This window comes from Oncorhynchus keta, chromosome 17 (assembly GCF_023373465.1).
Source record: "Oncorhynchus keta strain PuntledgeMale-10-30-2019 chromosome 17, Oket_V2, whole genome shotgun sequence".
In the NCBI taxonomy this organism is placed as follows: Eukaryota; Metazoa; Chordata; class Actinopteri; order Salmoniformes; family Salmonidae; genus Oncorhynchus; species Oncorhynchus keta.
The window spans coordinates 23,540,957-23,829,314 of NC_068437.1; the positions used below are offsets into that span (position 1 = coordinate 23,540,957).

At 43.9% G+C, this 288,358-nt stretch overlaps 3 protein-coding genes across 7 annotated transcripts in view; 1 reads left to right on the plus strand and 2 right to left on the minus strand.

Annotated features, from left to right (window-relative positions):
* Window positions 1-21,706: 21,706 nt before the first annotated feature.
* On the minus strand, window positions 21,707-185,712 carry LOC118374081 (guanine nucleotide-binding protein G(o) subunit alpha). Of its 3 annotated transcripts, none has more exons than XM_035760440.2 (8): window positions 185,207-185,712; window positions 184,965-185,007; window positions 110,798-110,939; window positions 51,128-51,288; window positions 38,994-39,122; window positions 36,326-36,455; window positions 31,892-32,045; window positions 21,707-25,913 (listed from the first exon to the last, which is right to left on the minus strand). In XM_035760440.2, exons 1-8 carry the CDS (start codon window positions 185,322-185,324, stop codon window positions 25,726-25,728), a joined length of 1,065 nt encoding a protein of 354 aa, XP_035616333.1. In that variant the 5' UTR covers window positions 185,325-185,712; the 3' UTR covers window positions 21,707-25,725. The 3 variants fall into 3 exon arrangements, with proteins under 3 accessions (XP_035616333.1, XP_052321684.1, XP_035616332.1); XM_052465724.1 differs by lacking the exon at window positions 31,892-32,045 and adding an exon at window positions 26,950-27,103 and having other exon boundaries at window positions 185,207-185,701; XM_035760439.2 differs by lacking the exon at window positions 21,707-25,913 and adding an exon at window positions 29,828-31,336 and having other exon boundaries at window positions 185,207-185,710.
* A 59,201-nt stretch (window positions 185,713-244,913) lies between these two features.
* On the plus strand, window positions 244,914-255,718 carry LOC118396135 (heat shock factor protein 4-like). The gene is made up of 13 exons (XM_052465723.1): window positions 244,914-245,060; window positions 246,569-246,677; window positions 246,861-246,988; window positions 247,162-247,286; window positions 247,854-247,929; window positions 248,231-248,298; window positions 249,669-249,768; window positions 249,947-250,068; window positions 250,198-250,389; window positions 250,512-250,620; window positions 250,787-250,852; window positions 251,342-251,446; window positions 253,234-255,718. Exons 1-12 carry the CDS (start codon window positions 244,935-244,937, stop codon window positions 251,399-251,401), a joined length of 1,281 nt encoding a protein of 426 aa, XP_052321683.1. The 5' UTR covers window positions 244,914-244,934; the 3' UTR covers window positions 251,402-251,446; window positions 253,234-255,718.
* A 22,193-nt stretch (window positions 255,719-277,911) lies between these two features.
* LOC118396663 (breast cancer anti-estrogen resistance protein 1-like) overlaps window positions 277,912-288,358 on the minus strand; it is a 166,187-nt gene continuing 155,740 nt past the window's right edge. For 2 of the 3 annotated variants that reach the window (XM_035790986.2, XM_035790985.2), the window contains exons 4-7: window positions 283,602-283,706; window positions 282,164-283,378; window positions 280,970-281,053; window positions 277,912-279,739 (exon numbers count right to left, since the gene is read on the minus strand). In XM_035790986.2, coding sequence (XP_035646879.1) covers window positions 279,224-279,739; window positions 280,970-281,053; window positions 282,164-283,378; window positions 283,602-283,706 — 1,920 coding nt within the window. In that variant the 3' untranslated portion in view covers window positions 277,912-279,223. The remainder of the gene's footprint in view (window positions 279,740-280,969; window positions 281,054-282,163; window positions 283,379-283,601; window positions 283,707-288,358) is intronic. The other variant, XM_035790987.2, reaches the window with a different exon arrangement.

Here is a 288,358-nt window from a genome sequence, read left to right on the forward strand (position 1 = left end):
AACGCTAGCTAACGCCCACAGATTAGCATCACTGTAGTGCTATTCACTCAACTGAACGACTTGATTAGTTTAGTGTTAGCTAGCTACACAGCTGTCTTTGTTTCCAAGATAATTGTGTAGTTTAGAGTGTGTAGTCTTGGAGTGATTATCTTAATTCACTGAGGTTCGCTAGCCAGCTATTTGTCGTCCTTAACGTAGGAGACTCTGCTAGCTAGCCAACAGCTAACAGCTAGCCAACGTCACCACACACACGTTACTGAATCGAATTCAACAACCCGGTCAGGTAGTATCACATTTTCATTTCATTTCATTACAGTACAACGGCTTGATTTGTTTGATCGTAGCTAGCTACATAGCTAGTTACATAGCCGTCTTTGTTTCAAAGATAATTGTGTAGTCTAGAGCGATTTCCTAGGTTAGCTAGCCAGCTATTGTCGTTCTTTTAACGCAACGTAACGTAAACAACACTGCTAGCTAGCCAGCTAGCCCCGAATAGTAGCACTGTAGAAACTATTACACTCAACGGAACGACTTGATTAGTGTAGTGTCAACAACGCAGCTACTGCCAGCTAGCCTACTTCAGCAGTACTGTATCATTTTAATCATTTTAGTCAATAAGATTCTTGCTATGTAAGCTTAACTTTCTGAACATTCGAGACGTGTAGTCCACTTGTCATTCCAATCTCCTTGCATTAGCGTAGCCTTTTCTGTAGCCTGTCAACTATGTGTCTGTCTATCCCTGTTCTCTCCTCTCTGCACAGATCATACAAACGCTCCACACCGCGTGGCCGCGGCCACCCTAATCTGGTGGTCCCAGCGCGTACGACCCACGTGGAGTTCCAGGTCTCCGGTAGCCTCTGGAACTGCCGATCTGCGGCCAACAAGGCAGAGTTCATCTCAGCCTATGCCTCCCTCCAGTCCCTCGACTTCTTGGCACTGACGGAAACATGGATCACCACAGATAACACTGCTACTCCTACTGCTCTCTCCTCGTCCGCCCACGTGTTCTCGCACACCCCGAGAGCTTCTGGTCAGCGGGGTGGTGGCACCGGGATCCTCATCTCTCCCAAGTGGTCTTTCTCTCTTTCTCCCCTTACCCATCTGTCTATCGCCTCCTTTGAATTCCATGCTGTCACAGTTACCAGCCCTTTCAAGCTTAACATCCTTATCATTTATCGCCCTCCAGGTTCCTTGGAGAGTTCATCAATGAGCTTGATGCCTTGATAAGCTCCTTTCCTGAGGACGGCTCACCTCTCACAGTTCTGGGCGACTTTAACCTCCCCACGTCTACCTTTGACTCATTCCTCTCTGCCTCCTTCTTTCCACTCCTCTCCTCTTTTGACCTCACCCTCTCACCTTCCCCCTACTCACAAGGCAGGCAATACGCTTGACCTCATCTTTACTAGATGCTGCTCTTCTACTAACCTCACTGCAACTCCCTCCAAGTCTCCGACCACTACCTTGTATCCTTTTCCCTCTCGCTCTCATCCAACACTTCCCACACTGCCCCTACTCGGATGGTATCGCGCCGTCCCAACCTTCGCTCTCTCTCCCCCGCTACTCTCTCCTCTTCCATCCTATCATCTCTTCCCTCTGCTCAAACTTTCTCCAACCTATCTCCTGATTCTGCCTCCTCAACCCTCCTCTCCTCCCTTTCTGCATCCTTTGACTCTCTATCCTTCTCCTCCCTCCTGAATCCCCCCCCCCCTCCTCCCTCTCTGCAGATGACTTCGTCAACCATTTTGAAAAGAAGGTCGACGACATCCGATCCTCGTTTGCTAAGTCAAACGACACCGCTGGTTCTGCTCACACTGCCCTACCCTATGCTCTGACCTCTTTCTCCCCTCTCTCTCCAGATGAAATCTCGCGTCTTGTGACGGCCGGCCGCCCAACAACCTGCCCACTTGACCCTATCCCCTCCTCTCTTCTCCAGACCATTTCCGGAGACCTTCTCCCTTACCTCACCTCGCTCATCAACTCATCCCTGACCGCTGGCTACGTCCCTCCCGTCTTCAAGAGAGCGAGAGTTGCACCCTTCTGAAAAAACCTACACTCGATCCCTCCGATGTCAACAACTACAGACCAGTATCCCTTCTCTCTTTTCTCTCCAAAACTCTTGAGCATGCCGTCCTTGGCCAGCTCTACCGCTATCTCTCTCAGAATGACCTTCTTGATCCAAATCAGTCAGGTTTCAAGACTAGTCATTCAACTGAGACTGCTCTTCTCTGTATCACGGAGGCGCTCCGCACTGCTAAAGCTAACTCTCTCTCCTCTGCTCTCATCCTTCTAGACCTATCGGCTGCCTTCGATACTGTGAACCATCAGATCCTCCTCTCCACCCTCTCCGAGTTGGGCATCTCCGGCGCGGCCCACGCTTGGATTGCGTCCTACCTGACAGGTCGCTCCTACCAGGTGGCGTGGCGAGAATCTGTCTCCTCACCACGCGCTCTCACCACTGGTGTCCCCAGGGCTCTGTTCTAGGCCCTCTCTTATTCTCGCTATACACCAAGTCACTTGGCTCTGTCATAACCTCACATGGTCTCTCCTATCATTGCTATGCAGACGACACACAATTAATCTTCTCCTTTCCCCCTTCTGATGACCAGGTGGCGAATCGCATCTCTGCATGTCTGGCAGACATATCAGTGTGGATGACGGATCACCACCTCAAGCTGAACCTCAGCAAGACGGAGCTCCTCTTCCTCCCGGGAAGGATTGCCCGTTCCATGATCTCGCCATCACGGTTGACAACTCCATTGTGTCCTCCTCCCAGAGCGCTAAGAACCTTGGCGTGATCCTGGACAACACCCTGTCGTTCTCAACTAACATCAAGGCGGTGTCCCGTTCCTGTAGGTTCATGCTCTACAACATCCGCAGAGTACGACCCTGCCTCACACAGGAAGCGGCGCAGGTCCTAATCCAGGCACTTGTCATCTCCCGTCTTGATTACTGCAACTCGCTGTTGGCTGGGCTCCCTGCCTGTGCCATTAAACCCCTACAACTCATCCAGAACGCCGCAGCCCGTCTGGTGTTCAACCTTCCCAAGTTCTCTCACGTCCCTCCGCTCTCTCCACTGGCTTCCAGTTGAAGCTCGCATCCGCTACAAGACCATGGTGCTTGCCTACGGAGCTGTGAGGGGAACGGCACCTCAGTACCTCCAGGCTCTGATCAGGCCCTACACCCAAACAAGGGCACTGCGTTCATCCACCTCTGGCCTGCTCGCCTCCCTACCACTGAGGAAGTACAGTTCCCGCTCAGCCCAGTCAAAACTGTTCGCTGCTCTGGCCCCCCAATGGTGGAACAAACTCCCTCACGACGCCAGGACAGCGGAGTCAATCACCACCTTCCGGAGACACCTGAAACCCCACCTCTTCAAGGAATACCTAGGATAGGGTAAGTAATCCTTCTCACCCCCCCCCCCTAAAAGATTTAGATGCACTATTGTAAGTGGCTGTTCCACTGGATGTCATATGGTGTATGCACCAATTTGTAAGTCGCTCTGGATAAGAGCGTCTGCTAAATGACTTAAATGTAAATGTAAATGTAAATGTGCCACGGGTGTGGTTCGTCAGCACACCTGTTGCGGGGGTGCCCGGCTCGTCAGAGGTCATATGCGTCTGCGGCTGGGGTGGGGTGGGGGGGGGGGCGGGAGCGGGGGCTGGGGGAAGAAGAGGAGGGGAAGGAAGCACGCCTCATGACCAGAGTACAGGTCCAGAGGGGAAGGCCACAAGGAAGGAAGAGGAACAAGAAGCGGCGGATGGAAGTGAGAAGGAAACGGAAGGCACGGGAGTAGGAGAACCAGGAAAAGCGGCGGAAGAAGGCAACCGAGTGGAGGAGCATGAGAGAGAAGAAAGCGAGGGAGGAGTGGTGGAGAAGGAGACAGTGGAAGAGCAAGTGGACTGGGGGGAAAGTGCCCTGGTGGAAGAGATGAGGGGCATGGTGGAGGAGCTGGCGGGGGGGAGGGTGGTATCTCTCCACTGCCGCCATCACCAAAGAAGAGAATGAAGAGGAGGGTGCGATTGGCCGACAGTGAGAGGGAGGGGATGGCCAAGAGAGTGATGGGGTGGGAGAAACCTCTGGGTTGCTGCTGGTCTCCCCAGGCCCTCAACTTCTGTTGGGTGGGGACACACCTAACAAGACTCAGGACTGGGTACAGGAGGAGGTGGGGAGTTTTTTGTTTGGGGACTCAGCCTCCCCGATTTTTTTCCAAACCAGCTGCAGCACTGGGGAGGGGGAGGAGTGTGGGGGTAGACCCAGGGTGCAGGGCACCCCGGAGCCAAACACTATTCCTGCATCCTGGGTTGGTGAGATGGAGGAAGAGGGGGGGATGTCGGGAGTACGGATGGTGTTCTCACCGGTAGATATGGAGTGAGAACAGGGGAGCATCGGGTGAGTCTCCTGTTTTTTTTTCTGTCTGGGTTTAGAATTTGAGTATATTACATGTTTTTATTTTATTCTTTTATGGGGTCTAATTTTACTTTTGTTAGTTTAAACGTAAGGGGTTTAAGGGATTTTGTTAAGAGGAGGGCGGTTTTTAGTTATTTGGAGGGTGTGGGGTTTGATTTTTGTTTTTTTACAGGAGGTTCACCTGAGGGATGGAGGGGATGTTAGTAGGTTTAAGAGGGAGTGGGACAAGGGGGAGTCGGTTTGGGGTATTGGGGGGGTGCACTCATCGGGGGTAGGGATTTTGTGTGGGCACAGGGAGGTAAAAGTGGAGGATTCTTTTGTGGTAATGCAGGGGAGGGTTATAGGGGTGGATGTCACGATAAGGGATTGTACATTTAGATTAGTGGTGGTGTATGGGCCACAGGTGGTGGCAGACAGGAGGGAGATGGTGGACTGTCTGACGCCCCTGTGTGTCACAAATAGGAAATTAGTGATAGGGGGGGATTTTAATACAGATTTAGGAATAGGGGGGGATAGCAGTGCAGGCGCCATTACCGGGCTAATGGCTTGCCATGGTCTGGTAGATGGTGGTCTGCACACTACTCCGAAAATGGCCGGTCCTACATGGCGCAACTCCAGGGGGGTTGAGCGGAGGCTCGACTATATTTTTGTACCCAGGTAAGTTGTCTGGGCGGCTGTTTCCTGTTTTCTTTTCGGATCACGACGGGGTGCTCCTGCAGGTGGGGTCGCCAGTCTGCCTCTTTGGTAGGGGGAACTGGAAGTTAGATCGGGATGTGCTGGAGGAGCAGGCTTTTGTTGACGGTTTTTATGGTTTCTTTTGGAGGCTTGAAGGCCTCCGGTCCATGTGCGAGGGGGTGTTAGAGTGGTGGGAATTAGTTAAGGTGAGGATTAGGGCTTTTATAATAGGGTATTGCAAGGGGAAAAAAAGGGAGGAGAGGAGGTAGGTGGATCGTATCCAAAGGTTAATTGAACTCGAGTACGAGGCAGGCAACCTCGGCAGGTCGTTTGACTGGGAGAGATCCGCAACCCTAAAGGCGCAGCTCACGGAGTTGCAGGAGCGGAAGGCTTAAGCTTTCCTGGAGCGTGCGCATAGTGGCCTTCTAGAACACAATGAGACTTGTTCTGCTATGTTCTTTAAGTCGGTTAGGGCCAGACAGAGTAGGAAGGTAATGCATGGCGTTAGGGAAGAAAATGTTAGTATAGTTAGAGAACCAGAGGATATGGTCAGGGTGACAACTGATCATTTCCAAGGTTTATTTAAGGAAAGGGAAATAGATGTAGAGCAGGGAAATGTGTTTTTAGAACACTTGTCCAGGCGGTTGCCGGAGGACATTAGAGAAGTGATGGAGGCCCAGATTTCACTAGAAGAGGTTGAGAGCGCTCTTAGGAGGATGGGAAAAGGGAAGGTGCCTGGGATGGTTGGGCTGTCGGCTGAGTTTTATCTCAAGTTTTGGGGTATACTTGGACCAGTGGTCCTCGAAGTCTTGAAGGCCATCCTTGAGACGGGGGTCCCGGGGGGATCAATGGCTGTTGGTGTGCTGTCACTTTTATATAAGAAGGGGGAAGTAACAGACCTTGGCAACTGGCGGCCGTTGACCATGCTGTGTGTAGATTACAAGCTACTTGCAAAGGTTTTAGCAGACCAGTTGCGCACAGCCCTTCCCTACGTCGTCCATGAGGATCAGACGTGCGGGGTAGAGGGCCGCTCTATTAGATGGAACCTACAGTTAATTAGGGACTCCATCGCTTGGGTTGAAGATAGAGGACTGCCTTTAATGGTAGCAGCACTAGGTCAGGCGAAAGCCTTTGATCGCGTGAATAGATCCTTTTTATTCAGAGTGTTAGGTCGATTAGGATTTGGGGAGAAGTTCATAGGATGGATTCGTACATTATATGTCTGAGCGGGGTGCCGAGTTAGTGTAAATAGTCACTTGGGTGATGTTTTTGACCTCTCGTCTTGGGTCAGGCAGGGGTGCCCACTCTCGGCTCTCCTCTTCGTTCTGTACATGGAGCCTCTGGGGGCTGCCATTAGGGCAGACACAGGGGTGGAAGGCTTGTTGATCCCTGGAAGTGGTGGGCTGCGTGTTAAGATGACGCAGTACGCCGACGACACTTCCTTGCTGCTGTGCAAGGACTCGTGCCTGACAAGGTCCCTTGCCATCTTTGGGGATTTCTGATCTGTCCCATTGGGGAGGGAGGTAGGGGGGTACCACATTTCCCCCTCAAGCTGGACACAATTTTTGTTTCTTTCTTGTTAACGGAGCTTGCTCATCCAGTGATACACCCGTCCGGTTACCTCCTGCGGGTGTTCTTCTCGGTGCGTACCCTGAGGTTGAAGTTGCCCGAGTAGGTTTAGATCACAGGTACCTGTACGAGGAGGTCAGAAAGGCAGGGAGTCCGGCGCCTGTAGTGGGCATTTCGGAAGTGGTCTGGGAGGGAGTGCAGGCGCGGGATCTGGACAACAGGCTCAAGGACCTGAATTGGTTGAGCCTCCATAAGTGCTTGCCGGTACGTTCCATCATGTACCGGTATAGTTTGGTGCAATCCCACACCTGTCCAAGATCCTCTTGTGGCAGGTAGGAGACTGTGCACCATGTCTTTTGGGACTGTGCCTTTGCCGGAGTAGTATGGGCTAGGGCACGGGTGTTGTTAGGTTTGGTAAGGGGTGATTTTGTATTGACGTGGGCCAGGTTAGAGAGAGGTGTAGGGAGAGCGAGAGGGACGGATAGGGACAGGTTTCTGCTCTGGCTTCTCATGAGTCTCTTTAAACGGGGGCTGTGGGAAGCCAGGCAGAACATGGTGAAGACAGGGAGAGATTGGGGGGTGGAAGGGATAGTGAGGAGGGTGGAAGGAGATTTGAGCTGGAGGATGAAGAGGTGAGGAGAGGAAGTGGGGGCAGCATGCTGCTCGGGAGAGGTGGAAGGGGGGTTTAGGGCTGGGTGTCATTTAGATTTGTAAGGGGATAGATTAGGGACGGGGAGATAGGGAAAGGTATTCTGTAGGGTGACGGGGAGGGAAGATGCTCCCCTGAGGTTTTGTTTGGGGTTTATGTTTAGTTAAATTAGTTTAATTAAAATACCACTATTTGAGTATGTATGAAAATTATGAGTTGTAAAGAATGTATGGTATTGAAGATAATACATGATTTTTTATTAAAATAAAAAAATAGGCTGTATAGGTTTTCACGTTCTGTTTGTTGTTTTTGTATTGTTCGTGTTTTTCCTTTATTAAAGATGTATCGTACTAACTACGCTGCATTTTGGTCCGACTCTCCTTCAACGGAAGAAAGCCGTAACAGAATCACCCACCACACCCGGACCAAGCAGCGTGTTGACAGGCAGCGGCAGCAGGAGCAAAGTTTAGAGTATACGACTTGGGAAGAAATAGACAGGTGGGCGGTCGACCCAGAGAGAGTGCCGGAGCCCGCCTGGGATTCGCTGGAGCAGTGCGAAGCAGGTTAGACCTCAGGGTTCAGACCTGAGCCAACTCCCCCTGTTTACCGTAAGGAGCCATGGATGTTATCGGAGCTATCGGCGAAGCTGAGGGCTGAGTATGAGAGGGTTGAGGAATTATTGGACAGAATGGAGGAGAGTGAACAGATGGGAGATGAGGAGACACTCGAGGAGTTGTTAATAGAATTGGAGGAGAATGAAGAGAGAGAGCAGTTGATTTGGCGTAGTATGCAAGATAGTCGCCCGACGGAGCGTGTCGGGGATTTGATGGCACCTGGGTCAGCGCTCCATACTCGTCCTGAGGTGCGTGTTAGTCGGCTGGTGAAGATTGTGCCTGTCTCACGCACCAGGCCTCTTGTGCACCTCCCTAGCCTTGCACGTCCTGTGCCAGTCCTGCTCTCAGGCTCTCCAGTACGCCTTCACGGTCCGGTCCATCCTGTGCCACCTTCACACACCAGTCCTCCGGTGGCAGCTCCCCACACCAGGCTTCCTGTGCGTGTCCTCGGTCCAGTACCACCAGTGCCAGCACCACGCACCAGGCCTTCAGTGCGTCCCGCCTGTTTAGCGCTGCCAGAGCCTTTCTCCTCTCCTGCGCTGCCGGAGTCTCCCGCCTGTTCAGCGCAGCCAGAGCCTTCCTCCTCTACAGCGCTGCTGGAGTCTCCCGCCTGTTTAGCGCAGCCAGAGCCTTCCTCCTCTCCTGTGCTGCCGGAGTCTCCAGCCTGTTCAGCGCTGTCAGAGCCTTCCTCCTCTACAGCGCTGCTGGAGTCTCCTGCCTGTTTAGCGCAGCCAGAGCTGCCAGCCTGCATGGAGCAGCCTGAGCTGTCAGTCTGTATGGAGCAGCCTGAGCTGTCAGTCTGCATGGAGCAGCCAGAGCTGCCAGTCTGCATGGAGCAGCCAGAGCTGCCAGTCTGCATGGGGCAGCCAGAGCTGCCAGTCTGCATGGAGCAGCCAGAGCTGCCAGTTTGCATGGAGCAGCCAGAGCGGCCAGTCTGCATAGAGCTGCCAGTCTGCATGGAGCAGCCAGAGCTGCCAGTCTGCATGGAGCAGCCAGTCTGCATGGAGCAGCCAGAGCAGCTAGATCCGCCCGTCAGCCAGACTCTTCCAGATCTGCCAGACTCTTCCAGATCTGCCAGTCAGCCAAACTCTTCCAGATCTGCCAGTCAGCCAGACTCTTCCAGATCCGCAAGTCAACCAGACTCTTCCAGATCCGCCAGCCAGCCAGGATCTGCCGGAGCCAACTACCTGCCTGAGCTTCCTCTCAGTGCTGAGCTTCCTCTCAGTGCTGGGCTTCCTCTCAGTGCTGAGTTTCTCCTCAGTGCTAAGCTTCTCCTCAGTGCTGAGCTGCCCCTCAGTCCCGAGCTGCCCCTCAGTCCCGAGCTGCCCCTCAGTCCCGAGCTGCCCCTCAGTCCCGAGCTGCCCCTCAGTCCCGAGCTTTCCCCTCAGCCCAGTGGGGTTCTGGGTGAGGACTACTAGGCCATGGTCGGCGGCGAGGGTGGACTATTCTAGGACGCGAGGGGGAGGAACTAAGACATTGATGGAGTGGGGTCCACATCCCGAGCCGGAGCCGCCACCATGGACAGACACCCACCCGGACCCTTCCTATTGTTTTGATGTGCGTCCGGGAGTCCGCACCTTAGGGGGGGTCTGTCACGCCCTGGTCGAAGTAATGTATGTTTGTCTTCATTTATTTGGTCAGGCCAGGGTGTGACATGGGTTATTGTGGTGCGTTTTTGTCATGGGGTTTTTGTGGGGTGTCTAACATAGTCTATGGCTACCTGAGGCGGTTCTCAATCAGAGTCAGGTGATTATCGTTGTCTCTGATTGGGAACCATATTTAGGCAGCCATATTCTTTGAGTATGTCGTGGGTGATTGTTCCTGTCTCTGTGTTAGTTGTCACCAGATAGGCTGTATAGGTTTTCATGTTCCGTTTGTTGTTTTTGTATTGTTCGTGTTTTTTCCTTTATTAAAGATGTATCGTACTAACCACGCTGCATTTTGGTCCGACTCTCCTTCAACGGAAGAAAGCCGTAACAATATATATATATATATACACAGTGCCTTGAGAAAGTATTTGGCCCCCTTGAACTTTGCGACCTTTTGCCACATTTCAGGCTTCAAACATAAAGATATAAAACTGTATTTTTTTGTGAAGAATCAACAACAAGTGGGACACAATCATGAAGTGGAACGACATTTATTGGATATTTCAAACTTTTTTAACAAATCAAAAACTGAAAAAATTGGGTGTGCAAAATTATTCAGCCCCCTTAAGTTAATACTTTGTAGCGCCACCTTTTGCTGCGATTACAGCTGTAAGTCGCTTGGGGTATGTCTCTATCAGTTTTGCACATCGAGAGACTGAAATTTTTTCCCATTCCTCCTTGCAAAACAGCTTGAGCTCAGTGAGGTTGGATGGAGAGCATTTGTGAACAGCAGTTTTCAGTTCTTTCCAGAGATTCTCAATTGTATTCAGGTCTGGACTTTGACTTGGCCATTCTAACACCTGGATATGTTTATTTTTGAACCATTCCATTGTAGATTTTGCTTTATGTTTTGGATTATTGTCTTGTTGGAAGACAAATCTCCGTCCCAGTCTCAGGTCTTTTGCAGACTCCATCAGGTTTTCTTCCAGAATGGTCCTGTATTTGGCTCCATCCATCTTACCATCAATTTTAACCATCTTCCCTGTCCCTGCTGAAGAAAAGCAGGCCCAAACCATGATGCTGCCACCACCATGTTTGACAGTGGGGATGGTGTGTTCAGGGTGATGGGCTGTGTTGCTTTTACGCCAAACATAACGTTTAGCATTGTTGCCAAAAAGTTCAATTTTGGTTTCATCTGAACAGAGCACCTTCTTCCACATGTTTGGTGTGTCTCCCAGGTGGCTTGTGGCAAACTTTAAACAACACTTTTTATGGATATCTTTAAGAAATGGCTTTCTTCTTGCCACTCTTCCATAAAGGCCAGATTTGTACAATATACAACTGATTGTTGTCCTATGGACAGAGTCTCCCACCTCAGCTGTAGATCTCTGCAGTTCATCCAGAGTGATCATGGGCCTCTTGGCTGCATCTCTGATCAGTCTTCTCCTTGTATGAGCTGAAAGTTTAGAGGGATGGCCAGGTCTTGGTAGATTTGCAGTGGTCTGATACTCCTTCCATTTCAATATTATCGCTTGCACAGTGCTCCTTGGGATGTTTAAAGCTTGGGAAATCGTTTTGTATCCAAATCCAGTTTTAAACTTCTTCACAACAGTATCTCGGACCTGCCTGGTGTGTTCCTTGTTCTTCATGATGCTCTCTGCGCTTTTAACGGACCTCTGAGAATATCACAGTGCAGGTGGCATTTATACAGAGACTTGATTACACACAGGTGGATTGTATTTATCATCATTAGTCATTTTGGTCAACATTGAATCATTCAGAGATCCTCACTGAACTACTGGAGAGAGCTTGCTGCACTGAAAGTAAAGGGGGCTGAATAATATTGCACGCCCAATTTTTCAGTTTTTGAATTGTTAAAAAAGTTTGAAATATCCAATAAATGTCGTTCCACTTCATGATTGTGTCCCACTTGTTGTTGATTCTTCACAAAAAAATACAGTTTTATATCTTTATGTTTGAAGCCTGAAATGTGGCAAAAGGTCGCAAAGTTCAAGGGGGCCGAATACTTTCGCAAGGCACTGTATAAATATTTATAGTAATATTTATTGTATGTAGCGCTATGCTATTCAGCGGTTGTTGATGACATTTATCCCGATATCGGGATTGCAGCCATAACAAGTTTTAAATGCACAGAGATACCGTGACGAGATCCTGAGGCCCAATGTTGTGCTATTCATCCGCCGCCATCACCTTGTGTTTCAGCATGCACGATCCCATGTCGCGAGGATCTATACACAATTCCTGGAAACTGAAAATGTCCCAGTTCTTCCAATACCTGCATACTTACCAGACATGTCACCACCCATTGAGCATGCGTGTTCCAGTTCCCGCCAATATCCAGCAACTTCGCACAGCTGTTGAAGAGGAGTGGGACAACATTCCACAGGCCACAATCATCAGCCTGATCTACTCTATGTGAAGGAGATGTGTCGCGCTGCATGAGGCAAATGGTGGTCACACCAGATACTGACTGGTTTTCCGATCCACACCCCTACCTTTTTAAAGATATCTGTGACCAACAGATCCATATCTGTATTCTCATTCTTGTGAAATCCATAGATTAGGGCCTAGTGAATTTATTTAAATTGACTAACTCAATAAAATCTTTGAAATTGTTGCATGTTGCGTTCATATTTTTATTGTGTGTTGAAGGTTGATGTGTTTTAGGGTACCGTGTACGACCAGGGATCTCTGGTCTGATGAATAGTATGTGTTTCATGGATTTTGGTGTTTCAGTTTCATGGATGGTGTGTGTGTGTGTCACTGTGTGTGTAGTCTGTCTCATGGATGTGGTGTGTGTGTATGAGGCAGTCAGCCTCATGCATGGTGTGTGTAGCCTATGTGTACCCCCCTGGGGCTGAGCAGACTCCCTCCATCCCCTGCCTAGCAGAGATGTCAGTTAGCAGCGGGACATCCTTTCCAGGCAGGGGGAAGGACGGAGGGGAAGTGATCCTTTCATCCCCTCTCACCTCCCTCCTCACAGCTATTTCACTGAATATGGGCCTCCATCACACACTCACCACAGGAGATTAGTGGCACCTTAATTAGGGAGGATGGGCTGGTGGTAATGGCTGGAGCGGAATTCCTGGAATGGTATCAAATACATGGTTTCTTTATGTTTGATTCCATTCCATTTACTCCATTCCAGACATTATTAGGAGCCTTCCTCCCCTCAGCAGCCTCCACTGATACTCACACACACAATCTAGCAGATGAGTCACAACCCAAAATTCTTATCCAACCTAGCTTAAGCTTGTGGAATGATTGGAATTTTTACATTTACATTTAAGTCATTTAGCAGACGCTCTTATCCAGAGCGACTTACAAATTGGTGCATTCATCTTATGACATCCATTGGAATGATTGGTAGTTATGTTTAGAGCTATTATGGTGACCATATTAACTCCATATCGGCGGTCATGACTGCAGTCAAATTCCAAGTGACCGTTTAGTCACACTAACTAGGTTTTCCAAGCTCTGTTGCTGCTGATGGTCATTAGTAGCCTACCGAACTTGCTAACTGCCTGGTACTCAGCACTCTATTGTCCCTCTAATCACTCTGACATCAATGCAAATGTGATAAAAAATCTAATGAAACATGAGTCGAATCATGAGTTCATATTACGCAACATTTCTATAGGCTATGCAATTGCGTGAAACAACAGCATTTTGATGGCCTCTATTAAAAGAGGAGGATCCCATCGGCTTTCTATTTCTCAACTTTCATAATATTAAGCACATTGCTTCGCTTTACAACAGGAGTATAGCCTACTTGGCTGGCATGAAAATGAACCACATGGAAAAGCGTCCTCCAATCGCTATTTAACTACATGACATTATTTTTTCCCCCTGCCCCTGTTGAGACATGTGCATGATAATGATCCGTTCTAAATCAAAACTCATTTTACACATATATTATTTAGCATATGTAAAGACAAGATTAAATTAAGAATAGACTGATGGGTGACAATATTAGCCTTGTGAATGATGCCCATTCACTTGTGAATGATGCCCAGCATGTGCAATATAAGGCAAGAAACAGCTCGTGCCTTTTTTGCTACTTTTTCAAATCATAGTCGCACACCTCATGTAGCCTAGCCCATAGGCCTCAATGTTTTAATAAGGTCAGTATCACACCTCATGTAGCCTAGCCCATAGGCCTCTATGTATTAATAAGGTCAGTATCACACCTCATGTAGCCTAGCCCAAAGGCCTCTATGTTTTAATAAGGTCAGTATCACACCTCATGTAGCCTAGCCCAAAGGCCTCTATGTTTTAATAAGGTCAGTATCACACCTCATGTAGCCTAGCCCAAAGGCCTCTATGTTTTAATAAGGTCAGTATCACACCTCATGTAGCCTAGCCCATAGGCCTCAATGTTTTAATAAAGTCAGTATCACACCTCATGTAGCCTAGCCCATAGGCCTGCCTCTATGTTTTAATACGTTTTGTATCACAGCTGAAGTGGCCAAATAACTTCTTAAATGTTAGCACATTCATTTGCTTTACATCATGTGTAGTGCTTAACTTAACTGCCATACAGAGTTGGTGTGTGATTTTCAAGTTTGGGGAAGATCATTTTCACCATACAAATGCATCTTCATAATAAAGCACATTCGTGGTCACTTTGAGAGTGGTGTTGTCCCCCTATGATTGCATTTTGGTACATTTGCGTGTATAGCCTTCTGCTGTGTGCGCATTGCTGCGCTTATAATGTGAAGAAATAGCCTAATAGTTTATCAAAATTTTAAGCTAAACTTTCTGATTTGTTGCATAAGCTTCATTGCTTTTAAATGTTTTTTTTTGATGCGAGTGGTTGTATTAATTTGGGATCTATTGCATCCCACAACTGTCCCAGACTATGTTTGGAATATTTATTTATTGCACAGGACAAGTTGACCAATAGAATAGGTCAGCTTTTGTACTATGGGGGATAGGATATTGACATACTGTAGGCTAGTGCTTTAGCTGTTCGTTAGCTGCTTTAGCTGTTCGTTAGCTGCTTTAGCTGTTCGTTAGCTGCTTTAGCTGTTCGTTAGCTGCTTTAGCTGTTCGTTAGCCGCTTTAGCTGTTTGTTAGCTGCTTTAGCTATTTGTTAGCTGCTTTAGCTGTTCGTTAGATGCTTTAGCTGTTCGTTAGCTGCTTTAGCTGTTCGTTAGCTGCTTTAGCGGCTGTTTGAAAAGTCAACGTGGACAGTTCTTCTAACACGTTCAATATGTGCCTCGGAATTCAATAAGGACTTACACAGTTACATCCCTGGTGTGTCTGTCTTCATTTGCAGCCCACTTCGGAGCTGTGATGCCCGTGAGAAGGACCAGATCATGTCATGGGCATAATAAGAATTGAGATATGTGAGTGAGGTGCTTTGGAGCATGGTGATTGGCAGCCTGGAGAAGGGAGATATAATTATTATTTTCAGCCCAAGGGCACAATGGCCACTTGGGCTGCAAAAGGCATGGATTTGTTTTAGGGGGCTTAACGGCCACACAAGGGGGATGCCGCCATGAAATTCTAGGCCTGGTGAGAATATTATCAAGTGCTTGTCAAATTGTGAATGACAGATTGATGAAGTGTGTGCAACCTGCACAAGAAACAAAGCAGAGCTCATGCCTTTCATGCAACTTTTTTCAAATCATCATTAGAGTCACATCATGCAGCCTTAGAATGTATTAAAAATCTAAACATATAATAGCGTCTGTAGCACAACTAAAGTTGTATAAATAAAACTCTAAATGAAGCATATCGGAGGATCCATTTCTTTGTTAACCGCTCAACACAGAATAGCCGCATGTGCACACACCCTCGGAAATCGTTTGGAGAAAATATCCTTTCTATTTTATTCAGCTATGTTCAATTGTATTCTTCAGACTATAAAATTATATAAAATAATGCCACGGAATTCTAAGCAAATCTTGTCTGCTAAATGAACTAGAGTAGCACACAGCCATTTGGCATAGCCAGATCAGGACCTAGCATAAGAAACATTACTGTGCAGCCGTATTCATTGATCTGGCCAAGGCTTTCGACTCTGTCAATCACCACATCCTCATCGGCAGACTTGACAGCCTTGGTTTCTCAAATTATTGCCTCGCCTGGTTCACCAACTACTTCTCTGATAGAGTTCAGTGTGTCAAATCGGAGGGTCTGCTGTCTGGACCTCTGGCAGTCTCTATGGGGGTGCCACAGGGTTCAATTCTTGGACAGACTCTCTTCTCTGTATACATCAATTAGGTCATTCTTGCTGCTGGTGAGTCTCTGATCCACCTCTACGCAGACGACACCATTCTGTATACTTCTGGCCCTTCTTTGGACACTGTGTTAGCAACCCTCCAGGCAAGCTTCAATGCCATACAACTCTCCTTCCGTGGCCTCCAATTGCTCTTAAATACAAGTAAAACTAAATGCATGCTCTTCAACCGATCACTACCTGCACCTACCCGCCTGTCCAACATCACTACTCTGGACGGCTCTGACTTAGAATACATGGACAACTACAAATACTTAGGTGTCTGGTTAGACTGTAAACTCTCCTTCCAGACCCATATCAAACATCTCCAATCCAAAGTTAAATCTAGAATTGGCTTCCTATTTCGCAACAAAGCATCCTTCACTCATGCTGCCAAACATACCCTTGTAAAACTGACCATCCTACCAATCCTCGACTTTGGCGATGTCATTTACAAAATAGCCTCCAATACCCTACTCAACAAATTGGATGCAGTCTATCACAGTGCAATCCGTTTTGTCACCAAAGTCCCATATACTACCCACCATTGCGACCTGTACGCTCTCGTTGTCTGGCCCTCGCTTCATACTCGTCGCCAAACCCACTGGCTCCATGTCATCTACAAGACCCTGCTAGGTAAAGTTCCCCCTTATCTCAGCTCGCTGGTCACCATAGCATCTCCCACCTGTAGCACACGCTCCAGCAGGTATATCTCTCTAGTCACCCCCAAAACCAATTCTTTCTTTGACCGCCTCTCCTTCCAGTTCTCTGCTGCCAATGACTGGAATGAACTACAAAAATCTCTGAAACTGGAAACACTTATCTCCCTCACTAGCTTTAAGCACCAACTGTCAGAGCAGCTCACAGATTACTGCACCTGTACATAGCCCACCTATAATTTAGCCCAAACAACTACCTCTTTCCCTACTGTATTTAATTAATGAATTAATTTTGCTCCTTTGCACCCCATTATTTTTATTTCTACTTTGCACATTCTTCCATTGCAAATCTACCATTCCAGTGTTTAACTTGCTATATTGTATTTACTTTGCCACCATGGCCTTTTTTTGCCTTTACCTCCCTTATCTCACCTCATTTGCTCACATCGTATATAGACTTGTTTATACTGTATTATTGACTGTATGTTTGTTTTACTCCATGTGTAACTCTGTGTCGTTGTATGTGTCGAACTGCTGTGCTTTATCTTGGCCAGGTCGCAATTGTAAATGGGAACTTGTTCTCAACTTGCCTACCTGGTTAAATAAAGGTGAAATAAAATAAATAAATAAAATAAATAAGACTCCATTTTCTTCATATCGTGTTTCTTTAAATCTGTCTAAAATAAATAATGGATTTATTGTGAAGGTGTAGGCTATATTACATGGATTTGTTGTGAAGGTGTAGACTACATTACATGGATTTATTGTGATGGTGTAGGCTATATTACATGGATTTATTGTGATGGTGTAGGCTATATTACATGGATTTATTGTGAAGGTTTAGGCTATATTACATGGATTTATTAGACTTGTTAAAATGTAGATGTTCCAAAGGTCTGCATCAGTGGCTTGTAGGCTGTGTGGATGCCAGGGGATGCTAAATGTGTTTATGTTCATTAACGGTCAATTACCGTGAGACCAGCAGTTATTTGCTTGACAGTCATGGCTGACTAAATGTAATGACCGCCACAGCACTGGTTATGTTGTTTCGTGCATTCTTACTTAGTTTCACGGTGTTGTTTATCTTATTAGCAGTTTGTCAAGTGCCGGAAGGTTTTAAGTGCTGGAAGGTGTCAGGTGTCAGAGGACAGTGTAATAGATAGAAGGTGTCAGGTGCCAGAGGACAGTGTAATAAATAGAAGGTGTCAGGTGCCAGAGGACAGTGTAATAGATAGAAGGTGTCAGGTGCCAGAGGACAGTGTAATAGATAGAAGGTGTCAGGTGCCAGAGGACAGTGTAATAGATAGAAGGTGTCAGGTGCCAGAGGACAGTGTAATAGATAGAAGGTGTCAGGTGCCAGAGGACAGTGTAATAGATAGAAGGTGCCAGGTGCCAGAGGACAGTGTAATAGATAGAAGGTGTCAGGTGCCAGAGGACAGTGTAATAGATAGAAAGTGTCAGGTGCCAGAGGACAGTGTAATAGATAGGTGTCAGGTGCCAGAGGACAGTGTAATAGATAGGTGTCAGGTGCCAGAGGACAGTGTAATATATAGAAGGTGTCAGGTGCCAGAGGACAGTGTAATAGATAGAAGGTGTCAGGTGCCAGAGGACAGTGTAATAGATAGAAGGTGTCAAGTGCCAGAGGAAAATGTAATAAATAGAAGGTGTCAGGTGCCAGAGGACAGTGTAATAGATAGGTGTCAGGTGCCAGAGGACAGTGTAATAGATAGATGGTGTCAGGTGCCAGAGGACAGTGTAATAGATAGAAGGTGTCAGGTGCCAGAGGACAGTGTAATAGATAGAAAGTGTCAGGTGCCAGAGGACAGTGTAATAGATAGGTGTCAGGTGCCAGAGGACAGTGTAATAGATAGGTGTCAGGTGCCAGAGGACAGTGTAATAGATAGAAGGTGTCAGGTGCCAGAGGACAGTGTAATAGATAGAAAGTGTCAGGTGCCAGAGGAAAGTGTAATAGATAGGTGTCAGGTGCCAGAGTACAGTGTAATAGATAGGTGTCAGGTGCCCGAGGACAGTGTAATAGATAGATGGTGTCAGGTGCCAGAGGACAGTGTAATAGATAGAAGGTGTCAGGTGCCAGAGGACAGTGTAATAGATAGAACGTGTCAGGTGCCAGAGGACAGTGTAATAGATAGAAGGTGTCAGGTGCCAGAGGACAGTGTAATAGATAGAAGGTGTCAGGTGCCAGAGGACAGTGTAATAGATAGGTGTCAGGTGCCAGAGGACAGTGTTATAGATAGGTGTCAGGTGCCAGAAGACAGTGTAATAGATAGGTGTCAGGTGCCAGAGGACAGTGTAATAGATAGAAGGTGTCAGGTGCCAGAGGACAGTGTAATAGATAGAAGGTGTCAGGTGCCAGAGGACAGTGTAATAGATAGAAGGTGTCAGGTGCCAGAGGACAGTGTAATACATAGGTGTCAGGTGCCAGAGGACAGTGTAATAGATAGGTGTCAGGTGCCAGAGGACAGTGTAATAGATAGAAGGTGTCAGGTGCCAGAGGACAGTGTAATAGATAGGTGTCAGGTGCCAGAGGACAGTGTAATAAATAGCAGGTGTCAGGTGCCAGAGGACAGTGTAATAGATAGGTGTCAGGTGCCAGAGGACAGTGTAATAGATAGGTGTCAGGTGCCAGAGGACAGTGTTATAGATAGGTGTCAGGTGCCAGAAGACAGTGTAATAGATAGGTGTCAGGTGCCAGAGGACAGTGTAATAGATAGAAGGTGTCAGGTGCCAGAGGACAGTGTAATAGATAGAAGGTGTCAGGTGCCAGAGGACAGTGTAATAGATAGAAGGTGTCAGGTGCCAGAGGACAGTGTAATAAATAGAAGGTGTCAGGTGCCAGAGGACAGTGTAATAGATAGAAGGTGTCAGGTGCCAGAGGACAGTGTAATAGATAGAAGGTGTCAGGTGCCAGAGGACAGTGTAATAGATAGAAGGTGTCAGGTGCCAGAGGACAGTGTAATAGATAGAAGGTGTCAGGTGCCAGAGGACAGTGTAATAGATAGAAGGTGCCAGGTGCCAGAGGACAGTGTAATAGATAGAAGGTGTCAGGTGCCAGAGGACAGTGTAATAGATAGAAAGTGTCAGGTGCCAGAGGACAGTGTAATAGATAGGTGTCAGGTGCCAGAGGACAGTGTAATAGATAGGTGTCAGGTGCCAGAGGACAGTGTAATATATAGAAGGTGTCAGGTGCCAGAGGACAGTGTAATAGATAGAAGGTGTCAGGTGCCAGAGGACAGTGTAATAGATAGAAGGTGTCAAGTGCCAGAGGAAAATGTAATAAATAGAAGGTGTCAGGTGCCAGAGGACAGTGTAATAGATAGGTGTCAGGTGCCAGAGGACAGTGTAATAGATAGATGGTGTCAGGTGCCAGAGGACAGTGTAATAGATAGAAGGTGTCAGGTGCCAGAGGACAGTGTAATAGATAGAAAGTGTCAGGTGCCAGAGGACAGTGTAATAGATATGTGTCAGGTGCCAGAGGACAGTGTAATAGATAGGTGTCAGGTGCCAGAGGACAGTGTAATAGATAGAAGGTGTCAGGTGCCAGAGGACAGTGTAATAGATAGAACGTGTCAGGTGCCAGAGGACAGTGTAATAGATAGAAGGTGTCAGGTACCAGAGTACAGTGTAATAGATAGGTGTCAGGTGCCCGAGGACAGTGTAATAGATAGATGGTGTCAGGTGCCAGAGGACAGTGTAATAGATAGAAGGTGTCAGGTGCCAGAGGACAGTGTAATAGATAGAACGTGTCAGGTGCCAGAGGACAGTGTAATAGATAGAAGGTGTCAGGTGCCAGAGGACAGTGTAATAGATAGAAGGTGTCAGGTGCCAGAGGACAGTGTAATAGATAGGTGTCAGGTGCCAGAGGACAGTGTTATAGATAGGTGTCAGGTGCCAGAAGACAGTGTAATAGATAGGTGTCAGGTGCCAGAGGACAGTGTAATAGATAGAAGGTGTCAGGTGCCAGAGGACAGTGTAATAGATAGAAGGTGTCAGGTGCCAGAGGACAGTGTAATAGATAGAAGGTGTCAGGTGCCAGAGGACAGTGTAATACATAGGTGTCAGGTGCCAGAGGACAGTGTAATAGATAGAAGGTGTCAGGTGCCAGAGGACAGTGTAATAGATAGAAGGTGTCAGGTGCCAGAGGACAGTGTAATAGATAGGTGTCAGGTGCCAGAGGACAGTGTAATAAATAGCAGGTGTCAGGTGCCAGAGGACAGTGTAATAGATAGGTGTCAGGTGCCAGAGGACAGTGTAATAGATAGGTGTCAGGTGCCAGAGGACAGTGTTATAGATAGGTGTCAGGTGCCAGAAGACAGTGTAATAGATAGGTGTCAGGTGCCAGAGGACAGTGTAATAGATAGAAGGTGTCAGGTGCCAGAGGACAGTGTAATAGATAGAAGGTGTCAGGTGCCAGAGGACAGTGTAATAGATAGAAGGTGTCAGGTGCCAGAGGACAGTGTAATACATAGGTGTCAGGTGCCAGAGGACAGTGTAATAGATAGAAGGTGTCAGGTGCCAGAGGACAGTGTAATAGATAGAAGGTGTCAGGTGCCAGAGGACAGTGTAATAGATAGGTGTCAGGTGCCAGAGGACAGTGTAATAAATAGCAGGTGTCAGGTGCCAGAGGACAGTGTAATAGATAGGTGTCAGGTGCCAGAGGACAGTGTAATAGATAGAAGGTGTCAGGTGCCAGAGGACAGTGTAATAGATAGAAGGTGTCAGGTGCCAGAGGACAGTGTAATAGATAGAAGGTGTCAGGTGCCAGAGGACAGTGTAATAGATAGGTGTCAGGTGCCAGAGGACAGTGTAATAGACAGAAGGTGTCAGGTGCCAGAGGACAGTGTAATAGATAGGTGTCAGGTGCCAGAGGACAGTGTAATAGATAGGTGTCAGGTGCCAGAGGACAGTGTAATAGATAGAAGGTGTCAGGTGCCAGAGGACAGTGTAATAAATAGAAGGTGTCAGGTGCCAGAGGACAGTGTAATAGATAGGTGTCAGGTGCCAGAGGACAGTGTAATAGATAGATGGTGTCAGGTGCCAGAGGACAGTGTAATAGATAGAAGGTGTCAGGTGCCAGAGGACAGTGTAATAGATAGGTGTCAGGTGCCAGAGGACAGTGTAATAGATAGAAGGTGTCAGGTGCCAGAGGACAGTGTAATAAATAGAAGGTGTCAGGTGCCAAAGGACAGTGTAATAAATAGAAGGTGTCAGGTGCCAGAGGACAGTGTAATAGATAGAAGGTTAATTATGAGTGACAATAAGAATCAGAAGGCCCTAAGTTGTAGTCATGAAAACTGTGGCTTTTAATGTAAACACTACATTCGATTGGTATTCCAGCACGAACATCCCACATGAAAGAACAACCATTCCCTAAAGAGGAGGGAGAAAAAGCAGCACGGAAAAGCATTTACTGGGATAAAAAATTGAGGAAAAAGGAGGGGATCAAAAGAAAAAGAATGCCAAACTGGTATATGTAATAATACACAGTATTCTTTAAAAACATTTAAATCAAGAAGGCAGATAGGGAGGAGAGATACATCTTTCCAAATCTATGTGTGAAGTGAGAGCTGTGCTTTTCTATGCAGACCTGGAAGGTGTTTGAGTACAATTCCCCCAAAATAAAAGAAAGCGCATGAATGTGTACAGCCGCGTACACACCCCGCCCTTAACAGCAATGGGACAGGACGTGCTCCAAAGTGGTTCTTCCAAAATAACAAAATAAAAAAAATAGATATTATATATATATATATAAGTCAGGCTAAGTAAAGACACTGTAATGCAGGGAGAACAGGCAGAAATAATCAGTACAGTTCATAAACATCAGTAAGTCAGTAAAAACAGTTCAAGTGTGGATCACGGGAACGCTTGCAAACATTTTTTTTTAAAGGGGGAAAGAAAAAAATGTTCTGTAGCTACAAAGCACAAGAAATATACTTCAATAATATTACAGAATCATCATTATCATTGATATTGTAATTATAATCATCATCATTTTCTGCATTGTTATTATTGTCATAATCATACTTTTTTGTTAATTTGTTCTTCAATAGTTCCACATTGTAAAGATTTTAGAACCCAAGGATCTACAGCTTTCTACCAAGACACACAGTCCAATGACCCTTGACCTCAAATCTCCACATTACTGGTAACACCCAGTCCATACACCCAGTCCATATGATGGTTGTCTCTTTATGTCGCTGTTGTCTTTCTTTTTTTCTTTCGTTTTTCCATTTCTTTTACCTTTTTTTGTGGATTTTGTAGGATTTTTTCTCAACGTTTTCTATGTGATGCGTTTAACTCCCTCTTTTTATTTGTATTATTATTTTTATAAAAAGGCTGAAGGGTTGCTCATGCTATTTGTGTCAGGAGGCGTGACGGGAGACACCACTACCCAGCTAATGGCCAACCCAAAACAATTAAACGAGGTGAGAGAGGTGGGTGCTAGAAAAATAAAAAGACGAGTGGAGGAATAAAGTACAAGGTGTGTGGTGAGTGCAGAGGTGGTGTGTGGGACAGACGATAAATAAATAAATTAATAAATGATCATAAAAAAGTATAAGTTCCTTACATGATCATGTTAATAGGTATTCATTACAGTAACAAAGTGCTCCTAGGACTATCTCCAAACCTGTCATTCTCCTGGGGTTGGCACTGATACTGACACTTTTCAGATATCCGGTTCAGAGGCTTTGGGTCACACGCTGTGACTCCCCGCTCCATAATCCACACAGCCAATGGCAAAGGCCCAACGGAGTGACAGGAAGGGATGGGTGGAAAAAGGGTGCATCAATCCTGGGTGTTTCCTTTTAACTAAATGATCAAATAGCTGAACAGAACTTCCAGGATTACCATGAAAACCCAGTCTGGTACAAAAGAAAGAAACTGATATTGACTGTCGTACTCATGACCATCATACCTATCATAGCCATTGTTAGAGCTAGAACAGTTTTCAGCATAATTACAACAGCAATATACTCAGGCAAATGTGTACAGGTCACCCATGGACTGATATTCATGTAATAAATATAGACATGATAAACATAAACATAAAAAAAATACAAAAACATTATGAAAAACAAGGTTGTTTTGTTAAAAACAAAAAGACAGTCGGGAAGGGGAAAAAACAAACATTAAATGAGTTCTCAACTTTGTTCTAAAATTTTAAAGGCTGGGTTTCTATAAGAAATCAGTTCTGTTGGCAGCTCTTCGAAGACAAACTAAAAACAATGGGGCCATACTTGCGAACATTAAAACATTTACATTTAAATCCACGCCAGTCAAATAAAATCATTGATGTAGTTGCACGTGATAGAACGCTACTTGTTAGCTTTTCCCATTAGATAACCTGGCATATTTAGCCCTATGCTAACATCACCAGCTGGACATTATTATTTTCTGTAACAAATTCTGTATCAGCCAATTACCAATGTTGACATAGTTGGACGTGACCAAACACTTTTTCATGAGAGCATCCTTAACAGAAGTCACACGTTGATCTGCTAATCAAAGTTACTAAAACAAACACAAAAGTTCAATTGGACAGATAGCTAGCTCACTGTTGTGATCTTGGCTTCTGGTAATTTTCGTTGTTTGCAGCAAGTTCGAATTCCAGGTGAGGTATAGTATAATTAATTATATTTATTGTGATGTAAGGGTGCAGCCAAAACCTTGTAAATTACAAATATATTTAATGTGAAGCTTCTTGGAGTCCCTCTTGCAGACTGACACACTGTTATACAGGAGTGTAGATCTGCTGGAGCACACCGGAGCCCCGCTTCGCCACTTCTTAGAATGGTGCATGTTTAATAAAGTTTAGGTCAAAGCTGAATCAATGTCTAGCAATTTGTCGCCAGACCCACTGGCTCCAGGTCATCTATAAGTCTCAGTTCACTAGTCACCATAACAACACCCACCCGTAGCACACGGTCCAGCAGGTACATCTCACTGGTCATGTCCAAAGCCAACACCTCCTTTGGCCGCCTTTCCTTACAGTTCTCTGCTGCCAATGACTGGAACGAATTGCAAAAAACGCTGAAGTTGGAGACTAACTTTAAACATCAGCTATCTGAGCAGCTTACCGTCCGCTCATCCCCATATTTTTATATACTTTTTTTTGTTGCTCTTTTGCACACCTACATTTCTACTTGCACATCATCATCAGCACATCTATCTGTATATTTTTTAACCTTTATTTAACCAGGCAAGTCAGTTAAGAACAAATTCTTATTTTCAATGACGGCCTAGGAACAGTGGGTTAAGTGCCTGTTCAGGGGCAGAACGACAGATTTACAAATCTGGCACTTAACCCACTGTTCCTAGGCCGTCATTGAAAATAAGAATTTGTTCTTAACTGACTTGCCTGGTTAAATAAATGTTAAAAAATATACAGATAGATGTGCTGATGATGATGTGCAAGTCAGCTCGGGGGTTTGAACTTGCAACCTTCCGGTTACTAGTCCAACACTCTAACCACTAGGCTACCCTGCCGCCCCAATCCGCCCCAATCTTGGCCAGGTCGCAGTTGTAAATGAGAACTTGTCACTGCCCTACCTGGTTAAATAAAGGTGAAATTAAATGTAAAAAAATAAATAACTTAATGATTAATTAGTGTTCTACATAGGCCTAACATACCATACCAAATAGGTTTAAAATATCCCTCTGGTGGCCCGGTTTAACCTATTTCAAGAAATGCCGTGGTGGATAAAAAGTCTAATATCTTTGTGGAATTTGTTATACAGAATAATCACCGACAGCTGGTGAGGTTAGGATAGGGCTAAAATGTGCCAGGCTATTTGATGGGACAATGATACTAATCAATGACGATATTAATTGGCTGATGCACATTTTGAGACGGAGAAACAGTTTAAAGGCAAACTGTTTCTAATGTTTGCAAGTATGGCCCCATTATACACAGTACCAATCAAAAGTTTGGACACACCTACTCATTCAAGGGTTTTTCTTTATTTGTACTAGTTGAGAGAAGGCCAAGAGTGTGCAAAGCTGTCATCAAGGCAAAGGGTGGCTACTTTGAATAATCTAAAATATATTTTGATTCGTTTAACACTTTTTTGGTTTCTACATGATTCCATATGTGTTATTTCATAGTTTGATGTCTTCAATATTATTCTACAATGTAGAAAATAGTAAAAATAAAGAAAAACCCTTGAATGAGTAGGTGTGTCCAAACTTTTGATTGGTACTGTGTATATATTTATATATACGTATGCCTATTAAATTTCATTATTTACCAAGTTGCATTTTCAATTAGAATAATTTCCAGAGGTGAAGCGATCAGGGCTTAGTACAAACCACAGCCTCGCAGGTTGTTGGCGATGATGATGTCAGTAACAGCGTCAAACACCACCTGGATGTTCCCTGTATCCGTGGCACACGTCAGGTGACAGTAGATCTCCTTATTAGGTGAGCGGTTCTTGCTCTCAAATTGTGCTTGGATGTAGGCAGCTGCATCGTCATAGGTGTTAGAACCTGTAATGGAGGTAATGGAGAGAGTAAAAGAGAGGAAGAGGGAGAAAGGAGGAAAGACAGAACAGAGAGAAAGGGAACAGTGAAAGTGTAAGAACTAAGCTGAAGAGAGCTTTTAGGGCCTGAATTCATTCCATTCAATACGTTTTTACATTCTGCTACATAAATATATTAACATAACAAACATAACTATGCAGATAGGTTATTAGTTTGAGCCAGTTTGCTATAGAAGGAAAATAATCCTGCAGCAACAGGAAATGTGAATTATGTGGATTATAATTCATGGACGTCCAAGTCTGAAATTTCAAACTTCAACTACACTACAAGTTGTTTTTTCTTCCCTGCAACAGGGTGATCAAATTAAGATCTTACATCTGTAGTTAGCTCTATTGCAAAAACCACAATACTCTATTGAGAGAACCCATGTGACTTTAGTTACCATGAGAATACAACGGTCCCATTGGCTTAGCTTTGTGTCAGATGTGGACGGCTGCAGAATAACGTTCACTTCTGCAGTGTTTATTTATTTATTATTTATTGCACTGCGTTTCCCAGTCGTCACTGGCCAGGCCGTCATTGTAAATAACAATTTGTTCCTTAAATTGACTCTCCTGGATAAATAAAGGCCAAATAAAATATATAAATGTGTCCCCTGCGGCTCTCTGAGCAGGGAAAGGAAAGGGTATGGTGTCTGTCTGTCTGTGCCTGAGCAAACAGGGACGGAGACAGCCCTCACTGGCCATCCCTTCTCCATGACTGCTCAAGCGTGGCTCTGCTTTTATTCTCTCTTAGGCTATGGTTGACCATCTCACCTTGTCAGACAGGGGAGAGAGAGGGGGCAAGGGGGGTTAGAGAAACTAAATATTTGTATTCCCCTCTGGTTGAATATGCCACAATGTCAACTCCTTTTAAGATCACATAGTCAAGACCGAGGTGGAATTTTGCAGACTCAACTGCAGGGTTTCAGCTAGCAGATACGATTAGGCAATTCTTACATTTACAAAATGTACAAAAGTGTCCATTCAGTTACAAATCTTACCGGTATACTCAGGGAAACAGATACTCAAGGCAGATTTCTTGATCTTTTCGGCAAACAGATCTTTCTTGTTGAGGAAGAGAATGATGGAAGTGTCAATGAAGAATTTGTTGTTACAGATGGAATCGAACAGCATAAGAGACTCGTGCATGCGATTCTGCAGTGGAGAGAAAAGGAGGAAGAGAGAAAGGAGGACAGAAGCAGAGGTAGGAAGAGAGAAAGAGGAGGAAGAGAGGTGGGGAGGGAGAGAGAAACAGATCACGTGGAAAGGTTAGCATCAGAGCAATAAAAACCAAGCTGCACTAGTTGAACCAAGCTTCATGACTTGAGGACAGTAGAGATAGAGAGCCTCCCAAAGCACTCGGACAGGACAGACTGCTAAGTAGGAGAAGAAAGGGTTGCGAATGAAACTTTGTTGAACCAATCCGAACAATTGAGCTCTGCGATAAAGAACATTGAATGGCTAGAATCAGACATAATGAGATGTTTCTAGGAGACAGCTAGCAGCTGCTGTGCTCAGTGTCCATGTGTCTGACAATAACTCAGGTGATAAACAGGGGGCAGAGGAGAGAGACAGGACCAGTCCAATCATCCCTTCACAGTTCTCATCAACATGCAGAGAGATCGAGAAAGAGGATGGAGACATAGTGAAATATTGTGTGTCTGTAAGAGTGTGTGTTGTGGTACTGAGAGAGGTGTTGTGTGTTAGTGTAAAGTTTGTGCGAGTGTGCTGTGCAACGGGCAGTAGTTTGTTTCTCATAGTCCCCTGGGCTCTGTACTGCAGGCGGTGACACACTCATAATTAGTTCAGTAGCATCCCATTGGGCAAGAGAGGACAGAGTAGAGAGAGAGGAGAGAGAGAGAGAGGAGAGGAGAGAGAGAGAGAGAGAGAGAGAGAGAGAGAGAGAGAGAGAGCGCAAAGCACTCACTGCACGGCGGATACACAAACTTGATCATCATCCAACTTGACCTCTATTTAAATAATTCCCTTTTCCAGGGTAAACATGACGCAGAGAGAGTGCCATGAGTCATAAAGAAGCAGGCACTTGGCCTGGGAGAGAGCGACAGAGGGAGAGAGAGAAAAAAAGAGAGTGAGGAAGGGTCAGACAGAGTTTCACGTGGTGCTTTATTATTTCCTTCATATAAATACACCCTTCAATAAATAATCATAACAGTGAAAGAGACGAATGAGCAAACAATAATTACATCAGTGAGACACAAACAACACCTACTAGAGAACAGGCACTAAATCATACCATGACGTACTGTACTGTCAGCATCCTAGTGCTGCTTGTGGGTTGGTGGCTTGGTACGGTGTGGTATGGTTTGGACGGACACTGCATTTTCAAATGAACAACAATTTAATTTCCTCATAGGGGTTGTGGTAAGCTCCAGAGAATAGCCTCCAATGTATTCCATCCATGCTGATGCAGAGACAGTCTTGGTGTCACATAGGGTGAAATGCATTCAGGGAAAGAATTCTCCTTTTCAAAAGTTATATTGTTGTGCCGATTGTTTTATTATTTATGGCTGCAGTTGAAATATTGGTATGTTTTGCCTGCTGTGATTGGAAGTACCTTGGTGTGTATATGTGTTTTGTATGTGCGTGCATGTGTGCTTGACAGGGACTGACACACTGGGTGCTGGGAGAGCCTGACAGCTAATCAACTGTATTATAGCTCCAGACAGCTTCTGTACATCACAGCTTCTGTACATCACGTGAACCATCTCCACCAAGGGAAAGTGCAGATGTGGTAAACTAATCTCTACTACATCAGAGGACCACACTACTGTATTCTCTCTCTCTCTCTCTCTCTCTCTCTCTCTCTCTCTCTCTCTCTCTCTCTCTCTCTCTCTCTCTCTCTCTCTCTCTCTCTCTCTCTCTCTCTCTCTCTCTCTCTCTCTCTCTCTCTCTCTCTCTCTCTCTCTCTCTCTCTCTCTCTCTCTCTCTCTCTCTCTCTCTCTCTCTCTCTCTCTCTCTCTCTCTCTCTCTCTCTCTCTCTCTCTCTCTCTCTCTCTCTCTCTCTCTCTCTCTCTCTCTCTCTCTCAGACTGGAGATCCAGTTTACTCAGGGCCACATATTGTACCTCCCATTCGTTTCTCTCCAGCAGATACACTTACCAATCTATCTCTTTACCTTAGCCCATAAGACTCCATTATCCATCAGCCTCACTGCTGTGCACATAAACTCTATTACCAGCGTTCTCTCTGCCTGCCGTTCCCTGATCTTATTACCCTTCATTCCCTGGACCAAGGACACAGGATTTATAGGCCATCAGTCATATGTAAGGCCAAGCTATACAATGAGCAGAGACCATCTGGTTGGGTGCTCTGGGACACACACACATGCCCTGTTAGACTTCTGAAGGCTTCCATCTTAGTTTAGCCTCTGGTATAGAAAACTCCAGCTGTGACTCTGCCTGCCTACACCGCAGCACGGACAAGCTTTTTATTCATCATAAAATGTGGCACACCAACACCGTCTCAACAGATTTGGCACAGAATGAGATTTCTTCTGCCCATGAGAACTCAGAGACCATGTCCTGTTGTGGAGCTGGCACAGCCTTTGCTTTCTGCAGCGCACTTACCCGAAGCAACACAGTAACTTACTGCAATGGTGTTGTAGTGTACTGCAGCACAGTCAACAAATCTTTCACAGAGCCCAGAGAATCAACGCAGTGGCTGTCAGAGTCACCTGACACACAGGAGGCTGCACCTGCCAGCTAAGGCAGGCGTGGTGCTGAGAATGATCGTCATGGAAACATCTGCCCTACCCCCACTCACCCGGCACCTGCATGGGTGTGACAAATGAGTGATTTCGAAGAGAGCTCCCTACAGCCATGACAAGAGCACAGCTAAAAGAGGAGGACGGAATCAAACCTCAGGGAGCAGGGTTTTATTTGGCAAGAAACCAACAGGTTTTTCCCCTTCTTAGGGTGGTTTGGCATTATCTGGCAAATGACAGGGAGGGTGTTGTGACATTTGGTGTCCTTCCTGAGGTTCTGTGTAATGAGGAATGGAACAGCTGTTTCCTGGATAACCTCATCCTACACACGCTCTCTCTTACAGTATACTACAAACAGATACTAACTTATTTGACCTCACACACACACACACACACATTAAACACCCCCTGCTTATCCTATTGACGCTCCCATTAAGAATATAGCATTGGTAAGGTAAATAAGTTACTGACATAGCCATGCCAATCACCATCAATGTAAGTCAAACAACTCCCAGTGCTTGATTGAGACTGCTGAGGCACCTAAACCTCAACAAGAAAATCTGGACTAAATATGACGGGTGAATATTTCTACAGCTCTAACTCAACAGGCAGTGACTTTTATGAAGATTACCACTGCTACCAATTTCTATTATAAATGGGTTAAAAATTAGTTACGCAAATACACTGTACGGTTTGGGCAAATGTACCCTTCAGTGAGACCACTGCAGTGTAAAAGGGCTCAAAACATCTTTGGCTGTACTTTCAAATCTAACACATTTCACACCGAAAAATTGAATCGTACAAATATTAGACAATAGCCCAAAAAAGCCATCCAATACAAAAATCTTAGAACCCACATGACATAAGCGGAACAAATAATATTTCAACAAAATTCCTGAAATTCACATTATTTACACGGCAACATCTTCCACTAGCCACAAACACATCTCCAACTCCTCAACTCCAATTCCCACTTCAAAGTGTTTCACAAAACTGTCCAGGCACAAATTCCTCTCATTTCAGATGACTACTACTCAATAAGCAAAAGAGATACTTTGTTGGTAAAGATGAGCAGTTTTCCTTGTAAACTGTATATTATTGTTTATGGTGGTGACCCAATTCCAGTTAGGCAATTATTACTGTTGTGTAACATTGTGCAAGTGTTTTAGTAAAACAATGCAGCATATTGCCAAACATACAGAAATAATCTACCGCTAAAATGACTTTTGTATCAAATTGTCAAAATGTATATTCTTTATCAAACTAAAACGAATTGTTCCATTCAAGAGTCCTCTATTTTTCCTGACTTCACCTCTCCTTGTGATGTGCAAAGCCTGAGGCCTAAAATACAGCTGTCTCTCTTTCTAAAACTGATTTAAAATGTTTTATTATATAAACAAATCTAAAACCATAAAAGACTGAGGGAAAAGTGGAGGAGATGGGTCTATCCAGGGACACACTGGGTCTATCCTCTGGGTTAATACAGGCCACAACCACGCAGGTTTTTGGCGATGATGACATCGGTGACAGCGTCAAACACAAACTGGATGTTGTTGGTGTCGGTGGCACAGGTGATGTGGGCATACACTTCCTTCTGGAGGGACTTGTTCCTGGTCTCGTACTGAGACTGTATGTGGCCCACCGCCTCCATGAAGGTGTCCGTGCCTGCAGAAAGGTGTGAAAAGGCAGGAGAAAAAGGAAATGGAGAAAATATATGGTCCAAGACGGGATGTGGAAAGGTCGGTTAATAAAAGAAAGAAGAAGTAGAAAGATGAAAATAAAAAGGGAAAGATAAGCAGACAAAAAATAAAAAGATATAAGGACAAGAACGGACACAAAACTATGTTTTTTTTCAATATTACACACCCAATGTAAAAACTAGTGTTTGTCTAAGTGGCTTGATTATCCTGTAACTGCGTAGGGAGGCCTTGGTTTACACAGCGAGTACAGCAGGCTAGCCAGACTCCTGGGCTGCTCTGCACTATAAGCCCTACGATGATAACATGGAGTCATGCCAGGTAAGGGGTGAGTAAATGAGAAGAGAATAATAAGACCGAATCCTCTTCTCCAGTTCTGATTCCGAAAGCTAATAATCCCTCTTCAAGCCTTTCTACACATGATCCCTCATTGCCACACTATCCCTTCTTCTAGTTGTCCTTCCTGTTGCTACTCCATCCCTCTGTTCTCCTAGCCCAATAGCCTCCACTCTTCATCAATTACCTGTGTACTCCGGGAAGCAGATACTAAGGGGAGATTTCTTAATTTTCTGCTCGAATATGTCCTTCTTGTTGAGAAATAGAATGATGGAGGTGTCTGTGAACCATTTGTTGTTACAGATGCTGTCGAACAGCTTCATAGACTCATGCATGCGGTTCTGTGGGTATAGAGAAAACAACGTCAGTCAGTCTGCTGTGTGGCTCTCTTTCTAACTATGTCACACAAAATAAGAGAAACAAGTGAAGAAAGGAAACTACAAAGCAGAACAGAAACTAAACTTGAAATGCCCCTTCCAGGAGTTAAAGCGTTAACTGTATATGAGCCACTTCCCCTGAGATCCAAGAACATTCTAAAATAAACTGTCTACAGTATTTCATTATCATGATCCTGTTTGCCACAGTGTCATGGTAATATGTTAAGTATGACTAGTATGCAGCATCCTGGGAGGGTAGCCTTGTTCATGCACAATGTTATTAGGTACGTAGCCTTGGTCTAGGACAAACCCTGTGTGCTTCTCTCTAGAACAGGGATGGGAGGGCATGCAAATACATTTCTAGACAATTGATACGTAATTTCACCAGGGGGTTTGTAGAGTTGGAAGCAGACACTCAATCTGGTGTGGGTGAATTGTTGCCTTGTTCTCAATAACAGTGGAAAAGACACAAAGAAGAAAGTCACGACTGCTCCTTTACAGCCAATCACATTCCACTTAGAGCAGCAGAGAGGGCTCGCACAACCCAATCAGATTAAATAGAGCAGAGGAAAAAGCCAATCATAATCTGTTGATAGAACAAGATGAGTCACAGAGACTGTTCTTGTAGTGTTAGTAATTCTTAGAAAATGTAAGAGAGAGAAAGAGAAGAGATAGGAAAACTAATGACCATAGTTTAGCATTTCTCTCATCAGTTGATTGAGCCTCTGACAAGTAACTCTGAGAACAAGGCAATGCATACTACAGTACAGACAGTGTCATATCATCCTCACAGTGCAAGTCACAGGCACTCACAGGTAAATACACACAGTTACATAGAGTACATACATTCTATGTACACATAGAATTACATCACAGCCAGAAGGAGTGCTGCTTTTAACTCTTTCCAGTTGATTTTGGACTCTTTGTCCTGGTTTAAGGTTTCATACCTGTACACATGTTTGGTGGGAGGGCCCTCTGTGGAACCAGGTGGGTTTTTAGCATTTGGCGATTGGTTAGAGAGGACAGCCGGTGGCGAGAGATGACAGGAGAGGAGCTGAGACGAGAAGACGTTGAAGGAGAGACGAGAGCTGCTGGGGGGGCTCAGTGGAGCAGAGATGGACATGCACAAGGGCCCAACTCATCTCCCCTCTTAAACACACACACGTGCACGCTCGCAGAAGCAGAAACGCACCCACAGTCATGTGCTAGCACGCACACACACACTCCCCCCAACGATAAAAGGAGAAAACTGTAGAGCAGGCAGGAAGGACCGAAACCAAACCTTGCAGTTACATTTATTGAACAGGATTGCTGTAGAAACATTTTTTCGATGCCCTGCTGTGCACGTCTTTGAGTTGGTGCTAATACTTGCATGAAGGGGAAAAACAGGGAAAGGAAGCCAGATAGAGGGAGCAAGAAATTCATGCGTTTGTGTGTGTGTGTGTGTGTGTGTGTGTGTGTGTGTGTGTGTGTGTGTGTGTGTGTGTGTGTGTGTGTGTGTGTGTGTGTGTGTGTGTGTGTGTGTTGATACACACGTGCGGGCATGTGTATAGGAGTCCAGGAGTAAACAAATATGACTTTGATTTAGGAGCCCGTCAACCTGTTAGAAGAATAGTTCAATAGAGCCATTGTTCCTTCCTTGTTTGGTTTATCATGTCTGTTAATCAGTCTGTACTGAATTAAGGGAATTGCCTTCTATTCTCAAACATTTTGTTGTATTTTCAAGTAGGATTATCCTGAACTATAGAAATAGTTCCAAAATAAACCCAGCTGCTTTTGGAAATGGCGGTAGAATAAATGTAATGAGGCTTTTAAACAGGCCTGGGAGAGATTATACTGGATGTTAGAGTTGTATATCGCACATATAGGCCCCGAAAACACTGTTCACGCACTGCCATTGGTCATGGGGGTGCTCAGGGATGCTCACTAACTAAGCAACTGTATGGAAATCAACTAATTTTCCTGGGCATTAACACCAGCTGATACAACCAGAGGTTATAGTAGAGAACTGGGTGGAACCAGATGGGAAGTGTGACTGCTGTGTTTACATAGAGAGAAATACAGTAACTACGTGGTCTAATCTAATGCTGTGTTATGTAAAGCTCCTCACATATTTTTGCTTATCAAAAAACGAATCCAAAATGAATCTGCACTTGCATGTGAACGGTCATAAGCTAAGCTACTGTACCTTAGCAATGTGTTTCAGAGCAGAGATAAACCTGAGGATCCATAGATAAAAGGGTTGGTAATGGTAATTGTGAACCCTTCATTTCAACATGAGTAGCAGGAAACCAGGGATGTGGTACACTGGCGTACCACACCTCCCCGCAGCCCAGGCAATGCCCTTTTAGTGTAACAGCTGTTTGAAAAGATTTCAGCCTGCTTTAGTGGGATGGAGTTATGACATCACCAGGCAGTAAATTAGTAGACCAATAAGAAAGAGAGTTCCAAACCTCTATGCTAATAACAGCTAGTTTTCAGTTTTCCCCTTTTCACTCAGACCAGTCCCAGCTAAATGTGTAGAATAGCAAGAAGTTATCCGTTTTCATTACTCGGACCTCGCGAAACAGCGCTACGCCACTGGATGTGTACTGTACATACAGCGCCAAGCAAAAGTATTCATCCCCCTTGGCGTTTTCCTATTTTGTTGCATTACAGCCTGTAATTTAAATGGATTTTTATTTCTTGTAATGGACATATAGAAAGTAGTCCAAATTGGTGAAGTGAAATGAAAACAATTACAATTACTTAAAAAACAAAAAACTGAAAAGTGGTGAGTGCATATGTATTCACCCCCTCTGCCATGAAGCCCCTAAATAAGATCTGGTGCAACCAATTACCTTCAGAAGTCACATAATTAGCTAAATTAAGTCCACCTGTGTGCAATCTAAGTGTCACGTGATCTGGCACATGATCTGAGTATATATATACCTGTTCTGAAAGGCCTCAGAGTCTGTAACACCACTAAGCAAACGGCACTATGAAGACCAAAGAGTTCTCCAAACAGGTCAGGGACAAAGTTGTGGAGAAGTACAGATCAGGGTTGGGTTATAAAAAAAGAAAGAAACTTTGAACATCCCACAGAGCAACATTAAATCCATTATTCAAAAATGGAAAGAATATGGCACCACAAGAGAAGACCGCCCACCAAAACTCACAGACCAGGCAAGGAGGGCATTAATCAGAGAGGCAACAAAGAGACCAAAGATAACCCTGAACGAGCTGCAAAGCTCCACAGCGGAGATTGGAGTATCTGTCCATAGGACCACTTTAAGCTGTACACTCCACAGAGCTGGGCTTTACGGAAGAGTGGCCAGAAAAAAAGCCATTGCTTAAAGAAAATAATAAGCAAACAAGTTTGGTGTTCGCCAGTAGGCGTGTGGGTGACTCCCCGTGTGGGTGACTCCCCAGACTAAAATGGAACGTTATGGCCATCAAGGAAAATGCTATGTCTGGCGCTAACCCAACACCTCATCATCCAGAGAACACCATCCCCACAGTGAAGCATGGTGGTGACAGCATCATGCTGTGGAGATGTTTTTCATCGGCAGGGACTGGGAAACTGGTCAAAATTGAAGGAATTATGGATGGCGCTAAATACAGGGACATTTTTGAGGGAAACCTGTTTCAGTCTTCCAGAGACTTGAGACTGGAACGGAGGTTCACCTTTCAGCAGGACAATGACCCTAAGCATACTGCTAAAACAACACTTGAGTGGTTTAAGGGAAAACATTTAAATGTCTTGGAATGGCCTAGTCAAAGCCCAGACCTCAATCCAGTTGAGAATCTGTGGTATGACTTAAAGATTGCTGTACACCAGCGGAACCCATCCTACTTGAAGGAGCTGGAGCAGTTTTGCCTTGAAGAATGGGCAAAAATCCCAGTGGCTAGATGTGCCAAGCGTATAGAGACATGCCCCAAGAGACTTGCAGCTGTAATTGCGGCAAAAGGTGGCTCTACAAAGTATTGACTTTGGGGTGAATAGTTATGCACAAGTGTTTTTTGTCTTATTTCTTGTTTGTTTCACTAGAAAAAATAAACAAAATAGGAAAAATGCCAAGGGGGCAAATACTTTCGCAAGGCACTGTAGCCCCGGTGTAGGAAACTGTTGTTCATTATGTTGATGTATTCAACTAAGGAAACGTACATGACTCATATTAAAAGGAAATTATTGTACTGCATTGTAGAGTGTTTTATGGAGATATAGACACAATTAATTAAGTGTGTGTGTGTGAGAAACTCACCGTGGTTTCGTCTTCATGCAGCACCTGGTCGTACCCACTCAGTGCCACACAGAAGATAATGGCTGTCACGTCCTCAAAGCAGTGGATCCATTTCTTCCTCTCCGACCTCTGACCTCCCACATCAAACAGCCTGTGGAACACACACCATCCATTACACGTGCACAGAAAAACCAAAAGCAACCATTCAGAGGATCACATACTGTAGTATAAAGTATACAGTGTCAGTACAATATCTACCACATACAGTCAGTCTGACATAGCAAAAACACATTGGTATGGCATATCTCTATTCATTTTGAAATTGCTCCCACTTATAGTTTGAGTAACATAGCTACTGTAATTTTCCCATTGAGGTTAGGCTCATGCACAGATTTCCAACCACTCCCTACATCTGGAGAACAATGGATTTCAAAGGGTTTTCTGCCACAGGCCAGCGAACAGAAGGCTGTAGAGGTCTCTGTACTGTAGATACAGCATTTCAGGTCAGGGGCAGGGCACACCCACAACTGCTGGGGTTATTGGAACAGGTCTGGGAAAGGACAACAGTCCAGTACCACGAGACTAGAACATTCTTCAGTACCGGAACACTACATTAGCCCTCACAAAAAGCCTGTCAGAGAGCAAGTTTTAGGATCAGGAATTAATGGAACATCAAAGCCTGACAGTCCTGCACTGTTTTATACATATTATATTAAAGGCCCAGTGCAGTCAAAAACGTGATTTCCCTGTGTTTTCTATATATTTACACACTGAGGTTGGAAAAATACTGTGAAATTGTGAAAATTATTATAATGCTGTTTTAGTGTAAGAGCTGTTTGAAAAGACGGCCTGAAATCTCAGCCTGTTTTGGCATGATAGATATTTTGCCCTGCCTGTTGACATCATCACGCAGTCAATTAGTTAATAGACAAATAAGAGAGCTCCAAACCTCTCTGCCAATAACAGCTAGTTTTCAGTTTAGAACACTCCTTGAAATCCAATCAAAATTATTGCTTGAGAAATGTAAAACAATCAAAGTAAGGTACTTAATTGTTACCCAGAAATGATTTAATAGAGATAAAAATGGCTGAATTGGACCTTTAACACATTATTTTCATAATGTATTTTTTGTTCTCAATCAGCTGACTGAGTCAAAGAAGGAGATGAACAAAGAGCTGCTTTGTGCTAGCAGGCCCTTCAGGCAGGCAGGCCCTTCAGGCAGGCAGGCAGGAAGGCTGCTGTGTGAGGAGCAGAGGAAAAATACAAGCCCTCTGTTTGGTGATATAAAAACAACTGATATTAACATGATCATGTTAAACCAAGGAAAGGGGAATACCTAGTTAGTTGTGCAACTGATTGCATTCAACTGAAATGTGTCTTCCGCATTTAACCCAACACCTCTGAATCAGAGAGGTGCGAGGGGCTGCCTTAATAGACAATCACGTCTTCGGCGCCCGGGAAAGGGTGGGTTAACTGCCTTGCTCAGGGGCAGAACAACAGATTTCTACCTTGTCAAAAAACAAGCTGAATTGGGGATTTTAATTGCACATCCCGCTTTTTCAATGTTTCATCCCACTTTAAAAAAGAATGAGTAATATAATGAATTGGTAGCACTAGATTTTACAGTGCATTAAATACCACAAAATATCCAGGTAATACTTAATGATTTAAACTTAAATAGTATGTCTTCAGGTTTGGCAGTTCTAGAATAATTAACTAGAGATTATAATTTAAATGTAGATTCAGTCACAGCTCCTTTTCTCCCAGCGCTCTTGTGCTGATCCCAGTGCTCATTCATTTAAAAAAAGAACATGTTAATTACCATGGTACAATAATGGAAAAAAAAAATGAATCTAGGGTACAATCCATGTATGACACATCATAATCACCATTTAACCACACATACTTTAGCTACAGAAGAATACTGTTTACACAACCAGGTCTCAGAGCATTTCGCATGATTCTGTATGTAAATCCGAGACACTTAGTATGATATGTTATGTTTCGTATGGTATGTATTCATTTGGGGATGTCCATCACCCATTTCATATGATATATTGTGAATTACAATTCATATTATTTGTTCCGAATTTGCAAAATGTACAATGTTCCGAATTTGCAAAATGTACAATGTTATGAATTTGCAAAACGTATGATATGTTGTGAATTCTAGCTAAGTGGCTAATGTTTGCAAGCTGGCTAACGTTAGCTAGGCTAGGTTTCAGGTTAAATTTAGGAGTTATGTTAAAGGGTTAAGGGAAGGGTTAGCTAACATGCTAAGTAGTTGCAAAGTAGCTAAAAAGTAGTAAGTAGTTGAAAAGTTGCTAATTAGCTTACAAAAGTTTCCCGTGATGAGATTCAAGCTTGCAACTTTTGGGTTGCTAGACATTCGCGTTATACGCCCACCCAACCACCCTACTTTTGTCTTTGCCTTAAGTGACCATCTGTCTTGTGCAACCATACCAAACGTAACCTATCATACTAATTAGTGTCCCAGATTTACACAGATTTACACAGATTTACATACATCTATGAGACTAGACGTCTATGAGACTAGACGTCTGGTTCCATGAAAAGGTCAACGTAAATGCAGCATAACCAGTTGGAATATATATAAAAAAATAATCATTAAGTAGTTAGAGTAGAGAGACATTTGAGGAGGAAGAGGAGCACTGAGCCAATGTCTTACCTGAAGTGCAGATTCTTGAAGACGAAGTGAGTTTCTACAATGCCAGTGGTCTTGACTCGGGTTCTGAGGATGTCCTGCTCTGTGGGCTGGTAGTCAGGTGCACCGATCCGGTCTAAACTGTCTAGGTAGCTGAGGAAAGACAGAGGCCAGTTAGGATCAATCCATTGGACTAAACTGTAAGGACTGAAACAGGGCCTCTGTGTAATTCTGGGTCAAGTACACACTGGTTTTCATTGCACCACAGAACTAAATTAAGTGATTCAAATCATTGATTGGAGAGATAGTAGTCTGGCCTAAAAACCAGAGGATTAGACAACATTGGAATTTGAAGGGCTGGAACAGTGCACTCCAGTTACGAGGCCAATAATGGACATATTAGACAGGAACTATCAAAGACTGGTCTATTGCTCAAAATATAGCACAACATCAGCTAGAGCAGCTGGGATTGCTTAGGACTGGGTGCAAATCTACTGCTCCACATGCAGGAGTGGTGACGATCAATATGAGGGGAAATAGACAAGGATGACAACCCAGGAAAAACAAGCTGTAACTCCCTCCATGTGGAGAGGATCATACATCACACCCAAGACAAACCAACAGTCAGCACCCAGTAATGTGGTAGAGGTTCATCACACCCAAGACTAACCAACAGTCAGCACCCAGTAATGTGGTAGAGGTTCATCACACCCAAGACTAACCAACAGTCAGCACCCAGTAATGTGGTAGAGGTTCATCACACCCAAGACAAACCAACAGTCAGCACCCAGTAATGTGGTAGAGGTTCATCACACCCAAGACTAACCAACAGTCAGCACCCAGTAATGTGGTAGAGGTTCATCACACCCAAGACTAACCAACAGTCAGCACCCAGTAATGTGGTAGAGAGGTTCATCACACCCAAGACTAACCAACAGTCAGCACCCAGTAATGTGGTAGAGGTTCATCACACCCAAGACTAACCAACAGTCAGCACCCAGTAATGTGGTAGAGAGGTTCATCACACCCAAGACCAACCAACAGTCAGCACCCAGTAATGTGGTAGAGGTTCATCAAACCCAAGACTAACCAACAGTCAACACCCAGTAATGTGGTAGAGGATCATCACACCCAAGACCAACCAACAGTCAACACCCAGTAATGTGGTAGAGGATCATCACACCCAAGACTAACCAACAGTCAGCACCCAGTAATGTGGTAGAGGATCATCACACCCAAGACCAACCAACAGTCAACACCCAGTAATGTGGTAGAGGATCATCACACCCAAGACTAACCAACAGTCAGCACCCAGTAATGTGGTAGAGAGGTTCATCACACCCAAGACTAACCAACAGTCAGCACCCAGTAATGTGGTAGAGAGGTTCATCACACCCAAGACAAACCAACAGTCAGCACCCAGTAATGTGGTAGAGGATCATCACACCCAAGACCAACCAACAGTCAACACCCAGTAATGTGGTAGAGGATCATCACACCCAAGACTAACCAACAGTCAGCACCCAGTAATGTGGTAGAGAGGTTCATCACACCCAAGACTAACCAACAGTCAGCACCCAGTAATGTGGTAGAGGATCATACATCACACCCAAGACAAACCAACAGTCAGCACCCAGTAATGTGGTAGAGAGGTTCATCACACCCAAGACTAACCAACAGTCAGCACCCAGTAATGTGGTAGAGGATCATACATCACACCCAAGACAAACCAACAGTCAGCACCCAGTAATGTGGTAGAGGTTCATCACACCCAAGACTAACCAACAGTCAGCACCCAGTAATGTGGTAGAGGTTCATCACACCCAAGACTAACCAACAGTCAGCACCCAGTAATGTGGTAGAGGTTCATCACACCCAAGACTAACCAACAGTCAACACCCAGTAATGTGGTAGAGAGGTTCATCACACCCAAGACTAACCAACAGTCAGCACCCAGTAATGTGGTAGAGGTTCATCAAACCCAAGACTAACCAACAGTCAACACCCAGTAATGTGGTAGAGGATCATCACACCCAAGACTAACCAACAGTCAGCACCCAGTAATGTGGTAGAGGATCATCACACCCAAGACCAACCAACAGTCAACACCCAGTAATGTGGTAGAGGATCATCACACCCAAGACTAACCAACAGTCAGCACCCAGTAATGTGGTAGAGGATCATCACACCCAAGACCAACCAACAGTCAACACCCAGTAATGTGGTAGAGGATCATCACACCCAAGACTAACCAACAGTCAGCACCCAGTAATGTGGTAGAGAGGTTCATCACACCCAAGACAAACCAACAGTCAGCACCCAGTAATGTGGTAGAGGATCATCACACCCAAGACCAACCAACAGTCAACACCCAGTAATGTGGTAGAGGATCATCACACCCAAGACTAACCAACAGTCAGCACCCAGTAATGTGGTAGAGGTTCATCACACCCAAGACTAACCAACAGTCAGCACCCAGTAATGTGGTAGAGAGGTTCATCACACCCAAGACTAACCAACAGTCAGCACCCAGTAATGTGGTAGAGGATCATCACACCCAAGACTAACCAACAGTCAGCACCCAGTAATGTGGTAGAGAGGTTCATCACACCCAAGACTAACCAACAGTCAGCACCCAGTAATGTGGTAGAGGATCATCACACCCAAGACTAACCAACAGTCAGCACCCAGTAATGTGGTAGAGGTTCATCACACCCAAGACTAACCAACAGTTAGCACCCAGTAATGTGGTAGAGGATCATCACACCCAAGACTAACCAACAGTCAGCACCCAGTAATGTGGTAGAGAGGTTCATCACACCCAAGACTAACCAACAGTCAACACCCAGTAATGTGGTAGAGGATCATCACACCCAAGACTAACCAACAGTCAGCACCCAGTAATGTGGTAGAGAGGTTCATCAAACCCAAGACTAACCAACAGTCAACACCCAGTAATGCGGTAGAGAGGTTCATCACACCCAAGACTAACCAACAGTCAGCACCCAGTAATGTGGTAGAGAGGTTCATCACACCCAAGACTAACCAACAGTCAACACCCAGTAATGTGGTAGAGAGGTTCATCAAACCCAAGACTAACCAACAGTCAAGCACCCAGTAATGTGGTAGAGAGGTTCATCACACCCAAGACTAACCAACAGTCAACACCCAGTAATGTGGTAGAGAGGTTCATCACACCCAAGACTAACCAACAGTCAGCACCCAGTAATGTGGTAGAGAGGTTCATCACACCCAAGACTAACCAACAGTCAACACCCAGTAATGTGGTAGAGAGGTTCATCAAACCCAAGACTAACCAACAGTCAGCACCCAGTAATGTGGTAGAGAGGTTCATCACACCCAAGACTAACCAACAGTCAACACCCAGTAATGTGGTAGAGAGGTTCATCAAACCCAAGACTAACCAACAGTCAGCACCCAGTAATGTGGTAGAGAGGTTCATCAAACCCAAGACTAACCAACAGTCAACACCCAGTAATGTGGTAGAGAGGTTCATCAAACCCAAGACTAACCAACAGTCAGCACCCAGTAATGTGGTAGAGAGGTTCATCACACCCAAGACTAACCAACAGTCAGCACCCAGTAATGTGGTAGAGAGGTTCATCACACCCAAGACTAACCAACAGTCAGCACCCAGTAATGTGGTAGAGGATCATCACACCCAAGACTAACCAACAGTCAGCACCCAGTAATGTGGTAGAGAGGTTCATCACACCCAAGACTAACCAACAGTCAACACCCAGTAATGTGGTAGAGGATCATCACACCCAAGACTAACCAACAGTCAGCACCCAGTAATGTGGTAGAGAGGTTCATCAAACCCAAGACTAACCAACAGTCAACACCCAGTAATGTGGTAGAGGATCATCACACCCAAGACTAACCAACAGTCAGCACCCAGTAATGTGGTAGAGGATCATCACACCCAAGACTAACCAACAGTCAACACCCAGTAATGTGGTAGAGGATCATCACACCCAAGACTAACCAACAGTCAGCACCCAGTAATGTGGTAGAGAGGTTCACACATATATTACATCCAAACATCTTCTCTCCCTTCATCTGTGTTTTATGTGTAATGGTGTCATTCACTGATCTGTGTCCAGTTGATCTTCATCTGTGAGACTTCACTGGGAAGCTGCAATATTTGCCAGCAGTGTGTTAACATTCCACCCTGGCCACTGGCCTGGTGACACGACCCAATGAGGGGGGCACTTCCACTGCACAACACAACCCTACACTGCATGGAGCCGCAATACGGTATGTTGCTGAATGCTTTTAAATGTGTGTACACGTGAAATGTTTGATAAATGACTAACACAAGCCGATGTTCAGTGGTAAATGTGCTGCATCCGTTGCCAAGCTCTCTGTTTGAGTGGCAGGCTGCCCAGCACTAATGCAGCTCATTAACAGTAGTGCCTATGGTTGTGTCCATAGTACTGCTTCCCTGTTTATAATATAAGGAGAGGGGCAGAGAAAATAACACAGGGAGAAAGAAAGAAACAAAGAAAAAGAAAGAAAGAGAGGATGGAGGCAGGCCAGGGAGATAGAGGAAGAGCAGTGGGGGAGACCTATTATGCAACTGCTGGAAGTGGAATGAGATGTCATATCTCTACAAAGTGTGTCCAAAGCTAACACTGACATGGCCATTTAAATTCAGATGAAACTTCTCCATAGAGCGGATTCACCCTGCCCTGCCATAACAGGCCAGCCCACCTGCACAGAGAGATGAAGTAAACCTCACTGCCTCCAGGGGGCGACATCAACACAACAGGGAACACAGTCATTACTGTCAATTAATGTTGGATTCATGCACATCTTATTCATACCACAATATCAGTTCTTACAACATATCAACCAGCCCTAACAAAAAGCACATTTCCCCTCTATAAGTTATTCTTCTAAACCAAAAGAGCATAAACAAGATATGAGAATATAGGTTACAGCTCCTCCTTACTGTTTAAATATTACAAGGTAGCACACTCTCCTCTGCCACCCTCTCTGTCTATCCCCTCTTTGTCCATCACTGATTTGTTCTCTCTCCTTTCTACCTTCCATTCCTCCTATCTGTGTTTGCCTCTCTCCCCATTATGATGTATTGTTTATCCTCAAATAAAAACTGCCAATGCAAATTCCAGCTGGCTATATAAGAGGGATTTCCATGAAGGACTGTGAGTGGTAACTTGTACAGTCTAGTCTCATACAATAGTGTCATAGTTTCATTGCCGTCTACTTTGGAACAGAAAGAGCACAGTCCAATGAGGAGTAAGCAGCAGAACGTGTCTACGTGTGTTTACTCCTCTGCCACGACACAATTAACATTTCTATCCAACTGGATATCAGCGTGGTCTCAATTAAATATTATTTCTGACTTATCTTCCAGCCAAACCTCACTTGAAATATTTACTGGAGTTCATTAAACTAACATCCCTATTGTCCACCAATAACTAACACGATGAATACAATCCCAAGGGATTTGAGGTCTGGTATCTGATGTAATTTAGCAGTTCTGTGGCTCAGAGACCCAGTGGTGCTGTAAGCGTCATACTCTCCCTACCAATATGAATAGTGATGAGGTTCTATCTATGCTGGGAGGATAAGACTGGGTCATCTGGGGTCTGTTGAAATGGTGTAGAGGTGGGGTGCATAGGAGGGGGCTCTCTTTTGTATGGGGGACTCATCTGTCCCTTACTACTGGCTCCCTGCCAGTAACTCCCCCCCAAACACACCCTCCACCCTTCTCTCTCTCCCCCTTTCCCCTCCTCCTCATTGTCCAGCTTGAGTGCTCTGCATGGCAAAACCTCTCAGCACCATGCCTGCTGTCGGCTGCTTCCAATCACTCCACAGGCTGGTGTTGGAGAGGGAGGAGAGAAGGAGGAAAGGAGAGAGAGAGGGGAGCAGGTATGGTTGATGTGGCAGGAAAGAAAGGAGTTGGTGAGATCAATGGGAGGGAAATAGCAAGGAAAGAGGTGGCACTAAAGAGAGTGATTCACAGAAAAAAAGAGAGTTCAGAAAGTAGAGGGCCAAAAGAGGAGAACAGAGAAAACAGAGAGAACTAAGTGTCCTGTGGTATACCTGGGGTTGCAAAATTCTGGAAGCTTTCAATAAATTCTCTGGTTTCCTCAAAATTCCAGTTGGAAGATTCTTGGCATAGGCGAAATTGCCACGAGGTATGGGGGGGACATGTCAGAACAGGTTGATTCGTCCCCCAAAGTAATTTCTTTAAAATAAATATGAGTAACTCTTCATATTAGAATTAATGACAATATGAGTAAATATTATTAATACATTTTTTGGTTTGAGGCCCCCCAGATAGCATATGAACACGTGATAAGGAATGGTAAAATGTGTAGAATTGCAGGAGATCGGTAAGAAATGACACTAGTGTAGCCAAATATCTTATTCTGAAATGTTTTTAAAGCATGAAATGATCTGGCATGATGATGCGTTGATCAGTTATACATTTTTAAAGCCTTTATTTTGTGTTCTTTGCCCAAAGTCGACCTTTAAAGTAACTGTCCCGTTTTTTCAGATTCCTATGAAATATGATCTGTAACTAATTACAATATTAGTGAAATAATTTTCCTTCTAAAAAATTATAATGAAGTATGTTATAAAGCAGCTTTTCTGTGTTGGAATGGTGTGGGCATACCCCAACAACAGAATGGTGTGGGCATACCCCAACAACAGAATGGTGTGGGCATACCCCAACAACAGAATGGTGTGGGCATACCCCAACAACAGAATGGTGTGGGCATACCCCAACAACAGAATGGTGTGGGCATACCCCAACAACAGAATGGTGTGGGCATACCCCAACAACAGAATGGTGTGGGCATACCCCAACAACAGAATGGTGTGGGCATACCCCAACAACAGAATGGTGTGGGCATATAACGATGATTAAAAATATGAATACAAGTAGATCAATGATTAAAAAGATGAATACCAGTAGACGATGATTAAAAAGATTAATGCGAGTAGACCGATCATTAAAAAGATGAATGCGAGTAAACCGATCATTAAAAAGATGAATGCGAGTAAACCGATCATTAAAAAGATTAATACGAGTAGACCCATGATTAAAAAGATTAATACGAGTAGACCCATGATTAAAAAGATTAATATGAGTACACCCATGATTAAAAAGATTAATACGAGTAGACCCATGATTAAAAATATTAATACGAGTAGACCCATGACTAAAAAGATTAATACGAGTAGACCCATGACTAAAAAGATTAATACGAGTAGACCCATGACTAAAAAGATTAATACGAGTAGACCCATGACTAAAAAGATTCATACGAGTAGACCCATGACTAAAAAGATTCATACGAGTAGACCCATGACTAAAAAGATTCATACAAGTAGACCCATGACTAAAAAGATTAATATGAGTAGACCCATGACTAAAAAGATTAATACGAGTAGACCCATGACTAAAAAGATTCATACGAGTAGACCCATGACTAAAAAGATTCATACGAATAGACCCATGACTAAAAAGATTCATACGAGTAGGCCGCTGATTGCCCAGTTCATCCTCCTCAGCATTTTTTAAACGGTCTGTTTGAGATTCAAGTTTAAGGTGGTTTTTTTTCCATTTATATTTTGGCCACAAATACGAGTGTAGGATGAGTCAACAACATTATTTAGGAGTTAACAGAATTAACTTTTAAAAGTACGATTTTCACTGGACAGTTACTTTAAAACTAACAGTTTCTCTTAGCTTCAAAGCAAAATGTTTAGACTAGCAGGAAATTCTCAAGGCAAAATTCTCATGGCAAAAAACAAAAAAATTGCATAACAATTTATAAAACAACACGTTTCTCTCTGCCACATGGATCATTTTGCATAATTGCAGGAAGTCTGTTTACCCCTCCTATCCCTCATGTTTGTTGGGGTTGGGGGGCCTTCCACATAGGGAGTGGGGATGAGCCACACATGGTAACAACTTAGCTGATGGGCCTCTGGCAAAGTTTGTGGTAAATCACAGCACTGCTTCTGCGATGCTGATGGGTGGTGAGCTCTGTAGCACAAAATGGCTGCCATGTATGATCCAGTTGGGAGCTATGATATATGCTTTTTAAATGGTATTTTTTATTCTTTAAATAACAACATTTTATTTCAATTGATGAGAAGAACAATGTGTACTTTGACTACAAATCTTAAAATGGTGCTTTTGGTAAACATACTCCTCACAAGAGCACTGTCTGAGAACACACTTTACCAATGTAATAAATGTGCACATTGAAACTAAATGGGTCACAAATGAAGAGCATCCACACACTGATAATATATCACTGAGGTCATATCTAGGGCCACTGAGAGAGAGAGGGGAGAGAGAGAGAGACTGCTCTGAGTAACATGACTCTTAACTCTACATATCATGTGGGCTGCTTTCATATGTCAAAAGACATTAATAGACATATCCATCCATATCACCTCAAAGTGTTATGCAACGTTTCTATAATGCTGATCCGGACAAAACTGAATTCGTCTTGAATGAAATCCTGGACTACCAGTAATCAAACATCATTCCTAAATGCTATGACATTTACAACACAATTAATTGTGTTCCGTGTAAATGTGAAATAAATGTGTTTCGTGACCTTTCGCAGCACATACTAATATAAATTAATTTTCTCAGGAATGCAATACTATGGGCTTAAGCCACCTCAGAGAAGCTGAGCAACTCGCTACTGGCTATGTCCTTTAATCATTCCCGCTCTATCATGCTCCAGTCTACAGTGTCACAGTGTATCACTGCTGCTCTACACGCTGTTGTTCTCCACACTAGTCCTCGGGGTTGGGTAGGTTACTTTCTAAAAGTATTCATTTACAGTTCTGTCCAAAATTGTAATCAATAACATAACTTTTGGATTACCCAAACTCAGTAACATAATTGGATTACTTTCAGATTACTTTCCAGCAACTTAGATTTTTTAACCAGCCCAAATGTTTTGCGATTGTTGCTAAAATCACACCAACAAAACATAAATTAACAGATGACCATGCTTTGTAATGTTTCTAAAAACAATACATCTATTACTAGTAAGAAGTAATGTGGTACATTGTTTAATTTAATATTTTATGACTCGAGTCTTTTAACCAAAACATCACAGACAAAAATGTTCACCTGCCCTTTTAATGGTTACCGTGGTAATGTGACTCAAGTCATGTTTGTGCCTGTGAGATTGAGAGTATGGCTGCATTCCAAACATGCTATTTTTACCCCCTCAGCCCTTACAATAGCCACTTTTCCTCTGGGGAATCCCCATCGAAACCGGATGCAATTTGTTTGCCATCTTAAGTGGAGGTCCAATTCACAAACGTTGCCCCCTCGACCCTCAATTTAGCTTGACGGAGCGAGTGAAAAACTTTGATCACTTGTGGGGTTGATATGACCAACAATTCATGATGCTAGCTTGCTAAAAAAAATATAAAAATTACATAGATTTTAGCACTGGCAAATTGGTTTAGTCTCATAGTGAGGAGCCTATAAAACGTAGTTAGCTTCATAAACATATTTTTGGGAATTCTGAAATGTATTGGAATAAATGACCAAACTATAAAACTAGCTTGCCAGCTATGGGTAAGCTAACTGACAGAATTGTTAGCTAGCTAGGTACATTAATAGCTATAGGTTGATTGTCTTTAAGCACAACTTCAAGATTTCCACCAAGGACGTTGCCTCTCCAAACATCTCTCCCTCTCCAAACACTCGGATGTAAAACGTCATTCAAAGGATGAGGGTTTAGGGCCAAGGGCTGTATACTTTGAGTTTGGACTGCAGCCCCTGACTAGTAGCCGCATTGTCTTCTCTTCCCTAGCGGTTGAAACTCAAACTTTGAAAAACAACCTAGCTTGTGAACAAAACAATGTAAATAGCCAAGAAACACAAGGACAAAGTCTCACTTTAGTAGACTTTCGTTTCAAGCAAAATAGACTGACTGTTATGCCTGTGCGCAGCACTCTTAAAAATGAATCCTTCACTTAGTTGTTCATGTGCGCACAGTCCCCAGCCAGGCAGTGTTGAAGCTCGAGGTGGGATAGGCTATAGGAACAAAACGGCAGAAATACTTTTAAAACAGCTACTGCAGCATTTATTTAGCTATAACTGTAATCATACTTGACGATTTTTCTTCACAAATGCGAGGGAAATGCTCACACTGTAGAGCCCTGTCCACCAGCCAACATGGCTGGTGAAATAGACATCTTTACCCACCAATGCCAAAATCTACCCACATTGTCATTTGGTGAGGGCCGGTTATTAATATTAGGCCCTGATCATACATACACTACAGGTCAAAAGTTTTAGAACACCTACTCATTCAAGGGTTTATCTTTATTTTATTTTGTTACTATTTTCTAAATACTAGAATGATAGTGAAGACATCACAACTATGAAATAACACATATGGAATCATGTAGTAACCAAAAATGTGTTAAACAATTCAAAATATATATTTGAGACTCTTAAAATAGCCACCCTTTGCATTGATGACAGCTTTGTACACTCTTGGCATTCTCTCAACCAGCTTCACCTGGAATGCTTTTCCAACAGCCTTGAATGAGTTCCCACATATGATGAGCACTTGGCTGCTTTTCCTTCACTCTGAGGTCCGACTCATCCCAAACCCTCTCATTTTGGTGGAGGCCAGGTCATCTGATGCAGCACTCCATCACTTTACTTCTTGGTAAAATAGCCCTTACACAACCTGGAGGTGTGTTGGGTCATTGTCCTGTTGAAAAATAAATGATAGTGGGACTAAATCCAAACCAGATGGGATGGTGTATCGCTGCAAAATGCTGGGGTAGCCATTCCGGTTAAGTGTGACGATTAATTCTAAATATTTCAGAGTGACACCAGCAAAGCACCCCCACACCATAACACCTCCTCCTCCATGCTTCACGGTGGGAAATACACATGCAGAGATCATCTTTTCTCCCACAACGTGTCTCACAAAGACAGCGGTTGGAATAAGAAATCACAAATTTGGACTCCGAATTTCCACCAGTCTAATGTCCATTGCTCGCATGTCTCTTCTTTTTATTGGTGTCCTTTAGTAGTGGTTTCTTTGCAGCAATTCAAAAGGCACTCGCACATCAGAGCAATCGTTTTTGCAGGTGCAGCAAATCAACCATGAAGGCCTGATTCACATAATCTCCTCTGAACAGTTGATGTTGAGATGTGTCTGTTACTTGAACTCTGTGGGATGCAATTTCGGAGGCTGGTAACTCTAAAGAACTTCTGAACATTCCTGTGGCTGTCCTCATGAGAGCCAGTTTCATCATAGCGCTTGATGGTTTTTGCGACTGCACTTGAAGAAACTTTCAATGTTCTTGACATTTTTCCTATTGACAGACCTTCATGTCTTAAAGTAATGATGGACTGTCATTTCTCTTTGCTTATTTGAGCTGTTCTTGCCATAATATGGACTCTGTCTTTTACCAAATAGGGCTATCTTCTGTATACTCCCCCTACCTTGTCACAACACAACTGATTGGCTCAAACACATTAAGGAGGAAATAAATTCCACAAATGAACTGATGAAGTGATGATGAAATGAAGGTACACCTGTTCATTGAAATGCATTCCAGGTGACGACCTCATGAAGCTGGTTGAGAGAATGCCAAGAGTGTGCAAAGCTGTCATCAAGGCAAAAGGTGGCTATTTGAAGAATATCAAATATAAAATTTATTTTTATTTGTTTAACACTTTTTTGGTAACTACATGATTCCATGTGTTATTTTCATTGTTTTGATATATTCACTATTATTCTACAATGTAGAAATTAGTAAAAAAAAAAAAAAAAACTAAAATGAGTCATTCTAAAACTTTTGATCGGTAGTGTGTGTTTGATACCAATTGATTTACAACCTAGCACAGGAATTTACCAATTCACTTTGGGCCTCAAACTACTTTGTCTATAAAACACAAAATAGTTGCTTCATATTTGTTGTATATGACTAATGTCACATGGACATCAATTCATGTAGTAAGTGGATGACATTTATGTATGTGTGATCCATAAACACTTTAATCGATTGGAGCAGAGTAATGAGAGTTATATTGATCCTGCAGCACTAGGTCCTCCTATGGGGGGCAGTAGAGGTAAAGTAGTACTCACTATTGGGCAGAGTCATTGAGCTGGTATTCTCGGGCGCGGCTGAAGCACTCCTGGATGCCGGAGTCAGACCACAGGCGGATCATAGCCCCCAGGAGCTCAGGAGAGTAGGGCTCAGTGTCCTCCATACGACTCACCACGTCACACACCATCTTAGCATCAGCCTGAGGAGGGAGAGGAACAACAGGTACATTATACATAGCACCTTTAATACACTACATTTACATATTTGTCAATTAGTAACCATTCTTATCCAGAGAGACTTACAGGAGCAATTATGGTTAAGTACCTTGCTCAAGGGCACATTGACAGATTTTTCACTTAGTCAGCTCAGGGATTTGAACCAGCATCTTTTCAGTTACTTTCCCAACACTCTTAACCACTAGGCTACCTGCCACCCCATACACAAAAGCCTGTAGAGAGGAAAACATCAGCCTGTAGAAAGGAACAGATATAGCACTCACATTAAGTATCCATATCACAATACAATCAGAGAGGTATTTCCTGTGCAAAGACAATACTTCTAAAATTACAGTGTAATTAGAAAATACCCGTACGAAAAACAATTGCAGTTAGAGGGTAGTATAACTGTAGAACACTGCAAATATTGCGTCCAAAATATGTTTTTTTACTGCAGTAATTGTGCAGTGTAACTGCAGTTACAGTGCACTATAATTGCAGTTTCACTGCAGTACACTGCAGTTATTCTGCAATTACTGAGTCCAAAACACCACAGCCGACTGCAGTTACTGCAGTTTCAAAACTGCAATCTTTTTTTGTAAGGGTAGAGATATCTAAATCTAGGAGATGAAATTAAATAACTGTTTTTCGTTCCACTAGTGTCTACAAATGCAAAGGTTACAGGAGAGGAGCATCCTGGAAGGAGTGATCCTGCCTTCCCCGCATAACCCCAAAAACTAGTCACGAATCACAATGTCCCGAACTGAGCACTGGGTCTGGGAAAGTGTTTCAGCCCTTATTACTGACCCCCCACTGCCTGGCTAGAGAGTTTTGCAACAGTGACTCAATTACAGGCTGGGCGTCCTGTGCGTGTGCGTGTGTGTGTGTGTGTGTGTTAATGGACCACTACTCTTTCTCTCATCTCTGCAGCTGCTAATCCCACCCACATCCTGTGGGCTCCGCTCCTAGTCCATATTGAAATGGAACAACCACCCTCCAACCCACCCTGAGTATTGGAGCGTGATAACATAGTAGTGTAGGGAGTCATTGACCCGTGTGCCCTCTCTGAATGACCATGTGCAGTTGACACCCACCAGAGTTTGATTGACAGGCTCTAGTATGTGCTGGGACATGCTACAGCTTTGACACAGCAGCTGCTGCCTGTTTGTCACTCACAGCACCAATCAGGTCCCTAGTTACCAACAGAGTAAAGGTCATGGGCGTCACTAAAAAGGGGGAAAAAAACTCCTCAGCCTCTATGTTTCACCAGCTGCTGCTGCTGCTCTGAAGCTGATCAATACCCAGAATCATTGATAATGATCTACACACCGGATACACATTGGTCTGCTCACACACACACCTAAAGTGGGGCAAAAAAAGTATTTAGTCAGCCACCAATTGTGTAAGTTCTCCCACTTAAAAATATGAGAGAGGCCTGTAATTTTCATCATAGGTACACTTCAACTATGACAGACAAATGAGGGAAAAAAATCCAGAAAATCACATTGTAGGATTTTTTATGAATTAATTTGCAAATTATGGTAGAAAATAAGTATTCCTCTAATCTCCTCACTTGCTCAACACTTACATTTACATTTAAGTCATTTAGCAGACGCTCTTATCCAGAGCGACTTACAAATTGGTGCATACACCTTATGACAACCAGTGGAACAGCCACTTGCATCTAAATCTTGTTGGGGGGGTGAGAAGGATTACTTACCCTTACTTCCCTTCCTTACATAATTGCCCTGATGTCATTCTCACTTCTTTATGTAGCATTGGTCCAAAGTTACACTAACACAAAGCCATGCAGTGTCTGCAGCCAAGGACCTGAAAAGAGCGTTTTGTTCCTTTTAACAGGAGAGCTGGGCAGCTTAGCTGCGACAAAGCCCAGCACTCTGCAGTCCTAACCTGGGGAAAGAGGCTAGACCAGCCAACTGAGCAAGGAGAGGGAGGAACACTTCAACCAAAATCAGCACAAAAACAAGCGTGAGAAATAGAGAATAGCTTTGATAAGGGGAGAGAGAGAAAATGAGAATTAGGTTGGAATTGCCAATTTGGTATCTCAGGAGATTCTCTCTATGCCATACAGTATTTTCCCTGGTGGGAGAGAGAGACTGCTGTGTTCACATCAACACGAAAAGCCTGGGGACATCTGGAACCCAGCACAGGAGAAGTGACAGGAACTGCTATCACCATTAAGGTCTGACACACTAAAATACATCTCAGTGGGAGATAAACTGAGATGAGGAATATAAGGAAGAGGATGGCTGCAAACTTTCTACTATTAAACTCGGACAAAACAGAGATGCTTGTTCTAGGTCCCAAGAAACAAAGACATCTTCTGTTGAATCTGACAATTAATCTTAATGGTTGTACAGTCGTCTCAAATAAAACTGTGAAGGACCTCGGCGTTACTCTGGACCCTGATCTCTCTTTTGAAGAACACATCAAGACCATTTCAAGGACAGCTTTTTTACATCTACGTAATATTGCAAAAATCAGAAACTTTCTGTCCAAAAATTATGCAGAAAAATTAATCCATGCTTTTGTCACTTCTAGGTTAGACTACTGCAATGCTCTACTTTCCGGCTACCCGGATAAAGCACTAAATAGACTTCAGTTAGTGCTAAATACGGCTGCTAGAATCCTGACTAGAACCAAAAATTGTGATCATATTACTCCAGTGCTAGCCTCTCTACACTGGCTTCCTGTCAAAGCAAGGGCTGATTTCAAGGTTTTACTGCTAACCTACAAAGCATTGCATGGGCTTGCTCCTACCTATCTCTCTGATTTGGTCCTACACGGACGCTACGGTCACAAGACGCAGGCCTCCTAATTGTCCCTAGAATTTCTAAGCAAACAGCTGGAGGCAGGGCTTTCTCCTATAGAGCTCCATTTTTATGGAACGGTCTGCCTACCCATGTCAGAGACGCAAACTCGGTCTCAACCTTTAAGTCTTTACTGAAGACTCATCTCTTCAGTGGGTCATATGATTGAGTGTAGTCTGGCCCAGGAGTGGGAAGGTGAACGGAAAGGCTCTGGAGCAACGAACCGCCCTTGCTGTCTCTGCCTGGCCGGTTCCCCTCTTTCCACTGGGATTCTCTGCCTCTAACCCTATTACAGGGGCTGGCTTACTGGGGCTCTCTCATGCCATCCCTGCAGGGGGTGCGTCACCTGAGTGGGTTGATTCACTGTTGTGGTCATCCTGTCTGGGTTGGCGCCCCCCCCTTTGGGTTGTGCCGTGGCGGAGATCTTTGTGGGCTATACTCAGCCTTGTCTCAGGATGGTAAGTTGGTGGTTGAAGATATCCCTCTAGTGGTGTGGGGGCTGTGCTTTGGCAAAGTGGGTGGGGTTATATCCTTCCTGTTTGGCCCTGTCCGGGGGTGTCCTCGGATGGGGCCACAGTGTCTCCTGACCCCTCCTGTCTCAGCCTCCAGTATTTATGCTGCAGTAGTTTGTGTCGGGGGGCTAGGGTCAGTTTGTTATATCTGGAGTACTTCTCCTGTCCTATTCTGTGTCCTGTGTGAATCTAAGTGTGCGTTCTCTAATTATCTCCTTCTTTCTCTCTCTCGGAGGACCTGAGCCCTAGGACCATGCCCCAGGACTACCTGACATGATGACTCCTTGCTGTCCCCAGTCCACCTGGCCATGCTGCTGCTCCAGTTTCAACTGACCTGAGCCCTAGGACCATGCCCCAGGACTACCTGACATGATGACTCCTTGCTGTCCCCAGTCCACCTGGCCATGCTGCTGCTCCAGTTTCAACTGTTCTGCCTTACTATTATTTGACCATGCTGGTCATTTATGAACATTTGAACATCTTGGCCATGTTCTGTTATAATCTCCACCCGGCACAGCCAGAAGAGGACTGGCCACCCCACATATGCTCTCTCTAATTCTCTCTTTCTTTCTCTCTCTCAGAGGATCTGAGCCCAAGGACCGTGCCCCAGGACTACCTGACATGATGACTCCTTTGCTGTCCCCAGTCCACCTGACTGCGCTGCTGCTCCAGTTTCAACTGTTCTGCCTTATTATTATTGGACCATGCTGGTCATTTATGACCATTTGAACATCTTGGCCATGTTCTGTTATAATCTCCACCCGGCACAGCCAGAAGAGGACTGGCCACCCCACATAGCCTGGTTCCTCTCTAGGTTTCTTCCTAGGTTTTGGCCTTTCTAGGGAGTTTTTCCTAGCCACCGTGCTTCTACACCTTGCTGTTTGGGGTTTTAGGCTGGGTTTCTGTACAGCACTTTGAGATATCAGCTGATGTACGAAGGGCTATATAAATAAATTTGATTTGATTTTGATTAGATGAGGAAACCAAGAAGCTCCAGCTGTAATATTACCACCTGTATTTCCATACTAGGGGAGAGTGTGGTAAGTTGAGTCAAATGGTTAGTTGAGCCACCCCTTGTTTCTCGGAAACCATATACAAAAGTAACCATGTGACCAAATATTTATGAAGATGTCATATTTTCATGGAGTCTGTGAAGAAACCACATGGAAAAAGTGGTAAGCAAGTTAGGTCCATAACACAGATTTTTATGAATGTATTGTGTTACAGGTTTCATGACGCTTGTATCTAAACCAAAGTAGATACATCATTTGGGTTCTCTATAAGTGCCAATAAGAGGTCCTAAATCTTAGAAAAAAGGGCTCCAAAAGGAGAACCCTTTCTGTGGGTTATATGGGTTCTTTCGCGGTGCCCATAGGAAAACCCTTTCTGGTTCCAGGTAGAACTCGTTTATGTTTCATGTAGAACTCTTTGTGTAAAGGGTTCCACATGGAACTCAGAAGGGTTCTACCTGGAACCAAAAAGGTTCTTCAAAGGGTTATCCTATAGGAAAGACGAAAAACTTTTTAAAGTTCAAGATAGTACCTTTTTTTCTAAGAGTGTAGCATGAAAGTGCATCCTTGTAGCTGTGTGGACAAAAGTAGTCAACATGTTTGCCATGCGGTAGTAAGTTGAGCCAATGTCTACCATGCCTCATACAAATGACTACATTTAGTCAGTTCTATGCATAATACACATCGTAGTGCATTTGTCTTGTTACAGGCAGACATCATCATGTGCAGAGTAATACAGACGTAAAACAAGCCGGGGCTAACCCCCCTTCAGGTTCTTGCGAGAACAGCCAAGGAAGTAAGAAAAGGGAGATGTCCATTTGAGCAGCAGCAAGGGCTAAATAAAATAGACTGAATGACACTGAAGAGGTACATTGACAAAAAAGAAAAACATGTAGCTGTGTGAAACAAAGCTATGACAGAGCAGGAACATAAGGTCTTATCTGATGACATGGAGTCTGAGCTTGATAAACATATCAAGAATCACAGGACCATTTTCAGCCCCCTTAGTTGCCTCAAATGTAGAGAAATTGGCACATCGAAACAACATCCCTTACCCTTCCATTTCTTGACCAGTTGTATGGGTAAGTCATATTGAACAGCGAGATCTATATTTGAATGTAGGCATACATTTAAGATATACAATATACCACACCCCCATTCCATGAATTAAACTTTGACCTACCAGCACCATCACCCACTGTCACAGGACACTATCACCCACTTATCCCAAGGTAGCTCAACTGACCTTGTCCCGATGCTCAAATTACCCCATTCCCGGGTTAAGTTGTACCAAGAGACAACTTTTTTCGACAAGCTGTTTTCAAAACAGTTATGTTTACAAGAATTCTGATTATTTCCAGGAATACACAACATCTTAAAACATATATGTCTATGTTAGAAAGAATACTATATTTCCCTTGACGTAGTGACGCTGAATGTAAAAAAGGCTCTCTGTCTCCTAGTAAGCCTAACCTTTAAGTACAGGCCCTGTGAACTCAGTTGGATGGAGCCCTGTAGGCCACACCTCCTCCACTATAGACGGTTTCAACAGTCAAAACAAAAACAAATCCACGCACGGCCTGATAGGAACGATCTCCACTGACCCCTGACTGATATAAACTCAAAAGGGCATTTATCTCCAACTGACACCCACTGCCTCTGACTCAGATTGCCTCCACACTCCACATCCATTCAACTGTTCAAAAGGCAGCTTAGGGCCACATCCCTGTGTCATCTCCCACTACTGGCCCTTAGAGAAGGCCACCCATTTTATCAGGCCTTTATTGTCCAGCAGTCATGCATAATATGGCGGTTGAACACTAGAAAACTGTTTTCTGCGACTCAAATGTTTTCATGATATTGGACCGCTAACCATCTTACAGTAAAAATGGACACATACTGTTTATGTGCTCTAGGCCCACAGGCAGTAACTTGTCCAGAACATTTTGAATGGAATGGCCAATGCAAGGTGGAAGTTTTCAATATAGTGAAGACATCAACACTATGAAATAACACATTTGGAATCATATAGTAACCAAAAAAGTGTTAAAGAAATTAAAATATACATTATATTTTAGATTATTCAAAGTAGCCACCATTTGCCTTGATGACAGCTTTGCAAACTCTTGGCATTCTCTCAAACAGCTTCATGGGGAATGCTTTTCCAACAGTCTTGAAGGAGTTCCCACATATGCTGAGCACTTGTTGGCTGCTTTTCCTTCATTCTACGGTCCAACTCATCCCAAGCCATCTCAATTGGGTTGAGGTCAGGTGATTGTGGAGGCCAGGTCGTCTGATGCACCACTCCAGCACCCTCCTTCTTGGTCAAATAGCCCTTACACAGCCTGGAGGTGTGATTTGGGTCATTGTCCTGTTGAAAAACAAATTATAATGGGACTAAGCGCAAACCAGATGGGATGGCGTATCGCTGCAGAATGATGTGGTAGCCATACTGGTCAATTGTGCCTTGAATTCTAAATGAATCCATGAGTGTCACCAGCAAAGCACCCCGACAGCATCACACCTCCTTCTCCATGCTTCACGGTGGAAACCACACATGCGGAGATAATTTGTTCACCTACTCCGTTTCTTACAAAGACACGCCATTTGGAACCAAAAATCTCAAATTTGGACTCATCGGACCAAAGGACAGATTTCCACCGGTCTAAATGTCCATTGCTCGTGTTTCTTGGCCCAAGCAAGTCGCTTCTTCTGATTGGTGTCCTTTAGTAGTGGTTTCTTTGCAGCAATTCGACCATGAATGCTTGATTCACGTCGTCTCCTCTGAACAGGGGAGGGGGGGCTCCTGAGTGGCGCAGCGGTCTAAGGCACTGCATCTCAGTGCTAGAGGCATCACTACAGACCCTGGCTCGATTCCAGGCTGTATCACAACGGCCGAGATTGGGAGTCCCATAGGGCAGTGCACAATTGTCCCAGTGTCATCTGGGTTAGGGTTTGGCTGGGGTAGGCTGTCAATGTAAATATGAATTTGTTCTTAACTGGCTTGCCTAGTTAAATAAAGGTAAAAAAAAAAATACTATTAAAACAGTTGAACTCTGTGCAGCATTTATTTGGGCTGCAATTTCTGAGTCTGGTAACTCTAATGAACTTATCTTCTGCAACAGAGATACAGTTGAAGTCGGAAGTTTACATACAAAGGTTGGAGTCATTCAAACTTGTTTTACAACCACTCCACACATTTCTTGTTAACAAACTATAGTTTTGGCAAGTCGGGTAGGACATCTGCTTTGTACATGACACAAGGAATTTTTTCAACAATTATTTACAGACAGATTATTTCACTTATAATTCACTGTATCACAATTTCATTGGGTCAGAAGTATACATACACTAGGTTGACTGTGCCTTTAATGTGTTTAAGCCAATCAGTTGTGTTGTGACAAGGTAGGGGGTGGTATACAGAAGATAGCCCTATTTGGTCCATATTATGGTAAGAACAGCTAAAATAAGCAAAGAGAAATTACAGTCCATCATTACTTTAAGACATGAAGGTCAGTCAATCTGGAACATTTCACGAGATTTGAAAGTTTCTTCAAGTGCAGTCGCAAAAACCCTCAAGTGCTATGATGAAACTGTCTCTCATGAGGACAGCCACAGGAAAGGATGACCCAGAGTTACAGTTGAAGTCGTAAGTTTACATACACCTTAGCCAATCACATTTAAACTCAGTTTTTCACAATTCCTGACATTTAATCAGAGTAAAAATTAGAATCACCACAGTTAGCATCACCATTTTATTTTAAGAATGTGAAATGTCAGAATAATAGTAGAGAGAATGATTTCTTTCAGCCTTTATTTCTTTCATCACATTCCCAGTGGGTCAGAAGTTTACATACAGTCAATTAGTATTTGGTAGCGTTGCCTTAAATTCTTTAACTTGGGTCAAATGTTTTGGGTAACCGTCCACAAGCTTCCCTCAATAAGTTGGGTGAATTTTGCCCCATTCCTCCTGACAGAGCATGTGTAACTGAGTCGGGTTTGTAGGCCTCCTTGCTCACACACGCTTTATCAGTTTTGCCCACAAATTTTCTGCAGGATTGAGGTCAGGGCTTTGTGATGGCCACTCCAATACCTTGACTTTGTTGTCCTCAAGCCATTTTGCCACAACTTTGGAAGTATGCTTAGGGTCATTGTCCATTTGGAAGACCCATTTGCAACCAAGCTTTACCTTCCTGACTGATGTCTTGAGATGTTGCTTCAATATATCTACATAATTGTCCTCCCTCATGATGTCATCTGTTTTGTGAAGTGCACCAGCCCCTCCTGCAGCAAAGCAACCCCACAACATGATGCTGCCACCCTCGTGCTTCATGATTGGGATGGTGTTCTTCAGCTTGCAAGCCTCCCCCCTTTTCCTCCAAACATAACAATGGTCATTATGGCCAAACATTTTTATTTTTGTTTCATCAGACCAGAGGACATTTCTCCAAAAAGTACGATCTTTGTCTCCATGTGCAGTTGCAAACCGTAGTCTGGCTTTTTTATGGCTGTTTTGGAGCAGTGGCTTCTTCCTTGCTGAGTGGCCTTTCAGGTTATGTCAATATAGGACTCATTTTACTGTGGATATAGATACTTTTGTACCTATTTCCTCCAGCATCTTCACAAGGTCCTTTGCTGTTGTTCTGGGATTGATTTGCACTTTTTGCACCAAAGTACATTCATCTCTAGGAGACAGAACGCATCTCCTTCCTGAGTGGTATATGACTGCTGCCTCGTCCCATGGTGTTTATACTTGTGTACTATTGTTTGTACAGATGAACTTGGTACCTTCAGGCGTTTGGAAATTGCTCCCAAGGATGAACCAGACTTGTGGTCTACAATTTTTTTTCTGAGTTCTTGGCTGATTTCTTTAGATTTTCCCGTGATATCAAGCAAAGAGGCACTGAGTTTGAAGGTAGGCCTTGAAATACATCCACAGGTACAACTCCAATTGACTCAAATGATGTCAATTAGCCTGTCAGAAACTTCTAAAGCCATGACATCATTTTCTGAAATTGTCTAAGCTGTTTAACCTCTTGGAACTCTGGGGGCGGTATTTCATTTTTGGATAAAAAACGTTCCCGTTTTAAAACGGGATATTTTGTCACGACAAGATGCTCGACTATGCATATAATTGACAGCTTTGGATAGAAAATACTCTAACGTTTCCAAAACTGCAAAGATATTGTCTGTGAGTGCAACAGAACTGATGTTACAGGTGAAACCCAGATACAAATCCAATCAGGAAGTGCCCCATATTTTGAAAGCGCTGTATGCCAATGACTCCTTATATGGCTGTGAATGGGCTACGAATGAGCTTACGCTTTCTACGTATTCCCCAAGGTGTCTACAGCATTGTGACTTCTTTTTACGCATTTATGTTGAAGAATAGCCGTAAGGGACCACATTGAGCGAGTTGTCACATGATGGCTCCCGCAGAAAATCTTGCGTAAAGTACAGCGGTAGCCATTATTCCAATCGCTTCTAATGAGAAACCAATTGTCCCGGTGGATATATTATCGAATAGATATACCTTGAGGATTGATTCTAAACAACGTTTGCCATGTTTCTGGCGATATTATGGAGCTAATTTGGAAAAAAGTTTGGTGTTGTAGTGACCGCATTTTCCGGTCGATTTCTCAGCCAAACGTGAAGAACAAACAGAGCTATTTCGCCTACAAAAATAATATTTTTGGAAAAAATGAACATTTGCTATCTAACTGGGAGTCTCCTGAGTGAAAACATCAGAAGTTCTTCAAAAGTAAATTATTTAATTTGATCACTTTTCTTATTTTCGTGAAAATGTTGCCTGCTGCTAGCATGCTATGCTAGGCTATGATAAACTTACACAAATGCTTGTCTAGCGTTGGCTGTAAAGCATATTTTGAAAATCTGAGAATCTGTGATTAACAAAAGGCTAAGCTGTGTCTCAATATATTTCATTTGTGATTTTCATGAATAGGAAGATTTTCTAGGAAGATTTATGTCCGTTGCGTTGTTTATGTTTAAATAAAAGCACATTTTTGTCCTTTAAAATAATATCAAATTGATCAGAAATGCAGCATAGACATTGATCAGAAATACAGTGTAGACATTGTTAATGTTGTAAATTACATTTGTAGCTAGAAAAAGCTGATTTTTATGGAATATCTACATAGGCGTACATAAGCCCATTCATTACCAGCAACCATCACTCCTCTGTCCAATGGCACGTTGTGTTAGCTAATCCAAGTTTATCATTTTAAAAGGCTAATTGATCATTAGAAAACCCCTTTCAAATATGCTAGCACAGCTGAAAACTGTTATCCTGATTAAAGAAGCAATACAACTGGCCTTCTTCAGACTACTTAAGTATCTGGAGCATCAGCATTTGTGGGTTCGATTACAGGCTCAAAATGGCCAGAAACAAAGAACTTTCCTCTGAAACTCGTCAGTCTATTCTTGTTCTGAGAAATGAAGGCTAGTCCATGCAAGAAATTGCCAATAAACTGAAGATCTTGTACAACGCTGTGTACTACTCCCTTCACAGAACAAAGCAAACTGTCTCTAATCAGAATAGAAAGAGGAGTGGGAGGCCCCGGTGCACAACTGAGCAAGAGGACAAATACATTAGATTGTTTAGTTTGAGAAACAGATGCCTCAAGTTCTCAACTGGCAGCTTCATTAACTTCTTGGTGACAGGGGGCAGTATTTTCACATCCGGATGAAATGCACGCCCAAATTCAACTGCCTCCTACTCATCCCCAGAAGATAAGATATGCATATTATTAGTAGATTTGTATAGAAAACACTCTGAAATTTCTAAAACTGTCTTTGAGTATAACAGAACTTATGTAGCATGCGAAACCCCAAGGACAAACCATTCAGAGTTTTTTTGTTTTGAGGTCACTCTTTTCAATGAGATTTCAATGAGCTTCCACTGGATGTCACCAGTCGTTAGAAATTGGTTGAGGTTTTTCCTTTGTGTAATGAAGAAGTACCCCTGTTCAAAACGAGGGTCACTTCAAGTGTACTGTTAGATAGATGCACGTGACCAGAAAGGTAGAGTCAGTTTGTTTTCTTCCTGTATTGAACACAGATCATCCCGTCTTCAATTTTATTGATTATTTACTTTAAAAAATACCTAAAGTTGTATTACAAAAGTAGTTTGAAATGTTTTGGCAAAGTTTACAGGAAACCTTTGAGATATTTTGTAGTCACGTTGCGCAAGTTGGAACCAGTGTTTTTCTGGATCAAACGCGTCAAATAAATGGACATTTTAGATACATATCGACGGAATTAATCGAACAAAAGGACCATTTGTGATGTTTATGGGACATATTGGAGTGCCAACAAAAGAAGCTCGTCAAAGGTAAGGCATGATTTATATTTTTATTTCTGCGTTTTATGTTGCGCCTGCAGGGTTGAAATATGTTTTCTCTCTTTGTTTACGGAGGTGCTACCCTCAGATAATAGCATTGTTTGCTTTTGCCGAAAACCCTTTTTGAAATCTGACATGTTGGCTGGATTCACAACGTGTAGCTTTAATTGTATTTTACATGTGTGATTTCATGAAAGTTAGATTTTTATAGTAATTTATTTGAATTTGGCGCTCTGCATTTTCACTGGCTTTTGGACAGGTGGGACGCTAGCGTCACATATCCCAGAGAGGTTAAATTGTACCCACAAAACACCAGTCTTAACATCAACAGTGAAGAAGGGACTCCGGGATGCTGGCCTTCTAGGCAGAGTTGCAAAGAAAAAGCCATATCTCAGATTGGCCAATAAAAATAAAAGATTAAGATGGGCAAAAGAATACAGACACTGGACAGAGGAACTAGCCTAGAAGACCAGCATCCCAGAGTTGCCTCTTCACTGTTGTGTTGCGGGTACTATTTAATGAAGCTGCCAGTTGAGGACTTGTGAGGCGTCTGTTTCTCAAACTAGACAATCTAATGTACTTGTCCTCTTGCTCAGTTGTGCACCGGTGCCTCCCACTGCTCTTTCTATTCTGGTTAGGGCCAGTTTGCGCTGTTCTGTGAAGGGAGTACTTTGAGTCAATGTATCAAGATAATACCGTCCAAAATAATATTGCGATATGTAACTGTACTGATTTTTTCCCCCATCACTCTCTCATTTTTATTTTGCTTCATAGAATGACGCACACATGGATAATGGGGACTGTGATTGCCTATTGAATTGAAATCAGCTTCAAACAAACACATCATAGCGATTCATTATCACCCCTGTGCCAGGCTGGTGAGAATAGAATCTTCATCAGCATTCATTCATTAGAGTAAGCAGGCTCCCTTTAAAGGGATGCTGAGGGATTTGAATAATGTATATCTCCCTCTCTTGCTCCATGAAAAAGAGACGGTACACATTCCTTTTTTTATTTTATTTTACCTTTATTTAACCAGGCAAGTCAGTTAAGAACACATTCTTATTTTCAATGACGGCCTGGGAACAGTGGGTTAACTGCCTGTTCAGGGGCAGAACGACAGATTTGTACCTTGTCAGCTCTGGGGTTTCCTTCCGGTTACTAGTCCAACGCTCTAACCACTAGGCTACGCTGCCGCCGAATCCCAAATTGACATTTTCCAAAGTGAAAAGAAGAAAAGCCGTTCAGCCAATACAGGGAAAGCCTGATGCATAAACCTCATCCCACCTTTGTAGTGAGGAAACCTACGAACCATGAAATGTAAAATTATTAGTGTGAACTATGGTGCATTTTAAACTCCATGGGCCAGTCTAGTCAAGGTGGCCTCCATTTGTTTAGTGCCAACGCAGCGACAGAGGTGACCTTTCCTTCCTAATTAGAGCAGGGCCATCAGAGGCGATCTACTTCCTGCTGAGATATAAGGTCCCTGGTCCCTCCCTGAGCCTGGCTGCACCCTGCCTGCTCCCTGCTCCTGTGTGGGTCCACATCAAACAGGTGACTTCCTGCCTGCCCTTCTCACCCAGCCCTGTGAGATCCAGTACCAGCACCACTACTCCCCAGCACCAGCACCAGCACAGATTAGGATTAAAAGCCCACAAAGTGCCTGTTTATTGGTATTATAATATACCCTTCTCAGACTGTATCACCACAACACCCCATGTTCTAATGTACTCCCATTCTTAGCTACTGTTATCTTATCTTAGAAAATACACATTTTGATCACAGCTCAAAATTGAGGATTAGGATAGTGATGGGGATAAAGGGGTGCAGGTTAAATGTGATGTAGGACAATTTTAGGTTTCATGCCGTACTATACTATTCTGGTCCCAGATCTGTTATGTTTGGCATAACCAATGACCATACAGTAGGACTTGGCTATACAGCACAGACAGATCTGGGACTAGGCTAATAGGCTTGTACTTTTCCCCCAGGTTACACAACTTCCTGTTCCACTGTAACAGTCTGTGTGGTGGGTGAGCTGAACAGCACTCCACTCCACTGATGATCCTGAGAGACTGCACAGTAATTATGAACAGTCAGGTGCTGGACATTATGCACAGATGGCTATCCATCATTGAGGGTTAATTATCCCAATGTGTGTGTGTGTGTGTATGTGTGGTCATGATCACTTGGCTGGCTCTGTCAGCAGCTGCTGCTCAGGCCTCATGGTCCACTACTCAAGGTACTGTACAGGGAGCCTCTGTGGCAGACGCCTGCTCTGAGTTCTTCAGATGGAGAGATGCTACTCTGATTACAGCAGAACCACAGCAGAGGCTGTTTAACCACTACGGGTCTAGAACAGATAAGGATACAGAAAATATTGATCACTTCCGTTTATGGCTCTCCCTTTACTGTATGTTGTGTACTGTACAGTAACTATACAGAGGGATGAGGGCTCTGTGGACAAACCGTCATGTCACATTACAATTAAACAGTGGGCTGCTTCCTCTTCCTCTCCCAGGAGAGACCGGTGGTCTGATCCAATTTCCTGAGACCAAGTTCTGATATTACATGAACAGTTATTTTCATAAACAATTACTGTATATACTTAGGGCCCTATAAAATATGTTTTTCTCTCCCAACATGCATTTTCTACCCATTTAGTTTTTCCAGGTTTGAGTTTTTTCAGGGTTTTGCTCTATAAACACTTTTTTAATAAAACAAAAAACAAAATTTGATGTTCTAAGTTTATTCTGCCAGGTAGGAACTAGCTACTTTGTAGTTACCATTTAATTGAGAAGGTTTTTGGGAAAGTATTTCCACCTACCAGAAGACGGTTGTCATGACATTAGCATCATCGCTAAGTGGTAGACAAACGTGCACACATATACAGGGTCATTCTTGTGCCATTGAACCTCTCAGAAAGTTGAAGGAAAATACAAATCACCGATGCATTTCGTTCATGTCCTATGATAATCTTGGGCAAATGAATTACTTTTCTAATAAATTCAATACATTTAGTTGATTCCCTACAGAGTTAAACCCATTGTTTAATGTATGGTTTCTGTGATACCGTCCGCGTTCTCTGCAATGCCGATTTTACAGAGCCCTTTATACTGCCGTTGTCTCTCTTCTATTCTCTGTGTTTGTGAATAGGGCCTCCAGATGAAGAAAGAGACCAGTGAGTGGATGTCTTTCTGTGAGCAGCACCCCCAGTTGAATTAGCAATGAAGGAAAAGGTCAAAGATCAATGTTCAGCAGCATTAGCTGTCCTGGGGCACAACATGGACATACTTCAGGAAGGTCACTGCAGCCGTCACCGCGGAGCTCCATGTGAAAACCAAATGGCCTCCGTTATCGACATCTATGATAATCCCCTGGCCACACCTGTAGAGCATAATCCAGCAGAGAAGAACGTAGCTGAAGGTAAACCCAGAACACAGCTAGAAAAAGTCCACTGTGATCAATAGCTCTGTGTGGAAATTCTATAGCCATCATGACAGCATTGCCTCTTATTTAATATATTCAATAGAAAAGAACATAGTACATTAGAATACAGTATTTACAGTTATACTCAAAGCACAAGTTATACCATCCATGTCAAAGGGGAGGGGTGTGTCCTTCTCTGTATGTATGCATGTATGGTGACCCTGACATCATAGTAGACTGTGTCCACAAACATGGTTTCCTTCACCTTTCTCCCTCTATCTCAACCCCTCATGTCTTTCGCTACCTCTCCCTCTATCTCAACCCCTCATGTCCTTCACTACCTCTCCCTTCTTCTCTCAACCCCTCATGTCCTTAGCTACCTCTCCCTTCTCCTTCAATCTCAACCCCTCACGTCCTTCGCTACCTCTCCCTTCTCCTTTCTCTCTCAATCTTAACTCCTCATGTCCTTCGCTACCTCTCACTTCTCCCTCTATGTCCTTCGCTACATCTCTACCTCTACTCCTCATGTCCTTCACTAACTCTCCCTTCCCAACTCATGGGCTTCGCTACCTCTCCCTTATCCTTTCTCCCTCAATCTTAACACCTCATGTCCTTCGCTACCTCTCCCTTCTCCTTCTCTCAACCCCTCATGTCCTTCGCTACCTCTCCCTTCTCCCTCAATCTCAACTCCTCATGTCCTTCGCTACCTCTCCCTTCTCCCTCAATCTCAACTCCTCATGTCCTTCGCTACCTCTCCTTTCTCCCTCTCTCAACTCATGTCCTTTGCTACCTCTCCCTTCTTTCTCACTCTCTCAACCCCTCATGTCCTTCGCTACTTCACCCTTCTATCTCAACCCCTCATGTCCTTCGCTACCTCTCCCTTCTCCTTCCATCTCAACCCCTCATGTCCTTCACTACCCCTCCCTCCATCTCAACTCCTCATGTCCTTCGCTACCTCTCCCTTCTCCTTCTCTCAACCCCTCATGTCCTTCGCTACCTCTCCCTTCTCCTTCTCTCAACCCCTCATGTCCTTCGCTACCTCTCCCTTCTCCTTCAATCTCAACCCCTCACGTCCTTCGCTACCTCTCCCTTCTCCTTTCTCCCTCAATCTTAACTCCTCATGTCCTTCGCTACCTCTCCCTTCTCCCCTCATGTCCTTCGCTACCTCTATCTCAACTCTTCATGTCCTTCGCTACCTCTCCCTTCTCAACCCATCATGACCTTTGCTACCTCTCCCTTCTATCTCAACTCTTCATGTCCTTCGCTACCTCTCCCTTCTCCTATCTCAACCCATCATGTCCTTCGCTACCGCTACCGCTCCCTTCTCCTTCTATCTCAAATCCTCATGTCCTTCGCTACCTCTCCCTCTATCTCAACTCCTCATGTCATTCACTACCTCTCCCTTCTCCTTTCTCAACTCCTCATGTCCTTCGCTACCTCTCCCTTCTCCCTCTCTCAACCCCTCATGTCCTTCGCTACCTCTCCCTTCTCCTTCCATCTCAACACCTCATGTACTTCGCTACCTCTATCTCAACCCCTCATGTCCTTCGCTACCTCTCCCTTCTGCCTCTCTCAACCCCTCATGTCCTTCGCTACCTCTCCCTTCTCCCTATCTCAACCCCTCATGTCCTTCGCTACCTCTCCCTTCTCCCTTTCTCAACCCCTCATGTCCTTCGCTACCGCTACCGCTCCCTTCTCCTTCTATCTCAAATCCTCATGACCTTTGCTACCTCTCCCTTCTCCTTTCTCCCTCAATCTCAACCCATCATGTCCTTCGCTACCTCTCCCTTCTCCTTCAGTCTCAACCCCTCACGTCCTTCGCTACCTCTCCCTTCTCCTTTCTCCCTCAATCTTAACTCCTCATGTCCTTCGCTACCTCTCCCTTCTCCCTCAATGTCCTTCGCTACATCTCTACCTCTACTCCTCATGTCCTTCACTAACTCTCCCTTCCCAACTCATGGGCTTCGCTACCTCTCCCTTATCCTTTCTCCCTCAATCTCAACTCCTCATGTCATTCACTACCTCTCCCTTCTCCTTTCTCAACTCCTCATGTCCTTCGCTACCTCTCCCTTCTAATTTCTCCCTCTCTCAACTCCTCATGTCCTTCGCTACCTCTCCCTTCTCACCCTCTCAACCCCTCATGTCCTTCACTACCACTCCCTTCTCCTTCCATCTAAACCCCTCATGTCCTTTGTTACCTCTCCCTTCTTCACCCCTCCCTTTCCCTGTGGTTTTTTTTCAATCCACTATTAAACCTCTCCCACCCTCTCTCACCACTTCTGAACATACTAGATTGTTATGTCATTACTCTCCACGGGACGCTTCTGATTTACAGATAGACATAGTGCCTTTTCTAGATGGACACTGAATTGAAACACACAACTCAGATACAGTGGGGAGAACAAGTATTTGATAACCACACTGCCGATTTTGCAGGTTTTCCTACTTACAAAGCAAGTAGAGGTCAAAGATCCAGAAAATCACATTGTATGATTTTTATGTAATTAAATGGCATTTTATTGCATGACATAAGTATTTGATCACCTACCAACCAGTAAGAATTCCAGCTCTCACAGACCTGTTAGTTTTTCTTTAAGAAGCTCTCCTGTTCTCCACTCATTACCTGTATTAACTGCACCTGTTTGAACTCGTTACCTGTATAAAAGACACCTGTCCACACACTCAATCAAACAGACTCCAACCTCTCCACAAGGGCCAAGACTAGAAGGCTGTGTAAGGGCATCAGGGATAGAATTGTAGACCTGCACAAGGCTGGGATGGGCTACAGGACAATAGGCAAGCAGCTTGGTGAGAAGGCAACAACTGTTGGCGCAATTCAAGAAGTTAAAGATGACGGTCAATCACCCTCGGTCTGGGGCTCCATGCAAGATGTCACCTCGTGGGGCATCAATGATCACGAGGAAGGTGAAGGATCAGCCCAGAACTACACGGCAGGACCTGGTCAATGACCTGAAGAGAGCTGGGACCACAGTCTCAATGAAAACCATTAGTAACGCACTACGCCGTCATGGATTAAAATCCTGCAGCGCACGCAAGGTCCCCTTGCTCAAGCCAGCGCATGTCCAGGCCCGTCTGAAGTTTGCCAATGACCATCTGGATGATCCAGAGGAGGAATGGGAGAAGGTCATGTGGTCTGATAAGACAAAAATAGAGCCTTTTGGTCTAAACTCCACTCGCCGTGTTTGGAGGAAGAAGAAGGATAAGTACAACCCCAAGAACACCATCCCAACCGTGAAGCATGGAGGTGGAAACATCATTCTTTGGAGATGCTTTTCTGCAAAGGGGACAGGACGACTGCACCGTATTGAGGGGAGGATGGATGGGGCCATGTATCACGGGATCTTGGCCAACAACCTCCTTCCCCCAGTAAGAGCATTGAAGATGGGTCGTGCCTGGGTCTTCCAGCATGACAACGACCAAACACACACAGCCAGGGCAACTAAGGAGTGGCTCCGTAAGAAGCATCTCAAGGTCCTGGAGTGGTCTAGCCAGTCTCCAGACCTGAACCCAATAGAACATCTTTGGAGGGAGCTGAAAGTCCGTATTGCCCAGCGACAGCCCCGAAACCTGAAGGATCTGGAGGTCTGTATGGAGGAGTGGGCCAAAATCCCTGCTGCAGTGTGTGCAAACCTGGTCAAGAACTAAAGGAAACGTATGATCTCTGTAATTGCAAACAAAGGTTTCTTAACCAAATATTAAGTTCTGCTTTTCTGATGTATCAAATACTTATGTCATGCAATAAAATGCAAATTAATTACTTAAAAATCATACAATGTGATTTTCTGGATTTTTGTTTTAGATTCCGTCTATTGCAGTTGAAGTGTACCTATGATAAAAATGACAGACCTCTACATGCTTTGTAAGTAGGAAAACCTGCAAAATTGGCAGTGTATCAAATACTTGTTCTCCCCACTGTATGTACTACACCCCTCACTGCTGCCAGCCCTCCACTTCATTATAGTCTCTCTTTCTCTGTCGCTTGCTCACTAGTCCCCCCTCACTACTTTGCATCATGACATTCAGCTCCAGTTACCATGGTTATCAGGCCCTTCCTGGGGAATGTCATCTTGGGTCTGATGCTCACTCTACCGCTCTCCCTTGCTCCCGCTACCTCACTACTTTGCTCTCACCTTTCTCCTATCTCTGTGCCTCCCACGGCAGCTGCTGAATTATTGACCTGATAAAATATTTAACTGTTATTCTGCTTTCTTGCAGTTGTGGCCTAATGGTTGTCAGCCTTAAAGGCCATACAGTAGGCTACTATGTGTTGTGGCAGTGTCTCTATTGCCACGCTGAGTGGAGAGGAGACCAGGGGCCACGCCCTGCCTGCCCCAAGCCACACCATTAACCTCCTGCCCGCCCCGAGCCACACCATTAACCTCCTGCCCGCCCCGAGCCACACCATTAACCTCCTGCCCGCCCCGAGCCACACCATTAACCTCCTGCCCGCCCTGAGCCACACCATTAACCTCCTGCCCGCCCCGAGCCACACCATTAACCTCCTGCCTGCCCTGAGCCACACCATTAACCTCCTGCCTGTCCTGAGCCACAACATTAACCTCCTGCCCGCCCCGAGCCACACAATTAATCTCCTGCCTGCCCTGAGCCACACAATCAATCTCCTGCCTGCCCCGAGCCACACCATTAACCTCCTGCCTGCCATGAGCCACACCATTAACCTCCTGCCTGCCACGAGCCACACCATTAATCTCCTGCCTGCCCCGAGCCACTCCATTAAGCTCCTGCCTGCCTCGAGCCACACCATTAACCTCCTGCCTGCCCCGAGCCACACCATTAACCTCCTGCCTCCCGCTGCTATGTCATCAGGGCCTAAAATTAATGTAAAAATAATGACCTTATCTGTGATCTTTTGGTTAAAAGAGTCCCTCCTGCAACAAAGCTTTGGCTTCTTCCTTCTTCCTTGCTGAGCGGCCTTTCAAGTTATGTCGATATAGGACTTGTTTTCTGTGGATATAGATACTTTTGTACCTGTTTCCTCCAGCATCTTCACAATGTCCTTTGCTGTTATTCTGGGATTGATTTACACTTTTCGCACCAAAGTATGTTAATCTCTAGGAGACAGAACGTGTATCCTTCCTGAGTGGTATGACGGCTGCGTGGTCCCATGGTGTTTATACTTGCGTACTATTGTTTGTACAGATGAAAGTGGTACCTTCAATCATTTGGAAATTGCTCCCAAGGATGAACCAGACTTGTGGATGTCTACAATAATTTTTTTGTAGAATTATTTGGCTGATTTCTTATGCTTTTCCCATGATGTCAAGTAAAGAGGCACTGCGTTTGAAGATAGGCCTTGAAATACATCCACAGGTACACCTCCAATTGACTCAAATGAAGTCAATGAGCCTATCAGAAGCTTCTAAAGCCAAGAATTTTCCAAGCTTTAGAAAGGCACAGCCAACTTGGTGTATGTAAACTTCTGACCCACTGGAATTGTGATACAGTGAATTATAAGTGACAATCTGTCTGTAAACAATTGTTGGAAAAATGCCTTGTGTCATGCACAAAGTAGATGTCCTAACCAACTTGCTAAAACTATAGTTTGTTAACAAGACATTTGTGGAGTGGTTGATAAACTAGTTTTAATGACTCCAACCTAAGTGTATGTAAACTTCCAACTTCAACTGTATCTAGTACGTAGCTATCTATCTCATAGCTATCTTTTTAGCATCTATCTCGTAGCTATCTAGTCTCTCTCCCCGCTCATAGTTATTAGCTACAGTAAGGTGTGAGTTTGTGTGAGTGTAGTGTACAGACTGACGATGGATTTGGCAGTGGGTGTGGTGCTGTCTGTCTGTAGGCCTGCGGGTTGCTGCTGTGTCAGCTGAGGCCTGGCATTTATTAAAGAGCAATCTACTCTCCACTGCCGGATCCAATAGCAGCAGAATTAACATTGGCCTGCTCCTCTTCTCTCTGCTCCTCTCTGCCTCAACAGACTTAACAGACACTTATTTTTCAGAAGCAGCACAAAGCCGCCACCTCCACCCCTCTGAAACACACCTCAGTGAGATTCCTCATTTGTCTAGGTGTCAGTCTTTCTCACCATTTTGAAGACAGTAGGCTCTGTGGTTAACATCATATCTACCAGTAGGTAGGTAGCTACATGGCTTCAGTAGGGTTGCTGGATGTACTATGAATGTTACCAGAGAATCTCAGCTATCTCACTCCTCAGCCTCTGTCTGGGCGCAGGTCCACAGAAGTTACAGCATGCAGTAAAAACACTCCATCCTTTCTGTCAACACATTATTGTTTAGGAGTGCACCCCCATATGGGACTATCCCCAACCCTTGACCCCACCCCTCTCAGGCGTCCCAGAGCAGTTCGCAGGGCACTCAGGGGAGCCAGTGAGAGGAGGAAATCAAATTAAGTGGCAGCCTGCGAATAACAAACAACATGGGCATCAGGGCGTTGTCTCTGTGCTGTGGCAGGCTGGCAGGCCAGTAATTACGCTGGCCTGTGTGTGTGCCCAGCCAGGTGGAAATGACATGCCCACAGGTGGAGGTTGCACACAGTGGCACCCGTCTGGCAAGACCCCTGGGACACCACACAGGGAGGAGTAGTAATTAGACAGAGTGCAACAGGATCCATATCTTCTCCTGTCTTAATGTCACTGCTTTGTCATCATCCTGACCTATACCTTTTCATTTCATACTCAGGTTGTAGTAGTAGTAGTGGTCCATTAGTGCAGTAGTGGGTGAGAGGTGAGTGCAATGATGGAAAAGGGATCTGGTACCATATTCTCTGTATCTAATGTATCATAGTATTGACAACTCATAAAAATGTAATTCCACCCCTTAAACCACTCATAATATCATCGATAGGAAGTCATAGTATCATCCCACCAAAGACAGAGATAATGTGTTATATAGGAAGGGTGGGAAAATGTAAAATAAAGAAAGCCTGGGCCCTATTCAGAGCCATCCCAACCAATGAAACGCTGAGATCACTTAGTTGCAGTGTTCCTATTCTTCTTTAAGTCTCTGATGAACTATGTCTCTGTGGCAACCACCTGTTTCCTAGCAGCACAACTCCGATTATGGAAAAATGAATGAAAATCCACCCTGAGAGAGCGGGAAGGGAAGAGAGCAGACAGGACGGAAAACCAGATGTCCACAGAGTTACCGACAACCCAGGAAAAACAAGCTGGAACTCCCTCCGTGTGGAGAGAGGATCATACATCACACCCAAGACTAACCAACAGTCAGCACCCAGTAATGTGGTAGAGGATCATCACACCCAAGACCAACCAACAGTCAGCACCCAGTAATGTGGTAGAGGATCATCACACCCAAGACTAACCAACAGTCAGCACCCAGTAATGTGGTAGAGGTTCATCACACCCAAGACTAACCAACAGTCAGCACCCAGTAATGTGGTAGAGGGGTTCATCACACCCAAGACTAACCAACAGTCAGCACCCAGTAATGTGGTAGAGGGGTTCATCACACCCAAGACTAACCAACAGTCAGCACCCAGTAATGTGGTAGAGAGGTTCATCACACCCAAGACTAACCAACAGTCAGCACCCAGTAATGTGGTAGAGGTTCATCACACCCAAGACTAACCAACAGTCAGCACCCAGTAATGTGGTAGAGGTTCCTCACACCCAAGACTAACCAACAGTCAGCACCCAGTAATGTGGTAGAGGGGTTCATCACACCCAAGACTAACCAACAGTCAGCACCCAGTAATGTGGTAGAGGGGTTCATCACACCCAAGACTAACCAACAGTCAGCACCCAGTAATGTGGTAGAGAGGTTCATCACACCCAAGACTAACCAACAGTCAGCACCCAGTAATGTGGTAGAGGATCATCACACCCAAGACTAACCAACAGTCAGCACCCAATAATGTGGTAGAGGTTCCTCACATCCAAGACTAACCAACAGTCAGCACCCAGTAATGTGGTAGAGGGGTTCATCACACCCAAGACTAACCAACAATCAGCACCCAGTAATGTGGTAGAGAGGTTCATCACACCCAAGACTAACCAACAGTCAGCACCCAGTAATGTGGTAGAGGATCATCACACCCAAGACTAACCAACAGTCAGCACCCAGTAATGTGGTAGAGAGGTTCATCACACCCAAGACTAACCAACAGTCAGGACCCAGTAATGTGGTAGAGGATCATCACACCCAAGACTAACCAACAGTCAGCACCCAGTAATGTGGTAGAGGATCATCACACCCAAGACTAACCAACAGTCAGCACCCAGTAATGTGGTAGAGGATCATCACACCCAAGACTAACCAACAGTCAGCACCCAGTAATGTGGTAGAGAGGTTCATCACACCCAAGACTAACCAACAGTCAGCACCCAATAATGTGGTAGAGGTTCCTCACATCCAAGACTAACCAACAGTCAGCACCCAGTAATGTGGTAGAGGTTCCTCACATCCAAGACTAACCAACAGTCAGCACCCAGTAATGTGGTAAAGGGGTTCATCACACCCAAGACTAACCAACAGTCAGCACCCAGTAATGTGGTAGAGAGGTTCATCACACCCAAGACTAAACAACAGTCAGCACCCAGTAATGTGGTAGAGAGGTTCATCACACCCAAGACTAACCAACAGTCAGCACCCAGTAATGTGGTAGAGGTTCATCACACCCAAGACTAACCAACAGTCAGCACCCAGTAATGTGGTAGAGGATCATCACACCCAAGACTAACCAACAGTCAGCACCCAGTAATGTGGTAGAGGTTCCTCACATCCAAGACTAACCAACAGTCAGCACCCAGTAATGTGGTAGAGGTTCATCACACCCAAGACTAACCAACAGTCAGCACCCAGTAATGTGGTAGAGGATCATCACACCCAAGACTAACCAACAGTCAGCACACAGTAATGTGGTAGAGGTTCCTCACATCCAAGACTAACCAACAGTCAGCACCCAGTAATGTGGTAGAGGGGTTCATCACACCCAAGACTAACCAACAGTCAGCACCCAGTAATGCGGTAGAGAGGTTCATCACACCCAAGACTAACCAACAGTCAGCACCCAGTAATGCGGTAGAGGGGTTCATCACACCCAAGACTAACCAACAGTCAGCACCCAGTAATGTGGTAGAGAGGACACTGGACACACACTACACTTACACACACTACACTTACACACACACACACACACACACACACACACACACACACACACACACACACACACACACACACACAGCTTATCAGCTGAAGAGGAGCACCTTGTTTCATGGACCTAAATATATATCTAGCCCCTGAATGCATTAGTTTGATAGTGATAACTGTAATGAAGAGCTATTGAATTAGATTATCTTATTTTCTCAGTTTGTCAGATGAAAAAACACACCCTTCTAAATCAGCTATAAATAACATTGATGAATACGCTGATTCGGTGAGCGAGTTTATTAGCAAGTGCATCGTGATATCGTACCCCCAGCAACTATTAAAACATTCCCAAATCAGAAACCGTGGATTAATGGCATCATTTGTGCGAAACTGAAAGCGCGAACCACTGCTTTTAACCAGGGCAAGTTGACCAAAAACATGACCGAATACAAACAGTGTAGCTATTCCCTCCGCAAGGCAAACAAACAAGCTAAGCGTCAGTATAGAGACAAAGTAGAGTTGCAATTCAACGGCTCAGACACAAGAGGTATGTGGCAGGATTTACAGTCAATCACAGACTACAAAAAGAAAACCTGCCCCGTCGCAGACCAGGATGACTTGCTCCCAGACAGACTAAACAACTTCTTTGCTCGCTTTGAGGACAATACAGTGCCACTGACATGGCCCGCTACCAAAACCTGTGGACTCTCCTTCACTGCAGCCGATGTGAGTAAAACATTTAAACGTGTTAACCCTCGCAAGGCTGCAGGCCCAGACAGCATCCCCAGGCGCGTCCTCAGAGCATGAGCAGAACAGCTGGCTGGCTGTTTACGGACATATTCAATCAATCCTTATCCCAGTCTGCTGTTCCCACATTCAAGGGCCACCATTGTTCCTGTTCCCAAGAAAGCTAAGGTAACTGAGCTAAACGACTACCACCCCGTAGCACTCACTTCCGTCATCATGAAGTGCTTTGAGAGACTAGTCAAGGAACATATCACCTCCACCCTACCTGACACCCTAGACCCACTCCAATTTGCTTAGCGCCCCAATAGGTCCACAGACAACGCAATCGCCACCACACTGCACACTGCCCTAACCCATCTGGACAAGAGGAATACTTACGTGAGAATGCTGTCCATCGACTACAGCTCAGCATTTAACACCATCTGGACTTCCTGACAGGCTGCCCCCGGGTGGTGAAGGTAGGTAACAACATCTCCACCCCGCTGATCCTCAATACTGGGGCCGCACAAGGGTGCGTTCTGAGCCCTCTCCTGTACTCCCTGTTCACCCACGACTGCCTCCAACTCAATCATCAAGTTTGATTACCAACAAGGCTTGATTACCAACAAGGCTTGATTACCAACAAAGACGAGACGGCCGACAGGGAGGAGGTGAGGGCCCTCGGAGTGTGGTGTCAGGAAAATAACCTCACACTCAACGTCAACAAAACAAAGGAAATGATCGTGGACTTCAGGATACAGCAGAGAGAGCACCCCCCTATTCACAGCGACGGGACAGTAGTGGAGAGGGTAGTAAGTTTTAAATATATAATAATATAATAATATATGCCATTCAGCTGACGCTTTTATCCAAAGCGACTTACAGTCATGTGTGCATACATTCTACGTATGGGTGGTCCCGGGAATCGAACCCACTACCCTGGCGTTACAAGCGCCATGCTCTACCAACTGAGCCACAGAAGGACCACTTTTAAGTTCCTCGGCGTACACATCACGGACCAACTGAATTGGTCCACCCACACAGACAGCGTTGTGAAGAAGGCACAGCAGCGCCTCTTCAACCTCAGGAGGCTGAAGAAATTTGGCTTGTCACTAAAAGCACTCAAACTTTTCATATGCACAATCGAGAGCATCCTGTCGGGCTGTATCACCACCCGGTACAGTAACTGCTCCGCCCACAACCGTAAGGATCTCCAGAGGGTAGTGAGGTCTGCACAACGCATCATCGGGGGCAAACTACCTGCCCTCCAGGACACCTACACCGCCCGATGTCACAGGAAGGCCATAAAGAACATCAAGGACAACAACCACCCGAGCCACTGCCTGTTCACCCCGCTATCATCCAGAAGGCGAGGTCAGTACAGGTGCATCAAAGCTGAGACAGAGTGACTGAAAAACAGCTTCTATCTCAAGGCCATCAGACTATTAAACAGCCAGCACTAACATTGAGTTGTTATTTTTAGCTCAGAATTGTGTTCTTATGCTTATATTAATCTGCAAACTATTTCAATTACACAAAGGCCAGATTATTTGGGATGTCAAATTCTATTCAATATGTATGAGCGCAGGGTTCGTGGATGATATTAAGCTATTTAAACTTAGCCAGTGCATTTCATTTTGGAGGGATTTGTATTAATTGCCGATGCTGGCTTCTTTCCTCATCTGCCCATTGAGAATTAGGGTGCAGTAGAGCTGACCTGGTGATGCCTTAGAGATTCTATCTGCTGCTTCTCTAATGCTTCCATTTCATTTTGCATATAGAACATTACTCAAAATGACATTATTTGGAATGCTGACAGAAAACGACTTACGCTAAAGACTTAAAGTCATATTGTGGGTAGAATAACATCTACTGTGGCTGCCAACACAAATAGAATTCATTCTACAACGGGTTGGTCAAAACAAGCAGTGATTGGTTGAGATGCATTCTAAGCCATACTAAAAAACCTGTTTAGCATGGTTAAGCCTATGACGCAAAAATGGGCATCTTGTTTTCCGTTCTGAGAAATCCCTGCACATCCACTGTCCCATCAGCCCAGCCAGCCAATCCATTAACTTGATTTCCACTGTAAAAAAAGCATTATTTCTTCTTGCTTCTAGCCTAACATTTGGTTTGCAACAACGGGAGTTTGCACAAATGTTGTCTGTCCCGATATTTCCAACAATGTTTCAATGTTGAAATTCGATCTCCACTGTTTTAATAAATAAACACAATAAACAACACAATAAACAACACAATAAACATGAAACACAAACAACCCACCGACATGAAACAGAGTCAATAACACCTGAGGAAAGAGCCAAGGGGAGTGACAGATATAGGGCAGGTAATCAGGGAGGTGATGGAGTCCAGGTGAGTGTCATGAGGCGCAGGTGCGCTTGACGATGGTGACAGGTGTGAGGGGTAATCAGCAGCCCGATAACCTAGAGGCCGGAGAGGGAGTACATGTGACAAATTGAGAATTAACGTGTCAGGACGAGACAGACATCTTTTTTCAGCCAGTCGAAATCATGAATCAACATAATTTTGATGGATATATACAAAGAAATGTCAATTTAAAAAAAAAAAACAGGTCAAACTAAATTAACTGCAGCTACTTTGCTGTTGTTCTGGGATTGATTAACACTTTTCACACCAAAGTACGTTCATCTCTAGGAGAGAGAACGTGTCTTCCTGAGTGGTATGACGGCTGTATGGTCCCATGGTGTTTATACTTGCGTACTATTGTTTGTACAGATGAACGTGGTACCTTCAGGCGTTTCGAAATTGCTCCCAAGGATGAATCAGACTTGTGGAGGTCTACAATCTTGTTTCTGAGGTCCTAGCTGATTTCTTTTGATTTTCCCATGATGTCAAGCAAAGAGACACTCCAGCTTTTAAAGCCATGACATAATTTTCTGGAATTGTCCAAGCTGTTTAAAGGCACAGTCAACTTAGTATATGTAAACTTCTGATGCATTGGAATTGTAATAGTGCATTTTAAAGTGAGTTAATCTGTCTGTAAACAATTGTTGGAAAAATTCCTTGTGTCATGCACAGAGTAGATGTCCTAACCGACTTGCCAAAACTATAGTTTGTTAACAAGAAATTTGTGGAGTGGTTTTAAAACAAGTTTTAATGACTCCAACCGAAGTGTATGTAAACTTCTGACTTCAACTGTATGTGTTTGGTTTGTGATCATGCATGTGGTTGTGTGTGTGTGACTGTGTGTGTGACTGTGTGTGTGTGTGTGTGTGTGTAAGAGAGTGTGTGTGTGTGTGTGTTGAACTCCGGAAGACAGCACATGGGCTCAGCTCTCTACAGCAGACCGTTAGAAAGCAGCAGCTCTGCACCAGCTGACCAGAAGACTGGGCTCTTTGAGATGACATCTACCACCCCCTAACACATTTCACATCTTCCATGCTTTTCTGTCCTTTCTCTTCCTCTCCTCTCCTCACCACCCCATCCCATTCCACTCTCCATTCCCTCTCCAATCTATTACCGGCATTCAATCTGGCTCTATTAAGCCTTCACACTAGCTACCCACTCTGCTTGCCAGTCTGCTCTCAGCTGGGCCTTGCATGGAGCACCACTGTCAGGGGCTAAATTGAGAAGAGAGAAGTGTTCTACATTAACCCACATCAACCGGCAGGCACTGTTCACACACATACACGAGCTACACACGGCAGAGGCATAAAAACGTATGCATGGCAAACAGGAGCATGCCTGCCCATAAGGAATCCAATGCTGTTGTTCTATTTACGGGATGAGAGACCAAATAAAGGCCAAAGATAATATTCAAATATCAGTTGAATAATAGAAAGAGATGACACTGTACGGTTCCTGAGGTTTTCACCAGTGGTTGAAGAGTAATGGGTATTTTTTAAATGTATTTAACTTTTATTTAACTAGGCAAGTCAGTTAAGAACAAATTCTTATTTACAATGACGGCCTATCCCAGCCAAACCCTAACCCGGATGATGCTGGGACAATTGTGCGCCACCCTATAGGACTCCCAATCACGGCTGGAATCGAACCAGGGACTGTAGTGACGCCTCTACCACTTAGATGCAGTACCTTTGGCCGCTGCGCCACTATGGATGTGATGGCAGAGGTGATGTTAAGTCTGTTCTGCTCTTCTAGCAGTTTTAAGTACAGCTTGTACAATGCACTTATACTGATGTCTAGTCAAAGAGATGGCAGAACAGATACATACTTACATAAATATTGTTGCTCTTTGGCTTGCAGTGAAACATTAAACCAAGGCCGACAATATTGATGGCCCACTGAACGACGACTAGATATGTTCAGTGCATTCGCAAAGTATTCAGACCCCTTATTCTAAAATAGATTTTTTTTCTCCTCATCAATCTACAGACAATAACTCATAACAACAAAGCAAAAACATGTTTAAAAAATAAATCAATGAAAAATCACATTTACATAATTATTCAGACCCTTTACTCAGTACTTTGTTGAAGCACCTTTGACAATGATTACAGCCTTGAGTCTCTTGGGTATGAAGCTACAAGCTTGGCACACCTGTATTTGGGGAGTTTCACCCATTCTTCTCTGCAGATCCTCTCAAGCTATGTCAGGTTGGATGGAAAACATTGATGCACAGATATTTTCAGGTCTCTCCTGAAATATTTGATTGGGTTCTGGCTGGGCCACTCAAGGACATTCTGAGACTTGTCCCAAAGTCAGTCCTGCATTGTCTTGGCTGTGTGCTTAGGGTCGTTGAACCTTCGCCCCAGGTCCTGAGCGCTCTGGAGCAGGTTTTCATCAAGGATCTCTGTACTTTGCTCCGTTCCTCTTTCCCTCGATCCTGACTAGTCTCCCAGTCCCAGCAGCTGAAAAACATTCCCACAGCATGATGCTGCCACCACCATGCTTCTCCGTAGGGATGGTACCAGGTTTCCTCCAGACATGACACCTGGCATTCAAGCCAAAGAGTTCAATCTTGTTTTCATCAGACCAGAGAATCTTGTTTCTCATGGTCTGAGAGTCCTTTAGATGCCTTTTGGCAAACTCCAAACGGGCTGTCATGTACCTGTTACTGAGGAGTGGCTTCTGTCTGGCCACTCTACCATAAAGACCTGATTGGTGGAGTGCTGCAGAGATGGTTGTCCTTCTGGAAGGTTATCCCATCTTCACAGAGGAACTAGAGCTCTGTCAGAATGACCATTGGGATCTTGGTCACATCCCTGACCAAGGCCGTTCTCCTCCGATTACTCCGTTTGTCAAAGCTAGCTCTAGGAAGAGTCTGGGTGGTTCCAAACTTCTTCCATTTAAGAATGATGGAGGCCACTGTGTTCTTCTGGAGCTTCAATGCTGCAGACATTTTTTGGTACCCTTCCCCAGATCTGTGCCTCGACACAATCCTGCCTTGGAGCTCTACGGACAATTCCTTTAATCTCATGGCTTTGTTTTTGCTCTGACATGCACTGTCAACTGTGGGGCCTAATATAGACAGGTGTGTGGCATTTCAATTGATTGGACATGATTCGGATTTACCACATCCTCTAATCAAGGATGATCAATGGAAACAGGATGCACCTGAGCTCAATTTTGAGTGTCATAGCAAAGGGTCTGAATACTTATATAAATAAGGTATCTGTTTTTTATTTTTAATACATTTGCAAACATTTCTAAAAACCTGTTTTTGCTTTGTCATTATGAGGTATTGTGTGTAGCTTGATGATTTTCTTTTAGTTAATACATTTTAGAATAAGGCTGTAGTGTGGAAAAGGTCAGGGGTCTGAATACTTTTCGAATGCACTGTCACTGTACTGATGGATGGCTCGTAGGGTTTACCAAGATCTTTCCATGAGTTTCAAATGGTGCCCATGGGTGGCAACACCACTATAGAGTTGGATAATTTTCAGATGCATATTTTTCTTGATCCATTTCAGATTGGGCAGACGTTGTAAACCGTTTCAGGGAGACTGCTATTTGACTGTTTGATCTTCAATAATTCAAACAGCATCTAAATAAGTAAACAAGTGGGGTTGTCTCTGAACCCCACTTGCATCTGAAATACGTGAAAGGCATGTCCACTAGGAGGGCTAGGAGCAGGTCGCTGCCTGGTCCAGCTGCCTGGCATCAAGTGTCCAGAAGGCTCTGTCTAACATCAGGGAGAGAGGGGGAGGGAGAGAGAGAAACAGAGAGCGAGAGAGAGAAACAGAGAGCGAGAGAGAGAAACAGAGAGCGAGAGAGAGAAACAGAGAGAAACAGAGAGCGAGAGAGAAACAGAGAGCGAGAGAGAGAAACAGAGAGCGAGAGAGAGAAACAGAGAGCGAGAGAGAGAAACAGAGACAAAGAGAAACAGAGAGAGAGAGAGAAACAGAGAGAGAGAGGGAAACAGAGAGAGAAAACAAGAGTGAGAAACAGAAAGAGCAACAGGGGGAGAGAATGAGAACGGGAAGCAAGAGTGAAAGAAAGACTTGTGGAAGTGCACTCCATTACGAGTCCAGACACATTGGGGCCCGTCTTCTTCTCATGTCATCTCACACTCCCCTTCACCCCCTCTTCAGCCTCTTCTCTTCCTCCAGCAGCCCAACACAACACTCCCATTTAATCAATCGTTGAGCACTTTAAACTGCAACACAAAGAGCATGAAAGCCAGGGAGAGACCTAGTTGCTCATTGCACTCATAATGGAGGGGTTTGGTATGGAGGGATAGCTGTAGAGATGTAGTATAGTCCACAATGGATGACGCTCCCACAGCTATTAACACTTATCCCTAAGTGAAAGGTCCATGATGATCCGGAGAGATACCAACATTGCCTATGATAGTGTAAGGGCTGCAGATGCATCATGGTTATACTGGATCCTGTTTGTGTTATTGTGTTCTGTCGGTTACTGTCTAGACTGTGAAATTATACTGACTACATACAGAGGTAGTGTGTGAATCAGCAGTGAATCAGTATAACCTGCAGGTTTCCAATGATGAACCGCTCCACAGTTACACAGCAATGATATGATCTCAAACCACAACATTCAATAACCTACTATTTATCATTCTGCTCAATGGCAATGTTGGATAATAGGTTATCTACTTAGTTCACTGGTTTAGATAAATGACCTTATCTCAAACAGTAGGTTCCTTATATTAGCTTCAACGTCATTTATGTTTGTCAGTCAGTTGGCTGATCACACGGTAATGGGAATTATCGGTCTTTGAAATATTCTTGAAAATGAGTCAGACATTGAGCACATATCTCTCTTGGTGTGGAGCTGTGGACTGGTGGTGAGAGCAGAGCACCTCTTTGAGAAGAACATTATCAGGACGCTCTAGCAATCTCACTGGGCTCAGGTATTGAGCGTGGAAGGCTGTAACATCCAGCCCTGTCTGCTCTGATCGTACCACTACCACTAGATCTCCCTGCCTGGCTGGTAGGACGGATGGGGATCCAGTATATGGGCTGGCTGATACACCTGCTAGTCCCTGCTCTCCTCTCCCTGACCCTCCCTACCTCCTCTCCAGTGGAACACCCATTTCAACAGTCAAGAATTAATCTACAGACAGATGCAGCTTTTTATTGAGTTCATAATTTAAAGCTATTTCCCCCAATGTAGATCTGTGCAGCCCTCTATCCAGCCTCTTCCTGGTGGGTCCTGCTCAGTGCAGCATCCCTCTATCATATCCTCTTCCTGGTGGGCCCTGCTCAGTGCAGCATCCCTCTATCCTATCCTCTTCCTGGTGGGCCCTGCTCAGTGCAGCATCCCTCTATCCTACCCTCTTCCTGGTGGGTCCTGCTCAGTGCAGCATCCCTCTATCCTATCCTCTTCCTGGTGGGCCCTGCTCAGTGCAGCATCCCTCTATCCTATCCTCTTCCTGGTGGGCCCTGCTCAGTGCAGCATCCCTCTATCCTATCCTCTTCCTGGTGGGCCCTGCTCAGTGCAGCATCCCTCTATCCTATCCTCTTCCTGGTGGGCCCTGCTCAGTGCAGCATCCCTCTATCATATCCTCTTCCTGGTGGGCCCTGCTCAGTGCAGCATCCCTCTATCCTATCCTCTTCCTGGTGGGCCCTGCTCAGTGCAGCATCCCTCTATCCTATCCTCTTCCTGGTGGGTCCTGCTCAGTGCAGCATCCCTCTATCATATCCTCTTCCTGGTGGGTTCTGCTCAGTGCAGCATCCCTCTATCCTATCCTCTTCCTGGTGGGTCCTGCTCAGTGCAGCATCCCTCTATCATATCCTCTTCCTGGTGGGCCCTGCTCAGTGCAGCATCCCTCTATCCTATCCTCTTCCTGGTGGGTCCTGCTCAGTGCAGCATCCCTCTATCCTATCCTCTTCCTGGTGGGTCCTGCTCAGTGCGAGAGGGAATGGAGGCCTATTGTACCTCACAACTCATAACTCAAAATGGTGCCCCTCCCTGGCTCTCGTTTCTATTCCCCTTTTCATTTCACTGGCTGCACATAATGAACTTGAGGCTCCTCCACGTCTTTATTGCACCGTGTTTCCCCTCATTTACTAGCTTATGCAAATACGTCTAACTGTGGCTCGTTATCAGACCAGAAACACACACACACACACACAAATACAGAAACAAGCATAACACACAACACAGCTACGATTCTGGGGTGTGTCTGTTGAGTTGACCAGCTAGTCAGATGGATGGGAATGTCACACAGCTATGCATGAACCCAAATCTCAAGAGCAACCGCAGTCATTAACCAAACCCAATAATACAACACTTTAAAAGGTGTTATTTACAACGGCCATTTCCATTCCATGATAATGCACTCTTGTTCAATGTGTGAGTGGGAGAGTGAGAGAGTGTTGACACTGATAGTGAGTGAGGAGGGAGAAAGGAGCGTGTGGGAGGGAAAGGGATGGATGGTAAAGACAACACAAATAAACAACAAATGATGATCACCAACAACAACAACACCACCCGCAGTGTGGTTGGATAAAATAAACACACGATTTATCCCTGGACACAAACATACCGTAAAACTTAAATTAAAAGCAGTCTCTCAAATAGCCGCCTGTCCCTTTTAATAGCCGTTACGGGGTTGTTTACGAGGTTACAATGGGCAAGGCTCTGATATTCCCATGGTCATGTGCATTAAAAACATTGTATTTGTATTCTGTCATCGTTGCTAGCCGTGTCATCGTTGCTAGCCGTGTCATCGTTACTAGCCGTGTCATCGTTGCTAGCCGTGTCATCGTTGCTAGCCGTGTCATCGTTGCTAGCCGTGTCATCGTTGCTAGCCGTGTCATCGTTGCTAGCCGTGTCATCGTTGCTAGCCGTGTCATCGTTGCTAGCCGTGTCATTGTTGCTAGCCATGGCGTCACCAAAAAACATCAAATTCAAGCTAGGAGTGGTACCACTCCCCACGGTGCTGAAGCGCCAAATCGTGGGTGTATGATAGGCAGCCTATTCTTTGCGAGTCTGATCTGTGATGGATGTGTTATTATAATGTTTATACTGGTCACAATAAACAGTGTGGTAGTCTTTTCAACATTTTATTGCGCAAAAGCTGTGTGCATTAAGGAAATGGACGCCTGGCTTAAAAAGAAGCCTGTCTCTAATAAGCACCGGTTGTGTTCAGGGATTGAAGCAAATAAACAACGGGTGGTTCATTAATTGAAGTTCTATGGTACTGTGCTCTATGTCTTCAAAGAGGAACCGCTTGATCTGCTTCAACACCAGTGATTTATTCTGCCTTCAGCACCACATACCTGGAATCTACATTTTAACAGTAGGCTGCCAGATTAGCCTCACATTGTTCTAAGTTTTGTGCCCTAACTCTTAGTCACACAAAGGCAAGGCCAGACAGGTCCTTTCAACTGCACTCTCTCTTTTCCTCTATTTGTGTGTGTTAACATTTCACCCCCTGTCTCCCCTGTCTATTTCTCTTCCTGTCCCCTCCCATTCCTCTAATCTGAGTCCCCCTCCAGAAGTGGAGGGCGAGAGAATACCACCAGACATCAGAATGAATCACCAATCACCTGCAGCAGGGTTTTCCCCCGCTCCTCTGCTGCTGCTGACACCGTGCAGCATCACGGTCCTATCACAGCCAGCAATCATCATTCTCCATGTTCTGCCCATTCAGCAGAGCTAAATTCAGACAGCTAAAATTAATTTGCAAACCTCTGGCTCATGTGACCAGAAGTGCTGAAGATCCCCAGAAATAAATGGCTAGGTAGCCTTTGTATTGATTTCAAACAGGAAGTAAAAGGGCAGAGAGATGAGTAAGAGCGTGAGGTAGGGTGAGGCTGTGGCTGGTGATGTTCTGCTCTATTCCACAGTGAGCACCGGCTCATGCTGCTGTTCTCTCTTAACCTTCAATTAGCAGCACCAGGCAGCGCAGGGGATTGATTAGGTGCTAAATGCCAGTGCGCGCCCGCACACCAGCTCTATACTCAGCCACACAGTCAGGGTATTCCTTAGACCCTACATTATTGAAGACTAGCCACTAATTGCAGTGCCAGCGTGGACAGAGATACGCGTGCACAAGCACACACACACCCGCGCGCACACACACACAAATACACACACACCCTCACATAATAGCAAACAACAATACCAATACTAACATGCTCAAACATGCTCCTCCGCACATCATATTCACCCCATTGAAAAGAACACATGAAATCACTTCCAATCACAATACATCAACAAGCTGTCTACTAGACTAGTAGATTCTGGTTTCTTTCCTGTTTACTTTATGCCCAGTTCAATCAGGAGAAAGGACAGGGATTATCCAGTCGCTGTACATTTTAATGAGCTGAAACATGACATCTCTACCTTTTAGATTTTGTGGCATAGAGAAAGTCAAGATATCAAACTGGGGAGGTGATATAAATAATACTGAGCAAGAGAGAATGTTTTGGGATGTTCACCCTCCAGACATTATTTCCTAAGGGTCTAAATGATGAAATGCCTATGTATGTTATGTTGTGAATGTGAACATGAATTATTGCCTCCACTTCAGATTTCTCTGACGTTTTTCTTGCGCTGTAGCCAATGATTTATGAAAACGTATTTGATGGGTCGATGTCTTCATTGTGTTTTTACAGATGTGTTTAAGACACACTTTATTCTAATATTTATGAAATGCACATTGTTATGTTTGGCAGCACTTATTTGTTTACCCTCGATTCCAACCCCATTCGATGCGTGGAACGGATGTGGGTAGGGTTATGGCTACGTAAGGGTGTTAATGAAAGAAACTCACAAAAGCTCTGACAAAGATCTTGAAGCCGATACATAAAGGTTAGTAAACAGCCGTGTGCGGGTTTCTCCTTTCTTCTTACTTTATAACCACCAAATGTGCTATGGCCCAGATGTACTTCTATAAAGGTTTTGTGAGGCAGATAGAGAGCTGTATCTCTGACGAAGGCTGTGGATATAGGCAGAGCATGGGCTTTGAAAGCAGTTTGTTCATTAACTGCAAGTCAGTTTGTTCATTACCTGCAGTAGCACAAGGCCAAGGATCATTAAGCTGCCGGTGCTGAATCAACTATACACACGCGCACGGTTGCATGCACAATCGCACACACGAGCACACACACACACACAAGAGAAACAATGACAAGTAACAGCATCTTCGGTGAAAAAAAACTCTTGCAAAATACACCTTGATAACAACCGGTACATCAGAGTCTGTCTCATAAGACAGGCCCAACGACTACAGAACCTGTGTTTTTACATCCTAGAGATGAATTATTCTGACAATGGAAAAAGCCAGCTGAAGTCAAGGTCACATTAATAAAGCTGAATCGGGAGTCAGGGTAGGCTGGTCTGCTCAGAGGAAGTGCTCTCACCTCTGCCCTGTGGAAAGCTGGGAACATGAATCTTTTCTTATCAGGACGGAGGTTTAACAAACGGTCACATGTTTAGTTCTCTTTTCCCCCACAGAAGATGCTAAAGATAATCCCTTTTATAGTCCCAAACCAGATGTAGATGTTTCCATCGGTCCAATCTACAAAGAGAGGAATGTGCCTTACTTCACCTACCTCCTACCCAGTGCAGTCAGACTGTTAAATATGCAGAACACTGTGTGTGGTTACTATGTGTCAGGATAATAAGGCACACAGCTTGGAGATGATCTCCATTGATGTAGAGTATCTGACACCCAAAGAGCTGGGAACTGTCGTTGCACCCCTGCTGAGGTGGTATAGTCCACTGAGCTAGATAGCAAGCTGATTGACAAGATGAGACAGGGGACTACACCAACTCCATGTAACAGGGTAGTTCTCAGGAGACTGGGAATGGCTTTGAATCCAAATAAAATACTAAAGAAAGAGCTATGAGCAAAGAAATCAGTATTTTATTTTACCTTTATTTAACCAGGCAAGTCGGTTAAGAACAAATTCTTATTTTCAATGACGGCCTGGGAACAGTGGGTTAACTGCCTGTTCAGGGGCAGAACGACGGATTTGTACCTTGTCAGCTCGGGGGTTTGAACTCGCAACCTTCCGGTTACTAGTCCAACGCTCCTCCCCACCTGCTCCTCTCTGCTACCCTGCCGCCCCCGAACAGTTGAGTGACATGTTGTGGAAGGGGTGCAAAGTGACGTATCACCTGTACTGAGGTTCAATAACACTGTCTGGGCCTGAAAGTTATCCTGCAAGATGGATCGGTTTGTCTTTGTCAAGGACACAGATCTGTCAATCAATCTGGGAGTGGGGACAACGTTCCTTAACACAGAGGAACATACACATACTCACTGGTGAAAGTGTCTCCATCCTGCACTGTTGAGGGAAAATGTTGGATACGGCAACTCATCTTTCATCCTGTGAGTAACCCCCATCCAGCAGTCACCCCCTGAACCACACACCCTCTACACACACATTATTCTACAGGCCTGCCATGGCACGGGAGGCGGCAGCCAAGTGTAGCACGTCATAGCACCGTTTGTTGTCTGGTAGACAATCTGAGGTTCTCTGGGATAGGCTGGAGTGGAGAGCTACACTACCTCACATACAGTACAAATACACTGTACTCAATTGTTCATACATGCACAAAACCACATGGCCCAAAGTCCCTTCTGTGTAGTGCATATTGCACCCATAACAAAACAATCTTAGCCGACATAAGCATTCCGTCTGTCACCGGGACAGGGAGCCAACCTCCGGGACAGGGAGCCAACCTCCGGGACAGGGAGCCAACCTCCGGGACAGGGAGCCAACCTCCGGGACAGGGAGCCAACCTCCGGGACAGGGAGCCAACCTCCGGGACAAAAACTGACTGGGCACAGACCCACATGGCTTTAACATTTTTACCTCTTAGCCTCCTATTCTGGTCCAAACAACACCTCTAATCCTGCTTCCAAGCTGCCAAATGTATCAGCCAGTTATAAATAAGATTAAATAATTAAATAGAAATTCATAGACTGTATTATTTAGTGCTACAAGCAAAATCATTGTTCATAATCAGCTCAGTCGGGACATGAACTGAAGACAGGGAGAAAGGAGGGATGGAGGTGGGATGGGGGGGATAGAAAAGTCACGGAGTCGGAAACTAGGGAAACGGAGCAAGCATGGCCAAAAAGGCCCTCCGCTCAGCGTGCTCTCTCCCGGTCCCCGTTTCTACCAGCTCCGACTTGGGGTTTATTAGGCCCAGTCAGTGGACCAGGGGAGGGAGGAGAGATTACCCCCCTCTCTAAACCCCCCCCCACCCCCCAGTCGTAGCCCCAGTCTGTGACGGGGAGCGGCTCGCTCCACTCCTCTTTTATATGACGGGCCCAGCGGCCCTTCTCATTCCTCCCCACCTGCTCCTCTCTGTGATGTCTCAGCCTTCTCAGACTCCTCAGAGCTCTGGCCAACACCCCCTTCCTGTCTCACCCCGCTACCCCTCTCCTCAGCTTCCACAACACCATGATGTTTACAATCCTAACAGTTAGCAGGAATCCAGTTAGAGAGGATTTATATCTTAATTATATTCCTTAATTAACGGCAGGCATTCAGATTCATTACCGACACACTGGCCTTACATTCAGACCGTGCTGCTGGCTGAGGGCTGATGCATTATTAAAGACAGACGTTTCTGTTGCTGAATTGAGCTCACGAAAATACAGAAATATACAGAGAACATACAACTCACATACTGTATAAAGTAAACAGCAGCACACATCACAGAACACTCACAACAAACAAATCAACAGACCAACCAAAAACACACTGAAGCACATAGTAAGAGAACACTGGGTTCTCTACTTGATCACAATGTTCCATCTCTTTTTCACTCCTGCATTGTATTTATAGACGGCCTTTCCCTCTGTCCTTTCCCTGTCTCTCCCATCCCCCATCTTTCCCTTCACTGTCTTACTTTTCTCTCTCTCATTTCAATTTCAATTTCTTGGCATGGCAAACATATGTTAACATTGACAAAGCAAGTGAAGTAAATAAATAAACAAAAGTGAAATAAACATTACAAATTAACAGTAAACATTACACTCACAAAAGTTCCAAAAGAATAAAGACACAAAAGGGAAAATAAATAAACATAAATATGGGTTGTATTTACAATGGTGTTTGTTCTTCACTGGTTGCCCTTTTCTTGTGGCAACAGGTCACAAATCTTGATGCTGTGATGGCCCACTGTGGTATTTAACCCAAAAGATATGGGAGTTATTCAAAATTGCTTGAGAGCTAGGTCTGCCTACGGCGGCCTTTCTCAATAACATGGCTATGATCAGAGTCTGTACATAATCAAAGCTTTCCTTAAGTTTGGGTCAGTCACAGTGGTCAGATGTTCTGCCACTGTGTACTCGCTGTTTAGGGCCAAATAGCATTCTATTTTGCTCAGTTTTTTTTTGTTAATTCTTTCCAATGTGTCAAGTAATTATCTTTTTGGTTTCTCATGATTTGATTGGGTCTAATTGTGTTGCTGTCCTGGGGCTCTGTGGGGTCTGTTTGTGAACAGAGCCCCAGGACGAGCTTGCTTAGGGGTCTCTTCCAGGTTAATTTCTCTGTAGGTGATGGCTTTGTTATGGAAGGTTTGGAAATCGCTTCCTTTTAGGTGGTTGTAGAATTTAACGTCTCTTTTCTAGATTTTGATCATTAGCGGGTATCGGCTTAATTCTGCTTTGCTTCCATTATTTGGGGATATTTTTGCAGAATTCTGCATGCAGAGTCTCAATTTGGTGTTTGTCCCATTTTGTGAATTCTGGGTTGGTGAGTAGACCCTAGACCTCACAACCATGAAGGGCAAAGGGTTCTATAACTAATTAAAGTATATTTAGCTAGATCCTAATTGGTATGTTGAATGTTATGTTCCTTTTGATGGCATAGAAGGCCCTTCTCAGCTCGTTCACAGCTTTGTGGAAGTTACCTGTGGCGCTCATGTTTAGGCTGAGGTATGTATCGTTTTTTGTGTGCTCTAGGGCAACATTGTGTAGGTGGAATTTATATTTGTGGTCCTGGCAACTGGAACTTTTTTGGAACACCCTAATTTTGGTCTTACTGAGATTTACTGTCAGGTCCCAGGTCTGACAGAATCTGTGCAGAAGATCTAGGTGCTGCTATATTCAAAAGCAAATCAAATCAAATTTTATTTGTCACATACACATGGTTAGCAGATGTTAATGCGAGTGTAGCGAAATGCTTGTGCTTCTAGTTCCGACAATGCAGTAATAACCAACAAGTAATCTAACCAACAATTCCAAAACTACTGTCTTATACACAGTGTAAAGGGATAAAGAATATGTACATAAGGATATATGAATGAGTGATGGTACAGAGCAGCATAGGCAAGATACAGTAGATGGTGTCGAGTACAGTATAAACATATGAGATGGGTATGTAAACAAAGTGGCATAGTTAAAGTGGCTAGTGATACATGTATTACATAAGGATGCAGTCGATGATATAGAGTACAGTATATAGGCATGCATATGAGATGAATAATGTAGGGTAAGTAACATTATATAAGGTAGCATTGTTTAAAGTGGCTAGTGATATATTTACATCATTTCCCATCAATTCCCATTATTAAAGTGGCTGGAGTTGAGTCAGTGTCAGTGTGTTGGCAGCAGCCACTCAATGTTAGTGGTGGCTGTTTAACAGTCTGATGGCCTTGAGATAGAAGCTGTTTTTCAGTCTCTCGGTCCCAGCTTTGATGCACCTGTACTGACCTCGCCTTCTGGATGATAACGGGGTGAACAGGCAGTGGCTCGGGTGGTTGTTGTCCTTGATGATCTTTATGGCCTTCCTGTGACATCGGGTGGTGTAGGTGTCCTGGAGGGCAGGTAGTTTGCCCCCGGTGATGCGTTGTGCAGACCTCACTACCCTCTGTAGAGCCTTACGGTTGAGGGCGGAGCAGTTGCCGTACCAGGCGGTTATACAGCCCGCCAGGATGCTCTCGATTGTGCATCTGTAGAAGTTTGTGAGTGCTTTTGGTGACAAGCCGAATTTCTTCAGCCTCCTGAGGTTGAAGAGGCGCTGCTGCTGTCTGTGTGAGTGGACCAATTCAGTTTGTCTGTGATGTGTATGCCGAGGAACTTAAAACTTGCTACCCTCTCCACTACTGTTCCATCGATGTGGATCGGGAGGAGTTCCCTCTGCTGTTTCCTGAAGTCCACAATCATCTCCTTAGTTTTGTTGACGTTGAGTGTGAGGTTATTTTCCTGACACCACACTCCGAGGGCCCTCACCTCCTCCCTGTAGGCCGTCTCGTCGTTGTTGGTAATCAAGCCTACCACTGTTGTGTCGTCCGCAAACTTGATGATTGAGTTGGAGGCGTGCGTGGCCACGCAGTCGTGGGTGAACAGGGAGTACAGGAGAGGGCTCAGAATGCACCCTTGTGGGGCCCCAGTGTTGAGGATCAGCGGGGAGGAGATGTTGTTGCCTACCCTCACCACCTGGGGGCGGCCTGTCAGGAAGTCCAGTACCCAGTTGCACAGGGCGGCGTCGAGACCCAGGGTCTCGAGCTTGATGACGAGCTTGGAGGGTACTATGGTGTTGAATGCCGAGCTGTAGTCGATGAACAGCATTCTCACATAGGTATTCCTCTTGTCCAGATGGGTTAGGGCAGTGTGCAGTGTGGTTGAGATTGCATCGTCTGTGGACCTATTTGGGCAGTAAGCAAATTGGAGTGGGTCTAGGGTGTCAGGTAGGGTGGAGGTGATATGGTCCTTGACTAGTCTCTCAAAGCACTTCATGATGACGGAAGTGAGTGCTACGGGGCGGTAGTCGTTTAGCTCAGTTACCTTAGCTTTCTTGGGAACAGGAACAATGGTGGCCCTCTTGAAGCATGTGGGAACAGCAGACTGGTATAGGGATTGATTGAATATGTCCGTAAACACACTGGCCAGCTGGTCTGCGCATGCTCTGAGGGCGCGGCTGGGGATGCCGTCTGGGCCTGCAGCCTTGCGAGGGTTAACACGTTTAAATGTCTTACTCACCTCGGCTGCAGTGAAGGAGAGACTGCACGTTTCCGTTGCAGGCCGTGTCAGTGGCACTGTATTGTCCTCGAAGCGGGCAAAAAAGTTATTTAGTCTGCCTGGGAGCAAGACATCCTGGTCCGTGACGGGGCTGGATTTCTTCCTGTAGTCCGTGATTGACTGTAGACCCTGCCACATGCCTCTTGTGTCTGAGCCGTTGAATTGGTTGGGGACAGAAGCACCAGATCATCAGCAAACAGTAGACATTTGACTTCAGATTCTAGTAGGGTGAGGCCGGGTGCTGCAGCCTCTTCTAGTGCCCTCGCAAATGAGTTAATAAATATGTTGAACAGGGTGGGGGATTAAGCTGCCTCCCTGTTTTACGGCCCTGTGGAAAGAAATTAGTTTTTTGCCAATTTTAACCGCACCCTTGTTGTTTGTGTACATGGATTTTATAATGTTTATCCCCCATTTCTTTCAACCCCTCCTCCTCTGTCCCTCTCTTTAATAACTCTCCTCTCTGTGTGTCTCATGACTTCTTATGGCTGGGGCTGAGGGAAACAGAAGCAGGACCTTGTGGTCGCCAGTGTGTGGCGCCGAGCATGTAGATCCATTGAGAGAACACTGTGGCCCTCTTGTCCTTTCAGCTCTGGTTAACAGAGCCATGGAGGTTCAGCTGTTTTCTAGAGAGATTAATCCAGTTCAGCAGACAGCTCTGTTTCCCCCTGACCTCCTTGATATGACAGAGCCAGTCGGCAGCGTGGGGCGGAGCAGAGTTGTGGGATGAGAAACTGTTCCTTGAACCACACTTAATGCTGGGATGCATGTCGGAGCCCATCTAAACCCCTTGCTCTGCAGAGGAATGAACTGGGTTCTGTGCTTGAGGTCTCAAGGGAAAGAGCGTTGTTAATTTCTCTGACTGTCGGCATCTGTGACCATCCCCGATGGCATGTTATTCCCCATCGGTATCTGACCTGATATACACTGGCATCAAGCCCCCACCACACATCTGAAACACACACCAGATACACTGTGTGTATAAGCTTTCTATGAATGACCACAATACTAGACCTGGCCACATCTGATTTGCGACATTGACTGTTCAGAGCCAGAGACAATTAATAAATACTAAGGGTATCATGTTCTGTATAGATCTGGACAAACCTCAAAGCGAGGCCACTACAATAAAACTCCTTACTACCTAGTGGGTGGGCACCAGCAGTACTTTCATAACTCATGACAATGTGGATCATTTGGAAAATCCTTCGAGTTTCCAGTCTCATGACTGAGGGGTGATGGAATGAGTGCCAGTCAGTGTCTCGTCCTCCTCATCAACCAGGACCAGAGATGTGGTGATGTGCTGACATAAAGACCCCACCACGCTGACGGCAGAGCGGAAGACATCTCAGCTATCTGCCTGGCTGCAGGGGAGCTGAGGTGTACAGCCTCAGAGCCAACCCTCTCTGACTGGGTCCTCTAATGGTGATGATAAATCTTGCCTAATGGTTTGACTGAGCTGTGAGCCTGCCGAGCCATAGGAAAGCTCCCCAGACAGAGTCGCAGCACTGCCTCAAACAAACCCACAGCTACTGAGTAAACAAGGAAATAAAAAACAGCCAACACTGGGACAACAGACGGTGTCTGACAGTCAGCCCACTCCCCCGCTCTGCTCTGCCAACCCCTCACCTCCCCTCTCTCATCCCCTTGGCTTGCAGTGCATTAGAATGCAGCGCTCCAGCTCACTGAGAGCCTGTCAACATGACTGATAGATGGCACGCAATAAACACAAAGGGGCTCAGACACCATGAACGCAGGGAACTGATCACAGAGGCAGGAAGGCAAAGGTGACCAATGAATGGAACCCATCACCTGGGGGAGGGGCATGTCATCCTCAGGAGTGTCACAAAAAGATATGGAGAAATCTGAGATAAGGGAAAAGGACCCAGATGAACTGAATACTAACAGTCACAACAAACATCTGTGAGATGCTGAACAAGATTAAGCCTGATTCAGCAGTGGCATTTCTCTAGCTGCTTCTCATCGGTGAATGGACCTCTAAATCACAAATGGCACATTTCCAAACTCTCTGCTGAGATACATTGAGAATACACACTCGCCAAAATGAGGAGCTTTCTTGGCAGCCAATTTCAGATGTGAATTTTTGTATGACATTTCCAGCACCATGCAACTGTAGCGGATATGAGCCGGTCATGGTCATGTGATGAGTAGCCCCGCCTGCGAACTTCAAAACCATTGTCAGCCCTGAGGCCCACTCTTGGTCCGAAGGTCTAAGACGTTAGTTTCTCACGTGGGAGACCCCGGTTCATAATCCTACGAGCATCATAGTACCACCCAAATAGAGCATCTACTGCAAGTACAATACTGATCCTCACCTTGCTGAAAGCAGTGGTTGAAAAAGTCTTGATTTAGAGTGGGCTCATAGTTACTGTACTGAGGGGGGTTTGGAGCTTTGCAGACCCCTCCTTATAAGGACAACTTTGTGGACCATCACTTCCTCTGTGGAGAGTGGCTTTGGCTCACATAAACATGAAGAGTGATGCAGAGCGGAGCAGAGCATCCACCATCTGCTGAGCTAACCCACCTCCAGAGCCTTATCTCCCTAACGGCGCCACACTCCAACAGAGAGAGCAACAAAGAGCAGCCTGATATCCGGCTATATAACTATAGACCTACTGAGGTAGGGCATTGTTATGACAGAGAAAAACAATGACAAATAGAAGCACTCGCCAATTTTGTATTATTCTTTTTTAAAGACAACCCACACAATCCGGTACATGGCCGAATGTTAACGTGAACGGAGAAAGACCATAGAGAAACTGAACCATATAATTACATATGGGACAATTGAAGGATCTCTATGCTCTCTAAGCACAATTGTGGATACACCAACAAACAAAAAATAAAAAGCAATGATGTTGAATTATTACAATAACTGTCTTAAATGTGAAGTTCAACCTAGCAGTGGCTAGGAGTCAACAGTAATTCCAGGGAGGGAGTGCAGCATTAAGTAAGTGACCTTTATCAAAATGGACTGATGTGTTTTTGGGGCTATTTTCAATCTTCCATAGAATCGTCAATGCCATCTCTACCCAGAGGAAATCAAGTCCAATCTCAACCTGGCCATTATTACAATAGAGAGTCTTGTGACGATGTGGATTTATACCCACTCGTCATGAACACTGTCTAATCTGCCATTAGGCCCTATGTTAAAATAGCTTGTTTTATGTCTCTTGTGAATTTTGCCATTTATTTCTAGAAGCATTATACTCCACATGGCTAGATTATTATTTAGCTCATTTGTTAGCAGTAAGTTACTGTTTATAGTTCATGCTCAGTTTGGTTGGGAAATGTTTATAGAAGGTATTTCCGTATAATCGGTTCCACACATAAACGCTGTTATTTTCCTGTCTCTAACCTACCAGAGTGAAGGGATGTTTTGGTGCACAGAATCCTCGTAACACTCACCAGCTAGAAACTGGTTTCATTTTGTTCATACTTCCCACGTTGTGTCGGACCTCTGTGTCCTGCCTTGTCTGTGTCGTTGGGCACCGCTGCATGTTGCTGGGTTCCCGTTATTCGCCCGTTTCATTCATGTAAGGATTCCTCATTAACGTTTAAAGTGTGCCAAATTGAAAGTGTACATGGAAGTGGTCACGTCTGTTTGAGACGGAATGTGTGTAACGGGGTAATTATGAGAGAGACCGATACATTTGTATACCAGTTATGTGGTTACTTGTCATTGGACATGGGCATGTCCCAGGGAGGGGCTTAGAGGATGCCTGTTTTGGGGTTTCTAAGATTTCTAGATTGGGTTTGGTGATAGTGGGGAGGCTGCTTGAGCCAGGTACACTACTAACCTGTAACAGTGATGGAGGCTTCAAGGTAAGCCTCTTATAGGCTTATAATGAGGTTTGTTATTTGGTTTGAGAAGTCTATTGTCTACCTGTTTGTCTTGTAAATATTCATTGCCGGCTTTCACTATCACTGAAAATAAATATGGCCACCTTTGCACCAGAAGCTTCGGTCTCCTCCTGAATATCTGCTCTCAAGACTGCATCTCTACATGATCTATTTCCCACTTCTTCCCTCCAGATGAGTCTCTGAGAATGTTTAAAAGCACACGAATAATTCGATATTAAACTGATTATGGCAGTAGGCAGATTTTGCGATAGTCATGTAAACACAATACTCTGCTAATCTTAATCGGTGTCAGGTCAAAATCGAAGCAAGCATAAGCCGATTGAAACACCTGGTTTTCTGAGCAATCGTTCAAATGATTAGGACATTTAAACACCTTAGTCGGCGTTCCAGCGGTGTATTTGATATGTGCACGTGCTAGCACCCGCCGAGCCAGCCTCCCTCTTTAGTGCAGGTGAAGTGACTTCGGAACAACTGAATGTATACATCTTAGAAGTAGTTTTCACATACAAACTTTATATGTCCATACTTTATATGTAGAAGGTTTATTTTGATTGGTGATTTTCTGCATATATCTGAGTGGCATCAGGTAGCCTGATTTCAGACGTGTCCATGTAAACAGGATTATTAGGGAAATCGTTCTTCTTGCTAAGCATGTAAATGGTTTAATCAAACTATTATATTAATTGCATTATTGTGTGCATGTAACGGCACTCACTGTGACAGCTCTGTTTTAAATGCCAGCGCCAAACCTTGGAAGTGCAGTCTGCTTCGTGTGATACCCAAATAGAACAATACACTAATTTTACCACCTTGTGATGTTGTCTGACAAACAAGGGGAGACAAGCAAAGCATCATGGGTCCATTTTTAGCAGGAATGTCCACCTTGAACGGGCTGTGCTTTTTGAGCAAATCATATGATGTGAGGGATCGGTCCTGGCAACAAAGACAAAGATGTCTCTCAGGCGGCTCCAAATAATAATCCTAAATAACAAGTCAGAGTAAATTCTACTCAAGCTGGTGTCCAGTAGGAGAGGGGGCTGTACTTACAGGATGAGTGCCCAGCAATTGTGGCGGATGAACCCACCACAACCCAACACTTCAAACCAGTCATGACGCAGACACACAGCAGCAGCATTATGCCTCAGACTGTCCATGGACCTCAGCTACACCCGAGTTAATAACACCACAACCATTGCCACGGTGCTGCTGACTGATGAAGGTAACAAATCACTGTTCGTTTCTGCCTTGCATGGTATCTGTGGATACAAGGTGCTGAATCCTGCGATACGTGAAAAGTTAGGCAGTATATAAACTACCCTCTCTTGTCCAAGGAGCTTCCACCCTATTCTGTCTGCCTTCCCACTCCCTCATCAGTGAATGACAGAACAGTGGGTGTTCACACGACCGGTGAAGGTCTTGGTGAAGAGAAATTCTCTCCTGTCATTAAAGCACTAAAAGGGTAATAAGTTCACGCCTACAACTATCGACTTCCTATTACCAGCAATTTTTTCTAATTTGTGTCATTCTGCTATTGAAGCTGGGCCAGCACTTGCCCACGCTCAAGGGCCCTTTAAATTAATGCAGATAGTTTGTTAGCCTGGGGGAGTAGTGAAGAGAGGGCTGGGAATTGCCAGGGGCCTTACGATATGACATTATCATGATACTTACGTGCCAAAACTATATGTATTTAGATTTGATCCTGTGATTTTATTGCGATTTGATGTTCCAAACATATTTCTCACTATATGTTTCCTGCAGAGAGACAAAGAGCATGAGAATTGTTTTTTTGATCAGTCATGGACATAAAAGTGAAAAGAAGACTGAGAACTATAGCTCCACGATGAAAAAGACTGTAGTTTTGGCGCAGGTACAGCCGACTACCGCTAGCTAATGCGATATATATATATTATATACACTACCATTCAAACGTTTGTTTGGGGTCACTTAGAAATGTCCTTGTTTTTTAAATAAAAGCACATTTGTTGTCCATTAAAATAACATCAAATTGATGAGAAATACAGTGTAGACATAGTTAATGTTGTAAATGACTATTGTAGCTGGAAAAGGCAGATGTTTAATTTAATATCTACATAGGCGTACAGAGGCCCATTATCAGCAACCATCACTCCTGTGTTCCAATGGCACGTTGTGTTAGCTAATTTTTTAAATTTTTATTTCACCTTTATTTAACCAGGTAGGCTAGTTGAGAACAAGTTCTCATTTGCAACTGCGACCTGGCCAAGATAAAGCATAGCAGTGTGAACAGACAACACAGAGTTACACATGGAGTAAACAATTAGCAAGTCAATAACACAGTAGAAAAAAATGGGCAGTCTATATACAATGTGTGCAAAAGGCATGAGGAGGTAGGCGAATAATACAATTTTGCAGATTAACACTAGAGTGATAAATGATCAGATGGTCATGTACAGGTAGAGCTATTGGTGTGCAAAAGAGCAGAAAAGTAAATAAATAAAAACAGTATAAAAACAGTATGGGAATGAGGTAGGTGAAAATGGGTGGGCTATTTACCTATAGACTATGTACAGCTGCAGCGATCGGTTAGCTGCTCGGATAGCTGATGTTTGAAGTTGGTGAGGGAGATAAGTCTCCAAATCCAAGTTTATCCTTTTAAAAGGCGAATTGATCATTAGAAAACTATTTTGAAATTATATTAGCACAGCTGAATACTGTTGTTCTGATTAAAGAAGCAATTAAACTGGCCTTAGACTAGTTGAGTATCTGGAGCATCAGCATTTGTGGGTTCGATTACAGGCTCAAAATGGCCAGAAACAAAGAACTTTCTTCTGAAACTCATCAGTATATTCTTGTTCTGAGAAATGAAGGCTATTCCATGCAAGAAATTGCCAAGAAATGTAAGATCTCGTACAACGCTGTGTACTACTCCCTTCACAGAACAAAGCAAACTGGCTCTAACCAGAATAGAAAGAGGAGTGGGAGGCCCTGGTGCACTACTGAGCAAGAGGACAAGTACATTCGTGTCTAATTTGAGAAACAAACAAGTCCTCAACTGGCAGCTTCATTAAATAGTGCCCGCAAAACACCAGTCTCAATATCAACAGTGAAGAGGCGACTCCGGGATGCTGGCCTTTCTAGAGTTCTTCTGTCCAGTGTCTGTTCTTTTGCCCATCTTAATCTTTTATTTTTATTGGCCAGTCTGAGATATGGCTTTTTCTTTGCAACTCTGCATAGAAGGCCAGCATCCCAGAGTCGTTGTTACAGCCTTATTCTAAAATTGATTAAATAGATTTTTCCCCCTATTCAATCTACACACAATACCCATAATGACAAATCAAAAACTGCACTGTAACAGCACTGCAAATAGCCGTATTAGACTAAAATATATAAGGTAATTTGGTCAAACTTGTGAGTCTCTCCATGCTCATTAGTTGCTCATTCAACATATTTTCTGCTACTTCACTCAATCCCGTTAAACAAATCTCCCTACCTAACTGTTTTACATTCCCTGAGACAAACTAGAAATGTTTACTTGGTCAAAAATGTCCAGATTTTCATAAAACAGCCACAAGTGGTCTCTCATTTCTGCATAATTTCTGAACAAAAGAGTAGGCTGGGTGTTTGGGGCAGCGGACTGCAGGGGTGTAGTGCTGCCTGCTGGAGCGCACCTGAGCATTGCTCCGCCACTTCTCACAATGGAGTTGATTTAGTAAAGTTAAATCAAAGCTGAATCTTGGAAGATCATATAATAATTAATTACTATTCTACATAACAGAACCAAATATAATTGCATAGTATAACTTTACTGTTACACCAAAAACACCACCTCATTTCATTTTAGGATGGGTAACTAAATAGTAAATCAAATGCATCATGCAGCCACTAAGCAGAATGTGCTTTGATTGAAACAACATACAGCATATAGTTTAACACCGTCTGCTCTAATTCACTCACCAAACAGTCATTGTAGAAGATCTAATTGCATGTTCCCATGAAACTGATTGAGATCGATTGGCATGAAGACGCAGTTTGGACATTTCACCGGTAAAATGTGAAGAATGATCATTCACGATTGACATTGATGATGGCCTATTTTGAAATTAGGTATGCCTAACTTGGTGTTTGAGGGTGTTAAAAATATAAAACATTATTGAGACAAATTGGGGGGTATTCATGTGGTCACGCTAGAAGCTAGCCTGGGATGGTGGTTGCCTGATGAAGCTATAGTCTTTGTGAAGATGAGGGGAGGCCAATAGGGAATATTTTAACAGCTGCAGTATTAAGTTATGTAGGTTCTTTCTTTAAAGCCGCCTGTGTGCTGCTCTCTTTCTCTCTATCTCTCGCTCTGTCGGGTTAAGAGAGAACTCTTCCTAAACAAAGCAAAACCACACCCGCCATTTCATAGACTGGTTACTACAGTGGTACCATGACAAATGCACACATGCACTCACACATACACACACAGTATTTGTGCTCTAATGAGAGGTGTTTGGTGGGTGTGAGTGGTGGCTAGCTCGTCACCACTCCAAAGATCGTCTGGATGAGGTACCGCTTGTTGTTCAAACCGTATAATGTGTTCAACTCCATTGCAGGGGCATCATCACTGGCAGAGAAGCCATGGAAAGGAGCTTGACACCATGACATAAAGCTTAGGCTACTGGAATGTGTGAAGTCTATGATTGGTAGGCACAGAGCAAATCATTGTGATTGGTTAAGCCCCAGCTAAAATGAGTGCAGTGTCAATATATTGATTGAGTGACAGAACATTTATCGTGAAGGCTATTGACAGGGTGGAACCAGACGACCCAACACCAGTCATCCTCCAGAGGAATATCACTCGTCTCAGTCAGAAGGTCTGTGCAGCAATGGCTTAGCTAGCTGAGCTCCATTCATTTACAGACTGAAATGAATTAGTCTTATCCAAATTGGATGAGATCATTCTGAATATTAGAGGATCTGTGGATTTCCCTCCCAACCCTCAGCCCTGTAATGAGGTTCAATGATTTGTATCAATTAAATTGTATAAATGAACACAGACATAATCCTCTCAGTGAGACATTCTCTCCCTACTCTGATCTGCCAGGGGAAGAAGTCTGCTAATACTTCTCGGGGGCATTCATTCTCAGAATCTATAAATTACCACATTACCCCTTGTATGAAGCCCATGGAACTGACCATATAGCCATCAGAGCTGCACATTACTGAAGTTCAGTAAAGAAATAGCTGATATCAGTGGAAATCTTACAGAGGTTTGCATTGATACGGAGTATGGGTTTAGCTTGTTTAGTGTGATAATGATGCTACTGCATTGGAACTGTTATCCCTTTCTGACACAGGAAAATACACAAGTGCTTTATCAATAACCTAAAGAAATGCATTTGTCTAAATACAAACCTTGGCTAAGCCAAAAGCAGCTCATAGATCATGTGAAAGTAGCCACTCATGCCCAGCACATCTGAAATGATGTCCCATAAATGGGAGTTGCATGTGTAGTGTAATCATCACTAATAAGCTATGTCTACAGTGTGTTAGGGGTTATTCAGCAAACACATTTAGAATATTAAACATATACAACTCCCACATTTTTTTCCTGGGCTATCAATATGAATCACATTGACCAAACAGTATGATAATATATTTTCCTGGGCTATCAATATGAATCACATCGACCAAACAGTATGATAATATTGTTTATTTGAGGTAACAAAATTGGACAAAAATGCAACAATGATGCAGGAATATATTTCAGGTATTCCTCAAAGTTATCATAGTTGCTAAGATACAGTTAATTTTTCTGCTAAGATACATTTAGTTTCTCAGCTAATAAGCCAACAGCCAGGTAACCCAGAGTTTTAATGACATCTTCTGGGATGTGCAGTATTAATGATATAACTTCATTAAACTGGCTGTCTAGCAATGTCACCAACCTGGAGATCACCAGTGGGAGGCAGGAACCTGCTCTAAACATCAGAGGTGATTGATTGTTTAAAAGTGTAATGAATCAATCCTTTTGGGATTGTTTGTGTGCTACTGTGGATATTTGGAACCTTCTCTGGCAGAGAGCTGGGGGATCAGAGGAGGGAACAGGGGATCAGAGGAGGGTAGGGTGGAGGGGAAGGAGAGGACAGATGAAAGGTGCCCACCTCTGCTGGACTACAGCCAGCTGCACAGATGAGAGAAGAGAGAGACCATACACTTCAAAAAAATGTTGATCTGTTCTCCCCAGCTCTGACTCGATGAGCTCCCTCTAAATGTGGAAGGCGTTTTCTTTTAAAAAAATGACCTTCATAACCTGGTTAGAGTTCATACTGCTTTCACCCCCACAGGGGGACCTTCAAAGCACCACACACTCATCAAACACCTCTCATGTCTGTCACTTGCACAGGCACACCAGAAGTGCATTTTTACAGAGAACATTTGGCTGATAATTCAACGCATACAGAGCAAATGGCATGAAGCATGGGTTTCCAGTCGGAGGCAGGATATCAACAGAACAGTGATGTATTAACCCCATAAACACATGGCATGAAGCATGGGTTTCCAGTCGGAGGCAGGATATCAACAGAACAGTGATGTATTAACCCCATAAACACAAATTGGCTGTGTTGCCAGGGGGGGACAATTATCTGGCTATGCCAGGGACTGATATTTAGACCGGTATTATAGTACATTCACAAAGCATTGGTGATACTGGGGGAAAAAAACTATCATTACAGATCATAGCACAGGAAACAAATATGTTCGCAAAACAGAAGGATACGGAGGCTATTCTTCAGGTTGAGAAGCCAGTTACTCTCAATATGATGACTGAGTTGCATCACTCTGACAGAGGGGTGAATTGTGTGTGTGCATGTGTTTTTACCTGACCCTTTGTCTCTTTGTCTCTGTGGATGTTTCCTCTAATGAGGAGTGGGAGTTTAATCAGCGCCATGGCGTCACTGTGACATTGAGGAATAGACAGGCACCCGCCCTCCTCTCAGCCTCCGAACAAGAGGGCAAAGCGGGAGCCAGGTGGACTATACCATCACAACACTTCCCCTTCCAGACCTCCACCCCAGGGCTTAAGACCCACACCATCAGACTCCCTCAACAGACCCCAGACTTCCAGGCTGGCTGAGGCACTGTGGACATCTGCCACCTTCTCTCCTCACTGTAGGCCCTCCCTCTGTTCACCTGTCCACAGGGAGCCCTTGCCCCTCCTTTCCTCCGCCTGTTGTTCTGTTGTGTTCTCTCACTAACCCAGCACTGACAGCACTACCTCTTTAAAGGGACAATCAGCAGTTGCTAAATCCAATTTTGGACTTAAATTAATGATATGTACCTATTGATTCTTGAAGAATATAACTTATAAATGACTTTTGAGCTTAGTTCAACTGTCATACCCCATCACAACCAAGAATATAAACATGTTTTACTCCAATGTTTGTAAACAAAGGAAATGCAAACAAACGCTATATCCGCTCAAAACATGTTTAAACTACAATTTTAATATAATATATGGTCAGTCCTTGCATCCATAGCGCTGTCTATGAATTTGAGGGGAGGCCACATGGGTGCCGTCGGATGGCCAGCAGTCGTGTTCGGTGCCAGGCCAGAGACTGGCTTTTTGAGTGGGTTATCATGGCACAACACCACGCCTCTACCACCAACCATGCAAACCACACCCATATGATCCAGGAACACAGAGATCACAGTGAAAGTAGAGTGGTTTTCCTTACCTTAACCTTGCCGTATTGGATCAGTCCAATGCTCCACTATGGCTGCTTTAGTGAGCATAGCCATAGCAGAGATGAAATGAATGTCAGAGAGTCACTGGGCTGGACAGAGGGAGGGAGCCAGGGAGGAAATGGATGCTGGCTCATTGGGGTTTTATCATGTGTGGTGAGCACAGGGAAATGGATCATAAAGAGTGAAAAGCTTTGGAAGCTGGAACAATGGAAATAGTTCTGCCAGCTATGGGACTGGAGTCATCCACACTCTCCAATGAGCAGGGAGATGATAACACTGGCAGGGCTCAGAGTCAGAACATCATTAAACCATATTGATAGAAACACATCAAGTAGGCCTATATATGGCTGCATACAGAGTGGGTGTGGCATAAATGCTAGAGTAGATTGATGCTTTGTCACACAGCAGCGAGTGGACTGCATGGACTGCCTCTCCACAGTTCTAGGGCTGATGTGTTTTCTCCCTTCATGTAAGTGACATTGCCCTTGGACAAAGACTTGTGGAATGTGTTGAGAGAAAGGAAAAACACAGGGTAGCCATGGCAACAGGATTGTACTGAAAGAAAGAAGAGGTTGAGAGATACCGAGAGAAGGAAGTAGAGGAGGGAGACAATCAGATGACTAGTGTAAGGAAGGGAGAGAGAGAAGGGCTCAGGACGAGGACACACGTTTGAAAGATGGCAAGAGCGAGAAGAAGGAGAGGAGAGAGAGGAAAAGGGAGAGAGTTAGAGAGAAAGACAGAAGGAGTGAGTGCGGTTGCTTGACTGTTGAGAGAGCAGCTCCAATAAAAGCTTCACACTTCAAATTAAAGAGGTGTGAACCAGCTGGCCAGCCCAGCCAGGGGGGACTCCGTTCCATGCTGCCACACCCCTGTCTGCACATTAGAGGTTGACACAGGAAAAGGTATGAAGTTATAGAATCAAGTTCGGGACAGGACAGGATCGACAGTCCGCAGGAATGGGCAGTACAGGAATAATTAGAAACAGAGTTGTTTGGGGGGAGGGGGATTAGAAATATGTGATCGACCGGCTCGATTTGGTCTTGATGTAGCAGAATTTTAATTTGTGTTTTTTTACATTGGATACAAGTAGAGACTCAGTGCTAGAAAATGGTGTATCATACACTACAGTTGAGGAACAAGGGAAAGTAATTCTGGTTTGAAAGTTGATTAACTTGTAACCTCACTTTTGATAAAAATGACCCTTGAATGTTTTGGTACACCTACTGGAGGGCTCTTTGTCTACACCCATTCAGTATTGTTCACACCCTCTAAAGCTTTAGCCTCACCCATCTCTGTAAGGATTCACATATGAGGCTATTTACTAAACAACCAAACATTTCAAAACTAAAGGCTGGTTTATACTACAGGTGTTTCTGTAAATTTAATCTGGAGTGCCAGAGTGTGCTCTGGGCGTTCGTAAACTCAGAGCGTTGTCAGTTTATCCGTTCATAAATTCAGAGCGTTTCGCTCTATGAGCATTCAGAGTGCACACTGGACGCTCTGGCCGAGGAGTAGGGTTGATCCGATCGTTCTGACCAAACAATAGCAGTCAAGCACGCAAGCTAACTGGTTAATGTTGGCTAGCTTGCTAGCTACTTCCAGACAAAAATGAGAGAACAGTTCACTCTGACCATTTTACTGGTCCTCGCAGAGCTGGTTAGGCTGTTTTTATGTTATCCAGAGCGTTGATGACAGCAAATGTACTGCTGGCAACAATTTAATTACGCTTTTTTTGCCAACGTTTACTGACACTGGCAATATTCAATGGGTGTTGAGCATTCATAAATTCAGCAGTTATTCTGCGCTCTTGCACACTCAGAAGAGAGAGCTCTGAAATCGGAGTAGAGAGCGAATTTACCAACCATGTCTATCGACATTTGTCGCAGTGACATCATGAACATTCTATTGAAATGGTTACTTGCATGGTGGAGTCTTTTGTTCAGACATGTAGCTAGCTAACTAAACAATGAACCATAATCCCAACTCATAACGTTACTACCCTGCATGAATCTGCAGGTTGCTAACATACCAGGTTCAATGTTCGCAAGCTAACATTAGGCTATAACTAGCAATGCAAATGTCTCTGAGATACAAATAATATTACTACACAGGTCATACAAGTGACGTTAGCAAACGAGCCAGCCAGCTAAAGTTAGCTAACAGTACACTTTAACTTTAACAAAATTAGAAATGTGTGATATCTGAAAATGTAGCTAGCTAATCTCACCCGTATACATGGATGGACACTTCTCCCTCTGTGTCATGGAAGCCATGGTTGCCCTTAGTTTGAAGATGTAATCCGGAGACAGGTGTTTTATACAACAGCCTTCTGTGTGTTCTCTTTTCCACTCCATCTGCATATTTGCAATCAACCGCCTGAATTTTCTCCATTTCCTTGGCTATCATACTCCAATTCTACCGTGCATTTCACTGATTTCAAAACTCGGTCCTCCAGAAAGTGGAGAGCAACACCTTTGCAGTTCTACTATGTGATATATATTTTAAAAAGCAGCGTTAGAAAGGGTTACCGACACATACGTTATAGACAGAAGTGTGGCTAAACCAACTAGGCTCGTAATTTAACAATTGTATTTGCTTTTACAGATGGCATACAAGTTTGTTATTAAGGCACATGAAAGTTCACATGTTCCAGAAGGCATTTCTGACAAAAAAAATGCATGTAAAACATTGCAACATTACAACCAAATACATTTGATGCCTTTTCGAAATAATTTGCTCATTCAACATATTAAAGATGAAATGGCTATGATAGGCTACGCAACTTTTTATTCACCTGTCGTCATATTTAGCTACCTTAGAAGTGTTTACTTTGCAGGCTGACTAGCATCATTGAGTTACAATACTCCATACATTGGATCCCCAAATCAACTGGAAGTATCCACAAAACAAGTTTTGTATAATCATAATCCAAAGGTAATCCAAAGTATCTTTTGTTTTCCTAAAATTAATATTCACAATTTACAAATGATTAATTTGATTCACATGATTCGATTCAATGCGATTGAACCAATTCAAATAATACAATGATGAAGTGAATCATTAGTTTCATCAAAAATATTTGTTTTAATGAATCACATGAATCGTTCAAAAAAGTAAATCATCGTTGTATGGCATTATTCGCGAGTGTCGGTGGAAGGTTTTTTGGGACATTGATGACATGACAAAAACATTTATAGCTTAACAGTTAACTAGAGGGTACAAGATATGTTTTTAATTGTCTACCTACCTAGTTAGTCTCTTCTCTATCATACTGTATTTTATAGGCTAGGCCTACCTGATGCTGCATTGTCCGACTGCCTCACTCTCCTTGACCAACGGCCCACACTTCTCGCACAGGTGATGCGTGCAAACATAGACGAGCCAAAGTGTCGTTCTGAGCCTGGCTGATTTTTATTTGATTGTTAAAATATTTTAAAACTGTGCCTGAATAAATTAAATACATTTCCATAACGTTTTCAAAACTTTTCTCAGATTTGAACATTTTCCGAAACTTTTCCAGGCCTGGAAAACACCATTTTAAAATTCCACAACTTTTCCACAAGACCACAAGACCGTACAAACCCTGTCCATTCGAGTATAGAAAAACAATTCATGCAAGTACTCAAAACAGTCAAAGGTCAAATGACCATCCCGGTGAGCAGCTATGGAAGGAAGTTATTTCTGATTTCTGCTCTGTAAAAATGAACATGGGAGGGGACAGAAGTGATTTTTATTGGGACCGAACCACTGGAAAGGACAGGAAAGTTCCGGGGTTATATAGGGATCAGGACAGTACGGGGGAAAAGATAGGACAGGAATTAATTCTCACTCCCGTGTAAACCTCTACTGCACTCCCGTGTCAACCTCTACTGCACATATAGGCTATATGGAGAAACACTCACACATTCACACTACCATACAAGTCTAAACAGGGGTCCTCAACAGGACACACCTTTCAGGGACTCACCTACCCTTCATTCCCTATTCTCCCTCTCACATTCATTCCCTCCTCTAATTCTCCCCACCCGTCTCTCTGAGGCAGCCAATCATCTCTCTTTCTGTGGCGGTACTTCGTTCTCTCTCTCCATTAGGGAGAGAAAGAGATTCTCCACCTGGGGACAGTGAACTCCGACCGATTTCACAAATTGCTTTTGTGGAGTTTACTTTTGGGTCATAGACACACACACACACACACAGGCATGCATGCAGGGACACACACACACACTCACTCACTCACTCACTCACTCACTCACTCACTCACTCACTCACTCACACTCACTCACACTCACTCACACTCACTCACACTCACTCACACTCACTCACACTCACACTCACTCACACTCACTCACACTCGCGCGCACACACACACTCTAAATTACTTGACTGAGAATGACAAAAGCACAGAGAATAGTATTTCTAAGGACACAACCCCTGTGGCCTGTCATCTCCTGGCTCAGGTTCGAGCAGCAGAAAGAGATAATATCACAATCAATAGCAGCTGGGTATTTCAGAGGCCTTGTCCCAAGGTATATGGATAGCATTGGTTTGATTCAAATATAAAAGGACTTCCTGGAAAGGTCAGAGTCAGTGGTGTCCCTCCTGTTTTAGAGAGGGAACAGAGCACGGCAGGGGAATGGATACAACACAACACGTGAGAGGAGGCATTAGGAGTGCAGCTCAGATATCCTACTGTACACCTTCCTTCACCCTGTCTTGTCCTCTTAATAAGGCCACTCTGAGGTCATGTACTGACACAGCTATGGACCCTTGACCCCATTACCCTCCAGCTCACACTGCAATCGGCAGTTTAACGTTGTGGATAGAACCAATACCCAATTCAAAACCATTTCCACCATCTTCGTCATTCATCATCGTCATTGTTGGCATCACCGTAATTTAACAATGCTGCTATAAACGAATCATGGCACAGTACAAGTGACATATCAACTAAACACATTTATCTCATGTTCTTCCTGACCGTATATTCATCATGGTCTGAATACAGTATTACAATTTGAAATGTCTGCTTACCTCCTTGGTGCTGGGTAATAATAGTAGTAATATTAAAGACAGATAGTGTGTTGTGTGAATCTACATTTTCTCCTGCACTCCTCTCAGTAAGAGATTTATAGAAGCAGAGAACAATGTGCTCTGTTCCATATCCTGTCAGAGCCTTGTGGCCAATTATCTGCTACAACATTGAGGTTATGGATTTTCACAAATGGATAAGGATGAATGGGTGTTTTGACTAGTTTCACTTGTTAAAATCCTGTGGGTGAATATATTGGTGTCCGTCAGTGTTTGACAGTTTGTGTATTTGTTGATATAAATGTGTTTGGGAGGCCTTCACTACAGTATATAGTGGTAACAGCACACAGTACTCTGCTTACTAATGTGCATGACAGTGGGTATGCGTGTGTGTGTGTGTCTGCGTGTCTGTCGGACTAGTTGTAGTCCATTCCCTCAGTGCTACAGTGTACAGATAGAGCAGTAGAGACACTCACTTTTCTCTCCTTGTCTCCGTACTCCAGGCCAAGGGTGTCCATGGCACGGACGATGGCAGCCAGAGACTGGATTGTGTTGCTGTAGACCACAGGCTTGTACTGCTTCACATCATCTCCAGAGAAGCCATCCTCGTGGATAATCCTGCAAACATGAATGTGATTCATGCAGGTCAGGTGGGCAATTACCTAAACAGAGACGTCATGTCCACGGCACACATACTGGTGGCAGACACGCAGAGGCACACATACTGGTGGCAGACACGCAGAGGCACACATACTGGTGGCAGACACGCAGAGGCACACATACTGGTGGCAGACACGCAGAGGCACACATACTGGTGGCAGACACGCAGAGGCACACATTCTTTATCACACACACAGTCACTCGCACACAGAAACACAGAGGCTTGGTAAGCTCTGAGCTCCTCTCTCTTCCTCAGCCTGGCTCCATCTTAATTCTATTTTCCTTTCATTTGCTCCGTTGCCGCTGTAGATGGCCGTTGAAGAAAGGGGGAGAGGGGGAGATCTGAGAGTTTCTCCCCCACCCAGCAGCCAGCGCTAGTCCAGGACCAGATGTGGAGAGTGAGCCCCATTAGGCAGATACACATGGAGACACATTGATCCCAGGTCTGAGATCTCCTCATCACGACACAAACACCACAGCAGAGAGAGGCTCAGACTATTTACCCCCTACAGGCACCATTAACACCTCACCGCCCAGCCCCACACCCCCACTGGTCATGATATCCAGTCCCCAGTCCTTTTAATGGACCAGATGGAGCATGAGCTCCTACCAACAAAGAGTACAGGCTGAGCTTTGTGTTTGTGAAAGTGAGTGTGTGTGTGTGCCCTTTGAAGTAGGCCAAGCATATAAAAAGAAAGGCAGAGAGATGTCAGTGCCCTAAGCCCTGACTTACTGCGCAAGAGAGAGGCAGAGTGTCCCAGTCCAAGAAGCCTGCGGCTGTAACACACAGATACAGTTTGTGATCCTCCAACAGCAATATGCCTCCTCTCCAGTAGCATGCCTTTCATAAGACTGTCTGTCTCGACTCATATCACTACTCTCTCAATACACTGACAAGCCTGAACTTGCCCTGATGTGTGTGTGTGTGTGTGTGTGTGTGTGTGTGTGTGTGTGTGTGTGTGTGTGTGTGTGTGTGTGTGTGTGTGTGTGTGTGTGTGTGTGTGTGTGTGTGTGTGTGTGTGTGTGTGTGTGTGTGTGTGTGTGTGTGTGTGTGTACTTGCTTTCCTACATTATCAGCAGTGGTGTAAAGTACATAAGTATAAATACTTTAAAAGGTACTACGGTACCTAAGTAGTTTTTTGGGGGTATCTGTATTTTACTATACTATTTATAGTTTGACTATTTTTACTTCACTACATTCCTTAAGAAAATATTATACTTTTTACTCCATACATTTTCCTTGACATTCAAAAGTACTCAATACATTTTGAATGCTTAGAAAGACAGGAAAATGGTCAAATTCACACACTTATCAACCGAACATCTCTGGTCATCCCTACTGCCTCTGATCTGGAGGACTCACTAAACACACATGCTTCGTTTGTAAATGATGTCTGAATGTTGGAGTGTGACCCTGGCTTTCAGTAAATAAAGAAAAGGAAATGGAGCCGCCTGGTTGGCTTATTATAAGGAATTAGAAATTATTCATACTTTGACTTTTGATACTTAAGTATATTTTAAACCAAATACTTTTATACTTTTACTCAAGTAGGATTTTACTGGGTGACTTTTACTTCAGTCATTTTCTATTAAGGTATCTTTACCTTTACCCAAGTATGATAGTTAGGTACTTTTTCCACCACTGATTATCAGGAGCCCAATATCCTAACATTTCACCCGGATGTCCTGAAAAGGTAGGAAAATAACTTTTTAGAGGTCCTGAATTTGTTAAAATGCTATTTTAAGCCTAATAGTTAGGGTTAGGCTCTGGGGTTAAGGTTAGGGTTAGGTTTTGGGGTTAAGGTTAGGGTTAGGTGTACGGTTAGGGTTAGGTTTTTGGGGGTTAAGGTTATATTTGGGGGTAGGGGTGTTGTTCGGGTTAGGGAAAATATAATTTCTAATGATCAATATTTTTATACTCCAAAAAGTCCTGAAATTTCACAAAAACAAAGCTGTGTGTATGTGTGGCAGGCTGACGTTTGTCATGAGTCTTGTCCTGGAGGCAGAACTGAGAGTTTTCCCCCTTAAACAGCGGCAAAGTCTAAATTGGCTATATTGTAAACATTCATGAAAACAAAAATGCACTTTTTGGTATTTTATTTAAGGTTAGGGTTAGGCATTAGGGTTAGCAGTGTGGTTAAGGTTAGGTTTGATGATTTTATGACTTTGTGGCTGTGACAGCTAGTGACCACTGCAGAGCAGCCTCCAGAACAAGATTTATGGTGAAATAGCTCATTTACGTGTGTGTGTGTGTGTGTGTGTGTGTGTGTGTGTGTGTGTGTGTGTGTGTGTGTGTGTGTGTGTGTGTGTGTGTGTGTGTGTGTGTGTGTGTGTGTGTGTGTGTGTGTGTGTGTGTGTGTGAGAGAGACAGTGACGTACCTACAGCTCAGCAGTAATGGTGCTGTGACACAGACATGTGCGTGTCAACGACAAGGGAATATTGCCTCTTTATCTCCCCTTTGCTCTCCCTGTCTTCTCTCTCTCTCCCTCCCTCTTTCAACAATAATCTTCCTATGACGAATGCTTTATCTGTGGGTGTAATAAACAGCACGGGGGGCATGGTTCTGCACTACTGATACCTGGGCTGGTGGGCAGGGGGTTCCAGAGGAGAGGGGGGAAGGTTCCTACTCTCCCCAGCACAGAGCATATGTGAAGGGTTGAGGAATGTACAGAAGGGAGGGGAGCTTTGCATTATATAGCCTACTGTAAACAGTGTGTAGTTGTGTGAGTCACCTTACTTTGAGGAGTCCCATAATCCTGTGGTCAATGACTCTGGTATCGATTGTCAGAGCTTAGCTCCTCTCTAAGGGAAATGAAAGCTCTCAGACACTGTTTTCCTTCCTCTTTAACAGACTTGTTTTAACAGCTGGCATTGTGACTGGCAGACCAGGTGTGCCTTGGCAGAGATAAGCATGTGCCAGCCAGGACCATGCTTCTACACCTGCATTGCTTGCTGTTTGGGGTTTTAGGCTGGGTTTCTGTACAGCACTTTGAGATATCAGCTGATGTAAGAAGGGCTTTATAAATACATTTGATTTGATTGAAGTTGTTAGGTTTATGTCCTATCCTACATCCTGATTTTACCAGGTTCTGACCACTAGCTGACATTGTTCCTGCTAGTAGGTGATTTCTTTTAAAGACATAGTTCACCCAAATGATAAAATGACGTATATGTTTCCCTGAAGGCCGCAGGGTAGCCTAGTGGTTAGAGCGTTGGACTAGTAACCGGAAGGTTGCAAGTTCAAATCCCCGAGCTGACAAGGTACAAATCTAGGCCGTCATTGAAAATAAGAATTTGTCCTTAACTGACTTGCCTAGTTAAATAAAGGTAAAAAAAAAAATCATTTAAGTAGGCAGTGTATGGACAAGGGATAAAAGAAACCCATGCTTAATTTTGTTTAGCTGGCCACTGTTTCAAATGCTAACTTTTTAGCATTTAGTGGCACAAATCCAATGCAAGTCAGCGGTACCTAAATTAGCATTTCCACGCTTCATACCCAAATCAGTTACACAATAAATGTTTTGATACTTCAGGATGATTTGTACATGAATCGTGAAAATACTAATATACATACTAAAAGCTAAAAGGTTAGCATTTGAAACAGTGGCCAGCTAAACAAAACTAAGCATGGGTTTCTAGCTTGTCCATAGACTGCTTACATGGTAGGGAAGGGCCTCATCCACCTGAGCCACGGTCTGTTGACCCCGCTACCATCTAAAAGAAGGAGACAGTAGAAAGCTGAGACCGAGAGACTGATAAACAGCTTCTATCTCCAGGCCATCAGACTGTTAAACAGCCACCGCTAGCTGGCCTCTGCCCAGTACCCTTCCCTGAAACTTAGTCACTGTTACTAGCCGGCTACCACCCAGTACTTTACCCTGCACCTTTTAAGAGACTTCTTTGGCCTATGTACATAGAGTCGTTGAACAATGGTCACCGTGATCATTTTTACATACTCCTTTACCAACTTTATATGTATATACTGTATTCTTGTCATGGCACATCCTATAGAACTACTGCTGTACACATATCGTTTTATTCATATACTGTCCATATTATCTTTACACACCATTATATAGAGATCCTTCGGAACGTATTAACACCACTAGATTTTTTCCACATTTTGTTGTTTTACAGCCTGAATTTAAAATGGATTAAATTAGGATGTTGTGTCACATACCGCATAATGTCCAAGTGGAATTATGTTTGACTTTTTTATTTTATTTTTATTTATTTTTTTACAAATGAATTATAAATGAAAAGCTGAAATGTCTTGAGTCAATATGTTTTAAACCCCTTTGTCATGGCAAGTCTAAATAAGTTCAGGAGTAAACATTTGCTCAACATGTCACATTTTTGAATGACTACTTCATCTCTGTACCCCACAGATACAATTATCTATAAAGGTCCCTCAGTCAAGCAGTGAATTTCAGAAACAGATTCAACCACAAAAACCAGGGAGGTTTTCCAATGCCTCACAAAGAAGGGAACTTATTGGTAAATAAAAAATCAGAAGTTGAATATCCTTTTGAGCATGGTGAAGTAATGCATTACACTCGGGATGGTGTATCAATATACCCAGTCACTACTAAGATACAGGTGTCCTTACTAACTCAGTTGCCAGAGAGGAAGGAAAAAGCTCAAGGAGTTCACCACGAGGCCAATGGTGACAGAGTTGATAGCTGTGACCGGAGAACACTGCGGATCGATCAACAACATTGTAGTTAATCCACAATACTAACCTAAATGACAGAGTGAAAAAAAGGAATCATGTACAGAATGGAAATATTCCAAAACATGCATCCTGTTTGCAATAAGGCAGTAAATTAATACAAGAAAAAAAGTGAAAAAGTAATTCACTTTATGTCCTGAATACAATGCGTTATGTTTGGGGCAAATCCTAAAATAAATCCAGGTTAGCAGCCAATATTAACCAGGTGAAATTGTGTCATTTTTCTTGCGTTCATTGCACGCAGAGTCAGGGTATATGCAACAGTTTGGGCTGCCTGGCTCATTGTGAACTAATTTGCCAGAATTTTACGTAATTATGACATAACATTGAAGGTTGTGCAATGTAACTGGAATATTTAGACTTAGGGATGCCACCCGTTAGATAAAATACCGAACGGTTCCGTATTTCACTGAAATAATAAACGTTTTGTTTTCGAAATGATAGTTAATTCGACCATATTAATGTATTTCTGTGTGTTATTATGTTATAATTAAGTCTATGATTTGATAGAGCAGTCTGACTGAGCAATGGTAGGCAGCAGCAGGCTCGTAAGCATTCATTCAAACAGCACTTTCGTGCATTTTGCCAGCAGCTCTTCGCAAGCACAGCGCTGTTTATGACTTCAAGCCTATCAGCCTAATGGCTGGTGTAACTGATGTGAAATGGCTAGCTAGTTAGCTGGGTGTGCACTAATAGCGTTTCAAACGTCACTCGCTCTGAGACTTGGAGTAGTTATTCCCCTTCCTCTGCAAGGGCCGCGGCTTTTGTGGAGCGATGGGTAACGCTGCTTCGAGTGTGGCTGTTGTTGATGTGTTCCTGGTTCGAGCCCAGGTAGGGGCGAGGAGAGGGACGGAAGCTATACTGTTACACTGGCAATACTATAGTGCCTATAAGAACATCCAATAGTCAAAGGTATATGAAATACAAGTGGTATAGAGAGAAATAGTCCTATAAATACTATATTAACCACAACCTAAAACCTCTTACCTTGGAATATAGAAGACTCGTGTCAAAAGGAACCACCAACTTTCATATGTTGGCTTTTTTACATGGCACATATTGCACTTTTACTTCCCCAACACTTTGTTTTTGCATTATTTAAACCAAATTGAAAATGTTTCATTATTTATTTGAGGCTAAATAGATTTTTATTGATGTATTATGCTTCTACACCTGCATTGCTTGTTGTTTGGGGTTTTAGGCTGGGTTTCTGTACAGCACTTTGAGATATCAGCTGATGTACGAAGGGCTATATAAATACATTTGATTTGATTTTATTTATATTAAGTTAAAATAAGTGTTCATTCAGTATTGTCGTTATTACAAATAAATTAAAAATGTAATATATATATATATATAAAATGTATTTATTTTTTAATCGGCATCGCCTTTTTTGGTCCTCCAATATCGGCGTTAAAAAAAATCAGAATCGGTCGACCTCTACTCTGTACATGTTCCACGGGACCAACACCACACTAGACATTACATTTACTAAACAAACACTGCTGCTCAATGTCTTAACCACAGACCCAATAGAAAGCAGAACATCCGTCTCCACATCTCTCTACACTGACCACTGCCCCATTGGGATGACCCATAGTGACCACAGCTCTCTACTCTGACCCGACACAACCACAGATCTCTAAATCACCATTAAAACAACACTCTACACCTGCAACCTTGCGAAAAGTTTAGTAAATATCATGTCGAGCCAATATCACCCAGCACCGCTGCCAGCTGTGCCTCTGTTTTCCTCTGTGCTGAAACTCCAGTGAGCGCACCATCTCAGGTGACTGATTCATAATCCAGGGGTTAAAAACAACACGTCTATAGGCAATCTCTAAATCACAATAAAGCTAAAGCATGTCCCAGGGGTTTCTGATGTCCCAGGGGTTTCTGATGTCCCAGGGGTTTCTGATGTCCCAGGGGTTTCTGATGTCCCAGGGGTTTCTGATGTCCCAGGGGTTTCTGATGTCCCAGGGGTTTCTGATGTCCCAGGGGTTTCTGATGTCCCTGGGGTTTCTGATGTCCCTGGGGTTTCTGATGTCCCTGGGGTTTCTGATGTCCCAGGGGTTTCTGATGTCCCAGGGGTTTCTGATGTCCCAGGGGTTTCTGATGTCCCAGGGGTTTCTGATGTCCCAGGGGTTTCTGATGTCCCAGGGGTTTCTGATGTCCCTGGGGTTTCTGATGTCCCTGGGGTTTCTGATGTCCCAGGGGTTTCTGATGTCCCAGGGGTTTCTGATGTCCCAGGGGTTTCTGATGTCCCAGGGGTTTCTGATGTCCCAGGGGTTTCTGATGTATCAGGGGTCAAATGATTCATTGTTCCGTTTCTGATAGGAGACACTGAAAGTACAGCAAGTCCTTATACCAGGCCACCTGTCAGAAAGAGCAGGTACAGGCCCACACCACTGGTTAGCTAGCTACAACACACAGTACAGTCTGCAGAGTGCATGTCAGGAGCTGATACAAGAGTGATTACAAGTCACTCTACAAGGGTGATTAAAGTCTTGTCTTTCCCCCTGTGTCCCATTCCAGAGCAGTGGAGGGAGAGAGCTCTGAAATGAGACTGGAGGATTTACCATACCACACTGTGCAGTGTAACCTGCTGTCTGCTACAGTATATGGTAAAACCAGCCTTCCCAGTAAGAAGGGTCAAAAGGCTTCTGCTTTACCCTTGAGTGTAAGGACATAAAAAGTACCGTTTTTTTTAATCGTTATGGCTTTCATTAGTGTGTTACATTTTCCAAGTCATCTTCCCTTGGTTTCCATTCCTCTCTGCAAAGCCTCATCAGGCAGTGTGTGTGGGTGGAACACCAAAGGAGAGCTCAGATCATTATTACTGCCTTCCCTTCCCACCAAGTTTATAAAGGGACCCTCATTAAGTAACAGATAGAGAGAGAGGGGGAGAGAGAGAGAGAGAGAGAGAGAGGGGGTTAGAAAGAAAGAAAATAGGTAGAGAGTAACGGAGCAGCACAATTGGAGGATAATTTTAATGTTCGAAGGGTCTGTGCTTTTCACGCTTGGGGACTTTTCTCATTTGGGTCTCTCCAGGCCGTCTGTCAGCTGAGAGGAGAGGGGGGAGGGGATGGCGACAGGTAGCCGCTGGGGAAGGCAGAACAGAGAGCACATTAGGCCCTCCTTGGTGTCTGACACGTGGAGATCTGTGAACTGGAACCTCTAACACCACTGCCTCTCACACAGAGGGAGGGGCTTCTAAGAAGTGATGGAGTGGTAATTTTGCATTCTAGCCATGTACTGTACTGACTGACTAAATGCAACATACTTGTTTTCCCCACAGAAAAAAAAACTGTTTACATAATGCTTTTGGTCTTACAATATATGGAGTGCCTTATATTGTGTACAGGTTTATTACACCTATTTCACTGTTGAGAGAAGTACAAGGGGGATGAATGCGATTTTTAAGCCAGTAATTTTGAGTTTGCAAATCGCCATGCCACACAAATGATCCTTTGTGCTCCCGGCACACTCCAGTGCTGTTGCTGTCATCGGCCCCGGGACACAGCTACTTTGATTCCCTACCAGCGTTGGGGGCACTATTTATAACCTCTGCAATCAGAGGAACGCTGCCTCCCAAGCATCAGATGCTCCAGCCTTTAGCACCAATCTGTCCCCCACATCCTGAGGCCGAGTCACAGACACACACACATGGACTGCTACCTAAATGGCACCCCCTTTCCTTTTTAGTGCCCATAGACCCAATTGGACCCATTGCACTATATTGGGAATAGGATGTAATTTGGGATGCACAGACACCGCCAGGGTTACGGCAGCACCACACCTCGGCTAGTCCTAGATTGGAACAGGCACACAACACCACTCCCTCACTACATTCAACTTCCATCTCACATAGCTTTATGATATCAAACCGCAATGTCTATATTCATACAAAAACACAATCACACAACAGTAATTATAGGGTGTATCTAAGGACCCACTGTATTTTACCCTCCCCCTCTCTTTCCACCTCTCTCTTGCTAAAACACTGCATCTTCCTGACTATATCTGCTGATCCCTCCTCTCACCCTCCCAGACCCCGCTCAGAGCTAAATTCTACCACTGAGATTATGAAGTGTCCTCTATCAATTGGGACTTGCCAGCTGGTTGCTGGGAGAGGGTGACAGTAATTTTGGGTTCGCTTCACACACAGCCTTGATCAGTCACAAACGCTGAATAATTACCGCGACAGATCTGTATAACTACAGCCGTCATTAAATCCCAGCCTGATCCCTCCCAGCAGCCATTGTCCCCTCATCCTCTGCTTCTACCCCTCTTCCTCCCCTCCCCCATCTCCTCTCCCTCCTGGTCGTTTGTCATCCTGTAATTATATCTGCCATTGTCATCTCCCCTGGAACCCAAGGAGGAGAAGGAGCAGGGGATGAATGAATATAAGAGGTGTATTGCTGAGGCAGCAGAATATCACCTTTGAGCCCTGCAGGGTTTTGGGCTCTAGCCTGTTCTGATCACAGCTATGTTTAACCAGTTTGGAGGATAGAGGGTGGCATCTCAGCCATGTACCGAAACATCTGTACTTTTCAGTACTAAAACATGAAAAACGGTTCCGTACTTTTTGTTACTAGCTCTAGCCTGTCCCAGGAGTCTGGGCTAAATCATGTTTGCTCCCCACTCATGCTGCACAGAAGTTAATACACTTAAATAATGGAACACGGCATGTAGAAATGTTTCAACTTAATTTGTGTTAACAAAACAATGTCCATACAGGCTAGCCTAGAACGCACTAGCTACAATGTGAGAAGATTACCATCAGCTTCCAGCTTTGTAGGCTTACAGTACTTTCCTTGCACGTTTACAGCTAAAGATAACATCAATTCACTACCCTAGTACTTTGTTTGTGATAATATGCAAACCATAATGCAAAATATGCTGATTTCAAAGCTGATTTCACTTAATCGTCTCTACCTCACGTCTCCCCTTGAACCGACTGTGGGCTCTATTTAACAAACCTAACGTAATGGTACAACTTAGTGCTAGCGGTAGCGACATAGGTGCAGGGAATAGTTTTGCTATTTTCACTGCGGGAATTATGAGCACAAGAGCTGGAGGTAGCCAGTCGTAAATAAATTAGTTTTAGGTGTGTCGAGGCTTGACTCCTCACTGGCTTATCAGAATGTGCTCCATAGATAGATATGTGGTTGCTTCAAGTTGTGTATTTACGTTTATGCATTGCGTTGTCCGTCACTCCGGTAGATAGATATGTACAGTATGTAGGGGTACGGGGTAACTCCGGTAGATATGTACAGTATGTAGGGGTAAGAGGTAACTCCGGTAGATATGTACAGTATGTAGGGGTACGAGGTAACTCCGGTAGATAGATATGTACAGTATGTAGGGGTACGGGGTAACTCCGGTAGATAGATATGTACAGTATGTAGGGGTACGGGGTAACTCCGGTAGATAGATATGTACAGTATGTAGGGGTACGAGGTAACTCCGGTAGATAGATATGTACAGTATGTAGGGGTAAGAGGTAACTCCGGTAGATATGTACAGTATGTAGGGGTACGAGGTAACTCCGGTAGATAGATATGTACAGTATGTAGGGGTACGGGGTAACTCCGGTAGATAGATATGTACAGTATGTAGGGGTACGAGGTAACTCCGGTAGATAGATATGTACAGTATGTAGGGGTACGAGGTAACTCCGGTAGATAGATATGTACAGTATGTACGGGTAAGAGGTAACTCCAGTAGATAGATATGTACAGTATGTAGGGGTACGGGGTAACTCCGGTAGATAGATATGTGCAGTATGTAGGGGTACCGGTTGCGAGTTCAAACCCCCGAGCTGACAAGGTACAAATCTGTCGTTCTGCCCCTGAACAGGCAGTTAACCCACTGTTCCCAGGCCGTCATTGAAAATAAGAATATGTTCTTAACTGACTTGCCTGGTTAAATAAAGGTAAATTTTTTTATTTTTTTTATTTTAAAAAACTCCGGTAGGTAGATATGTACATTATGTAGGGGTACGGAGTAACTCCGGTAGATAGATATGTACAGTATGTAGGGGTACGGGGTAACTCCGGTAGATAGATATGTGCAGTATGTAGGGGTACCGGTTGCGAGTTCAAACCCCCGAGCTGACAAGGTACAAATCTGTCGTTCTGCCCCTGAACAGGCAGTTAACCCACTGTTCCCAGGCCGTCATTGAAAATAAGAATATGTTCTTAACTGACTTGCCTGGTTAAATAAAGGTAAATGTTTTTATTTTTTTTATTTAAAAAAACTCCGGTAGGTAGATATGTACATTATGTAGGGGTACGGAGTAACTCCGGTAGATAGATATGTACAGTATGTAGGGGTACGGAGTAACTCTGGTAGATAGATATGTACAGTATGTTGGGGTACGGAGTAACTCCGGTAGGTAGATATGTACAGTATGTAGGGGTAAGAGGTAACTCCGGTAGATGGATATGTAAAGTATGTAGGGCTACGAGGTAACTCCGGTAGATAGATATGTACAGTATGTAGGGGTAAGAGGTAACTCCGGTAGATAGATATGTACAGTATGTAGGGGTAAGGAGTAACTCCGGTAGATAGATATGTACAGTATGTAGGGGTAAGGGTAACGGTAGATGGATATGTAAAGTATGTAGGGCTACGAGGTAACTCCGGTAGATAGATATGTACAGTATGTAGGGGTAAGAGGTAACTCCGGTAGATAGATATGTACAGTATGTAGGGGTACGGAGTAACTCCGGTAGATAGATATGTACAGTATGTAGGGGTACGGGGTAACTCCGGTAGATAGATATGTACAGTATGTAGGGGTACGAGGTAACTCCGGTAGATAGATATGTACAGTATGTAGGGGTAAGAGGTAACTCCGGTAGATATGTACAGTATGTAGGGGTACGAGGTAACTCCGGTAGATAGATATGTACAGTATGTAGGGGTACGGGGTAACTCCGGTAGATAGATATGTACAGTATGTAGGGGTACGAGGTAACTCCGGTAGATAGATATGTACAGTATGTAGGGGTACGAGGTAACTCCGGTAGATAGATATGTACAGTATGTACGGGTAAGAGGTAACTCCAGTAGATAGATATGTACAGTATGTAGGGGTACGGGGTAACTCCGGTAGATAGATATGTGCAGTATGTAGGGGTACCGGTTGCGAGTTCAAACCCCCGAGCTGACAAGGTACAAATCTGTCGTTCTGCCCCTGAACAGGCAGTTAACCCACTGTTCCCAGGCCGTCATTGAAAATAAGAATATGTTCTTAACTGACTTGCCTGGTTAAATAAAGGTAAATTTTTTTATTTTTTTTATTTTAAAAAACTCCGGTAGGTAGATATGTACATTATGTAGGGGTACGGAGTAACTCCGGTAGATAGATATGTACAGTATGTAGGGGTACGGGGTAACTCCGGTAGATAGATATGTGCAGTATGTAGGGGTACCGGTTGCGAGTTCAAACCCCGAGCTGACAAGGTACAAATCTGTCGTTCTGCCACTGTTCCCAGGCCGTCATTGAAAATAAGAATATGTTCTTAACTGACTTGCCTGGTTAAATAAAGGTAAATTTTTTTATTTTTTTTATTTAAAAAAACTCCGGTAGGTAGATATGTACATTATGTAGGGGTACGGAGTAACTCCGGTAGATAGATATGTACAGTATGTAGGGGTACGGAGTAACTCTGGTAGATAGATATGTACAGTATGTTGGGGTACGGAGTAACTCCGGTAGGTAGATATGTACAGTATGTAGGGGTAAGAGGTAACTCCGGTAGATGGATATGTAAAGTATGTAGGGCTACGAGGTAACTCCGGTAGATAGATATGTACAGTATGTAGGGGTAAGAGGTAACTCCGGTAGATAGATATGTACAGTATGTAGGGGTACGGAGTAACTCCGGTAGATAGATATGTACAGTATGTAGGGGTACGGAGTAACTCTGGTAGATAGATATGTACAGTATGTAGGGGTAAGAGGTAACTCCGGTAGATAGATTTGTACAGTATGTAGGGGTAAAAGGTAACTCCGGTAGGTAGATATGTACAGTATGTAGGGGTAAGAGGTAACTCCGGTAGATAGATATGTACAGTATGTAGGGGTACGGAGTAACTCCGGTAGATAGATATGTACAGTATGTAGGGGTAAGAGGTAACTCCGGTAGATAGATATGTACAGTATGTAGGGCTACGGGGTAACTCCGGTAGATAGATATGTACAGTATGTAGGGGTAAGAGGTAACTCCGGTAGATAGATATGTACAGTATGTAGGGGTACGGAGTAACTCCGGTAGATAGATATGTACAGTATGTAGGGGTACGGAGTAACTCTGGTAGATAGATATGTACAGTATGTAGGGGTAAGAGGTAACTCCGGTAGATAGATTTGTACAGTATGTAGGGGTAAAAGGTAACTCCGGTAGGTAGATATGTACAGTATGTAGGGGTAAGAGGTAACTCCGGTAGATAGATATGTACAGTATGTAGGGGTACGGAGTAACTCCGGTAGATAGATATGTACAGTATGTAGGGGTAAGAGGTAACTCCGGTAGATAGATATGTACAGTATGTAGGGCTACGGGGTAACTCCGGTAGATAGATATGTACAGTATGTAGGGGTAAGAGGTAACTCCGGTAGATAGATATGTACAGTATGTAGGGCTACGGGGTAACTCCGGTAGATAGATATGTACAGTATGTAGGGGTAAGAGGTAACTCCGGTAGATAGATATGTACAGTATGTAGGGGTACAGAGTAACTCTGGTAGATAGATATGCACAGTATGTAGGGCTACGGGGTAACTCCGGTAGATAGATATGTACAGTATGTAGGGGTAAGAGGTAACTCCGGTAGATAGATATGTACAGTATGTAGGGGTAAGAGGTAACTCCGGTAGATAGATATGTACAGTATGTAGGGCTACGGGGTAACTCCGGTAGATAGATATGTACAGTATGTAGGGGTAAGAGGTAACTCCGGTAGATAGATATGTACAGTATGTAGGGGTAAGAGGTAACTCCGGTAGATAGATATGTACAGTATGTAGGGGTAAGAGGTAACTCCGGTAGATAGATATGTACAGTATGTAGGGGTAAGAGGTAACTCCGGTAGATAGATATGTACAGTATGTAGGGGTAAAGTGACTAGGAAACAGGATAGATAATAAGCAGCAGCAGCGTATGTGATGAGTCAAAAGAGTTGGTGCAAATGGGGGGTCAAAGCAGATAGTCCAGGTAGCAATTTGGTTAACTATTTAGCAGTCTTATGGCTTTGCGGTAGAAGCTATTCCGGGTCCTGTTAGTTTCACACTTGCTGCATCGGTACCACTTTCCGTGCAGTAGCACAGTCTATGACTTGGGTGACATAGGTCCTAGATGGCAGGGAGTTTGACCCCAGTGATGTACTGGGCCTCACTACCCTGTGTAGCGCCTTGCAGTCAGATGCCAAGCGGCGATGCAGCCAGTCAAGATGCTCTCAGTGGTGCAGCTGTAGAACGTTTTGAGGATCTGAGGAACCATGCTAAATCTTTTCAGCCTCCTGGTGTGGAAGAGGCACTGTCATGCCTTCTTCACAACTGTGTTGGTGTGTGTAGACCATGCTAATTTCTTAAGAGATGTGAATACAGAGGAACTTAAAGTTCTCCACTACAGCCATGTCAATGTGGATGGGGATGTGCTCGGGAAGGGTAATTGTTTATCACCTGTAGCTCCATGAAATCAGCCAAAACCAGCTCAATAACTGAATGCAAGCACACACTTCTATCAAATATGCATTTCCCTGTATTGTGGATAGGCCTAAGCTGGGTCTTGAGATCAATATAAACCGTTCATATAAATGATTACCATTATGCTGTTATGTAGTTAGATTGGTTAAAGACAAAGTCAAATTGATTGTATGATTCTATAATTGATTCATTAATGCATACATGGCTGTCTGAAAAATGGACATACAAATGTTCTAATGTAATGACATTGAATTCAAAAGATGCCCAATGATTGAACAGAGCAGTAGCAGAGTGTATCTGTCTGGATCAAGTGCCATTTTGGGACGAGCTATTACACCTTCTTCTTTGCTGTGGAGAGCTGTTCCTACTTGTCTGATGACAATGAACAGTGACACACCAGGCCTGAGGTGTAGAGGTGCTGGTAGCGGGCAAAGTGTGACTCCACGTAGAATTGACTGCCTCTGCATTTACTGCTTCTGCCCCTCACCCCACCCCGCCCCGCACTGTCCTCATCTCCACGCTGTTCCACCTGCATCTGTAATTAACATTAAAAGCAGCTAGAGCTAATTTACAGCCTCCTTCTCCTCGTCCCCCTGGAGGCTATCCGCCAGTGGGAGGGCGTTGCTTGCCACACAGGCCAATTTCGCTACCCCACACCTATCTGGCAAAGGTTATTCTGATACAACCCAGTAAAACACTGTCACAACCTCCTCCAATTAACACTGCTCACAGCAACACAAACCAGAACAACTACGTCACTGACTATTACTCAGAGTAGCAAAGAAGCCGGTCAACACATGGTTACACCATTCTGATTAGACCACACCTGGACTGTCATTTTATCCATGGCAAAGTATGCAATTAGATTTTTCAATTCACACAATGATATAAGAGCTCCGTGTTGTAATGTACGTGCATACCATATAATTAGACTGTGCATGGTTACAGTAGTTAGGTATTGGCTAAATTCAGACATCAGACATACAGTATCACAGATGTGCTCTGGATCACCTGACCTCAGATCAGCTGAGGGGCCCAACACAAACAGCCTTTCCAACAAGGCCCCTTTGTCTGGTCTGTACAGGACCTGACCGGGGATCTGCTGCCCAACACAAACACCTCCCAGACCACAGACAAAGACCCTTTGTTCCCCTGCATGGACCTGACCAGCACATGTACTCACTGACTGGCTGGCTGGTCAGCTCTGGCTCTGCAATCGACGAGTGCATCTGGACCACAGTGAAAAGGGGAGGGAGGGTGGTAGAGAGGGAGAGAGTCATAAAGAAAGCAAGGGAGGGTCCAGATGGGAGAGCGAAAGAATCTGAGAAATAGAGAAAGGTTAGAGGCAGAAAGAGCATAAGTGAAGTAGCAGGCTGTCCCAGTGCACTAGCAGTACTGCCATCATTCCCCTCACATTCCCCTCAGTGCACAGACAGAGAGGAGGAGATATGGGGAATATGCCACATTCCTCTTTTCCAGAAACTAATCATGTCCTCCAGGCAGCCCTCCCGGCAGTAGCGACAACAGCAGAGCCAACCAGAGCTTAGTCCCTCTGCCCAGCCCAGCCTTCATCAACCTGTCCTACTCCATCCTGGTACAAGGGCCTTGATTCACACACTGACACATTAACTGTGATACACTAGAGTAGTTGAGTACAGTGGAGAGAAAAAGAGGACCTCACATTAGCAAAACCCTCACAAGTAGTGCATCTCCTCACTCCATTTAATCTGTATATGAGTGAGAGCATATAAAGAAATTGCGTATGTATACAGTGCATTCGGAAAGTATTCAGACCCGTTAACTTTATCAATCCTTATCAATCTACACACAATACCCCATTATGACCAAGCAAAAACAGGTTCTTTGACATTTTAGCAAATTTAAAAAAAAAACTGAAATATCACATTTACATAAGTATTCAGACCCTTTACTCAGTACTTTGTTGAAGCACCTTTGGGAGAGATTACAGCCTTGAGTCTTCTTGGGTATGACGCTTTCTCCCATTCCTCTACAGATCCTCTCAGGCTTTGTCAGGTTGGATGGGGAACGTCGCTGCACAGCTATTTTCAGGTCACTCCAGAAATGTTAGATCGGGTTCAAGTCCGGGCTATGGCTGGGCCACTCAAGGACATTCAGAGACTTATCCCAAAGCCACTCCTGTGTTGTCTTGCATGTGTGCTTTGGGTCGTTGTCCTGTTGGAAGGTGAAATTTCGCCCCAATCTGAAGTCCTGAGCGCTCTGGACCATATTTTCAACAAGGATCTCTGTACTTTTCTCCGTTCATCTTTGCCTCGATCCTGACTATTCTCCCAGTCCATTCCGGCAAAACAAATCCCCACAGCATGATGCTGCCACAACCATGCTTCACCGTAGGGATGATGCCAGTTTTCCTCCAGACGTGATGCTTGGCATTCAGGCCAAAGAGTTCGATCTTGGTTTCATCAGACCAGAGATTCGTGCTTCTCAGTCTGAGAGTCTTTAGGTGTCTTTTGGCAAACTCCAAGCGAGCTGTCATGAGTCTTTTACTGAGGAGTGGCTTCCATGTGGCCACTCTATCATAAAGGCCTGATTGGGGGAGTACTGCAGAGATGATTGGCCATCTGGAAGTTTCTGCCATCTCCACAGAGGAACTTACAGAGCTCTGTCAGAGAGACCATTGGGTTCTTGGTCAACTCACTGACCAAGGCCCTTCTCCCCGATTGCTCAGTTTGGCTGGGTTGCCAGCTCTAGGATGAGTCTTGGTGGTTCCAAACTTCTTCCATTTAAGAATGATGGAGGCCCTTCCCCAGATCTGTGCCTCGACACAATCTTGTCTCGGAGCTCTAAGGACAGTTCATTCAACCTCATTGCTTGGTTTTTGCTCTGACATGCACTGTCAACTGTGCGACCTTATATAGACAGGTATGTGCCTTTCCAAATCATGTCCAATCAATTGAATTTATATCAGGTGGACTCCAATCAAGTTGTAGAAACATCTCAAGGATGATTAATGGAAACAGGATTCACCAGAGCTCAATTTCGAGTCTCATAGTAAAGGGTCTGAATACTTATTTAAATAAGCATTACTGTTTTTAGATGTTGTTTTTTTAAATGTGCAAAACATTCTACAAACCTGTTTTAACCTTGTCATTATGGGGTGTATTGTCGATTAATTTAATCAATTTTAGAGTAAGGCTGTAATGTAACAAAATGTGGAAAACGTGAAGGGGTCTGAATACTTTCCGAATACACTGTATGCCTAAGTTGTACTAGAGCTCCTGGCTACACATCTCACGTGACCTGCAGTTTCTCAGGCAAGCACAAGAAAAACATTTGTCCACATAATGAATGCTGATGATTATCATGCGTTATAATGCAGTGCAGATAGACGCAAGGGAACACTCTTCAAGTGAACACAGATTAATATCTTGCTGAAATCCAGTGAGACCATGAATGGCTCAACAGTTTAAGATTCCTTTGAAGCAGGGCTTCTCCACCTTCTTCCATTTCAGACCTAATGACATTCCACCAAAAGACCAGGGACCCCACGACAGACCAAATTTTAACAGCAGCGCCAATTTGATAAATGCTGTAAACTGCTAGAGCTAGCTGCATTCATTGTTGGCCTGAAATGTGAACAAAGATTGTATAACTGTGATCTTCCCTGACCCATTGAAAACCCACCGAGGCCTCTTAGGGAAAAGGTTAAGAGGACGCAAGTGGCTGGAAAAATCCCATCCTGAACTCTCTCTAGGTCTGGACGTCTGATGTGATGATGTGCGGTCCGATGTGATGTCAAATGTGTGTCTACACTGTGCTTAAGCAGTTCAAGCATGGCTATAATTAGACCACACGGTCTTTGCCCTGTGTTTTGCATGTCTCGCTCTCTATCTCTCTATGCCGGTAGCTAATGCAAAGTGGATGCAAACCGGGCATGATATGGCAACACAATGACAGCTATCTAGAGATACTGTATGTTACCATGAGCTTCAGTGTTCTGCAGCGCTGATGGTCTGTCATTGAACCAGTAAACAAACCCATAAGAGAGCTCAGCCAATGTATGGCAGAGCATGGGACTGTTAGATGGCGACTGCGGATGTGAGACAAACACGTAGGCTACATTCAATTTGTGACTTTCCGTTATGTAACACTTGAGTTCATTTGTCCATCCTGGAACCCCCTTCTCTGCCGTCTGAGCCCTAAATGAAACCTGTTCTGGAGGAAAGACGGACCTACGTGCCAGAGCGGATCAGCATCCTCCAACCCCCTACCCCCATCACTCTGAGCCTCACGGTGAGAAAATTACAGTAAGGGTCTGGGAATGGTGCAGCCGGGCCGGCTGGCCCTGGTTTGTTCTTGCTCCGGTCAGTCACCTCCAATCACGTCATCAGAGGTGGCTAGACTGGCCCTCTTAACGCGATTAGCATCCCCACGCTAAGTGTGGAAGCAGCACCGAATGAGGAACAGAGAGACGACAGAGATACAGGGCCCAGAGAGCAGCCATAGAGAAAGAGAGAAACAGGAGAAAACAGAGAGAGAGAGGGAACAGAGAGAGAGAGCAGCCATAGAGAGAGAGAAACAGGAGAAAACAGAGAGAGAGAGGGAACAGAGAGAGAGAGCAGCCATAGAGAAAGAGAGAAACAGGAGAAAACAGAGAGAGAGGGAACAGAGAGCGAGAGAGCAGCCATAGAGAAAGAGAGAAACAGGAGAAAACAGAGAGAGAGGGAACAGAGAGCGAGAGAGCAGCCATAGAGAAAGAGAGAAACAGGAGAAAACAGAGAGAGAGGGAACAGAGTGAGAGAGAGCAGCCATAGAGAAAGAGAGAAACAGGAGAAAACAGAGAGAGAGCAGCCATAGAGAAAGAGAGAAACGGGAGAAAACAGAGAGAGAGGGAACAGAGTGAGAGAGCAGCCATAGAGAAAGAGAGAAACAGGAGAAAACACAGAGAGAGCAGCCATAGAGAAAGAGAGAAACAGGAGAAAACAGAGAGAGAGAGGGAACAGAGAGCGAGAGAGCAGCCATAGAGAAAGAGAGAAACAGGAGAAAACAGAGAGAGAGAGCAGCCATAGAGAAAGAGAGAAACAGGAGAAAACAGAGAGAGAGAGAGGGAACAGAGAGCGAGAGAGCAGCCATAGAGAAAGAGAGAAACAGGAGAAAACACAGAGAGAGAGAGCAGCCATAGGAAAAGAGAGAAACAGGAGAAAACAGAGAGCGAGAGAGCAGCCATAGAGAAAGAGAGAACCAGGAGAAAACAGAGAGGGAACAGAGTGAGAGAGCAGCCATAGAGAAAGAGAGAAACAGGAGAAAACAGAGAGAGAGGGAACAGAGTGAGAGAGCAGCCATAGAGAAAGAGAGAAACAGGAGAGAACAGAGAGAGAGGGAACAGAGTGAGAGAGAACAGCCATAGAGAAAGAGAGAAACAGGAGAAAACAGAGAGAGAGAGGGAACAGAGAGCGAGAGAGCAGCCATAGAGAAAGAGAGAAACAGGAGAAAACAGAGAGAGAGAGGGAACAGAGTGAGAGAGCAGCCATAGAGAAAGAGAGAAACAGGAGAAAACACAGAGAGAGAGAGAGCAGCCATAGAGAAAGAGAGAAACAGGAGAAAACAGAGAGAGAGGGAACAGAGAGCGAGAGAGCAGCCATAGAGAAAGAGAGAAACAGGAGAAAACAGAGAGAGAGAGAGGGAACAGAGAGGGAGAGAGCAGCCATAGAGAAAGAGAGAAACAGGAGAAAACAGAGAGAGAGAGGGAACAGAGTGAGAGAGAGCAGCCATAGAGAAAGAGAGAAACAGGAGAAAACAGAGAGAGCAGCCATAGAGAAAGAGGGAAACAGGAGAAAACAGAGAGAGGGAACAGAGTGAGAGAGAGCAGCCATAGAGAAAGAGAGAAACAGGAGAAAACAGAGAGAGAGGGAACAGAGTGAGAGAGAGCAGCCATAGAGAAAGAGAGAAACAGGAGAAAACAGAGAGAGAGAGGGAACGGAGTGAAAGAGAGCAGCCATAGAGAAAGGGAGAAACAGGAGAAAACACAGAGAGAGAGCAGCCATAGAGAAAGAGAGAAACAGGAGAAAACAGAGAGAGAGAGGGAACACAGAGCGAGAGAGCAGCCATAGAGAAAGAGAGAAACAGGAGAAAACAGAGAGAGAGGGAACAGAGTGAGAGAGAGCAGCCATAGAGAAAGAGAGAAACAGGAGAAAACAGAGAGAGAGAGGGAACAGAGAGCGAGAGAGCAGCCATAGAGAAAGAGAGAAACAGGAGAAAACAGAGAGAGAGAGGGAACAGAGTGAGAGAGAGCAGCCATAGAGAAAGAGAGAAACAGGAGAAAACAGAGAGAGAGAGGGAACGGAGTGAAAGAGAGCAGCCATAGAGAAAGGGAGAAACAGGAGAAAACACAGAGAGAGAGAGCAGCCATAGAGAAAGAGAGAAACAGGAGAAAACAGAGAGAGAGAGGGAACACAGAGCGAGAGAGCAGCCATAGAGAAAGAGAGAAACAGGAGAAAACAGAGAGAGAGGGAACAGAGTGAGAGAGAGCAGCCATAGAGAAAGAGAGAAACAAGAGAAAACAGAGAGAGAGGGAACAGTGAGAGAGAGCAGCCATAGAGAAAGAGAGAAACAGGAGAAAACAGAGAGAGAGAGGGAACAGAGAGAGAGAGCAGCCATAGAGAAAGAGAGAAACAGGAGAAAACAGAGAGAGAGCAGCCATAGAGAAAGAGAGAAACATGAGAAAACAGAGAGAGAGGGAACAGAGTGAGAGAGCAGCCATAGAGAAAGAGAGAAACAGGAGAAAACAGAGAGAGAGAGCAGCCATAGAGAAAGAGAGAAACAGGAGAAAACAGAGAGAGAGGGAACAGAGTGAGAGAGCAGCCATAGAGAAAGAGAGAAACAGGAGAAAACAGAGAGAGAGAGCAGCCATAGAGAAAGAGAGAAACAGGAGAAAACAGAGAGAGAGAGGGAACAGAGAGCGAGAGAGCAGCCATAGAGAAAGAGAGAAACAGGAGAAAACAGAGAGAGAGGGAACAGAGTGAGAGAGAGCAGCCATAGAGAAAGAGAGAAACAGGAGAAAACAGAGAGAGAGGGAACAGAGTGAGAGAGAGCAGCCATAGAGAAAGAGAGAAACAGGAGAAAACAGAGAGAGAGAGGGAACAGAGTGAGAGAGAGCAGCCATAGAGAAAGAGAGAAACAGGAGAAAACAGAGAGAGAGCAGCCATAGAGAAAGAGAGAAACAGGAGAAAACAGAGAGAGAGAGGGAACGGAGTGAAAGAGAGCAGCCATAGAGAAAGGGAGAAACAGGAGAAAACAAAGAGAGAGAGAGCAGCCATAGAGAAAGAGAGAAACAGGAGAAAACAGAGAGAGAGAGGGAACACAGAGCGAGAGAGCAGCCATAGAGAAAGAGAGAAACAGGAGAAAACAGAGAGAGAGGGAACAGAGTGAGAGAGAGCAGCCATAGAGAAAGAGAGAAACAGGAGAAAACAGAGAGAGAGAGGGAACAGAGTGAGAGAGAGCAGCCATAGAGAAAGAGAGAAACAGGAGAAAACAGAGAGAGAGCAGCCATAGAGAAAGAGAGAAACAGGAGAAAACAGAGAGAGAGGGAACAGAGTGAGAGAGCAGCCATAGAGAAAGAGAGAAACAGGAGAAAACAGAGAGAGAGAGCAGCCATAGAGAAAGAGAGAAACAGGAGAAAACAGAGAGAGAGAGGGAACAGAGAGCGAGAGAGCAGCCATAGAGAAAGAGAGAAACAGGAGAAAACAGAGAGAGAGGGAACAGAGTGAGAGAGAGCAGCCATAGAGAAAGAGAGAAACAGGAGAAAACAGAGAGAGAGGGAACAGAGTGAGAGAGAGCAGCCATAGAGAAAGAGAGAAACAGGAGAAAACAGAGAGAGAGAGGGAACAGAGTGAGAGAGAGCAGCCATAGAGAAAGAGAGAAACAGGAGAAAACAGAGAGAGAGCAGCCATAGAGAAAGAGAGAAACAGGAGAAAACAGAGAGAGAGAGGGAACGGAGTGAAAGAGAGCAGCCATAGAGAAAGGGAGAAACAGGAGAAAACACAGAGAGAGAGAGCAGCCATAGAGAAAGAGAGAAACAGGAGAAAACAGAGAGAGAGAGGGAACACAGAGCGAGAGAGCAGCCATAGAGAAAGAGAGAAACAGGAGAAAACAGAGAGAGAGGGAACAGAGTGAGAGAGAGCAGCCATAGAGAAAGAGAGAAACAGGAGAAAACAGAGAGAGAGAGGGAACAGAGTGAGAGAGAGCAGCCATAGAGAAAGAGAGAAACAGGAGAAAACAGAGAGAGAGCAGCCATAGAGAAAGAGAGAAACATGAGAAAACAGAGAGAGAGGGAACAGAGTGAGAGAGCAGCCATAGAGAAAGAGAGAAACAGGAGAAAACAGAGAGAGAGAGTGAACAGAGAGCGAGAGAGCAGCCATAGAGAAAGAGAGAAACAGGAGAAAACAGAGAGAGAGAGCAGCCATAGAGAAAGAGAGAAACAGGAGAAAACAGAGAGAGAGGGAACAGAGTGAGAGAGAGCAGCCATAGAGAAAGAGAGAAACAGGAGAAAACAGAGAGAGAGAGAGGGAACAGAGAGCGAGAGAGCAGCCATAGAGAAAGAGAGAAACAGGAGAAAACAGAGAGAGAGAGGGAACAGAGAGAGAGAGAGCAGCCATAGAGAAAGAGAGAAACAGGAGAAAACAGAGAGAGAGAGGAACAGAGAGCGAGAGAGCAGCCATAGAGAAAGAGAGAAACAGGAGAAAACAGAGAGAGAGAGCAGCCATAGAGAAAGAGAGAAACAGGAGAAAACAGAGAGAGAGGGAACAGAGAGAGAGAGAGCAGCCATAGAGAAAGAGAGAAACAGGAGAAAACAGAGAGAGAGAGAGGGAACAGAGAGCGAGAGAGCAGCCATAGAGAAAGAGAGAAACAGGAGAAAACAGAGAGAGAGCAGCCATAGAGAAAGAGAGAAACAGGAGAAAACAGAGAGAGAGGGAACAGAGTGAGAGAGCAGCCATAGAGAAAGAGAGAAACAGGAGAAAACACAGAGAGAGAGAGCAGCCATAGAGAAAGAGAGAAACAGGAGAAAACAGAGAGAGAGAGGGAACAGAGAGCGAGAGAGCAGCCATAGAGAAAGAGAGAAACAGGAGAAAACAGAGAGAGAGGGAACAGAGTGAGAGAGAGCAGCCATAGAGAAAGAGAGAAACAGGAGAAAACAGAGAGAGCAGCCATAGAGAAAGAGAGAAACAGGAGAAAACAGAGAGAGAGAGGGAACAGAGTGAGAGAGCAGCCATAGAGAAAGAGAGAAACAGGAGAAAACAGAGAGAGAGCAGCCATAGAGAAAGAGAGAAACATGAGAAAACAGAGAGAGAGGGAACAGAGTGAGAGAGCAGCCATAGAGAAAGAGAGAAACAGGAGAAAACAGAGAGAGAGAGAGCAGCCATAGAGAAAGAGAGAAACAGGAGAAAACAGAGAGAGAGGGAACAGAGAGCGAGAGAGCAGCCATAGAGAAAGAGAGAAACAGGAGAAAACAGAGAGAGAGAGCAGCCATAGAGAAAGAGAGAAACAGGAGAAAACAGAGAGAGAGAGGGAACAGAGAGCGAGAGAGCAGCCATAGAGAAAGAGAGAAACAGGAGAAAACAGAGAGAGAGGGAACAGAGTGAGAGAGAGCAGCCATAGAGAAAGAGCGAAACAGGAGAAAACAGAGAGAGAGAGAGGGAACAGAGAGCGAGAGAGCAGCCATAGAGAAAGAGAGAAACAGGAGAAAACAGAGAGATAGGGAACAGAGTGAGAGAGAGCAGCCATAGAGAAAGAGAGAAACGGGAGAAAACAGAGAGAGAGAGGGAACAGAGAGCGAGAGAGCAGCCATAGAGAAAGAGAGAAACAGGAGAAAACAGAGAGAGAGCAGCCATAGAGAAAGAGAGAAACAGGATAAAACAGAGAGAGAGGGAACAGAGTGAGAGAGCAGCCATAGAGAAAGAGAGAAACAGGAGAAAACACAGAGAGAGAGAGGGAACAGAGAGCGAGAGAGCAGCCATAGAGAAAGAGAGAAACAGGAGAAAACAGAGAGAGAGGGAACAGAGAGCGAGAGAGCAGCCATAGAGAAAGAGAGAAACAGGAGAAAACACAGAGAGAGAGAGCAGCCATAGAGAAAGAGAGAAACAGGAGAAAACAGAGAGAGAGAGCAGCCATAGAGAAAGAGAGAAACAGGAGAAAACAGAGAGAGAGGGAACAGAGTGAGAGAGCAGCCATAGAGAAAGAGAGAAACAGGAGAAAACACAGAGAGAGAGAGCAGCCATAGAGAAAGAGAGAAACAGGAGAAAACAGAGAGAGAGAGAGGGAACAGAGAGCGAGAGAGCAGCCATAGAGAAAGAGAGAAACAGGAGAAAACAGAGAGAGAGGGAACAGAGTGAGAGAGAGCAGCCATAGAGAAAGAGAGAAACAGGAGAAAACAGAGAGAGCAGCCATAGAGAAAGAGAGAAACAGGAGAAAACAGAGAGAGAGAGGGAACAGAGTGAGAGAGAGCAGCCATAGAGAAAGAGAGAAACAGGAGAAAACAGAGAGAGAGCAGCCATAGAGAAAGAAAGAAACAGGAGAAAACAGAGAGAGAGGGAACAGAGTGAGAGAGCAGCCATAGAGAAAGAGAGAAACAGGAGAAAACAGAGAGAGAGAGAGCAGCCATAGAGAAAGAGAGAAACAGGAGAAAACAGAGAGAGAGAGGGAACAGAGAGCGAGAGAGCAGCCATAGAGAAAGAGAGAAACAGGAGAAAACAGAGAGAGAGAGGGAACAGAGAGCGAGAGAGCAGCCATAGAGAAAGAGAGAAACAGGAGAAAACAGAGAGAGAGAGGGAACAGAGAGAGAGAGAGCAGCCATAGAGAAAGAGAGAAACAGGAGAAAACAGAGAGAGAGGGAACAGAGTGAGAGAGAGCAGCCATAGAGAAAGAGAGAAACGGGAGAAAACAGAGAGAGAGAGAGGGAACAGAGAGCGAGAGAGCAGCCATAGAGAAAGAGAGAAACAGGAGAAAACAGAGAGAGAGCAGCCATAGAGAAAGAGAGAAACAGGAGAAAACAGAGAGAGAGGGAACAGAGTGAGAGAGCAGCCATAGAGAAAGAGAGAAACAGGAGAAAACAGAGAGAGAGAGAGAGAGAGGGAACAGAGAGCGAGAGAGCAGCCATAGAGAAAGAGAGAAACAGGAGAAAACAGAGAGAGAGGGAACAGAGTGAGAGAGAGCAGCCATAGAGAAAGAGAGAAACAGGAGAAAACAGAGAGAGAGGGAACAGAGTGAGAGAGAGCAGCCATAGAGAAAGAGAGAAACAGGAGAAAAGAGAGAGAGAGCAGCCATAGAGAAAGAGAGAAACAGGAGAAAACAGAGAGAGAGGGAACAGAGAGAGAGAGAGCAGCCATAGAGAAAGAGAGAAACAGGAGAAAACAGAGAGAGAGAGGGAACAGAGAGAGAGAGAGCAGCCATAGAGAAAGAGAGAAACAGGAGAAAACAGAGAGAGAGCAGCCATAGAGAAAGAAAGAAACAGGAGAAAACAGAGAGAGAGGGAACAGAGTGAGAGAGCAGCCATAGAGAAAGAGAGAAACAGGAGAAAAACAGAGAGAGAGAGGGAACAGAGAGCGAGAGAGCAGCCATAGAGAAAGAGAGAAACAGGAGAAAACAGAGAGAGAGGGAACAGAGAGAGAGAGAGCAGCCATAGAGAAAGAGAGAAACAGGAGAAAAACAGAGAGAGAGGGAACAGAGTGAGAGAGAGCAGCCATAGAGAAAGAGAAAACAGGAGAAAACAGAGAGAGAGAGAGCAGCCATAGAGAAAGAGAGAAACAGGAGAAAAAGAGAGAGAGAGGGAACAGAGAGCGAGAGAGCAGCCATAGAGAAAGAGAGAAACAGGAGAAAACAGAGAGAGAGGGAACAGAGTGAGAGAGAGCAGCCATAGAGAAAGAGAGAAACAGGAGAAAACAGAGAGAGAGAGAGGGAACAGAGAGCGAGAGAGCAGCCATAGAGAAAGAGAGAAACAGGAGAAAACAGAGAGATAGGGAACAGAGTGAGAGAGAGCAGCCATAGAGAAAGAGAGAAACGGGAGAAAACAGAGAGAGAGAGGGAACAGAGAGCGAGAGAGCAGCCATAGAGAAAGAGAGAAACAGGAGAAAACAGAGAGAGAGCAGCCATAGAGAAAGAGAGAAACAGGATAAAACAGAGAGAGAGGGAACAGAGTGAGAGAGCAGCCATAGAGAAAGAGAGAAACAGGAGAAAACACAGAGAGAGAGAGGGAACAGAGAGCGAGAGAGCAGCCATAGAGAAAGAGAGAAACAGGAGAAAACAGAGAGAGAGGGAACAGAGTGAGAGAGAGCAGCCATAGAGAAAGAGAGAAACAGGAGAAAACACAGAGAGAGAGAGCAGCCATAGAGAAAGAGAGAAACAGGAGAAAACACAGAGAGAGAGAGCAGCCATAGAGAAAGAGAGAAACAGGAGAAAAAGAGAGAGAGAGGGAACAGAGAGCGAGAGAGCAGCCATAGAGAAAGAGAGAAACAGGAGAAAACAGAGAGAGAGGGAACAGAGTGAGAGAGAGCAGCCATAGAGAAAGAGCGAAACAGGAGAAAACAGAGAGAGAGAGAGGGAACAGAGAGCGAGAGAGCAGCCATAGAGAAAGAGAGAAACAGGAGAAAACAGAGAGATAGGGAACAGAGTGAGAGAGAGCAGCCATAGAGAAAGAGAGAAACGGGAGAAAACAGAGAGAGAGGGAACAGAGAGCGAGAGAGCAGCCATAGAGAAAGAGAGAAACAGGAGAAAACAGAGAGAGAGCAGCCATAGAGAAAGAGAGAAACAGGATAAAACAGAGAGAGAGGGAACAGAGTGAGAGAGCAGCCATAGAGAAAGAGAGAAACAGGAGAAAACACAGAGAGAGAGAGGGAACAGAGAGCGAGAGAGCAGCCATAGAGAAAGAGAGAAACAGGAGAAAACAGAGAGAGAGGGAACAGAGTGAGAGAGAGCAGCCATAGAGAAAGAGAGAAACAGGAGAAAACAGAGAGAGAGAGGGAACAGAGTGAGAGAGAGCAGCCATAGAGAAAGAGAAAACAGGAGAAAACACAGAGAGAGAGAGCAGCCATAGAGAAAGAGAGAAACAGGAGAAAACAGAGAGAGAGAGAGGGAACAGAGAGCGAGAGAGCAGCCATAGAGAAAGAGAGAAACAGGAGAAAACAGAGAGAGAGAGAGCAGCCATAGAGAAAGAGAGAAACAGGAGAAAACAGAGAGAGAGAGGGAACAGAGAGAGAGAGAGCAGCCATAGAGAAAGAGAGAAACAGGAGAAAACAGAGAGAGAGAGCAGCCATAGAGAAAGAGAGAAACAGGAGAAAACAGAGAGAGAGAGGGAACAGAGAGCGAGAGAGCAGCCATAGAGAAAGAGAGAAACAGGAGAAAACAGAGAGAGAGGGAACAGAGTGAGAGAGAGCAGCCATAGAGAAAGAGAGAAACAGGAGAAAACAGAGAGAGAGAGAGGAACAGAGAGCGAGAGAGCAGCCATAGAGAAAGAGAGAAACAGGAGAAAACAGAGAGAGGGAACAGAGTGAGAGAGAGCAGCCGTAGAGAGAGAGAAACAGGAGAAAACAGAGAGAGGGAACAGAGAGCGAGAGAGCAGCCATAGAGAAAGAGAGAAACAGGAGAAAACAGAGAGAGAGGGAACAGAGTGAGAAAGAGCAGCCATAGAGAAAGAGAGAAACAGGAGAAAACAGAGAGAGAGCAGCCATAGAGAAAGAGAGAAACAGGAGAAAACAGAGAGAGAGGGAACAGAGAGCGAGAGAGCAGCCATAGAGAAAGAGAGAAACAGGAGAAAACAGAGAGAGAGGGAACAGAGTGAGAGAGAGCAGCCATAGAGAAAGAGAGAAACAGGAGAAAACAGAGAGAGAGAGGGAACAGAGTGAGAGAGAGCAGCCATAGAGAAAGAGAAAAACAGGAGAAAACACAGAGAGAGAGAGCAGCCATAGAGAAAGAGAGAAACAGGAGAAAACAGAGAGAGAGAGAGGGAACAGAGAGCGAGAGAGCAGCCATAGAGAAAGAGAGAAACAGGAGAAAACAGAGAGAGAGGGAACAGAGTGAGAGAGAGCAGCCATAGAGAAAGAGAGAAACAGGAGAAAACAGAGAGAGCAGCCATAGAGAAAGAGAGAAACAGGAGAAAACAGAGAGAGAGAGGGAACAGAGTGAGAGAGCAGCCATAGAGAAAGAGAGAAACAGGAGAAAACAGAGAGAGAGCAGCCATAGAGAAAGAGAGAAACATGAGAAAACAGAGAGAGAGGGAACAGAGTGAGAGAGCAGCCATAGAGAAAGAGAGAAACAGGAGAAAACAGAGAGAGAGAGAGCAGCCATAGAGAAAGAGAGAAACAGGAGAAAACAGAGAGAGAGAGGGAACAGAGAGCGAGAGAGCAGCCATAGAGAAAGAGAGAAACAGGAGAAAACAGAGAGAGAGAGCAGCCATAGAGAAAGAGAGAAACAGGAGAAAACAGAGAGAGAGAGGGAACAGAGAGCGAGAGAGCAGCCATAGAGAAAGAGAGAAACAGGAGAAAACAGAGAGAGAGGGAACAGAGTGAGAGAGAGCAGCCATAGAGAAAGAGCGAAACAGGAGAAAACAGAGAGAGAGAGAGGGAACAGAGAGCAGCCATAGAGAAAGAGAGAAACAGGAGAAAACAGAGAGATAGGGAACAGAGTGAGAGAGAGCAGCCATAGAGAAAGAGAGAAACGGGAGAAAACAGAGAGAGAGAGGGAACAGAGAGCGAGAGAGCAGCCATAGAGAAAGAGAGAAACAGGAGAAAACAGAGAGAGAGCAGCCATAGAGAAAGAGAGAAACAGGAGAAAACAGAGAGAGAGGGAACAGAGTGAGAGAGCAGCCATAGAGAAAGAGAGAAACAGGAGAAAACAGAGAGAGAGAGGGAACAGAGAGCGAGAGAGCAGCCATAGAGAAAGAGAGAAACAGGAGAAAACAGAGAGAGAGGGAACAGAGTGAGAGAGAGCAGCCATAGAGAAAGAGAGAAACAGGAGAAAACAGAGAGAGAGAGAGGGAACAGAGAGCGAGAGAGCAGCCATAGAGAAAGAGAGAAACAGGAGAAAACAGAGAGATAGGGAACAGAGTGAGAGAGAGCAGCCATAGAGAAAGAGAGAAACGGGAGAAAACAGAGAGAGAGAGGGAACAGAGAGCGAGAGAGCAGCCATAGAGAAAGAGAGAAACAGGAGAAAACAGAGAGAGAGCAGCCATAGAGAAAGAGAGAAACAGGATAAAACAGAGAGAGAGGGAACAGAGTGAGAGAGCAGCCATAGAGAAAGAGAGAAACAGGAGAAAACACAGAGAGAGAGAGCAGCCATAGAGAAAGAGAGAAACAGGAGAAAACAGAGAGAGAGAGAGGGAACAGAGAGCGAGAGAGCAGCCATAGAGAAAGAGAGAAACAGGAGAAAACAGAGAGAGAGGGAACAGAGTGAGAGAGAGCAGCCATAGAGAAAGAGAGAAACAGGAGAAAACAGAGAGAGAGAGGGAACAGAGTGAGAGAGAGCAGCCATAGAGAAAGAGAGAAACAGGAGAAAACAGAGAGAGAGCAGCCATAGAGAAAGAGAGAAACAGGAGAAAACAGAGAGAGAGGGAACAGAGTGAGAGAGAGCAGCCATAGAGAAAGAGAGAAACAGGAGAAAACAGAGAGAGAGAGGGAACAGAGTGAGAGAGAGCAGCCATAGAGAAAGAGAGAAACAGGAGAAAACAGAGAGAGAGCAGCCATAGAGAAAGAGAGAAACAGGAGAAAACAGAGAGAGAGAGGGAACGGAGTGAAAGAGAGCAGCCATAGAGAAAGGGAGAAACAGGAGAAAACACAGAGAGAGAGAGCAGCCATAGAGAAAGAGAGAAACAGGAGAAAACAGAGAGAGAGGGAACAGAGTGAGAGAGAGCAGCCATAGAGAAAGAGAGAAACAGGAGAAAACAGAGAGAGAGAGAGGGAACAGAGAGCGAGAGAGCAGCCATAGAGAAAGAGAGAAACAGGAGAAAACAGAGAGATAGGGAACAGAGTGAGAGAGCAGCCATAGAGAAAGAGAGAAACGGGAGAAAACAGAGAGAGAGAGGGAACAGAGAGCGAGAGAGCAGCCATAGAGAAAGAGAGAAACAGGAGAAAACAGAGAGAGAGCAGCCATAGAGAAAGAGAGAAACAGGAGAAAACAGAGAGAGAGGGAACAGAGTGAGAGAGCAGCCATAGAGAAAGAGAGAAACAGGAGAAAACACAGAGAGAGAGAGCAGCCATAGAGAAAGAGAGAAACAGGAGAAAACAGAGAGAGAGGAACAGAGTGAGAGAGAGCAGCCATAGAGAAAGAGAGAAACAGGAGAAAACAGAGAGAGCAGCCATAGAGAAAGAGAGAAACAGGAGAAAACAGAGAGAGAGAGGGAACAGAGTGAGAGAGCAGCCATAGAGAAAGAGAGAAACAGGAGAAAACAGAGAGAGCAGCCATAGAGAAAGAGAGAAACATGAGAAAACAGAGAGAGAGGGAACAGAGTGAGAGAGCAGCCATAGAGAAAGAGAGAAACAGGAGAAAACAGAGAGAGAGAGAGCAGCCATAGAGAAAGAGAGAAACATGAGAAAACAGAGAGAGAGGGAACAGAGTGAGAGAGCAGCCATAGAGAAAGAGAGAAACAGGAGAAAACAGAGAGAGAGAGAGCAGCCATAGAGAAAGAGAGAAACAGGAGAAAACAGAGAGAGAGAGGGAACAGAGAGCGAGAGAGCAGCCATAGAGAAAGAGAGAAACAGGAGAAAACAGAGAGAGAGAGCAGCCATAGAGAAAGAGAGAAACAGGAGAAAACAGAGAGAGAGAGGGAACAGAGAGCGAGAGAGCAGCCATAGAGAAAGAGAGAAACAGGAGAAAACAGAGAGAGGGAACAGAGAGAGAGAGCAGCCATAGAGAAAGAGAGAAACAGGAGAAAACAGAGAGAGAGAGAGGGAACAGAGAGCGAGAGAGCAGCCATAGAGAAAGAGAGAAACAGGAGAAAACAGAGAGAGAGGGAACAGAGAGCGAGAGAGCAGCCATAGAGAAAGAGAGAAACAGGAGAAAACAGAGAGAGGGAACAGAGTGAGAGAGCAGCCATAGAGAAAGAGAGAAACAGGAGAAAACACAGAGAGAGAGCAGCCATAGAGAAAGAGAGAAACAGGAGAAAACAGAGAGAGAGAGGGAACAGAGAGCGAGAGAGCAGCCATAGAGAAAGAGAGAAACAGGATAAAACAGAGAGAGGGAACAGAGTGAGAGAGCAGCCATAGAGAAAGAGAGAAACAGGAGAAAACACAGAGAGAGAGCAGCCATAGAGAAAGAGAGAAACAGGAGAAAACAGAGAGAGAGAGGGAACAGAGAGAGAGAGCAGCCATAGAGAAAGAGAGAAACAGGAGAAAACAGAGAGAGAGGGAACAGAGTGAGAGAGAGCAGCCATAGAGAAAGAGAGAAACAGGAGAAAACAGAGAGAGAGAGGGAACAGAGAGAGAGAGCAGCCATAGAGAAAGAGAGAAACAGGAGAAAAGAGAGAGAGAGCAGCCATAGAGAAAGAGAGAAACAGGAGAAAACAGAGAGAGAGGGAACAGAGAGCGAGAGAGCAGCCATAGAGAAAGAGAGAAACAGGAGAAAACAGAGAGAGAGGGAACAGAGTGAGAAAGAGCAGCCATAGAGAAAGAGAGAAACAGGAGAAAACAGAGAGAGAGCAGCCATAGAGAAAGAGAGAAACAGGAGAAAACAGAGAGAGAGGGAACAGAGTGAGAGAGCAGCCATAGAGAAAGAGAGAAACAGGAGAAAACAGAGAGAGAGCAGCCATAGAGAAAGAGAGAAACATGAGAAAACAGAGAGAGAGGGAACAGAGTGAGAGAGCAGCCATAGAGAAAGAGAGAAACAGGAGAAAACAGAGAGAGAGAGAGCAGCCATAGAGAAAGAGAGAAACAGGAGAAAACAGAGAGAGAGAGGGAACAGAGAGAGAGAGCAGCCATAGAGAAAGAGAGAAACAGGAGAAAACAGAGAGAGAGAGGGAACAGAGAGCGAGAGAGCAGCCATAGAGAAAGAGAGAAACAGGAGAAAACAGAGAGAGAGGGAACAGAGAGAGAGAGCAGCCATAGAGAAAGAGAGAAACAGGAGAAAACAGAGAGAGAGAGAGGGAACAGAGAGCGAGAGAGCAGCCATAGAGAAAGAGAGAAACAGGAGAAAACAGAGAGAGAGGGAACAGAGTGAGAGAGAGCAGCCATAGAGAAAGAGAGAAACAGGAGAAAACAGAGAGAGAGAGGGAACAGAGAGAGAGAGAGCAGCCATAGAGAAAGAGAGAAACAGGAGAAAACAGAGAGAGAGCAGCCATAGAGAAAGAGAGAAACAGGAGAAAACAGAGAGAGAGGGAACAGAGTGAGAGAGCAGCCATAGAGAAAGAGAGAAACAGGAGAAAACAGAGAGAGAGGGAACAGAGAGCGAGAGAGCAGCCATAGAGAAAGAGAGAAACAGGAGAAAACAGAGAGAGAGGGAACAGAGTGAGAGAGAGCAGCCATAGAGAAAGAGAGAAACAGGAGAAAACAGAGAGAGAGAGAGGGAACAGAGAGCGAGAGAGCAGCCATAGAGAAAGAGAGAAACAGGAGAAAACAGAGAGATAGCAGGAACAGAGAGAGAGAGCAGCCATAGAGAAAGAGAGAAAGAGGAGAAAACAGAGAGAGAGAGGGAACAGAGAGAGAGAGAGCAGCCATAGAGAAAGAGAGAAACAGGAGAAAACAGAGAGAGAGCAGCCATAGAGAAAGAAAGAAACAGGAGAAAACAGAGAGAGAGGGAACAGAGTGAGAGAGCAGCCATAGAGAAAGAGAGAAACAGGAGAAAACACAGAGAAAGAGAGAAACAGGAGAAAACAGAGAGAGAGAGGGAACAGAGAGCGAGAGAGCAGCCATAGAGAAAGAGAGAAACAGGAGAAAACAGAGAGAGAGGGAACAGAGTGAGAGAGAGCAGCCATAGAGAAAGAGAGAAACAGGAGAAAACAGAGAGAGAGAGGGAACAGAGTGAGAGAGAGCAGCCATAGAGAAAGAGAGAAACAGGAGAAAACAGAGAGAGCAGCCATAGAGAAAGAGAGAAACAGGAGAAAACAGAGAGAGAGGGAACAGAGTGAGAGAGAGCAGCCATAGAGAAAGAGAGAAACAGGAGAAAACAGAGAGAGAGGGAACAGAGTGAGAGAGCAGCCATAGAGAAAGAGAGAAACAGGAGAAAACAGAGAGAGAGAGAGAGAGCAGCCATAGAGAAAGAGAGAAACAGGAGAAAACAGAGAGAGAGGGAACAGAGAGAGAGAGAGCAGCCATAGAGAAAGAGAGAAACAGGAGAAAACAGAGAGAGAGAGAGGGAACAGAGAGCGAGAGAGCAGCCATAGAGAAAGAGAGAAACAGGAGAAAACAGAGAGAGAGGGAACAGAGTGAGAGAGAGCAGCCATAGAGAAAGAGAGAAACAGGAGAAAACAGAGAGAGAGAGGGAACAGAGAGCGAGAGAGCAGCCATAGAGAAAGAGAGAAACAGGAGAAAACAGAGAGAGAGGGAACAGAGTGAGAGAGAGCAGCCATAGAGAAAGAGAGAAACAGGAGAAAACAGAGAGAGAGAGGGAACAGAGAGAGAGAGCAGCCATAGAGAAAGAGAGAAACAGGAGAAAACAGAGAGAGAGCAGCCATAGAGAAAGAGAGAAACAGGAGAAAACAGAGAGAGAGGGAACAGAGTGAGAGAGCAGCCATAGAGAAAGAGAGAAACAGGAGAAAACAGAGAGAGAGAGGGAACAGAGAGAGAGAGAGCAGCCATAGAGAAAGAGAGAAACAGGAGAAAACAGAGAGAGAGGGAACAGAGAGAGAGAGCAGCCATAGAGAAAGAGAGAAACAGGAGAAAACAGAGAGAGAGGGAACAGAGAGCGAGAGAGCAGCCATAGAGAAAGAGAGAAACAGGAGAAAACAGAGAGAGAGGGAACAGAGTGAGAGAGAGCAGCCATAGAGAAAGAGAGAAACAGGAGAAAAAGAGAGAGAGAGGGAACAGAGAGCGAGAGAGCAGCCATAGAGAAAGAGAGAAACAGGAGAAAACAGAGAGAGAGCAGCCATAGAGAAAGAGAGAAACAGGATAAAACAGAGAGAGAGGGAACAGAGTGAGAGAGCAGCCATAGAGAAAGAGAGAAACAGGAGAAAAACACAGAGAGAGAGAGCAGCCATAGAGAAAGAGAGAAACAGGAGAAAACAGAGAGAGAGGGAACAGAGAGAGAGAGAGCAGCCATAGAGAAAGAGAGAAACAGGAGAAAACAGAGAGAGAGGGAACAGAGTGAGAGAGAGCAGCCATAGAGAAAGAGAGAAACAGGAGAAAACAGAGAGAGAGGGAACAGAGAGAGAGAGCAGCCATAGAGAAAGAGAGAAACAGGAGAAAACAGAGAGAAAGCCATAGAGAAAGAGAGAGGAGAAAACACAGAGAGAGAGGGAACAGAGTGAGAGAGAGCAGCCATAGAGAAAGAGAGAAACAGGAGAAAACAGAGAGAGAGAGGGAACAGAGTGAGAGAACAGGAGAAAACAGAGAGAGAGAAACAGGAGAAAACAGAGAGAGAGCAGCCATAGAGAAAGAGAGAAACAGGAGAAAACAGAGAGAGAGAGGGAACAGAGTGAAGAGAGAGCAGCCATAGAGAAAGAGAGAAACAGGAGAAAACACAGAGAGAGAGAGCAGCCATAGAGAAAGAGAGAAACAGGAGAAAACAGAGAGAGAGGGAACAGAGAGCGAGAGAGCAGCCATAGAGAAAGAGAGAAACAGGAGAAAACAGAGAGAGAGGGAACAGAGTGAGAGAGAGCAGCCATAGAGAAAGAGAGAAACAGGAGAAAACAGAGAGAGAGGGAACAGAGTGAGAGAGAGCAGCCATAGAGAAAGAGAGAAACAGGAGAAAACAGAGAGAGAGCAGCCATAGAGAAAGAGAGAAACAGGAGAAAACAGAGAGAGAGGGAACAGAGTGAGAGAGAGCAGCCATAGAGAAAGAGAGAAACAGGAGAAAACAGAGAGAGAGAGGGAACAGAGAGCGAGAGAGCAGCCATAGAGAAAGAGAGAAACAGGAGAAAACAGAGAGAGAGCAGCCATAGAGAAAGAGAGAAACAGGAGAAAACAGAGAGAGAGGGAACAGAGTGAGAGAGCAGCCATAGAGAAAGAGAGAAACAGGAGAAAACAGAGAGAGAGAGGGAACAGAGCGCGAGAGAGCAGCCATAGAGAAAGAGAAACAGGAGAAAAAGAGAGAGGGAACAGAGAGAAGCAGCCACAGAGAAAGAGAGAAACAGGAGAAAACAGAGAGAGCAGCCATAGAGAAAGAGAGAAACAGGAGAAAACAGAGAGAGAGGGAACAGAGTGAGAGAGCAGCCATAGAGAAAGAGAGAAACAGGAGAAAACAGAGAGAGAGCAGCCATAGAGAAAGAGAGAAACAGGAGAAAACAGAGAGAGAGGGAACAGAGTGGAGAGAGAGCAGCCATAGAGAAAGAGAGAAACAGGAGAAAACAGAGAGAGAGGAACATAGAGAAAGAGAGCAAACATGAGAAAACAGAGAGAGGGAACAGAGAGAGAGCAATAGAGAAAGAGAGAAACAGGAGAAAACAGAGAGAGAGAGAGCAGCCATAGAGAAAGAGAGAAACAGGAGAAAACAGAGAGAGAGAGGGAACAGAGAGCGAGAGAGCAGCCATAGAGAAAGAGAGAAACAGGAGAAAACAGAGAGAGAGAGAGCAGCCATAGAGAAAGAGAGAAACAGGAGAAAACAGAGAGAGAGAGGGAACAGAGAGCGAGAGAGCAGCCATAGAGAAAGAGAGAAACAGGAGAAAACAGAGAGAGAGGGAACAGAGTGAGAGAGAGCAGCCATAGAGAAAGAGAGAAACAGGAGAAAACAGAGAGAGAGAGAGGGAACAGAGAGCGAGAGAGCAGCCATAGAGAAAGAGAGAAACAGGAGAAAACAGAGAGAGAGGGAACAGAGAGAGAGAGCAGCCATAGAGAAAGAGAGAAACAGGAGAAAACAGAGAGAGAGAGGGAACAGAGAGCGAGAGAGCAGCCATAGAGAAAGAGAGAAACAGGAGAAAACAGAGAGAGAGCAGCCATAGAGAAAGAGAGAAACAGGAGAAAACAGAGAGAGAGGGAACAGAGTGAGAGAGCAGCCATAGAGAAAGAGAGAAACAGGAGAAAACAGAGAGAGAGAGGGAACAGAGAGCGAGAGAGCAGCCATAGAGAAAGAGGAGAAAACAGAGAGAAACAGGAGAAAACAGAGAGAGCAGCCATAGAGAAAGAGAGAAACAGGAGAAAACAGAGAGAGAGAGGGAACAGAGAGAGAGAGCAGCCATAGAGAAAGAGAGAAACAGGAGAAAACAGAGAGAGAGGGAACAGAGTGAGAGAGAGCAGCCATAGAGAAAGAGAGAAACAGGAGAAAAAACAGAGAGAGCAGCCATAGAGAAAGAGAGAAAGAGGAGAAAACAGAGAAAGAGAGGGAACAGGAGAAACAGAGAAAGAGAGAGGGAAAACAGAGAGAGAGCAGCCATAGAGAAAGAGAGAAACAGGAGAAAACAGAGAGAGAGGGAACAGTGTGAGAGAGCAGCCATAGAGAAAGAGAGAAACAGGAGAAAACAGAGAGAGAGGGAAACAGAGAGAGAGCAGCCATAGAGAAAGAGAGAAACAGGAGAAAACAGAGAGAGAGAGAGCAGCCATAGAGAAAGAGAGAAACAGGAGAAAACAGAGAGAGAGGGAACAGAGAGCGAGAGAGCAGCCATAGAGAAAGAGAGAAACAGGAGAAAACAGAGAGAGAGGGAACAGAGTGAGAGAGAGCAGCCATAGAGAAAGAGAGAAACAGGAGAAAACAGAGAGAGAGAGGGAACAGAGAGCGAGAGAGCAGCCATAGAGAAAGAGAGAAACAGGAGAAAACAGAGAGAGGGAACAGAGTGAGAGAGAGCAGCCGTAGAGAAAGAGAGAAACAGGAGAAAACAGAGAGAGAGGGAACAGAGAGCGAGAGAGCAGCCATAGAGAAAGAGAGAAACAGGAGAAAACAGAGAGAGAGAGCCATAGAGAAAGAGAGAAACAGGAGAAAACAGAGAGAGAGGGAACAGAGTGAGAGAGCAGCCATAGAGAAAGAGAGAAACAGGAGAAAACAGAGAGAGAGGGAACAGAGTGAGAGAGCAGCCATAGAGAAAGAGAGAAACAGGAGAAAACAGAGAGAGAGAGGGAACAGAGAGAGAGAGCAGCCATAGAGAAAGAGAGAAACAGGAGAAAACAGAGAGAGCAGCCATAGAGAAAGAAAGAAAGAAAGAAAGAAAGAAAGAAAGAAAGAAAGAAAGAAAGAGAGAAACAGGAGAAAACAGAGAGAGAGGGAACAGAGTGAGAGAGCAGCCATAGAGAAAGAGAGAAACAGGAGAAAACAGAGAGAGAGAGGGAACAGAGAGCGAGAGAGCAGCCATAGAGAAAGAGAGAAACAGGAGAAAACAGAGAGAGAGGGAACAGAGTGAGAGAGAGCAGCCATAGAGAAAGAGAGAAACAGGAGAAAACAGAGAGAGAGGGAACAGAGAGAGAGAGAGCAGCCATAGAGAAAGAGAGAAACAGGAGAAAACAGAGAGAGAGCAGCCATAGAGAAAGAGAGAAACAGGAGAAAACAGAGAGAGAGAGGGAACAGAGTGAGAGAGCAGCCATAGAGAAAGAGAGAAACAGGAGAAAACAGAGAGAGAGAGGGAACAGAGAGAGAGAGCAGCCATAGAGAAAGAGAGAAACAGGAGAAAACAGAGAGAGCAGAGAGGGAACAGAGTGAGAGAGTCATATAGAGAAAGAGAGAAACAGGAGAAAACAGAGAGGAACAGAGAAACAGAGAGAGAGCAGCCATAGAGAAAGAGAGAAACAGGAGAAAACAGAGAGAGAGAGAGGGAACAGAGAGCGAGAGAGCAGCCATAGAGAAAGAGAGAAACAGGAGAAAACAGAGAGAGAGGGAACAGAGTGAGAGAGAGCAGCCATAGAGAAAGAGAGAAACAGGAGAAAACAGAGAGAGAGAGGGAACAGAGAGCGAGAGAGCAGCCATAGAGAAAGAGAGAAACAGGAGAAAACAGAGAGAGAGCCATAGAGAAAGAGAGAAACAGGAGAAAACAGAGAGAGAGGGAACAGAGTGAGAGAGCAGCCAGAGAAAGAGAGAAACAGGAGAAAACAGAGAGAGAAACAGAGAGAGAGCCATAGAGAAAGAGAGAAACAGGAGAAAACAGAGAGAGAGAGGAACAGAGTGAGAGAGAGCAGCCATAGAGAAAGAGAGAAACAGGAGAAAACAGAGAGAGAGGGAACAGAGTGAGAGAGAGCAGCCATAGAGAAAGAGAGAAACAGGAGAAAACAGAGAGAAACACAGAGAGAGCAGCCATAGAGAAAGAGAGAAACAGGAGAAAACAGAGAGAGAGGGAACAGAGAGAGCAGCCATAGAGAAAGAGAGAAACAGGAGAAAAACAGCCATAGAGAAAGAGAGAAACAGGAGAAAACAGAGAGAGAGGGAACAGAGTGAGAGAGAGCAGCCATAGAGAAAGAGAGAAACAGGAGAAAACAGAGAGTGAGAGAGCAGCCATAGAGAAAGAGAGAAACAGGAGAAAACAGAGAGCAGCCAAGAGAAAGAGAGAAACAGAGAAAACAGAGAGAGGAACAGATGAGAGCAGCCATAGAGAAAAGAGAGAAACAGGAGAAAACAGAGAGAGAGAGAGCAGCCATAGAGAAAGAGAGAAACAGGAGAAAACAGAGAGAGAGAGGAACAGAGAGAGAGAGAGCAGCCATAGAGAAAGAGAGAAACAGGAGAAAACAGAGAGAGAGAGCAGCCATAGAGAAAGAGAGAAACAGGAGAAAACAGAGAGAGAGAGGGAACAGAGAGAGAGAGCAGCCATAGAGAAAGAGAGAAACAGGAGAAAACAGAGAGAGAGGGAACAGAGGAGAGAGAGCAGCCATAGAGAAAGAGAAACAGGAGAAAACAGAGAGAGAGAGGAACACAGAGAGAGCAGCCATAGAGAAAGAGAGAAACAGGAGAAAACAGAGAGATAGGGAACAGAGTGAGAGAGAGCAGCCATAGAGAAAGAGAGAAACGGGAGAAAACAGAGAGAGAGAGGGAACAGAGAGCGAGAGAGCAGCCATAGAGAAAGAGAGAAACAGGAGAAAACAGAGAGAGAGCAGCCATAGAGAAAGAGAGAAACAGGATAAAACAGAGAGAGAGGGAACAGAGTGAGAGAGCAGCCATAGAGAAAGAGAGAAACAGGAGAAAACAGAGAGAGAGGGAACAGAGTGAGAGAGCAGCCATAGAGAAAGAGAGAAACAGGAGAAAACAGAGAGAGAGGGAACAGAGAGAGAGAGCAGCCATAGAGAAAGAGAGAAACAGGAGAAAACAGAGAGAGAGCAGCCATAGAGAAAGAGAGAAACAGGAGAAAACAGAGAGAGGAACAGAGAGGGAGAGAGCAGCCATAGAGAAAGAGAGAAACAGGAGAAAACAGAGAGAGAGAGGAACAGAGAGAGAGAGCAGCCATAGAGAAAGAGAGAAACAGGAGAAAACAGAGAGATAGGGAACAGAGTGAGAGAGAGCAGCCATAGAGAAAGAGAGAAACGGGAGAAAACAGAGAGAGAGAGGGAACAGAGAGCGAGAGAGCAGCCATAGAGAAAGAGAGAAACAGGAGAAAACAGAGAGAGAGCAGCCATAGAGAAAGAGAGAAACAGGATAAAACAGAGAGAGAGGGAACAGAGTGAGAGAGCAGCCATAGAGAAAGAGAGAAAGAGGAGAAAACACAGAGAGAGAGGGAACAGAGAGCGAGAGAGCAGCCATAGAGAAAGAGAGAAACAGGAGAAAACAGAGAGAGAGCAGCCATAGAGAAAGAGAGAAACAGGAGAAAACAGAGAGAGAGGGAACAGAGTGAGAGAGAGCAGCCATAGAGAAAGAGAGAAACAGGAGAAAACAGAGAGAGAGAGGGAACAGAGTGAGAGAGAGCAGCCATAGAGAAAGAGAGAAACAGGAGAAAACAGAGAGAGAGCAGCCATAGAGAAAGAGAGAAACAGGAGAAAACAGAGAGAGGGAACAGAGAGAGAGAGAGCAGCCATAGAGAAAGAGAGAAACAGGAGAAAACAGAGAGAGGGAACAGAGTGAGAGAGAGCAGCCATAGAGAAAGAGAGAAACAGGAGAAAACAGAGAGAGAGCAGCCATAGAGAAAGAGAGAAACAGGAGAAAACAGAGAGAGAGGGAACAGAGTGAGAGAGCAGCCATAGAGAAAGAGAGAAACAGGAGAAAACAGAGAGAGAGAAGCAGCCATAGAGAAAGAGAGAAACAGGAGAAAACAGAGAGAGAGAGGGAACAGAGAGCGAGAGAGCAGCCATAGAGAAAGAGAGAAACAGGAGAAAAAGAGAGAGAGAGGGAAGAGAGAGAGAGCAGCCATAGAGAAAGAGAGAAACAGGAGAAAACAGAGAGAGGGAACAGAGGAGAGACAGCCATAGAGAAAGAGAAACATGAGAAAACAGAGAGAGAGAGGGAACAGAGAGAGAGAGAGCAGCCATAGAGAAAGAGAGAAACAGGAGAAAACAGAGAGAGAGGGAACAGAGTGAGAGAGCAGCCATAGAGAAAGAGAGAAACAGGAGAAAACAGAGAGAGCAGCCATAGAGAAAGAGAGAAACAGGAGAAAACAGAGAGAGAGGGAACAGAGTGAGAGAGCAGCCATAGAGAAAGAGAGAAACAGGAGAAAACAGAGAGAGAGGGAACAGAGTGAGAGAGCAGCCATAGAGAAAGAGAGAAACAGGTGAAAACAGAGAGAGGGAACAGTGTGAGAAAGAGAGAAACAGGAGAAAACAGAGAGAGAGGGAACAGAGTGAGAGAGAGAGCAGCCATAGAGAAAGAGAGAAACAGGAGAAAACAGAGAGAGAGCAGCCATAGAGAAAGAGAGAAACGGGAGAAAACAGAGAGAGAGAGAGGGAACAGAGAGCGAGAGAGCAGCCATAGAGAAAGAGAGAAACAGGAGAAAACAGAGAGAGAGAGCAGCCATAGAGAACGAGAGAAACAGGAGAAAACACAGAGAGAGAGAGCAGCCATAGAGAAAGAGAGAAACAGGAGAAAACAGAGAGAGAGCAGCCATAGAGAAAGAGAGAAACGGGAGAAAACAGAGAGAGAGAGCAGCCATAGAGAACGAGAGAAACAGGAGAAAACAGAGAGAGAGAGGGAACAGAGAGCGAGAGAGCAGCCATAGAGAAAGAGAGAAACAGGAGAAAACAGAGAGAGAGAGCAGCCATAGAGAACGAGAGAAACAGGAGAAAACAGAGAGAGAGAGGGAACAGAGAGCGAGAGAGCAGCCATAGAGAAAGAGAGAACCAGGAGAAAACAGAGAGGGAACAGAGTGAGAGAGCAGCCATAGAGAAAGAGAGAAACAGAGAGAAAACAGAGAGATAGAGAAAGAGAGAAACAGAGAGAGAGGGAACAGAGTGAGAGAGCAGCCATAGAGAAAGAGAGAAACAGGAGAAAACAGAGAGAGAGGGAACAGAGAGAGAGAGAGCAGCCATAGAGAAAGAGAGAAACAGGAGAAAACAGAGAGAGAGAGGGAACAGAGAGCGAGAGAGCAGCCACAGAGAAAGAGAGAAACAGGAGAAAACAGAGAGAGAGAGGGAACAGAGTGAGAGAGCAGCCATAGAGAAAGAGAGAAACAGGAGAAAACACAGAGAGAGAGAGCAGCCATAGAGAAAGAGAGAAACAGGAGAAAACAGAGAGAGAGGGAACAGAGAGTGAGAGAGCAGCCACAGAGAAAGAGAAACAGGAGAAAACAGAGAGAGAGGGAACAGAGTGAAAGAGAGCAGCCATAGAGAAAGAGAGAAACAGGAGAAAACAGAGAGAGAGAGGGAACAGAGAGCGAGAGAGCAGCCATAGAGAAAGAGAGAAACAGGAGAAAACAGAGAGAGAGAAAGGAACAGAGAGCAGCCATAGAGAAAGAGAGAAACAGGAGAAAACAGAGAGAGGGAACAGAGTGAGAGAGCAGCCGTAGAGAGAGAGAAACAGGAGAAAATAGAGAGAGAGGGAACAGAGAGCAGCCATAGAGAAAGAGAGAAACAGGAGAAAACAGAGAGAGGGAACAGAGTGAGAGAGAGCAGCCGTAGAGAAAGAGAGAAACAGGAGAAAACAGAGAGAGGGAACAGAGTGAGAGAGAGCAGCCATAGAGAAAGAGAGAAACAGGAGAAAACAGAGAGAGAGGGAACAGAGAGCGAGAGAGCAGCCACAGAGAAAGAGAGAAACAGGAGAAAACAGAGAGAGAGGGAACAGAGTGAAAGAGAGCAGCCATAGAGAAAGAGAGAAACGGGAGAAAACAGAGAGAGAGAGGGAACAGAGAGCGAGAGAGCAGCCATAGAGAAAGAGAGAAACAGGAGAAAACAGAGAGAGAGAAAGGAACAGAGAGCGAGAGAGCAGCCATAGAGAAAGAGAGAAACAGGAGAAAACAGAGAGAGGGAACAGAGTGAGAGAGAGCAGCCATAGAGAAAGAGAGAAACAGGAGAAAACAGAGAGAGAGGGAACAGAGTGAGAGAGAGAGCAGCCATAGAGAAAGAAACAGGAGAAAACAGAGAGAGAGCAGCCATAGAGAAAGAGAGAAACGGGAGAAAACACAGAGAGAGAGAGCAGCCATAGAGAAAGAGAGAAACAGGAGAAAACACAGAGAGAGAGAGCAGCCATAGAGAAAGAGAGAAACAGGAGAAAACAGAGAGAGCAGCCATAGAGAAAGAGAGAAACAGGTGAAAACAGAGAGAGAGAGCAGCCATAGAGAACGAGAGAAACAGGAGAAAACAGAGAGAGAGAGGGAACAGAGAGCGAGAGAGCAGCCATAGAGAAAGAGAGAAACAGGAGACAACAGAGAGAGAGAGCAGCCATAGAGAACGAGAGAAACGGGAGAAAACAGAGAGAGAGAGCAGCCATAGAGAACGAGAGAAACAGGAGAAAACAGAGAGAGAGAGGGAACAGAGAGCGAGAGAGCAGCCATAGAGAAAGAGAGAACAGAGAGGGAACAGAGTGAGAGAGCAGCCATAGAGAAAGAGAGAAACAGAGAGAGAGGGAACAGAGTGAGAGAGCAGCCATAGAGAAAGAGAGAAACAGGAGAGAACAGAGAGAGAGGGAACAGAGTGAGAGAGAGCAGCCATAGAGAAAGAGAGAAACAGGAGAAAACAGAGAGAGAGAGGGAACAGAGAGCGAGAGAGCAGCCACAGAGAAAGAGAGAAACAGGAGAAAACAGAGAGAGAGAGGGAACAGAGTGAGAGAGCAGCCATAGAGAAAGAGAGAAACAGGAGAAAACACAGAGAGAGAGAGCAGCCATAGAGAAAGAGAGAAACAGGAGAAAACAGAGAGAGAGGGAACAGAGTGAGAGAGAACAGCCGTAGAGAGAGAGAAACAGGAGAAAACAGAGAAAGAGAGAAACATGAGAAACAGAGAGAGGGAACAGATGAGAGAGCAGCCATAGAGAAAGAGAGAAACAGGAGAAAACAGAGAGAGAGAGAGAGCAGCCATAGAGAAAGAGAGAAACAGGAGAAAACAGAGAGAGAGAGGAACAGAGTGAGAGAGCAGCCATAGAGAAAGAGAGAAACAGGAGAAAACAGAGAGAGAGAGCAGCCATAGAGAAAGAGAGAAACAGGAGAAAACAGAGAGAGAGAGGGAACAGAGAGCGAGAGAGCAGCCATAGAGAAAGAGAGAAACAGGAGAAAACAGAGAGAGGGAACAGAGTGAGAGAGAGCAGCCGTAGAGAGAGAGAAACAGGAGAAAACAGAGAGAGAGGAACAGAGAGCGAGAGAGCAGCCATAGAGAAAGAGAGAAACAGGAGAAAACAGAGAGAGAGGGAACAGAGTGAGAGAGAGCAGCCATAGAGAAAGAGAGAAACAGGAGAAAACAGAGAGAGAGGGAACAGAGAGCGAGAGAGCAGCCATAGAGAAAGAGAGAAACAGGAGAAAACAGAGAGAGAGCAGCCATAGAGAAAGAGAGAAACAGGAGAAAACAGAGAGAGAGGGAACAGAGTGAGAGAGCAGCCATAGAGAAAGAGAGAAACAGGAGAAAACAGAGAGAGAGGGAACAGAGTGAGAGAGCAGCCATAGAGAAAGAGAGAAACAGGAGAAAACAGAGAGAGAGAGGGAACAGAGAGAGAGAGCAGCCATAGAGAAAGAGAGAAACAGGAGAAAACAGAGAGAGAGAGCAGCCATAGAGAAAGAGAGAAACAGGAGAAAACAGAGAGAGAGGGAACAGAGAGAGAGAGAGCAGCCATAGAGAAAGAGAGAAACAGGAGAAAACAGAGAGAGAGGGAACAGAGAGCGAGAGAGCAGCCATAGAGAAAGAGAGAAACAGGAGAAAACAGAGAGAGGGAACAGAGTGAGAGAGAGCAGCCGTAGAGAGAGAGAAACAGGAGAAAACAGAGAGAGAGAGGGAACAGAGAGCAGCCATAGAGAAAGAGAGAAACAGAAAACAGAGAAAACAGAGAGAGAGCAGCCATAGAGAAAGAGAGAAACAGGAGAAAACAGAGAGAGAGGGAACAGAGTGAGAGAGCAGCCATAGAGAAAGAGAGAAAGAGGAGAAAACAGAGAGAGAGGGAACAGAGTGAGAGAGAGCAGCCATAGAGAAAGAGAGAAACAGGAGAAAACAGAGAGAGAGCAGCCATAGAGAAAGAGAGAAACAGGAGAAAACAGAGAGAGAGAGGGAACAGAGAGAGAGAGAGCAGCCATAGAGAAAGAGAGAAACAGGAGAAAACAGAGAGAGAGATAGGAACAGAGTGAGAGAGAGCAGCCATAGAGAAAGAGAGAAACAGGAGAAAACAGAGAGAGAGAGCAGCCATAGAGAAAGAGAGAAACAGGAGAAAACAGAGAGAGGGAACAGAGTGAGAGAGCAGCCATAGAGAAAGAGAGAAACAGGAGAAAACAGAGAGAGAGGGAAAAGTGAGAGAGAGCAGCCATAGAGAAAGAGAGAAACAGGAGAAAACAGAGAGAGAGCAGCCATAGAGAAAGAGAGAAACAGGAGAAAACAGAGAGAGAGGGAACAGAGTGAGAGAGCAGCCATAGAGAAAGAGAGAAACAGAGAAAACAGGAGAAAACAGAGAGAGAGAGCAGCCATAGAGAAAGAGAGAAACAGGAGAAAACAGAGAGAGAGGGAACAGAGAGCGAGAGAGCAGCCATAGAGAAAGAGAGAAACAGGAGAAAACAGAGAGAGAGAGAAACAGAGAGAGAGCAGCCATAGAGAAAGAGAGAAACAGGAGAAAACAGAGAGAGGGAACAGAGAGAGAGCAGCCATAGAGAAAGAGAGAAACAGGAGAAAACAGAGAGAGAGAGAGAACATAGAGAAAGAGAGAGCAGCCATAGAGAAAGAGAGAAACAGGAGAAAACAGAGAGAGAGGGAACAGAGAGAGAGAGCAGCCATAGAGAAAGAGAGAAACAGGAGAAAACAGAGAGAGCAGCCATAGAGAAAGAGAGAAACAGGAGAAAACAGAGAGAGAGGGAACAGAGTGAGAGAGCAGCCATAGAGAAAGAGAGAAACAGGAGAAAACAGAGAGAGAGGAACAGAGTGAGAGAGCAGCCATAGAGAAAGAGAGAAACAGGAGAAACAGAGAGAGGGAACAGTGTGAGAAAGAGAGAGAACAGGAGAGAGAGAGGGAACAGAGTGAGAGAGCAACATAGAGAAAGAGAGAAACAGGAGAAAACAGAGAGAGAGCAGCCATAGAGAAAGAGAGAAACAGGAGAAAACAGAGAGAGAGGGAACAGAGAGCGAGAGAGCAGCCATAGAGAAAGAGAGAAACAGGAGAAAACAGAGAGAGAGAGCAGCCATAGAGAAAGAGAGAAACAGGAGAAAACACAGAGAGAGAGAGCAGCCATAGAGAAAGAGAGAAACAGGAGAAAACAGAGAGAGAGGAACAGAGAGAAAAGAGAGAAACAGAGAGAGAGAGCAGCCATAGAGAACGAGAGAAACAGGAGAAAACAGAGAGAGAGAGGGAACAGAGAGCGAGAGAGCAGCCATAGAGAAAGAGAGAAACAGGAGAAAACAGAGAGAGAGAGCAGCCATAGAGAACGAGAGAAACAGGAGAAAACAGAGAGAGAGAGGGAACAGAGAGCGAGAGAGCAGCCATAGAGAAAGAGAGAACCAGGAGAAAACAGAGAGGGAACAGAGTGAGAGAGCAGCCATAGAGAAAGAGAGAAACAGAGAGAGAGGGAACAGAGTGAGAGAGCAGCCATAGAGAAAGAGAGAAACAGGAGAGAACAGAGAGAGAGGGAACAGAGTGAGAGAGAGCAGCCATAGAGAAAGAGAGAAACAGGAGAAAACAGAGAGAGAGAGGGAACAGAGAGCGAGAGAGCAGCCACAGAGAAAGAGAGAAACAGGAGAAAACAGAGAGAGAGAGGGAACAGAGAGAGAGCAGCCATAGAGAAAAAGAGAGAAAACAGAGAGAAAAGAGAAAGAGAGAAACAGGAGAAAACAGAGAGGAACAGAGAGTGAGAGAGCAGCCATAGAGAAAGAGAAACAGGAGAAAACAGAGAGAGAGGGAACAGAGTGAAAGAGAGCAGCCATAGAGAAAGAGAGAAACAGGAGAAAACAGAGAGAGAGAGGGAACAGAGAGCGAGAGAGCAGCCATAGAGAAAGAGAGAAACAGGAGAAAACAGAGAGAGAGAAAGGAACAGAGAGCAGCCATAGAGAAAGAGAGAAACAGGAGAAAACAGAGAGAGGGAAAGAGTGAGAGAGCAGCCGAGAGAGAGAAACAGGAGAAAATAGAGAGAGAGAGGGAACAGAGAGCAGCCATAGAGAAAGAGAGAAACAGGAGAAAACAGAGAGAGGGAACAGAGGAGAGAGAGCATAGAGAGAGAGAGAAACAGGAGAAAACAGAGAGAGGGAACAGAGAGAGAGCAGCCATAGAGAAAGAGAGAAACAGGAGAAAACAGAGAGAGAGGGAACAGAGAGAGAGCAGCCACAGAGAAAGAGAGAAACAGGAGAAAACAGAGAGAGAGGGAACAGAGTGCGAGAGAGCAGCCATAGAGAAAGAGAGAAACAGGAGAAAACAGAGAGAGAGGGAACAGAGAGCGAGAGAGCAGCCATAGAGAAAGAGAGAAACAGGAGAAAACAGAGAGAGAGAGAGGGAACAGAGAGCGAGAGAGCAGCCATAGAGAAAGAGAGAAACAGGAGAAAAGAGGGAACAGAGAGAGAGCAGCCATAGAGAAAGAGAGAAACAGGAGAAAACAGAGAGAGAGGGAACAGAGAGCAGCCATAGAGAGAGAGAAACAGGAGAAAACAGAGAGAGAGAACAGCCATAGAGAAAGAGAGAAACAGGAGAAAACAGAGAGAGAGGGAACAGAGTGAGAGAGCAGCCATAGAGAAAGAGAGAAACAGGAGAAAAACAGAGAGAGAGAGCAGAGAGAAAGAGAGAAACAGAGAAAACAGAGAGAGCAGCCATAGAGAAAGAGAGAAACAGGAGAAAACAGAGAGAGAGAGCAGCCATAGAGAAAGAGAGAAACAGGAGAAAACAGAGAGAGAGAGGGAACAGAGAGAAAATAGAGAAAGAGAGAAACAGGAGAACAGAGAGAGAGAGCAGCCATAGAGAAAGAGAGAAACAGGAGAAAACAGAGAGAGAGAGAGAGAGCAGCCATAGAGAAAGAGAAACAGGAGAAAACAGAGAGAGAGAGGGAACAGAGAGCGAGAGAGCAGCCATAGAGAAAGAGAGAAACAGGAGAAAAGCAGAGAGAGAGGAAACAGAGAGAGAGGGAACAGAGAAAGAGAGCAGCCATAGAGAAAGAGAGAAACAGGAGAAAACAGAGAGAGAGGGAACAGAGTGAGAGAGAGCAGCCATAGAGAAAGAGAGAAACAGGAGAAAACAGAGAGAGAGAGAGGGAACAGAGAGCGAGAGAGCAGCCATAGAGAAAGAGAGAAACAGGAGAAAACAGAGAGAGAGAGGGAACAGAGAGAGAGAGCAGCCATAGAGAAAGAGAGAAACAGGAGAAAACACAGAGAGAGAGAGCAGCCATAGAGAAAGAGAGAAACAGGAGAAAACAGAGAGAGAGGGAACAGAGAGCGAGAGAGCAGCCACAGAGAAAGAGAGAAATAGGAGAAAACAGAGAGAGAGGGAACAGAGTGAGAGAGAGCAGCCATAGAGAAAGGGAACAGAGAGAGAAAGCCAGAGAAAGAGAGAAACAGAGAAAACAGAGAGGGAACAGAGTGAGAGAGCAGCCATAGAGAAAGAGAGAAACAGGAGAAAACAGAGAGAGAGGGAACAGAGTGAGAGAGCAGCCATAGAGAAAGAGAGAAACAGAGAGAAAACAGAGAGAGGGAACAGAGTGAGAGAGCAGCCATAGAGAAAGAGAGAAACAGGAGAAAACAGAGAGAGGGAACAGAGTGAGAGAGCAGCCATAGAGAAAGAGAGAAACAGGAGAAAACAGAGAGAGGGAACAGAGAGAGAGAGCAGCCATAGAGAAAGAGAGAAACAGGAGAAAACAGAGAGAGGGAACAGAGTGAGAGAGAGCAGCCATAGAGAAAGAGAGAAACAGGAGAAAACAGAGAGAGAGAGGGAACAGAGAGCGAGAGAGCAGCCATAGAGAAAGAGAGAAACAGGAGAGAAAACAGAGAGAGAGAGAGAACAGAGAGCGAGAGAGCAGCCATAGAGAAAGAGAGAAACAGGAGAAAACAGAGAGAGGGAACAGAGTGAGAGAGAGCAGCCATAGAGAGAAAAACAGGAGAAAACAGAGAGAGAGGGAACAGAGAGAGAGCAGCAGCCATAGAGAAAGAGAGAAACAGGAGAAAACAGAGAGAGAGGAACAGAAGAGAGAGCCATAGAGAAAGAGAGAAACAGGAGAAAAAGAGAGGGAGAGAAACAGAGAAAGAGAGAAACAGGAGAAAACAGAGAGAGCAGCCATAGAGAAAGAAAGAGAGAAACAGGAGAAAACAGAGAGAGGAGGGAAGAGAGAGCAGCCATAGAGAAAGAGAGAAACAGGAGAAAACAGGAGAAAAGAGAGAGAGAGCAGCCATAGAGAAAGAGAGAAACAGGAGAAAACAGAGAGAGAGCAGCCATAGAGAAAGAGAGAAACAGGAGAAAACAGAGAGAGAGGGAACAGAGTGAGAGAGCAGCCATAGAGAAAGAGAGAAACAGGAGAAAACAGAGAGAGAGGGAACAGAGTGAGAGAGAGCAGCCATAGAGAAAGAGAGAAACAGGAGAAAACAGAGAGAGCAGCCATAGAGAAAGAGAGAAACAGGAGAAAACAGAGAGAGAGGGAACAGAGAGAGAGAGCAGCCATAGAGAAAGAGAGAAACAGGAGAAAACAGAGAGAGAGGGAACAGAGTGAGAGAGCAGCCATAGAGAAAGAGAGAAACAGGAGAAAACAGAGAGAGAGAGCAGCCATAGAGAAAGAGAGAAACAGGAGAAAACAGAGAGAGCAGCCATAGAGAAAGAGAGAGAAACAAACAGAGAGAGAGAGCAGCCATAGAGAAAGAGAGAAACAGGAGAAAACAGAGAGAGAGGGAACAGAGCAGAGAGAGAAAGAGAGAAACAGAGAAAACAGAGAGAAAACAGAGTGAGAGAGCAGAGAGAAAGGAGAAACAGAGAGAAAACAGAGAGAGAGAGCAGCCAGAGAAAGAGAGAAACAGGAGAAAAAGAGAGAGAGAGGGAACAGAGAGAGAGAGCAGCCACAGAGAAAGAGAGAACAGAGAGAGAAAGAGAGAAACAGAAAGAGAAAACAGAGAGAGAGGGAACAGAGTGAGAGAGCAGCCATAGAGAAAGAGAGAAACAGGAGAAAACAGAGAGAGGGAACAGAGAGCGAGAGAGCAGCCACAGAGAAAGAGAGAAACAGGAGAAAACAGAGAGAGGGAACAGAGGGAACAGAGTGAGAGAGCAGCCATAGAGAAAGAGAAATAGGAAAAGAGAGAAACAGAGAGAGAGCAAACAGAGAAAAGAGAGAAACAGGAGAAAACAGAGAGAGAGAGAGAGAGAGCAGCCATAGAGAAAGAGAGAAACAGGAGAAAACAGAGAGAGAGGAACAGAGTGAGAGAGCAGCCATAGAGAAAGAGAGAAACAGGAGAAAACAGAGAGAGAGGGAACAGAGAGAGAGCAGCCATAGAGAAAGAGAGAAACAGGAGAAAACAGAGAGAGAGGGGAACAGAGAGAGAGAGCAGCCACAGAGAAAGAGAGAAACAGGAGAAAACAGAGAGAAGGGAACAGAGAGAGCAGCCATAGAGAACAGAGAGAAACAGGAGAAAACAGAGAGAGAGGGAACAGATTGAGAGAGCAGCCATAGAGAAAGAGAGAAACAGGAGAAAACAGAGAGAGAGGGAACAGAGAGAGAGAGCAGCCATAGAGAAAGAGAGAAACAGGAGAAAACAGAGAGAGGGAAAGAGATGAGAGAGCAGCCATAGAGAAAGAGAGAAACAGGAGAAAAAGAGAGAGAGCAGCCATAGCAGAAAGAGAGAAACAGGAGAAAACAGAGAGAGAGGGAACAGAGCGAGAGAGCAGCCATAGAGAAAGAGAGAAACAGGAGAAAACAGAGAGAGAGAGGAACAGAGTGAGAAAGAGCAGCCATAGAGAAAGAGAGAAACAGGAGAGAGAGAGAGAGGAACAGAGAGCGAGAGAGCAGCCATAGAGAAAGAGAGAAACAGGAGAAAACAGAGAGAGGGAACAGAGTGAGAGAGAGCAGCCATAGAGAAAGAGAGAAACAGGAGAAAACAGAGAGAGAGGGAACAGAGAGAGAGCAGCCATAGAGAAAGAAGAAACAGGAGAAAACAGAGAGAGAGGGAACAGAGCAGCCATAGAGAAAGAGAGAAACAGGAGAAAACAGAGAGAGAGAGCAGCCATAGAGAAAGAGAGAAACAGGAGAAAACAGAGAGAGAGGGAACAGAGAGCGAGAGAGCAGCCATAGAGAAAGAGAGAAACAGGAGAAAACAGAGAGAGGGAACAGAGAGGAGAGAGCAGCCATAGAGAAAGAGAGAAACAGGAGAAAACAGAGAGAGAGGGAACAGAGAGAGAGCAGCCATAGAGAAAGAGAGAAACAGGAGAAAGCAGATAGAGAAAGAAAACAGAGAGAGAAGCACATAGAGAAAGAGAGAGGAGAAAACAGAGAGAGAGAGGGAACAGAGAGCGAGAGAGCAGCCATAGAGAAAGAGAGAAACAGGAGAAAACAGAGAGAGAGGGAACAGAGAGAGAGAGCAGCCATAGAGAAAGAGAGAAACAGGAGAGAGAAGGAACATAGAGAAGAGAAAGAGAAACAGGAGAAAACAGAGAGGGGAACAGAGTGAGAGAGAGCAGCCATAGAGAAAGAGAGAAACAGGAGAAAACAGAGAGAGAGAGGGAAAGAGAGCGAGAGAGAGCAGCCATAGAGAAAGAGAGAAACAGAGAAAACAGAGAGAAAACAGAGAGAGCAGCCATAGAGAAAGAGAGAAACAGGAGAAAACAGAGAGAGAGGGAACAGAGTGAGAGAGCAGCCATAGAGAAAGAGAGAAACAGGAGAAAACAGAGAGAGAGAGGGAACAGAGAGAGAGAGCAGCCATAGAGAAAGAGAGAAACAGGAGAAAACAGAGAGAGAGAGGGAACAGAGAGAGAGAGAGCAGCCATAGAGAAAGAGAGAAACAGGAGAAAACAGAGAGAGCAGCCATAGAGAAAGAGAGAAACAGGAGAAAACAGAGAGAGAGGGAACAGAGTGAGAGAGCAGCCATAGAGAAAGAGAGAAACAGGAGAAAACAGAGAGAGAGGGAACAGAGAGCAGCCATAGAGAAAGAGAGAAACAGGAGAAAACAGAGAGGGAACAGAGTGAGAGAGAACAGCCGTAGAGAGAGAGAAACAGGAGAAAATAGAGAGAGAGGGAACAGAGAGCAGCCATAGAGAAAGAGAGAAACAGGAGAAAACAGAGAGAGGGAACAGAGTGAGAGAGCAGCCGTAGAGAAAGAGAGAAACAGGAGAAAACAGAGAGAGGGAACAGAGTGAGAGAGCAGCCATAGAGAAAGAGAGAAACAGGAGAAAACAGAGAGAGAGGGAACAGAGAGCGAGAGAGCAGCCATAGAGAAAGAGAGAAACAGGAGAAAACAGAGAGAGAGGGAACAGAGTGAAAGAGAGCAGCCATAGAGAAAGAGAGAAACAGGAGAAAACAGAGAGAGCAGGGCGAGAGAGCAGCCATAGAGAAAGAGAGAAACAGGAGAAAACAGAGAGAGAGAAAGGAACAGAGTGAGAGAGCAGCCATAGAGAAAGAGAGAAACAGGAGAAAAGAGAGAGAAAACAGAGTGAGAGCAGAAAATAGAGAAAGAGAGAGAAACAGAGAAAAGAGAGAGAGAGGGAACAGAGAGCGAGAGAGCAGCCATAGAGAAAGAGAGAAACAGGAGAAAACAGAGAGAGGGAACAGAGTGAGAGAGCAGCCATAGAGAAAGAGAGAAACAAGAGAAAACAGAGAGAGAGAGGGAACAGAGAGCGAGAGAGCAGCCATAGAGAAAGAGAGAAACAGGAGAAAACAGAGAGAGAGAGGGAACAGAGAGCGAGAGAGCAGCCATAGAGAAAGAGAGAAACAGGAGAAAACAGAGAGGGAACAGAGAGCGAGAGAGCAGCCATAGAGAAAGAGAGAAACAGGAGAAAACAGAGAGAGGGGGAACAGAGTGAGAGAGCAGCCATAGAGAAAGAGAGAAACAGGAGAAAACAGAGAGAGCAGCCATAGAGAAAGAGAGAAACAGGAGAAAACAGAGAGAGAGGGAACAGAGTGAGAGCAGCCATAGAGAAAGAGAGAAACAGGAGAAAACAGAGAGAGAGGGAACAGAGTGAGAGAGCAGCCATAGAGAAAGAGAGAAACAGGTGAAAACAGAGAGAGAGAGAGAGAGAGAGAAACAGGAGAAAACAGAGGGAACAGAGTGAGAGAGCAGCCATAGAGAAAGAGAGAAACAGGAGAAAACAGAGAGAGCAGCCATAGAGAAAGAGAGAAACAGGAGAAAACAGAGAGAGAGGGAACAGAGTGAGAGCAGCCATAGAGAAAGAGAGAAACAGGAGAAAACAGAGAGAGAGGGAACAGAGTGAGAGAGCAGCCATAGAGAAAGAGAGAAACAGGTGAAAACAGAGAGAGAGAGAGAGAGAGAGGGAACAGAGAGCGAGAGAGCAGCCATAGAGAAAGAGAGAAACAGGAGAAAACAGAGAGAGGGAACAGAGTGAGAGAGCAGCCATAGAGAAAGAGAGAAACAGGAGAAAAGAGAGAGAGGGAACAGAGAGCGAGAGAGCAGCCATAGAGAAAGAGAGAAACAAGAGAAAACAGAGAGAGAGAGGGAACAGAGAGCGAGAGAGCAGCCATAGAGAAAGAGAGAAACAGGAGAAAACAGAGAGAGAGGGAACAGAGAGCGAGAGAGCAGCCATAGAGAAAGAGAGAAACAGGAGAAAACAGAGAGAGAGGGAACAGAGTGAGAGAGCAGCCATAGAGAAAGAGAGAAACAGGAGAAAAAAGACAGAACAGAGAGAAAGAGAGAGGAGAAAACAGAGAGAACAGAGAGTGAGAGAGCAAATAGAGAAAGAGAGAAACAGGAGAAAACAGAGAGAGCAGCCATAGAGAAAGAGAGAAACAGGAGAAAACAGAGAGAGGGAACAGAGAGAGAGCAGCCATAGAGAAAGAGAGAAACAGGAGAAAACAGAGAAAACAGAGAGAGAGAGCAGCCATAGAGAAAGAGAGAAACAGGAGAAAACAGAGAGAGGAACAGAGAGTGAGAGAGCAGCCATAGAGAAATAGAGAAAGAGGAGAAAACAGGAGAAAAGAGAAAGAGAGAGGAGAGAGAGAGAGGAGGGAACAGAGAGCAGCCAGCAGAGAAAGAGAGAAACAGGAGAAAACAGAGAGAGAGAGGGAACAGAGAGAGAGAGCAGCCAGAGAAAAGAGAGAAACAGGAGAAAGCACAGAGAGAGAGGGAACAGAGAGAGAGAGCAGCCATAGAGAAAGAGAGAAACAGGAGAAACAGAGAGAGAGAGGGAACAGAGAGCGAGAGAGCAGCCATAGAGAAAGAGAGAAACAGGAGAAAACAGAGAGAGAGAGGAACATAGAGAAAGAGAGAAACAAGAGAAAAGAGAAAGAGAGGAAACAGGAGAGAGCAGCCATAGAGAAAGAGAGAAACAGGAGAAAACAGAGAGAGAGAGAGCAGCCATAGAGAAAGAGAGAAACAGGAGAAAACAGAGAGAGAGGGAACAGAGAGCGAGAGAGCAGCCATAGAGAAAGAGAGAAACAGGAGAAAACAGAGAGAGAGGGAACAGAGAGTGAGAGAGCAGCCATAGAGAAAGAGAGAAACAGGAGAAAACAGAGAGAGAGGGAACAGAGTGAGAGAGAGCAGCCATAGAGAAAGAGAGAAACAGGAGAAAACAGAGAGAGAGAGGGAACAGAGTGAGAGAGAGCAGCCATAGAGAAAGAGAGAAACAGGAGAAAACAGAGAGAGAGGGAACAGAGTGAGAGAGCAGCCATAGAGAAAGAGAGAAACAGGAGAAAACAGAGAGAGAGGGAACAGAGTGAGAGAGCAGCCATAGAGAAAGAGAGAAACAGGAGAAAACAGAGAGAGAGAGAGAGCAGCCATAGAGAAAGAGAGAAACAGGAGAAAACAGAGAGAGAGGGAACAGAGAGCGAGAGAGCAGCCATAGAGAAAGAGAGAAACAGGAGAAAACAGAGAGAGGGGGAACAGTGTGAGAGAGCAGCCATAGAGAAAGAGAGAAACAGGAGAAAACAGAGAGAGCAGCCATAGAGAAAGAGAGAAACAGGAGAAAACAGAGAGAGAGGGAACAGAGTGAGAGAGCAGCCATAGAGAAAGAGAGAAACAGGAGAAAACAGAGAGAGAGGGAACAGAGTGAGAGAGCAGCCATAGAGAAAGAGAGAAAGAGAGAAACAGGTGAAAAGAGAGAGAGAGAGGGAACAGAGAGCGAGAGAGCAGCCATAGAGAAAGAGAGAAACAGGAGAAAACAGAGAGAGAGGGAACAGAGTGAGAGAGCAGCCATAGAGAAAGAGAGAAACAGGAGAAAACAGAGAGAGGGAACAGAGTGAGAGAGCAGCCATAGAGAAAGAGAGAAACAGAGAGAAAAGCAGCCATAGAGAAAGAGAGAAACAGGAGAAAACAGAGAGAGGGAACAGAGTGAGAGAGCAGCCATAGAGAAAGAGAGAAACAGGAGAAAACAGAGAGAGAGAGGGAACAGAGAGAGAGAGCAGCCATAGAGAAAGAGCGAAACAAGAGAAAACAGAGAGAGAGGGAACAGAGAGCGAGAGAGCAGCCGTAGAGAAAGAGAAAAACAGGAGAAAACAGAGAGGGAACAGAGAGCGAGAGAGCAGCCATAGAGAAAGAGAGAAACAGGAGAAAACAGAGAGAGGGAACAGAGTGAGAGAGCAGCCATAGAGAAAGAGAGAAACAGGAGAAAACAGAGAGAGAGGGAACAGAGTGAGAGAGCAGCCATAGAGAAAGAGAGAAACAGGAGAGAACAGAGAGAGAGGGAACAGAGTGAGAGAGAGCAGCCATAGAGAAAGAGAGAAACAGGAGAAAACAGAGAGAGAGGGAACAGAGAGAGAGAGCAGCCATAGAGAAAGAGAGAAACAGGAGAAAACAGAGAGAGAGGGAACAGAGAGCGAGAGAGCAGCCATAGAGAAAGAGAGAAACAGGAGAAAACAGAGAGAGAGGGAACAGAGTGAGAGAGCAGCCATAGAGAAAGAGAGAAACAGGAGAAAACAGAGAGAGAGGGAACAGAGCGAGAGAGCAGCCATAGAGAAAGAGAGAAAGAGAGAAAACAGAGAGAGAGGGAACAGAGAGCGAGAAGCAGCCATAGAGAAAGAGAGAAACAGGAGAAAACAGGGAACAGAGTGAGAGAGCAGCCATAGAGAAAGAGAGAAACAGGAGAAAACAGAGAGAGAGGGAACAGAGTGAGAGAGAGCAGCCATAGAGAAAGAGAGAAACAGGAGAAAACAGAGAGAGAGCAGCCATAGAGAAAGAGAGAAACAGGAGAAAACAGAGAGAGAGAGGGAACAGAGAGCGAGAGAGCAGCCATAGAGAAAGAGAGAAACAGGAGAAAACAGAGAGAGAGGGAACAGAGCGAGAGAGCAGCCATAGAGAAAGAGAGAAACAGGAGAAAACAGAGGGAACAGAGAGCGAGAGAGCAGCCATAGAGAAAGAGACAAACAGGAGAAAACAGAGAGAGAGAACAAAGAGAGAGAGCAGCCATAGAGAAAGAGGGAGACAGGAGAAAACAGAGAGGGAACAGAGGGAGAGAGCAGCCATAGAGAAAGAGGGAGACAGGAGAAAACAGAGAGGGAACAGAGAGATAGAGCAGCCATAGAGAAAGAGAGAAACAGGGAACAGAGCGAGAGAGCAGCCATAGAGAAAGAGAGAAACAGGAGAAAACAGAGGTAACAGAGAGCGAGAGAGCAGCCATAGAGAAAGAGACAAACAGGAGAAAACAGAGAGAGAGAACAAAGAGAGAGAGCAGCCATAGAGAAAGAGGGAGACAGGAGAAAACAGAGAGGGAACAGAGAGAGAGAGCAGCCATAGAGAAAGAGGGAGACAGGAGAAAACAGAGAGGGAACAGAGAGATAGAGCAGCCATAGAGAAAGAGAGAAACAGGAGAAAACAGAGAGAGAGAGCAGCCATAGAGAAAGAGAGAAACAGGAGAAAACAGAGAGAGAGCAGCCATAGAGAAAGAGAGAAACAGGAGAAAACAGAGAGAGAGGGAACAGAGAGCGAAGGAGCAGCCATAGAGAAAGAGAGAAACAGGAGAAAACAGAGAGAGAGGGAACAGAGAGCGAAGGAGCAGCCATAGAGAAAGAGAGAAACAGGAGAAAACAGATAGAGAGAGAGGGAACAGAGAGTGAACGAGAGCAGGGCGAGTGTATAATGAGTGTCTCGGAGAAAAGAGAGACTTTCAAGACATGTGAAAGGACATAGCGCCTGAAACAGATAGAGTAGGCATGGGGGAGTTTCCAGAGCTTAGTGACAAGGATAAGCAGAAGCGGGGGAAGTTCAGTATAGACCAGACTGAGCGTACAGAACAGTGCTTCACAACCCAGCAGTGTGCCACGCTGCACCTTTTCTTTTCTATGTCAGCTCAGCTTAGCCAGAGATACCATATATAATGACAAGATGGTCTCGTCTCTGCTCTAACAATGGGAGTCATTGATCCAAAAGCGGGAAGGCAGGCGGTCTGCGTATTAAGCAGAATCGGTGTGTTCACGCGTGGACAGATTTTGACGGGAGTGGACCCTCTCGTTTCGCCTCTTCCTCTCTGGTTTAGCTCAGTGAGTCAGTTTCCTCTGAAGGCAGATACAGGGAGTGTCCCTTTCCTAGGCCATCAGGATGAGAACACACACAATACAATTTTATGGTCTTCATTTTTATTGTCCCTCACACATTTCCCTATAGAAATGAGTCATTGAAGCAAATCAGCTCCTACTAAAGCATGCTGGTTGCACACTCCCACGTCTTCACACACAGTCTGCTCTCGATACTGTTCCAAAGCTTGTCATTTTAGCACAACATTGTAGCTCGATTTCAATTCACATTTGGGACTGTCCTGGGGACATTCTATAGAACATTCCACAGTTACATTATTTATACCCAAGAAAAGGGAACCATCTCAATTGTGTTCAATAAACTGATTCTTTAGCTAGACTTTCTATTAGGAAATAGGCAAACTAAGGTTCATATTATTACGTGACCAAAGTACAGATATGAATGTAGCTGTTATTCAGGCTCACAAATAGATGTAAAACACAACGACGGCTGTAGAACAAAACCTTAAAGTTTGCATATTCAATGAGATCTACAGTGAGTGTGTGTCAATACAGCCCAGTTCTATTGATTCTTCTGACAGCAGTAATTCAGTGGAGGCTCTGTGTCTTTGTTGTTCTCCTTTTATCACTGCCTCTGCATCAGAAAGCGCTAACAACAAAACACTGGCCTCTTCAGGTTACACCGAGAGGGAAGCTAGGGGTTGTTTAACCTACAACACGAACACAATCGCTTTTTCTGATATGAAGAGGAGACAGCTGGTTTAGAGGAAGAAGGTTTAAGTTAAGATGCGTGTATACCACAGTTCATTTTGGCACTCTGTTTTAGATTTAGTCTTAGTAATTTTGACTAAAATATCACTGTCTTAGTCCCATTTTTGTCATTTTAGTAGTTATTTAGTCTAGTTATTGTCAAAATGATGAAAACAGTGGGCCATTTCAGACAACTAAATAAAATTGTATTTTTAGTCATATTTTTGTTACATCACATTTGCATTGCCTCATTAACCTATAGTAAACATAAATCACTGACTTCCATGTGCACCAACATACATAGGCTGGTTCTATCAACATATTTTCCTGCATAACATCCGATCGCATAATTTTCCTCCCAACAACCAACTACAGATTAAAAATCACACCCCTTAGTAGGGCTTAACATTTCACCAGTGCCACCAACTTTTCCAGTGGCACCAGACCATGACTTGGTAGCACCCCCCAAAAAGATCTGCGGCGTCACGAAATAGAAAAACTGCTTTCTCATTCACCTTTTAAAGTATTTCACAGTGCTTTAAAACTGTGTAATAGACTACTGAGATATTTTGTGGAGCAACCTAATCCAGTGATTGTCATGAATTGTGAGTTAACAATAGGGTATTGTTGTTATATTTTACTGTTAAAAATAGGACTCCCGAAATGTCAGATTTTTTTTTGGTTCAAAAGAACAGGCTAATTTTGGGGCTTATTCAACATGAGGAAGTGAAACCTCAAAACACATTAGCTAGCTCACTGACAAAATATAATACCCACTGCTAGTAGCCATATATTAATCCACCAGCAAATATAATGTCCCTTTTTATTTTGCAGTTGTAGCCCTGCTACCCTATGCACACGCAATGGCTGATGTGCAATTGCGCATTTCGCACACTTCAGATCTGAAAGCCATATCAAATATCTTGGTTGTAAAAAATAGTTGCTATTGAGCTCAAATGAAAAGTATACCCACAGAAAGCTGAGAACAACAGTAGTTGATTCCAAAGGTACAGTGCCTTCGGAAAGTATTTAGAACCCTTTGAATTTCTCCACGTTTTTACGTTACAGACTCGAAATTGAGCGCAAGTGGTCATGTTTCCCATCATCATCCTTGAGATGCTTCTGCAACGGGATTAGAATCCACTTGTGGTAAATTCAATAGATTGGACATGATTTGGAAAGGCACAGACTTGTCTATATGAGGTCTAAGAAATTGTCCGTAGAGCTCCGATTGTGTCGAGGCACAGATCTGGGGAAGGGTATCAAAAAATATCTGCAGCATTGAAAGTCCTCAAGAACACAGTGGCCTCCATCACTCTTAAATAGAAGAAGTTTGGAACCACCAAGACTCTTCCTATAGCTGGCCGCCCAGCCAAACTGAGCAATCGGGGGAGAAGGGCCTTGGTCTTGGTAGGTGACCAAGATCCCGATGGTCACTGACAGAGCTCTAGAGTTCTTCTGTGGAGAGGAGGGAACCTTCCAGAAGGACAACCATCTCTGCAGCACTCCACCAATCAGGCCTTTATGGTAGAGTGGCCGGATGGAAGTCACTCCTCAGTAAAAAAAACACATGACAGCCCGTTTGGAGTTTGCCAAAAGACACCTAAAGACTCTCAGACCTGAATGCCAAGCATCACGTCTGGAGAAAACCTGGCACCATCCCTACAGTGAAGCATGGTGGTGGCAGCATCAAGCTGTGGGGATTCTTTCAGCAGCAGGGACTGGGAGACTAGCCAGGATCGAGGAAAAGATGAATGGGGCAAAGTACAGAGAGATCCTTGATGAAAACCTGCTCCAGAGTCCTCAGGCAGAAATCGCTGCCAAAGGTGTTTCAGCAAAGTACTAAGTAAAAGGTCTGAATACTTATGTAAATGTTATATTTAAGTTTTTTTATTTTTCAAAATGTGCAAAAATTTATAAAAACCTGTTTTTGCTTTGTTATTACGGGGTACTGTGTGTAGATTGACGAGGGGAAAAAATAATTTAATCAATTTTAGAATAAGGCTGTAATGTAACAAAATGTTGAAAAAGTCAAGGGGTCTGAATACTTTCCGAATGCACGGTATTTCCTGCAATTTGACTTTTTTTCAATTGTATACAATCAGAAGCCTTTTTTCTCTCTCCCGGAGGGCACATAGTGGCTCGCTCATCACAGCAGCAGGTCCCAGCAGAACAGACCCCAGCAAACAGGCCCAGGGGGTGGGCAGACTTTAATTACAGGAATCATGAGGTTTTTATAATGCACTTTAATGTTTGACCAAATCATGGTTGTAGCCACCCAAAAAATAGGACATTTTGAGTGAGGTGACCTTGTAATGAATGTTCAGCTCGCACACAATCAATTACAAATTTAACTCACACAGCCAAATTTAACTCACACAGCCAAGTCAAAGGGTCACAAAATGGTTTCAGTCTGGAGCCCTGCTTCTTTGCATGCTGTAACTATATTGTAATCAAAGTAGTGGAATGATAGGTTGCAGCAAACAACTAACTAGCAGTAACTAGCAACTAACTAGCAGTAACTAGCAATCTGTTAGCCTACCAACGCTTATATATTGGGATGATGCTCTTTCAAATGTCTCTTGAGGTAGGTAGTATTTTTCCCCGTCAACTAGTGGGTGCTAACGCTGTCTTCTCTTGTGCTAATGTTGCATTCGGTCTTTGTTGAATCTACACGATAAGTAAAATGAAATTGTCTGTAAAATGGATTGTCTGAGACCAGCCACTCGGACGGCTGTTAAAACTCGGTTTACACAACAGAAAGAATTTCTGCACAAACTGTCAGAAACCGTCTCATCGCCATCACCAGAGTCTTGACCTGACTTTAGTTCAGCGTCGTAACCAATGTGGGCAAATGCTCACTTTCGATGGCCACTGTCACGCAGGAGAAGTGTCCTCTTCACGGATTAATCCTGGTTTCATCTGTACCGGACAGATGGCAGACAGAGTGTATGGCGTCGTGTGGGTGAGAAGTTTGCTGATGTCAACGTTGTGAACAGAGTGCCACATGGTGGCGGTGGGGTTATGGTATGGGCAGGCATAAGCTACGGACAACAAATACAATTGCATTTTATCGATGGCAATTTGAATGCACAGAGATACTGTAATGAGATCTTGAGGCTCATTGTTGTGCCATTCATCTGCCGCCATCACCTAATGTCTCACAATGATAATGCACAGACCCATGTCACAAGGATCTGTACACAATTCCTGGAAGCTGTAAATGTCCCAGTTCTTCAATGGCCTGCATACTCACCAGACATGTCACCCAATGAGCATGTTTGGGATGCTCTGAATCTACGTGTACGACCGTGTGTTCCAGTTCCTGCCAATATCCAGCAACTTCGCACAGCCATTGAAGAGGAGTGGAATAACATTCCATAGGCAACAATCAACAGCTTGATCAACTCTATGCGAAGGAGATGTGTCACATTGCATGAGGCAAATGGTGGTCACACCAGATATTGACTGGGTTTCTGATCCACGCCCCTATCTTTTTTTAAAGGCATCTGTGACAAACAGATGCATATCTGTATTCCCAGTCGTGAAATCCATAGATTAGGGCCTATTCTATTTATTTAAACTGATTTCTTTACATGAACTGTAACTCATTAAAATCTTTGAAATGATTGCATGTTGCGTTTATGTTTTTGTTCAGTGTAGTCATATTTTTTTCTGGGTCTATTTAGTCAGTTATCGTCTCCTCAATTGCCACTGAAAAATATTTTTCACTATTTTAACACTGTGGTATACTGTGGATGTTCTAGGATGAGAAAACATTGTCAGAGTCGAGATTATTTCACAGAAAACAATAATGTTTTATGAGTTTTGTCAGAGTTTAGAGTGATGAAAAGTAGCTAGCTAACAGCTATTTCACATCTCGTCATTAAGCAAGTTAACAAAAGTGGAGCCGTTGCTATGGATACTCACACACACGGAACGGAGGGGGCTGTGCGGGGGACAGATAGAGACTAGCAATTAATGGGTATACGAACTACGCGGGCCTTAAATTTGGCAGATGCAATTTGGGCCCCGGTATGGTAGGGCCTGAACGTCACAGGCATGGGTAGGGCTTGGCCTAAATGTCATGCCCATGCTGGGCTTTAGTGTATGTGTGTGTGAGAGGCTGGACCACAGATGGAGGTAAAGAGAACAATTGGGACTGTCTCACAGAACAGAGACTGCTAATGAGCAGAACAGAGACCAGAGAACCATGGAGACTAACGCAGACAGATAGGCTGAGGAAATGCTTGACAAACATCTAAAACCTCTCCTACTGTTTTCACTATCAAACTCAGTCATATTTTGAAAGGAGAATAGCGGGGATGAACATCACAGTCCAATCAAAGAGGAGGACACATAGTTCATGTGACCAATATAAGCAGAGTCATCAGACTACCCTTAGAACTTCAACAATCATGTCAGTTATCCAGGTCAAATACCAACTTTGATTATTTTCCTTTTCCTTTCCTTTATCCAATCATTGAATAAACTGCTAATACATCCTAACTTGATTTACAAAGCCCCTTACAGAAGTATTCCCCCCTTGGTATTTTTCCTATTTTGTTATTTAAATGGATTTTTATTTGGATTTAATGTAATGGACATACACAAAATAGTCCAAATTGGTGAAGGGAAATGAAAAACAAATAATTGTTTCAAAAAATTCTAAAAAATAAAAAACAGAAAAGTGGTGTGTGCATATATATTCACCACCTTTGCTATGAAGCCCATAAATAAGATCTGGTGCAACCAATTACCTTCAGAAGTCACATAATATAAAGTCCACCTGTGTGCAATCTAAGTGTCACATGATCTGTCACATGATCTCAGTATATATACACCTGTTCTGAAAGGCCCCAGAGTCTGCAACACCACTAAGCAAGGGGCACCACCAAGCAAGCGGTACTATGAAGACCAAGGAGCTCGCCAAACAGGTCAGGGACAAAGTTGTGGAGAAGTACAGATCAAGGTTGGGCTATAAAAAAATATCAGAAACTTTGAACATCATTAAATCCCTTATTCAAAGATGGAAAGAATAGGGCACCACAACAAACCTGACAAGAGAGGGCCGCCCACCAAACCTTACGGACCAGGCCAGGAGGGCATTAATCAGAGAGGCAACAAAGAGACCAAATATAACCCTGAAGGAGCTGCAAAGCTCCACAGCGGAGACTGGAAACCCTGAAGGAGCTGCAAAGCTCCACAGCGGAGACTGGAAACCCTGAAGGAGCTGCAAAGCGCCACAGCGGAGATTGGAAACCCTGAAGGAGCTGCAAAGCGCCACAGCGGAGATTGGAGTATCTGACCATAGGACCACTTTAAGCCACACACTCCAGCTGGGCTTTACAGAAGAGTGGCCAGAAGAAAATAAGCAAACATGTTTGGTGTTTGCCAAAAGGCATGTGGGAGACTCCCCAAACATATGGAAGAAGGCACTCTGGTCAGATGAGACTAAAATTTAGCTTTTTGGCCATCAAGGAAAATGCTATGTCTGGCGCAAACCCAACACCTCTCATCACCCCGAGAACACCATCTCCACAGTGAATCATGGTGGTGGCAGCATCATGCTGTGGGGATGTTTTTCATCGGCAGGGACTGGGAAACTGGTCCGAATTTAAGGAATGATGGATAACGCTAAATACAGGTATATTCTTGAGGGAAAACCTGTTTCATTCTTCCACAGCTTTGAGACCGGGATGAAGGTCCATCTTCCAGCAGGACAATGGCCCTAAGCATACTGCTGAAGCAACACTTGAGTGGTTTAAGGGAAACATTTAAATGTCTTGGAATGGCCTAGTCAAAGCACAGACCTCAATCCAATTGAGAATCTGTGGTATGACTTAAAGATTGCTGTACACCAGCGGAACCCATCCAACTTGAAAGAGCTGGAGCAGTTTTGCCTTGAAGAACGGGCAAAAACCCCCAGTGGCTAGATGTACCAAGCTGATAGAGACATACCCCGAGAGACATGCAGCTGTAATTGCTGCAAACGGTGTCTCTACAAAGTATTGACTTGGGGGGGGGGTGAATAGTTATAGACGCTCAAGTGTCCTGTTTTTCTGTCTTATTTCTTGTTTGTTTCACAATAAAAAATATTTTGCATCTTCAAAGTGGTAGGCATGTTGTGTAAATCAAATGATACAAACCCCCCCAAAAATATATTTTAATTCCAGGTTGTAAGGCAACAAAATAGGAAAAATGCCAAGGGGGTGAATACTTTCACAAACCACTGTATGTGCAAGTGATGAATCACTAAAAAGATCAAACCACACACATGCACGCAGTGTGGCACACACATCATCATGGCATGCTTACAAATACAAAACGCCACAGAGAGCCCTCGGCAGGGTTGGGGAGTAGCTGATTACACCAGGTTTCCATTCAACCATTTCATGCGGATTGGACAGGTAACTAGTAACTGTAACAGATTACATTTACCCAACCCTGGCCCTAGTGGTCAATTTACCACCTGGACCAACTCTGGACCCACTCTCCCCATACACATAAAATACACTGTCTTTATAAACAGATGGTCCAAACATTCCTCTCAGAGAGAAAGAGATAGAGATGCCTGTTCACACATGGCCTACATCTCATCGACACCCCCCTCGGTCTAATACACAGTGCACAATTTATTCCTCTGACCGTTCCTTGATAGTAAAGTGTGGCCTAAGCATTAGGTAAAAGAGTCCAGTCCAGTTGGAGTTAGTGTGACATGAGTTTAGTCACTTCCTCCTCACACTGCGAATGATGAGGCAGATGGGTATTGCTGCCTGGACAAAGGTCCAGTTAAGTAGCATAATCACATATCCTGAAAAACCTTTACTGCATGCACTCTGCTTGGCAAATATTAGCACCCACCCCCACCCTCGCTCTGACCCTCTCGATCTCTGTTCACGTCTCTCTCTGACACACAGAAAACAAACAAACACAAAGAGAGACATGGTTTCACACCTTTTCGTGAATAGCGGTGTGAAAATCAAGCCCATGAACACTTAACACACTAGACGTTGTTCCTCTCAGGTCAGACAAACACACCGATTTATTCTCACACACGCCAACATTCCAGACATGCTTCCATTGCACCTGCAGCAACATATTATTCTGTATTGTAATCACTGCTGGCTAGCGATTTCACAGTCTTGCATTCTCATCCAATTAAATCCCTCATTAGCTAGGCTTTAAAACTAATGCTCCCCATTCCCCATTCATCTACGCTTCACTAACAAAAAAAGCTCAGGGTAGCTGTTCTAAAGGTCCATGCCACCTCACCAATTCCCTAATTACCCTCTGGACACACCCCCTCTGCTGCCAACTCACCAAACCTGAACTCACTCTGATAATCATCATTCCTCAGCTATAAATGCAGTTTATCTCCATTTCCAGGTGTTCAGTGTTTTTGGTGGCCTACGTGCCCGAGTGTAAGTAAGGAGCTGTCCATGTGTTAATAAGATTGCATAATGCTGACTTCCTTGCCTGTATATATAGTGAACTCTGAAAGTACTGGGACACATTTGTTGTTGTTTTGGCTCTGTACTCCAGCACTTTGGACTTGAAATGATACTATGAGGATAACATGGAGACTGTCAGCTTTAATTTGAGGATATTTCCATCCATATTGGGTGAACCATTTAGAAATTACAGCAATTTATGTACAAAAGTATTAGGTCATTCACTTGTGTATTCAAGTAGTAAAAAGTATTTGTTCCCATATTCCTGGCATGCAATGACTATGTCATGCTTGTTTGACTACAAATTTGTTGGATGCATTTGCTTTCTGTTTCGGTGGTTTCAGATTATTTTGTGCCCAATAGAAATAAATAGTAAGTAATGTAGTGTCTGTTTTCTTGTAAATAAGAATAGAGCATGTTCCTAAACACTTCTACATTAATGTGGATGATACCATGATTACAGATAGTCCTGAAAGAATTGTGAATGACTGAGAAAGTTAGATGCACATATCATCCCCCCCAAAAAAAGATGAATCCCTGTTATTGTGAGAGGTTAGGTTATTATGTCTTGGGGGTATGATATTTGTGCATCGGTCTTTCTCACTCATTATTCATGATTCATTCAGGTCTATCCGTAATCATGGTAGCATCCACATTCATGTAGACGTGCTTAGAAACATATTCTATTCTTAACCTCAAATTAAAGCAAACAGTTAACTTTAACCTCCTAGTCATTGTATCACTTCAAATCCAAAGTGCTGGAGTACAGAGCCAAAACAACAAATGTCACTGTCCCAATACTTTTGGTGCTCACTGTAAATGTACATCGCCAATTAGACCACTTATATGCCTTAGAATACTTCCTTTGTCTGAATGTATGTGTACAAAACACCTCCCTAATGTTGAATTGTACCCTCTTTGCCCTCAGAACAGCCTCAATTAATCGGGGCATGGACACTATCATACCACGTTCAAAGCCACTTAAATATTTTGGCTTGCCCATTCACCCTCAATGGCACACATGCACAATCCATGTCTCAAGGCTTACAAATCCTTCTTAAACCTGTCTCCTCCGCTTCATCTACACTGAAGTGGATTTAACAAGTGACATCAATAAGGGATCATAGCTTTCACCTGGTAAATCTGTCATGGAAAGAGCAGGTGTTCCTAATGTTTTGTACTCCTTGCACCTCTGTGTCCTTATACTGTGCCTTGTTAATAAATACCCTGAAGGTAAGGAACTTGTCTGTCGGCCCTGCATTAAAGACCAAAATTGGCTAAAGAAAATTGTGATAAATAAAGTACACCAGTTTAATTTAAGGACCAAAACATTGACAGCTGTGCCATACAGGTTGCAAAATAGTGGGGAGGAAAATTTCTGTGTACTGATTCCATGGCATATGCTTTATGAACTGATACACAAAACAATGCCGAATTCAAAACTTGAGTTTTATTTATTGTTATACAAAATTGTTGAAATCTATAGAATATTTTTGTGTGTGTGTATATCACACACAAGTATGTGGACACCCCTTCAAATCAGTGGATATTTCAGCCACACCCGTTGCAGACAGGTGTATAAAATCGACCACACCGCCATGCAATCTCCATAGACAAACATTGGCAGTATAATGGCTTTAGTGAAGAGCTCAGTTACTTTCAACGTGGCAACATTATAGGATACCACCTTTCCAACAAGTCAGTTTGTTAAATTTCTGCCCTGCTAGAGCTGTCCCGGTCAACTGTAAGTGCCGTTATTGAAGTCAATGTATAGAAGTAACAACCGCCTCAGCCGTGAAGTGGTAGGTCACACAAGCTCACATAACGGGACCGCCAAGTACTGAAGCGTGTAGCGTGTAAAAATTCTGTCCTCTGTTGCAACACTCACTACCGCGTTCAACATTGCCTCTGGAAGCAACGTCAGGAGAACACTTGGAGAACACTACCTGCCCCAATGCATAGTGCCAACTGTAAAGTTTGGTGAAGGAAAAATAATGGTCTGCGGCTGTTTTTCCATGGTTCAGGCTAGGCCCCTTAATTTCAGTGGAGGGAAATCTTAACACTACAGCATACAATGACATTCTAGACGATTCTGTGCTTCCAACTTTATGGCAAAGGTTTGGGGAAGGCCCTTCCCTGTTTACCATGACAATACCCCCATGCATAAAGTGAGGTCGATACAGAAATGGTTTGTCGCGATCAGAGCTGTTGCCAGATAATTTAATGTTCATTTCTCTACCATAAGCCGCCTCAGACATCGTTTTAGAGAATTTGGTAGTATGTCCAACCGGCGTCACAACCGTAGACCACGTGTAACCATGCCAGCCCAGGACCTCCACATCCGGCTTCTTCGCCTGCAAGATCTTCTGAGACAAGCCAACTAGACAGCTGATGAAATTGAGGAGTATTTATTTCTGTAATAAAGCACTTTTTGTGCGAAATAAGTTATTCTGATTGTCTGTGCCCCTGCATAGTCATGTGAAATCCATAGATTAGGGCCTAATGAATTTATTTAAATTGACCTATTTCCTTATGAACTGTAACTCAGAAATAGTTTAAATTATTGCGTGTGTGGATATCTGTCATCTATATCTCTATCTCATTACAAATGTATGTGAACACCTGCTTGTATAACATCTCATTCCATAATCATGGGCATTAATATGGAGTTGGTCCCCCCCTTTGCTGCTATAACAGCCTCGACTCTTAAACCCCCTCCATTCTATTGATGAACAACATACAATCACTGGAAAACAAACGGAACAAGCTCCGTTCAAGACTATCATATCAACGGGACCTGGAGAACTGTAATATTCTACATTTCTAGGACTCGTGGCCAAACAAGGACATGGATTGTTTTATGTACCGGCAGGATCGAACGGCAGCCTCGGGTAAGCTCAAGGGGGTGGTGTCTTTGTTAACAGCTGAGGTTCTGCTCGCCTAACTTAGAATAAGCTGTAGACTATATTATTTACAAAGAGTTTCCATCTAGATTTTTTGTAGCTTTACCACCACAAACCGATGCTCTAAGACCACACTCAATGAGCTGTATAACAGAGGAGGTTGATGATCTTAGACCACAATCAATGAGCTGTATAGCAGAGGAGGTTGGTGGCGCTAAGACCACACTCAATGAGCTGTTTAGCAGAGGAGGTTGGTGGCACTAAGACCACACTCAATGAGCTGTTTAGCAGAGGAGGTTGGTGGCACTAAGACCACACTCAATGAGCTGTATAGCAGAGGAGGTTGGTGGCGCTAAGACCACACTCAATGAGCTGTTTAGCAGAGGAGGTTGGTGGCACTAAGACCACACTCAATGAGCTGTTTAGCAGAGGAGGTTGGTGGCACTAAGACCACACTCAATGAGCTGTATAGCAGAGGAGGTTGGTGGCACTAAGACCACACTCAATGAGCTGTTTAGCAGAGGAGGTTGGTGGCACTAAGACCACACTCAATGAGCTGTATAGCAGAGGAGGTTGGTGGCACTAAGACCACACTCAATGAGCTGTATAGCAGAAGAGGTTGGTGGCACTAAGACCACACTCAATGAGCTGTATGGCAGAGGAGGTTGGTGGCTCTAAGACCACACTCAATGAGCTGTATAGCAGAGGAGGTTGGTGGCACCTTAATTGGGGAGGACAGACTCGTGGTAATGGCTGGAGCGGAATTAGTGGAATGGTATCAAATACATTAATCACATGGTTTCCATGTGTTTGAAGCCATTCCATTAGCACCGTTCCAGGCTTTATTATGAGCCGTCCTGCCCTCAGAAGTCTCCATTGCTGTACAGGGCCATAAGCAAACAAGAAAATGATCATCGAGAGCCGGTGCTTCTAGTGACCGGGGATTTTAATGCAGGAAAAATAAAATTGGTCTTACCTCAATTCTACCAGCATGTCACCTGTACAAGTAGATCACCTTTACGCCACACAAAAACACATACAAAGCTCTCCCTCCTCCTCCATTTGACCATATCCTCCGGATTCCTGCTTACAAGCAAAAACTCAAACAGGAAGTACCAGCGATGCGCTCAATACAGAAGTGGTCCAATGAAGCTACAGGACTGTTTCGCTAGCACAGACTGGAATATGTTCCAGGGATTCATCCGATGGTATTGAGGAGTTTACCACATCAATCACCGGCTTCATTAATAAGTGCATCAACGATGTCTAACCAGAATACATGGATTACAGGCAACCTCAGCACTGAGTTTAAGGCTGGAGCTACCGCTTTCAAGGAGCGGGACACTAATCCGGACGCTTATAAGAAATTCTGCTAAGACATCTGACGAGCCATCAAACAGGCAAGGTGTCAATACAGGACTAAGATCGAATCCTACTACGCTGGTTCTGCCACTCGTCCGATTTGGCAGGGCTTGCAAACTATCACGGATTACAAAGGGAAACCCAGTCGTGAGCCTACCAGACAAGCCAAATGTCTTCTATGCTCGCCTCGAGACAAACAGCACAATCATGGATGAGAACCAGCTGTTCTGGACGACTGTGTGATCACGCTCTCCGTAGCCAATGTGAGTAAGACCTTTAAACAGGTTAACATTCAGACATGTACTCGGAGCATGAGCCAACCAGCTGACAAGCGTCTTCACTGACATTTTCAACCTCTCCCTGACCCAGTCTGTAATACCTACGTTTCAAGTAGTAGGTTACTCCTACTTGAAACGTAGAGCGTCAAGTTCCTCTGTATCCACATCACTAAGGATCTATCATGGTCCCCACAAAACAACACAGTTGTGAAGAGGGCACGACAACGCCTCTTCCCCCTTAGTAGGCTAGAAAAGATTTGTCCAGGGCCCTCAGATCCTCTATGTTCTACAGCTGCACCATTTGAGAGCATTTGACTGGCTGCATTACCGCTTGGAATGGCAACTGCTCGGCATCTGACTGCAAGGCGCTACAGAGTGTAGTGAGGCCCAGTACATCACTGGTGCTCCCTGTCATCCAGGACCTAGATACCAGATGGTGTCAGAAGGTCCTAAAAATTGAGACTACAGTCACCCAAGTCATAAACTGTTCTGTCTGCTACTGCATGGCAAGTGGTACCGATGCACCAAGTCTGGAACCAACAGGACCCTGAACAGCTTCTACTCCCAAGTCATAAGAGTGATAAATAGTTAGTCCGAGTTGCTATTTGGTTAACTATTTCACTATCTGCATTGACACTTTTTGCACAAATCTTTTTGGCTCATCACATACACTGCTGCTACTGTTTTATCTATCCTGTTGCCTAGTCACTTTATTCCTCGACCTCGTACCCCTGCACATGTTATCGTTACTCAATGTTGGAAAGGGCCCGTAAGTAACCGTTTCACTGTTAGTCTACACCTGTTCTTTTACGAAGCATGTGACAAATATAATTGCATTTGGTTAGAGTAGTTACGAAATTGCTTTTAAAACCTTCCCTTATCATTTTTCACTCACTTTTGCATCAAATGCAATTTGGTTTCTTCTTCATAATGAAATGATGTTGCACATGCCACCAATGTACCTATTTACAAAAAACACAATCTCTATCGAATCTGCCAAGGTGACAGCTCTCTTAGCAACACAATGGTGATGCGTGGGTCAGCTGTTTGTTCACCCACACCCGCCTGTAATTGCTAATAACCCATCGGCAACCGCCGACTGTGTAATGAAGTGAGAATCTGAGCCACCGCACCCGACCCTAACCTGCAAATATAGAAAAATACACTGTATGGTCAAGATGGTGGAACCATTTTTTGACAGGCCTTTATAGATGGGACAAAGTTTCTTCTTATTTCTGACAGTTTGTTTGTCAACTTGACTAGAATTAGATATACATGCAGCTTTTCTTCTGTCATTACTTGTTGCCCTAGAAGACTAAATAAACCCTTGCTCACCAGAATGTCATAGATCGATAGAATGAATGCTTCATCTAGCTGACATTGGTAAAGTTTTTCTCTTTCATCTCTGCTTCTCTGTAGTCATTTAGGGACCAGGGAGAAAATTAAATAACTCAATAAAAAGAAATGGGAAAAAATGTTCAGGTAAAATTTCCAATTTGACTGGTTTTAAGGAAATTATGAGCTGTTAAAATGACCCAACATGTTTTTGATAAGATTTCAGTTCGGCTTGGATCAATATTTTGTGTGATTTTAAAAATACTATCAGCTTTCAAGACGCTGAAAGAAAGAAATAATATTTCTCCACTCCTGTTCCCGAGTCAATTTACATTTGGTCTATAATTTTACTGCAAGACATGTTTAGATCTGCAGGAGTTAATATTATATTAAGCTATTGTAGAGGTTATAGACCTACAGTCAGTGTCCAGACTTCAGTTGGGCTGCTATTCCATTGAACCCATCCGAACAGTACAGTTCCCATGATGTCTCCGTCTTGTGACTGTCGAATATGTATAGCGCCTCACAATCATTACACATAACATAGCCGGCACCGCCATCATCCTCGTTTACCACTTAAATCTTTCCCAAAAATTAGACTACTGTTCTGGCCCTCCCTTCTATTTATTTTCATCTCTCCATATTACAGCTTTACTCTAGTACTTTTTCTGCCACCGTTACCAAAAGCATTTGGCAATTGGTGTGTATTTGGCATGCAACAGTTAGTGCGTAGCCTAAGCCCAAGCTTTAGGGCCTAACAGCAGATACAAATAATGAAAGAAAAACCTAAATGTAGCCTACAGATATGAATTCAACAAGAATTCAACATTTTATGGATTTTTAATGCAATGCTTTCTCTTTATTCAACCCGCCCACCACCCACCCACCCACCCTTCATCCACACGATATTGCATTACTCTAAACCTCCAGACCCGCTGAAATCACTACAACACGTCATTGAACATCTAGAGACCAAAGGTGTGAAATGCCACTCCGGGTCTTCCACCCTTGTTCAGAGAACTTGATCCCAATAACGGAAAGAGTCGAGAATGTCCGAAGGGAAACCATTGAGCACAGGCTGAGGGGCGCTGTCCACCACAGAAACCGGCTGAAATTATTCTGCAATAGGTACTACGATTCATGTGGTAAAAAAGTTGAAACTGAAAAGGTTGTGGTAGCTATTAGATGTTATTTAATCACAGACAACAATTACTCCGAAGGTGTCTGAAAATGTCAGTAGCAATCAATTGAAAATGTGAGGCGTTTCTTTATCAAATATCTGACAACCAGTCGCATTCCTGTGACTTTCTTTATTATAGGTTGCGTAAACCATAATCAAAACTATGAATGTGCCAATGCCAGTGTAGGCATACACCAGCCTATTCTAGACAAGATTAATATACAAGTCTAGATGCATCCCCACAGCAAACTGAGACCAAGACACACACTATGCTGGTATACAGTCAAAATAATGACAGCCATTAAAACATTAATCTGACTTCTTAATTAGATGAATGTCTGAAATTGCATAACGATTGGTTTGATTGATTAAAGGCATGTAATTCGGCAAAGAAAGGGTGTTGGCTTACAGGCAGGCAAATAAAAATGGCCGTGATAAGTTCCCACCCAATTATTCGACCAGATATCCTACATGCGTGTAGGCTATTTGAGAACAATGTAATATATTCGTCAACTATATCGCTTGGGTTTACTTCAGAGAATCAACTAATTTGGCATTGACACCAACCAAACGTTCAAACCAGCAGATATAGCCCACAAAAGGTGTCCAGTTTTAAGGCTGTATTCTATACCCCGGTTACATATAGTAGACTATTACACGCTTATTTCTCTACACTTGATAAAGCAGCCCGTAAACCGCGAGATCAAATAATGAGGGCCAGGGGGCATAAATGTGCGATTAAACATGCCACAGAGATTAATTGAGAGAGGGATTCTCGAAACTGGTCAGTGCACGGTTTATTGTAGACAGACAAGCTCTCAGTGAAAGCCAAAGTGCATTAGCTGTAGGCAAAACAGGTTCCGATTTCAGCACCATTTATGTGAACAGCTCATCGATATGTTCCCGTAACCGCAACGCTGTTGGTTTAAACCAATAAATTACACCGCAAGTAACTCTTCCCGCCAGTAAAGGTAATAATTACTTTAAAATATGGCGGACCAAATAAGCTTCTGTAGCCTATACTCTTCAATCACAAGCTATAGCCACTGTGTGTGTGTGTGTAGCCTCATGCGTAGCCTATCCATCACACACATTCAATGCAAAGAATTGCTAGACCGTGGCACTTACTTCATCTGTTTCACGATGGTACTTTTTCCTGACTCCCCAGCCCCTGGAGGGATGAAAAGAGTAAAAGGGGCTGTAAAGTACATACATGCTGTAAAGTACATAAGTGCTGTAGTTTTAATGTATATTCCTATTCATAGTCATATTAGAGTCTGGCTATGGAACCAGAAAGCGGGTGTGTGATTTTGACACTTCAGATTATGGACAAGAAGCCGAGGGCCACCCCTCCTCCTGAAGCATCTTACCAAGCAGGAGTAGTTTAACGTCTTTCGCGGCAGTGACTCCATCTTCTTTTAGGTTTTTCTCGATAGCCTTGCTCCTGTCTAAAGCCGCTCTCTCCTCGGCGCTCAGTGTACATCCCATGACTACACAACCTCTGATCTTCTTGATATCCAAAGTAACGGTTGGCGAGGACCAAAATATACCAGCAATTACTTTCCCTCTTTCTTCCTTATCCCTCTCTAGGCTGGCTGACTCGCTCTCGTTCCACTCTCTCGCGCTCTGTCGGCGACTAGTTAAGCATTTGAAAAAATTCCCCACGATAACGTTTGACACTTGTTTGAAAAAAGCACTGTTCTTCGTATATTGCCCTCACACGGTCTGTTTTTTCGGTGTTGTTGTGCTTGGTCCGCGGGCTGGGAAACTCTACTGGGCGGCGGCGACGACGGCTGCGAGCGCTCGCATCGTTTAGCTTGCTCAATGTAGGGGGGAGCGCGCTTGGCTCCGCACTCAGACAAACTCGCTGACGTCAGGACCAATCAGCGCAGGAGACATGCTCGAGCCACGGTCCTGGTGGCAGAGTACCTTTTTGCACTGCCTGTTTGACGGTCTCAAGTCATTTTTATTTTATTTATTCTACAGGGGTTAACTTTTCGGACAGGGATTTCTGTAACAGAGCAGGTAGCTTTCCAGTTGTGTCAGATTTCTTCTGTTATGCAAAGGAAGCAAAACAGATTGTCTGTCGGGGTTAGGTGTGATCTTATTAAATCATAATTGGCTTGTAATTAACTTATTATGCAAATAGCACACAGTTCATCTAATTATGGGTCGGCAGGTAGCCTAATGGTTCAGAGCATGTAGCCAGTAGGTCACTGGTTCGAATCCCCTAGGCAAAAAGTCAATGTGCCCTTGCACAAGGCACTTAACTATAATTGCTCATGTTAGTAGCCCTGGATAAGAGCGAGCATCTGTTAAATGAGTACATGTAAATGGCTGGAGTACATCATCAGCATCTGATGAAATCTGTATTTAGTTTTGAAACACCAGCAGGTATTTTTCATAGATTTTGAATTCATTCATGATTTATTTGTTGTGACAATTAAGTTATTTTACAAGACCATTGAATGTAGGTCAAATGAAATGTATTATTCAATACAATATATTTAAATTCATTATTCAGCAGTGTGCCGTGTGCCACAACCAGCCTCTGAACACACATATTTGATTTGGTGACTTGTAACTTGCTATTTGGACAGTCAGTATTCCAAAACGTATTTCAAAAACAAAACTGATTTGAAAATTGAGGCCTGCAGTGTGAACAAGGCTTAAGAGCTTTGGACACCTGGATTGTACAATATTTGGCCATTTATTCTTAAAATTCTTCAAGCTCAGTCAAGTTGATAATTTTCAAGCCTGCCATAGATTTTCACGCCGATTTAAGTCAAAACTGTAAATAGGCACTCAGGAATGTTCAATGGCATCTTGGTAAGCAACTGCAGTGAATATTTGGCCTTGTATTTAAGGTAATTGTCCTGCTGAAAGGTGAATTTGTCTCCTAGTGTTTGTTGGAAAGCAGACTGAACCAAGTTTTCCTCTAGTTTGTCACCTGTGCTTAGCTCTATTCCATGTATTTTCATCATAAAAAAAACTCCCTAATCGTTGCCGATGACAAGCATACCCAGAACATGATGCAGCCACCACTATGCTTGAAAATACAGTGCCTTCAGAAAGTATTCACACCCCTTCACTTTTTCCACATTTTGTTGCATTACAGCCTTATTGTAAAATGGATTAAATACAAATATCCTCAGCAATCTACACACAATACCCCACAATGACAAAGCTAACAAAAACAGTTTTTTAGAAACTTTAGCAAATGTATTACAATTTTTAAAAAGATACCTTATTTACATACGTATTCAGACCCTTTGCTATGAGACCTGAAATTGAGCTCAGGTGCATCCTGTTTCCATTGATCATCCTTGAGATGTTTCTACAACTTGATTGGAGTCCACCTGTGGTAAATTCAATTGATTGGACATGATTTGGAAAGACACACAACCATATAAGGACCCAAAGTTGAATGTGCATGTCAGAGAAAAAGCCAAGCCATAAGGTCAAAGGAATTGTCCGTAGAGCTCAGAGACAGGATTGTGTAGAAAAATGTCTGCGGCATTGAAGTTACCCAAGAACACAGTGGCCTCCGTCATTCTTAAATGGAAGAAGTTTAGAACCACCAAGACTCTTCCTAGAGCTGGCCGCCCAGCCAAACTGAGCAACCGGGGGAGAAGGGCCTTGGTCAGGAAGGTGACCAAGAACCCAATGGTCACTCTGACAGAGCTCCAGAGTTCCTCTGTGGAGATGGGAGAACCTTCCAGATGGACAATCTGCAGCACTCCACCAATCAGGCCTTTATTGTAAAGTAGCCAGACAGAAGCCACTCCTCAGTAAAAGGGACATGACAGCCCGCTTGGAGTTTGTCAAAAGGCACAAAATTACTCTCAAACCATGAGAACAAGATTGAACTCTTTGGCCTGAATGCCAAGCGTTACTTCTGTAGGAAACCTGGTACCATCCCTACGGTGAAGCATGGTGATGGCAACATCATGTTGTGGGGATGCTTTTCAGCGGCAGGGACTGGGAGACTAGTCAGGATGGGGTAAAGATGAACGGAACAAGGTACAGAGAGATCCTGTGGAAACCTGCTCCAGAGCTCTCAGCACTTCTGACTGGGGCGAAGGTTCACCTTCCAACAGGACTTCGACCCAAAGCACACAGCCAAGGCAATGCAGGAGTGGCTTCGGGACAAGTCTCTGAATGCCCTTGAGTGGCCCAGCCAGAGCCCGGGCTTGAACCCGATCAAATATCTCTGGAGAGACATGAAAATAGCTGTGCAGCAACGCTATCGTTGTAGTGACTGGGTGTATTGATACACAGTGTAAATAATAACTGCACCATGCTGAAAGAGATTTTTTTTTTTACCAATAGGTGCCCTTCTTTGCGTACCATTGAAAAACTTCCTTGGTCATTGTGGTTGAATCTGTGTTTGAAATTCACTGCTTGACTGAGGGACCTTCCATATAATTGTGTGTGTGTGGTTCAGAGGGTAGTCATTTAAAAATCATGTTAAACACTATTATCCATACAACTTATTATGTGACTTGTTTAAGCACATTTTTACTCTCCTGAACTTATTTAGGCTTGCCAATACAAAAGTGTTGAATACTTATTGACTCAAGACATTTCAGCTTTTCATTTTTAATTCATTTGTAACAATTCTAAAAACATAATTCCACCTTGACATTATGGGGTATTGTGTGTAGAGCAGTGACACAATATAGATTGAATCCATTCACGCTGTAACACGAAATATGGAAAAAGTCAAGGGGTGTGAATAATTTCTCAAGGCACTGTATTACAATTTTGATAGTTATCATATGGTGAGTTTAGCATAGATTTCTGGTCAATGTTCTCTATTGTGACAGTGAGTGTTCCTTTCAGAATAGAATAGAGAGAATTGAAACAACACATAAGTGTCTGTGTGATGATTGAACTTGGTAGTGGATGTCTGCCCACACACCATTACATAGTAGTCAGCCAGGGCTTGTATTCTGTCAGCCTATGCAGATTGCAATGCATTCATTCATATCAGTGCAGCCCCTAAATACACACGCAGAAACAGTCACACAAGGATTCTTAATCATAAACATTTCAGGTTCTCTTTTATGCTCTCCCTCTCTTTCTGAAACAGAGTGACATAATATATGCAATAATTTTCCTCATCTTTCTTTCCCTTTCCTATTACTTTCTATTTAACTTTTATTTAACCCTTATTATACCAGGTAAGTTGACTGAGAACACAATCTCATTTACAGCAATGATCTTGGGAATAGTTACAGGGGGGAGGAGGGGAGATGAATGTGCCAATTGGAAGCTGGGGATGATTCGATGGCCATGATGGTACGAGGGCCAGATAGGGGATTTAGGCAGGACACCGGGGTTAACACCCCTACTCTTACGATAAGTGCCATGGAATCGTTATTGACCACAGAGAGTCAGGACACCCATTTAACATCCTGTCCAAAAGACTGCACCCTACACAGGGTAATGTCCCCAATCACTCCCCTTGTTTTCTTGACATTTAATTGAATCCTATATCGTGTGGGAATCTCACCTGCTGCTTGGGTCCTGTAAAGAACAAATTAGCAGGTGACAGGTCCATGCGAGAGGAAAGCTGATTTAATGATGAAGAGGTATTTTCTCACGCACTATTAGTCCCCATGAAAACCTCAATATTTCTATAGAACACCATTTTATCTTTGTGTGGATATTGGAGATATGCTGCTGACAGCGTCTTCCTTAAATAAATTAATAGATGTTATCAAGATTACTCTCTGAAAGTGTAAAGCTCCTTTTCATTCCCTCTAAGTGATCTGGGCCAGCTTACATCTATCTGCCTGTGGATAGAAATTGTATGTGATTTATCAATATGAAAATGCACAATGTACAAAATAATCAGTATCCTTTTGATTTATTGCACATACATTATCACTTATTTAACAACACTGTGAGGCTGATATAAACAACAGGCAAGAGAGCGAAGGAATAACAGTTGAAGGAAGGAGACAGGAGTATTATGCTCTCTGCATTACATTAGCCAGAAGTGCAATCTAATCTCCTACTCAGGAATCAATTGTGTGAGAGGGTAGGCTGCCACATGATAGCTGGAATAGCCAATTTTAGTGACGATGAGTTGAAGGGGTATGATTACAAAAAAATAATCTTGACTGTGAGTGAACACCTATAATCTTCATCTATACTCATACAGAACAATTGGTAAGAGTTGACCTGAAGTAGTTGTTTGCCTTGCTCTGCAAAGGCCTTTGTGGCGCGGTGGGTAACAATGCTTCAAGGGAGGCTGTTGTCGATGTGTGCAAAGGGTCCCTGGTTTGAGCCCAGGTAGGGGTGAGGAGCTGGACAGAAGCAATACTGTTGTGTGTGGCATGGAAGGACATTAGTTAACAGTCAGAACTTATCAACTTAATGTATCATTATAACCACACATTCTATCCTTTTGGTAATACAGTGTCCTCAATATAGATTTATTCAAAATAATTCACTCTATGGAGTTCATCACATACTGTTCTGAGCAGCCCAATCCAAAATAATGACACCCTAACAGTTATTAATTTGATCTATTCACTGTGAAAGTGCCAGAGTTTAGACTTGATCACATACTGTATCTCCATCTCTATATTCAAACTGGATGCAAGTGCTAATTTACAACAATTGACTTTTTCAACATCCTGCCTAGACCTTCAATCTTTGGAAATTAAATCAGGCCAGAGGATTGTTACTTTAGCGTCAGTGTCTGAAGGAGCTCTGTAATAGATCTCTGAGAGCATGAGGAGCAACATTCAGCCTTTGCCAGATGAGCAGCAGTGTCCCTGAGAGTGGGATGGTCATGGAGTGACAATCTCCCTGCGGTAATGTAGCAGGCAATATACTTATCTCCAGACAGTTGAGGCTTCTTCCAGAGAAGCGTTTTAATGAAATGTCAGAAAGGTCCAGTCTGAAAATTCATAATTGTTGTCCTTTCCTAAATTCTTCAACCTCATCTGTAAACCTTTATTTTCTCGTCCAACCTCATTCTGTAGCCTACAGGTCAATTTAAAGCAGTCTGAGTATACGGCTGGGCTGGCCCCTTTCAGAATGAACATGATAAGTATTAATATCATTTAGTACAGCGATAGATTTTAAGCTCTGCAACAGATCTGTCTGAAAAGAGTTAGTGGTAATACAGAAGCCGTTCAGTTCCTTTACATACTGTGGGGGGGATGATAATGATGAAGAGAGAATGACAGAGGACAGAGTGTGAAGCAAAGATACTATACAATTTTGGTGGTTTTTAAAGAACTTAATTCACACTCATCTGCAGCATTCTCAAGGGGTAACTGTTGCAGTGCATTTCGAAAATATTCAGACACCTTGAATTTTTCCACATTTTGTTACGTTACAGCCTTATTCTAAAATGGATTCAATTGTTTTTTTTTTCAATCTACACACACTCCCCTTAGTGGCAAAGCAAAAACATTTTTTTATTGCATCTTCATCTGTTCATCTTTGCCTTGATCCTGACGAGTGTCCCAGTCCCTGCCGCTGAAAAACATCCCCGCAGCATGATGCTGCCACCACCATGCTTTAGCTGACTTTTGGCAAACTCTAAGCAGGCAGCCATGTCCCTTTTACTGAGGAGTGGCTTCCGTCTGGCCACTCTATCATAAAGGCCTGATTGGTGGAGTGCTGCAGAGATGGTTGTCCTTGTGGAAGGTTCTCCCATCTCCACAGAGGAAGTCTAGAGCTCTGTCAGAGTGACCATCAGGTTCTTGGTCACATCCCTGACCAAGGCCCTTCTCCCCCGATTGCTCAGTTTGGCTGGGCGGCCAGCTCTATGAAGAGTCTTGGTGGTTCCAAACTTCCTCCATTTAAGAATGATTGAGGCAACTGTGTTCTTGGGGACCTTCAATGCTGCAGAAATGTTTTGGTACTATCCTGTTTCGGAGCTCTACGGACAATTCCTTCGACTTCATGACTTGGTATTTCTCTGACATGCACAGTCAACTGTGGGACCTTATATAGATAGGTGTGTGCATTTCCAAATGATGTCCAATCAATTGAATTTACTGCAGGTGGACTCCAATCAAGTTGTATAAACATCTCAAGGATTATCAATAGAAACAGGATGCAGGTCAATTTCGACTCTCATAGCAAAGGGTTTGAATACTTACAGTATGTAAATAAGGAATTTCTGTTTTTGTTTTTTTAGATGTTTGCAAACATTTCCAAGCAGCCAAGGAAAACTGAGCAGCTACAGAGAGAATGGAGCTGTACAGAAGAGTAACTTCATTACTTTATCTAGAGGCAGACAGAGAGCGAGAGAGTGGAGCTGTACAGAAGAGTAACTTCATTACTTTATCTAGAGGCGGACAGAGAGCGAGAAAGTGGAGCTGTACAGAAGAGTAACTTCATTACTTTATCTAGAGGCGGACAGAGAGCGAGAAAGTGGAGCTGTACAGAAGAGTAACTTCATTACTTTATCTAGAGGCGGACAGAGAGCGAGAAAGTGGAGCTGTACAGAACAGTAACTTCATTACTTTATCTAGAGGCGGACAGAGAGCGAGAAAGTGGAGCTGTACAGAAGAGTAACTTCATTACTTTATCTAGAGGCGGACAGAGAGCGAGAGAGGTGTGAATAATCAAACAGAATGACAGTTAGCAAAGTTACTTTTCAGAGCACATAAATAAGTTAGCCGTACCCTCATACTACTCCTCCTCTGTTCCGCGGGTGATGTGGAGGTAAACCCAGGCCCTGCATGTCCCCAGGCACCCTCATTTGTTGACTTCTGTGATCGAAAAAGCCTTGGTTTCATGCATATCAACATCAGAAGCCTCCTCCCTAAGTTTGTTTTACTCACTGCTTTAGCACACTCTGCAAACCCTGATGTCCTTGCCGTGTCTGAATCCTGGCTCAGGAAGGCCACCAAAAATTCTGAGATTTCCATACCCAACTATACATTTTTCCATCAAGATAGAACTGCCAAAGGGGGAGGAGTTGCAGTCTACTGCAGAGATAGCCTGCAAAGTAATGTCATACTTTCCAGGTCCATACCCAAACAGTTCGAACTACTAATTTTAAAAATGACTCTCTCCAGAAATAAGTCTCTCACTGTTGCCGCCTGCTACCGACCCCCCCCAGCTCCCAGCTGTGCCCTGGACACCATTTGTGAATTGATCGCCCCCCATCTAGCTTCACAGTTTGTTCTGTTAGGTGACGGAAACTGGGATATGCTTAACACGCCGGCAGTCCTACAATCTAAGCTAGATGCCCTCAATCTCACACAAATCATCAAGGAACCCACCAGGTACAACCCTAAATCTGTAAACAAGGGCACCCTCATAGACGTCATCCTGACCAACTGGCCCTCCAAATACACCTCCGCTGTCTTCAACCAGGATCTCAGCGATCACTGCCTCATTGCCTGTATCCGCTATGGATCCGCAGTCAAACGATCACCCCTCATCACTGTCAAACGCTCCCTAAAACACTTCTGTGAGCAGGCCTTTTTAATCGACCTGGCCCGGGTATCCTGGAAGGATATTGACCTCATCTCGTCAGTTGAGGATGCCTGGTCATTCTTTAAAAGTAACTTCCTCACCATTTTAGATAAGCATGCTCTGTTCAGAAATGCAGAACTAAGAACAGATATAGCCCTTGGTTCACTCCAGACCTGACTGCCCTCGACCAGCACAAAAACATCCTGTAGCGGACGGCAATAGCATTGAATAGTCCCCGCGATATGCAACTGTTCAGGGAAGTCAGGAACCAATACACGCAGTCAGTCAGGAAAGCAAAGGCAAGCTTCTTCAGGCAGAAATTTGTATCCTGTAGCTCTAACTCCAAAAAGTTCTGGGACACTGTAAAGTCCATGGAGAACAAGAGCACCTCCTCCCAGCTGCCAACTGCACTGAGGCTAGGTAACATGGTCACCACCGACAAATCCATGATTATCGAAAACTTCAACAAGCATTTCTCAACGGCTGGCCATGCCTTCCTCCTGGCTACTCCAACCTCAGCCAACAGCTCCGCCCCCCCCCCGCAGCTACTCGCCCAAGCCTCTCCAGGTTCCCCTTTACCCAAATCCAGATAGCAGATGTTCTGAAAGAGCTACAAAACCTGGACCCGTACAAATCAGCTGGGCTTGACAATCTGGACACTCTATTTCTGAAACTACTACTAACTATTGTCGCAACCCCTATTACCAGCCTGTTCAACCTCTCTTTCATATCGTCTGAGATCCCCAAGGATTGGAAAGCTGTCGCAGTCATCCCCCTCTTCAAAGGGGGAGACACCCTGGACCCAAACTGTTACAGACCTATATCCATCCTGCCCTGCCTATCTAAGGTCTTCGAAAGCCAAGTCAACAAACAGTTTTACCAATTTTACCTACCTCATCCCCATACTGTTTATATTTATTTACTTTTCTGCTCTTTTGCATACCAATATCTCTACCTGTACATGACCATCTGATCATTTATCACTCCAGTGTTAATCTGCAAAATTGTAATTATTCGCCTACCTCCTCATGCCTTTTGCACACAATGTATATAGACTCTCTTTTTTTCTACTGTGTTATTGACTTGTTAATTGTTTACTCCATGTGTTGTCTGTTCACACTGCTATGCTTTATCTTGGCCAGGTCGCAGTTACAAATGAGAACTTGTTCTCAACTAGCCTACCTGGTTAAATAAAGGTGAAATATATATATTTTTAAATGTAAATTAACATGGACACTTACCACGCTGCGTTTTGGTCAGATCTTTCCTGTTCCTCAGGTGAAGAAGATCATTACAAAAGTACAATTCTTGTCTTTCATAATTTGGTCTGATATACTTGGATGTGCAGTGTCGGCGTTTGTTGCCGGCATGTCATCCCATAGTTTGCTTATCTTGCCAATTAAAAAGTCATTAAAGTAGTTTGCAATATCAGTGGGCTTTGTGATGAATGAGCCATCTGATTCAATATTTTTATTTTATTTTTTTATTTCACCTTTATTTAACCAGGTAGGCAAGTTGAGAACAAGTTCTCATTTACAATTGTGACCTGGCCAAGATAAAGCAAAGCAGTTCGACACATACAACGACACAGAGTTACACATGGAGTAAAACAAACATACAGTCAATAATACAGTATAAACAAGTCTATATACGATGTGAGCAAATGAGGTGAGATAAGGGAGGTAAATGCAAAAAAAAGGCCATGGTGGCAAAGTAAATACAATATAGCAAGTAAAACACTGGAATGGTAGATTTGCAATGGAAGAATGTGCGAAGTAGAAATAAAAATAATGGGGTGCAAAGGAGCAAAATAAATAAATTAATGAAAGAGGTAGTTGTTTGGGCTAAATTATAGGTGGGCTATGTACAGGTGCAGTAATCTGTGAGCTGCTCTGACAGTTGGTGCTTAAAGCTAGTGAGGGAGATAAGTGTTTCCAGTTTCAGAGATTTTTGTAGTTCGTTCCAGTCATTGGCAGCAGAGAACTGGAAGGAGAGGCGGCCAAAGAAAGAATTGGTTTTGGGGGTGACTAGAGAGATATACCTGCTGGAGCGTGTGCTACAGGTGGGAGATGCTATGGTGACCAGCGAGCTGAGATAAGGGGGGACTTTACCTAGCAGGGTCTTGTAGATGACATGGAGCCAGTGGGTTTGGCTACGAGTATGAAGCGAGGGCCAGCCAACGAGAGCATACAGGTCACAATGGTGGGTAGTATATGGGGCTTTGGTGACAAAACGGATTGCACTGTGATAGACTGCATCCAATTTGTTGAGTAGGGTATTGGAGGCTATTTTGTAAATGACATCGCCAAAGTCGAGGATTGGTAGGATGGTCAGTTTTACAAGGGTATGTTTGGCAGCATGAGTGAAGGATGCTTTGTTGCGAAATAGGAAGCCAATTCTAGATTTAACTTTGGATTGGAGATGTTTGATATGGGTCTGGAAGGAGAGTTTACAGTCTAACCAGACACCTAAGTATTTGTAGTTGTCCACGTATTCTAAGTCAGAGCCGTCCAGAGTAGTGATGTTGGACAGGCGGGTAGGTGCAGGTAGCGATGGGTTGAAGAGCATGCATTTAGTTTTACTTGTATTTAAGAGCAATTGGAGGCCATGGAATGAGAGTTGTATGGCATTGAAGCTTACCTGGAGGGTTGTTAACACAGTATCCAAAGAAGGGCCAGAAGTATACAGAATGGTGTCGTCTGCGTAGAGGTGGATCAGAGACTCACCAGCAGCAAGAGCGACCTCATTGATGTATACAGAGAAGAGAGTCGGTCCAAGAATTGAACCTTGTGGCACCCCCATAGAGACTGCCAGAGGTCCGGACAGCAGACCCTTCCGATTTGACACACTGAACTCTATCAGAGAAGTAGTTGGTGAACCAGGCGAGGCAATCATTTGAGAAACCAAGGCTGTCGAATCTGCCGATGTGGATGTGGTGATTGACAGAGTCGAAAGCCTTGGCCAGATCAATGAATAAGGCTGCACAGTAATGTTTCTTATCGATGGCGGTTAAGATATCGTTTAGGACCTTGAGCGTGGCTGAGGTGCACCCATGACCAGCTCTGAAACCAGATTGCATAGCAGAGAAGGTATGGTGAGATTCTAAATGGTCGGTAATCTGTTTGTTGACTTGGCTTTCGAAGACCTTAGAAAGGCATGGTTGGATAGATATAGGTCTGTAGCAGTTTGGGTCAAGAGTGTCCCCCCCTTTGAAGAGGGGGATGACCGTAGCTGCTTTCCAATCTTTGGGAATCTCAGACAACACGAAAGAGAGGTTGAACAGGCTAGTAATAGGGGTGGCAACAATTTCGGCAGATAATTTTAGAAAGAAAGAGTCCAAATTGTCTAGCCCAGCTGATTTGTAGGGGTCCAGATTTGCAGCTCTTTCAGAACATCAGCTGAACGGATTTGGGAGAAGGAGAAATGGAGAAGGCTTGGGCGAGTTGCTGTGGGGGGTGCAGTGCTGTTGACCGGGGTAGGAGTAGCCAGGTGGAAAGCATGGCCAGCCGTAGAAAAATGCTTATTGAAATTCTCAATTATGGTGGATTTATCAGTGGTGACAGTGTTTCCTATCTTCAGTGCAGTGGGCAGCTGGGAGGAGGTGTTCTTATTCTCCATGGACTTTACAGTGTCCCAGAACTTTTTGAGTTAGTGTTGCAGGAAGCAAATTTTTGCTTGAAAAAGCTAGCCTTGGCTTTTCTAACTGCCTGTGTATAACGGTTTCTAGCTTCCCTGAACAGCTGCATATCACGGGGGCTGTTCGATGCTAATGCAGAACGCCATAGGATGTTTTTGTGTTGGTTAAGGGCAGTCAGATCTGGGGAGAACCAAGGGCTATATCTGTTCCTGGTTCTAAATTTCTTGAATGGGGCATGTTTATTTAAGATGGTTAGGAAGGCATTTAAAAAAAATATCCAGGCATCCTCTACTGACGGGATGAGATCAATATCCTTCCAGGATACCCCGGCCAGGTCGATTAGAAAGGCCTGCTCGCTGAAGTGTTTCAGGGAGCGTTTGACAGTGATGAGTGGAGGTCGTTTGACCGCTGACCCATTATGGATGCAGGCAATAAGGCAGTGATCGCTGAGATCTTGGTTGAAGACAGCAGAGGTGTATTTAGAGGGCAAGTTGGTTAGGATTATATCTATGAGGGTGCCCGTGTTTAAGGCTTTGGGGAGGTACCTGGTAGGTTCATTGATAATTTGTGTGAGATTGAGGGCATCAAGATTAGATTGTAGGATGGCTGGGGTGTTAAGCATGTTCCAGTTAAGCTTGCCTAGCAGCACGAGCTCTGAAGATAGATGGGGGGCAATCAGTTCACATATGGTGTCCAGACCACAGCTGGGGGCAGAGGGTGGTCTATAGAAGGCGACAACGGTGAGAGACTTGTTTTTAGAGAGGTGGATTTTTAAAAGTAGAAGTTCAAATTGTTGGGGTACAGACCTGGATAGTAGGACAGAACTCTGCAGGCTATCTTTGCAGTAGATTGCAACACCACCCCCTTTGGTAGTTCTATCTTGTCTGAAAATGTTGTAGTTTGGAATTAAAATGTCAGAATTTTTGGTGGTCTTCCTAAGCCAGGATTCAGACACAGCTAGAACATCCGGGTTGGCAGAGTGTGCTAAAGCAGTGAATAGAACGAACTTAGGGAGGAGGCTTCTAATGTTAACATGCATGAAACCAAGGCTATTACGGATACAGAAGTCGTTAAAAGAGAGCGCCTGGGGAATAGGAGTGGAGCTAGGCACTGCAGGGCCTGGAATCGCCAGAGGAACAGAGGAGGAGAAGAATAAGGGTGCGGCTAAAAGCAATAAGAATTGGTCGTCTAGAACGTCTGGAACAGAGAGTAAAAGAGGTTTCTGGGGGCGATAAAATAGCATCAAGGTATAATGTACAGACAAAGGTATGGTAGGATGTGAATACAGTGGAGGTAAACCTAGGTATTGAGTGATGAAAAGAGAGATATTGTCTCTAGAAACATCATTGAAACCAGGAGATGTCATTGCATGTGTGGGTGGTGGAACTAATAGGTTGAATAAGGTATAGTGAGCAGGACTAGAGGCTCTACAGTGAAATAAGCCAATAAACACTAACCAGAACAGCAATGGACAAGACATATTGACATTAAGGAGAGGCATGCTTAGTCGAGTGATCAAAAGGGTCCAGTGAGTGGAGAGGTTGGTTGGGGGTCACGGCGATTTAGACAGCTATCCAGGCCATCGGTAGCAAGCTAGCATAGGATGGAGGTCTGTTATTAGCCACCTCTTGCGTTCCGTCAGTAGATTAGTGGGGTTCCGTGTGGTAGAGGGGATTCATCCAAATCACACAAAAAAACACACACAAAAAAAACAATAGATATAGTTATAGAGGGGCGGCAGGGTAGCCTAGTGGTTAGAGTGTTGGACTAGTAACCGGAAGGTTGCAAGTTCAAACCCCCGAGCTGACAAGGTACAAATCTGTCGTTCTGCCCCTGAACAGGCAGTTAACCCACTGTTCCTAGGCCGTCATTGAAAATAAGAATTTGTTCTTAACTGACTTGCCTAGTTAAATAAAGGTAAAATAAAAAAATAAAATAAAAGGCCCAAGAAGAAGAAAAATAAATAAATAATAATAAAAATAAATAAATAAGTTGTCCGATTGTCTATTCAGATAGCAGCCGATAAGACAGCTAACGGTTAGCAGGCCGCAGATGGGCGTTCAGGTAACGTCGCGACGGAGGAGCCAGCCGGATAACTCCTTCGGGTAGATAACGTCGGCAGTCCAGTTGTGAAGGCCCGGTGGGGCTCCGCGTAGGCAGTAAAACGGGTCCAGATAGGTGATTGTAGCCCAGGAGTGATTGATGGAACTCTTTAGCTGGCTAGCTCCGGAATAATTTATGTTTGCTCCGGAATCGACGAAAGCCTATAGTCACACGGATAGCAGCTAGCTGTGAGATCCAGGTATGAATGTCCAGAGTTAGCGGTTGAAATCCAGGGACATGGAGAGAAAAATTGGTCCGGTATGTTCCGTTCTGAGCCGCGCTGTGCCGTACAAAACTGGCGATAGATTTTCGAGCTAAAGGATAGCTGATGACCACAAACCGTGGTTAGCTGAATACTAACGATTTGCCAGTAAAGAAGCTAACTAGCTTCTGAACTAGCTTCTGATTAGCTTCTGGATTAGCTTCTGGCTAGCTTCTGGCTAGTTTCTAGCTAGCTTCTTGGAGTTTCTGGCTAGCTTCTTGGAGGATTACAGATTTGAGGTAAATAATACTTTTTTATAAATATAAATTGGTAAGGCGGGTTGCAGGAGAGTGTTTTGAAGATGAGTTTATGGAAAAATAAAAAATGTATGTGAAAAAAGTTGTAAATATATATATATACGGGACACGACAAGACGAGGACAAAAGACGTCTGAACTGCTATGCCATCTTGGAGCAAATGAAGGAGCCGAGTTGGCTTTTTTCCCAAAATTTCATTTAAGGTGCCCCAAACCTTTTTACTATCAATCTTTATATAATTGATCTTTGTTTCATAGTGTAGTTTATTTTTATTTAGTTTAGTCACATGATTTCTTAATTTGAAGTACGTTTGCCAATCAGTTGGGCTGCCAGACTTAATTGCCATACCTTTTGCTTCATCCCTCTCAACCATACAATTTTTAAATTCCTCATCAATCCAAGGGGATTTAACCGTTTTTACAGTCATTTTCTTAATGGGTGCGTGCTTATTAGTAACTGGAATAAGTAGCTTCATAAATGTGTCAAGTGCAGCGTCTGGTTGCTCCTTATTACACACCACAGACCAGCAAATATGATTTACATCATCAGCATATGAATCATATAACAAGTTGCTTGGACTCACTCTATGTGCAATGATAGTGTTTAACATTAATTTGAATGACTACCTCATCTCTGTACCCCACACATACAATTATCTGCAAGGTCCCTCAGTTGAGCAGTGAACTACAAACTCAGCTTCAACCACAAAAACCAGGGAGTTTCTACAATGCCTCACAAAGGATACCTAAACACAATTGAATCTCATTTTATTTGTCACATACACATGTTTAGCAGATGTCATTGCGGATGTAGTGAAATGCTTTTTTTCTACCGCCGACAGTGCAGTAATACCTAGTAACATGTAACAATTTCACAACAATACACACAAATCTAAATTAATGGAATGGAATTAAGAATATATACATATTTGGATGAGCAATGTCAGAGCAGCATAGACTAAGAAACAGTAGAATAGGATAGAATATGGTATATACATATGAGATGAGTAATGTAAAATATGTCAACATTATTAAGGTCACTAGTGTTCCATGATTGAAGTGGCCAGTGATTTCAAGTCTATGTATGAAGGGCAGTAGCCTAGTCTAATTTAACAGTCTGGTGGCCTTGAGATAGAAGTTGAGATAGAAGCTGTTTTTCAGTCTCTCGGTCCCAGCTTTGATGTACCTGTACTGACCTCGCCTTCTGGATGATAGCGGGGTGAACAGGCTGTGGCTCAGGTGGTTGTTGTCCTTGATGATCTTTTTGGCCTTCCTGTGACATCGAGTGCTGTAGGTGTCCAGGAGGGTAGGTAGTTTGCCCCCCTGGTGATGCGTTGGGCAGACCACACCACCCTCTGGAGAGCCCTGCGGTTTCAGGGGGTGCAGTTGCCATACCAGGCCGTGATACAGCCCGACAGGATGCTCTCAATGTGCATCTGTAAAATTTGTGAGGGTTTTAGGTGCCACGCCAAATTTCTTCAACCTCTCGCTGTTGCGCCTTCTTCACCACACTGTCTGTGTGGGTGGTCCATTTCAGTTTGTCAGTGATGTGTACGCCAAAGAACTTGAAGCTTTTCACCCTCTCCACTGCAGTCCCGTCGATGTGGATAGGGGGGTGCTCCCTCTGCTGTTTCCTGAAGTCCACGATCAGCTCCTTTGTTTTGTTGACGTTGGATGAAAGCTTATTTTCCTGGCCCCACACTCCTAGGGCCCTCACCTCCTCTCTGTAGTCTCGTCATTGTTGGTAATCAGGCCTACTACTGTTGTGTCATCTGTAAACTTGATAATTGAGTTGGAGGTGTGCGAGGCCAAGCAGTCATGGGTGAACAGGGAGTACAGGAGGTGGTTGAGCACGCCTCCTTGTGGGGCCCCAGTGTTGAGGATCAGTGAAGTGGAGTTGGTGTCTCCTACCTTCACCACCTGGAGGTGGCCCGTCAGGAAGTCCAGGAACCAGTTGAACAGGGCGGGGTGCAGACCCAGGGCCTCAAGCTTAATGATGAGCTTGGAGGGTGCTATGGTGTTGAATGCTGAGCTATGAACTGCATTCTTACATAGGTATTCCTCTAGTCCAAATGGGATAGGGCAGTTTGCGGTGCGATGGCGATTGCATCGTCTGTAGATCTATTGGGGCGGTAAGCAAATTGGAGTGGGTCTAGGGTGTCAGGTAAGGTAGAGGTGATATGATCCTTGACTAGTCTCTCAAAGCACTTCATGATGACAGAAGTGAGTATCTATTGGTAGATGGGTAAAAGTAGACACGGAATATCCCTTTGAGCATGGTGAAGTTATTAATTACACTTTGGATGGTGTGTCAATACACCTAGTCACTGCAAAGATACAGGCATCCTTCCTAACTCAGTTGCCGGAGAGGCAGGAAACTTTTCACCAGGAAAGATTTCACCAGGAGACCAATGGTAACTTTAAAATAGTTACGGAGTTTAATGGCTGTGATAGGAGAAAACTGATGATGGATCAACAACAGAGTAGTTACTCCGCAACACTAACCTAATTGACAGAGTGAAAATAAGAAACCCTGTACAAAAATTTAAAAATCCAAAACATGTATCCTGTTTTGCAACAAGGCACTAAAGTAATACTACAAAAAAATGTGGTAAAGCATTTAACTTTTTGTCCTGAATACAAACTGTTATGTTTGGGCAAAAATCCAGTATGACACATTACTGAGTACTACCCCCCTCCCTGCAAGGCAGGAGGAGAAAGAGCCAAGGAAAACTGAGCAACTACAGAGAGCATGGAGCTGTACAGAAGAGTAACTTCATTACTTTATCTAGAGCCAGACAGAGAGCAAGAGAGTTGAGCTGTACAGAAGAGTAACTTCATTACTTTATCTAGAGCCAGACAGAGAGCAAGAGAGTGGAGCTGTACAGAAGAGTAACTTCATTACTTTATCTAGAGGCGGACAGAGAGCGAGAGAGTGGAGCTGCACAGAAGAGAAACTTCATTACTTTATCTAGAGGCAGACAGAGCGAGAGAGTGGAGCTGTACAGAATAGTAACTTCATTACTTTGTCTAGAGGCATACAGAGCGAGAGAGTGGAGCTGTACAGAAGAGTAACTTCATTACTTTATCTAGAGGCAGACAGAGCGAGAGAGGTGTGAGAAATCAAGAGACAAACAGAATGACAGTTTGCAAAGTCATTGAGTTACTTTCAGAGCATCTGATAAAATTAAGTTATTGAATATCGAAGTCATTAGCCCTCGTTACAACTCAGCCAAAGCATCAAACCACATAATGGAACTGTAACCTAGAATTCAGTGAGGCCTTAACTGAGGCCTTCTCCCAGACAGATATAGCTGAAGACCAAGGTCCGTTCTAAGGGCAGAATTACTGTACAGGGCATCTCTGCACTTCATCACAATAAAGTTAATTTAATTTACAGTAGCTTCCTATAAATGCTTGCATTCTCAGTGAGCATTAAAGCTAGAATACGCAGTTGAAAAAAGCTGAGGGATGGGCCTGGAGAAATGTAAGAGCTATGGATTCAAGAACTGCCCATCTACGATATCAAGTATAGTTGTAACCATGTTTTGAGGATATATAGTGTTTGTTTACATGTACGTTGTTTGCCAACATTGTGAGTAAAAAAAAATGTATATTTGGGGTTCTGGTGGGGTTCGACAGTTGAACTAAGCTCATGAGGCATTTATAAGTTATAATCTTCAGGAATCAATGGGTGTATATATAATGAATGTATAAGTCAGTGATGTAGGTAGCAAGTAAGGATTCTAGTTTTAAAAACGAAGCCCTGTACTTGACAATATATCAAATATAATTTAATAAAATGTCTGAAAGGAATGCAAAGCACTAACCTGATTTGACAGCACAATGTAAAAAAAAGAAAGAAAGTAATCCATCCAGCACAGCTCTACATGGGCATGCTGCTTGGGAGTTGATGGTCCAATATGAACAAGGGGTGACTGGAGAAGCGGGGAGGAACAGAAACAAGCTACTTATATTTTTTGTTAACGTGTCACAGATCTTTTCATCATAAAATATAAGTCACTTTCATCATTTGTGAAATTAAATGCAGTGATTATAGGGGAAATCAAATTAGGTTGCTATTAGAGTGCCTTCAAAAACTATTCACACCCCTTGACTTTTTCCACATATTGTTGTGTTAGTCTGAATTTGAAATATATACATTTTTAAATATGTTTTTTTCCCCCACCTTGTTACATAGAACTACAACAACAAAAATACATACATCTTTATGTTACATAATCCTATGCTTGTTTTCATGATATAAATGTCAAATCACATAGCTAACTATATATTGACATTAATACAATAAGCAATGTATTTCGAGTTTACTACTGAGAAGGGGCTATAATAAGAGTTTGGTGGGTGCTTATATTGGTCCTATTTCACACATATACTGTACAAGTGTGTGTTAACACACATAACTAAAATCATGCATAAGTCTGTCACTGGGGTCATGACAACAATCAACTTGATCTTATTGATTCATAGTCATGTCTCCCACTGGCTAATCTTTTATTTTAAATCGCCTCATTAGCCAAAATTGTTGTTGAGTAAAATTAAACTAGAGTATATATATATACATACATACATACATACAGTACCAGTCAAAAGTCTGGACACACCTACACATTCAAGGTTTTTTCTTTATTTCACATTTTCTACATTGTAGAATTGTCACGTTCTGTCCATCGTTCGTATGTGTTTTTCCTTGTTTTAGTGTTGGTCAGGACGTGAGCTGGGTGGGCATTCTATGTTGTGTGTCTGGTTTGTCTATTTCTATGTTTGGCCTGATATGGTTCTCAATCAGAGGCAGGTGTTAGTCATTGTCTCTGATTGGGAACCATATTTAGGTAGCCTGTTTTGTGTTGGGGTTTGTGGGTGATTGTTCCTGTCTCTGTGTTTGCACCAGATTGGACTGTTTAGGTTTTCACTTTTCTTGTTTTGGTTTGTTTAGTCTGTTCATGTATAGTCGTCTTTATTAAAAACATGAATAACCACCACGCTGCATTTTGGTCCGCCTCTCTTTCACCAGAAGAAAACCGTTCCGAGAATAATAGTGAAGATATCAAAACTATGAAATAACACATACCGTATGGAATCATGTAGTAACCAAAAAAGTGTTAAACAAATCAAAATATATTTGAGATTTGAGATTCTTCAACATAGCCACATTCTGTATGATTACAGATTTGCACACTCTTAGCATTCTCTCAGCCAGCTTCATGAGGTAGAAACCTGGAATGCATTTCAATTAATAGGTGTGCCTTGTTAAAAGTTCATTTGTGCGATTTCTTTCCTTCTTAATGTGTTTGTGACAAGGTAGGGGTGGCATATAGAATATAGCCCTATTTGGTAAAAGACCAAGTCCATATTATGGCAAGAACAGCTCAAATAAGCAAAGAGAAATGACAGTCCATCATTACTTTAAGACATGAAGTTCAGCCAATACGGAACATTTCAACAACTTTGAAAGTTTCTTCAAGTGCACTCGCAAAATACATCAAACCCTATGATGAAACTGGCTCTCATGAGGACCGCCACAGGAAATGAAGACCCAGAGTTACCTCTGCTGCAGAGAGCTCAGTTTACTTGAACCGAGTTCAAGTAACAGACACATCTCAACATCAACTGTTCAGAGGAGACCGCGTGAATCAGGCCTTCATAGTCGAATTGCTCCAAATAAACCACTATTAAAGGAAACCAATAAGAACAAGATACTTGCTTGGGCCAAGAAACATGAGCAATGGACATTAGACCGGTGGAAATCTGTCCTTTGGTCTGATGAGTGAAAATGTGAGATGTTTGGTTCGAACCGCCGTGTCTTTGTGAGACGCAGTGTAGGTGAACCGATGATCTCTGCATGTGTGGTTCCCACCGTGAAGCATGAAAGAGGAGGTGTGATGCTGCTTTGCTGATGACACTGGTGATGTATTTAGAATTCAAGGCACACGTAACCAGCATGGCTACCACAGCATTCTGCAGTGATACACCATCCCATCTGGTCTGCGCTTACTGTGACTATCATTTGTTTTTCAACAGGACAATGACCCAAAACATACAGTACCTCCAGGCTGTGTAAGGGCTATTTGACCAAGAAGGAGAGTGATGGAGTGCTGCATCAGAAGACCTGGCCTCCACAATCACATGACCTCAACCCAATTGAGATGGTTTGGGATGAGTTGGACCATTGAGTGAAGGAAAAGCAGCAAACAAGTGCTCAGCATATGTGGGAACTCCTTCAAGACGGTTGGATGGGCTATACTCGGCCTTGTCTCAGGGTGGTAAGTTGGTGGTTGAAGAAATCCCTCTAGTGGTATGGGGGCTTGGCAAAGTGGTTGGGGTTATATCCTGCGTGTTGGCCCTGTCCGGGGGGTATCATCGGATGGGGCCACAGTGTCTCCTGACCTTTCCTGTCTCGGCCTCCAGTATTTATGCTGCAATAGTTTATGTGTCGGTGGGCTAGGGTCAGTCTGTTATATCCAGAGTATTTCTCCTGTCATGTCCTGTGTGAATTTAAGTATGCTCTCTCTAATTCTCTCTTTCTTTCTCTCTCTCGGAGGAGCTGAGCCCTAGGACCATGCCTCAGGACTACCTGGCATGATGACTCCTTGCTGTCCCCAGTCCACCTGGCCGTGCTGCTGCTCCAGTTTCAACTGTTCTGCCTGCGCTATGGAACCCTGACCTGTTCACCGGACGTACTACTGTCCCAGACCTGCTCTTTTCAACTCTCTAGAGACAGCAGGAGCGGTAGAGAAACTCTCAATGATCAGCTATGAAAAGCCAACTGACATTTACTCTTGAGGTGCTGACCTGTTGCACCCTCGACAACTACTGTGATTATTATTATTTGACCATGCTGGTCATTTATGAACATTTGAACATCTTGGCCATGTTCTGTTATAATCTCCACCCGGCACAGCCAGAAGAGGACTGGCTACGCCCCATAGCCTGGTTTCTCTCTAGGTTGCTTCCTAGGATGTGGCCTTTCTAGGGAGTTTTTCCTAGCCACCGTGCTTCTACACTTGCATTGCTTGCTGTTTAGGGTTTTAGGCTGGGTTTCTAATCTAAGAAGGGCTATATAAATAAATTTGATGATGAGGCTGGTTGCGAGAATCCAATAGTGTGCAAAGCTAGCATCAAGGCAAGGGGTGGCTACTTTGAAGAATTTCAAATATAAAATGTTGATTTGTTTAACACTTTTTAGTTACTACCTGATTCCATATATGTATTTCATAGATTTGATTTCCTCAATATTATTCTACAATGTAGAAAATAGTGAAAATAAAAAAACCCTTGAATGACTAGGTGTGTCCAAACTTTTGACTGGTACTGTTACATTCTGACCTTAGTTCTGTTGTTATGTCTTTGTTTAGTATGGTCAGGGCGTGAGTTGGGTGGGTTGTCTATGTTCTTTTTTCTATGATTTGGGATGTCTGTGTTTGGCCTGGTATGGTTCTCAATTAGAGGCAGCTGTCTATCATTGTCCCTGATTGAGAACCATACTTAAGTAGCCTGGTTTCACTTTTGAGTTATGGGTGATTATTTCCTGTTTAGTGTTTTTCACCTTACGGGACTGTTTGTTTGTTATGTATTGTTTTGTTCAGTGTTCTAGTACATCATTAAAAGCTATGAACACTTACCACGCTGCACATTGGCCTGATCTCTCCTACTCCTCCTCAGAAGGAGTATATATATACAGTACCTGAGTGTATGACTGTCATCTGGTCCCACTTTACAGTATATCATGCATCGCTAAATCTATTTACATTTACATTTACATTTAAGTCATTTAGCAGACGCTCTTATCCAGAGCGACTTACAAATTGGTGCATTCACCTTATGACATCCAGTGGAACAGCCACTTTACAATAGTGCATCTAAATGTGTTTGTGCAATGAGTGTGTTCCACCATTGGGGAGCCAAAGCACCGAACAGTTTTGACTGGGCTGAGCGGGAACTGTACTTCCTCAGTGGTAGGGAGGCGAGCAGGCCAGAGGTGGATGAACGCAGTGCCCTTGTTTGGGTGTAGGGCCTGATCAGAGCCTGGAGGTACTGAGGTGCCGTTCCCCTCACAGCTCCGTAGGCAAGCACCATGGTCTTGTAGCGGATGCGAGCTTCAACTGGAAGCCAGTGGAGAGAGCGGAGGAGCGGGGTGACGTGAGAGAACTTGGGAAGGTTGAACACCAGACGGGCTGCGGCGTTCTGGATGAGTTGTAGGGGTTTAATGGCACAGGCAGGGAGCCCAGCCAACAGCGAGTTGCAGTAATCCAGACGGGAGATGACAAGTGCCTTGATTAGGACCTGCGCCGCTTCCTGTGTGAGGCAGGGTCGTACTCTGCGGATGTTGTAGAGCATGAACCTACAGGAACGGGCCACCGCCTTGATGTTAGTTGAGAACGACAGGGTGTTGTCCAGGATCACGCCAAGGTTCTTAGCGCTCTGGGAGGAGGACACAATGGAGTTGTCAACCGTGATGGCGAGATCATGGAACGGGCAGTCCTTCCCGGGAGGAAGAGCAGCTCCGTCTTGCCGAGGTTCAGCTTGAGGTGGTGATCCGTCATCCACACTGATATGTCTGCCAGACATGCAGAGATGCGATTCGCCACCTGGTCATCAGAAGGGGGAAAGGAGAAGATTAATTGTGTGTCGTCTGCATAGCAATGATAGGAGAGACCATGTGAGGTTATGACAGAGCCAAGTGACTTGGTGTATAGCGAGAATAGGAGAGGGCCTAGAACAGAGCCCTGGGGGACACCAGTGGTGAGAGCGCGTGGTGAGGAGACAGATTCTCGCCACGCCACCTGGTAGGAGCGACCTGTCAGGTAGGACGCAATCCAAGCGTGGGCCGCGCCGGAGATGACCAACTCGGAGAGGGTGGAGAGGAGGATCTGATGGTTCACAGTATCGAAGGCAGCCGATAGGTCTAGAAGGATGAGAGCAGAGGAGAGAGAGTTAGCTTTAGCAGTGCGGAGCGCCTCTGTGATACAGAGAAGAGCAGTCTCAGTTGAATGACTAGTCTTGAAACCTGACTGATTTGGATCAAGAAGGTCATTCTGAGAGAGATAGCGGGAGAGCTGGCCAAGGACGGCACGTTCAAGAGTTTTGGAGAGAAAAGAAAGAAGGGATACTGGTCTGTAGTTGTTGACATCGGAGGGATCGAGTGTAGGTTTTTTCAGAAGGGGTGCAACTCTCGCTCTCTTGAAGACGGAAGGGACGTAGCCAGCGGTCAGGGATGAGTTGATGAGCGAGGTGAGGTAAGGGAGAAGGTCTCCGGAAATGGTCTGGAGAAGAGAGGAGGGGATAGGGTCGAGCGGGCAGGTTGTTGGGCGGCCGGCCGTCACAAGACGCGAGATTTCATCTGGAGAGAGAGGGGAGAAAGAGGTCAGAGCACAGGGTAGGGCAGTGTGAGCAGAGCCAGCGGTGTCGTTTGACTTAGCAAACGAGGATCGGATGTCGTCGACCTTCTTTTCAAAATGGTTGACGAAGTCATCTGCAGAGAGGGAGGAGGGGGGGAGGGGGAGGAGCATTCAGGAGGGAGGAGAAGGTGGCAAAGAGCTTCCTAGGGTTAGAGGCAGACGCTTGGAATTTAGAGTGGTAGAAAGTGGCTTTAGCAGCAGAGACAGAGGAGGAAAATGTAGAGAGGAGGGAGCGAAAGGATGCCAGGTCCGCAGGGAGGCGAGTTTTCCTCCATTTCCGCTCAGCTGCCCGGAGCCCTGTTCTGTGAGCTCGCAATGAGTCGTCGAGCCACGGAGCGGGATGGGAGGACCGAGCCGGCCTGGAAGATAGGGGACATAGAGAGTCAAAGGATGCAGAAAGGGAGGAGAGGAGGGTTGAGGAGGCAGAATCAGGAGATAGGTTGGAGAAGGTTTGAGCAGAGGGAAGAGATGATAGGATGGAAGAGGAGAGAGTAGCGGGGGAGAGAGAGCGAAGGTTGGGACGGCGCGATACCATCCGAGTAGGGGCAGTGTGGGAAGTGTTGGATGAGAGCGAGAGGGAAAAGGATACAAGGTAGTGGTCGGAGACTTGGAGGGGAGTTGCAATGAGGTTAGTGGAAGAACAGCATCTAGTAAAGATGAGGTCGAGCGAATTGCCTGCCTTGTGAGTAGGGGGGGAAGGTGAGAGGGTGAGGTCAAAAGAGGAAAGGAGTGGAAAGAAGGAGGCAGAGAGGAATGAGTCAAAGGTAGACGTGGGGAGGTTAAAGTCGCCCAGAACTGTGAGAGGTGAGCCGTCCTCAGGAAAGGAGCTTATCAAGACATCAAGCTCATTGATGAACTCTGCGAGGGGACCTGGAGGGCGATAAATGATAAGGATGTTAAGCTTGAAAGGGCTGGTAACTGTGACAGCATGAAATTCAAAGGAGGCGATAGACAGATGGGTAAGGGGAGAAAGAGAGAATGACCACTTGGGAGAGATGAGGATCCCGGTGCCACCACCCCGCTGACCAGAAGCTCTCGGGGTGTGCGAGAACACGTGGGCGGACGAAGAGAGAGCAGTAGGAGTAGCAGTGTTATCTGTGGTGATCCATGTTTCCGTCAGTGCCAAGAAGTCGAGGGACTGGAGGGAGGCATAGGCTGAGATGAACTCTGCCTTGTTGGCCGCAGATCGGCAGTTCCAGAGGCTACCGGAGACCTGGAACTCCACGTGGGTCGTGCGCGCTGGGACCACCAGATTAGGGTGGCGCGGCCACGCGGTGTGGAGCGTTTGTATGGTCTGTGCAGAGAGGAGATAACAGGGATAGACAGACACATAGTTGACAGGCTACAGAAGAGGCTACGCTAATGCAAGGAGATTGGAATGACAAGTGGACTACACGTCTCGAATGTTCAGAAAGTTAAGCTTACGTAGCAAGAATCTTATTGACTAAAATGATTAAAATGATACAGTACTGCTGAAGTAGGCTAGCTGGCAGTGGCTGCGTTGTTGACTTTGTAGGCTAGCTGGCAGTGGATGCGTTGTTGACACTACACTAATCAAGTCGTTCCGTTGAGTGTAATAGTTTCTACAGTGCTGCTATTCAGGGGCTAGCTGGCTAGCTAGCAGTGTTGATTACGTTACGTTGCGTTAAAAGAACGACAATAGCTGGCTAGCTAACCTAGAAAATCGCTCTAGACTACACAATTATCTTTGATACACAGACGGCTATGTAGCTAGCTATGTAGCTAGCTACGATCAAACAAATCAAACCGTTGTGCTGTAATGAAATGAAATTAAAATGTGATACTACCTGTGGAGCGAAGCGGAATGCGACCGGGTTGTTGAGTGCGGAAGTTCTATTCAGTAGACGTTGGCTAGCTGTTGGCTATCTATGGCTTTACATGGTACTTTTATGTCCAGGTACAGTGAAAGCCCTAGGTCACAATGAGCTGGATTTAGACCATCGTGAGACAGGTTAGTTTTACCCTACTGATGATGTGTTGTTGCAATAGTAATCCAGTTGCAATGTATCTAGCTATTTAAATATTTTTTAGTGAAACTTGGTGTTAAGTGGCAGGACAAGCAATGTGTTATGACAATGCTGCATATTTTCATGAAATCATTTTCAATTTAAACCACTTTCACAATGTCCAGTGTCTGTTGTTCTGCATCTGTTGCATTATGTGCTACTGCTTCTTATGTGATCTTGGAGGACACCATGATGTGTTTCCAGCCTCCGGTATTTGGGGGAGAGTGTGTAGGGATGGGCGGCCCTGATGCAGTGAGAGATTCCTGGAGAGGGAGCTCCTTGAGCAGCTCTGTGGAGGAAAGGAAAGGCACTTTGGGGCCCTCACTCTTAACAGCTTGGTCTCTGAATAATGTAGAGAGCTGGGAGAAAGAGAGGAGGAGAAGGGAAGTAAACGTAAAGGAGAGGATAGGAATGCCTCTGCCAGCTTTTTTCTGAATTACACACTGAAATGACATTCAACTACACTGGGGGAGGAATCAGGGAGGGAACAAGTTGGACGGAGAAAGAGAGAGAGAGAGACAGAGGGACAAATATCTGACATTCATTTAATGTGTACAACATATGAACATATATAACAGTTACAATAATGCAATAACCACCATCATAAAAATGGAAGAAGTTCGGAACCACCAAGACTCTTCCTAGAACTGTCCACCCGGCCAAACTGAGCCATTGGGAGAGAAGGGCTTTGGTCAGGGATGTGACCATGAACCCGATGGTCACTCTGAGAGAGCTCTAGAGTTCCTCTGTGGAGATGGGAGAACCTTCCAGAAGGACAACCATCTCTGCAGCACTCCACTAATCAGGCCTTTATGGTAGAGTGGCCAGTAAAAGGCACATGACAGCCACTTGGAGTTTGCCAAAAGGCAGCTAAAGAATTCTCAGACCAAGATGAAAAAATATCTGGTCTGATGAAATCAAGATTGAACTCTTTGGCCTGAATGCCAAGCATTATGTCTGGATCAAACCTGGTGGTGACAGCATGGGGGGATGTGGGGATGTTTTTCAGCGGCAGGTCTCTGAATGTCCTTGAGTGGCCCAGCCAGAGCCCGAACTTGTACCCGATCTCTGGAGAGACCTGAAAATTGCTGTGCAGCAACGCTCCCCATCCAACCTGTGCCAAGCTTGCGTCATACCCAAGAAAACTTGAGTCTGTAATCGCTGCCAAAGGTGCTTCAACAAAGTATTGAGTAAAGTGTCTTAATATTCATGTAAATGTAATATTTTACTTTTTAAAATATTTTTTATAAATGAGAAGGTTTCTAAAACCTGTTTTTGCTTTGTCATTATAAGTTATTGTGTGTAGATTGATGAGGGGAAAAAACAATGTAATACATTTTAGAATAAGGTTGTAACGTAACATAATGTGGGAAAAGTCAAGGGGTCTGAATAATTTCCGAATGCACTGTATAGCTTATGAAAGCCTCAGGAAACCTCTCAGACCAATATCTGGATAAAAGGGTTTAAATCTAATTCAAATGCCAAAGATCGAATCCCAGCTACATAAAGGTAGTAATGGATGAAAGTATTTCACTAAATGAAAAAATATAGTCAGGAGAATGTCTGTCTCACTGTAAACAGGAGCAGTCCTCTTAACAGCCTCTCTTTCACTTTCACACACCTGGACCTTAGTCTACAGTAGGGAAAATTGTATCCTTTTTACCGGTATGTCACCTGTGCAACTAGATGTGACAAGACTCTAAATCACCTTTATTCCACACACAGACATGCTAATATTAATAATATGCATGCCAGTCTCTCTTCACTAAGAGTTGAGATCTTGCATGGAGCCCCAGGCCGAGGGAGATTGACAGTTCTTTTGTGTTTCTTCCATTTGCGAATAATCACACCAACTGTTGTCACCTTCTCACCAAGCTGCTTGGCGATGGTCTTGTAGCCCATTCCAGCCTTGTGTAGGTCTACAATCTTGTCCCTGACATCCTTGGAGAGCTCTTTGTTCTTGGAGAGTTTGGAATCTGATTGATTGATTGCTTCTGTGGACAGGTGTCTTTTATACAGGTAACAAGTTGAGATCAGGAGCACTCCCTTGAAGAGTGTGCTCCTAAAATCAGCTCGTTACCTGTATAAAAGACACCTGGGAGCCAGAAATCTTTCTGATTGAGGGGGTCAAATACTTATTTCCCTCATTAAAATGCAAATCAATTTAAAACATTGTTGACATGCGTTTCTCTGTATTTTTTGTTGTTATTCTGTCTCTCACTGTTCAAATAAACCTACCATTACAATTGTAGACTGATCATTTCTTTGTCAGTGGGCAAATGTACAAAATCAGCAGGGGATCAAATACTTTTTTCCCTCACTGTAGCTGTCGCCATTGGTGTTGGCTAATGGGAATCCTAATAAATCAAATCTAAATACAAGGCCCTCCCTCGCTATCCAGGTAGCCTACTGGTTAGAGCGTTGGACTAGTAACCGCAAAGGTTGCAAGACAAAATCCCAAGCCGACAAGGTAAAAATCTGTTGTTCTGCCCCTGAACAAGACAGTTAACCCATTGTTCCTAGGCTGTCATTGAAAATAAGAATTTGTTCTTAACTGACTTGCCTAGTTAAATAGAGGTACAAATAAAATAAAAATCCCTTTGGCAAATCAGACAATTACTCTATCCTCCTGCTTACAAGAATAACTCAAACAGGAAGTACCAGTGACAGGCTCAATATGGAAGTGGTCCAATGAAATGGATGCTAAGGTACAGGACTGTGTCACTAGCACATATTGGAATATGTTCCGGGATTCATCCTATAACATTGAGGAGTTTACCACATCAGTCACCGGCTTTATTAATAAGTACATCCACGATGTCGTCACCGTACGTACCTCCCCCAACCAGAAGCCAAGGATTACAGGACACAGCCGCACTGAGCTAACGTTCTGCCGCTTTCAAGGAGCAGGACGCTTATAAGAAATCCTGCTGCGACCTCCGACAAACAGGAAACATTTCAATACAGGTCTAATATCGAATCACGGATCACAAATGGAAACTAGAGGTCGACCGATTAATCGGAATGGCCAATTAATAAAGGCCGATTTCAAGTTTTCATAACAATCAGAAATCTCTATTTTTGGACTCCGATTTGGCCCCCAATTTTTTTTTTAACTAGGCAAGTCAGTTAAGAACACATTCTTATTTTCAATGACAGCCTAGGAACGGTGGGTTAACTGCCTTGTTCAGGGGCAGAACGACAGATTTTTACCTTGTCAGCTCCGGGATTCAATCTTGCAACCTTACAGTTAACTAGTCCAATGCTCTAACCACCTGCCTCTCATTGCACTCCACTCGGAGCCTGCCTGTTACGCGAATGCAGTAGAAGCCAAGGTAAGTTGCTAGCTAGCATTAAACTTATCTTATAAAAAACAATCAATCAATTATAATCACTAGTTAACTACACATGGTTGATGATATTACTAGTTTATCTAGCGTGTCCTGCGTTGCATATAATCGATGCAACGCAGGGGGATGATTAAACAAAAGCGCATTTGCGAAGAAAGCACAATCGTTGCATGACTGTACCTAACCATAAACACCAATGCCTTTCTTAAAATCAATACACAGAAGTATATATTTTTAAACCTGCATATTTAGCTAAAAGAAATCCAGGTTAGCAGGCAATATTAACCAGGTGAAATTGTATAACTTCTCTTGCGTTTATTGCACGCAGAGTCAGGGTATATGCAACAGTTTGGGCAGCCTGGCTCATTGCGAACTAATTTGCCAGAATTTTACTAATTATGACATAACATTGAAGGTTGTACAATGTTACAGGAATATTTAGACTTATGGATGCCACCCGTTAGATGAAATACGGAACGGTTCCGTATTTCACTGAAATAACTTTTGTTGTTTTGTTGTTTTGTTTTCGAAATGATAGTTTCCTGGATTTGACCATATTAATGACCAAAGGCTCATATGTCTGTGTGTTATTATGTTATAATTAAGTATATGATTTGATATTTGATAGAGCAGTCTGACTGAGCGATGGTAGGCAGCAACAGGCTCGTAAGCATTCATTCAAACAGCACTTCTGTGCGTTTTGCCAGCAGCTCTTCGCAATGCTTCAAGCATTGAGCTGTTTATGACTTCAAGCCTATCAACTCCTCTGATTAGGCTGGTGTAATCGATGTGAAATGGCAGGCTAGTTAGCAATAATAGCGTTTCAAACGTCACTCGCTCTGAGACTTGGAGTAGTTGTCCCCCTTGCTCTGCATGGATAATGCTGCTTCGAGGATGGCTGTTGTCGATGTGTTCCTGGTTCGAGCCCAGGTAGGGGCGAGGAGAGGGACGGAAGCTGTACTGTTACACTGGCAACACTAAAGTGCCTATAAGAACATCCAATAGTCAAAGGCATATGAAATACAAATCGTATAGAGAGAAATAGTCCTATAAACACTACATTAACTACAACCTAAAACCCCTTACCTGGGAATATTGAAGACTCATATTAAAAGGAACCACCAACTTTCATATGTTCTCATGTTCTGAGCAAGGAACTTAAACGTTAGCTTTTTTTTTACATGGTACATATTGCACCTTTACTTTGTTCTCCAACACTTTGTTTTTGCATTATTTAAACCAAATTGAACATGTTTCATTATTTATTTGAGGCTAAATGGATTTTTCTTGATGTATTATATTAAGTTAAAATAAGTGTTCATTCAGTATTGTTGTAATTGTCATTATTACAAATACATTTTAAAAATCGGCCGATCAGCTTTTTTTTGGTCCTCCAATAACCGGTATCGGTGTTGAAAAATCATAATCGGTCGACCTCTAATGGAAACCCAGCCACAAGCTGCACAGCGATGCGACCTACCAGATGAGCTAAATGCCTTCTATTCTCGCTTCGAGGCAAGAAACACTGAAGCAGGCATGAGAGCACCAGCTGTTCTGGATGATTGTGTGATCCCGCTCTCCGTAGCCGATGTGAGTTTGAATGCGGGGCCAGGTGGAATACCAGGACGCGTATTCAGAGCATGCGCTGACCAGCTGGCAAGTGTCTTCACTGACATTTTCAACCTATCCCTGACCCGGTCAGTAATATCAACTTGTTTCAAGCAGACCACCTTAGTCCCTGTGCCCCAAAAAGCCAAGGTAACCTGCCTAAATTACCATCGTCCTGTAGCACTCACATCTTTAGCGATGAAATGCTTTGAAAGCCTAATCATGGCTCAGATCGACACCATTAATTCCACTCCAATTCGCATACCGTCCCAACAGATCCACAGATGACGCAATCTCTATTGCACTCCACACTGCCCTCAACCACTTGGACAAAATTAATAACTATGGAAGAATGCTGTTCATTGACTACAACTCAGCATTACTCCCCTCATCACCAAGCTCAGGACCGTGGGACTGAACAACTTCCTCTGCAACTGAATCCTGGACTTCCTGACGGGCCACCCCCAGGCAGTGAGGGTAGGCAACAACACATCCCCCACGCTGACCATCAACATGGGGCCCCCCCAGAAGTGTGCTTAGTCCCTTCCTGTACTCCCCGTTCACCCACGACTGCCTGGCCAACACCCTCAAGTTTTCTGACAACACAATGTTGGTAGAATTGATCAACGACGACAATGAGGCAGCCTATAGGGAGGAGGTCAGAGACATGTCAACGTGGTGCTAGGACAACAACCTCTCCCTCAAAGTCAACAAAACAAAGAAGCTGATCGTGGACTACAGGAAACGGAGGGCTGAGAACACCCCCAACCACATCGATGGGGATGTTGTGGAACAGGCTGAGAGATTGAAGTTCCTCTGTGTCCACATTACTAAGGTTAACATGTTCCACACACACTCACACAGTTGTGAAGAGGGCACGACAGTGCCTCTTCCCCCTCAGAAGGCTGAAAAGATTTGGCATGGGCCGTCAGATCCTCAAAAAATTCTACAGCTGCACTATTGTGAGTATCTTGACTGGCTGCATCACTGCTTGATATGGCAACTGCAATGCACAAAGACTCCAGCCAACCAAGCCGTATACTGTTCTCTCTACTACCGCATGGCAAGCGGTACAGCTTATACCCTCAAGCTATAAGACTGCTAAACAAGGCTGCTAAATAGCTAATCAAATGGCTACCCGGATTACCTGCATTTACCCTTTTTTTACTAACTCTCTTGCACTGATTCTATGCACACAGACTGGTCTGTGAAAAGCCGATAAAACTGTTGCCGGTCATAATGACCTAGAGAAAAAGGTCTCATTGCAAAATAATGCTTTTTATTCATTGATGGAAATACTGTACTAGTGGATGTAAATACATTTGACTGTCATGCTTATAGGGTAATTTGCATAATTTAGTGGAATAAAATTGGCCTGTGTGTATGTTCATTAGTCATCATGCACAGTACAGGACCAAAAGTATGTGGACACCTGCTCATCGAACATCTCATTCCAAAATCATGGAGTTCATCCCCCATTTGCTGCTATAACAGCCTCCACTCTTCTGGGAAGGCTTTCTTTAAAAAAAAATGTACCCCCTTTTTCATGGTGTCCAATTGTTAGTAGCTACTATCTTGTCTCATCGCTACAACTCCCGTACGGGCTCGGGAGAGACAAAGGTCGAAAGTCATGCGTCCTCCGATACACAACCCAAACAAGCCGCACTGCTTCTTAACACAGCGCACATCCAACCCGGAAGCCAGTCGCACCAATGTGTCAGAGGAAACACCGTGCACCTGGCGACCTTCGTTAGCGCGCACTGTGCCCAGCCCGCCACAGGAGTCGCTGGTGCGTGATGAGACAAGGATATCCCTACCGGCCAAACCCTCCTTAACCCCGATGACGCTTGGCCAATTGTGCGTCGCCCCACGGACCTCCCGGTCACGGCCGGTTGCGACAGAGCCTGGGCGCAAACCCAGAGTCTCTGGTGGCACAGCGCCCTTAACCACTACGCCACCCGGGAGGCCAGGGAAGGCTTTCTACTAGATGGACCGGGCTTGCAGTATATGTTCCAATTCAGAACAAATGGTGTTCAATGGGGTTGAGGTCAGGGCTTTGTGCAGGCCAGTCAAGTTCTTCCATACCGATCTCGACAAACCACTTCTGTATGGACCTCGATTTGTTCACGGGGGCATTGTCATCCTGAAAAGGGAAAGGGCCTTCTCCAAACTGTTGCCACAAAATTGGAATGTCATTGTATGCTGTAGCGTTAAGATTTCCCTTCACTGGAACTAAGGGGCCTAGCCCGAACCATGGAAAACAGCCCTAGACCATTTTTTATCCTCCACCAAACATTACAGTTGGCACTATGAATTTGGGCAGGTAGTGTTCTCCTGGCATCCGCCAAATCCAGATTCGTCTGTCGGACTGCCAGATGGTGAAGCGTGATTCATCATTCCAGAAAACACATTTCCACTGCTCCAGAGTTCAATGGGGACGAGCTTTACACCACTTCAGCCGACGCTTGGCATTGCGCATGGTGATCTTAGGCTTGTGTGCGGTTGCTTGGTCATGGAAACCCATTTCATGAAGCTCCCAACGAACAGTTCTGACGTTGCTTACAGAGGCAGTTTGGAACTCTGTAGTGAGTGTTGCAACCGAAGACAAACAATTTATACGAGCTACGCGCTTCAGCACTAAGCGGTCCCACACTCAGCAGGCCTACCACTTTGCGGCTGAGCCGTTGTTGCTCCTAGATGTTTCTATTTCACAATAACAGCACTTACAGTTGACTGGGGGCGCTCTAGCAGGGCAGAAATTTGACGAACTGATTTGTTGGAAAGGTGGCTTCCTATGACGGTGCCATGTTGAAAGTCACTGAGGCTGAGGTCATTCTACTGCCAATGTTTGTCTATGGAGATTGCATGGCTTTGTGCTCGATTTTATACACCTATCAGCAACAGGTGTGGCTGAAATAGCAAAATCCACTCATTTGAAGGTCTGTCCACATACTTCTGTATATATAGTGTATCTTATTTATCCAACACAACTATCACACACGCACAGCATACAGAGCCTATTTTGAGTGGGATTTCTCCTGCAGCTCCTCAGCTGGTTGCTGCTGGAGTAAAACATGGGCTTTTATAAGCCCACAATAATTATAAATCATGTTAAAAACAGTTTTGGGGCACAATTAAAATTTGCTACAATTTTTATTTCTCAACTGGTAATTGAAGCGCTTCTCCCATTCACCATTTAAGTGCAGCCAAAAGGCTATCAGCACTTCACCCACCACTTTACATATTATGAGGCATGTCTTACCTTGCTTAAAAGTAGTCTATTAGGAAAAATCTGCCTATGAAAGCGTGGAGGCAAATTTTTTATCAATCAATCAATCAATCAATCAATCAATCAATCAAATGTATTTATAAAGCCCTTTTTACATCAGCCAATGTCACAAAGTGCTATACAGAAACCCAGCCTAAATCCCCAAACAGCAAGCAATGCAGATGTAGAAGCATGGTGGCTAGGAAAAACTCCCTAGAAAGGCATGAACCTAAGAAGAAACCTAGAGAGGTACCAGGCTCTGAGGGGTGGCCAGTCCTCTTCTGGCTGTGCCGGGTGGAGATTATAACAGTACATGGCCAAGATGTTCAAACATTCATAGATGACCAGCATGGTCAAATAATAATAATCACAGTGGTTGTAGAGGGTGCATATATATAACAGACTGACCCTCCCAACACATAAACTATTGCTGTATAAATACTGGAGGCTGACACAGGAGGGGTCGGGAGACACTGTGGTCCCGTCCGACGATACCCCCGGACAGGGCCAACCAGGCAGGATATAATGCCAAAGCACAGCCCCCACGCCAGTGGAAGGATATCTTCAACCACCAACTTACTACCCTGAGACAAGGCCGAGTATAGCCCACGAAGATCTCCCCTCGGCACGAACCCGAGGGGGCACCAGACCTGGACAGGAAGATCACGTCAGTGACTCAACCCACTCAAGTAACGCACCCCTCCTAGGGACGGGATATAAGAGCACCAGTAAGCCAGTGGCTCAGACGCCATAATAGGGTTAGAAGCAGAGAATCCCGGTGGAGAGAGGGGAACTGGCCAGGCAGAGACAGCAAGGGTGGTTCGTCGCTCCAGTGCCTTCTGTTCACCTTCACACCCCTGGGCCAGACTACACTCAATCAACTTAAAGGTCGAGACAGAGTCTGCGTCTATCACATGGATAGGCAGACCAATCCATAAAAATTGAGCTCTATAGGAGAAAGCCCTGCCTCCAGCTGTTTGCTTATAAATTCTAGGGACAATAAGGAGGCCTGCGTCTTGTGATCGTAGTGTACGTGTAGGTATGTACGGCATGACCAAATGGGAGAGATAGGTACGAGCAAGCCCACGTAATGCTTTGTGGGTTAGCAGTAAAGCCTTGAAATCAGCCCTAGCCTTAACAGGAAGCTAGTGTAGAGAGGCTAGTACTGGAGTAATATGATCACATTTTTTGGTTTTAGTCAAGATTCTAGCAGCCGTGTTTAGCACTAACTGAAGTTTATTTAGTGCTTTATCCGGGTAGCAGAAAAGTAGATTATTGCAGTAGTCTAATCTAGAAGTGACAAAAGCATGGATTAATTTTTCTGCATAATTTTTGGACAGAAAGTGTCAGATTTTTGCAATGTTAGAAGATGAAAAAAAGCTGTCCTTGAAATAGTCTTAATATGTTCGTCAAAAGAGAGATTAGGGTCTTTCACAGTTTTATTTGAGACGACTGTACAACCATCAAGATTAAGATGACAGATTACATTGACCCCCCTCCCTTTTGTACACTGCTGCTACTCGCTGTTTGTTTGTTACCTATGGATAGTCACTTTGCCCTCACCTACATGTACAGATTACCTCAACTAGCCTGTACCCCCGCACACTGACTCGGTACCGGTTCCCACTGTATATAGCCTCGTTATTGTTACTCTTATTGTGTTACTTTTTATTATCACTTTTTATTTTAGCCTACTTGGTAAATATTTTCTTCTTCTCGAACTGCACTGTTGGTTAAGGGCTGTAAGTAAGCATTTCACGGTAAAGTCTACACTTGTTGTATTCCCCACATTTGGCAAATAAAGTTTGATTTGATTTTGATTTGAATTGAAGATCTCTTTGTTTCTTGGGACCGAGACCTAGCATCTCTGTTTTTCCCGAGTTTAAAAGTAAAGCATTTGCCGCCATCCACTTCCTTATGTCTGAAACACAGGCTTCCAAGGAGGGCAATTTTGGGGCTTCACCAGGTTTCATTGAAATGTACAGCTGTGTATCATCTGCATAGCAGTGAAAGTTAACATTATGTTTCCGAATTACATCACCAAGATGTCAAATATATAGTAAAAACAATAGTGGTCCTAAAACGGAACCTTGAGGAACACTGAAATGTACAGTTGATTTGTCAGAGGACAAACCATCCACAGAGACAAACTGATATCTTTCCCGACAGATAAGATCTAAACCAGGCCAGAACTTGTCCATGTAGACCAATTTGGGTTTCCAATTTCTCCAAAAGAATGTGGTGATTGATGGTGTCAAAAGCAGCACTAAGGTCTAGGAACACGAGAACAGATGCAGAACCTTGGTCTGACACCATTAAAATATAATTTACCACCTTCATGAGTGCAGTCTCAGTGCTAAAATGGGGTCTAGAACCAGACTGAAGCATTTTGTATACATTGTTTATCTTCAGGAAGGCAGTGAGTTGCTGTGCAAGAGATTCGATATACTGTAGGCCAATAGTTTTTTATATTTTCTGGGTCAAGGTTCGGCTTTTTCAAGAGAGGCTTTATTACTTCCACTTTTAGTGAGTTTGGTACACATCCGGTGGATAGGAAGCCATTTATTATGTTCTACATAGGAGGGCCAAGAACAAGAAGCAGCTCTTTCAATAGTTTAGTTGGAATAGGGTCCAATATGCAGCTTGAAGTTTTAGAGGCCATTACTATTTTCATGAATGTGTCAAGAGATATTGGATTAAAAAACTTGAGTCTCCCTTGATTATAGCATGGGCATAATGCTGTGTAAATGGTGATGCACTTCACTGGGTAGTGTTGCTGGGGGACACCATGTTAGCAGCTTACATGAGACTTTTAACTTGATGAATTACTAGATCATGACCCTGAGGCTGCACTGGTGACCACAGATGAGTGTTTTAAGTGCTTCATCTTATTTTAATCTTTCCTGGCGGCTGACAAGTCCAGGATTGCATAACCCATGGTAAGTGAGACTGCCTGCCATAGATTTAGGGAACATCACAGAAAGATGCATATCATTGGATCCAATTAGGTGGAACAGATATGTCTTTTATAACAGTGTAATATAACAGAAACATGACTGGTGTAAATCCAAACTGTACAGAGCAAACAGGATTTGGCTTTGTAAGTCAGCTTATCAAACATCCTGTACCCCACTAGACTTGACCATGGTGTGACCTTCAACCTTCCCCTGGTGTAAAGAAGTACTTACTGTGTGTGTTTAGGGAGTAATGAGATAAGAGAAATTCAAACAAATCCTCCACCTGGGAAAAAATAAGACATCGGAACGCATGTTAATGCATTGGCCTCATTCATTATGGTTAGATTTATACTGGACCTTCTCTGCTGGATTCTACTGTTCTGTCAACAAACTGTAGGTACAACATCTATTATAGCCCTTCAGTTATAGCATGCCCATGATATACATGACTAGGCCAAGAGAATAAACATCAAGGCAATGCATGTTTTACTCCGCATAGGTATTTCCAGACCCGGAGCTGGGATAAAGTGACGAAGGGGGCAGTTGAATTTTTTTTTTCTTACACTGGAATTATATAGAATTCGGTTTATCATGCTATAGCACAATAAACATAAAATTCAAATGCAGAGACTCATTGAGTGCTTTTTGAAGCTGTGCTGTACACTCCCAAAAGAATGCTGGGTTGTTTGGGTGACCAATCTGCTGCGTTGCAGGCATTGGGTCATTTAGTTGGGTTATTTTCTTTAAAAAGTGCAAGGTTGGGTTTTTAATGCTGGGTTAGTGAGATATGACCCAGTGGGTGGGTTAATTCTCCCACCAAATCCAGAAGATCAAATTGATCCGGCAAGCTCGTGAATGAGGAATGTTACAGAGAGTGAGGGTGAGACCGGTCACAACTTGCAGGCTTGTTTTCGAGTTGCTGTGCGTTTTGTTGCCAACCTATTTTGCTACCTGACAACTTTACGGTTTTCACTTTTTAATTACCGTTCATATATTTATTTATTTTTTCCTCAACTTTTTCACTCCGGACGCTTTATCTGGACACGATTCGTCAGGACCTCCAACAGCCGAAGCTAAGTAGTAACATTAACATGATGCCTTCTAATTGTAGTCGCTGTACTCGCCTTGCGGCGAGGATAGCTGTGCTACAAGCCCAGCTTCAGACGCAATCGTTAGGCAAGGGTAATTTCAGTGTAGGAAAGGATGAAACAGCGTCTGTGCCACCAGTAAGTACAGATAGTAGTATAAATCCCCTGGCACAGTCCCGCAGCCGGACAACTTTCTCACAGTTTCTGGAAGGAAATGCTGTAGGAAAGCTCAACCGGTGTCGCTCATTCAGCCGACAGAAACGTTCAACCGGTTTTCCCCATTAAGCAGCGGGTCGGAGTCAGAGGCCGAGTCTTCTCTGGTCTCTACTCCTCCCGTTACGGGGTCTGAGACGCCGAAGCTTCCCACCATTAGCTCTGACAAATTGAAAACTCTAGTCATTGGCGACTCCATTACCCGCAGTATTAGACTTAAAACGAATCATCCAGCGATCATACACTGTTTACCAGGGGGCAGGGCTACCGACGTTAAGGCTAATCTGAAGATGGTGCTGGCTAAAGCTAAAACTGGCGAGTGTAGAGAGTATAGAGATATTGTTATCCACGTCGGCAACAACGATGTTAGGATGAAACAGTCAGAGATCACCAAGCGCAACATAGCTTCTGCGTGCATATCAGCTAGAAAGATGTGTCGGCATCGAGTAATTGTCTCTGGCCCCCTCCCAGTTAGGGGAGTGATGAGCTCTACAGCAGAGTCTCACAACTCAATCGCTGGTTGAAAACTGTTTTCTGCCCCTCCCAAAAGATAGAATTTGTAGATAACTGGCCCTCTTTCTGGGACTCGCCCACAAACAGGACCAAGCCTGACCTGCTGAGGAGTGACGGACTCCATCCTAGCTGGAGGGGTGCTCTCATCTTATCTACCAACATAGACAGGGCTCTAACTCCTCTAGCTCCACAATGAAATAGGGTGCAGGCCAGGCAGCAGGCTGTTAGCCAGCCTGCCAGCATAGTGGAGTCTGCCACTAGCACAGTCAGTGTAGTCAGCTCAGCTATCACCATTGAGACCGTGTCTGTGCCTCGACCTAGGTTGGGCAAAACTAAACATGGCGGTGTTCGCCTTAGCAATCTCACTAGGATAAAGACCACCTCCATTCCTGTCATTACTGAAAGAGATCATGATACCTCACATCTCAAAATAGGGCTACTTAATGTTAGATCCCTTACTTCAAAGGCAATTATAGTCAATTAACTAATCACTGATCATAATCTTGATGTGATTGGCCTGACTGAAACATGGCTTAAGCCTGATGAATTTACTGTTTTAAATGAGGCCTCACCTCCTGGCTAGGCTAGTGACCATAGCCCCCGTGCATCCGGCAAAGGCGGAGGTGTTGCTAACATTTACGATAGCAAATTTCAATTTACAAAAAAAAATATGACGTTTTCATCTTTTGAGCTTCTAGTCATGAAATCTATGCAGCCTACTCAATCACTTTTTATAGCTACTGTTTACAGGCCTCCTGGGCCATATACAACGTTTCTCACTGAGTTCCCAGAATTCCTATCGGACCTTGTAGTCATAGCAGATAATATTCTAATCTTTGGTGACTTTAATATTCACATGGAAAAGTCCACAGACCCCCTCCAAAAGGCTTTCGGAGCCATCATCGACTCAGTGGGTTTTGTCCAACATGTCTCTGGACCCACTCACTGTCACAGTCATACGCTGGACCTAGTTTTGTCCCATGGAATAAATGTTGTGTTTTTCCTCATAATCCTGGACTATCGGACCACCATTTTATTACGTTTGCAATTGCAACAAATACTCTGCTCAGACCCCAACCAAGGACCATCAAAAGTTGTGCTATAAATTCACAGACAACACAAAGATTCCTTGATGCCCTTCCAGACTCCCTCTGCCTACCCAAGGACGCCAGAGGACAAAAATCAGTTAACCACCTAACTGAGGATCTCGATTTAACCTTGCGCAATACCCTAGATGCAGTTGCACCCCTAAAAACTAAAAACATTTCTCATAAGAAACTAGCTCCCTGGTACACAGAAAATACCCGAGCTCTGAAGCAAGCTTCCAGAAAATTGGAGCAGAAATGGCGCCACACCAAACTGGAAGTCTTCCGACTAGCTTGGAAAGACGGTACCATGCAGTACCGAAGAGCCCTTACTGCTGCTCGATCATCCTATTTTTCTAACTTAATTGAGGAAGATAAGAACAATCCGAAATTCCTTTTTGATACTGTCGCAAAGCTAACTAAAAAGCAGCATTCCCCAAGAGAGGATGACTTTCACTTTAGCAGTGATAAATTCATGAACTTCTTTGAGGAAAAGATTATGATTATAAGAAAGCAAATTACGGACTCCTCTTTAAACCTGCGTATTCCTCCAAACCTCAGTTGTCCTGAGTCTGCACAACTCTGCCAGGACCTAGGATCAAGAGAGACGCTCAAGTGTTTTAGTACTATATCTCTTGACACAATGATGAAAATAATCATGGCCTCTAAACCTTCAAGCTGCATCCTGGACCCTATTCCAACTAAACTACTGAAAGAGCTGCTTCCTGTGCATGGCCCTCCTATGTTGAACATAATAAATGGCTCTCTATCCACTGGATGTGTACCAAACTCACTAAAAGTGGCAGTAATAAAGCCTCTCTTGAAAAAGCCAAACCTTGACCCAGAAAATATAAAAAACTATCGGCCTATATCGAATCTTCCATTCTTCTCAAAATTTTTAGAAAAGGCTGTTGCGCAGCAACTCACTGCCTTCCTGAAGACAAACAATGTATACGAAATGCTTCAGTCTGGTTTTAGACCCCATCATAGCACTGAGACGGCACTTGTGAAGGTGATAAATGACATTTTAATGGCATCGGACCGAGGCTCTGCATCTGTCCTCGTGCTCTTAGACCTTAGTGCTGCTTTTGATACCATCGATCACCACATTCTTTTGGAAAGATTGGAAACCCAAATTGGTCTACACGGACATGTTCTGGCCTGGTTTAGATCTTATCTGTCGGAAAGATATCAGTTTGTCTCTGTGAATGGTTTGTCCTCTGACAAATCAACTGTAAATTTCGGTGTTCCTCAAGGTTCTGTTTTAGGACCACTATTGTTTTCACTGTACATTTTACCTCTTGGGGATGTTATTCGAAAACATAATGTTAACTTTCACTGCTATGCAGATGACACACAGCTGTACATTTCAATGAAACATGGTGAAGCCCCAAAATTTCCCTCGCTAGAAGCATGTGTTTCAGACATAAGGAAGTGGATGGCTGCAAACTTTCTACTATTAAACTCGGACAAAACAGAGATGCTTGTTCTAGGTCCTAAGAAACAAAGAGATCTTCTGTTGAATCTGACAATTAATCTTAATGGTTGTACAGTCGTCTCAAATAAAACTGTGAAGGACCTCGGCGTTACTCTGGACCCTGATCTCTCTTTTGAAGAACATATCAAGACCATTTCGAGGACAGCTTTTTTCCATCTACGTAATATTGCAAAAATCAGAAACTCCAAAAATGATGCAGAAAAATTAATCCATGCTTTTGTCACTTCTAGGTTAGACTACTGCAATGCTCTACTTTCCGGCTACCTGGATAAAGCACTAAATAAACTTCAGTTAGTGCTAAATACGGCTGCTAGAATCCTGACTAGAACCAAAACATTTGATCATATTACTCCAGTGCTAGCCTCTCTACACTGGCTTCCTGTCAAAGCAAGGGCTGATTTCAAGGTTTTACTGCTAACCTACAAAGCATTACATGGGCTTGCTCCTACCTATCTCTCTGATTTGGTCCTGCCGTACATACCTACACGTACGCTACGGTCACAAGACGCAGGCCTCCTAATTGTCCCTAGAATTTCTAAGCAAACAGCTGGAGGCAGGGCTTTCTCCTATAGAGCTCCATTTTTATGGAACGGTCTGCCTACCCATGTCAGAGACGCAAACTCGGTCTCAACCTTTAAGTCTTTACTGAAGACTCATCTCTTCAGTGGGTCATATGATTGAGTGTAGTCTGGCCCAGGAGTGGGAAGGTGAACGGAAAGGCTCTGGAGCAACGAACCGCCCTTGCTGTCTCTGCCTGGCCGGTTCCCCTCTTTCCACTGGGATTCTCTGCCTCTAACCCTATTACAGGGGCTGAGTCACTGGCTTACTGGGGCTCTCTCATGCCGTCCCTGGAGGGGGTGCGTCACCTGAGTGGGTTGATTCACTGTTGTGGTCATCCTGTCTGGGTTGCCCCCCTGGGTTGTGCCGTGGCGGAGATCTTTGTGGGCTATACTCAGCCTTGTCTCAGGATGGTAAGTTGGTGGTTGAAGATATCCCTCTAGTGGTGTGGGGGCTGTGCTTTGGCAAAGTGGGTGGGGTTATATCCTTCCTGTTTGGCCCTGTCCGGGGGTGTCCTCGGATGGGGCCACAGTGTCTCCTGACCCCTCCTGTCTCAGCCTCCAGTATTTATGCTGCAGTAGTTTGTGTCGGGGGGCTAGGGTCAGTTTGTTATATCTGGAGTACTTCTCCTGTCCTATTCGGTGTCCTGTGTGAATCTAAGTGTGCGTTCTCTAATTCTCTCCTTCTTTCTTTCTCTCTCTCGGAGGACCTGAGCCCTAGGACCATGCCCCAGGACTACCTGACATGATGACTCCTTGCTGTCCCCAGTCCATCTGGCCATGCTGCTGCTCCAGTTTCAACTGTTCTGCCTTACTATTATTTGACCATGCTGGTCATTGATGAACATTTGAACATCTTGGCCATGTTCTGTTATAATCTCCACCCGGCACAGCCAGAAGAGGACTGGCCACCCCACATAGCCTGGTTCCTCTCTAGGTTTCTTCCTAGGTTTTAGCCTTTCTAGGGAGTTTTTCCTAGCCACCGTGCTTCTACACCTGCATTGCTTGCTGTTTGGGGTTTTAGGCTGGGTTTCTGTACAGCACTTTGAGATATCAGCTGATGTACGAAGGGCTATATAAATAAATGTGATTTGATTTGTTTTGATTTGACTGTTGCAGCAAGTCTACCAGTGGAATTTAGTGGAATTTCTAAATACCTGTATGTTTAAAGCCAAAACCAAATTCGAACTCATTTCTAATTCATTAATGATTTGTATGTTCATTAATTATGCATGAAGTAGATTGAGACCAGTCTTAAAAGCCAAGGTAACAGTGTTTAATTCCAGAGAGTACTAACCACATACACATATTTCCACAGGTTATAAACTGAAAATGACATCATCAGTTTCCCACACTCTCTCCGATTCCCACAAATAGCCCAGTGTTTTCAGGTCCGGAGATTTCTTCTACTCCCCTCATAAACCAGACATTCCAATCTAAAAGATATCTTCTCCTCCACAAATGGTACATCAAGGACCATTCTTATCTGTCAGAAAAGATACATCACCCCTCTCCCTTAAACTTCCCGCAAGGTACAGACAATTAATTTGTTTTCCTTACATTTTCAGTAACAGCTTAACCAAGAGCCCATAGTATTAGAATAAATGGTTCTAATTAGAAATGTATACATAATGAATCATTTCAACTATAATTTCCTCCAACAATCCTCCCTTTGATTAAATATTATACATTCAAATCTACATCTAATTTTAAACATAAATGATAAAAGTATAAATGAACTTAACTAACCTTTTTATAGAGGTTTATCAGATTTATCATATGAATAGACTTCTTCACACATAACCAACATTATTATAAATGTTTATCCGACACTTCACCCATCATTAATCAAATCTTACCTTAACTCCAACTGTTTTTAAACCTACATCAGAATCATAACTGTTCTTTCAGGATTTTCGTTACAATCTTTATTAAAAAACAGTCTAATATTGAAACAAATTACAATCTAATTCCCCTTCATCTCAACACTAGTCTCATCAAACATAAATTCCCCACAAATGAAAGATCCAGATTCGTCCACTTCCTCTGTAGACATGCCTTCAGTCCTCCACGGGTCAGAACCTGGAATCGGCCCATACCGCACCATCTGTTGTGTCATTGATCTCTCCGGAGTCCTGGAAACAAGGCCTCGCACACAGGGAATTAGACAACAGCCACATAAAACTAAAACAGTCACACAGGTGAATGTAGCACATAACACAGCATTTGTCCATACACACTGTCAACCCAATTTAGTTCAGAGAAGTATCCACCCCAGAGTTTCTGCCAATCCGTGAGCCAGGGTGGTCAAACCAGTTGAGGCTTCAGGCACTGATTCGTCCGGAGCTGTGTTATTTGGGATGTAAGCACAAACATGGTCCTGATTATCACGCGTACTTCTCCCTTTTCAGCCATTAACATATCTAATGCAATTCTATTCTGTCAGGCCTTCCAGCTGGTTGCTTCAGTCTGTTCTACAAAACCTTTAATAACACCTCTGGTATACCTGTTAAAGCGCTGTTGATTATCATAAATATAATTAATCCAGTCCACGTTCTTGTGAGAGTAGAGCCCCGGAAATGCTTAACTCTGATCTGATTTCTTGCTTTGACTCATCTGGCACCTCCCCTGGAACCCCAATGTTATCAATGTATACCTTGTCATCAAATGACCCAGATGGAGTGCTTCTCTTTTCCCGTTTAGATAATTTCATGTCCTGGTGTCTGAATGAGTGTAAAAGACATCCCCAATGCACATGACCCCACCCAATCTGTGGTTAATAGAGTTGTTCCCCCACACAACCACTAGATGTCAGCCCTGGCCCACTTTACCTTATTGAAATCCCCAGAGTTCAACCAGCCTGTCAAATCAGACATGGTCTCGTCAGTGGTCATATTCTCTGTCCTATTGCAAGTACTAACTTCCCCCACGTATTTCCCATGTGTACCGTACCGGGCCAGACAGTAATATTCTCCTCTTGTCACTGTAAAGGGAGGAAGTCTTGATTTAAGGGGAACCTGGGGATATAAATAGTGCAAATCAATACAACTGTCATTATCTGGCATTCCTGCTTTCATGAACAGCTTTACCATACCGACCCAAACTCCTCTACCCAGAACCGTACTAGGGTGTCGACCAAGACCTGGTCATCGCCCTACCACAACCCTTGATCCTCCTTCATTTCTATTTAAAGGGTTAAGCGTATCTTTATGCCACTCTACTCTACCTTCTTCCATACTGGGTGAGTGGATTCATATAGCCCTCTCTCCCAATGAGCTATGACCTGTGTTCACGATCAATATGGGAACCTGCACCGGTATCTCTTCTATTTTGGAACAAAATCCTCACCGTCTAAACCATGGGTCAAATTACCACTCTCCGCATACTCGAGTAGGACGTGCTGTATCAGGAATATGTCACCCACGATAAGACAGCTCAGACGAACAGCTTCCATGTGAAGCCCCACCCTCTCCCCTAGAACACATCGCTTAGCAAGAGCCAGACACATCTTCACTTCTATGAACAACAACAGTGAGGAAAGGACAGGTAAGGTATTTTTCATTTGAGAGATGGCCCCCAGAATTCTGTTAATTCCAGTTCTCCTCTCGAACTCTGTTATTGTTCGACAGTTTCAAGGTGCCTTACCCTCCCGCAGTGCGAGTAGCTCTTTCAGCTAGCTGTCACCAGGAGTCCTTGGTATGGTCCCCCCAACAGGCCTATGGGACTGGAATGAGTGACTTCACTTGTAGTTCACCTGTAGTGCATAAAATCTTGGACATACAGGTTTGGTTAACAAACAGTTTCTCATTTGTTCTGTTTATTAGCTAAAAAAAATGTATTAGTTAATTATCCCGTAGGTCACATCCTATTCTAGAACACTATTTACCCATCCCCCCTTTGTTACCTGGCTCTGCCCAGGTAACAACCTTACCTACTCTAAATAATGACTTAGGTAAGATTAGTATATTATCCTTCTGTTCTGACATTATCATTTAGGAGCATTTTGTCTCCATTCAGTAACTGTTATCTACACATTATGTTATCTTTGCTCGTCCTGGCTCCCCTTCTAAAACGTTTCTCTGCTCTCCAACCTTCAAGGTCTCTGCAGTGCGGGGGAGGGCTCTTCTGTCTGCCTTTTCCCCTATCTGTCTGTAGCTCTGTTTCTCATGTTTCCAAATTTGAACTACATGTCTCACTGTTTGGCTTTATCTAAAATCATTGATTTTTAGAAAAAACATGTCTATGAGCGGCTTTTCTCTAAAGTCCTTACATTTTCTTAATCAATCTATCTTAATCCTAACAATAATCCTAAATCATCACAGATGTCCTATATTCCTGTTAAATGTAATACTATTTAAAAACGTATAATAATCAAACAAATTCAAAACAAATGCTAATCATATCAAAATCATTCCTACACTAACAAGCCCTCTCCTTCGGGGACCCTCATTATTCTATCTGACAATAACATGAATTTAATATGTGTTGCAAAGTGTGGAATACCTTATCTACAGTAATTTATCACCCTTAAAAAACTGCAACTTATTTTTCTATGTAATTCCCTGCCCTACTGGCTTAATGTATCTTATCTTCCCCTATCTATTTAATGATAAATATGACTTTTTCTCTGTTACAATACCAAATCATTAATAGCCCGTTCAAAAACTTCACAGCTAATGTTGTAAAACAGAATCCTGAACCACTTTCTCATTTGCGGTTCAAACAGTAATTCTAACCCCTCAACCAAAACTCCATTATAACTAATTTACCATAAAATTAGTAACCCAACTGACCACAATTCATTATACAAATGGCTCTCCCCCGGGGCTGATCAGACCCAAAAAGATAGCCACGATAAGGTCAAAAGGTCATACCATATTAGACATAAAGAACCCTTTTTCCTTAAAATAGAAATAGTCACCTGTGTAATTAAAACCCATAAAATAAACTCATAAGGTTCCACATGTGAGCGTGCCTCTTTAAAATACCTTTGCACTAAAACAAATAGTTATAACAATTGTTTTATGTGTATATATTTGCAGACCTTTTTCAATTTAGTCGTTTATGGCTGCTCTCTCCCCCAGGTTATAATCCCATGAAACATCTAAAATTGAGACACTTTAAACATCAATTTTCCCAGAAAAACACAACACTCCTAACTAGCATTCACTATGCTAATTCCGATTCAGAAACTCAAAGGTGAACTATAAACTAAACCTAATGATGATTCCCCTTTAACCTCTTAAGTCGACCCTCTACTTTTTCGAACATTTTGTTAAAAAACATTTCAGCGCCCTGCTTCTCATGCCAGGAATATAGTATATGCATATGATTAGTATGTGTGGATAGAAAACACTCAGACGTTTATAAAACTGGTTAAATCACGGCTGTGACTATAACAGAACGTGCGTTTCATCGAAAAGCGCAGGAAAATCTGATCACTGAAAATTGGAAAATATATCAATGCGCCACTTGCATGTATTGTCTATGGGAAAGCAAATTACCTGGAGCCGAGATTGCAATTCCTACAGCTTCCACACGATGTCAACAGTCTTGTCATTTGCCTAGGCTTTGTTTCTTGGTCAAACGAAGAAGAGACAGTCCATTTCTTCAGGTCTCCGACCGGATATTTTGGTTGAGATTTACCCGGACATTATTTCCAGACGTACAGCTATAGAATACACATCGCCTCGTGATCAATTTGATCGCTTATTAACGTTTACTAATACCTAAAGTTGCATTACAAAAGTATTTCAAAGTGTTTTGTGAAAGTTTATCGTCAACTTTTTTAATTTAAAAAAATGACGTTACGTTATAAGACGCTATTTTTTTTCGTTGATCACACAGTCTTCATAGATCGATATCTAGGCTATATATGGACCGATTTAATCGAAAAAAAGACCCAATAGTGATTATGGGACATCTGTGAGTGCCAACAAAGAAGATGGTCAAAGGTAATGAATGTTTTATATTTTATTTGTGCGTTTTGTGTAGCGCCGACTATGCTAATTATTTTGTTTACGTCCCCTGCGGGTCTTTTGGGGTGTTACATGCTATCAGATAATAGCTTCTCATGCTTTCGCCGAAAAGCATTTTAAAAATCTGACTTGTTGCTTGGATTCACAACGAGTGTATCTTTAATTCAATACCCTGCATGTGTATTTTAATGAATGTTTGAGTTTTAACGAGTGCTATTAGCATTTAGCGTAGCGCATTTGCATTTCCAGATGTCTAGATGGGACGCCTGCGTGCCAGGTAGGAGCAAGAGGTTAACTAAAATCATTAATCATAAGTTTTAATCACCGTCAATGTATATATTTACTTAAATGAACATGTTACCCTAAGATACAATTAACCCGATACATTTCTCAGTGTAAGAAATCCGTAATTTAATCCCCGATATTTAATAAATATGCATTCGCTTTCTCCCATGGTGTAACGGCATTCTTCGTTTGTTGAAAGAGAGTCGGACCGAAATGCAGCGTGGTGGTTACTCATGTCTTTAATGAATGAATCGCGGTACATGAAATAAGTGATACAAATACAAAACAACAAAACGGAACGTGAAACCTAATTACAGCCTATCTGGTGAAACTACACAGAGACAGGAACAATCGCCCACGAAATACAAAGTGAAACCCAGGCTACCTAAATACGGTTCCCCATCAGAGACAACAAGAATCACCTGACTCTGATTGAGAACCGCCTCAGGCAGCCAAGCCTATACTAGACACACCCCTAATCAACCACAAACCCAATGCCTACAAAAACCCCAATACAACAATACAATAACCCCATGTCACACCCTGGCATGAACAAATAATTAAAGAAAAATACTAAGACCAAGGCGTGACACAAGGCTACTTTAATTGACTTATTTTAGATAACTTCCATCCGTCCCGGAGTAAAGAACCTACTTAAACACGCCAGAACACAATGTTTAACTAAGTTAAATCAAACCCTAAAATTGACCATAACCAGTAAACAAATAAACAAAACACTTTTACCAGCAAAAAACAAACTATACGAAGACTCACTACTATAATGCTTCAGATTTTATAAAAACATTTCGTTGGGCATAAATCGTAATTGTCTCTTTGTTATCATTTAGAATCCATTTTGCTCTAAGTAACTGTCTCGTCTTTGACTTAGTATTTTAATTACAACTCTATTCCCAATACGTTATTCACTTGTCTAATTAAAAACTCACCTTTAAAATACCTTGTCTCTGGGAACAGGGAAATCCCCTTAACCCAAACTTTTACTCCTACAACGACACCCAATAATTCTGATAATCCCTTCACATCATTTGTTTTAAATCTCTTGATGTATCATGTAACTTATTATTCTATCTTCAAATTGTCGTCCCACAATATTTTTTCTACTGTCATACACTCAAACCACTGTGATTGACGTGCACTGTCCCTTTAAGATAAGACCTTATTTTTCCCCGTAAAGAAAAACATTTTTTTAGGATACTTTAACTTCTAGTTCGAATTCCCAGGCGTTACCTAACCAAAAATCAATACTCGGAAAAACAATCACAACTTTTTACGATTAAACTATTCTTACCTATTTTATAGTCCAAAGCGTTGCACTATATAGCCCATTTAGTGCTTGGCACTTCCGTTGCAATCTGTGGCATCTTTACGATACTTCTCCTTTTTTACATTAAATGTATCTGGAACTTCCGGCCGCTTTTGAAAAGTAACTCTAAGCTATAATGCACGCATTTTTCCCTATTCAGATTGCGTTCAGTTTTAAATTCTAATCATCAAAGCATAACCAACCTAACTTCTCAACTTACCATACTCTAACATTTAAACGTACCACGTTTTGGGCTAAATTTATCATATGTCAGTCGATACATAAATAGCTATAATGTCCGGATAGCCCGAAATTGTATCGTATCTCTCCGTTATCCCCTACATTTAACTTTTAGGTGACTTTCTCTTCTATGATACATTTATTTAAATACGACTCCCATCTCAATACATTATTCCACCAGATCATTTTGGGCAAAATAACGTATTACATCGAAATTGTCTCGCCATTATTTTTAATGCCTTCTTTTTTTTTAACAAAATGTATTCAATCTAAATCACATAATAAACGTTCAGTTATATTTAGTCAAACACTGGCAAAACATGCAAATGGGTGAATTTCACTCTAATATCAGTTTTAGTTAACCGCCTCGGCCGGGATTACAATTAAACCATCTTGTATTTTTCTTTTGACTCACCTTATCCATTTTTCTCAACATTATTATTATAATTGTCCGTAGTCCCAAAACTTCGACACCGGGAATTCCCAGAAAATCGTCCTAATTACGGATATAGCAAGGAAGGGTTTTTAAATATCAGCTTCCATTCAGGTTCTTTGTCTGAGTCAGATTTTGGCTGTTTCCCTTCCAATTCCCTTTGTTCTCGTTTTACGGTAATCTCCCGCTAGTTTTTAGACACTTCTTTTAAGGAATTTCTTTTGTGTGTCTCTTTTATGGAAATCTTCAATAGCTTTGACTTTTGAATCCGATATTAGGTCTGACCTTACAACTATAAGCCCAGGGTTTGTAAATCCCTGGTTAATATTTTATTTTCCGGTTGTGTCAGAGGGCTTTTAAAGAACGCTAATAATCGTTATCTCACACCACTAATTGTTAGACTCCCCTCTCGCATGTAACTATCCTGTCTATAGATATGGCTTTTATCTCATTTCTTTAGATTTAAATTCCCTCTCCTCCTTATTTGGATATTTCCGTAGTATTAGTTGAATCGGAACGATGATCAATACTGCCACTATTCAAATGACCAATCCAGTTATCTTGCGCATTCTTGCCGTCTCCCTACGCCCAGTATTTGTACAAGCTCACCATCCTATCCCCCAGTATCTATTTAATATCCCGTCTTAATCTCGGGCGGGTGTGCCTCTCATGATTAAGTTTATTTTTTTTACGGTAGTGCACATTACCACAGGTTATTTTCGAACCTGCTTCCGTGTATATCGGTTCTACAAAACCCATTGTATGATGGTCATACACCCCTGTGGGGATAGCAAAGCTCCCACTATTTATGAATTCTCAGAACATCAATTAAAGAACTCAAATCCCCCCAAAATCGAGAATAAAGGCTACTTTACCTGGCTGCCGGCTGGGAAAACATTGTTCGTTTGAATCTAGTCACCTTCCCTGTGTCCGTGATAATACGCAGGCCTGAATTTTAACCTCAATTCAGAGGGCAGGTCTTTAGTAAAACGAGTCAAAAACTCGTCCGTGCACGATTTTCAGCGTACTACCTCCAGATAACAGGGAGGGGTACTTAGATCCGGCTCGAAGGACCAAATTGTTAGTGGAATTTCTAAATTCCTGTATGTTTTATAGCCAAAACCAAATTCACACTCATTTCTAATTCATTAATGAAGTAAGTTCATTAATTATGCATGAAGTAGATTGAGACCAGTCTTAAAAGCCAAGGTAACAGCGTTTAACCTCTTGCTCCTACCTGACACGCAGGCATCCCATCTAGACATCTGGAAATGCAAATGCGCTACGCTAAATGCTAATAGCACTCGTTAAAACTCAAACGTTCATTAAAATACACATGCAGGGTATTGAATTAAAGCTACACTCGTTGTGAATCCAGGCAACAAGTCAGATTTTTAAAATGCTTTTCGGCGAAAGCATGAGAAGCTATTATCTGATAGCATGTAACACCCCAAAAGACCCGCAGGGGACATAAACAAAATAATTAGCATAGTCGGCGCTACACAAAACGCACAAATAAAATATAAAACATTCATTACCTTTGACCATCTTCTTTGTTGGCACTCCTAGATGTCCCATAAACACTATTGGGTCTTTTTTTCGATTAAATCGGTCCATATCAACGAAAAAAATAGCGTTTTATAACGTAACGTCATTTTTTTAAATTAAAAAAGTCGACGATAAACTTTCACAAAACACTTCCAAATACTTTTGTAATGCAACTTTAGGTATTAGTAAACGTTAATAAGCGATCAAATTGATCACGAGGCGATGTATATTCTATAGCTGTACGTCTGGAAATAATGTCCGGGTAAATCTCAACCAAAATATCCTGTCGGAGACCTGAAGAAATGGGCTGTCTCTTGTTCGTTTGACCAAGAAACAAAGCCTAGGCAAATGACAAGACTGTTGACATCGTGTGGAAGCTGTAGGTATTGCAACCTCGGCCCCATTTAATGTGGTTCACCTTTATCAATCGGTTGAAGTGGCGCATGGATATATTTTTCCATTTTCAGTGATCAGATTTCCTGCACTTTTTGATGAAACGCACGTTCTGTTATAGTCACAGCCGTGATTTAACCAGTTTTATAAACGTCTGAGTGTTTTCTATCCACACATACTAATCATATGCATATACTATATTCCTGGCATGAGTAGCAGGGTGCTGAAATGTTGCGCGATTTTTAACAGAATGTTCGAAAAAGTAGGGGGTAGGAGTAACAGATTAATTCCAGAGAGTACTAACCACATACACATATTTCCACAGGTTATAAACTGAAAATGACATCATCAGTTTCCCACACTCTCTCCGATTCCCACAATAGCCCAGTGTTTTCAGGTCCGGAAATTTCTTCTACTCCCCTCATAAACCAGACATTCCAATCTGTCTAAAAGATATATTCTCCTCCACAAATGGTACATCAAGGACCATTCTTATCTGTCAGAAAAGATACATCATCCCTCTCCCTTAAACTTCCCGCAAGGTACAGACAATAAAATTAGTTTTCCTTACATTTTCAGTAACAGCTTAACCAAGAGCCCATAGTATTAGAATAAATGGTTCTAATTAGAAATGTATACATAATTAATCATTTCAATTATAATTTCCTCCAACAGAGTGGAGCCAGCGCTGAGAGGAGTTACTGTCCAAAGGACAAATGGGTATTACTTTTCAACAGACAAATGGGCAAGGTACTGTGGCTGACCAAAAACGGTGAGTAAAAAGCTAGCTATAACATTACTAATTATCCATTCAGGTTAAATAGACATAGCTATCATAATTACATATTATCTCAGTCATTGACAATTTTAGATCATGTTAGGTAGCAAGCTAGCTAGTAAAACACTCCAGCAGTTAGTTAGCTAGCTAATTAACTACTTACCTAACGTTTGCTAACTTAGCTGGCAAGCTAAGTATTTTTTTCATCAGTAATTTTACCAGGCAGGTGACCCGTGATACAAGTCAATATTCGACATTCATCCATATCTGTGGACGTCAGGAGATGGCGTGGAAACCAGCCACTAGGGGCAACAGTGAGAGCTATTACCTTCAAGTAGGTTTCGGTTTTGCTAGGGCATTGTGGACAGGGATGGCGGATGGGCGTAACCTCTGGTTCCGTGTTCAAATCCAGCGATAGAAAGTTGTTTTTAATATTTTTGTTTTCAGCCTATCACAAATCTTAACCCTTACCTTAACTATTCAGAGCGAATGCATAACCTTGAGAATTCTGAGTAAATGCCTAAACTTAACCTTAAACACTTTGAAATATTACTTTGGAACGACTTAGAGATTCGATTTTTTGAGAAACATGAATGAACGTCTAATTCTGACTTGAGACCAGTGGCGATTTTAGCATGTCAATCTTGTTCGGTTTTGGGGGGATGCATGCCAGCAAAGCCACTACACTACACAACACAACACTAAACAATACATTAACTGCACTATAACTGTGACAAATGGTGCCCACAAACTTTTAGGGCCTACATAAAGCTGTCCCAATAGCAGTCCCAAAACATTACCACTGCTACACCTGGCTATCAGCGGAGCCTTGTCTGGCAGCGAAACAGTTACTTCAGCCTCATTTACTGCCCTTAAAAAAACATAGCTAATATGTCTGGCTTGCTTAAACATATGTAGTTTCTACTGACAATTGAGATATACAAACTATGGCATAAGGGGACTCATAACTGGAAAATCTGACTTCAGTTGAGTTCAAGACAACTGGGAACTCAGGGAAAAACGAGCTCCGACTGGGAAAATAGGTTTTGAAAGGTCATCCAACTCGGAATTGTAAGTCGGGAATTTGGGCCTCTTTCTAAGGCTACGACCTGAAGATCACTGACGTCATCATGATTCAACCTTTTTTGGAGTTCCCAATTGTCTTGAAAGCACCATAAATCCAGAGAATGCCAGACTTTGATGATAAAAGTTTGATGACAATATTTGTGACAACAAGGTGAGTCCATAAATGTACTGTATTCTGCTGCATAAATGATGTAATATTCCAGTGAGATATGTATACTGTAGCTAATAAAATAACACTAAGTGTATGTTGTGTAGTAAGCTGTTAGTAGCCCATGTGTCGCCCTCACCCTAATAATGTGGTCCCTTTTCCCCTCATAATTTAGCCTACGGTTCTGACTTGGTGGTGCACATGTAGCCTATAGCCTGTTTTAGAGAAACGTCATCATTGAATATTGTAATGAGCTTTCATTGTCTGCTTATATGCCCCTTTTATTTATCCTACAGTTCTGACTTGGTGTGTAGGGAGAATACTGTAAGAACGATCCATGTTCTGAATTTTGTTGCTGTACATTTCAAAAGAGCTGAACAAATAGTTATATTGTCTACATCCGTCCTAGCTCGCTCATGTCTTAATCGAAATTACAGATGGCCTCTTATCCACTCGTTGTCCCCTTATGCCATAGTTTGTACATCTCAATTGTCAGTAGAAACCACATTTGTTTTAGCAAGTCAGCCATATCAGCTATGTTTTCTTAAAAGGCAGTAAATGAGGCTGAATGAGCTGTTTCGCTGCCAGACAAGGCTCGGGTGATAGCCAGGTGTAACAATGGTAAGGTGTTGACTCTACTGATGGAAATGCCTTATCTACATGTACATATCTACATGTACATACCACCTCAATCAGCCCAACTAACCGGTGCCTGTATGTAGCCTCGCTAGTTATAGCCTCGCTACTGTATATAGCCTCGCTACTGTTATTTTTCACTGTATTTTTACTGTTGTTTTTATTTCTTTACTTACCTATTGTTCACCTTATACCTTTTTTGCACTGTTGGTTAGAGACTGTAAGTAAGCATTACCCCACCAAGATTTACATTCTAAAATCACCACTGCACAGGAGGTTGGTGACACCTTATTTGGGGAGGATGGGCTCATGGTAGTGGCTGGAGCAGAATAGGTGGAATGGTTGCCATGTGTTTAATGCCATTTCATTTGCTCCGTTTCAGCCTTTACTATGAGCCCCCCTCCTTCTCCCCTCAGCAGCCTCCACTGAATATATATATACAAATTTTTGACTTAAAAATGTCAGCATTTAAAATAAAAAATCCTCTCATCAGGCAAAACCTGTCTTAACCAATAAATCACAGGTGGGGTCTACCAGGCTCAGTCTCCCCTTGTGTTACCCAAAACTTCACTAAATACAACATCCCCAAATGGGCACTTATATACATTTGGCCACACATATTTTTGATGCACAGGGCAGGTATATCTATGCATGCTAAAGTACAGCCTTCAAACAACATTAAACATGACGGAAAAACCGGACACATGCTCTCCAAACAAAGACAACTAAGAAATTGACAGTAAACTGGTAAATACAATTAAATTAACCAAAAGTTATTTATCAGAAGTGTTGCGCAGCTTGTGAGCTCTCCAAACAACATTTCCACTTGGAGAATAGTATGAATGTATAGGCTATTATATTTAATGAATTATCAAAATGTCAACAACCAATAGTGGAGAGAGATGTGCCTATAGCGCATCTTCGCCACACACTCCTCGCCTTATTCTGGTCTCTAAAACACATTCCTCAAACATAGGCAGTAATCTCAAACATTGTCAGGACTTAGCCGTGGTCATCTTCCCTTCAACTGAAATCATTATAGTTCAGAACTTCTAACCACCCTCATTAAACACACACACTACCCAAACGAATGGATATGTGACAGCAAGGCAGAATGGCATAATCCAAACGAGCACTGGGTGCATAATAAATACTGACCAACATGGTATGTCCATTTGGTGAATGTAGATTGGCGGCGCAAATAAAGGAACATCATAGCACTTGCCCCAAAGCTGATGAACACTTTGCCTAGGCCCTAAACACTGTCTACTATCAATTTGGCGATTCGGGGGCACTAACTTCCCAGCATGGGCCTTTGTTGAAGCAGGTAAGGGAGCATTATCTCCCAAACAATGCACAGTGGACACTGGTGGATCCGGGTACAGGTATTACAGCCATATCTCTCCCAGGCACATGCGGGGTAAAATGCATCTAAATGCAAATGCAAGTGATTTCCTGCTTCACATTTAGACAGAATTACAATTTGTTGCAGCTTTGTAGTCTCTCTCAGCCTAAATGTCTTATCTTGGAGAAAGAAAGTATCAGGATGAGAAGGGCTATCTCAACTATTCTCAGATTTTCAGAAATCTTAAGATAAATGCTGGTTTGAGATATTAAACTTACTGTATCTTTGACAGGTTGCTTAAATTAGCTAGCAGTGCTGTATGTTTCTCTAATGGACCAGCGCTGCTGATGTTTTATGCTTCCAGGGCAGAGAGGGCATTTTTGGCCTGGCTGCATGAAGCCTCTGAACCTGGCTAGCTTTTGGAGACATCCTGTTGGTCCACCTGGAAGACATTGTGAAGCTCATATTCAAATGAAAGAGGATATGAGACACCTTGTTATTACAGTGTTCTATGTGCAGTGACTATAAACTGGCCAGCCGTAGTTTTTTGATTTTCTGGCACCAGATGGCGCCAGAAGTCCATTATTTTAACATTGTAGGCCAGAACAAAGTTACATTTCCGTTATGAAATGGTGGGAAAAGTATCCAACTGTCATACTTGAGTAAAAATAAAGATACCTTAATAGAAAATGACAAGTGAAAGTGAAAGTCACCCAGTAAAATACTACTTGAGTAAAAGTCTAAAAGTATTGGGTTTGAAATATACTTAAGTATGAAAAGTAAATGTAATTTCAAAAATATGTTTAAGTATCAAAAGTAAAAGTATAAATCATCTCAAATTCATTATATTAGCCAAACCAGACAGCACAATGGTATCGTTTAAAAAAAAATGTACGAATAGTCAGGGGCACACCTGTTCTGCTAAGCATTCAAAATGTACTTTTGGGTGACAGGGAAAATGTAAGGAGTAGAAAGTACATTATTTTCTTTAGGAATCTATTAAGTAAAAGTTGTCAAAAATATAAATAGTAAGGTACAGATACCAAAGCAAACTACTTAGTCGTACTTGAAAGTATTTTTACTTAAGTACTTTAACCACTGCCCTTATTTGAGATGGAAAAAGAGTGCTGCGTGAGTGATTATTGAAGGGCTCATTGTGGGCAAGTGTTGTACAAAGGTTGCTGCTAGTTTGAAAGGTAGCCTACATGCCAGCCTTAAATATAAGTCAAACATGTTCATGTTACTGTTTTGCATTCATGTATATGTGTATGGACCAAAATTATTTGATTTGATTGGATGTTTTGCACTTTGGTGTTTCTTTTTGTAATTGCCTTCAGTTTTGTTTAATCATGTCACATATTTTCCCAATTATAGGCTTGATTTCATTTGTATTTCATAATTTGTTTTTATGTTTAAAAAATGGTTTACCTAAGAAACTTAACTACAATGAACAAAAATATAAATTAAACAATTTCAAAGATTTTACTGAGTTACTGTAACAAAGACGCTGAGAGTCGAGAAGCAGGTGAAACATTTAATAATACAACAAACGAGACCCCATAACAGTAGCATCGACGCATAAACGAAGGAACAATAGTGACTGAGGAAAGAACCAAAGGAAGTGACAGATATAGGGGAGGTAATCAGGAAGGTGATGGAGTCCAGGTGAGTATCATGAGGACGTGCAGGTGTGTGTAATGATTGATGCCTGTTGTGCGTAATGATGAAATCCCAGGACCGGTGGTTAGTATACCAGCAAAGTCGAATGCTGGAGGGGAGGAGTGGGAGTAGACGTGACAGTTCCAGTTCATATAAGGTAATCGGAACTGGAACACGCTGTCGTACATGTCAATCCAGAGCATCCCAAACATGCTCAATAGATGACATGTCTGGTGAGTATGCAGGCCATCGAAGAACTTGGACATTGTCAACTTCCAGGAATTCTGTATAGATCCTTGCGACATGGGATTGTGCATTATCATGCTGAAACATGGTTATTGCGGGATCAGGATAAGGATCTCGTCATGGTATCTCTGTGCTTTGAAATTGTCATCGATAAAATGCAATTGTGTTCATTGTCCGTAGCTTATGCCTGCCCATAGCATAAACCCATTGCCACCATGGGGCTCTGTTCACAACGTTGACATCAGCAAACCACTCGACCACACGATGCCATACCATGATTCATTGAAGGTGAGCATTTGCCCACTGAAGTTGGTTATGATGCCGAACTGCAGTCAGGTCAAGACCCTGATGAGGATGACGAGTGTGCAGATGAGCTTTCCTGAGACAGTTTGTACAGAAATTATTTGGTTGTGCAAATCTACGGTTTCATCAGCTGTCCAGGTGGCTGGTCTCCGACGATCTGGCAGGTGAAGAAGCCAAATGTGGAGGTCCTGGGCTGGTGTGGTTACATGTGGTCTGCGGTTGTGATGCTGGTTGGATGTACTGCCAATTTCTCTAAAATTAAGTTGGAGGCGGCTAATGGTAGAACAAGGAACATAAAATTCTCTGGCAAAAGCTCCGGTGGACATTCCTGCAGTCAGCGTGCCAATTGCACACTCCCTCAAAACATGAGACATCTGTGGCATTGTGTTGTGGGACACAACTTCCCATTTTAGAGTGGACTATTGTCACCAGCACAAGGTGCACCTGTGTAATGATTATGCTGTTTAATCAGCTTCTTGATATGCCACATCTATCAGGTGGATGTAATTATCACCAATAGGGATGTTAACAAATTTGTGCACAACATTTGAGAAAAATAAGCTTTCTGGGATATTTTATTTCAGTTCTTGAAGCATGGGACCAACACTTCACATGTTGGATTTATATTTTTGTTCAGTGTATTTGTCATGTGACTAACCACAGATCAAGATACATACAATTCACATTCTCCAGGGATGCAAACAAGAATTCAAATGGCATGGTCACAAATAGGAACTAATTTATTTCTGACCAGGATTTGAAATGTATTTTATCAGATTGTTCAATGACACAAACAACCTAGCAAACAAATTTCTTGAAAAATTGTGACACAAAACCAGTGGTTGTTGATACAAAAATCTTACAAACCACATACTGTACAATGTACTCTCTAAGGGTTATATGATATTTGTGTTTGTCCTTGAGCTATGATAAGTCTGAGTGTAGATGAGTCTGTGAGTGTAGGTTGGTGTAATCATGGCCTTTATGAATTGTGATGAATGTGCGGTCTTTGAGACAACGACTCTCCTCTTGGAACTGGTCCTGAAAAGTTGTTCTTATAGGAGTGTTTATATCTGGACACACACACGTACTCACCAGCGCTCCTGTGCTTGTGCTCCTATTGTTTGGCATGACAGTGCGGTATTATTTTAGGCTTTGTGATGGCCTGTATTGTTCCCCAGTGGGGTCTTTTGTGTTGGAGGGCTATGGTGACGCTGCAGGGGCAGGTTTGTGCTGACGCTGGCCTGTAGGGATGACAGGGCCTGATATGGCCGAATGAGTAGTCCAGAGAGAGTCAGCAGCAAAGCAGCTCAGAAATGGAGTAGGACCTGTGCACGTACACACTCTCTCATACACATTCTTAATAACAGTTTGTTCATCCAACTGAAGCACAGCCATGCAGGAATCTCCTGGCTCTATTGGTGTGGATGGGGGTTATGCCAGTAATGTGCCTGCCTTCCTAACCAAACTGTGGACCCTGGTCGAGGACCCGGACACCAACCATCTCATCTGCTGGAGTGCTGTGAGTACCTGAAGGACTTCCACTTCTGGTTGGTTAAAGAGAGTTAGCGGCCTTTCATACAGTGGAATATATATCGTGTGTTTGATAGAAATGACAAGATCGAGAAGTCTATTTTAGTGAAGATTCTACTTGTCTATTACTCAAGGATAGTTCTATGGTTGAACATCAAATCAATTGGTGACCATTTATACCCGGGTTAACAAAACAAGATATCTGTTTAACCCTTTGGTTAACTCGACACGTACTTGCCTGCCTTGCAATTCATCAGTGAAATTAGAAAATGCCTTTGTCTTGTTCCCTTTATATAAGTATGGAAAATGTAATAAAAATAATGACTAGTATGTCAGCATTGTGTCTATGAAGGAGTGGTGAGACCACACACTAAGCACCCCTCAACATCTTTATTTTTATACCTGATACTGTTATGCCGAAGACTCCACAATCTCGTTTACAGAGTCCTCAAAATGTCAGTGAGTAGCTATCTTTGAGAAAATTAAGAATGATTTCATCATGATCATTAGTTGATTTTGTGTGCTGGACTCGTATTGGGACAGATATATTAACAATTACAACAAAGAAAATTAAATAATTTGGCCAACCTATTTTAAGACTAAAATAATGTGACACTGCAGGGCTCTTCAACCTTTTTCTTGCACAGTGACCGAAAAGCACAGAATGAAACAAAGTTGAGCACGTGAACGCAGGATAGCTTCACCCCTACATGGCAAAAAAGTTATGTCTAAAACACTACCAAGATTTGAATTTAGTTCAACTACCACCAAGTAGTTGAAGTACATGTAGTTCACTAGGCTACTCCCCAACACTGAGCTAGAAAGGTAACACATTTTCACTTATAGCAGCTGTTTCGCTTGTTAAACAAAGATTAGCCATAGGTTGGCATTTTGTTTTATATCCAAGTCAAGAAATAAAGTTGTCATCATTAGAATGAAGACATGCTGCTCTTTTCTACTGAAAATGTATTCATTCTGTTGTTGCTAGCAATATTCATAAAGACATTGGGGGGGAATTTTCTAAAAATATTTTCGCTGACCCCAGGTTGATTACCCCTGTGCTACTGGACTTTGACTAAGTGACAAAAGTGCATAATCTTGTCATTGATTTACTGTGAAATAGGTTGTGTACAGCTTACTGATAAATGTTTTTCCCTCAACTTTCATTTCAGCATGCTTAAATTCTAAGAAATTAAAAAGAGGCTAAGATTCCCCTGTCTGCTCGACTCCAGATAGTATTTTCAAAAAGAACTAGGAAATGCAAAGTAAAGATTTTGATATGGACTTCTTGTTGTAAAGCAAATGAGACCTATTTGATCAACCTTGACATGATTTATAGGACTGAGCCTTATATGGTTTTGACACTAACGTCCTGGACTAAAAAGCATTGATCTGTGTCTGGGAAACTGGTTCTGAATGTTGAATTGAGGTAGTCAATGGCCAATCAGTGGTCCATAGAACTTAAACACAAACTCCTATTTTGGTTCTGTCCCTCAGACTGGAACCAGCTTCCATGTTTTTGACCAGGGAAGGTTTGCCAAGGAGGTGCTGCCAAAATACTTCAAACATAACAACATGGCCAGCTTTGTCCGTCAGCTCAACATGTGTGAGTCCTTCTCCTCATCACTAAAGAATAAAGACCCTCTCGGATATTTAGCAGTATCTAGAAGTGAATAGTGTAGGGATTACTTGTGTATTGTGTAGGTACTGTAGGATAGGCATTCATTTGAGTGTTTGTGCCTCTGGAGGTGTGTGTGTTGTGTGCCGCTAACTGTGGACTGGTGTGCAGATGGCTTCAGGAAGGTGGTGAACATAGAGCAGAGTGGCCTGGTGAAGCCAGAGCGAGACGACACAGAGTTCCAGCACCTCTACTTCCTGCAAGGCCACGAACACCTGCTGGAGCACATCAAGAGGAAGGTGAGACAGAAACCTAGGAAATAAAACACACACACACACACACACACACACACACACACACACACACACACACACACACACACACACACACACACACACACACACACACACACACACACACACACACACACACACACACACACACACGGTAAGACATCTGTGTGTGTGTTTAGGTCTCCATCGTGAAGAGTGAAGAGACTAAAGTACGACAGGAGGACTTGAGTAAGCTGCTGTATGAGGTGCAGGTGCTGCGCAGTCAACAAGAGAACATGGAGTGTCAGATGCAAGACATGAAACAGTAAGTAGGAAGAACAGTGTGCTGATACAACGCATCAATCATAACTATATCCACAATGTATGACACATGCTAAATCAATACAGTACTGTAGATAGTTTAATGAAATTTAGTTTGAGGCACTGAACTGGGACAAAACATATTACTAATCATACTAAGCCATATGCAACAGAGTCAAAGCAACTCATAGTCCATCCTCAGTAGTCCATGCATTGTCCCTGGCCGCATTGTATGTTCCAATGGTTTGGTCTATTGTCTACATTGGTTGAAGAGAACATTCAGCCGCTCACATGACCGTTGCGCCCTATAGTAGTGTCCGGTGTGCTGGTCAGGTGCATGCGTCAGGTAGCAGTACAGGTGATCTTGTCACATGTCTCTGTCTGATCTGGAATAGGTGGATGACATTTGGCTGAGCGCTCAGATATGACACATCAGGGTGAACAGGCTGAAATTAGAGCATTGCCTAGTCACACCATTTAATCACACATAGATCACACACATGCGGGGTGGTGAGTGAGGGGGTTGATAATGAAGTGGTGAATGTCACAGTGGTCTGTCTTACTCCTCCAGGCAGAATGAGGTGCTGTGGAGAGAGGTGGTCTCACTGAGACAGAACCACACCCAGCAGCAGAAAGTCATGAACAAGGTGAGAACCTCTGAACAAACATGACATATGTGTGTGTGTGTGTGTGTGTGTGTGTGTGTGTGTGTGTGTGTGTGTGTGTGTGTGTGTGTGTGTGTGTGTGTGTGTGTGTGTGTGTGTGTGTGTGTGTGTGTGTGTGTGTGTGTGTGTGTGTGTGAGAGCGAGCGAGCGAGCGACAGGGGAGGAGTCAGTGTGTTACTTTGGTGCTAGTCTCAGAAACCCAGACCACGGTACATTGTAAGAGGCAACCTGTCTGTCTAGAGAGACTTTGTGCTGCATCATTCTGTTTTTTGCTCCTTTATAGCTGATTCAGTTCCTATTCAGCCAGATGCAATCAAACGCACCCAGCACTGTAGGAATGAAGAGAAAGCTGTGAGTATACTGCTTCTCTTTGTAGTGTACACACACACACACACACACACACACACACACACACACACACACACACACACACACACACACACACACACACACACACACACACACACACACACACACACACACACACACACACACACACACACACACACACACGTACACACACAAAGGCTAAGATTAACAATACATGCACTCAAAAACACACACACAAACACACCTGTATGTACATACACTCATTAACACACTATACTAACAAATCGACAATAGTAACACAAACACTGCAGTGGGAACGGCCAACTCAGCTGGATGTGGTCAGCTGACGTGCTGCACAATCACAGTTGAGATGAATGGAGCTGAATGCTGAATCAGACCTACTGAGCTCTAAGCCCCTCACACACACACACACACACACACACACACAATCACTCACCCCCCCTCCCATCCTCTCACACCCACACAACCCCACTTAACCAGGGCGCATGACCCTCTATCCTCTAAGAGAAATGCACTGTCAGCTTGTGTGACCCGTGTGAACAAATCGGTCGAAGGACAAGGCACAGTCACATACAACGCTCATATGTTCGCAGGTAGCCTAGTGGTTAGAGCATTGGGCCAGTAACCAAAAGGTTGCTGGATCAAATCCCAGAGCTGACAAGGTAAAAGTCTGTCATTCTGCCCCTGAGCAAGGCAGTTAACCCATTAGAAGACGTGGATGTCGATTATGGCAGCTCCTCTCTGATTCAGAGGCGTTTGGTTAAATGCGGAAGACACATTTCAGTTGAATGCATTCAGTTGTACGACTGAATTACAACTGTCATGTCCATAACACCTAAAGATTTACAATCACAACTGACTACATTAACTGGACATTGTTCACATTCATCACTGTGGCATAGCTGTGTTCTACAATACAATTCATGTTGTCATTGTTCCCATCTGTTTGTGCTAAGTATTGGTTGCAGTAAATTAAACTGATAGAGATTGTGTACACAGCCTTGGCAAAATAGAAACAGTAGTGGCTGGTAAAATATAAATGAAAGTAAATATCACAAAACTCAATTACATAGTGTAATTACTAACATACATTATTGACTTTTCTCAGTGTTTGAAAAGCAAGTGGGTTATTCAGTATTTTAAGGTCTACGTGTTATACTCAAGCCAAGCTAGTTTCTCAACTACCACTGCTTTCTTAGTCACCCTTGCAGTTACTTCCCCTTATCCTTGGCTCTCATCCAGTAAAGACGAGCAGACACGGCTGTCTATGGCTCTGTCAGTTCCATGGCATGTCATTGCACAAGAGTATTTCCATTGACTCGCATTGTTTTCTCAATATTCCCCCTCATGGTGATGCATGGCCCACCCAGTCCCCTCATGTTGGATGTTGGCTCCACCACACCTCCAGCCTCTAAGTTCAGCCATAGCCACCAAATGGAGTCCCTGCATGAGCCCTTCTATATCCAGTCGGTGAGAACCCACTCTGTACCTTTTTGCTATTTGTACTGCATTTATAGTTTCCATTTAGCATTGGGTCATTATGATTATCATAAAATAAAGCCCTTTATATTTTGAACTGCACAGTGACTGTCAGGCTGTGAGCTTCACAAACCTTTAATCAAACTCTCTTACTGCTCCTTCTCTACAGCCATCTACAGAAACTGCCTCTTGCTCCAATAGTGCAATGACAGGAGGACCAATCATATCAGACGTTACAGAAATGTCACAACCCACCAACATGGCCATTCAAATGCAAACAGAGGAGACAAGGTGAGGATCAAAGGTCAAAGTCACCTTTTATCCTGTAGTGATTTCCAAAGTAAAAAAATCCAGTATCTAGCCTTATTCAGCAGGGCTGATATAAACCGATAAGAATGCTGTGTTTCTGTCCCCACACAGGGATAAGTGTATGATGCTTATCAAAGAGGAACCAGTGAGCCCAGGGGTGCGAGGCCGGGGGGATGGTGTTCCACTGGGCTCCTGCGAGGTGTGTTCTGAACCCCCTGTCCTCCATGTTGCCATGGTACAGTCCGTCCTGGAGGGCAGAGGGTCTGGAGCAGAGAGGAGGAGCAAGAGACCTGCTCTGGAAAGGTACACCCCCCCACACACACACACACACAGATAAACAGCTCTACATTGTTTTATTTTATTACATATTAATGTATTGTTTTCAAGTGAATCCCAAGTAGTGTAATATGGTGCGTGTGTTGTAGACCAGAAGTACCTGATGCTGTAGAGAATGTGGACATGAGTCTAGAGGACTTGCAGCTTCTCCTGAGGACCCACCAACAAAGCGTGGAGCCCACCGCTGCTGTCATAGATGTGAGTAGGACACTCCGAAGCTTGGCAGACAGTGTGTTTAAAACCTGTCCCCCGGAAGCACGGGGGAAACAACGTTACTGCAGGAACAGGCATAATAGCTCCCATGTGAAGTTTCTCTTCACTAGATAAGAGCTCATACTGATATGACGCTGTTCTGTCTTTACAGCCATTCAATTTCAACCTGCCCTTGAGTGAGTGGAACTTTAATGATATGGAGTCCAACCTAAAATCAGTGAGTAGAATATGTGTTTGAATTAGCTCTGCCCAGATATTATATCTTGAAGTCTAGTCATATATATATATTCAGTGAAATCAACACAAGTTATGAGTTACTGTGATTTTCCACTAGTTGCCACAGCCACAAAGCTGAAATGGTATACATCGTAAAATTATGTCTTAATATAAGGTTAGCAGTGTGGTTTAGGTTAGAGTTAAGATTAGGTTTCAAATCAGATTTTAAGAAGATAAATTGTAGAAATCATCTGGGTTTGACTTTGTCTGTGGTAACTAGTGATGACCATTACTGTGTCAGCCATAAATGACTGGCTTTAGACAGACAAAGGCAGGTAATGGTAAAACCAACTTGTCAACATTTGACCTCACTTCTTGGGAGTATGAATCAGTGTGTGCTGTGCATGTAGCCTCTCTGCAGTTGGTTTATAGTACTGGTCAGTATTATCTTTAGTAGTATCTAATCCCCCCCATGAATCATGTGTTCCAGTACATGTTTCAGAACCAGGAGGCAGAGGCTTACCCCAACGCTGGATGTGAGGAACAGTAACAGCTTGACAGATCAGCTGACACAGGCTAGTCCTAACAAAGACAGGTACAGTGAGTCGTTTTTGGGGGGTATCTGTACTTCACTATTTCTATTTGACAACTTTTACTCCACTACATTCCTAAGAAAATATGTACTTTTTACTCTCATACATTTTCCCTGACACCCAAAAGAAGTTGCTACATTTGGAATGCTTAGCAGAACAGGAAAATGGCCCAATTCACACACATATCAAGAGAACACGTGGTCATCCCTTCTGCCTCTGATCTAGCAGACTCGATCAACACAAATGCGTTGTTTACAAATGATTTCACTATTGGAGGGTGCCCCTCGCTATCCGGACATTTTTTTTACAAGAAAACCATGCTGTCTGGTTTGCTTAATATAAGGAGTTGAAGTGATTTATAGCATTTACTTTTGATACTAATGTATATTTTAGTAATTGCATTTACTTTTGATACTTAAGTATATTTCAAATCAAATACTTTTACTCAATTATTCTACTGGGTGACTTTCACTTTTACTTCAGTCATTTTCTATTAAGACATCTTTACTTTTACTCAAGTATGACAATTGGGTACACTTTGAACCACAGGCCATTTGTAGAACTGGATCTTTGTGCGTGGTTGAATGATCATATGGGCAGTAGTGGCGTGTATTCGTGGATGCCAAAAATGACCAAGAAAAAAACATTAAAATAATTTATTTTGTTTAAATTTCCTTAAATTCGCAAGAGGCTGAACATATCTTACTGGAGGAAGCATCCAAGTGAACGAAACAGCGCCCCTCTGTCTCTGTATGTGTAGCCCATCTATGCTGTCTGATCAAAAAGAGTATGACATTGTTGCCGTCTGTAGCATTGAATGCAAGGGAAGGCAGCGAGCATTTGGCCTCCCTTGATCATTATTTAAATAAAATAATAACCAATCCGTGTTGCGCTAAACTGAGTGAGTTCATCTGTGAATGGTCCTGGAGCACAAAAAAAAGAGTCAAGGGAAGCCAGTTTGCATTTGGCTTCACACCTATCACATATGAAGCCAAACAACATCGTCATAACTTGAATTGTTATAACTCATTGTGTCATTGTCCTCCGGTAGCTAGCTAGCTAAAATTGAGCCCCTGGCCTGAGAGGATGGAAGTTCAACATGTCGCTAGCTAATGTATATGTAGTTAACTATCTGGCCTGGCACATTGTTGCTCATGAAAGAAAGTTAGGCTAGCGAGCAAGCATTTTAGTAACCTAGGACAACAAAAACTAAAAGCGTGTATAGACCGTTTAGGCAACATGAAAGAGGATGGCATTTTTCAACAGACAGACCGACAGCAAGCAGGACCGTGTACAGCCACATCATATTTAGCTTTCGTTGATTGGACTAAATCGTTTTTGGTATCTTTTAGTTGTCAATGTATTAGACTTAGGTGATTAGATGATGAAATGGTGCTGGAATAGTGGAGGCAGTGCCTGTTTTCTTTGACACTTGCGGTAACTCGTGGTTCTAAATCAATAGTTGTTTAGTAGTCCGAAAATGTCAAACATTAACTTGCTGGGTCATGTAACTGTTTGTTACATGCAATATGTTTTGTGGACATATGTTGTTTTCCGGTTTTGTGATGAAACAAAAGTTTATTGTCTCGGCCTTAGTTCATATGCCCTCACACTGAAATATAGACTTAACAGGTTATAGAGCAAACAACGCAATAGGTTGTAATATGGCAGTTTTTTTTTTCCCTGGCTTGGCTTCCCCAATGATTTTACCCACACACCACTACTGATGGACAGCTCAGTTTGTACTGAGATTAGAAAATATTTACCTTTCTTTTGTGTTTCTGGCCAGAAAACAAGACATTCCTCAAGGCTCTCAGATGTGTTCCATCCGCAGTCGTCACGTCGTAGATCCAGCGCACCTGACCCAATGTGAGCAGAGCAGGAGGAATTCCTGTCACTCAGAGCTCTGTGGGCCCACCTTCCATCCACCAGACTGTCAGCTCTGGGGAGTTTTTTTCAGAAGCACTATATGGTTTTTCAGAGAACCAGAGGTTAATCTATTTGGAATTATTTAGACTTCCTTCACTGAAGTTCAACAGTTTTATTGGTGGAGACCCTGGCAGTTTTCACTTCAAACGTTGATCCGCAGGACATCCTGACATAAGCAATGGCTTCTCTCTCTAAAACTGGACTGAGCTACATTTCGAGTGCCTGACTGAGGGACTTCAAATCATGAAAGACCAACCGACCAGTTGATATTTCAGGGATAAATTCCTAGCACAGAATTGGAGTACAACCAGCAAGTTCTACTATTCTCTGCCATCATTCCAGTGGTAGTATGCAAAGTTGCATCATACCAAAGTGGCCCAAGTTTGTAAGCACTTTAGTCTGTGTGGGAAAGTTTCTGCTTGTGGCGCTGATTTATTTCCCAAATAGCCCATTTGGTATGAAAATTATATTCTTGTGCAAATACTATATTTGTATTTCAAAATGATATTCATAAAATTACAGAAATAGTGTTATCTTCTGTATGTTTTAATGTGAGAGGTCTAGGAAATATTTATGATAGACTTCCCATTTGAAAAAACAATGAAGAGACCATACATTGCTGTTTTGCACAATTTGTATCACAATTTATTCTTAATCACAATCCATATATTTCCCTTGAAACAGTGCATTTGGGCACTCCTGTGCACAAGAGTAACTTAGACAAATTGTTAAATACTGTGCATTAGTCAAATGTAGAAGAAGAGATAGATGACCCAACTTCAGCTGAAGTTTAGATAAGATCAATGTGTAGACTCACTAAACAGAGAGGAAAGAGAGACGTACTAGTGTCACTAAACCTGTGTCTGTCTATTTGTCTTTTTTCTTCCATCCATATAACTTTCTAGCTACCACATCTCTCTTTTCTTCTGACTAGTTTAACCTGATTTATTATAGATAAACATTATGACCTTCCATTGATTTTAGTGGTGGATAGAGGCAAAGTAATGTTTGATTTCAAGACAGATGAAGAGCCTCCCTAGAGCATTTGGACTCTACAATGCCTCCATTTGTTTCAGAGACAGGCCAAATCCCATATTTGGATTATACACAATATACAAACAAAAGTATGTGGACACCCCTTCAAATTTGTGTATTCAGCTATTTCAGCCAGACCCTTTGCTGACAGGTGCATATAATAGAGGGCACAGCCATGCAGTCTCAATAGATGAACATTGGAAGGAGGCTGGCTTTACTGAAGAGCTCAGTGACTTTCAATGTGGCACCGTCATAGGATGCCACCTTTCCAACAATCAGTTTGTCAAATTTCTGCCCTGCTAGAGCTGCCCCGGTCAACTGTAGGCACTGTAATTGTCTAGGAGCAACAACAGCTTAGTGGTAGGCCACAAGCTTACAGAACAGGACCGCCGAGTGCACTCCATATTAATGCCCATGATTTTGGAATGAGATGTTCGACGAGCAGGTGTCCACATACTTTTTGTCATGTAGTGTATCTTTCTTATACAAACTCCAGAAGGTATGGATGTGGACTGATGATGTAGGAGGGGTGCAATACCCCCCCCCCCCACCCTCTTTCTCAATGATCTGAGCAGGCTCATATGATTTTGATAGACATCCTATATTCCTCAGATAATTTGGAATTTCTGGAAAACCATCAGAATCTGAAGAAACACCAGTGACTTTTTTTGACTGTGGAGGACACATCTACATGGAAAACAGCCCAGGTCTTGACAATCTTCCTTTTGAACTGATAATACTATACTGTGCAATATTACAGAGTTGTGAGAATTCACAAGGTTGCAATACATCAATGACCCTTGGAATGTATAAAGTAACTGTATCAGAGGCTGCATCATAAGTAACACCTGTAGACTATAATCTTAGAAGAGGGAAATGTAAGGTGGCGTATAATTGAAATTGCACTAAGAATTATCATTGTATTAGATTTAGCAGTGTTCATTTAGACTTAGTATTTATCAGTGTTTTCTTTATTACTGAAATATGAGTGTTTCTCTGATTTGCTAGGAGTGATACTTTACATTCAATTGGCATTGTATTTATTTTTTATTCATTTGCACTGATCGGATGTTGATGATCGGATGTTTTTAAATATACATAATGCTTGTCAAGATTGCAGACTCATCAAAGTATTTACATTTTTTGGATTAATCATCATCTTCTGTAACAAAAGAAATGCATCGTTATAATGCATCATTGTCTATGGCTTTGCAAGGACAGTGTTGTACATGGGCAGAACTGGACTAAAGTCACAATGAAACAAAACATGTATGCAATGACAATACAAGTAGTTAAAAATAAAAGTGAGCATTTTACAAGTGCTCTCGTTTGTGTGTGGGGAGGGGAAGAGGGAGGGGTGGAGTACTTTACCAAAAAGAGACCTATCATGAAATTATAGCATTTTACCAAAAAGAGGCCTATCATGAAATTATAGTATTTTCTCATGTATATGTGATCAGTTACATTTTTTCTAAGCAGCATAATTATTTTACATGATTTCTGTAAGAACTATATGATAGCTGTTAACTCATCAAAAATGTAAGGAAAACCCATCTTCGGGGGTGGGAGTAGAGGGTGGCACTGAGGGTAGAGGTTAACAAGCAGTACAGATTCTAAGTATTTTTTCTCCTTCGATACTTTCATCCAGTGGGATATGATCCTGCTTTTACAAAACTCTGGGAAACCTGCAAGATCTTCTTGGATTAGGTTGAATTTCTGCCTGATCAGGGTCATCAGTATTAGATCCATGATGTCCAGTTTAAAGTTGGTGCTGTTGAAATGTGTAAGGAAAGAAATGTGCAAAGAATGCTAGAAAAGGTAGGCCAGTGTAAATTGTTGAGCAGGTGTCGTTCTTGAGATGGTTTTTGGTTAATAGTTCCTCAACTTTGTGACATTGGATTTGTTTGGAGGCCATTTTTTCATGTAGCTGAATCTTCCCACTTGATTTGAATTCCGCAGTTTGCATCTGGTCATCCTCATATCTAGCTTTGCGGTAAACTGTCGCCATGACGATCATCTGCACAAAATGTAAGAATGTTAACTACTTATTTTTGCAAACTTGACCAATGCCACATACACGTAATGTTGGGAACTTGTAAATACGACCTTCCTACTGGGAAAATACACATGAACGCCCCTCCAACTTGTAATTACGACCTTCCTACTGGGAAAATACACATGAACGCCCCTCCAACTTGTAATTACGACCTTCCTACTGGGAAAATACACATGAACGCCCCTCCAACTTGTAATTACGACCTTCCTACTGGGAAAATACACATGAACGCCCCTCCAACTTGTAATTACGACTCTGGAAACTCGGGTATGATTTGTGGACCCTGATCTGTCCCACATGCTGAACTCGGATGTCCAATGAAAATGGCAGCGATTTCGGCTGTCAATGGTGAGAAGGTTTCTTGCCTTCCTTCCAAGCTCTGAGCACTTGAATGCTCAGTCGTTCCTCCGATCACTCCGACATGACACAACACTCAAACATAAAAAACAAGTTAGCTAAATACAATGTGTCTCAAATCAATTAGGTTATGTTAGCTCGCTACATTTTCTAACCTGAATGCATGTTTCTCATATCTACACAGACTGGAAACTTGTTGTTGGCAAAGAAAGTAAACAGGTCGGCGTGACTAACATTAATTGTAGCTGACCTACTAGTATGGTCAATGTGTTCAGAGTTGGATGGTGTTTACATAGCTAGAGCAGCTATGTAAGTATATTATTTTATTACACCTGGCTAGCTGTAACATTACATGTTTGAATTGATGACGTCTTCGCTTCTTTTGCCTTCGCTTCTTTTATGGGCATCGTCTTTTATGGGCATCGTCTTTTATGGGCATCGTCTTTTATTGGCATCATAGCCAATATACTTTTCTGGAATAGGGTGGTGCTCTGGAGGTTTCCTTTCCACAAAGTGAAAAGAGCAATTGAGGGTGGTTTCGGGGATTTATTCAAATGTGTGGCGTTGAGCCAAATCTGAATGGATGCCTCGTCTTTTGAGGTGGGTGCAGATCGTGTAGCAGTCCAGGGTGAACAAATGTCCCAGATTGTGCGGGACAGTTCTGCATTTTGGCTCTTTGTTCCGTGTCCTGCAACCAAACAATCATATCTCGCATTTAATCAACAAATTAAAACTCCTCAAATTTAATGTAGATTTGTCCCATATTCTAGTCAGACATTCCAACCTGTCTCTTGCATCGTGTTGCATTTATGAAAATATATACAGTTGAAGTCGGAAGTTTACATACACTTAGGTTGGAGTCATTAAAACTCGTTTTTCAACCACTATAACAAACTATAGTTTTGGCAAGTCGGTTAGGACATCTATTTTGTGCATGACACAAGTAATTTTTCCAACAATTGTTTACAGACCGATAATTTCACTTATAATCACAATTCCAGTGGGTCAGAAGTTTACATGCTCTAAGTTGACCGTGCCTTTCAACAGCTTGGAAAATTAATGTTGTGGGGGTGCTTTGCTGCAGGAGGAACTGGTGCACTTCACAAAACAGATGGGAGGAAAATTGTGAATATATTGAAGTACCATCTCAAGACATCAGTCAGGAAGATAAAGCTTGATCTCAAATGGGTCTTCCAAATGGACAATGACCCCAAGCATACATCCAAAGTTGTGGAAAAATAGCTTAAGGACAACAAAGTCAAGGTATGGGAGGGGCCATCACAAAGCCCTGACCTCAATCCTATAGAATTGTTTTGGGCAGAACTGAAAAAGCATGTGTGAGCAAGGAGGCCTACAAACCTGACTCAGTTACACCAGCTCTGTCAGGAGGAATTGGCCAAAATTCACCCACTTTATTGTGGGAAGCTTGTGGAAGGCTACGAAAACGTTTTACCAAGTTAAACAATTTATAAGCAATGCTACCACATACTAATTGAGTGTATGCAAACTTCTGAACCCACTGGGAATGTGATGAAATAAATAAAAGCTGAAATAAATAATTCCCTCTATTATTCTGACATTTCACATTCTTAAAATAAAGTTGTGATCCTAACTGACCTAAAACAAATAATTTTTACTGGGATTAAATGTCAGGAATTGTGAAAAACTGAGTTTAAATGTATTTGGCTAAGGTGTATGTAAATTTCCAACTTCAACAGTAAATAATAAGGATGTGGTACTGGTGATGTTAAACAATTCTCCAATCGTTGTTGAGATCTGATATTCTGCGCAGCGCAAGACGTAGGGCAATGTCATAGGTCTATCGTCAACCAATAACATTCCTCAAATATTTTGGGCTTAATTCCAGCTAAACTTGGAGTGGTGCTTACCCAGACTGATTTTAATTTCAGTCAAGACTAGGCTAATTCTACTTAATTTCATCCAGATTTTAAAAAATGACTTTCTGAGATATTGCTTAACTTCAGATAAATTATCTCTAGACTAGGAAGTCCCAGACTAAGGTAAGTAAGGACTAACCATTTCATCTTTGTGATCCTAATTAGAGCTGATTTGAGGATGCTTCAGAAATCAGGGATTGGACCAAAACCAAAAAAGGTTGATGATCAAAACATTGTTTTAAAAAACCTCTCAGTTTTCCCCAATTATTATGATAGGTGTATACTGATGATATTATAGTAGTCATCATCAAACAGAGTCAAGTATACTGAACAAAATTATAAACGCAACATGCAATACTTTCTACGATTTTATTGAGTTACATTTCATATAAGGAAATCAGTCAATTGAAATAAAATCATTAGGCCCTAATCTATGAATTTCACATGACTGGGCAGGTGTACGTACAGCCATGGTTTGGCCTGGAAGGGCATAGGCCTACCCACTGGGGAGACAGGCCCAGTCAATAAGAATGAGTTTTCCCCCCACAAAATGCCCTTGTTACAGAGAGAAATCCCCCACCCCCTTCAGATGATCCTGCAGGTGAAGAAGCTGGATGTGGATGTCCAGGGAAGGCGTGGTATATGATTATGAGGCCGGTTGGACTTACTGACAAATTCTCTAAAAATCAAAATCAAATCAAATTTATTTGTCACATAGACATGGTTAGCAGCTGTTAATGCGAGTGTAGCGAAATGCTTGTGCTTCTAGTTCCGACAATGCAGTAATAACCAACGAGTAATCTAACTAACCATTCCAAAACTACTACCTTATACACACAAGTGTAAAGGGATAAAGAATATGTACATAAAGATATATGAATGAGTGATGGTACAGAGCGGCATAAGCAAGATGCAGTAGATGGTATCGAGTACAGTATATACATATGAGATGAGTAATGTAGGGTATGTAAACAAAGTAGCATAGTTTAAAGTGGCTCGTGATACATGTATTACATAAAGATGCAGTAGATGATATAGAGTACAGTATATACGTATACATATGAGATGAATAATGTAGAGTATGTAAACATTATATTAAGTAGCATTGTTTAAAGTGGCTAGTGATATATTTTACATCAATTCCCATCAATTCCCATTATTAAAGTGGCTGGAGTTGAGTCAGTGTGTTGGCAGCAGCCACACAATGTTAATGGTTGCTGTTTAACAGTCTGATGGCCTTGAGATAGATGCTGTTTTTCAGTCTCTCGGTCCCAGCTTTGATGCACCTGTACTGACCTCGCCTTCTGGATGATAGCGGGGTGAACAGGCAGTGGCTCGGGTGGTTGTTGTCCTTGATGATCTTTATGGCCTTCCTGTGACATCGGGTGGTGTAGGTGTCCTGGAGGGCAGGTAGTTTGTCCCCGGTGATGTGTTGTGCAGACCTCGCTACCCTCTGGAGAGCCGTACGGTTGTGGGCGGAGCAGTTGCCGTACCAGGCGGTGATACAGCCCGGCAGGATGCTCTCGATTGTGCATCTGTAGAAGTTTGTGAGTGCTTTTGGTGACAAGCCGAATTTCTTCAGCCTCCTGAGGTTGAAGAGGAGCTGCTGCGCCTTCTTCACAATGCTGTCTGTGTGGGTGGACCAATTCAGTTTGTCTGTGATGTGTACGCCAAGGAACTCAAAACTTACTACCCTCTCCACTACTGTCCCATCGATGTGGATAGGGGGGTGTTCCCTCTGCTGTTTCCTGAAGTCCACAATCATCTCCTTAGTTTTGTTGACGTTGAGTGTGAGGTTATTTTCCTGACACCACACTCCGAGGGCCCTCACCCCCTCCCTGTAGGTTGTCTCGTCGTTGTTAGTAATCAAGCCTACCACTGCAGTGTCGTCCGCAAACTTGATGATTGAGTTGGAGGCGTGCGTGGCCACGCAGTCGTGGGTGAACAGGGAGTACAGGAGAGGGCTCAGAACGCACCCTTGTGGGGCCCCAGTGTTGAGGATCAGCGGGGTGGAGATGTTGTTACCTACCCTCACCACCTGGGGGCGGCCCGTCAGGAAGTCCAGTACCCAGTTGCACAGGGCGGGGTCGAGACCCAGGGTCTCGAGCTTGATGACGAGTTTGGAGGGTACTATGGTGTTAAATGCTGAGCTGTAGTCGATGATCAGCATTCTCACATAGGTATTCCTCTTGTCCAGATGGGTTAGGGCAGTGTGCAGTGTGGTTGAGATTGCATCGTCTGTGGACCTATTTGGGCGGTAAGCAAATTGGAGAGGGTCTAGGGTGTCAGGTAGGGTGGAGGTGATATGGTCCTTGACTAGTCTCTCAAAGCACTTCATGATGACGGAAGTGAGTGCTACGGGGCGGTAGTCGTTTAGCTCAGTTACCTTAGCTTTCTTGGGAACAGGAACAATGGTGGCCCTCTTGAAGCATGTGGGAACAGCAGACTGGGATAAGGATTGATTGAATATGTCCGTAAACACACCAGCCAGCTGGTCTGCACATGCTCTGAGGGCGTGGCTGGGGATGCCGTCTGGGCTTGCAGCCTTGCGAGGGTTAACACGTTTAAATGTTTTACTCACCTCGGCTGCAGTGAAGGAGAGTCAGCATGTTTTGGTTGGGGGCGTGTCAGTGGCACTGTATTGTCCTCAAAGCGGGCAAAAAAGTGATTTAGTCTGCCTGGGAGCAATACATCCTGGTCCGTGACTGGGCTGGTTTTCTTTTTGTAATCCATGATTGTCTGTAGACCCTGCCACATACCTCTTGTGTCTGAGCCTTTGAATTGCGATTCTACTTTGTCTCTATACTGACGCTTAGCTTGTTTGATTGCCTTGCGGAGGGAATAGCTACACTGTTTGTATTCGGTCATGTTTCCGGTCACCTTGCCCGATTAAAAGCAGTGGTTCGCGCTTTCAGTTTCACACGAATGCTGCCATCAATCCACGGTTTCTGTTTTGGGAATGTTTTAATCGTTGCTATGGGAACGACATCTTCAACGCACGTTCTAATGAACTCGCTCACCGAATCAGAGTATTCGTCAATGTTGTTGTTTGACGCAATACGAAACATATCCCTGTCCACGTGATGGAAGCAGTCTTGGAGCGTGGAATCAGATTGGCCGGACCAGCATTGAACAGACCTCAGCGCAGGAGTTCCTTGTTTTAGCTTCTGTCTGTAGGTGGGGAGCAGCAATGGAGTCGTGGTCAGCTTTTCCGAAAGGAGGGCGGGGGAGGGCCTTATATGCGTTGCGGAAGTTAGAATAGCAATGATCCAAGGTTTTACCAGCCCTGGTTGCGCAATCGATATGCAGATACAATTTAGGGAGGCAGTTTATGGGAGAGAACTTAACATTCAATTCTCTGGCAACAGCTCTGGTGGACATTTTTGCAGTCAGCATGCCAATTGCACGCTCCATCAAAACTTGAGACATCTTTGGCATGTGTTGTGTGGCAAAACAGCACATTTTAAAGTGGCCTTTTATTGTCCCCAGCACAACGTGTACCTGTGTAATGATCATGCTGTTTAATCAGCTTCTTGATACGCCACATCTATCAGGTGGATGGATTACTGTATGTTGGCAAAGGAGAAATGCTCACTAAAAGCAGTATAAACCAATTTGTGCACAACATTCGAGAGAAATAAGCTTTTTGTGCATATGGAACATTTCTGGGATTTGTATTTCAGCTCATGAAACATGAGCCTAACACTTTACATGTTGTGTTTAACATTTTTGTTCAGTATAGCTTGCTAGCAGTGCGACGTGCCAACTGGGTGTGCAAACACAAAGTAAATGACTTAAATGTAAATGTAAATGTAAATGTAAATAAAGATGCCTTCCTCTTCATGTGGCTTTTTGGCAGACAAGACCCTGTGTTGTGTATTGCTGTCTTTCGCAGGTCGGAGAGTGGATTGCACATTTTGGTAACCAAAAAAAGGGGGTATTGGGAAAAACATACACGTTCGATTCTTTGGCACCTAAAGCACTGAAGCGGGTTTGGAACATAGCCCTCACAGAATAGCAAATATAACCTAATGTAGAAACTCTGTCAAAGCTCAACAAGACAGATGTTATTCTGTCACGCCATTGCCACCGGGTCTACGTCTCACCAAACGGTGGGTGTCACAAACACTAGGAATATACATTTTCATTTGATCCACCACTACATTCAAGGCTACCCCACTGATCATTCCTTTTAGCGGTGCCCTGCTCCAGAGAGCAAAACACACCACAGGTTGAGCACTGAGCTGCATTACGCGAAGCTCCCACTTCTCCTCAGAGGCGGATACACAAAAAAATCTAAAAACAATTTCACTTCTCAAAAATCTCACAGATGTAACCATTCCCAGTTTGTCCTTTACCCAGCTTGACACAATGTATGGGGTCGGCCAAAAAGCAGGAATCCATTATTTTAAAAAATCGCACTCATACCGGTCCAAAATTGTCTCTGGTAGGACTCTCAGGGCAAATGTTGGAAGACACTTGTCATCACAGATAGGCACGCTATCATTTTCTGTTAATTTATCTTTGCTTTTACCGAAGTATGACAATTGGATACTTTTTCCACCACTGGCTATAGATGAAATAAGTTATGAACTTCACAGGGTGGTGAGTGTGCAAGGTGATGAGCTTGATGCTTCTTTCCAATAAATATTGAGTGTCTTATTCTGGTGACATGACGATCAATGCTTGGCTGCCTTTGACAAATACAAATAATATCGCTCTTATCCATAATAATCTCATACTGTAGGTACTGTAGCCTACCGACACTGTATCAGCAAGCTGTTGGATATAGCGCATGTGCCAAGACCAGAGTGGGCACATCTGCTAAATAACGCAACACTTTTGTGTTTTGGTTTTTGTGACAAAACCATCAGTAGAGTTGAAAATGCAATGCAAACCCATTTAACTTGTATTTTCATTCAGTACGTGGGATTTTGACAGTAAAAGTAATTTTATGTGAACTGCATCATCACGCACAGGCTTTTATCCACAAAAAAAGTCAGTTTGATGGAAACACTGACTGGTGGGAAAATGCGCATATTATTTTAGGCAGATTTTTTAATATTCGCATGAAAATTGGTCGCAAATTGGATGGAAACCTAGCTATTGGCAACAATGGACAATAAAATCACTTTGCCATCACGTTCTAGTTACACTTTGAGCCATTCTGAATGGTAACACATGGACAAGAAATGGTCATTTTCCATCACAGTGTAAAACCACAAGAGTGATGCAGTCCAGGGAAGGAGGAGTTGATTATTTCAGTTTCATTTCAGATGGTTAACCAAATGACTAGACAGCTTTTGCCTGTCTTCTGGAGAATTCAGTGTTGGCATGCGTAGTCGTAGAGACCGACACTTGGTTAACTTTGGTTAACCATCTAAAATGAAACTGCAATAATCAACTACAGTGGTAGGCTTGATTACCAACAACAACGAGACGGCCTACAGGGAGGAGGTGAGGGCCCTCGGAGTGTGGTGTCAGGAAAATGACCTCACACTCAACGTCAACAAAACAAAGGAGATGATCGTGGACTTCAGGAAACAGCAGAGGGAGCACCCCCCTATCCACATCGACGGGACAGTAATGGAGAGGGTAGTAAGTTTTAAGTTCCTCGGTGTTCACATCACGGACAAACTGAATTGGTCCACCCACACAGACAGTCAGGAGACTGAAGAAATTCGGCTTGTCACCAAAAGCACTCACAAACTTCTACAGATGCACAATCGAGAGCATCCTGCCGGGCTGTATCACCCCCTGGTACGGCAACTGCTCCGCCCATAACCGTAAGGCTCTCCAGAGGGTAGTGAGGTCTGCACAACGCATCACCAGGGGCAAACTACCTGCCCTCCAGGACACCTACACCACCCGATGTCACAGGAAGGCCATAAAGATCATCAAGGACAACAACCACCCGAGCCACTGCCTGTTCACCCCGCTATCATCCAGAAGGCGAGGTCAGTACAGGTGCATCAAAGCAGGGACCGAGAGACTGAAAAACAGCTTCTATCTCAAGGCCATCAGACTGTTAAACAGCCACCACTAACATTGAGTGGCTGCTGCCAACATACTGACTCAACTCCAGCTCACTTTAATAATGGAAATTGATGGAAATTGATATAAAGAATGTATCACTAGCCACTTTAAACAATGCCACTTAATATAATGTTTACATACCCTACATTACTCATCTCATACGTATATACTGTACTCTATATCATCTACTGCATCTTGCCATCTTTATGTAATACATGTATCACTAGCCACTTTAAACTATGCCACTTTTATGTTTACATACCCTACATTACTCATCTCATATGTATATACTGTACTCAATGCCATCTACTGCATTATTATAGTTATTATGTTGATCTACTCTGCAGTGAGCAGATGTGGATATTGACGTCTCCCACATGCCTCCCAGCACTTTGCAGTGCCCAATAACTATAACCTGGTGACTGCCTCTCTGTTTGAGCTGTATGACAATGCACCAGGCTACGGGCCAATCATATCCCGTCTCCCACATGCCTCCCAGCACTTTGCAGTGCCCAATAACTATAACCTGGTGGCTGCCTCTCTGTTTGAGCTGTATGACAATGCACCAGGCTACGGGCCAATCATATCCCGTCTCCCACAGCTTGTGAGCAGGTAAGGTACTCCTGTATATTCACCATAATATGAAATACTGTAATTCATAAGACAAAATTCAATTAATTCAGCTTGAAGATGGACAGACATGTGCATTGTTTTTAGATTAGTTTGTATATTCACAATACAACCTTTTATTTTTGTTGCAGGTTCAACTTAATTTACAATGAAATCCCAACAACCTGTGTGTGGCCACCAAGGACTGTCTCTGTGAGTTCAGTCTGAGCAGAGGAAAAGGGGCAAGCAGGATTTCACTACACCTACCTTTAAACAGAGTGCCCAGTGGTACTAAACATTTGAATATTGATCTGTATAGAAAATAAAGATAATGTTATTAATCTTTTTCTGTCAACTTTTTTATTCTTACAGATTTATAACGTTGTGGCATGAAACCTTTTGTACTCACACAAAAGTATAATTTTTATGTTGGTGTAGATGTGAACAAAATAAAACAGTGTGCTTTTGTGTTTTTAATCATTGTAACATACTTAATTGTCTTTCTTAACTCCTTGGTAATTCATTAAAAAGTCATCTTTTAATTTCAATTAAAGATGGCTTTAAAACATTAAACTTAGAAACCGTTTTCTTTAATATACTGACCAGCTTGTCATATTGCTGTTTCAATACTAGTGATAGCTATTACACCAGTCTAAACAAGTTACAAAAGTTAGTATTCCAACTGATCACCATAAGGCTATTCTACATCAATAGTGGTGTATAGAATGTTGTTCATTCGTCAATTAAGCATATTGTTCATATGATGACAATATGACAACTTCCATCTTAGTGGCCATAAGTGACAGCATACCTGGACTGATATCGAAAGCAAGACTTGTGCTGCCAGTGTGTCATTTGAGCCAACAACTTACACAACAGTTGTGGTCATTGGTTTTAACATCTCCAAAGTGTTGTCATAACCTCAATTCATGATACTGGTCATGTGTCATATGCTGATAAAGAAAGTTACAATATAGCTTTGTAAAAATGGAATAGTCAAGACAAGGATCAAACGGAACTAGCTATAAATGTCCAGTATATTCAGAGCATTGGGAATGGAGAATAGCAGAGCTTCTAACCTCCAGGATCACAGCTTTGTCAGGCAACTACTTACCATAACATCTATAATCAAGAAACATGGATAGACAATGTCCACAGATTGTTTATTTTCAACAAATTAATTTTAGTATGAGGACAGTTTATTTTCCTGTAATCTGCTATCTACCACTGATGCCCTCAAATATATATCTTCTTAATAAATGCAGAATTATGTCAAATGCTTCCGGTGATACACAATGTATAGAATATTTTTGAAAAGGTGCCAAGTAGGCTAACATTTGATTGGTGAACCAAGTGTGTGTGTGGGGGGGGAGGAGTAGATGTTGTCATGCTCATTTAAAACATGAACCAAGTTATTTTCCTGTGCTTCTAGTTTCTCTTCACTCTGCTGTGGAGTACTAACACAAAGCCATTTCACCATGCAGCCGACCAACTTTTCTAGCTCCTTCAACTTGGATGGGAACCTTACTTCCATCTTGGACAGCAACCTCACCTCCAACAATACATCCAGGGACTTTAATGTTCTAGCCCCTTGCTTGGTTCTGGGGCTGTGCTTTCTAGTGGGACTGCCTTGCAATATAGCAGTGATCGTCACCATTGCTAAAAAAATCAAGCACATGACGTTGAAGGAGAACGAGAGCTTCTCTCTGAAGTTGATCCTGAGCCTAGCTGTCTCAGACACTTTGTCCCTCAGCACCATCCCTCTGGTCATCTACGTACTGACCTATGAATGGACCCTTGGTACTTGGATGTGTGGCCTCTCCACCTACGGCCTGTACTGCTGTTTGTATGGCAGTGTTCTGAATGTCACCTTGATAGGTGTGCACCGGCACCGCATTGCGAAGAATAAGACTAGAAACACAATGAGCAACAACCCTTCCAAGGAGCGACACCTCAAGGAGCGACATAATAAGATGCTGGTGGGCCTCTGGGTACTGGTGTGTGTCCTCGCCTTCCCCATTGTCTTCACTCGAGGGGTTGTGCCCAAGAGGGGACGGATGAGGTGCCAAAGGAGTACAATATTTGAATGGGAGAAAGTGTCAATTCTTCTGATGGAGACTATTTTTGGGTTTGTCATCCCTTTCTCCATCCTGGCCACATGTTACTTTTGTTTCCAGAAGAGGACCAAGCCAAAGGATACAGAAGAGGAATGCTCAATGCATCGAAAGGCTGTCTCAAGGCATCAGAGAATGAAAAATCTAGTGACCAGCATTTTAGTAACCTTCTTTATATTCTGGATGCCTGTAAATATCATCAATACGGTAGATATTGCAGCTGTTTTAGTCAGAACGGCTCAACCGGGAGACTACAGCAACATTAAAGATTTTAGGAGGATGGTTGGGGATAATGCCAAGGCTCTGATCTTAATCAACAGCTGTTTGAACCCCTTCTTGTATGCCTTTGTGTATGAAAGACAAAAGAGAATTAAGCCACAGAATCAGAATCAAACCAACCCCATGAATGCAACTTCTGTCTGATTATTGTGATTACTGCAGTAGCTTTGTGTGGGGCCAACACAGTGGTGTAGTGCAATCAGGCAGGTGATCAAACAAGTTCTTTGGCAGAATACTTGTTTGCATTTTGGTTGTAACATTTACATGACTTTGAACTTTCAGTGGACAAACCCGCGAGTGTCTTTCAGAACCCCTTCTAAAACTCCACCTGTTTTGGTTGTTTTCAGTGACTCTTTGTTACTTCCCCTTTCTGTTCGAGCAAAATGTTTGGTTTTCTTGCTGGGGGACGTAAAATATGTTATAAATGAATGTTTTTATTACTAACCAATAATAATTGTATGATTAGAATAATATAAGGATACATTTTGTGGTATCTTTTTAGATACTTAAACACATCATTGTGTTTTACACAAGCCAGAATCCGAATGAATCAAAGTCGAATAGTGGATGATCCGAATCTCTCTGAAAGCCCCCTCATTTAGTCTTTTTCCTGTGTTCAAAACACGATTGATTTTTCTACATTTATTTGATGGGTAGTATTTTGTGATCGCTTGTCAAATGTAGGCCAGTGTGGTTTGTCTCTGACATATATAGATCTCTGTCTCTCAAAAGCTTGAGCTTCAAAGTTTCCAGTGAAACACCAAAACACTTGGTGGATAAAAAATAATCAGAGCAAAACTATAACATTCTGTGTGGTATAAAACATGCCTCCTGAATATTTCACAATCTTTTCATTAAAACTCATTGATTTGCTGAATTAAATGTTTGACGCTAAATTGGTATCAGGTACCTGATTATGAATTGACCAAATAACTATTTTATATGAAGAAGAAAAACCATATCAAGGCTTTGAATAAAGTGCATATTATAATAGTGTATCATCTGTTCCTTCTGTGTAGAGAAACATCCTGATAACATCGTTGTTTTATGTTTTAATTCATGGTGAATGTAATTATCACTGAACAATGCTGCTGCATTGTGCAGTTATTTGATGTATTTTATGGTGAAAAGAATTGCTAATAAATAATTGACTGTGGTGGCTTGATGTACTGTACATGTAGAAGAAGTAAACAGCTATTTGTTTGTTATACATTTGCGTTTTGTGGTATGGCCTTTGTTTTATCTGACGTTTCATTTGCATACAAAGTGTTGACATTGACAAAGTCAGTGTGTTAGGAATAATCAGGCAGGGTCACCGCTGTGTATTAAAAGACTGACCTTGCAATCATTGCTGAAATTCACAAGGCCACATGAAGATAAAACAACTTAACATTGCGATCAAGTGTCTTCATAATAGGATTCATGCTTAATATTACTGCATTGGTATAGACCAGGGGCCTTTTCTTTCCCAGGAACCCCCTCCCAGACAAACTGGCGAACCAGGGACCCCCATCATACGTTAGCAAAAACATGTCTCTGTAACGGCAGATCTCCTCCTCTTCGTCTGAAGAGGTGTAGCAAGGATCGGACCAATACGCAGCGTGGTAAGTGTCCATGTTTTAATAGAAAAGACTGAACATGACACAAATACAAAATAACAAAGTGAAATGGAAACAGTCCCGTGTGGCACAAACACTGACACAGGAAACAAACACCCACAAAACACCAGTGAAAATGAGGCTGCCTAAATATGGTTCTCAATCAGGGACAACGATAAACAGCTGCCTCTGATTGAGAACCATACTAGGCCGAAACAGAAACCAAAACATAGAAACACAAAACATAGACTGCCCACCCCAACTCACGCCCTGACCATACTAAATAAAGACAAAACAAAGGAAATAAAGGTCAGAACGTGACAGTCTCCACATCTTGTCTTATCATCAGGTGAATGATAATGGCAAGGAGACATTTTAACATGAATAGATTTGGTAGATCGTTTTTGATTATTTTGACCTCCCCACATTATAATTGTAAAAGGTGTAAACTCTAACATAGCCTATTAGCTAGAAAGTTAACTCCAAACATACAGTTGAAGTCGGAAGTTTACATACACCTTAGCTAAACACATTTAAACTCAGTTTTTCACAATTCCTGACAACTAATCCTAGTAAAAATTCCCTGTCTTAGGTCAGTTAGGGTCACCACTTTATTTTAAGAATGTGAAATGTCAGAATAATAGTAGAGAGAATGATTTATTTCAGCTTTTATTTCTTTCATCACATTCCCAGTGGGTCAGAAGTTTACATACACTCAATTAGTATTTGGTAGCATTGCCTTTAAATCGTTTAACTTGGATCAAACGTTTTGGGTAGCCTTCCACAAGCTTCCCACAATAAGTTGGGTGACTTTTGGCCCATTCTTCCTGACAGAGCTGGTGTAACTCAAATCAGATCAAATCAAATGTATTTATATAGCCCTTCTTACATCAGCTGATATCTCAAAGTGCTGTACAGAAACCCAGCCTAAAACCCCAAACAGCAAGCAATACAGGTGTAGAAGCACGGTGGCTAGGAAAAACTCCACAGAAAGGCCAAAAGCTAGCAAGAAACCTAGAGAGGAACCAGGCTATGAGGGGTGGACAGTCCTCTTCTGGCTGTGCCGGGTGGAGATTATAACAGAACATGGCCAAGATGTTCAAATGTTCATAAATGACCAGCATGGTCAAATAATAATAATCACAGTAGTTGTCGAGGGTGCAACAGGTCAGCACCTCAGGAGTAAATGTCAGTTGGCTTTTCATAGCCGATCATTAAGAGTATCTCTACCGCTACTGCTGTCTCTAGAGAGTTGAAAACAGCAGGTCTGCGACAGGTAGCATGTCTGGTGAACAGGTCAGGGTTCCATAGCCGCAGGCAGAACAGCTGAAACTGGAGCAGCAGCACGGCCAGGTGAACTGGGGACAGCAAGGAGTCATCATGCCAGGTAGTCCTGAGGCATGGTCCAAGGGCTCAGGTCCTCCAAGATAGAAAAAGAAAGAAAGAAAGAGAAAAAGAGAGAATTCGAGAGAGCATACTTAATTCACACTGTAACTGAGTTAGGTTTGTAGGCCTCCTTGCTCACACACACTTTTTCAGTTCTGCCCACAATTTTTCTATAGGATTGAGGTCAGGGCTTTGTGATGGTCACTCCAATACCTTGACTTTGTTGTCCTTAAGCCATTTTGCCACAACTTTGTATTGAGATGTTGCTTCAATTCTCCTTCTCATGATGCCATATATTTTGTGAAGTGCACCAGTCCCTCCTGCAGAAAAGCACCCCCACAACATAATGCTGCCACCCCCCGTGCTTCACCATTGGGTTGGTGCTTCTTTGGCTTGCAGTCCTCCCCCTTTTTCCTCCAAACATAACAAAGCTCATTATGGCCAAACAGTTCTATTTTTGTTTCATCAGACCAGAGTACATTTCTCCAATAAGTATGACCTTCGTCCCCATGTGCAGTTGCAAACCGTAGCCCGGCTTTTGTATGGCGGTTTTGAAGCAGTGGCTTCTTCCTTGCTGGGTAGTCTTTCAGGTTATGTCGATATAGGACTCGTTTTACTGTGGATATAGATACTTTTGTACCTGAATCCTCCAGCATCTTCACAAGGTCCTTTGCTGTTGTTCTGGAATTAATTTGCACTTTTCGCACCAAAGTACATTCATCTCTAGGAGACAGAAAGCGTCTCCTTCCTGAGCGGTATGACGGCTCAGGAAAATTGGAAATTGCTCCCAAGGATGAACCAGAGTTGTGGAGGTCTACAATTATTTTTCTGAGGTCTTGGCTGATTTCTTTTGATTTTCGCATGATGTCAAGGGAAGAGGCACTGAGTTTGAAGGTAGGCCTTGAAATACATCCACGGGTACACCTCCAATTGACTCAAATAATGTCAATTAGCCTATCAGAAGCTTCTAAAGCCATGACATAATTTTCTGGATTTTCCAAGCTGTTTAAAAGCACAGTCAACTTAGTGTATGTAAACTTCTGACCCACTGGAATTGTGATACAGTGAATTATAAGTGAAATAATCTGTCTGTAAACAATTGTTGGAAAAATTACTTGTGTCATGCACAAAGTAGATGTCCTAACCGACTTGCCAAAACTATAGTTGGTTAACAAGAAATGTGTGGAGTGGTTGAAAAACGAGTTTTAAAGACTCCAATATAAGTGTATATAAACTTCTGACTTCAACTGTATGTCCAAGTCAAGAAAGCTTACCAGCAGCCAGTAACACTTGCTGCTCTGGTAGCCTGTTCACCGGTGCTTTTTCAAAGCCTATGTCAGATACTCCAGTGAATGTAGTTAACTCCAATGAGCGTAATTTTCTATTTTCTACCGTAGTAGGTATGTATTCTCTTGTTGCTTGCAATAATCATAAAAACGTTGAGAAAAAAAACACAAATCCCCAGGGGACCCCAGACTCCCGGTTGAATACCATAGACTCATCATATCTCTAAATCCCTTTTTTTAAGTGTTAAGAGCTGGACTGTATCTATGTCAAGCCATAAGCATGAGTTATGATCCTTATGCGAGTAGCAGAGATTCAGTTCCATTAGAGCAGCGGTTTTTGAACTATTTTCATTGTATGTTAAAAATAATACACTTTGGCTGTGAAGACAATTATACTTTGACCATTGTCTCCCATTTTATTTTATTGTGTTGTTAATGACATTTGTTTTTTATAATAATTATTTGGTGCACGTCGCTAGATACAGTATAACCTAGCTTTTAGCTAGTTAGCTGCTCTTTACCTTAACTTGCTAGAAAGTTGAGTTGAGTAATAAGTTGAGTAATAAGTAAGTAAATGTAATGTTTTATTATCAACTAAAACAATATGTTTATCCTGTCGAATGAAAAGGTCATATTTTGCCATTTCCCCAAATAAATGCGATCTCTGACGAGAGACTTGTCTTGAGTTGTTAAACCCTATCCTATACTCTCCGTCCAGTAGCGGAATGAGATTGTATGAAGTTGAAGCACGACATAATGAAATACATCACGATGTAAATGGGGCATCACACTGGATCTGGTTGAATCTAGGCCTTAGTTACACATTAAGATATTAACAATTTAGTTTCTATAGTTTCACAGAAACCTCGTTTATACCTGCCGCTAACATGCGTCCTAATCTTGTCCACATTCTGATTGTGCCCGCATTTTCAGAAATATGTGTCTTCCACTGTGTCTGTACGATGACCAGATTTCCAGGTCCTTCCCTGTATGCAAATTATTTGACACATATTCATTCAAAATAATATGTATTTATTTATTTTAAGACATATTGATGCCATAAGTCAATGGTGCCACCTATCAATGATTTTAGAGGGTGGGATAATGATGGTTTAAATTATTTCACTCTCCATATCCATCTACACCTGTAAGATATCCAGACACAATGCGTGTCTGACTACCTCAGGAGGTAGATCACAATGAGTCTTTTAATCATCTACACCGGTCTAAAAATGTGGACACAATCAGAATGTGAACAAGATCATGACAAAGGACGTATGTTAGAATCAGGTATAAACGGAGCCAGAATCACTGCGGCCCGGGGCCTCGTGAGTGATGAAGCGGTCTAAGGCGCTTAAGGCGTCACTACAGACCCAGGATTTGATCCCAAACAACCGTGACTGGGAGTCCCATAGGGCAGCGCACAATTGGCCCAGTGTCGACCGGGTTAGGGGAAGGTTTGGCCGGTGGGGCTTAACTTGGCTCATTGTGCTCTAGCGACTCCTTGTGGCATTCCGGGCGCCTGAAATTGTGGAGAAAAAGGGGGTAAAATACAAAAAAATATGTATATACAGTCGTGGCCAAAAGTTTTGAGAATGACACAAATATTAATTTCCACAAAATTTGCTGCTTCAGTGTCTTTAGATGTTTTTGTCAGATGTTACTCTGGAATACTGAAGTATAATTACAAGCATTTCATAAGTGTCAAGGCTTTTACTGACAATTACATGAAGTTGATGCAAAGAGTCAACATTTACAGTGTTGACCCTTCTTTTTCAAGACCTCTGCAATCCGCCCTGGCATGCTGTCAATTAACTTCTGGGCCACATCCTGACTGATGGCAGCCCATTCTTGCATAACCAATGCTTGGAGTTTGTCAGAATTTGTGGGTTTTTGTTTGTCCACCCGCCTCTTGAGGATTGACCACAAGTTCTCAATGGGATTAAGGTCTGCAGAGTTTCCTGGCAATGGACCCAAAATATACATTTTTTGTTCCCCGAGCCACTTAGTTATCACTTTGCCTTATGACAAGGAAAAGGCATTGTTCATCACCAAACTGTTCCTGGATGGTTGGGAGAAGTTGCTCTCGGAGGTTGTGTTTGGTACCATTCTTTATTCATGGGTGTGTTCTTAGGCAAAATTGTGAGTGAGCCCACTCCCTTGGTTGAGAAGCAACCCCACACATGAATGGTCTCAGGATGCTTTACTGTTGGCATGACACAGGAATGATGGTAGCGCTCACCTTGTCTTCTCCGGACAAGCTTTTTCCGAATGCCCCAAACCATCCGAAAGGGGATTAATCAAAGACTATGACTTTACCCCAGTCCTCAGCAGTCCAATCCCTGTACCTTTTGCAGAATATCAGTCTGTCCCCGATGTTTTTCCTGGAGAGAAGTGGCTTCTTTGCTTCCCTTCTTGACACCAGGCCATCCTCCAAAAGTCTTCGCCTCACTGTGCGTGCAGATGCACTCACACCTGCCTGCTGCCATTCCTGAGCAAGCTCTGTACTGGTGGTGCCCTGATCCCGCAGCTGAATCAACTTTAGGAGACGGTCCTGGCGCTTGCTGGACTTTCTTGGGCTCTCTGAAGCTTTCTTCACAACAATTGAACCTCTCTCCTTGAAGTTCTTGATGATCCGATAAATGGTTGATTTCGGTGCAATCTTACTGGCAGCAATATCCTTGCCTGTGAAGCCCTTTTTGTGCAAAGCAATGATGACAGCACGTGTTTCCTTGCAGGCAACCATGGTTGACAGAGAAAGAACAATTATTCCAAGCACCACCCTCCTTTTGAAGCTTCCAGTCTGTTATTCGAACTCAATCAGCATGACAGTGTGATCTCCAGCTTTGTCCTTGTCAACACGCACAGCCGTGTTAACGAGAGAATCACTGACATGATGTCCGCTGGTCCTTTTGTGGCAGGGCTGAAATGCAGTGGAAATGTTTTTGGGGGATTCAGTTCATTTGCATGGCAAAGAGGGACTATGCAATTAATTGCAATTCATCTGACCACTCTTCATAACATTCTGGAGTATATGCAAATTTGCCATCATACAAACTTGGGCAGCAGACTTTGTGAAAATGTATATTTGTGTCATTCTCAAAACTTTTGGCCACGACTGTCAACTATACTTGAATAAGCTTTTGGTGAATTAGAGGTATTTCAAGACAAAACATTGCGAGATACAGATTATCAAGACATAGCCTATGCGCACGGTTCTGACTGTTTGCCTGCCCCTCTTGCTGGCTCGCCTGCTCTTTCTCTTCACTATGAAAGATGCCTGTGTGTCTGTTGCATGTTTGTAGCTTAGCCTACTCATTGATAGCCCCTACTTTAGTAAATATGCAAGAAATTGTGAGATACACCTACACAGTACTGCGAGATACAGCTTTAGATTACCGATGCATAGCTCTGACTTCCTGGTGGCCGACCTGCCTACCTATGTCTGGCTGTGCCCTTCCCCTCGCTCTCCTTCGCTAGCTCGACCTTTCTTTGCTGTGAAAGATGCGAGTTTGTGTTCTCTGAAGTAGCCTACGGAAACTAGCCTAATCAGTCTCCACCGTTATAATAATACTGAATCTTAGGGGTCGATTCCACTACGCATGACACCCAGAAATTGGAGTTGACGGGCAAGCAATCGATTATTTTGTAGTAGACAACCCACCACTAGTTAACTGCTCATGCAATGGAATGTATTTTGTAATGTCAGTTGAGTTGAATCAACAAATCACGGCACATATTGATGGGTACACTTCCTGCTTTGTTCATATGGGTACACTCGCAATGGCCGCCAGTCCACCCATTATGCCGTCATTGACTTGAATGGGGACGCCCATTCTTTTCATTCTATTTCTACTGCAGCACATGCAGTCTGGAGCGGAGGTTGACAGAGGAAGAACAATGACTCCAAGCACCACCCTCCTTTTGAAGCTTCCAGTCTGTTATTCGAACTCAATCAGCATGACAGAGTGATCTCCAGCCTTGTCCTCGTCAACACTCACACCTGTGTTAACGAGAGAATCACTGACATGATGTCAGCTGGTCCTTTTGAGGCAGGGCTGAAATGTTGTGGAAATGTTTTTTGGGGGATTCAGTTAATTTGCATAACATTCTGGAGTATATGCAAATTACCATCATACAAATTGAGGCAGCAGACTTTGTGAAAATTTATATCTGTGTCATTCTCAAAACTTTTGGCAGTCTCAAAATCTTTACCAGTCAAACGTTTGGACACACCTACTCATTCAATTGTTTTTCTTTCTTTGACTATTTTTTACATTGTCGAATAATAGTGAAAACATCAAAACTATGAAATAACACATATGGAATCATGTAGTAACCAAAAAAAAGTGTTAAACGAATCTAATTATATTTTATAGTTTAGATTCTTCAAAGTAGCCACCCTTTGACTTGATGACAGCTTTGCACACTCTTGGCATTCTATCAACCAGTTTCACATGGAATGATTTTCCAACAGTCGAAGAAATTCCCACATATGCTGAGCACTTGTTGACTGCTTTTCCTTCACATTGCAGTCCAATTCATCGTAAACCATCTTAGTTGGGTTGAGGTAGGGTGATTGTGGAGACCAGGTCATCTGATGCAGCACTCCATCACTCTCCTTATTGGTCAAATACTCCTTACGCAGCCTGGAGGTGTGGTGGGTCATTGTCCTGTTGAAAAACAAATGATAGTCCCTCTAAGCGCAAACCAGATAGGATGGCAAATCGCTACAGAATGCTGTGGTAGCCATGCTGGTTAAATGTGCCTTGAATTCCAAATAAATTACAGACAGTTATCACCAGCAAAGCACCCCACACCATCACACCTCCTCCTCCATGCTTCACGGTGGGAACCACACATGCAGAGATCATCCGTTCACCTACTCTGCATCTCACAAAAACACAGTGTTTGGAATCAAAAATCTCAAATTTGGACTCATCAGACCAAAGGACAGATTTCCACCGGTCTAATGTCCATTGCGCATGTGTCTTGGCCCAAGCAAGTCTCTTCTTCTTATTGGTGTCCTTCAGTATTGGTTTCTTTGCAGCAATTTGACCATAAAGGCCTGATTCACACAGTCTCCTCTGAACAGTTGTTGTTGAGATGTGTCTGATACTTGAACTCTGTGAAGCATTTATTTGAGCTGTAATTTCTGAGGCTGGTAATGAACTTTGCCAAGAGTTAGTGTACAACAATATATATATAATCATGGCGGTCCAGCATACAGAGCCCCAGGGTAAGTAGAGACACACTTGACAAGGAGATCAGATATCTCTCAGGAGTTGGTGTTAGTGCTGAAGTTACTGGGGTACAATTATCTTACAATTAACTAAGCATGTCTAGTATATGCAATTTCACTCACAGCACATAGCTTCTTAAAGAGAGAGTAGGTTTGAAGTTTATTTTTTAATGAAAATATATTAAGCATATATTTTCCAGTTATGCAATGTCCTTAACATATATATTTCAAATCTTAAAACACAGATTTGAGACCATAATAACATCACCACAAATACCAGTCTGCTTTGTTTTCAAGGTATTATTTTTACTTGATAGGGGTTTCAACTATATCCACAACAACATGTTGCAGCGCTTTATAGTACAATATGTAATCTGATACTTGGAATACAGCCAATCAGGTTTTTAGAAAACTGGACAATGGAAACTGGAGTGGCAGCAGATTCCTCTGCTTCATGTGGAGATGTCTCCAGGACTCAAGAACTAGTAAAACACACCCACTGGCCAAGCTGAACTCACATACCTCTGATACAGCTATTGGAAGTGGGGATATGATACAGCTGCTGCAAAGTCATTTGAAGTGTCAAGAATGGTTACTGTTATGCAAACAGACATTACCTTCAATATTATGTGTGTGTGTGTGTGTGTGTGTGTGTGTGTGTGTGTGTGTGTGTGTGTGTGTGTGTGTGTGTGTGTGTGTGTGTGTGTGTGTGTGTGTGTGTGTGTGTGTGTGTGTGTGTGTGTACACATACATTTGGTAAAATGCAGAGATGTGGCTCACAAACAACCACTCCCGAAATTTGCTCATCAATTTACAAGGGTGTTGAGTGTATGATAATGATTTAAATGCACTTCTCACACCTTTACCCCCATAGCGGGTTTCCCTGGCCTGCAGGGTGCAGTGGTGCTGTCCAGGAAGTGCTAGGGGGAGGGAAAGCAGAGTTGTTCCTGTATGAGGTGAGCAGAGAGCCTGGTCTGGAACACAGTGGAGCCACAGAGGAGTCCAAACCAACCCTTTTTAGATCACAGAGAGCATGCAGGACTATGAGAGTCTGGGAGAGTGTGGGTGATACAACAAGCACTCTAGGAGCAGCAGACAGACGGATAAAGCCTTGTGCTTTTGAAGAACAAGGGAAGTTGTAATGCAGAAAAAAATATGTAAATTCATATTTCTTTTAACCTTAGATTTTTTACCTCCAAATCAGGTTTGTTCTTTTCATTCTGACTTCTATCTCAAAGGAAGAGATAGTATTATAAGACAGTCTTCTAATTGGGGCATTTTAATTAGCATGTAGAACTACTCAAATGAATCCTGTCCCATGACAGCAGTATATCTGAGAATGTTATTAACTGTCAGGGAAACCTCTCCCTCCCAGCCGCTACCCAGAATGCCTTACACTCACAACACGATCCCCAGCCTCCTTTGACAGCTCCAAGGAAAGCTATTCATTTTCTGTCAACATATCCTACAGCTCACCTGACAAGTACATTACTTTAACAAAATCCACCATATTTGATCATCTGGGATGAAAAACAGCATTACGTAATACATACAATGTGTTTGAAATGTAAACATCCTTAATCAACGCATTATAACAATAATGATAACAATTATAATAAGCAGAGCAATAATTACAGTATAGCAACAATAATAATAATGGACATTGTCTAAAAACTACATCATGTTTCCCAGGTCTCAAAAACATATATATATATATATATAGTGGAAGTTCATTTTCTTTGACTTTTTTTTCTGGCTAATAGTAACTTAAAATATTTACAATGATTCATTTACAACCAATGGCCCAGCCCAGTCAGATAGTTGTCCTTTTTTGAAATAAAAAGCACAAGAGGAGGTTGAAGGGTCCATGTGTCTGTGACAGTGACCCACTGGGTGTGTGGGTGCTGTGTGTCCCAGTGTGGACTCCCCATGCCAGTGTCTCAGGACCGGAGGTTCACATGGCCACCAGCTGGCCCAGAGCCATGCGGAACTGCTGTGTGCAGCCGGCCAGCTCCCTCACCCTCTCCGTCATGTCCCGCGCCGCACCGGGGGACGGGTACTGCAGCGCTGCAGTCTTGGTGCTCACTACGATGTCCTTGAGTTTGTCACACAGCGTGTTACTGTGCTGGGCCACATGCGCCCGCACCTCTGGGGACTTGGCCTGTCGCGAGAGCGTGTCCCCGATGAACACCAGCTTGTGTGCGCTGAGGATGACAAACTTGCTGTGAGCCACAAAGATCTTGGGCGGCTGGTTGTTGTTGATGGAGGAGTAGAAGGCGTCGATGGCGTTGGTGAGGGTGGTGACGTTGGCCTCACACTGCTCTGAGTAGAAGAGCAGCAGCTGCCGGTCACCCATGCTCAGCTTGCTCCGCTGGGCCGTTGGGTAGTGGGGAGGCGGAGTCCAGCCTGAGATATCGTTGTTGATTGGCCGGCTGACTTCCTGCTCCAGTCGCTCAAACTGTTTCAGCTGCAGTAGATGGGAACACAGAGAGTAAATAAATATCTGCCTGATCTGTAAACATCCCATATGAACTGACTGAAAGCTCAGCCTCTGAGACACCAATGTAACACTACAGTCACATATAATGTCCTTCCAAACACTCCCTTATTATTGAGAAAAGGCTGCGTTTAGAGAAGCAGCCCAATTCTGATATTTTCTTCACCAATTGATCGTTTGACCAATCAGATCAGCTCTGAAAAAGATCTGATGTGAAAAGATCAGGGCCCGGTTTCCCAAAAGCATTTTAAGGCTAAGTTCATCGTTAGAACCATTAGTTCCTATTGTTCTAAGATTAACTTAGCCTTAAACCTGTTGAGTGTAGGGGGCAGTATTTAGATTTTTGGATGAAAAACGTACCCAACTGAAACTGCCTATTTCTCAGGCACAGAATCTAGAATATGCATATAATTGTCAGATTAAGATAGAAAACACTCTAAAGTTTCCAAAACGGTCAAAATATTGTCTGTGAGTATAACAGAACTGATATTGCAGGTGAAAACCTGAGGAAAATCCAACAAGGATTTATTTTCTTCAAACAAGGCCTAAGAGAAACGCATCTCCCTGTTCCATTGCATGCCTTCCCTCCATTTAAGGGGATATCAACCAGATTCCTTTCTCTATGGCTTCCACATGGTGTGAACAGTCTTTAGACATAGTTTCAGGCTTTTATTCTGAGAGCGAGAAAGATCACATCGCGTCAGTGGATGGCTGGGTGCCAGCAGAGTTTTGCATGCGCAACAGCTTGGAGCAGACATTTTCTCTCTCTCTCCTATTGAAAAAGCTACGGTCCGGCTGAAATATTATTGATTATTTATTGTAAAAACAACCTGAGGGTTGATTATAAAAACGTTTGACATGTTTCTATGAACTTTACGGATACTATTTAGAATTTTGCTGTAAAACTTTTTTGAACTCTGACACGCCAGGTGGATTAACAACAAGCAAAGCTGTGTTTTTCTATATTGCACTTGTGATTTAATGAAAATTAAATATTTTTTGTAATTTAATTTGAATTTGGCGCTCTGCAATTCAGCGGATGTTGACGAAAATGATCCCGCTAACGGGATGGGTGCGCCAAGAAGTTAAGATGCTTTTGGGAAACCGGGCAAAAAAAAGACCAATTAGTAAAACAAATATCAGAATTGGTCTGCCTGTCATTTACACATCCACTCGCTCACTGACAGACCCACAGATCCTCACCTGCTGCTGTTCCAGTGTGGTTTTGTTGTGTCTGGTCCCTTTCTCTAATAATTGCCTCTGATTCTTCTCAAACTCCTCCTTACCCTGGAAACCAAAGGATGGAAAGAAGAGTAAACGTACTTACTGCTCCAAGCACATAGACACAAACACGCTCAGACAATGCTGGGATGGGATTTTAATTCTACTGGATCAAAGAAGGATCACCCATATAAAATGATCCGTCTGACTCAACGTGTGATAATTCTCCTAATCAGCAGAGGGCAGTATGAGCTCATATCAGACCAGACCACACACATCAGCTCTGCCACTACCCTGAGGGTAGCTGACACATGAATCCAGGGTTTGTATGTTAGTGTGCTACACACACATAAAGCACTGAAACAGTGAATATATAAATGTCTCTTAGATAATAATAATTTGGTGGGTGCTTATATTTTTCCTATTTCACACATGAACAAATGTGTATTAATATGTATGAGTGAATTGGAAATGTGTTTTTTTGCATATCCCAACTCAGAGAGTGGGGTCACGGCCAGGCTCTGCCATTATCAACTGCAACCCTGGAGAATTAGGGTTAAGTGCCTTGCTCAAGGGAACATCGACAGACGTTTCCCCTTGTCGGCTTCGAACTAGCAACATTTTGGTTACTGGCTCAACACTCTTACCGCAAGGCTACCTGCCACCCACAATGATATCATATCGTCTTAAAATCATCTGTTCCTCTTGCATTTTCACAACCACAATACTGCTGCACGTGAGGGCAACAGCAGCATGGACAGAGATGGTGATGATGTATGATGGGTATGTAGAGAAACACGCCTGTACATGTAGTATTGATGATTGATGATGACACCTGAAGCAGTGCACCGGGGGAGTATGTGTCGCCCACATGGGGAAGCCTTGTATGGGGCATTGATCTGCTGGCTGTGGTGTGGAAATGGAGATCTATCCGGGAGTCTATCCTCTCTCTCATCTCACACACCGGCATATCATTGAACACAGACAGACACCATGGCTCGACATGCTTAACATAATCCATGGGCTAATGTAGAGTGCTGCTGATTGTTCCGAACCACCGTACCGCTATGAGGAAGTACTGGTGCTGTTGATTCAGAGTACCAATATACACCAAACTAATTCTCTACTGATAAATGAGGACATAAATGTGTGATGATTCATAAGAGGGGGTTTTACCTGTAAATGCACATAGTCATAGTCCTCCATCCATCCCTCCTCGGTGGTCTCGTACGGCCGGTCACGGGTCTCCTCCTCGGCTGTGAGCTTGGGCGGGGACGGCAGGGGGCGGGACTGAATGTTGGCTCTCCCGTCTCCCATCTGATAGGCTGAGATGTTGTTGTTGGTCATCTGACCCATGAGGTCAGCGGCATGGGGGACAGGGGGCAAAGGAAGCTGCTGCTGCTTGTTTGTCCTTTTGAAGAGCAGCGAGGCGTTGCCATGGAGAAAGGAGGCCAGCTGTTTGGTGTCGTCAGGCACACCCCGGGCACACATGACCAGCCGGTCCAGGTCATCCCCACTGCTGCCTGCTGAGGGCGTCATCAGGGCAGAAGGGGCCCAGGCCACAGCATCCAGAGCCTGGCTGTACTTGACAAGGCCCTGGAAGGCCTCCTCCATCTTCTGCACCTGCTTGCCCAGCTTGGCCTGTAACGTGCGGTCAGTGGCCTGGGCAGAGTTGGCCACAGCCCCCCTGGCAAACTCCAGTAGGTCCCTGACAGCCACCCTCATCCTGTCCACCGCCTGCCTGATGGCTGGCAGGTTGGCCTCCATCTGGGTGGTGCTGCGCCAGTTCCCACTGATGAAGGACATGAGGAGGGAGACAGAGCCCTCCACCCCCTGCTGCAGACGGGAGAGGCGCTCCATGGCCTGATCTAGATCCAGGATCAACAGTTTCCCTGGGCCGGACTGGCTGGGCACCGCCGACTCCCTGACTGGCACCATGTCCAGAGAGGAGGTGGACAGGTTGCTGCGGGTGCTGCCCGTGCTGGAGGCAGACAGGCGTTTGAAGCTGACCGTCAGCTCCTCTGTGGCGCCCGCATCTCGCACCACCTGAGGGGGGATGTCATAGATGGAGTCCTCGCCTGCAGGCCGCTCGCGGGGGAAATCGTACACATCCTGGGGGTCATGGAGTCCACCCTTCCTCAGACTGGCGGGGATGTCGTAGATCTCCTGACCCAGGTGGGCGTCTGGGTGGTGCTTTCCGGTGAGGGGAGGGGGAGGGATATCGTACACATCTTCAGGGATGGGGGGCTCAGGCCCACCGGGGATCAGATAGCCCTGGTTCTGGCTCTCCAGACTCTTCAGCTTGGCAAAGTGGGGGGGCACGTCATAGGTCTCCTCCCTGATAGGAGCGTCTGGAACATCCTTGCTGACGGAGGGGGGGAAGTCGTACACCTGGGAGGGAGACAGAGGAAACGTCAAACACACACTGTACTTAACCTCACTGCCATAGGACATCATAATGATGTCAAACACACATTCTGATAAGGAGAAGACACCACCTATCAAGTACAGATGGTAAAGTTCACTGTGACTGATGAGTATCCCCCTGTGTCCCTCCTCTACGACAACAACAGACAGAGAGGATGTGTTAGTGGTGCAGTAGCTGCAGCCTCACCGTTTGCTGAGAGAGCAGTTGGCTCTTGTCCACACTGGGGGGTGTGTCATAGATGTCTTGACCACTGGGGGGGCCTTTCACCGCCATTGGGGGTGTGTCATACACCTGGATGGGGGAGGGGCGCAGAGAGATAAAACACACACACCCCACAATAAAGAACAATTTAAATTTTTAACACACATCAGATATATATATACACACACACACACACACACACACACACACACACACACACACACACACACACACACACACACACACACACACACACACACACACACACACACACACACACACACACGTTCATACTTGCACACATACAGATATGCACATAAATATACAATCAGCAATGAGAGCTCAGTTACAGCTGCAGCAGACTTAATTTCTGAGCATATTAAAAAGGGAGGAACAAATTAAATCAAGCTTCTGAGGGCGTGCTGGATTAATGTGGAGGAGGTGGGGAGGGCGGGAGGGACCCAGACACTCTGCCCACTTTGTCCTCTAATCTCGTCTCTCCCTGGGGCCCCTCTTTTCTCCACTGCCTTCCCTACAAGGGGGGAGGGAGGGAGGCATTATTGAGGCTGCAGGCTGAGAGGGGGTCAGTGAGGGCACTGGCACACACAACATGAGGACCATCTCTCCCACTCCTACACAGAGGACACACATCCTGTCTGGGACTGCCCTGACACGCACACAGGGAGCTGGATGGACTGGAGCATGACCAAAGTTGGAAACAACTGAAGAGAATCTCTTATACAGCAGAGACCTTAACCTCAGTGCTAACTCTGTTCTGACTAAACCTCTGTGACACTGGTCAGTTGTGCCTTGCCTGACGACTCCCCCTGAATTGATTTCCGCTGCTCTAGCGATCGCGACATTCATTCTGAAACTGACATCCTAAAGTCGTTGTTTGACTTCAAAATGAGGGGCACCGTACAAAACAAATTGATCAGCGATTGGATGGTCTCCAAAAAATCTAACCATTCAGAGTATCATGTAAGCCGGCTCTGGCCCAACCCATCAGTTTCTGGGACCAATCAAAACAGTCAGAATGTGTTTACATTCTAGAAATCATATGGGAGGGAGGCAAATCCAGACTCATCGTGGAGAAAAAACGTCAGTTGGCCCGGAGCAATGTGGATATGTAGGCAGGCAAAGTTGTGCATGCATTCTCCACGGTAGGACATGTATGAAAACTATAAGGATATGTGTGTGATGCCCACAAAATGCAACATTCAAAATAATGTGGAGATATTTCTGCAACAATGCTGCAGAATGTGTGTTGAGAGGATGCCTATTGCAAAAACACTCTTTTCTAAGGCACTGTTAAAGTCAATACAATCCCATAATGCACTTCAGCCTGGAGCAGCGGCAAGGGAATTAACTTTGCCGTCAGTCTTGTATGAGTAAACTTCTGGAACACACTGCCCTGCAGCAGCCACAGTCCTGTCTCTCTCTCTCTCTCCAGCCCATGAAACCTCTGTTGTTTTGCACACTACTTTCACAGCTTTGATTAGTAGAGTATTTCACAACTACACTGAACAAAAATATAAACATGCAACAATTTCAAAGATTTTACTGAGTTACAGTTCATATGAGGAAATCAGTTAATTAAATTCATCCATTAGGCCCTAATCTATGGATTTCACATGACTGGAATACAGACATGCATCTGTTGGTCACAGATACCTTTAAACAAGTGTGTGGACCAGAAAACAAGTCAGTGGCTGCAGTCCAAACACTTAAAAGACACACCCTAAAAACCTTTAGGACTACCTTAATGAGCAGCTTGGTGACCTAGAGGCCGCAGAGGGAGCACACGTGACACAGCATGCCAATTGCACGCTCTCTCAAAACTTGATACATCTGTGGCATTGTGTTGTGTGACAAAACAGCACATTTTAGAGTGCTATTTTATTGTTCCCAGAACAAGGTGCACCTGTGCAATGAAGATGCAGTTTAATCAGCTTCTTGATGTGCCATGGATGGATGGTAATCAAATTTGATTATATTGGCAAAGGAAAAATGCTCACTAACAGGGATGAAAAAAAATTTCTGCACATATGTTTAGAGAAATAAAATGTTTCTGTATATGGAATATTTCTGGGATATTATATTTCAGCTCATGAAACATGGGACCAACACTTTACATGCGTTTATATTTTTGTTCAGTATATATAGGTGATGATGGAAGTCACCAAGTCAATGAGATTGGTAATGAGTTTTTGAGGGCAGTTTAAAGCTATAGCTTTAGGTTATTGGCTGTATTAAAAATATCTTTGTTGATAATAAACATCAGATTGATGCACCATGTGTGTGTGATACACACGTACATTCACATTCACAAACACACAACCCAATCTACTTCCAGGGTCTGACAAGAGACACTCTCTAAAGTTTATGATGCTGAGGCAGGATTATCTGCTAGCTGGTTGTCAATGAGCATTGCACCTGAGGAGGAACAGAGTAAGTGGTATCTAAGATTCAACTTCATCCTTGTTTCTCTATGACCTGACAGCAAACAGCAGCAGACTGACAAGCCAACTCCTCCATCCAATCCTGAACCCCTAATAACACACAGAAAATTGCACTCCCATCTCTCGCCATGTGACTGTCCCCAAACAAACAGATTAGCAATTATAATTCTGCACAAACAATGTGATACAATCTGTTCCCCGGGCCTTTGGGGAATTAGAGTGACAGAGGGAGGAGGCAAGAGGGACTACAGTATGAATACCAAATCCACCTTCACAACCATTGGGCACCTTGCCAAAACACTTTGTCAGAATCTTGAATTCATGCGATGTTGTTTGGAGTTGGTATTCAGTGGGTACACTGATCTGATCGCAGACAGTTTGGAGTGAAAATGAGATGGTTGTGTTACTCCTTTCAGCAGAAAACCAAAGCCAGGGACCATTGGATTGTCCACAGAACCCACTGACTGATCTTTGGCCTGCTATCTGAACTTGAATGCAATGATATCCCTCCAGTCCCAGCACTATACTCTTTCTGACGCTGTCAAACAGCTTTTCCTCTCTTTCCCTCATTCTCTCCTCCCTCCAGCTGGTTCTCTTTCCCTCATTCTCTCCTCCCTCCAACTGGTTCTCTTTCCCTCATTCTCTCCTCTCCCCAGCTGGTTCTCTTTCCCTCATTCTCTCCTCCCTCCAGCTGGTTCTCTTTCCCTCATTCTCTCCTCCCTCCAGCTGGTTCTCTTTCCCTCATTCTCTCCTCCCTCCAACTGGTTCTCTTTCCCTCATTCTCTCCTCCCTCCAACTGGTTCTCTTTCCCTCATTCTCTCCTCCCTCCAGCTGGTTCTCTTTCCCTCATTCTCTCCTCCCTCCAGCTGGTTCTCTTTCCCTCATTCTCTCCACCCTCCAGCGGGTTCTCTTTCCCTCATTCTCTCCTCCCTCCAGCTGGTTCTCTTTCCCTCATTCTCTCCTCCCTCCAGCTGGTTCTCTTTCCCTCATTCTCTCCACCCTCCAGCTGGTTCTCTTTCCCTCATTCTCTCCTCCCTCCAACTGGTTCTCTTTCCCTCATTCTCTCCTCCCTCCAGCTGGTTCTCTTTCCCTCATTCTCTCCACCCTCCAGCGGGTTCTCTTTCCCTCATTCTCTCCTCCCTCCAACTGGTTCTCTTTCCCTCATTCTCTCCTCCCTCCAGCTGGTTCTCTTTCCCTCATTTCCATCAGTCTGTCTGTCTGTCTGTCTGTCTGTCTGTCTGTCTGTCTGTCTGTCTGTCTGTCTGTCTGTCTGTCTGTCTGTCTGTCTGTCTGTCTGTCTGTCTGTCTGTCTGTCTGTCTGTCTGTCTGTCTGTGTGTGTGTGTGAGTGAGGATGGATGACACAGGAAGTGGGTTCACCTTCCGATCCAGAGCGCATGCAGCTCAGGACACGCTGCTTACTGTGCTTTGTGGAAAAATACAACCTTTTTCTAACGCCTCCAGACAATGAAATATCTACTTCCCCTGCTAGTAATGTATGACCTCCTCTAAAAATAAATGTGGAATCCCAGAGCTGCCGTGGGTTTAAACACACAAAGAGAGTGAGAAAGAGAGACAGAGAGAGAGACAGAGAGAGAGAGGGAGAGAGAGGGGAGAGAGGGACAGAGAGATAGACAGAGAGAGAGGGAGAGAGGGACAGAGAGGGAGAGAGGGAGAGAGAGAGGGAGAGAGGGACAGAGAGAGAGACAGAGAGAGAGACAGAGAGAGAGGGAGAGAGGGACAGAGAGAGATACAGAGAGAGAGAGAGAGAGGGACAGAGAGAGGGAGAGAGAGAGAGAGAGAGAGAGAGAGAGAGAGAGAGAGGGAGAGAGGGACAGAGAGAGAGAGAGACAGAGAGAGAGGGAGAGAGAGAGACAGAGAGAGAGAGAGAGAGACAGAGAGAGAGGGAGAGAGGGAGAGAGGGAGAGAGGGACAGAGAGAGATACAGAGAAGGACAGAGAGAGAGACAAAGAGAGAGACAGAGATAGAGGGAGAGAGGGACAGAGAGAGAGAGAGACAGAGAGAGAGAGGGAGAGAGAGACAGAGAGAGATAGGGAGAGAGACAGAGAGAGGCAGAGAGGGAGAGAGAGAGACACAGAGAGGGAGAGAGAGACAGAGAGGGGGAGAGAGGGGGAGCGAGAGGGAGAGAGAGACAGAGAGAGGAAGAGAGAGAGAGAGAGAGAGAGAGAGAGAGGTTTAATATTCCCAATACATCAGATATTAATGAGAGGTTAATGAGACACTTCGTAGAAAGACGACCATTCGAGTCAGGAAGTGTGTCT

Bases quoted from the DNA above. Each gene is read 5' to 3' on its own strand.
- LOC118374081 (XM_035760440.2), bottom strand. From the start codon at position 185,324: ATGGGATGTACACTGAGCGCCGAGGAGAGAGCGGCTTTAGACAGGAGC. The intron at 185,008-185,206 runs GTAAGATGCTTC...TCATCCCTCCAG, and splicing joins CGTTAAACTACTCCTGCTTG to GGGCTGGGGAGTCAGGAAAA. The intron at 32,046-36,325 runs GTGAGTTTCTCA...CTATACCCACAG, and splicing joins TGCATGAAGACGAAACCACG to AACCGCATGCATGAGTCTAT.
- LOC118396135 (XM_052465723.1), top strand. From the start codon at position 244,935: ATGCAGGAATCTCCTGGCTCTATTGGTGTGGATGGGGGTTATGCCAGT. The intron at 245,061-246,568 runs GTGAGTACCTGA...TCTGTCCCTCAG, and splicing joins ATCTCATCTGCTGGAGTGCT to ACTGGAACCAGCTTCCATGT. The intron at 250,390-250,511 runs GTACACCCCCCC...CGTGTGTTGTAG, and splicing joins AAGAGACCTGCTCTGGAAAG to ACCAGAAGTACCTGATGCTG.